Source organism: Taudactylus pleione, unplaced genomic scaffold (genome assembly GCF_031769625.1).
Source record: "Taudactylus pleione unplaced genomic scaffold, aTauple2 ptg000078l, whole genome shotgun sequence".
In the NCBI taxonomy this organism is placed as follows: domain Eukaryota; kingdom Metazoa; phylum Chordata; class Amphibia; order Anura; family Myobatrachidae; genus Taudactylus; species Taudactylus pleione.
In genome coordinates, this window is record NW_028284480.1 from 4,139,264 (window position 1) to 4,388,981 (window position 249,718).

The 249,718-nt window shown below is 46.3% G+C and overlaps 4 protein-coding genes across 11 annotated transcripts; 2 read left to right on the top strand and 2 right to left on the bottom strand.

Moving 5' to 3' along the window:
• Positions 1-14,017: 14,017 nt before the first annotated feature.
• ASPHD2 (aspartate beta-hydroxylase domain containing 2) lies at positions 14,018-120,347 on the top strand. Of its 2 annotated transcripts, XM_088467932.1 has the most exons (5): positions 14,018-14,187; positions 20,575-20,671; positions 98,041-99,176; positions 116,029-116,142; positions 118,973-120,347. In XM_088467932.1, exons 3-5 carry the CDS (start codon positions 98,225-98,227, stop codon positions 119,080-119,082), a joined length of 1,176 nt encoding a protein of 391 aa, XP_088324058.1. In that variant the 5' UTR covers positions 14,018-14,187; positions 20,575-20,671; positions 98,041-98,224; the 3' UTR covers positions 119,083-120,347. The 2 variants fall into 2 exon arrangements, with proteins under 2 accessions (XP_088324058.1, XP_088324057.1); XM_088467931.1 differs by lacking the exon at positions 20,575-20,671.
• A 5,940-nt stretch (positions 120,348-126,287) lies between these two features.
• Positions 126,288-135,054, bottom strand: LOC148532384 (uncharacterized). The gene is made up of 3 exons (XM_088467907.1): positions 130,531-135,054; positions 129,309-129,450; positions 126,288-128,189 (listed from the first exon to the last, which is right to left on the bottom strand). The coding sequence occupies exons 1-3, from the start codon at positions 130,988-130,990 to the stop codon at positions 127,973-127,975; spliced, it is 819 nt and encodes a 272-aa protein (XP_088324033.1). The 5' UTR covers positions 130,991-135,054; the 3' UTR covers positions 126,288-127,972.
• A 3,743-nt stretch (positions 135,055-138,797) lies between these two features.
• HPS4 (HPS4 biogenesis of lysosomal organelles complex 3 subunit 2) lies at positions 138,798-197,367 on the bottom strand. Of its 5 annotated transcripts, XM_088467900.1 has the most exons (15): positions 196,205-196,339; positions 193,691-193,774; positions 190,178-190,373; positions 187,644-187,734; positions 176,575-176,718; positions 172,674-172,781; positions 172,327-172,440; positions 171,663-171,757; positions 166,630-166,696; positions 158,885-158,915; positions 157,908-158,004; positions 149,734-150,613; positions 149,110-149,242; positions 147,882-147,993; positions 138,798-139,373 (listed from the first exon to the last, which is right to left on the bottom strand). In XM_088467900.1, exons 3-15 carry the CDS (start codon positions 190,213-190,215, stop codon positions 139,202-139,204), a joined length of 2,082 nt encoding a protein of 693 aa, XP_088324026.1. In that variant the 5' UTR covers positions 190,216-190,373; positions 193,691-193,774; positions 196,205-196,339; the 3' UTR covers positions 138,798-139,201. The 5 variants fall into 5 exon arrangements, with proteins under 5 accessions (XP_088324026.1, XP_088324029.1, XP_088324024.1 ...); XM_088467903.1 differs by lacking the exons at positions 193,691-193,774; positions 196,205-196,339 and adding an exon at positions 197,274-197,367; XM_088467898.1 differs by lacking the exon at positions 193,691-193,774.
• On the top strand, positions 196,270-231,976 carry SRRD (SRR1 domain containing). 3 transcript variants are annotated; one of them, XM_088467904.1, is made up of 9 exons: positions 196,270-196,411; positions 196,909-196,927; positions 203,268-203,484; positions 204,474-204,514; positions 205,686-205,897; positions 206,518-206,616; positions 217,702-217,853; positions 223,924-223,969; positions 231,494-231,976. In XM_088467904.1, exons 3-9 carry the CDS (start codon positions 203,318-203,320, stop codon positions 231,683-231,685), a joined length of 909 nt encoding a protein of 302 aa, XP_088324030.1. In that variant the 5' UTR covers positions 196,270-196,411; positions 196,909-196,927; positions 203,268-203,317; the 3' UTR covers positions 231,686-231,976. The 3 variants fall into 3 exon arrangements, with proteins under 3 accessions (XP_088324030.1, XP_088324031.1, XP_088324032.1); XM_088467905.1 differs by lacking the exon at positions 196,909-196,927; XM_088467906.1 differs by lacking the exons at positions 196,270-196,411; positions 196,909-196,927 and adding an exon at positions 196,437-196,515.
• Positions 231,977-249,718: the final 17,742 nt, after the last annotated feature.

Consider the following 249,718-nt stretch of genomic DNA (forward strand, 5'->3'; position numbering starts at 1 on the left):
TTGCCTTTAATTCTTAAGAAAACAGTAATTGTCCTGACATTTGTGGCATTTATAACTTTGTCTCCTATTTCAGGAATATTTACTGATTCACATGGCTTTAGTGACTTGAACCAACTTTCGTTGCAGCTAAAGTGTCTAGAATGTAAGCTCTTACGAGCAGGGCCCTCTACCCTCTTGTGCTTCTCACTACTTTAGTTTCATCTACTTCTTACTCACCACTAGGGCACCTAACACGGGTGTGGTATAAGAGATAGACAAAAATTAGTTAGACAATGTCTAGATCTACCCCAGTTGTTAGACAGTCAATAGATCGACAGGTACAAAAGGTCGACAGGTACAAAAGGTCGACACACTAAAGGTCGACATGTAAGAAGGTCGACAGGTACAAGTGGTCGACAGGGTCAAAAGGTCGACATGGGCAAGGTCGACACGAAAATGGTCGACACATTTTTATTTATTTATTAAATTGCGTAAACACCATTCGGCCCCTTGCGGGCTCGCTTCGCTCACCACGCTGCGGGCACGGTGGCTCGCTTCGCTCGCCACATGGATTTGTTCCCCCTCCATGCCCACTTGGATGGCGGGGAATGATGTTGGATGGTAGGGAATGACGTTGGACACTGGCTCATCTTAAGTGCCTAACCCTAAAAAAAAAAAAAAGTTGATCATTTTTGCGTCGACCATTTTCATGCCGACCTTTTCACCCTGTCGACCATTTGTACCTGTCGACCTTCTTACATGTCGACCTTTAGTGTGTCGACCTTTTGTACCTGTCGATCTATTGACTGTCTAACAACTGTGGTCAATCTAGACATGGTCTAACTAATTATGGTCTATCTACAGTCCGGCACCCCCTAACACTTGGTTGCTTATGCTCTGTTGCTTATCTGGGTGTAATGGTCGCTAATGTAGCAATATACTGTATATTATCCATGTCCTGGTCCTGTATTGTATTGTTCTGTAAGTCGCTTGTCTACAATTTATTTATGTACTTTGTAAGGCACTGCGGAACACTTGTGGCGCCATATAAATAAATGATAATAATAATAGTGGCTCTTGAGTCCATGCACCAGCAGTCCTTGTGGTGGCTGTCTGCTAAATTCAATGCTGACTCATTCCTGCCATTACGTTTATGTGATGAGGAACCGTTTAGTCCACTCACGCACTCTGAGGCTTTAGGTCCCAATTTATGAAATTTGAAACATCTGTACTTGGGCCCTGATTCAGACCCACTCGCAAGTGGGTGTACGTACGTTCGGTGTACGTAAAAAAATATTTAAATTCAAGCACTCGCTCGTATTTTCGTACGCAACTAAAAATCAGCCCCAAACTCAGGCGACCCCTCCTCTAACTAACGAGCGTGCCAAATAGCGAGCGTACATCCCCGAAATGGCTTGAAGGGAACGCACGCACAAGTACAAACCCGAAGTGGGCCTGTCAGATTCCGATTACCTGCTCGTTTATTCTGCCTACCTCCCTCAATCGTATCCTGGCAATCAATGTATCAATTAGCTTAATTGTTTTTTTTTTTTCAACACAATGCAATAAACTTTCATCTTGTCCGTGTTTGTGTTTACCCGCAGAATACGTACGGCTTAAACATTCGCTTTTATTGTTCAAAAGACATGTTAGCCCCAATTAAACAATTGTTCTATTTGTTTGGATCCCCGCAAATTTTCTGTGGTTCATTTCTTTATTTAAATTTGCTCACGCTTGTCACTGCATCAAGCCTATCATAACTCTCAAGAGATTTCTGGCCCTGTCGAACACATGACTCATACACTAACCAATAGAATTGCTCCTGTTAATTTCCAAAATACATTAGCCAATCAAATTTTTTTTTGGGGCTTTATTAAAATTTATTTTTTAAAAATACACCATTGCCATCATGAGAGCCGCCGCATTCACCAGGCGCGAGCTGCTGGTGCTCACGGAGGTGATGGACAGGCGGATCACCAGGCAGCCTCCACCCATCACAAATCAAAGAAAGCGTTCCGCATATGCGAAGGTACGTCGCCGCCTGCGCTCCTTCGGCTCACGCCGACATATCGGCCAGCTGGAGCGCAGGTGGTTGGTCCTGCACCGGCGTACGCCCCGCTTGCTGGCATGCTTTCGCATGCAGATCGCGGAAAGTAAGTTTTATGGACTGTGGTTTTCATGTTTATCTTGTGGGCCCTAACTGCGTGTGCATGTTTTCATGTCTGTCCTATATATTCATTGTAGTCATATCTGCATGTGCATGTTTTCATGTCTGTCCTATTTATTCATTGTACTCATATCTGCATGTGCATGTTTTCATGTCTGTCCTATTTATTCATTGTACTCATATCTGCTTGTGCATGTTTTCATGTCTGTCCTATTTATTCATTGTACTCATATCTGCATGTGCATGTTTTCATGTCTGTCCTATTTATTCATTGTACTCATATCTGCATGTGCATGTTTTCATGTCTGTCCTATTTATTCATTGTACTCATATCTGCTTGTGCATGTTTTCATGTCTGTCCTATTTATTCATTGTACTCATATCTGCATGTGCATGTTTTCATGTCTGTCCTATTTATTCATTGTACTCATATCTGCATGTGCATGTTTTCTTTTTTTTTTTTTTTTTGGATTCATGTTGAAACTAACCACAATATTTTTTACATCTTTTAGGGGCACAGCAAAGACTACGGCGTCATCGGCAGACAAGACGCCGGTCCCGGCCCCTCTCGCCAACCCCCAATTCCTCAATTACCCCCTCCTCCCCAGACCCTGTGGCCGAGATTTCAGGGCTACTTCCCCTCCAGCCCAATTCCCCCTCTCCTCCAACCGCCCCTCCTCCAAATACCCCCTCCCAGGATTCTGCCAACACCCTGCCCCTAGGTTTGGGGAATGTAGCCACCTCCGAGGAGGTCGAGGGAGTGGCTTCTCGTTCTGGCGTTTTGCAGAACGGTATGTTTTTTTGTTTTTGTTTTGGGCACCACAAACTGTTTGTATGTAATCATGTGTCGTCCCCATTTTTGTGGGCTTTCTGTCGTCTTTTGGAATTTTTGGGGGTTGTCTTTACCTGTTCCTGCTGATTTCACCATACACATATCACACCTGTGTGCATTTTTTTTGTGCCCTTGTATTTTTGGCCTACGACATTTTGGGGTGCTGGGTTTTATCCGTGTAATGTTGGTTTTTGGCACAAGCTTTTAAGTTTTGGTTTGCTTGTTTTGTGTTGTTTTTGAATGTTGCTTCATTATTGATGTATTAATCCCCAAACTTTTGTCACCCACAGAGGAACAGAGGCGTCGGGCAGAAATCTGTCAGTGTGTGGCCCGTATGCGGGAGCAAGTCACCGGGCTGCTGCAGGGCCTTGACCATCTGGCGGTCCTCCTTAGGAATTAGGTTTTTTTTTTTTTTTTTTACAAATTGTTTATAAATAAATCAGTTTTAATTAACGCTCTGTCTCATGCGTTTTTTGTAAATCCAAGATTCTTTACACTGACATAAGTAGACTCTTCAAGCAAGGATTGCCAATTAATCTCACTACAGATTGTGTGTTGTATTTTGAAGGCAAACAGGCACAAGAAACACCTACCAGTACCAATGTAATTTTCCTTTTTTGGGGTGGGCAACATTATAATTTACAACATTTTACAGGTTCCTATTTGGTGGGCAATCTGCTTAGGCCGATCTTACGAAGCCAACTGATTGTACAGGATTCCTTGGTGTGTTGGTTTGTACCCCGAAAACATATTACATTTTAGCTCAACTTGCTTCATTACTAGGTTACCCCTTAGGCAAATTTAACGTTTGTGAGTTTGGTTACACTTGCTTCTAACGTGCCCAAAAAGGAAACAAATTACACTCTCCAAATATTTATTCACAACAGAAATCAAAAAACAAAGTGGTCACTCACAAACAAAACACACAGTGATAATCAGAAATATACCACATACCAAAAACAGGAAACAAACACACAACAAATCAATAACTGGTTGACGAAGGTCCATGCCCACATGATTCAACAAATATGGCGTTGCAATATGGGTGACATAATATATTCCACAAGTTTCCACATAAAGGTTTTTGAAGGGTAGCAGGAAGTAGTCATCGTGGGAGTGCCAAAGATTATGCAAACAAACAGAAGATGGGGCAAAAATTAATTTAAAAAAAGATGAACACAAACAAACCGTAACACATTGGGTATAAACACTGTTGTTTGGTCAATAATTACCTAAAATATGGGGCCACCACATCATCGCATATGGCCCCCCCACATACTGACCTCCGACCAACCTCGGGGGGGCCATCCTCAGGTAAGGCATCCTCTGGCTGCATTGGGACACCACTCCTTATGGCGATGTTGTGAAATATCCCACACAGGACCACAATTTTCGAAACTATATCCGGCAAATACATGAGTTCACCACCAGAGCGGTGGAGGCATCTGAATCGGCCTTTTAAAAGGCTGATACAGCGCTCCACCACTTGCCTGGTGGCTGTAAGTGCGGTATTAAACTCACTTTGTGGGCCTGGTGTGGGAGCCAAATAAGGAGTGAGCAGCCAGGGCAGCCACTGTCTCCTGTGAAAAAGAAGTTACAAAATCAGGATCACTGTGTATCAAGCTTTGCATTGGTATCTAATAAAGGTCTCCACTTACCCAGAAGCCACGCATCACCAGCTTGTAGATTGGTTAATTTGTGCCATATCCCTGATTGCCGGATGACGAAGGAGTCATGTGCACTTCCTGGTAATTTTGTATTCAGGGACAGGATCTGGAGGGAGGCATCACATACCACCATTACATTCAGGGAGTGATAGTGTTTACGGGTGCGAAATATGGCCTCCAGCCATGCTGGAGGCTGAAGTGGTATGTGAGTACCATCCACAACCCCTATGATGTGTGGGAAGCCAGCTATTTGGTAAAAATTGGCCTTCGCCACACTAAGGGCACCCATATCCAAAGGCATTTTAATAAAATGATGGAGGTGCTTGAAAAGTACCTCCATCACTGCCCTCAGGATCCTGGAAAAGGAGGATTGTGAGATGCCCGCCACTATTCCCACCGTTGTTTGAAACGATCCTGAGGCACAGAAATGTAACACCGCCATAAATTGCGTAAGTGGTGGTATTGCTGTTGGACTGTCAATTTGCCGCTCAAGATCACTCTCTATTAATGAGAGAGTGTCTATGATGATTTTGGGAGGAAGACGGTAGCGTCTTAAAACCTCATCATCGGGCATTCCAAAAAGGGTGATACGTGTTCGAAATATCTGGGGCCTTGCACGCCTACGATGCCTATGCCTGGGACGAGATTGAGGTTGGTCGGCTTCCGGGAGCATGGCCAGAACAATCCGCCCCAGATCAACCTGAAATGGCAAGATTTGAATGCAAGGCTTTTGACCCACCCCAAAAGAAAATTAAAACAACTTAGCTTGATGATACCATCCATTGCTGCTTACATGCCGGGGTATTGTCATGATACGTCCAAACTGAAAATATTCCCAATATTAAAATAAAAATGTTTAGTCGGTGCATTTATGTTTATAAATTTGGTGCAAGATAAAACATAAAATAGGCGAAACACACATTTGGGCAACGAGCAAAACGACATTGCACACAGTACGTCAAATTGGGGTCAAATGTAATCCAAAAATGCGAAAGGGAAAACACAAACAATTTTACAGGATGAATAAGCATTTAAAAATGCGCTAATTAGTTCGCCAATACAAGTCACTATACAAACAGAGAAAAATGCGCTAATTAGTTCGCAAATACAAGTCACTATACAAACAGAGAAAAATGCGTTAATTAGTTCGCCAATACAAGTCACTATACAAACAGAGAAAAATGTGCTAATTAGTTCGCCAATACAAGTAAAAAAATGGACTTACCAAGAGCTAATATATAAGATTCCCAATCAAAAGGTCTTTGGGGCCGAAAGAAAAAAAAACCTAAAAGAGATGAAATTAGTGGAAAAAAAAATTAGAAAAATACCACACAGAAGGAGACACCAATTGAACCAAAGTTAGACTTCACAAAACTTACCAAATCAAGAAACGAGGCCAAAAAAAAATCCAAAAAATAAGCGACCGGAAAATAAAAACGCAACTCTAGCAAACAAAAAAAACTCCAAACAACGCCAACTCCTAAATCCGCAAACAAGAAACTCCAACCAAGGTAACCTCCAACAATCCAAAAACGTCACCTCGACTCGAGACACACCAAGCCATAAATAGTGTTTAGTTTCCCGCAAAAATTAAGGAGGGATCATAGGAACGCACAATCAATGATGCGGCCGCAAAATAAGGACGCATGTCTAAATACGTCACGAAACAACATTTAACTTCTGGTGTATTTCTTGATTGGAGCTCAGACATGGCTACAGACCAGGGAAACAATGGACAACAGTCAGGCGGTAAGTCTTTCATGCATTTTGTCTCAATGATTAATTTGAAACATAATATTGGGCAAGTTGTGAAGTTGAGAAATCTGCATATTTACACAAATAGGTGAGGAGGATGACATGGAAGAGGCTGCTGGGCCCAGTATTCCGGGCAAAGCTGCCAAAAAGAAAAGGCAGCCACATTTCACAAGAAAGGAGATAGAGGTTTTGATTCAGAAGTGTGTGGACATCCTGCAACAGGCAGACAGGAATGTGAGTACAAGCCAGAAGTGGAGAATGTGGGAAGAGGTAGCCGTTGCTGTCAATAGGGTGGGTGATTATGTTCGTCTAGCCCGGGATGTCAAACGGCGGTAAGTAAACACTTGCCCCCCCTATAAACAAACCCCATTTTAAACAAAAGGATAATGGTTCCAATTTTATCCCACAGATGGGGCGACTTCAAATATCGCCTAAAGCAAAAACTTGCGGACAGGGCTAGGCATGCAAGGGGGACAGGTGGGGGTCCTACCCCTGTGTCATTGGAGTTGACGGATTTAGAAAAGCTGGCACAGGGGTGTGTGCAGCCTGTGGAGGTGTTTGGCGTGTCCAACATGGATACGGACATGCCAGACTTTGCGGCTCCTCATGTTGTCCCAGGTAAATCTTGTGATGTCACCAACTCTGAAATGTTATTGTGCCAATATGTAGATTCTAATGTGAGTCTTTTCTCATTTTTCCAAACAGAGACACAGGCGGATGAGTCTGCTCCAGAGGGGAGCCTTGGCCGCAGAATTTCTGCTGGCTCTGCAGGGGAGGAACCAGTACATCCGGCTGAGGACCCTGCAGAAGCCAGTCCAGGGCAATCCCCCTCGCAGGCAGTGTCCCTCCTCACAGAACTCAATTTCAAATCGGATTTCCATACGGAGATTCTGCAGAGGATGGACGCCAGTCTGCTACGGGTGGCTGAGGCCTTGGAGCAAAATGCTGCGGCCAACGTGACCATTGGTCAGGCCCTGGCGGAAAATACCAGGGCCAACATCCGCATCGCCAATGCCCTGGAGCAGCTCGTTCGCCAGCACATGGTGGAGCCGACCTCCCTTCCTGCCGGAACATCAGGATCCTCCATCTCTGGCACAACATCAGCCAATCCTCCAAATGTGCCTAGCCCTGTGCCTAGTCCAGAGGCCACAACATCTGCCTCTGGACAGACCAGCCCGATGACATCCCGGACCCGGTCTGGCGCCCTCCCTCCCCCAGCCAAACGGGTGAAAAAACGGTGACAGCAATGGCGACTTTTCCCACACTCCTTCTGTGCTTGGCTCATATTCCTTTCTGGTCAAAACTTCCCTCTCCTTTCTTGTGAATTGTTTTTAATTTTGTGTTCTGCATTTCATAAATCTTTTATGTTGGCCCAATTATTGTAACTTTGGGAATGAACCCTGCCAAAAAAATTTGTCAAAAATCAGTTATTTATTTTAGTTTTTGTTTGAGCAATAAAAATAAAAAAAAAGTCTGACATTGTATTCTCACATTATTGTCAAAATGGGTTACATTTAATCCTGGGCCAAAAGGCAAAAACTGGCAAAAACCACATTTTACTTGAAAAAAAAAAAAGGGCTCTTTAAGGAACGTTTAAAATTTAACATAACGATGCAAATTCAACAGGCCAAAAGAAAAAGGTAAAAACAAAAAAAACATGATGACATTATTGTTACAATAGGCCCTAACCAACAAACTGAGCCCAAAAGAAACCCCCACAAATGTACGCTAATTGATTGTGTAATCCTGACATTAGCAGCTATGATTTCCACCTGCGTACGCTTTTGTGCTAACCCAAATAACTGCTTTCAAAACACATACCAAGCCGGTTTTCAATCCAACACTAATTGCTGTTCTGACCACCCGCGATTAATCGCAGCAACATCGTGGAGTGCCGGGATGGAGGAGAAGGCCATCGCCAATGTGGTCGAGTAATCCAGACCCTAAGCTGTGCGAGCATTTTGAAGGGAAAGAGGATCATCCAGTGACGTATGAGTCGGTCCGAACACATTTTACGCTCGCATCTGCTAATGTATGTACGCCCCAAAAACGCCTCAACACGCCTGCGTTTTTCCATCTCCACCCCGTCAACACCCAAAAACGCCCTGTTCTGTCAAGCACATTGGACATGTCACTTCCTGTACGCTTTTTTACGAACTAGACAAAATAAGCTCGCAATCTGCCGTACGCACATGCGCAGTGTTACACCGACGCATGCGCGATTAGTCAACATCGGAACGCAACGAGCGTACTGCTGTTTGCGTACGGCTCTGAATGAGGGCCTTGGACTTTTTAGGCTTTGTGCTCTTTGATAGGAGAACAGACGTTTTAGCATACAGGCCTGATTGGTGGATTGCTGCAGGGATGGTTGTCCTTCTAGAAGGTTCTCCTCTCTCCACAGAGGAATGCTGTAGCTCTGACAGAGTGACCATCGGGTTCTTGGTCACCTCCCTGACTAGGGGCCTTCTCCCCCGATCGCTCAGTTTAGACGGCCGTCCAACTCTAGTAAGAGTCCTGGTGGTTCCGAACTTTTTCCATTAACAGATGATGGAGGCCACTGTGCTCATTGGCAGTGGCGTCAGAAGGGGGGTGCGGCCCGCATCGGGTGTCACCCTTCAAGGGGGTGACACCAAAAACAGCAGCATACAGACCCGCGGGCCGCACCTGCTGCCAGCACACCCCCTTCCTCCGAGGTCCTGCACTCTGCCGCCGCCGCCGGGAGTGACTTAGTTCTCTCTCCGCGGCCGGCGTCCAGAGCCACAGACAGGCACAGAACATTTCTATGTGCCTGTGTGTGGCTCTGGACGCCGGCCGCGGTGACGTCATCACTCGCGCGGCATGAGGAAGAAGGAGGTGCGCGCCCGGAACCCTCCTGGTGGAAGCCAGCCTGGACTGGACATCCTGAAGATAGGTAAGTAAGTATTGCACAGGGGAGGGGGCACAGCATAAGGGGCATTACTTGGGGTGTTCTGGGGGCACTACTGGGGGTACTGTATAGGGGGCACAGTATAAGGGCATTATGGAAGGCACAGCATATGGGGCACTACTGTCTGGGGGCACTGCATAAGGGGAGCTCCTGCGGGGTACTGTATAAGGGCACTACTGGGGTACTGTATAAGGGCACTATAGGGGGTACTGTATAAGGGGTGCTACTGGGGTACTGTATAAGGGCACTATAGGGGGCACTGTATAAGGGGTGCTACTGGGGGTACTGTGTAAGGGCACTACTGGGGTACTGTATAAGGGCACTATAGGGGGCACTGTATAAGGAGTGCTACTGGGGGTACTGTGTAAGGGCACTACTGGGGTACTGTATAAGGGCACTATAGGGGGCATTGTATAAGAGGTGCTACTGGGGGTACTGTATAAGGGCACTATAGGGGGCACTGCATAAGGGGAGCTACTGGGGGCACAGCATCAGGGGCTCTAATACAGGAAGCATTGCATAATGGGCTTTAATATAGGAGGCATTGCATAATGGGTTCTAATACAGGAAGCACTGCATATTGGGCACAACTACAGGGGGCATTGCATAAAGGGGTATTACTAAAGGGGAAACTGCATAATGGACACTATTACTGGGGGCATTGAATAAGGGGCACTACTACTGTGGGCATTGTGTATAAGTGTCAATAACGTGGTCATTGTGTGAAATGGGCACTCCTGTGTGTCAGAACATAAATAAGGGACACTACTTTATGGTGTAATGTGAATCTCTAGCACTATGTGCGGTGTAATGTGGATAAGATTGTGCTACTGTGTGGCGTAATTTGAATTAGGGATAGTATTGTATGGCCATGTCCCTTTCTTTCAAGATCACGCCCCTTTTTGCGCTACATGCCTTAGGCGCACGCTGTCCTTTAATTGATAAATCGACGGGGGGAGGGGGGGGTCGTTCCACCACATCTCTAGGACCACTTTAAGCATTGCTACCCAGAATATCGGGCGTGGCATCGACACGCCTGCCGGGTGCGCCTGGCATTCCGTGAGGAGCACAGTGTGACTGCTGGACTGGTAAGGGGGAAGAGTTCGTGGAGCTGCGCTCCATGGTCCCGATTTTTTTTTTGGGGGGGGGGGTGTCACCATGCATTACAGTACCGGGTGACACCAACCCTAGTGACGCCTCTGCTCATTGGGACCTTCAAAGCAGCAGATATTTTACTGTACCCTTCCCCAGATTTGTGCCTCGAGACAGTCCTGTCTCGGAGGTCTACAGACAATTCCTTGGACTTCATACTTGGTTTGCGCTCTGACATGCACTGTCAAGTGTGGGACCTTATATAGACAGGTGTCTGCCTTTCAAAATCATGTCCAATCAACTGAATTTATCACAGGTGGACTCCAATTTAGCTGTAGGAACTTCTCAAGGATGATCAGTGGAAACAGGATGCACCTTAGCTCAATTATGAGCTTCATTGCAAAGGCCATGAATACTTATGTACATGTGATTTCTTAGTGTGTTTTTTTTATTAAATTTGCAAAAATCTCAAAAAAAACTTTTTACACGTTGTCATTATGGGGTATGGTGTGTAGAATTTTGAGCACAAAAATTAATTTATTCCATTTTAGAATAAGGCTGTAACATAACAAAATGTGGAAAAAGTGAAGCGTTGTGAATACGTTCCAGATGCACTGTATATGAATAGACCCCAATAAGCTGTGAATCCACTGAAATTAATTTGGGTGAAACACAAGCAGCAAAGAAAAAAGTTGGACACACAAGAAGTGATGAATTGGTCTCAGTTGCTGAGCATATGAAAGCGAGTATTAAAAATATACATTGTGTTCTATCTACTATATAAAAATGAAAATTTGTCCTTCTGTCCTTTTTTCTCTGTCATTCTGTCTTTCTATACAAATCCACAGTTTACAAGCCAAGATCATGAAATTTTACATACGAGCGTATTAAAAAACGGCGGAGGCAACTAAAATTTTTTTAAATCGAAATTAATTACTAATTTTTAAATAATTAAATACCACAATTTTTGCATAGCATTCGCCCTCTACAGGTCAGGTATGGAATTACAAAAGGATTTAGCCCACAGTTTACAAGCCAAGATCTCTCATAGGGCCTGATTCAGATCCCACTCGCGAGCGCACAACGCTCGCAAGCGGGTCAATGGTCCCCCACTGCTCATGCGCACGCCGGAGCTGGCTCCGGCGTGCGCATGCGCGAGACCCGGTCAGCGACGGGAGCTCCGTCACTACGGGTCTCGCACCAAAGCGGGGCAGCTGTCGATGGTGATTGACAGCTTGCCCCGTTTTGGAGGCGGGCAGGGGGGGTGACTGGGCAAACGGAGGCGTTCCTGCAGGAATACCTGCCATTTGTGGGCGGCTCTACTGACATCATGAGTGATGTCAGTAGGTGGACTTCCTGAACTATCAGACTCATCTACAAGGGTCTCGTCGCAAGCCCGATGGTCGCGATTGTCTTGACCTCCCACAGCTATGCTAGCGGCCTGGAGGCCGTCTTTTTTAAAAAAAAAGGGACGCCCTGATTAAGAATGAGTGCTCTCAAAGAGCGTCATGCTCTAAATCAGGCCTATTGTTCTACACCTAAAACACCAAAGAAGAATAAAATAATTGTCCTGTTTGGTTTATTGTTAGATGCAGATTTGGACACCATTCCTCTTGGGCCATCTGCAAGGTCAATAATAAAAATATTAAAATTTTATTTTTGTTTCATTTCATAATTTGATTTTATAACATGCATTTTGCTACATACTAAGGAATTATGGAATTTTATTCTGTAGCATATAATCTAAGTCTCTGAATATCATTTACTATGGCTCTCGCATGGAGTTTACAGTACATTATAAATGCTGTATGAATTTATTAGGGATGAGCGGGTTCCGTTCTCAGAGAAACAAACCCACCCGTATTTTGGGGATCCGGGGCGATCCGAGCCAAGCTCGGATCTCCCTGCCTGCCCCGGATCCCTCAACCGAGGCAAAACCTTGCAATGCCGCTGTCGGGTCGCGAGGTTTTGTATTGAGCGGGCTTAACGCTGGCACCCCCTCACTGCCACTATTGATAATACGCCATGCTTATTATGAGTCTGAATATGGTAAAAACTGATATATGTATCCATGAGGAGAGATCCATCTGATTTACAGTCAGGCCCATAAAGATGGCAACTATACTGGGATGCAAAAACGCAGCTCTGCAGCACAAATTTTTATTTATACAGTACTTGCTCATGCATGAGCTTACACAACTAGATGGTGTCAACAGTGGCGACCAAACTTTTTTTGTCTACCTCCTTGGTTGTTGGACCGCACTATGGAATGCACAGAGGCTACTTCCGGTTCATTCCTTTGTCAGCCCCTGAAGGATAAAACTGATTGGATGAATCTTATACACCGTGGAGACCCTGAATTCCGGGAACAGCTGCACAAGGAACTGGAAGTAGTTGCTGTGCATTTCATAGTGCGATCCAGAAACCAGGAAGTACACAGTCATCCTGGTATCAGAGCAACAGAAGCTCTTGGCCGTGTTTACACTGTACATCCGACAAATTTTGAATGCTTCTATCTCCGAAGTTTGCTTTACACCATTACAGGTCCTACTTCCTTCAAAGACTTTAGGACTGTGGATGGGGAAGTTTGTCACACTTGTCGTGAGGCCTGCCTAAGGAGAGTTTTTTTGGTGGATGATGTGTAAACAAACAATCTTAAAATCCCGGGCAACGCCGGGTACCCCAGCTAGTATGTGTATATATATATATATATATATATATATGTAAATATATATATATATATACTGTATAATATACTTTTTTCATTTAACTTTTTAATTGCAAATAATATTTTCATGCAGTCAGGGCTTACAAAGTAACGACAAGAGGGAAACACTGTTATGGCACCATCATGCAGGTTAAATATCATGATAATTACATTTAAAATCCCACCCCAAAAAATATTGTCTAGGACTAGTTATTTTTTTCCTGATTTTTATTTAGTGGCAGATACAATAAAACCTTTGCCAGATCATCAGATTAGATGAGTCTTTAGCCCTAGTCCCATGGACGAGCATGGCCATTTTAGTTATTATCTACAGTTTGTAACTTTTTTTTATGCAGATTTATTATAATGTGTAGGTTCATCCTTTATTCTACTGTAGATTTTGATGTAGACTTGGGGGCACAATAAATTCCATTGGACCAAGGCAATATAATATAATAAAATTAGGAAGCATAGCAAAGTTTGTGCATGTCATGAACTAAATTCCAAATTTAACAAAGTCTTATAATTCTGCAGATATTTAGTCATTGATTCAGGTTAAGGGTTATGTCATAAGAATTATTGCCACATGTATCAGCAGGTGGCGCTGTGTATGGAGGTCTGGAAGAACAGCTCGCTGCCAGCTCACAGCACATTCTTAATCCTTTCTTCCAGAGTCATGGGTATTGTAGTTCGAATCTAAACGTCTTTCGATAATGTTATTAGTCTGCTTAATTATTTTGATTCCTCTGTGTTTATTTAAATATTTCTGCGTATGCTAACTGTGAAAAGAAGATTAAGCAGGTTTCACTAAATCATTGTGTAGAATGCAGCTGCAAAATTACAAAGGACTTAAACTACAACTCCCACAGTTCTATGCGAGCTGAAGCAAAGGCTGGATTTAAAGGCTCTGTATGAGCCGGAGATAATGCAGCAGGTTGGTTAGGGGATTTTTACTGCAATATACGTACGTATTTAAATGAGTATGTTGAAAAAGGAATGACAGGGTGAGACATGACAAGAGTAAGAAGATCAACCCATCATCCCAAAGCAAACTGATAGAAGGTATAGTAATTGCAAGCCTTCTAGAAATAAAATGCATGATTTTCGAATGCTGTCACCATGAAATCCTAATTTACTGCTAATGTGGATCTTACATGCAGAATTACCCTCAACCTATTGGCTCTTTATGGATTGAATGGTTGGCCTTTTGCTGACATGTAAAGGATAAGGTGACTTCTAATTCCTATTTGAGGCATTTTATAATTTGCCATCGTTGCCTGTTTATGATGTTTTAGCATAGCTATCATCAGTGCTGCATACAGTAGATCTGTCTAAACTGCAATATATGTAGTTTCAGGGAAATAATCTCAAGAAATAATGTGATCAAAAGCAAATATGAGTATGTTATGTGTAAACACTGCAGATTATGTCACAGACATACCAACACAGTACACCATGAAACAGTGAATGCATTCTATTTATTCTGTTTACAGTATAAGTGTGCCCATGGCTTTTAAGTCTTGTAGGATTTATCAGACATGTAATTTACCATGGAATGGTATTTCAGTGGGTGGGTGATTAAGTGTAATATGTATGCTAAACAGGTAGAGATAACTGCAGCAGTCCTTTAGCCGTAAGATGTTTGCAGAGGTTTCGGCCAGGCTGTCCTGCTGAACAGTCCTTTTCTATTGGTGATCAGATGTATTTGGGGCCCCATGGATGCTAGAACATACGTCTCTTTTGCCAGTACTATGATATGTTCCATAAAGAATAACAGAAGGCTGCTTTCATAGATGGCTATACAAATTTATATATTAACCCTGTAGTAAACAGCCTTAATGTGCCTCTTCAGAGAAACTGATTTTTAATCAATAATTCACATTAGATATTTGAATGCCATTGCACCATAGGCCATTTTATTCAAGAAGTAAGGTTAGTAGAAGGCATTATTAAAGTTGAAGAATGGTTTTGCTGAAATTAAAAATGTTCTTATAGTATATATTATAATTCTATAGTATATATTATATTTATTTTTTTACCCTTTGAGAAAATAAATGTGCTTTTTTTTAATTTTATTTTTTATAGTGGTGTTTTCTTATTTATGCCAGTATTGTGCTTTTAAACCTTTACCAAAAACCTTCTGCCACAGGCAGAACTTGAAAACTCTGATTGGTTTGGCTGTTGTCATGGAAACAGTAAGCCATTCACTTTGTATCTGGTAATATTCCGTGTACCTGCAGGTAGCTGTAGAATTTGCTCCCTTCCATAATTATTTTGTTTTTTTTTGTAACATTTATTTATTTCATTGCAGTCTACAATCTGGGCGAAACTCATTTGGAATAGTGGCTCAAACTTTTCTTAGTACTAGACAATATATATATATGTGTGTGTGTGTGTGTGTGTGTGTGTGTGTGTTTTTATTTCTATAGTTGACCTTTCAAGTTGTCCTTGAACATTTCCAAACTCTTTCTTCATCAGTATCACTTACAGTCAGGTGCATAAATATTGGGACATTGACAGAATTTTCATTTTTTGGCCTCTATTCACCACCACAATGGCTTTGAAATGAAACAAACAAGATGTGCTTTAACTGCAGGCTTTCAGATTTAATTTGAGGGTAATTACATCCAAATCAGGTGAACGGTGTAGGAATTACAATGGTTTCTATATGTGCCTCCCACTTTTTAAGGGGCCAAAAGTAATGGGACAAACTAAACAATCCTAAATGTAACTTTCACTTTTTAATACTTTGTTGCAAATCCTTTGCAGGCAATTACAGCCTGAAGACTGGAACGCGTAGACATCACCAGACGCTGGGTTTCATCCCTGGTGATGCTCTGCCAGGCCTCTACTGCAAATGTCTTCAGTTCCTGCTTGTTCTTGGGGCATTTTCCCTTCAGTTTTGTCTTCATCAAGTGAAATGCCTGCTCAATCGGATTCAGGTCAGGGGATTGACTTGGCCATTGCATAACATTCCACTTTTTAGCCTTAAAAAACTCTTTGGTTGCTTTTGCAGTATGCTTCGGGTCATTGTCCATCTGCACTGTGAAGCGCCGTCCAATGAGTTCTGAAGCATTTGACTGAATATGAGCATATAATATTGCCCGAACACTTCAGAATTCATTCTGCTGCTTTTGTCAGCAGTCACATCATCAATAAATACAAGGGAACCAGTTCCATTGGCAGCCATACATGCCCACACCATGACACTACCACCACCATGCTTCACTGATGAGGTGGTATGTTTTGGATCATGAGCAGTTCCTTTCCTTCTCCATACTCTTCTCTTCCCATCACTCTGGTACAAGTTGATCTTTGTCTCATCTGTCCATAGGATGTTGTTCCAGAACTGTAATGGCTTTTTTAGATGTTGTTTGGCAAACTCTAATCTGGTCTTCCTGTTTTTGAGGCTCACCAATGGTTTACATCTTGTGGTGAACCCTCTATATTCACTCTTGTGAAGTCTTCTCTTGATTGTTGACTTTGACACATATACACCTACCTCCTGGAGAGTGTTCTTGATTTGGCCAACTGTTGTGAAGGGGTTTTTCTTCAGCAGGGAAATAATTCTTCTGTCATCCACCACAGTTGTTTTCCATGGTCTTCCGGGTCTTTTGGTGTTGCTGAGTTCTCTGATGCGTTCTTTCTTTTTAAGAATGTTCCAAACAGTTGATTTGGCCACACCTAATGTTTTTGCTATCTCTCTGATGGGTTTGTTTTGATTTTTCAGCCTAATGATGGCTTGCTTCACTGATAGTGACAGCTCTTTGGATCTCATATTGAGAGTCGACAGCAACTGATTCCAAATGCAAATGTCACACCTAGAATCAACTCCAGACCTTTTAGCTGCTTAATTGATAATGAAATAATGAGGGAATAGCCACACCTGTCCATGAAATAGCTTTTGAGTTGATAGTCCCATTACTTTTGGCCCCTTAAAAAGTGGGAGGCACATAGAGAAACCATTGTAATTCCTACACCGTTCACCTGATTTGGATGTAATTACTCTGAAATTAAATCTTAAAGTCTGCAGTTAAAGCACATCTTGTTTGTTTCATTTCAAAGCCATTGCGGTGGTGAATAGAGGCCAAAATATGAAAATTCTGTCAATGTCCCAATATTTATGCACCTGACTGTATGTCTAGGTAAAGCTTTGAGTTTGCTGATCTGAACCTTTCCCTCTGGAGATTTGACACATGGGCTGTTTTCAAGGAATATTGTACAGCTGGTAGAGGATACTCTAAGGGAATATATTTTTTCTCTGTCTTTCAGCTATGCAGTGCCAAAACTTTTCTAGGATGTACTTCAGTAATTATCATTGCAACGCACGTAGAATCAGTGAATTAATCTTGTATCCAATGTCATATTTTTTTATTTCCTAGTCATGAGTTATATAGATCTCTAATCCCAGGCTACATTCAGGCCTCTGTGCCAAAATTCCATTTACCAAAGTGTATTCAGTATTTTTTAGTAATGCATATTTTGGCCCGTTATTCTCTGCTCAGGATTCCTCGCTCGCCTCCATGTCTGCCACTACGGACTATGCTACAGCCTTGTGCTCGCTCTGTCTCCCTGAACTACTTGCCATTAGTTGGTATGCTCGTACCCATGTCGCCCAAGTGCATTTCTCAGCTGTCACAAGTTGTATATATTACATGTAAGCACACAGAGCAGGCAGCCGCGACATCCAAACTGTGGTCCGGCCAGTGGGCCAGATTGCTGCAGGTGACAGGCTGCGTTTGGCCCACGTTCTGTAGTTTGGAAGCACCTGCTTTACAGCATATGCATTTTGTACAATGATTTATGTACATTTTAGAGACCAGCTTCAATATTGAACAGAGACTTCTAGACCCCAATATTGTTCTAATAATATTTAACATTAGTGTGTGCTATGGTTCCAAAACCTAAATTGATGTCTTTTTAAATAGGATTTCTATAGGTAATTTAAAAAATTTACATCAAGGTAAAGAATAAGCTGTTTAGTTAGAATTTGCTGGGCGTCGGTGACAAAGTTTCAGTTGTTTTTTTTTTTTTCCCCCAGCTAGTAGATACGGTGTCCTCAAATCACATTGTCTGGCTACATCATTACAGGGCAGTATCATAAACCATCTACAAGACAACTAATTGTAGCTCCTCTGTATGTTATACCAGCAGCTTCATATTAACCACTGCTTGGTGACTAAAGGGGTCCATATATCAATTGCCCCATGCCCCCTATCTCCTTTTCTCTGATGATCGTCAAAATCCAACATGATAGACATCCCAGGCTCGCTGATACTGATCATTTGTGGGTCCAAAATTGCGAATAGAGGATTTTCAACAGTTTAAAAAAAAAATGTTTCCTTACACAATCTATTGTCAAAACACAGTATTGTGTCAGTAGATTGTTGATGTATGGGCCCCACTAGAGCACCGAAGTCATTGTGATCATTTTTACTGGGAGGAGCAAAGGTCAAACTCTGTGAATTAGATATGATAAAGACCTATATAGCCGTCATCAGTGACATTTTCTCGGCTAATTGAATACGGGCCTAAATCTAAGTAGTTAGTAAATGTAAGGAAGGGGAGTGCATTCTGTATACCGTAAACGTTCTGATGCCCTGGCTGAAAGTTTGTTATTGCTCTGTACACTTCACAAGTGGTTACAAACATAATTCTCCTAAAGCAAAGTTTCTAGTCTAGTGAAATTTGCTAAGCGACAGGTTTGGAAAACCGTTGGTATTTCCCAGCAGTTTTGCATCACGCAGACCTACTTAGGCCAAAGATATACTTTAGCAATGTTCTGGTTTTTCAGCATGAATGGTATATAAATCACAGCAAAATAAGCCAAAAAAGAGTAGCTTCTGAGAGGTGTGTTTGTGTGAAGAGATGTACAGATCCCTAGGAACCTTGTATTTATTTATATTTGAGAACCATTAAAACCCTAGACTACCAGGCACAGCGCTGTCTCTGGGTAATTGAGTACAGTTCGGAGCGTCCTAAGGATGCTCCAGGCAGCTTTACTGGCTTGCAGGGTGCCTACCCGGAGCGTCCCTTGCAGGTGCTGTGGGGCAGCGACTGTGGTGTCCCAGGGTCCTGCATGGCTGCACAGGTCACACATCCCTGACCAGGCAAGGAGATCTCTGGTGTTGCCAATCTATGTTCCTTGGAATCAAGACTTAATTAGTTGAAGCCTATACCAATGGGACAATGAAGTGAGACCTACTAGACCACTGCGAAAATATAATTAAGGTACAGCTGTATCCTCACTGACAAGGGCGTCTAAATGCCATGTGGCGCGACTGAGACGCACCGAGAGGAGTAGCGTACTCTGTTTTTTTTTTTTTTAGACACATCTAATAACGGCTCACAGTGTACCAGAGAGACTAGGCTGCGATTTTTAATGGCACAGGAATTGGTACAAAAAAAGCTGCGGCTGCTGTTATCAGAGCCCTTTTTACACAGATTCAGACTCTGGCCCTGATTCAGAGCCGGACACTCTGATAGAACGCTCGCTCTGAATCAGGGCCGGGCTATTTTTTTTTTTTTTTTTACAACGGCCTCCTGGCCGCTCGCATAGCTGTGGGTGACCACCGCGACCATCGGGCTAGCGATGCGCTCTGGGCCACCATCGACCCGGTTGCGAGCGTACATCGCTTGCGACTGGGTCAGAATCGGGCCCACTGTCTCACACACATGTACAAATGTCGCACACCCCATTGATTACGGTAGTGTATGCTAGCAATGTGTTTTTTATTTTGCTTCTATATGTTTTAATTATACAAAAAAGACGCACATTTTGAGTGGGAAAGCTGCTCGGTGCAGCCAAATCGCATGGGATATGAAAGGGGCTATTTATGCGGCTTCAGCAGTAGTAAGGAAGGACACGTCTGTATTTGTTTTACATATACAAGGTGCTATAGTGCGCCAATAATAATGTTTGGTAAGCGGACGGGGACAAAACACAGTGTTTTATTTTATTGGCAAACAAAGTATGACTGATGCAATAGCTTAGGAAGATGAGGACCAGAGCTCATATTTTTTTTATCTGTCACCATCTACTACATGAATAAAAGTCTCAGTTTGGAAGCGTGTGAAGGTAGAATAACCTGCAGCCATTCAGATCATTGGAATGTTCATAGATTATTTCAGTATTGAATGTACAGATCTTGTATGAGGCAGTGACCTTTACAACTAATGGAATCCTGCTAGACAGCACAGGGCAGCATGTAACGGGGACAGTTGTATGAAGTAAGGAGGGTATTGGGGAATAGTAGGAAATGCCGTGTACGGCAACAGAACTCGCCCCCTTGCAGGCTAGTCTCGCCCTTGACACATGGATTTTTGTATGAAGCCCTATGGGGCTGCGAACACAAATCCACGTGTCCGGCAGTACCGTAATTTCAGCATATAGCCGCACGTACTCACGGGCATTACCTAGTCACACCTAATTGAATTGTCCCCTCACAGTGGGATGTTGGAAGGAATAATGTCCCCCAGCAGCACTAGAGATGGGATTGGCATGAAATCCCGACGCCAGAAGACCGGCAATAGAAGATCCCGACAGGTAAGGGTTTTTTTTTTCTATTACTAACCCTCTCCCCCCCCCTCCCCCGTAACCCTAACCTCCCCTACAGGTGCCTAAACCTAACCCCCGCTTCCCCGCAGCCTAAACCTAACCCTTCCAGAAGGGGTGCCTAACCCTAACCCCCCCCCCCCCACCCCAAGCCTAACCTTAACCCTCCCAGGGGGGTGCCTAACCCGAAATCCCCCCCGGGGGAGGTTAACCTAATCCGCGGCCGCCGCCTGGCTTACCTTCGTTCGGTATGCCGGGCGTCGGGCTCCCGGCGTAGGGATACTGATAGGCGTCGGGATTTCGACGCCTATCATTAGACCCATGCCAGGATTAGACAGTCGGGGAGCCGGCGGTCGGCATTTCGACCGTTGGCTTCCTGACTGCATCCCCTAGAGGGATGTGCCGCTTTTGTCAAAGTTTATATATTCAGCTTGTTCATTTCACAGTTATGGGCCTTTTTATTAGGACTACCAAGCAAAGCAATTGCTATCTATATTTTACATTATATTTCCCTTAGGGTGGAGAACTACATTAACAGACCGCTTTCTTGTCACAATTCAGTACAGATTCACAACTGAAGATTCCATAAAACTAATATGATGAAGCTCTGCAGTGAGATAAATGTAGGCTGCCATACATGTCCTATAACTGTGAGAAAGCTTTTTGTTTAATCACAGTAAACTCACGCCACGATTTAACAGAGTTCTATTTATGCTGGCGTGATGATTATTAATTTTCAAATCTCTAGTCATTTAGGGTAAGTGAAGAGATACCAGATCTATACTGATGTAATGATGAAGTGATGCAATTTCCACTTTCCCCTCATTAGTGTGGAAGGCTTGATGAATAAGCGTTTCATGTAGGGAAAGGGACAGCAAGGAATGATAATTATTTTCTTAAGCATTTATGCTGCGGGATATAATTGTTTTATGTTTATTTAACTGTTTATGTTCTCACATATATGAGGGAGAACACAAGGTCACAATATTAGGGTAAAATTAATTATGGTTCAATACTTTATCAATAAACACTAAAGCAGTGCTTCAATACATTGCTGACTCTTTCAGATTGTGACCTGTAGAAAAACACGCATTGATATTAAGTCAAGTAGTTAATTGTATTCAGACATTTAATTATTAAATTTGTAATCTTGTATTATTTCTCAAATGTATTTAAGAGAACCTGTCTGCCAATTTAGGACCTGTATATTTATCCATACCTGATAACTGTATTAATTCAGGTGTGGTTTATTAGATAAGGGCTCTTTGGATTACAAAGCTTTACAAATCTTGTGCTGTATAATGACAGACTGATGCTTTCAAGGGAATCGGTATGAAATACCGCCAGCCGCATGGTTCAATTCCCGGCAGCGGCAGCCCAACACTGGAACAGATCCCGGTAGCGGCAGCCCGACTGCGCTGGAAATCCTGATCGTCCCTAGGTAAGTATTAACTAACCTAACCTACCCCCCTAACCCTCCCTTAGGTATGCCTAACCCTAACCCCCCCCCCCCCAAAGTGCCTAAACCCAAGTCCCCCGGGGGGGGGGTTAACCCTAACCCTCCCTCCCCCTAATCTAACCCTTACCCCTCCCGGGGGGGGTGCCTTACCCTAAGTCCCCCCGGGAGCCCTAAACCTAAATCTCCCCCCCCCGCACGGCACCTGGCATCCCTTCGATCGGGATGCCGGGTGCCAGTCTCCCGGCGTCGGGGAAATGAGCGGCGTCTACATCTAGACGCCAGGCATTTCACCCTTGCCGGGATATGACAGTCGGGAAGCCGGCTGTCGGTATAATGTCAGCCGCCTTCCCGATTACATCCCCTTTCAAGTATACAGTATGTTAGTTTCCTAGGAGAATATTTGAAGTGTTTTAGGGGGGTATTAATCAAAGACTGGAGAGAGAGAAAATTGAGATAAAGCACTAACCTATCAGCTACTAACTTACATTTTACAAGCTGTGTTTCTACTTCAGGGTTCATAGGGGGTCCACAGAGTTGACCTTGGGGTATAGCTGGATCTGGATCCATGGGCACCACGCAGTTAAAGCTTTAGCTGCTCCCAGGATGCACTTGGGTCCGTCCTCTATACCCCGCCCCCGGCCACAGCACCTCAGTTTGAGTTGGTGCCCGGCCGGAGTCGGGTCACCTGCGCAGGGGGGCTGCAGGAGCAGCCCCCAAAAGCTTTCTATTTTTATTTAAAAAAAAAAAAAAAAGAGCCTGTTAGATTTTTATTTTAAAACAGAGGCTCTAGTGTGGCAGCGACGGGCTGTCTATGCAGACGCCCACGCTGCCGCTCTCCTTCCCCGCTGGCGCCGCGACGCCAGTACTGCACTGGGGATCGCGGCGGGAGGCCAGAGTCCGTACTAGCCGGACTCTGGGTCCCTCCCTGGACTGCTGCCGGAGTCGCCGGGGACAAGGTAAGCCGCGAGTCGCCGATTAGCGGCGGCTCGCGGGTTTTGCCTGCAGATGCAGTCCTTTGCCCCCGGTCCTAGGGGACAGACCGGGGGCCGCTAGCGGTGGCGGCGGGCTCCCCCTCTGAGGAGGAATAACCCGTGGGACCACTAGACCACCAGGGATATATGGCAAGCGGGATGCCGGCAAGCCCTGGGGTTAATAGGCTAGCCAGGGGAGGAAGCCTTCCCTGTCAGCGGCTCCTCCCCTCAGCTCAGCGCGCCTTTCAGCACGGAGTCTGGCGTCGCTGAGCTGCTGCTACTCGGCCACTCCTCCTCTGAGGTCTCCAGCGGCCATTTTCTCACAGTGGCAGCGCAGATCTTCAGGGAGCACGCGGACCGGTCCCCCTGTGTACCTCTCCCCTGATTAAAGACAGCGTACACAGCACTATAGCCCTCCCAGACACTGAATCTGGGCAGGTTGATTGTAGTGGAAAGGTGCAGTGAGTATATCTTCCTGCATGGTATGTGACTTTTGCTAGTGCTGCCTGTCTGTGCTTATTTTCCGCTTACTGTCAGCTTATACCTATCCCTTTACTTCTCCTACAAGCCCTACAGGTGTGTGGGGGAGGGGCGTTTCTTCTGACCTCACTTATATAGATCACGTATTTGTGAGGTCCGTCACATACAGTTGTGTGCTACACAGTGCCGTATTGTGGGCTGTTGTTTAGCACACCGGTGAGTGGGTTTTCTTCTGCCCTGTTGCCAGATATATTTTTTGACTATATAATATATTTTGTCATGTCGGACGAGGAGATTGAGCACTCAGTGGCTCCGGTGTTGGCCTCCTGTGGACGCTGTTCTGCAGGAGTAGATAGGGAGGATTTGTCACAGGATGGCCTGTGTAGTCGATGCCAGGTGGCTCCTGGCCCATCCAGACCTTCTCTGGCGCAGGAACCACCGTGGGCGATGTTTTCTCAAGTGCTGGTGTCTATTGCGGACCGTCTGTCGGTCCCGACTGCTCTCCCTACTAGGTCGTTGCCCCAGCCGACCATCCCCCATTCCCCGGGTGTCCCGCAGTTATTGCGGAGTCCTCCTGGGTCTCAGTCGGTGGGTCCCTATGCGGGGTTGCCTATGTATATACAGGCTTCCCCTGTGCCGCAGCAGCCTGTGGTACCTTTTCAGGCCCCTATGGTGACTCCTCCACCCTGGGTGGATGTGCTCTCCAACTCCGTGCAAAATTTGGCGGCCGCTTCCTCGGCTTTTCAGTCAATGTTGCAGACTGACATGCCTTCTAGGATTTCAAAACGCCCACTCATGACACGGGCTGCTCAGGTATCGGACTCAGAGGGTTCCTCAGATGATGGGGAGGTTCCTGATGACACTGACTCGGACGCCTCGGTCCAGGAAATGGATACCAAGTCGTCCATTATTGTGCGAGCACTAGTTAGGGCGGTGCGAGCTATTCTTCTTATAGAGGATGAGGCACCGGTTCCTAAGTCGAAGTTTCCTAGTTTCAAAAAAACTAAGGTGGCTTCTGCGGTGTTTCCCCTGTCGGATCAGTTGACGGATCATATGGCGGTAGCTTGGCAGGCGCCCAGTAAGAGATTCCTTCCTCAGAAGCGGTTGGCTTCTAATTACCCCTTCCCTGAGGCACATTGTAAAAAATGGGAAACTCCACCGGCGGTGGATTCCCATGTCACCCGTTTAACTCGGGGCGCCACCTTACCATTACCGTCGATATCCTCGCTGAAGGATCCCACGGACAGGAAAGTTGAGACTTGCTTAAAGTCTATTTACTCCCTCTCCGGGGCGGTGGCCCGACCGTCCATGGCCATCTCCTGGGTGGCCAAGGCCATTGAGGGGTGGGCCAATGCATTGGAAGATACCTTCCCGGACGACGCTCCGGATGTCCAGCGGGCGTTGTTGGGACAAATGAGGGACGCTGCTTCTTACATTGAAGAAGCTTCTTTAGATGCTAGTCTGCTGACCTCGCGGGTATCGGCTGCAGCGGTGTCTGCCCGCCGATCCTTATGGTTGCGGTCCTGGAGAGCGGACTCTGATTCAAAGAAAGGTCTGGAGGCCTTACCTTTCAATGGGGAATTACTATTTGGTCCGGACTTGGACAAAATAGTGGACACCCTGGCTAAATCCAAGTCGGCCTTCCTCCCTTCGGCGGCACTGCCTGCTAAGGTTCGGAGTTCGGCTTTTCGTTCCTTTCGGGTTCAGGGTAAGGCGAAAGGTCAGTCCTTCCCGAGACAGTCTGCGAGTAAGACGGCCTCTAAACCCAAGAAGCAAGCCTGGAGTGCTCGGCGCCCTTCTTCCAAGCAGGAAGATAAACCTGCGGCCTGATGGGACGGGCCTCCCTCTGGGGGACCTCAGAGTGGGAGGCCGACTTCTTCTATTTGCCCAGTGCTGGCACAATACCACCACGGATGCCTGGGTTCGAGAAGTGGTCTCCCAGGGGTACGCCCTGTCTTTTCGGCACAGACCACCACACCAGTTTTTCTGCACAAGTCCTTCTCAGGACAAGACCAAGGCGTTACAGGTTCAGGAGGCTATAGAGTCCTTGCTGAAAGCAGGGGTCATTGTTCCCATTCCTCTATCACAACGAGGGACGGGGTATTATTCGTCTCTGTTTCTGGTGCAGAAACCCAATGGTTCTCATCGCCCTATCCTCAACTTGAAGTCTCTGAACAAATTCCTCAGAGTTCCCAAGTTCAGGATGGAAACGTTACGTTCCATCATTCTGGCGATGGAACCGGGGGATTACATGGTGTCCCTGGACATCCAGGACGCCTACCTCCATGTTCCGATAGCATCTTCACACCAGCGGTATCTGAGGTTCGCTATCCTTCAACACCACTATCAGTTCCGGGCGCTACCCTTTGGTCTCTCCACGGCACCGAGGGTGTTCACGAAGATTATGGCGGTCATGGCCGCACATCTTCGGAACCAGAATGTACGGCTGCTGCCGTACCTGGACGACCTCCTGTTGCTGGCGAGCTCCCCGGAGGTACTGCTTCAACATCTCCACCTGACGATCGCTTGCCTGCAAGCACACGGGTGGTTGATAAATTGGAAAAAGTCCTCCCTGATTCCATCACAGCGGATTTTTCATTTGGGAGCCCTGCTGGATTCGCGTCGGCAAAGGATCTTCCTGACTCCGGAGAAGGTCGCCTCCCTACAGCTGCGGATACGCAGTTACCTGAGCCGTTGCCGCCTGTCGGTCCATTCGGCTATGAGAGTTCTGGGGTCCATGGTGTCGACATTCGACATGGTGGAATTTGCCCAGTTCCATTCCCGGCCCCTGCAGGGGCTGATTCTATCAGAATGGAACGGGTTACCTCACCGGATCCGCTCTCAGGTGCTGGTGTTGTCTCCGGACGTTCGGCTATCTTTGGCTTGGTGGCTTCAGACAGCTCATCTGGTCGAGGGGCGCCCATTTTGGATCCCGGACTGGGTCCTGCTCACGACGGATGCCAGTCTCCGGGGTTGGGGGGCAGTGACCGGCTCTTTGTCGCTTCAGGGTCGTTGGTCAGCGGAAGAAGCACTTCTCCCCATCAACATCCTGGAACTGCGGGCAGTATACAGGGCCCTGCAGTCATCCGGCCCCGCTCTTCACGGAAGGGCGGTACAGGTGCAGTCCGACAACGCCACCACGGTGGCGTATATCAATCACCAAGGCGGAACTCGCAGTCAGGCAGCGATGTCGGAGGTGTCTCGTATCCTGACTTGGGCGGAGGGTCACATTCCAGCGATCTCGGCGGTCTTCATCCCCGGAGTCCTCAATTGGGAGGCGGACTTCCTCAGCCGTCACGACGTGCATCCCGGGGAATGGTCGCTTCACCCAGAGGTGTTTCAGCTACTCGTGGACAGGTGGGGACTGCCGGAGCTGGACTTGATGGCCTCCCGTCACAATCACAAGTTGCCCGTTTACGGGTCAAGGACAAGAGACGCAGGTGCAAGTCTGGTGGACGCGCTGTCGGTGAAATGGACGTTTCACCTGGCGTATCTGTTTCCTCCGATATCCCTGCTTCCTCGGGTTCTGCGGAAATTCAAGCAGGACGGCGGCATGCTCGTGTTGGTAGCTCCGGCGTGGCCCAGACGTCCTTGGTACTCCGATCTCAGGAGCCTCTCCATCGACGCTCCGTACCTTCTTCCTCAGCGTCGGGACCTGTTGTCTCAGGGGCCCTGCCTTTACCTGGATCTGGGTCGGCTGTCTTTGACGGCGTGGCTCTTGAGACAGCTGTCTTGAGGTCTCGGGGCTTCTCCAGTTCGGTTATTGGTACCATGCTCAGGGCACGCAAGCCTGCTTCAGCACGGATTTATCACAGAGTGTGGCACATTTACATTCAGTGGTGTGAGTCCAGACATTATGATCCTCAGGTGTTCCGAGTTTCTAGGATCTTGGAATTTCTTCAGTCAGGATTGGATCTCGGCTTACGCCTTGCATCTCTGAAGGTTCATGTGTCCGCCTTGTCCGTGTGGTTTCAACGGCGGATTGCAATACTACCAGACGTTCACACCTTTTTCCAAGGTGTTCTCAGGATCCAGCCTCCCTTTGTGCCTCCTGTGGCTCCTTGGGACTTGGCGGTGGTGCTACGGGTCCTGCAGGGTCCTCCGTTTGAGCCTCTTGAGGCGGTGGAGCTCAAGTGGCTGACATTTAAGACGGTTTTTCTCCTGGCAATTGCTTCGGCCAGGAGGGTGTCTGAATTGGGGGCGCTTTCCTGTCGCCCTCCTTTCCTGATTTTTCACCAGGACAGAGCGGTGCTCCGCACTCGTCCTGAGTTTTTGCCCAAAGTGGTCTCGAAGTTCCATATTAATCAGGAACTTGTTGTGCCAGCTTTTCAGTCCCCTGATCTTTCAGCTGGTGAGACTTCCTTAGATGTGGTCCGGGCGCTTAGAATTTATGTAGACCGGACGGCTTCGGTTAGGAAGTCTGATTCCTTGTTTATCCTCTTTGGTTTTCACAAGAGGGGTTGGCCTGCCAACAAACAAACGTTAGCCCGTTGGCTTCGTTCCGTTATTTGTGAGGCTTATGCACAGGAGGGCTTACCTGTGCCAGCCTCTGTTAAGGCTCATTCCACTCGTTCTGTGGGTCCCTCTTGGGCTGCTTGACGTGGCGCTTCTGCTGTTCAGCTGTGTAAGGCGGCCACTTGGTCTTCAATTCAAACGTTTTTGAGGTTCTATGCGTTTGACACCTTTGCCTCTCAGGATGCATCCTTTGGGCGCCGGGTACTCCTTTCAGCACAGGAGCGTCCCTGCCCTTAGTTGTACTGCTTTGGGACATCCCCAAGGTCAACCCTGTGGACCCCCTATGGACCCTGAAGTAGAAAACAAGAGATATGGTAAGAACTTACCTTTGTTATCTCTGTTTCTACGAAGTCCATAGGGTCCACAGGGCGCCCGCCCTGACGCACCTGGCTTCAAATGGGCTGTGTGGCTGGTCACCGGTTTTCCGTCTCCCATTTCTGTGAGTATGGTTTCTTGTGTGTTCCAGTCTTCCTTCTCTCTGTTTAGTCTCCTCCTCCGGCCTTGGCTGCTTACCAACTGAGGTGCTGTGGCCGGGGGCGGGGTATAGAGGAGGACGGACCCAAGTGCATCCTGGGAGCAGCTAAAGCTTTAACTGCGTGGTGCCCATGGATCCAGATCCAGCTATACCCCAAGGTCAACCCTGTGGACCCTATGGACTTCGTAGAAACAGAGATAACAAAGGTAAGTTCTTACCATATCTCTTGTTTTTGAAAAAATGACAGTTAGGAGCTGATTGGTTAATACTTTTTCTCTCACAATTTTTCTCTCAACAAGCTTTAGTACATAGACCCCTTAATGCTTTGCATACACTACCTCCTGAATTCACTCAAATGGAATTCTAAAATAACATTTAAAACAACTATAGCCGGTATCCAATTACTAGCGGTAAATTAGCCCTGAGTTCCAGCCCGAGACTTATCTGGGATTTTTTTTTTCGGGACCTGATGTGTCCCGAAATATAATCCCCGAAAAAGTGCAGTGTTTGCGTCGCTCCAATGGTGAAAACACATAGATCCTTGAACTTATCACAGATTCTATGTGTTTTTGCCCAAATAATCCTACTTGTTCGGGCGAACAAATTGGATACAGTGAGAAATTTATTACTATGTAAAAACCTTTTGGTGTCTCTCGATGTCCTGCGCAAATCTGGTCTCCTGGCGAACTACTAACAAGCCTTCGCCAATAGCCTAATGTAGCGCTTGTCTCCAGACTGGACATACGCGTCTCAATAAACTCTAAGGGGGAGATTTATCAAAGCTTGGAGAGAAAGTAGAGAGAGACAAAGTACTAACCAATCAACTTCTAATGTCATTGTTTAAAAAATTACAGAAGCTGATTGGTTGGTACTTTCTCTCTCCAAGCTTTGATAAATCTCCTCCTTTGACTTTTATCTGTACTGTGTAAGATTGAAATTGCTCATATACAGTACTACTTTTGCAGAGGATCAAGCGTGGTTATGGGGTTTTTTTTGCATTTGTTTTTTTTACGAAATTCGATAAGCTCAGCTTATTGCAGTGTCCTAAATTGACAATACATTGCAGTCTGCATACCAGGCTATGGAGATGCGATTCTATGCAAAACTACAGAAGAAATTATTTAGATTAAAGGTAGTAAACTTGTTCAATTGTCCAAAGCAATGATGACCCCTTTTTTCACAGAAAACTATGGAAAAACGGGGTTATCACTGCTTGACAAATATACCACATAGAGCTATGTAACCACAGACATCGGCCAGGGAATAAGGGCTCAATAACCAGAGACACTGCATAAACAGGGTGAGAGTCAGGAGAACATAAAACATCAATGTTGTTTTTTAAGGCATTTTATTGGCCTGGAGGCTGCTGGGAGGAACAGATAACACAACGAAATGGCCTCTGTCTGTAACATTATTTGGAACTTGTTCGGATCTGATTACACATTTCCGCATCAATACTATGCTTTAACATTCATGCCCTTTTAAAGTCTGTGTTCTGTAACGCTGCACAACTGTGAAACATGACAGGCCAGGACTAATACATACAAGACATGCTGATACAAACAGGTACATACTGTAGAAGAGCACTGCTAACATAGGAGCTTGCAATCTGAGATAATTGAGGTTCTGACGGAAGCAAAATCCTTTCTGGCTATGCTATTTGCTTTGTAACCTTAGTTACAATATCAGTGTTCTTAATAAAACTATTGACATTGTTTAAACTGATTTTTATATCTGTCCCTGAATAATGTGCATATTACTCTCCCTATTCTGCAAGGTATAAGCCCCACTGCATCTTGATATTTTGCTACGTGTCTTCCTTGTGCATTGTAGAAACTAGAAAGGAGAAACGCATGAGAATTGTGCCAGGAACAGAGGAGGTGTTCTGCATGTTCAGGCATTAAATATTTGTAGTCCCAGCAGCTGGTCATGAGTGGGTGTATCACAGAAACAGCCTGATCACTGACTGGCGTATTTTGTCAATACAACACTATTTAGATAAAGCAAACCTTCAAATGACAACAATATTATGTTATTTGAGTTTGGATTATATGTCCACTGTTTATTGTTAAATAATAATTGAATTACATTGTTCTATGCAGGTGATAACAATTGAATTCCCCTCTATATATGTTTTTTAAAAGTGTAATTGCCAATTAATAATACTCATAAATAGTGCACATTTTATGGTATTTGTGTATTTGAACGTGCAGTCATGTGCAGCGTATGTTACAGGAGGACGATGTTGAAAAGCTATGTAACAAGCTTTCATGGAAAGCTACAGTATGTACATCCCATGCAAGAATGATCTTTTGACTTCTTCATAAGTGTACATCAGGGATGGGGAACCTCAGGCCCTGGGACCGTATAAGGCCCTTGGAATCATTTGGTCTGGCCCCCAGAGCTTTTTTCTGCAAGCCTCATCTGGCTAGCAGGGTGCCCAGAATGGCACCCTGCAGCCAGAATCTATGCAGTAGTGCCACCAGGAGCATCCTTAGGACCCTTTTGACCGTACACCGCTGCCCTTACATCTCCCCGGAGCATCCTCAGGATGCTCTGGGTATTGCTGTAATCAACGGCGATTGTAGCCCCGCCCCGTGTGACGTCACATTGAGGGACCGCGGCCTGCATCGGGCCCGCGAATGATGTTATATATATGAAATTGGCCCTCGACAGAAAAAAGGTTCCCCACCCCCGGTGTACATGAACGCAGAGGTATCTAGTAATTGTGGCCCAAAAAAGGCACAGTGTCCAAGAATATGTCAGATCATTTGAGTTTGCCCAGAAATCCAGCTGGCAGGTGACCATTGTTACCTTCTATGTACAGTCGTCTTCCAACCACAGTTAAGGTGCATATCCATTAGGCGATGGGGTAACGACAGTACGATTACGACATCGTAGTTGTTCCTCATCCTGTAGGTGCCTACACTGAACGACGTCATTCAGTGCAGGCACCCTCCCTCATCCCCGAACATGCCCAATCTGTCGTTATCGGCAGATTGACCAACGTGTTCAGGCGATGATTGTTGTCGGAAATGACTAACGGGAGCGCGCATCGCTGGTCATTTTCGACAATTTCATGCCCGATTAATGAGCGATTGAAGGATTATGATGCCATAATCGTTCAATCGCTCTGTTTAATCATCAAGTGGATACGCGACTTTAAAGACGTGTTTGAACTGGTTGTGATCCAAGTAATTACGGCTAAGTTAAATTGGCAACCGATCCATTAGGTAGGTGCTAGAATTAAGCTTCACGTGTCCAATTTTTCAGGGCAAGCAGTAACATTTTATGTGGCCCAGTTGGTGCAGTTTTCCTTGACCTGACATATTAGGAGAATGAGGTAACAGAAGTTAATAGTTTCAAATTGGACATGTCATGATATAAGGATCTGCTATAAGACATGTTTGACTGGAAATCTTATCTCGCGTAACCTCTCCACAGATATTTTGCAGTCATAAAATGGATGAATTTGTATCTTTGTGTAAGGATGTCATTGGCATTAAGGGAAATCTGCCATGTGTGGCCTTTGATTTTTACATTTGTTTCTTTATCTATGTTAAAAAAAAAAGTTGCACCTATTAAATGCTGGAAATAATCTTTAGACATATCTCCCTCCAAAGGCACAGCGCTACATTAACATAATCCCCCCTGGCAGCGGATAGGTTATTTAAACATAACATCTATCCCTCTGTGGGTGAATTTGATCTACCCTATGAAATTTGTCCAGAGTTACATAATTTTTATTTATCTGCTGCATTGGTAAGTTACGCTGCACGCAGTCTGATTTATCTACTGACCCTGAATTTTTATTTCTTTTATCTCTAACCCTCTGTTTTCCTCTCTCTTCAGCAAAAAGTTATGTTAATTCAAAGTTTCAGATCTAAATAAATCCTTTTGTCAAGGTTAAACATTTACGGCCTGATGCAGTTCTCTGCAACTGCTACCCAATATGCGTCCACTACTAACAAAAAAGTTGCAATTGCAAACATATGCAAAGCAGCATTAAGATGCAGCGACAGTACCATATGCAATTGGTTTGCGCCAGGCACCCTTTATGTAGTGTTCCCGCTAGACTGTGGGAATGGCAGTGCGCAGCGCTGAGGGTGCCGGCAGGGAGCCTCTGTGGTGCCGTAGGCGCATGCGCTTCCGAAAAGGGGTGTGGCTACCCGGGGAGGGGGCATGTCCTTGTAACACCTCCAATTTCTCAGACTTGGGGGTTGCGCCCAGCACTTACGGAGGTGCTGGGCTTCCCCCACGCTACGCTATCCCTTCATGGTGAATTCACCCGGCGGTGATCGGTCACCACAACTTTTCCTACCCGCGGGACACTACGGCCCGCATGTGGGAAGGCTCAGGGCAGGCTGTTTTAGCGGGGCGCCCCTAAAATGGCAAGGCGCATTTTTGCCTTTTTAAAAGCGGGCAGGGCCCGGCACCCCGCTAGAACAGCCTAGAGGGAACACTACGTTATGTCCAATTTGCTCTCATATTTTAAACCAGTTGTGCCACAAATGCATTCCCTATTATGCATCAATTACACTTTAAAACAAACTTCTGTTTGAAGATGGAGCAATAAAGGGCTCCGAAACGTCCGTGATATAACTTGTATTTGGCTCTTTTATTTACCTGAGTGCAGCCAATCCGGATATATATTTGGACTATCTGATGGTAGTTCTAGCGGAGGGCACCAGGGACATTGCTTCATATGTATTTGGAGTGCTGCCCAACGTGGATTCTTTATAATTTTATAATACATACACAAGTTTTTATATATTGAGTTCTGAGTTCTCTTTAATAATAGTTTTATATACTTTGCAAAATGGTTTTCAATTATATTTATTTTGTCTTTTTACATATACTATATGTGATCTGTATGCCATTTCAGCGAGACAGTCCTGCTTACTGGGCACTTTTCCACTGTCCCATCCGGAGCGCAGGGAATGCCCCCAGTGTGACGAGATTGGGGTCATGATGCATAGTCACGCTCCAAAAATGTGTGCACCAGAGGGCGTTGACTCTTGTATCATGTGGCCATGGGCAGTTTTTAGGTGCACAATGTACATGTTGGTGCAAGTACGCTTGAGTGGTGGTGATGATGTTGCTATATTATTTTAATATGTTTGGCAAAGTAGGCATTGGGCCTGATTGTTAGTGGATGCAAGTGGAAATGCTGATGGATCTTGTGGATATCAACATACTACGCATGCGCCAAGAGAAGAAATCGGTGACTGTGCATGTGCCAGAACAGGCATATGCACGTGAACAGAGGAACTGGCGATTGTTTGCTACTGCCCATGAGAGAATGCAGCATGCGCAGCAATTGCATTGCGATTATTCTTGTGCATAGGAATCGCTCACAAAGGTTGTCAGCGTTTGGTGGTGGTAGCGGGGGCTGCTTAGAAAATGCAGGCGTGGCGGGTCGTTTAAATGCCATTTCATTGGCATGCATAAATTAGCCATCGCCATTGCAGTATGAGAGCTCTCTGCGTGTCAGGAGAGTTGCAGTGTTTGCGGCTGGTCAGACTTGACTTACAAGCTGTGTGACTGCCCGATGTGCGTCGATGTTACCGATGTTTACGCTGTTCCACATTGTCGGACGGATATGAGAAGGCAGCTGTGGGTGTCCCTATGCTCGACTAAGCTTTGGAAAGCATTAGCATATATTTGCAGCTGTGCTCCTTCCGAAATCGCAGATGTGATTGCATTAGCGTACATCTCTGAATCGGGCCCAGAGATCGCTCATGCGTATGGTTGACGGACCACATTTCCTGTTCCATTTTGTGCAAGTGTCATGGAAGTGTCGTGGGTGTGTCGGCCGACTTCATGATCGATCATAGCATGCTGCATACATGGATGAAACGCCTGTCTCGCGGATCTTTTACACCCAGCAGTGGACGGGATAGACTTCCACATGAAGTTGCATGGATTTTCCATATACACTGATGGAGTCTGACCTTATAGGCGGCCGCGGCCAAACGGATACGTCCATCTCAGAATGAGACCTCTTGATGGATGGCATTTGTGTTCCAGGTAGAATCTGTCACAAATGTATTATTGTTCCATTAAAAATGAGAGGCATAGGCAATTGTGAAGCACATATTGCCTCTATTTTACTACCATAAAGTTCAATTGAAGGTGGTAAGTATGGCTTGTTGGGTAGAGGCAGTATGGCAGAAGATCACATTGCAGCTAACCTGATCACCAAGTCATTATGGCCCCTTTTAAATTTCCCACTGCCCAGTTGCTGTTCGACACTGTTTTTAGATGGTTTTTAGATGTCACACTGAATAACTCCATCGAAATTGTAAACTCTCACAAGCAGGGCCCTAGGAACCATATATTTCTTATGTCACCCCACTATTGCCCATTTACACACTGTCCATCCTTTGTGCTATCTCTAACTGTATGATTGTTCCATGATGTCTATGATTTGCACATGCTCTGAACTGTTTGGCTACTTGATCTCAGAATTTACACCGATCAACCATGACATTAAAACCACCTGCCTAATATTTTGTGGGTCCCCCTTTTGCCGTCAAAACAACTCTGACCCATAGAGGCATGGACTCCACAAGACCTCTGAAGGTGTCCTTTGGTATCTGGCACCAAGGCATTAGCAGCAGATCCTTTAAGAGCTGTAAGTTGTGAGGTGGGACCTCTGTGGCTCGAACTTGTTTTTCCAGCACATCCCATAGATGCTCTATTTGGATTGAAATCTGTGGAATTTGGAGGCCAGGCAAACACATTGAACTCTTTGTCATGTTCCTCAAATCATTCCTGAACATTTTTTGCCATGTGTCAGGGTGCATTATTTTGCTGAAAGAGGCCACTGCCATCAGGGAATACAGTTGTCATGAAGAGGTGTACCTGGTCTGCAGCAATGTTTAGGTGGATGGTATATGTCATAGTAACATCCACATCAATGGCAGGACCCAAGGTTTCCCAGCAGAACATTGCCCAGAGCATCACACTGCCTCCACTGGCTTGTCTTATTCCCATAGTGCATCCTGGTGCCATCTCTTCCCCAGGTAAATGACGAATACGCACCAACCGTCCACATGATGTAAAAGAAAATGTGACTCATCAGACCAGGCTCATGTAGGCACTTTGAGCAGTGGACAAGGGTCATCATAGGCACTCTGGCCAGTCTGCTTTGTACCCCATAGGCAGCAAACTGCAATGCATTGTGTGCTCTGACCCCTTTCTATCATAGCCAGCATTAACTTTATCAGCAACTTGTGCTTCAGTAGCTCATCTGTGGGATAGGACCAGATATGCTAGCCTTCGCCCCCCATGGCCTGCAATGAGCCTTGGCCAGCCATGACCCTGTCGCCAGTTCACTGCTTGTCCGTGCATGACCAACGGGCATCTTCATAATGCAGTTATATTACACTCTATACAACCATAGGTCAATCAGCTACCCAACATAGCATGACCAAAGGGCATCTTCATAATGCATTTCTGTTACACTTAATACAGCCATAGGTCACTACAGTTTTCCAACATGATATGACCAATGGGCATTGTTATAATTACATATCCTATGGAGGCATCATCACAATGTAATTCTTTTACACTATACCAACGTAGAATATTACAGCTACTTAACATGACATGACAAAAAGGCATCTTCATCTATTGCACTCTATACAGACATAGGGCCTGATTCATTACGGATCGCAACTGCAACAGCGTTTTGCATATGCATCGCAGTGTGCGAAAGTCTCACTGATCGGGACTGCGATCGCAGTGGCTACACAGACCCATCACAGAGTGATTGATAGGAAGCATATTTAGGGGTAGTGACGGGGGATGGTCGGCGAAACGCAGACGTGCCAGCGCGTTTGAACGCTGTTGCAGGGCGTGCATAAATTGGCCACTACGATGGCATACGCAGCTTGTGTACTCACAGCATACAGGAAAGTTAGCAATTTAGAAGTGAGGTCTGACCGGCTGTAAATGTGTGAGAGGCTAAGATGTACTTCAGTGGTACCGATGTTGGCTGGATTGCAAGTTGTTACGGATGTGCGAGAAGGGAATTGGGCGTATACCTGTCTACTTGCACATATTAGCATACTTTCCCAGCAGGCCTTGCTTACGCAATTGCAGCCGCAATCGCATCAGCTATCCTTGCTGAATCAGGCCCGTAGGACACTACACCTACCCAACAGATGTACCTAAACAGTGTGCATCTTCATAATACTTATCTATTGTAGTCTAATAGTTAAGCAACCAAAACAACTGAAGTAGTCCTAAGAAGTAGGTAAATAATAATGTTACATACAGATGCGCCCAAGTTCATTGTGGCTGATCGCTATGGCGCGTCTCCGACCGCCAGAGTGCATCTCCCATTCATTCCTATGGACATGCAAATGCGCGTCTCTGATTGCGGGAGTCCGTCTCATGCCAAGCATGGCGTGATGCGCTGCGGGCAAGGATGTAGCTAGGCATATCTGTATATACATAACAAGGGACAATAATGACTGGCTTTCAAAACCTGGGTGTCTATGTAAATAGGTGCTATTCAGCAACTATGCCAAAAATATGGATTGTTTGGCACCATTTTGTTTCCCCATCTTTTTGTCAGAGTGGGAAAGAAACCTGACTTTGCCTCTCTCTTCTTGTGAAATAAAAGACCTAAAACATTGTTGATGGTTTTTGTTTGTTCTAATGGCCTACTAAATAATTTACAGACATATTATTGGCTGACTTAGAGAAATGTTGATTTCAGATTTTGTCTGAATATATCATACCTCCCAACTGTCCAGCATTCAGCAGGACAGTCCCATTGTCCTACCCGCGGGCCGCAGTGTCCTGCGGTGGGAGGGTAGTTTGGGGGGACCACAAACCGCTGCCCTGCATAGTGGGCAAGCAAAGGTAGAATACTGTAGATGCCATGTGCGTGTAGGGAGAGCCTGGGGGCTGCCCAGAATTGTGAAGAGTGCTGGGCATGCCCCCATAGTGATGTGTAGGTACCGATAGGCCCCGTCTCTTGTCATTAACGCTCCACCCCTTTACATTAAGCCACATCCCCTTTTTGGATGTGCATGCCAATGGCACGTAAAATGTCCTGAATGATGACACTTAAATGTTGGGAGGTATGATATATGGATGTCTTTGTATGGAAAGATTAAATATTAATTTGTGTTTATGTTTTTTGTTCTAAATATGTAAATATTAGAAAGCTGATTGAACCAATGAGTTTCTGTTAAAAGCTAAGGAGAACATCAGAGATAAATGCACAGGCCAATCCCTACAGAGCACATATCTGGTAACTGAGAAATGAATTGGGGCTGACGTTATCAGACTTTGAAGCTTATGCAGAGTTAGGAGCAATCAAATAAGGAGCAATTTGCACCTTGCAATGCATGCAGGGAAATACTGGCTGATTTGCATATCTCAAACACATACTAGCCAGATTTATTTTTACGCAGAAATGTAGAATTCAGCTAGTAGCACACACCCTTCCTAACTATAAATCTCTCTGCACTTTTTAGATCTGCCCAACTCCAAATTGCTCCTATTCAGCAGCGGCTCGTAACCTGTCTGTAATTGTGCGCATGAGCAGGATCGCAAAATCGAGACTTCTGTGCTTGTGTTAGGTGTTCAGATGCAGTTGGAACGCCTGTTACAGAAAGATCTTTCGCACCCAGCATGGGGCCAGTGCAAGCCCATGTACTAATGCTGACTATGCTGAGATATTTCTTAATTAGCATATCTTAGTCCAGTCCTTAAATCAAAAAGTCTGAAGTACTACTTGTCACTTGTGCTAAAGCAGGGATATGCTTAAAACCTGGACTGTCTGTGTGTTTTAAGGACAGAGTTTGAGAAGTACAGTTTTAGTCCATAGGCTGCCGGGGCAGGACACAAATTTGGATGTGGCTTCATCTGACACAGAATCTCCCCACTAATGTTTTGTGGGCTTGCCTTGCCAGTGATGGTTGGGATGGCTCAAACAAAAGTTAGATACCTGCTCTATTGTTATGTGCCCATGTACAAGAATAGGAAAATAGCACTGATGCTATAACAGGGGCGGTTGCAGTCCTTTTCTACTGATTTGTTCAGTTATACTGTTGCTTAAGTTGTGCCAAGAGGAGCTATCTTAGCACCAGGACATGGAAGACTCAGCCACGACAAGTCTATTTGCATGAATAAAAGAACTTAAAGCAACCAAACTGCATTTCTAGTACACGCACGCCACTGAGCATTGTGACATTTGTAAATCTCTGTAAAAAGAACTCTGATGCTAGAAGCTGCAGCTTTTCCTCACACTAAGTTCCGTTCTGCTTCATCTGCATGTGTAAAACCAATTCATATGCTACTAAAGTCGCAGCCCAATGTCTGATACACTGTGAGCAGATTTTCGCTGCACCTGTGATGCGACTAATATGCAAAATTTAAAACAAAATATGGTACGCTACTATCTGTATTTCCTATGCTTTGAAGTTGAGTATCCACATGTAGTCCACGTAAATGGTATGTTGACCATAAGGGAATTGCATTTTGTACGAAATACTGTAGGGTTAAGTAACAAGAAAGCATTAGGGATGACTAACCTACAACATTTAGAAACGTATGAAGCATGGAGGTAAAATGTACTGTTAGGTTTTATGCTGTGTTTCAACTTTGGACCTGTTTGAAGGTAAATGTAAAAGGGGAGTTTGACTGGGGCGGTACACCTGTCAAACCATAACGCAGGTGTCCTAAGGCGAGCTCAGGGAGGACAGAAACCTCCCGTGGAGCAGAAGGGTTTTTGAGTATTTCCTCCACAGTCCATCAAAAACTGCTAAAGTTGCATTAAAAATACATGCATTTGATACAAGTGCACTGATACATAAGACTTAAATGTAAACAAATATACAGCATATTTCATTAGAGTGTGTACACAGAGAAATTTGCCTCACCAGATGTATAACATCAGCTTGCAGTGTAGCACCATCCATTGGCGGGTCTAACACTATTATCAATCACCCCTATTATCATCATCATGTCTCATAATCTCTCCTCGTCATCTCCCATCTGTCCCTTAACTCTCTTAACCATCACCTGGCCAGTTGGCTCCTGCTCTCACTTCCGCAGTGCAACTTCCTCCTCAAAGAAAGACGGAACATCACATTCCCTTTCCCTCTGAGCTGATTTTAATTGGAACCTCATAGTATGCCACATAATAGTGCCCCCAAGTCCTGTTATGCCACACAGTTGTGCCCCAATTCCTATTCTGTCACATAGTTGTGCCCCAAACTCCTATTCTGCCACACAGTTGTACCCCAAATTTCTATTATGCAACATAGTAGTGGCCCTAGGACATTATATTCTACATGGTACAACTCACTTTACTGCTCCATCCTCCGCTCCTCCAAGGTGAAAGATAAAATTAGGGAGAGAAGGGAAGGTAGTCCCTGCGCGCTATGTCTTATGAATCACCCAGTGACTCGCTGACACTGTCAGTTTATCAGAATACTGGTGGCAATGCTGATAAACATGAATATGGAATGCACTTTGATATCTGGTGGCTATTTATAAAGATTCCCACGCATCCCCCTTCTGTAAAGGTAGTATTTAATGAAGCTTCCCATTTTAATTGTTGTAAGAATATGTTGGTCTTCTTAGCTGTCACTATAGCTGTACCATGATGCTATTCATCTTTTATGGCTCTGATAAGGAAGTTTTTACAGTTTGAACTATAGTAAACCTTGATTCTGTTGTTGAATAGCTTTTAATCCATTGTCTTGCTAGAAGAAATGTGTAAAAGTCTAGAGAAGAGATTTGAAATGTATCTTGATCTAGCTGAAGTACTCAGCGTTGCCTGGGTTTACATTTTCAAGTTATTAAGGTAAGCATCCCAGACCAATTGCCACTTCTCTGTGACGTTTTCATCCAAATCCATCCAGTGGAAGGCCCAGACCAGACTCCCGAGTAAAATTTCTGCCCAGCATACATCAACGGGAGATCCAACTGGGACCTCAACCCCCCAGTATATCTTCTGGGATCCAATATTACCACTCTGTGAAGTTTTTTTCCAAATCCATCCAGTGGAAAGCCCAGAACAGGCTTCCTGGGTCAGGGTTCTGCACAGCGTACACCAACGGGAAGTCCGACCTGGACCCTGACCCTCCTAAAACCTGGCCAGGATGGACCAACTCACGTTGGTTTCATCCCAATCGACAGACCAATTAATTTTATAAGATTTGTAAAAATTACATGGCAGTGATGCCATAATTATGCCAATAATTAAAATTTAGGCTTTGCATTAGCTTAACCAAACTAAGTATAGGGAAGTCGGGAGAAGGCAGCGTTATTTCTTTCATATTGGTGATGAATTTGACATATGATTGAAGTCTCCTGATTGAAATGAAGCTGTAGTAGCTTTAGAAGTAGTAAGTGGTCTATCTGTAGAGGGTAGCCATAATAAATATTGTATTGAGAAAGTTGGAGTACTATCTTATTTTAGGTTAACTCTTTTTGGTGTACAGAGTGTCAACAATTTAATGGGGGGAATTCCAGTATTTTGCTCGCCACCTGCAGGGCGTCTATAAGGAATAAGTGCCAAACTGAGCATTTCAATTGTTTCTCCGTTCAGGCGCCCATTAGTATTTAATGCAGCTAAAAGCACCAGGTTTAGCTGCACAAATCGGCTTCACCCGTTTACAGAAGTGGTTAGGGCGCCCATGACAGCGGACTTTGCACACATTTCTTCTCGCACCTCAGGAGGCATGCAAAAAGAAATGTCTCACCGCAGCTTTAGGCATTCAAACAGAGAAACAATTTAATTGCTCCATCAGGCGCCGACTCCTGTAGACGGCCAGATTGTCCAAAGCCTTTGAAACGCCCCCAATATATCTAATAAGCAATCTAATTGGTAATGTATTTTTTATTCCTCTAACCACCTGACATATATCGAACGTTTTGGCCATGCTGAAAATGATCCTATGGAAAAGTGGCATACAGATAGCCAAAGCAGAATTGGTATGAATTGCCGGCGGCTGAATTGCCGCTGGCTGAAATCCCGACAGGGCAAGGTCGCATGGTACAGAATGCCGACAGCGGTAGGTAAGTACTCTAACCTACCCCTCCCTTAGGGGTGCCTAACCCTAACCTCCCCGCTGCGGTGCCTAATCCTAACCCCCCCTCCCCGCACCCTAAACCTAACCCTCCTGGGGGGGTGCCTAACCCCCCCCCCCCTCCAGTGGTGCCTAAGTCTAACCCCCCCTTCCCCTACCCTTCCCGGGTGGTGCCTAATCCTAATCTCCCTGGGGTGGCTAAACCTAACCCCCCCCCCCCCTTCACCAGGGACATAGCCGTTATTGTCCGGACGATCGGGATTGCAGTGCTTCAAGATGCCGACGTCTGTATCATGTTCACCTTCAGGATATCGGTGTCGGCATATTGCCGGGCGGCGGTATATCTACGCCCGGCATTCTGTCTGCTGGCAATATTACTGCATCCCAGCCATAGCACATGTGGGCTTCTCGCCTAATGAGCTCTTAAGGTACCCATACACAGTGCGATATAGCAGCCGATTTGATGGATTGGTACTTTATGGCCTCTATATCGTACCGTGTATAGGCATGATATCGGACAGAGCGTGCACCTGTGGGGTTGTACATCGCACCTCCAGATCTAACTGCAGGTTCAGTTGATCTGGGAATGCGATGTACGATCCCCTGCAGCGCTATGCGGGTGGGGGACGGGGTGCTGGCATATCGGGTGGTCGGCCACCCGATCTCACTGTGTGTGGGGACCGCCCGATATGTCGGCCGTCGGATCCCCCATCGCAAGGTGCATTAAGTGCAGTGCAGCATCAGTGTGATCTGCTTTCTGCAGATTAAGCTGAGTTTATTATACTGCAGTGAAGGTCATGAATTCTTTGCATAGGTCTGTAGCTAGAGTAGCTTTCCCCTACATAGGACAAATGCTTTATCATCTAGGTTTGTGCCTGTTACACTATATTTTGCTCAACCTTGTTTTTCATTTAATTGCTGGTATATTTTGGAGTCACTTAATATGTGTTGTTTGAGATCTACAATAGATGTCTGTAATACTGTAAGGAATTGCTGTTTAATAATGCAGTGTGCACCAGTTATCATGCATACTAATGCCTGGGAGACGAGTAATGCAGGTTTTTGTGACTTTCTTTTTTTGTTTTGTTCTCAGAGATATAAATTTCTCATGCTCATTGTATCCAGCAGTTTCTAAACAAACTAGACCATTACCACTTCCGCATGTGATCTTTTGTCATATCTTTATTTCCTAGCAAGTGCATAACTAGAAATAAGTGTCTGAGAGCACCTTTTTCAAGGGGTCCATTTATTGCCTAGCCGGCGGAACGATACGTTGCGCTGGCCGTACACACTGATCTGGTGCTCACGATATATCGTTCCATGCTTAATGTAGCAGATTGGCATTGTTCACCATATCGTCTCGTCTGCTATGCAGCATAGTGCTGGGTCGTTGCGATGAACGACCGCCGCGCATGCACAATCGGTCATACACACTATACAATCCGCACAATATGTTGTTCCGATCTGCGTCGCAGCGATATATTGTAGAATATATCTACTACCATTACCGATGGAAGTTTTCTCCTGGGCACACAATTGATGTGAATGTGAAGCTACATTTGGAGCATTGGTCGTTACATGAAATTGTTTAGCAATCTTTGATTCTGATACACCGTATTGTTGGCCACATTTGGGATATTGTTTTCTGTATGAGCCTGCGGAGTAATTTGTTCAATTTACCGTTTAACAATTTTGATTGTACCCCTGAAGAAGGCCCATGCTGGGGACGAAACGCGTATGGTCTGTTTTGGTGTGAAGTTACATCTGCCCCACATGTGCGTTGGGTTTTGGTCACCATTTTATTGGATGTAAGCAAATTTCATTTATTGAGAAATTATTTTAAAAAAAAATAAACAAATTGGTATTTTACTAACAAAGGGCTTTTCGGGCCATGTTTCGGGTGATTTTTTTTGGTGAGAGAGTCTCATTCCAGAAACTTACAGAGCAAGTGGTAGCCTTGGAACTGATGCAAGAAGAATCCACCCTCATTTGTCCTAACTACCAGATTTAATCAAAGAAATACATGTTCACCACAACAAGGAACTAAGGGCCTGATTCAGAGCCGGACGCTCTGACCAGAGCGCTCGCTCTGAATCAGGGCCCTCCTACCTAAAAATGGAGCGGCCTCTTGGACGTTCGCATAGCGTCCATGATGATGGTCGCGATCCATCGGGCTTGCGACGAGACCCTGCGGTAGGGTCTCATGGCCGCAAGCCCTGGAGTGATTTTGGCTCTATCAGAGCCAAAATCACTCCCACTGACATCACTAGTGATGTCAGTGGGGCCGGACCCAGACGGTAGGCGTTCCCATGGGAACGCCTCCGTCTGGCAGCCACGCCCCCGGCACGCCCACCAAAGGGGGCGTGCTGTCAGTCACCATCGACAGCACACCCCCTTTGGTGCGAAACCCGGAGCGACAGCTTGGCTGTCGCTATGTGGGTCTCGCGCATGCGCACGATGGAGCTCCCTCCGTCGTGCGCATGCGCATTAGGGCACCATCGACCCGTTTGCGAGCGTCCTACACTCGCGAGCGGGTCTGAATTAGGCCCTAATTGTGCGGTTAAGAACCAGTGTCTACATTTGAATATTTGCACCTTTCTAGCGCCCTCAGATCTTTCTTATTGTATGTTGTTTTTTTGAAGCCCACTAACAGGGGTTCCGTTTTGAGGTGCTACTTATATTTTCAGTGCAAGATAAAGATATTGTGTTTTGAGATATATGCAGTGTGTGTATATACAGTCAGGTCCATAAATATTTGGACATTGACAGAATTGTCAGATTTTGGCCTCTATTCACCACCACAATGGTTTTGAAATGAAACAAACAAGATGTGCTTTAACTGCAGACTTTCAGATTTAATTTGAGGGTAATTACATCCAAATCGGGTGAACGGTGTAGGAATTACAACAGTTTCAATATGTGCCTCACACTTTTTAAGGGGCCAAAAGTAATGGGACTATCAACTCAAAAGCTATTTCATGGACAGGTGTGGGCTATTCCCTCGTTATTTCATTATCAATTAAGCAGGTAAAAGGTCTGGAGCTGATTCTAGGTGTGACATTTGCATTTGGAATCAGTTGCTGTCGACTCTCAATATGAGATCCAAAGAGCTGTCACTATCAGTGAAGCAAGCCATCATTAGGCTGAAAAATCAAAACAAACCCATCAGAGAGATAGCAAAAACATTAGGTGTGGCCAAATCAACTGTTTGGAACATTCTTAAAAAGAAAGAACGCATCGGAGAGCTCAGCAACACCAAAAGACCTGGAAAACCATGGAAAACAACTGTGGTGGATGACAAAATAATTATTTCTCTGGTGAAGAAAAACCCCTTCACGACAGTTGGCCAAATCAAGAACACTCTCCAGGAGGTAGATGTATATGTGTCAAAGTCAACAATGAAGAGAAGAGTTCACAAGAGTGAATATAGAGGGTTCATCACAAGAGGCAAACCATTGGTGAGCCACAAAAACAGGAAGACCAGATTAGAGTTTGCCAAACAACATCTAAAAAAGCCATTACAGTTCTGGAACAACATCCTATGGACAGATGAGACAAAGATCAACTTGTACCAGAGTGATGGGAAGAGAAGAGAAGTAAAGGAACTGCTCATGATCCAAAACATACCACCTCATCAGTGAAGCATGGTGGTGGTAGTGTCATGGCGTGGGCATGTATGGCTGCCAATGGAACTGGTTCCCTTGTATTTATTGATGATGTGACTGCTGACAAAAGCAGCAGAATGAATTCTGAAGTGTTTCGGGCAATATTATATGCTCATATTCAGTCAAATGCTTCAGAACTCATTGGACGGCGCTTCACAGTGCAGATGGACAATGACCCGAAGCATACTGCAAAAGCAACCAAAGAGTTTTTTAAGACTAAAAAGTGGAATGTTATGCAATGGCCAAGTCAATCCCCTGACCTGAATCCGATTGAGCATGCATTTCACTTGATGAAGACAAAACTGAAGGGAAAATGCTCCAAGAACAAGCAGGAACTGAAGACATTTGCAGTAGAGGCCTGGCAGAGCATCACCAGGGATGAAACCAAGCGTCTGGTGATGTCTATGCGTTCCAGACTTCAGGCTGTAATTGACTGCAAAGGATTTGCAATAAAGTATTAAAAAGTGAATGTTAGATTTAGGATTGTTTAGTTTGTCCCATTACCTTTGGCCCCTTAAAAAGTGGGAGGCACATATAGAAACCGTTGTAATTCCTACACCGTTCACCTGATTTATATGTAATTACCCTCAAACTAAATCTGAAAGTCTGCAGTTAAATCACATCTTGTTTGTTTCATTTCAAAGCCATTGTGGTGGTGAATAGAGGCCAAAATATGAAAATTCTGTCAATGTCCCAATATTCATGGACCTGACTGTATATGTATATATATATAATATAATCTGTCAGCACAAGTCTCATATTGGTTACACATGCAGTTTTGCCAACGGCCTCCAACACATTACTTTCAACAAATGTTACATTTGGATTGTTACAGAAACTCCTCACTCCACCTGCATGACTTGTTATGGTTACAAAAAACACGTTACTCCCATGCCTCCACCACAGCACACATATGACGACATGATAAAATCTGAATCACAAATCTGTTTATGCTGGATGCAGCAGTTACACAGCTTAACAGGTCACTGTTTATTCATACAACTGTACAGTGAAGGACTGATACATAGAAGACTTCATTACTGTGAGCATCATACCATCCAACAGGGACTCTCTTCTTCAAATGCCACATGACATAGGGGCATATCCAATTGGCCGCAAGGTTTTGCCAACAAAAAATTATGTGGACCTTGTGAACAATTTTGGATTACTGCGTGCCCCCGACACCCCTGTTATCAAATGTAAAAAAAAATTGGTTGTGTTTTTTTTTTACAGGCTTAATCCCAGTGAGGGAATTGTATTTATTTTTTCTACTTCAGGGTCCATGGGGTATCCACAGGATACCTTGGGGTATAGGTGTGACGTCAGTCGCAGGGCACCAAAGAGTTAAGCTTTCAGCCTCCCAGGATGCACTAGGTCCCCCTTCTATACCCCGCCCCTGGGCCAAGGCACCTCAGTTTAGTTTGGTGCCCGGCCGGCGTCGGGTGCACCTGTCGGAGTGGGGGCTAGAAGAGCCCCTGAAGCTTTCTTCAGTGCAGCTGTGGCTGCACATCTGGATGTACAGCATGGACAGTCAGTCCTGACGTCCATGCTGTCTTCCCTACACCCCCGCCGGTACCAGAACGCCGGTACCGATCCGGGGATGCTGGTGAGCATCTGGGGTCACAGCTAGCGGTGACCCCAGATGTTCCGGACCATGGCCGGATCCAAGGGGGACAAAGGTAAGCAGCAGGGTCCCGCGGTGGGTCCCCGCTGGTCACATGGTCCTAAGTCCCCAGGCAGGGGGCTCCCTGGGGACTGGCTGCAGCGTGGAGTCAGGTACTGAACCTGCGCTTTCCACTACCCCCTGGGACAGCGGACTGCAGCAGAGCGGTAGCGCTGCGGCGTCCCAGGGGTTAAATGCATGCCAGGGGAGCGCGCCTTCCCTGTCTCACAGCCGGCGCCTCCCCCGCTGCACACAGCCTTCTCTGCACTGTGCTGACTGGTCCTGTGTCAGCGCTCCTCCCCCAGGCCAGCTTCTCTCTGCTCCTCGGCGGCCATCTTCTCTGCAACGCATGGTGAACACTGCTGGAAGTCTGGAAGGAAGCATCGTGGTCTGGGTCCCCCCGCATACCTCTCCTCCGCTGTGGCTCAGGTCTGTGTATGCAGCGCTGTGTCCTACCAGGCCCTGTGTCTGTGTAGTTGAGTGATCAGCGCTGTTAGTGCAGGAATTGTTATTTCTCTGCATTGTATGTGACTTTGCTAGCGCTGCCTGTAACTTTTCTTCTCTAAACTGTCAGCTTTATTACTGTCCCTGTTCTTTCTGCTAAAGCCCTTGCGGTGCGGTGCTGCAGGGTGGTCTCTCGCCTATTTAATACTTACTTGGTGAGAGAGGTCACATACGTGGTGCCATCATGTCTGAAAGTGATTTTCCCCTCCGGCTACAGTGTACCACGTGCAAAGTACCGTTAGCGGAGGGGGAGGGTAGCGCGGAGGGCCTTTGCCGGCAGTGTTTGTCCATGGCGCGGCCTATTACGGTTACAGCACCGGTACAGGAGCCGCCCTGGGCTTGTTTTGCTCAGGCGTTAACATCTTTAGTGGGCCAGTTAGCTCCGCAGCCCGCGTTTACTCCGATGGGTTTGTCCCAGCAGTCTGTGGTGTCGTCAACCATGCAGGGGTTCCCACAACAATTGGTGGTACCCCACAGTCTCCCTATTTCCCCGCTCCCGGGTTCTCAGGAGCCAGCGTGGGTTAACTCCCTGACGAGTTCTGTACAGCACTTGTCGGATGTGTTGCAAGGGGAGTCTGTGATGCGGCCTCATAAAAGGCCGGTGGCGTCTCTGTCCGCTCCTTATGAGGATGACGAAGGGACGTCTGATGATGGGGAGATTCTGGATCCTTACGATCAGGAACCTCTCCATACTAAGGACGCTGATGCTAAGTCCAAAGTATATATTCCTGGACTTATTCGGGCGGTCCGCACAGCCTTGGTGATTGAGGACGAAGTTCCCCCAGCGGCTAAATCTAAGTATGCCTTTTTCAAAGATGTGAAGGGCGATGCCACAGTCTTTCCTCTTTCGGGTCAGTTGGTGGACCATTTAGAGGAGGCGTGGAAACAACCTGGCAAAAGATACCAACCGCAGAGATGCCTGGCGGTGGCTTATCCGTTCGCGGATAATTATTTTGCTAAGTGGGAATCCCCTCCACAGGTGGATTCTCACGTGACCCGTCTTGTCCGTAGTGCCACATTGCCGATGCCATCCATGTCCTCCCTTAAGGATGCTACGGACCGCAAGGTAGAAGTCTGCCTGAAGTCCGCTTATTCCCTTGCAGGGGGGGCAGCACGGCCGGCTATGGCCATTTGCTGGGTTGCCAGAGCGATGGAGCGCTGGGCGGATTCATTAGAGGCTTCTTTTGATTCAGACTGTCCGGCCGAACAGGCGGAGTTGATTGGCAATCTCCGTGATTCGGCCACCTACATCAACGAGGCGGCTCTAGACATTAGTACTCTGGTGTCTAGAATTTCTTCAGCAGCGGTAGCTGCTCGTCGCACCTTGTGGCTGCGATCCTGGAAGGCGGACGCAGATTCCAAGAAAGGTCTGGAAGTGTTGCCGTTTACCGGAGAAGTTCTCTTCGGTCCGGATCTGGATAAGATTGTGGCCACGCTGGCGGCAGCCAAATCTGCTTGTCTCCCGTCGGCCGCTGCTCCTTCTGGTTCTGGACCATCGTCCTTTCGGTCATCTAGGGCCCAGGGCAGGCCCAAACCACAGTCGTTTCCTCGACAGGCTGGCCCTAAGAAATCGGTCAAGCCCCGGAAACAGGCATGGAGTACCAGACGTCCGGCCCCCAAGCCAGGTGACAAGCCTGCGGCCTGACGGTCCGGGTCTCCCCTTGGGGGATCCCAGGGTGGGAGGCCGCCTGCTGCAGTTCTCCCGGTGTTGGTCGTTCACTACGACAGACACTTGGGTTCTGGAGGTGGTCTCCCACGGGTACGCCCTCTCCTTCCGGCACAGACCCCCGGCTCGATTCTTCACCACGGGTCTACCATCAGACCGGAACAAGGCTACGGAGCTGCGGAAGGTATTGCACACTATGCTCCAGGCTGGAGTTATAGTGCCTGTTCCATTCTCCCAGAGGGGCCAGGGTTTCTATTCAAATCTATTTTTGGTACTGAAACCCAATGGGTCATATCGTCCGATTCTCAACCTCAAAGCACTCAACAAGTCTTTGCGGGTCCCGAAGTTTCGGATGGAGACCCTACGGTCCATCATTCTGGCGCTGGAACCTGGGGACTACATGGTGTCATTGGACATACAGGACGCTTACCTGCATGTCCCTATTCTTTTGCGCCATCAAGAGTTCCTTCGGTTTGCAATCCGCAGCGACCACTTCCAGTTTCGGGCGTTACCTTTTGGCCTGGCGACAGCACCACGTGTTTTCACCAAGGTGATGGCGGTCATGGCGGTTTCTCTGCAGCTGCAAGGAGTCCGCATGTTGCCGTACTTGGACGACCTGTTATTGGTGGCAGGATCTCCAGAGCTCCTGTTACACCACTTGGACCTGACCATTGCACTGCTGCAACGGCACGGCTGGCTAATCAACTGGCAGAAGTCCACTCTAATCCCGTCTTGGAGGATTCTGCGTCTTGGAGCCTTATTGGACTCGGGACAGCAAAGGATCTTCGTGACGGAGGACAAGATCTCTGCTTTACAGTCAAGGGTGCGCAGTTGTCTGCACAGCCGCCGGGTGTCCTTACACTCGGCGATGAGGTTACTGGGCTCCATGGTGTCGGTGTTCGACATGGTGGAATACGCCCAGTTTCACTCCAGACCTCTGCAGCACCTGATCCTGTCCAAGTGGAACGGGCTGCCTCAGTCTCTGAAGTTCCAGACGATTGTGCTCACCCCGGAGGTTCGCCTGTCCCTTGCGTGGTGGTTAAAGACGACCCACCTCAACAAGGGACGTCCGTTCTGGGTTCCAAATTGGGTCCTGTTGACAACGGACGCCAGTCTTCGGGGCTGGGGAGCAGTTTCGGGTCCACACTTGTTCCAGGGCAGGTGGACGCCGACAGAAGCGGAGCTTCCAATAAATATCTTGGAACTCCGTGCGGTCTTCAATGCTCTCCTGCAGGCACAGCAGTTTCTCCAGGGTCACCCGGTGCAGGTCCAGTCGGACAATGCTACCACCGTGGCCTACATAAACAGGCAAGGAGGAACTCGCAGTCGGGCGGCTCTCGTAGAGGTCTCTCGGATCCTGGTTTGGGCGGAGCGCAATCTTCCGGCCATATCAGCGGTCTTCATCCCGGGAGTGCTAACTTGGGAGGCGGACTTTCTAAGTCGCCAGGACGTTCATCCAGGGGAATGGTCCCTGCACCCGGACGTTTTTCAACTACTGGTGGACAGGTGGGGTCTTCCAGAAATCGACCTCATGGCGTCCCGGCACAACAACAAGTTGCCGGTGTACGGGTCTCGCACAAGAGACGAAGGGGCGTCTCTGGTGGATGCTCTGTCCGTCCGGTGGACGTTCAGGTTCGCATACCTGTTCCCTCCGGTCTCCCTTCTTCCACGGGTAATCCGGAAATTCAAACAGGAAGGAGGGACGCTCCTGTTGATAGCTCCCGCGTGGCCCAGACGGCACTGGTTCTCAGACCTTCAGGGTCTGTCCATGGACAGTCCTCTGCGGTTGCCGCTACGACCGGACCTTCTGTCTCAGGGTCCTTGTCTTCACCCGGCTGTCTTTGACGGCGTGGCTGTTGAGACGGCCATGCTGAGGTCCCGGGGGTTTTCCAGCTCTGTGGTGCGTACCATGTTACGAGCTCGGAAACCGTCTTCCGCGAGGATATACCATCGCGTGTGGCATACGTTCTTCCAGTGGTGTCGACCGAGAGGTTATGCACCGCGGGAGTTTCGTCTGTCTCGGATTCTCGCCTTCCTGCAAGCGGGACTAGATCATGGGCTTCGCCTTGCTTCTTTGAAGGTACAGGTTTCGGCCCTATCTGTCTGGTTTCACCGTAGGATTGCTACAATCCCGGATGTGCGCACCTTTATGCAAGGTGTTCTCCGTATTCAGCCGCCCTTTGTTCCACCTGTGGCGCCTTGGGATTTGGCTGTGGTCCTGAGGGCTCTCCAAGGACCGCCGTTTGAACCACTGGGCTCAGTGGATATTAAATGGCTAACAGCTAAGACTGTTTTCCTTCTGGCCGTTGCTTCGGCCAGACGTGTTTCTGAGTTAGGGGCTCTTTCTTGTAGACCCCCTTTCTTGGTTTTTCATGGGAACAGGGCAGTGCTCCGCACTCGGCCCGAGTTTCTTCCCAAAGTTGTTTCCCAGTTTCATGTTAACGAGGAAATAGTTGTTCCGGCCTTTAACTCACCGGGTCTTTCCGTGGGTGAGGCCTCTTTGGATGTTGTGCGGGCCTTAAGGACTTATGTTGACCGCACTTCTTCGTTTAGGAAGTCGGACGCTTTGTTTGTCCTCTATGGCTTCTGTAAAAAGGGTTGGCCTGCTTCAAAGCAAACTTTGGCAGCCTGGATCCGTATGGCTATTTCTGAAGTTTATCTTCATGATGGCCTACCGGTCCCTCCTTCTCTGAAGGCTCATTCCACTAGGTCTGTGGGTCCTTCGTGGGCAGCTCGACGTGGTGCCTCGGCAGTTCAGATCTGCAAGGCTGCTACGTGGTCTTCTGTCCATACCTTCGTGAGGTATTACAGGTTTGACACCTTCGCCTCTCAGGATGCTTCCTTCGGGCGGCGGATTCTCCTTTCTGCACAGGAGCGTCCCCACCCTTAAAGGATACTGCTTTGGGACATCCCCAAGGTATCCTGTGGATACCCTATGGACCCTGAAGTAGAAAATATGAGATATGGTAAGAACTTACCCTTGTTATCTCTATTTCTACGAAGTCCATAGTGTTCCACAGGACTCCCGCCCTGTCGCACCTGTGCTGCAGATGGGCTTTGCTCTGGTCACCGGTTTTCCGTCTCCCTCTGGTGAGAATGTGATTCTTGTATGTGTCCAGATCTTTGTTCTCTCTCTTCCTTCTCCTCCTCCGGCCTATGGCTTGGTAACTAACTGAGGTGCCTTGGCCCGGGGGCGGGGTATAGGAGGGGGACCTAGTGCATCCTGGGAGGCTGAAAGCCTGACGTCACACCTATACCCCAAGGTATCCTGTGGAACCCTATGGACTTCGTAGAAATAGAGATAACAAAGGTAAGTTCTTACCATATCTCATATTTTTTGCAGATTTCTGCCAAAGCTGTGTACGCGGAGTGAGTGCAGCATAGTATAGTGTGTGCTTGGGGCAGGTGCAGTATAGCGTAGGTAGTGTGTGCTTGGAGCAGATGCAGTATAGCGTAGGTAGTGTGTGCTTGGAGCAGGTGCAGTATAGCGTAGGTAGTGTGTGCGGATCCAGGGTTAGCTGCAGTAGTGTGGTGTAGGTGGTGTGTGCGGGGAGCGGGTGCAGGGTTAGCGGTAGTAGTGTGGTGTAGGTAGTGCGTGCGGGGAGCGGATCAGGGTTAGCTGCGGTAGTGTGGTGCGGGGAGCGGGTGCAGGGTTAGCGGTAGTAGTGTGTGCGGGGAGCGGATCCAGGGTTATCTGCAGTAGTGTGGCGTAGGTAGTGTGTGCGGGGAGCGGGTGCAGGGTTAGCGGTAGTAGTGTAGTGTGTGTGCGGGGAGCGGATCCAGGGATTAGCGGCAGTAGTGTGGTGTAAGTAGTGTGTGCTGGGAGCGGGTGCAGTGTTAGCGGCAGTAGTGTAGTTTGCGCGGCGAGTGGGTGCGGGGTTAGCGACAGTAGTGTGGTGTAGGTAGTGTCTGCGGGGAGCGGGTGCAGTGTTAGGTGCAGTAATGTGTGTGTGCGGGGAGCGGGTGCAGGGTTAGCGGCAGTAGGGTAGATAGTGCAGGGAGCAGGTCCAGGGTTAGCGGCAGTAGTGTGGTGTAGGTAGTATGTGCGGGGAGCAGGGTTAGCGGTAGTAGTATGTGTGCGGGGAGCGGGTGCAGGGTTAGCGGTAGTAGTGTAGTTTGTGCGGGAAGCAGGTCCAGGGTTAGCGGTAGTAGTGTAGTGTAGTAGTATGTGTGCAGGGAGCGGGTGCAGGGTTAGCGGCAGTAGTGTGGTGTAGGTAGTGTGCGGGGGGCGAGTGCAAGGTTAGCGGCAGTAGTGTGTGTACGGGAGCAGGTCCAGGGTTAGCGGCAATAGTGTGGTGTAGGTAGTGTGTGCGATGAGCAGGTGCAGGGTTAGCGGCAGTGGTGTAGGTAGTGTGTGCGGGGAGCAGGTCCAGGGTTAGCGGCAGTAGTGTGGTGTAGGTAGTGTGCGGGGAGCGGGTGCAGGGTTAGCGGTAGTAGTGTAGTTTGTGCGGGAAGCAGGTCCAGGGTTAGCGGCAGTAGTGTGGTGTAGGTAGTGTGTGCGGGGAGCAGGTGCAGGGTTAGCGGCAGTAGTGTGCGGGGAGCGGGTGCAGGGTTAGCGGCAGTAGTGTAGTTTGTGCGGGGAGCAGGTCCAGGGTTAGTGGCAGTAGTGTGATGTAGGTAGTGTGCGGGGACAGGTGCAAGGTTAGCGGCAGTAGTGTGTGTACGTGAGCAGGTCCAGGGTTAGCGGCAGTAGTGTGGTGTAGGTAGTGTGTACGGGAAGCAGGTCCAGGGTTAGCAGCAGTGGTGTAGGTAGTGTGTGCGGGGAGCAGGTCCAGGGTTAGCGGCAGTAGTGTGGTGTAGGTAGTGTGTGCGGGGAGCAGGTGCAGGGTTAGCGGCAGTAGTGTAGTTTGTGCGGGGATTGGGTGCAGGGTTAGCGTCAGTAGTGTAGTAGTATGTGTGCGGGGAGCGGGTGCAGGGTTAGCGGTAGTAGTGTGGTGTAGGTAGTGTGCAGGGTTAGCGGCAGTAGTGTAGATTGTGCGGGGAACAGGTGCAGGGTTAGCAGCCGTAGTGTGGTGTAGATAGTTTGTGCGGGAAGCAGGTCCAGGGTTAGCGGCAGTAGTGTGGTGTAGGTAGTTTGTGCGGGGAGCAGGTGCAGGGTTAGCGGTAGTAGTGTAGTGTAGTAGTATGTGTGCGGGGAGCGGGTGCAGGGTTAGAGGTAGTAGTATGTGTGCGGGGAGTGGGTGCAGGGTTAGCGGCAGTAGTATAGTAGTATGTGTGCGGGGAGCGGGTGCAGGGTTAGCGGCAGTAGTGTAGTTTGTGCGGGGACCAGGTGCAGGGTTAGCGGTAGTAGAGTAGTGTAGTATGTGTGCGGGGAGCGGGTGCAGGGTTAGCGGCAGTAGTGTAGTGTAGTAGTATGTGTGCGGGGACCAGGTGCAGGGTTAGCGGCAGTAGTGTAGTGTAGTAGTATGTGTGCGGGGAGCGGGTGCAGAGTTAGCGGCAGTAGTGTAGTTTGTGCGGGGAGCGGGTGCAGGGTTAGCGGCAGTAGTGTAGTGTAGTAGTATGTGTGCGGGGACCAGGTGCAGGGTTAGCGGTAGTAGTGTAGTGTAGTAGTATGTGTGCGGGGAGCGGGTGCAGGGTTAGCGGCAGTAGTGTAGTGTAGTAGTATGTGTGCGGGGACCAGGTGCAGGGTTAGCGGTAGTAGTGTAGTGTAGTAGTATGTGTGCGGGGAGCGGGTGCAGGGTTAGCGGCAGTTGTGTAGTTTGTGCGGGGAGCAGGTGCAGGGTTAGCGGTAGTAGTGTAGTAGTATGTGTGCGGGGAGCGGGTGCAGGGTTAGCGGCAGTAGTGTAAGTAGTGTGTGCGGGGAGCAGGTGCAGGGTTAGTGGTAGTAGTGTAGTGTAGTAGTATGTGTGTGGGGAGCGGGTGCAGGGTTAGCGGCAGTAGTGTAGTTTGAGCGGGGAGCAGGTGCAGAGTTAGCGGTAGTAGTGTAGTAGTATGTGTGCGGGGAGCGGGTGCAGGGTTAGCGGCAGTAGTGTAGTTTGTGCGGGGAGCAGGTGCAGGGTTAGCGGTAGTAGTGTAGTGTAGTACAGGTTGAGTCTCCCATATCCAAAATGCTTGGGACCAGGGGTATTTTGGATAACGGAATATTCCGTATTTTGGAATAATTGCATATCATAATGAAATATCTTGGGAATGGGACCCCAATATACACACAGAATGCATATATGTGTTATATGCTCCTTATACACATAGCCTGCAGCTCATTTTATACAATATTTTCAATAATTTTGTGGCTCAAGCAAAGTTTGTGTACATACATGAAATAAATTTAAGTTGCATTTACACCCTATACACACAGCCTGAAGGTAATTTTATACCATATTTTTAATAATTTGTGCCTTAGACAAAGTTTGTGTACATTGAACCATCAAAAATCAAAGGTTTTATTATCTCAGTCATGCCAAAATTATTCCGTAATTCGGAATATTCCGTATTTCGGAATATTTGGATATGGGAGACGCAACCTGTAGTATGTGTGCGGGGAGCGTGTGCAGGGTTAGCGGTAGTAGTTTGTGTGCGGGGAGCAGGTGCAGGGTTAGCGTCAGTAGTGTAGTAGTATGTGTGCGGGGAGTGGGTGCAGGGTTAGCGGCAGTAGTGTAGTAGTATGTGTGCGGGGAGCGGGTGCAGGGTTAGCGGCAGTAGTGTAGTTTGTGCGGGGACCAGGTGCAGGGTTAGCGGTAGTAGTGTGTGTGCGGGGAGCGGGTGCAGGGTTAGCGGCAGTAGTGTAGTAGTATGTGTGCGGGGAGTGGGTGCAGGGTTAGCGGCAGTAGTGTAGTAGTATGTGTGCGGGGAGCGGGTGCAGGGTTAGCGGCAGTAGTGTAGTTTGTGCGGGGACCAGGTGCAGGGTTAGCGGTAGTAGTGTGTGTGCGGGGAGCGGGTGCAGGGTTAGCGGCAGTAGTGTAGTAGTATGTGTGCGGGGAGTGGGTGCAGGGTTAGCGGTAGTAGTGTGTGTGCGGGGAGCGGGTGCAGGATTAGCGGCAGTAGTGTGTGTACGTGAGCAGGTGCAGTGTTAGGTGTAGTAGTGTGTGTACGTGAGCAGGTGCAGGGTTAGCGGCAGTAGTGTGTGTACGTGAACAGGTGCAGGGTTAGCGGCAGTAGTGTGTGTACGTGAGCAGGTGCAGGGTTAGCGGCAGTAGTGTAGTTTGTGCGGGGAGCAGGTGCAGGGTTAGCGGTAGTAGTGTAGTGTAGTAGTATGTGTGCGGGGAGCGGGTGCAGGGTTAGCGGCAGTAGTGTGTGTACGTGATCAGGTGCAGAGTTAGCGGTAGTACTGTGTGTGCGGGGAGCAGGTGCAGGGTTAGCGGCAGTAGTGTGTGTACGTGAGCAGGTGCAGGGTTAGCGTCAGTAGTGTGTGTACGTGAGCAGGTGCAGGGTTAGCGGCAGTAGTGTGGTGTAGGTAGTGTCTGCGGGGAGCGGGTGCAGTGTTAGGTGCAGTAATGTGTGTGTGTGGGGAGCTTGTGCAGGGTTAGTGGTAGTAGTGTGTGTGCGGGGAGCGGGTGCAAGGTTAGCGGCAGTAGTGTAGATAGTGCAGGGAGCAGGTCCAGGGTTAGCGGCAGTAGTGTGGTGTAGGTAGTGTCAGCGGGGAGCGGGTGCAGTGTTAGGTGCAGTAATGTGTGTGCGGGGAGCGGGTGCAGGGTTAGCGGCAGTAGTGTTGATAGTGCAGGGAGCAGGTCCATGGTTAGCGGCAGTAGTGTGGTGTAGGTAGTGTGCGCGGGGAGCAGGTGCAGGGTTAGCGGCAGTGGTGTAGGTAGTGTGTGCGCGGAGCAGGTACAGGGTTAGCGGCAGTAGTGTGGTGTAGGTAGTGTGCGGGGAGCGGGTGCAGGGTTAGCGGTAGTAGTGTAGTTTGTGCGGGAAGCAGGTCCAGGGTTAGCGGCAGTAGTGTGGTGTAGGTAGTGTGTGCCGGGAGCAGGTGCAGGGTTAGCGGCAGTAGTGTGCGCGGAGCGGGTGCAGGGTTAGCGGCAGTAGTGTAGTTTGTGCGGGGAGCAGGTCCAGGGTTAGTGGCAGTAGTGTGGTGTAGGTAGTGTGCGGGGGCAGGTGCAAGGTTAGCGGCAGTAGTGTGTGTACGTGAGCAGGTCCAGGGTTAGCAGCAGTGGTGTAGGTAGTGTGTGCGGGGAGCAGGTCCTGGGTTAGCGGCAGTAGTGTGGTGTAGGTAGTGTGTGCGGGGAGCAGGTGCAGGGTTAGCGGCAGTAGTGTAGTTTGTGCGGGGAGTGGGTGCAGGGTTAGCGTCAGTAGTGTAGTAGTATGTGTGCGGGGAGCGGGTGCAGGGTTAGCGGTAGTAGTGTGGTGTAGGTAGTGTGCGGGGAGTGGGTGCAGGATTAGCGGCAGTAGTGTAGATTGTGCGGGGAACAGGTGCAGGGTTAGCAGCCGTAGTGTGGTGTAGGTAGTGTGTGCGGGGAGCAGGTGCAGGGTTAGCGGCAGTAGTGTGGTGTAGGTAGTGTGCGAGGAGCGGGTGCAGGGTTAGCGGTAGTAGTGTAGTTTGTGCGGGAAGCAGGTCCAGGGTTAGCGGCAGTAGTGTGGTGTAGGTAGTGTGTGCGGGAAGCAGATCCAGGGTTAGCGGTAGTAGTGTAGTAGTATGTGTGCGGGGAGCGGGTGCAGGGTTAGCGGCAGTAGTGTAGTTTGTGCGGGGAGCAGGTGCAGGGTTAGCGGTAGTAGTGTAGTAGTATGTGTGCGGGGAGCGGGTGCAGGGTTAGCGGTAGTAGTATGTGTGCGGGGAGTGGGTGCAGGGTTAGCGGCAGTAGTATAGTAGTATGTGTGCGGGGAGCGGGTGCATGGTTAGCGGCAGTAGTGTAGTTTGTGCGGGGACCAGGTGCAGGGTTAGCGGTAGTAGTGTAGTGTAGTATGTGTGCGGGGACCAGGTGCAGGGTTAGCGGTAGTAGTGTAGTGTAGTAGTATGTGTGCGGGGAGCGGGTGCAGAGTTAGCGGCAGTAGTGTAGTTTGTGCGGGGACCAGGTGCAGGGTTAGCGGTAGTAGTGTAGTGTAGTAGTATGTGTGCGGGGAGCGGGTGCAGGGTTAGCGGCAGTAGTGTAGTGTAGTAGTATGTGTGCGGGGACCAGGTGCAGGGTTAGCGGTAGTAGTGTAGTAGTATGTGTGCGGGGAGCGGGTGCAGAGTTAGCGGCAGTAGTGTAGTTTGTGCGGGGAGCAGGTGCAGAGTTAGCGGTAGTAGTGTAGTGTAGTTGTATGTGTGCGGGGAGCGGGTGCAGGGTTAGCGGCAGTAGTGTAGTTTATGCGGGGAGCAGGTGCAGGGTTAGCGGTAGTAGTGTAGTGTAGTACAGGTTGAGTCTCCCATATCCAAAATGCTTGGGACCAGGGGTATTTTGGTTAACGGAATATTCCGTATTTTGGAATAATTGCATATCATAATGAAATATCTTGGGAATGGGACCCCAATATACACACAGAATGCATATATGTGTTATATGCTCCTTATACACATGGCTTGCAGCTCATTTTATACAATATTTTCAATAATTTTGTGGCTCAAGCAAAGTTTGTGTACATACATGAAATAAATTTAAGTTGCATTTACACCCTATACACACACCCTGAAGGTAATTTTATACCATATTTTTAATAATTTGTGCCTTAGACAAAGTTTGTGTACATTGAACTATCAAAAATCAAAGTTTTTATTATCTCAGTCATGCCAAAATTATTCCGTAATTCGGAATATTCCTTATTTCGGAATATTTGGATATGGGAGACTCAACCTGTAGTATGTGTGCCGGGAGCGGGTGCAGGGTTAGCGGTAGTAGTGTGTGTGCGGGGAGCGGGTGCAGGGTTAGCGGCAGTAGTGTAGTAGTATGTGTGCGGGGAGTGGGTGCAGGGTTAGCGGCAGTAGTGTAGTAGTATGTGTGCGGGGAGCGGGTGCAGGGTTAGCGGCAGTAGTGTAGTATAGTAGTATGTGTGCGGGGAGCGGGTGCAGGGTTAGCGGTAGTAGTGTGTGTGCGGGGAGCGGGTGCAGGATTAGCGGCAGTAGTGTGTGTACGTGAGCAGGTGCAGGGTTAGCGGCAGTAGTGTAGTAGTATGTGTGCGGGGAGCGGGTGCAGGGTTAGCGGTAGTAGTGTGTGTGCGGGGAGCGGGTGCAGGATTAGCGGCAGTAGTGTGTGTACGTGAGCAGGTGCAGTGTTAGGTGCAGTAGTGTGTGTACGTGAGCAGGTGCAGGGTTAGCGGCAGTAGTGTGTGTACGTGAGCAGGTGCAGGGTTAGCGGCAGTAGTGTGTGTACGTGAGCAGGTGCAGGGTTAGCGGCAGTAGTGTAGTTTGTGCGGGGAGCAGGTGCAGGGTTAGCGGTAGTAGTGTAGTGTAGTAGTATGTGTGCGGGGAGCGGGTGCAGGGTTAGCGGCAGTAGTGTGTGTACGTGATCAGGTGCAGGGTTAGCGGTAGTAGTGTGTGTGCGGGGAGCAGGTGCAGGGTTAGCGGCAGTAGTGTGTGTACGTGAGCAGGTGCAGGGTTAGCGTCAGTAGTGTGTGTACGTGAGCAGGTGCAGGGTTAGCGGCAGTAGTGTGTGTATGTGAGCAGGTGCAGGGTTAGCGGCAGTAGTGTAGTTTGTGCAGTGAGAAGGTGCAGGGTTAGCGGTAGTAGTGTAGTAGTATGTGTGCGGGGAGTCGGTGCAGGGTTAGCGGCAGTAGTGTGTGTGCGGGGAGTTGGTGCAGGGTTAGCGGCAGTAGTGTGTGTACGTGCGCAGGTGGAGGGTTAGTGGCAGTAGTGTAGTTTGTGCGGTGAGCAGGTGCAGGGTTAGCGGTAGTAGTGTAGTAGTATGTGTGCGGGGAGCGGGTGCAGGGTTAGCGGCAGTAGTGTGTGTACGTGAGCAGGTGCAGGGTTAGCGGCAGTAGTGTAGTTTGTGCGGGGAGCAGGTGCAGGGTTAGCGGTAGTAGTGTAGTAGTATGTGTGCGGGGAGCGGGTGCAGGGTTAGCGGCAGTAGTGTGTACGTGAGCAGGTGCAGGGTTAGCAGCAGTAGTGTAGTTTGTGCGGGGAGCAGGTGCAGGGTTAGCGGTAGTAGTGTAGTGTAGTAGTATGTGTGCGGGGAGCGGGTGCAGGGTTAGCGACAGTAGTGTGTGTACGTGAGCAGGTGCAGGGTTAGCGGCAGTAGTGTAGTTTGTGCGGGGAGCGGGTGCAGGGTTAGCGGCAGTAGTGTAGTTTGTGCGGGGAGCAGGTGCAGGGTTAGCGGCAGTAGTGTATGTACGTGAGCAGGTGCAGGGTTAACGGCAGTAGTGTGGTGTAGGTAGTGTGCGGGGAGCTGGTGCAGGGTTAGTGGCAGTAGTGTACATTGTGCAGGGAACAGGTGCAGGGTTAGCGTCAGTGGTGTAGTAGTATGTGTGCGGGGAGCGGGTGCAGGGTTAGCGTCAGTAGTGTGGTGTAGGTAGTGTGTGCGGGGAGCGGGTTCAGGGTTAGCGTCAGTAGTGTGGTGTAGGTAGTGTGTGCGGGGAGCAGGTGCAGGGTTAGCGGTAGTAGTGTAGTGTAGTAGTATGTGTGCGGGGAGCGAGTGCAGTGTTAGCGGCAGTAGTGTAGTTTGTGCGGGGAGTGGGTGCAGGGTTAGCGTCAGTGGTGTAGTAGTATGTGTGCAGGGAGCGGGTGCAGGGTTAGCGTCAGTAGTGTGTGTACGTGAGCAGGTGCAGGGTTAGCGGCAGTAGTGTAGTGTGTGCGGGGAGCAGGTGTAGGGTTAGTGGTAGTAGTGTAGTGTAGTAGTATGTGTGCGGGGAGCGAGTGCAGTGTTAGCGGCAGTAGTGTAGTTTGTGCGGGGAGTTGGTGCAGGGTTAGCGTCAGTGGTGTAGTAGTATGTGTGCGGGGAGCGGGTGCAGGGTTAGCGTCAGTAGTGTGGTGTAGGTAGTTTGTGCGGGGAGCAGGTGCAGGGTTAGCGGTAGTAGTGTAGTTTGTGCGGGTACCAGGTGCAGGGTTAGCGGTAGTAGTGTAGTGTAGTAGTATGTGTGCGGGGAGCGGGTGCAGGGTTAGCGGCTGTAGTGTAGTAGTATGTGTGCGGGGACCAGGTGCAGGGTTAGCGGTAGTAGTGTAGTGTAGTATGTGTGCGGGGAGCGGGTGCAGGGTTAGCGGCAGTAGTGTAGTGTAGTAGTATGTGTGCGGGGACCAGGTGCAGGGTTAGCGGTAGTAGTGTAGTGTAGTAGTATGTGTGCGGGGAGCGAGTGCAGTGTTAGCGGCAGTAGTGTAGTTTGTGCCGGGAGTTGGTGCAGGGTTAGCGTCAGTGGTGTAGTAGTATGTGTGCGGGGAGCGGGTGCAGGGTTAGCGTCAGTAGTGTGGTGTAGGTAGTTTGTGCGGGGAGCAGGTGCAGGGTTAGCGGTAGTAGTGTAGTGTAGTAGTATGTGTGCGGGGAGCGGGTGCAGGGTTAGCGGCTGTAGTGTGTGTACGTGAGCAGGTGCAGGGTTAGCGGTAGTAGTGTGTGTGCGGGGTGCAGGGTTAGCGGCAGTAGTGTGTGTACGTGAGCAGGTGCAGGGTTAGCGGCAGTAGTGTGTGTACGTGAGCAGGTGCAGGGTTAGCGGCAGTAGTGTGTGTATGTGAGCAGGTGCAGGGTAAGCGGCAGTAGTGTAGTTTGTGCAGGGAGCAGGTGCAGGGTTAGCGGTAGTAGTGTAGTAGTATGTGTGCGGGGAGTGGGTGCAGGGTTAGCGGCAGTAGTGTGTGTACGTGAGTAGGTGCAGGGTTAGCGGCAGTAGTGTAGTTTGTGCGGGGAGCAGGTGCAGGGTTAGCGGTAGTAGTGTAGTGTAATAGTATGTGTGCGGGGAGTGGGTGCAGGGTTAGCGTCAGTAGTGTAGTAGTATGTGTGCGGGGAGCGGGTGCAGGGTTAGCGGTAGTAGTGTGGTGTAGGTAGTGTGCGGGGAGTGGGTGCAGGATTAGCGGCAGTAGTGTAGATTGTGCGGGGAACAGGTGCAGGGTTAGCAGCCGTAGTGTGGTGTAGGTAGTGTGTGCGGGGAGCAGGTGCAGGGTTAGCGGCAGTAGTGTGGTGTAGGTAGTGTGCGAGGAGCGGGTGCAGGGTTAGCGGTAGTAGTGTAGTTTGTGCGGGAAGCAGGTCCAGGGTTAGCGGCAGTAGTGTGGTGTAGGTAGTGTGTGCGGGAAGCAGATCCAGGGTTAGCGGTAGTAGTGTAGTAGTATGTGTGCGGGGAGCGGGTGCAGGGTTAGCGGCAGTAGTGTAGTTTGTGCGGGGAGCAGGTGCAGGGTTAGCGGTAGTAGTGTAGTAGTATGTGTGCGGGGAGCGGGTGCAGGGTTAGCGGTAGTAGTATGTGTGCGGGGAGTGGGTGCAGGGTTAGCGGCAGTAGTATAGTAGTATGTGTGCGGGGAGCGGGTGCATGGTTAGCGGCAGTAGTGTAGTTTGTGCGGGGACCAGGTGCAGGGTTAGCGGTAGTAGTGTAGTGTAGTATGTGTGCGGGGACCAGGTGCAGGGTTAGCGGTAGTAGTGTAGTGTAGTAGTATGTGTGCGGGGAGCGGGTGCAGGGTTAGCGGCAGTAGTGTAGTGTAGTAGTATGTGTGCGGGGACCAGGTGCAGGGCTAGCGGTAGTAGTGTAGTGTAGTAGTATGTGTGCGGGGAGCGGGTGCAGAGTTAGCGGCAGTAGTGTAGTTTGTGCGGGGAGCAGGTGCAGAGTTAGCGGTAGTAGTGTAGTGTAGTATTATGTGTGCGGGGAGCGGGTGCAGGGTTAGCGGCAGTAGTGTAGTTTATGCGGGGAGCAGGTGCAGGGTTAGCGGTAGTAGTGTAGTGTAGTACAGGTTGAGTCTCCCATATCCAAAATGCTTGGGACCAGGGGTATTTTGGTTAACGGAATATTCCGTATTTTGGAATAATTGCATATCATAATGAAATATCTTGGGAATGGGACCCCAATATACACACAGAATGCATATATGTGTTATATGCTCCTTATACACATGGCTTGCAGCTCATTTTATACAATATTTTCAATAATTTTGTGGCTCAAGCAAAGTTTGTGTACATACATGAAATAAATTTAAGTTGCATTTACACCCTATACACACACCCTGAAGGTAATTTTATACCATATTTTTAATAATTTGTGCCTTAGACAAAGTTTGTGTACATTGAACTATCAAAAATCAAAGTTTTTATTATCTCAGTCATGCCAAAATTATTCCGTAATTCGGAATATTCCTTATTTCGGAATATTTGGATATGGGAGACTCAACCTGTAGTATGTGTGCCGGGAGCGGGTGCAGGGTTAGCGGTAGTAGTGTGTGTGCGGGGAGCGGGTGCAGGGTTAGCGGCAGTAGTGTAGTAGTATGTGTGCGGGGAGTGGGTGCAGGGTTAGCGGCAGTAGTGTAGTAGTATGTGTGCGGGGAGCGGGTGCAGGGTTAGCGGCAGTAGTGTAGTGTAGTAGTATGTGTGCGGGGAGCGGGTGCAGGGTTAGCGGTAGTAGTATGTGTGCGGGGAGCGGGTGCAGGATTAGCGGCAGTAGTGTGTGTACGTGAGCAGGTGCAGGGTTAGCGGCAGTAGTGTAGTAGTATGTGTGCGGGGAGCGGGTGCAGGGTTAGCGGTAGTAGTGTGTGTGCGGGGAGCGGGTGCAGGATTAGCGGCAGTAGTGTGTGTACGTGAGCAGGTGCAGTGTTAGGTGCAGTAGTGTGTGTACGTGAGCAGGTGCAGGGTTAGCGGCAGTAGTGTGTGTACGTGAGCAGGTGCAGGGTTAGCGGCAGTAGTGTGTGTACGTGAGCAGGTGCAGGGTTAGCGGCTGTAGTGTAGTTTGTGCGGGGAGCAGGTGCAGGGTTAGCGGTAGTAGTGTAGTGTAGTAGTATGTGTGCGGGGAGCGGGTGCAGGGTTAGCGGCAGTAGTGTGTGTACGTGATCAGGTGCAGGGTTAGCGGTAGTAGTGTGTGTGCGGGGAGCAGGTGCAGGGTTAGCGGCAGTAGTGTGTGTACGTGAGCAGGTGCAGGGTTAGCGTCAGTAGTGTGTGTACGTGAGCAGGTGCAGGGTTAGCGGCAGTAGTGTGTGTATGTGAGCAGGTGCAGGGTTAGCGGCAGTAGTGTAGTTTGTGCAGGGAGCAGGTGCAGGGTTAGCGGTAGTAGTGTAGTAGTATGTGTGCGGGGAGTCGGTGCAGGGTTAGCGGCAGTAGTGTGTGTGCGGGGAGTTGGTGCAGGGTTAGCGGCAGTAGTGTGTGTACGTGCGCAGGTGGAGGGTTAGTGGCAGTAGTGTAGTTTGTGCGGGGAGCAGGTGCAGGGTTAGCGGTAGTAGTGTAGTAGTATGTGTGCGGGGAGCGGGTGCAGGGTTAGCGGCAGTAGTGTGTGTACGTGAGCAGGTGCAGGGTTAGCGGCAGTAGTGTAGTTTGTGCGGGGAGCAGGTGCAGGGTTAGCGGTAGTAGTGTAGTGTAGTAGTATGTGTGCGGGGAGCGGGTGCAGGGTTAGCGGCAGTAGTGTGTGTACGTGAGCAGGTGCAGGGTTAGCGGCAGTAGTGTAGTTTGTGCGGGGAGCAGGTGCAGGGTTAGCGGTAGTAGTGTAGTAGTATGTGTGCGGGGAGCGGGTGCAGGGTTAGCGGCAGTAGTGTGTGTACGTGAGCAGGTGCAGGGTTAGCGGCAGTAGTGTAGTTTGTGCGGGGAGCAGGTGCAGGGTTAGCGGTAGTAGTGTAGTGTAGTAGTATGTGTGCGGGGAGTGGGTGCAGGGTTAGCGACAGTAGTGTGTGTACGTGAGCAGGTGCAGGGTTAGCGGCAGTAGTGTAGTTTGTGCGGGGAGCGGGTGCAGGGTTAGCGGCAGTAGTGTAGTTTGTGCGGGGAGCAGGTGCAGGGTTAGCGGCAGTAGTGTATGTACGTGAGCAGATGCAGGGTTAACGGCAGTAGTGTGGTGTAGGTAGTGTGCGGGGAGCTGGTGCAGGGTTAGTGGCAGTAGTGTACATTGTGCAGGGAGCAGGTGCAGGGTTAGCGTCAGTGGTGTAGTAGTATGTGTGCGGGGAGCGGGTGCAGGGTTAGCGTCAGTAGTGTGGTGTAGGTAGTGTGTGCGGGGAGCGGGTTCAGGGTTAGCGTCAGTAGTGTGGTGTAGGTAGTGTGTGCGGGGAGCAGGTGCAGGGTTAGCGGTAGTAGTGTAGTGTAGTAGTATGTGTGCGGGGAGCGAGTGCAGTGTTAGCGGCAGTAGTGTAGTTTGTGCGGGGAGTGGGTGCAGGGTTAGCGTCAGTGGTGTAGTAGTATGTGTGCAGGGAGCGGGTGCAGGGTTAGCGTCAGTAGTGTGTGTACGTGAGCAGGTGCAGGGTTAGCGGCAGTAGTGTAGTGTGTTCGGGGAGCAGGTGTAGGGTTAGTGGTAGTAGTGTAGTGTAGTAGTATGTGTGCGGGGAGCGAGTGCAGTGTTAGCGGCAGTAGTGTAGTTTGTGCGGGGAGTTGGTGCAGGGTTAGCGTCAGTGGTGTAGTAGTATGTGTGCGGGGAGCGGGTGCAGGGTTAGCGTCAGTAGTGTGGTGTAGGTAGTTTGTGCGGGGAGCAGGTGCAGGGTTAGCGGTAGTAGTGTAGTGTAGTAGTATGTGTGCGGGGAGCGGGTGCAGGGTTAGCGGCAGTAGTGTAGTAGTATGTGTGCGGGGAGCGGGTGCAGAGTTAGCGGCAGTAGTGTAGTTTGTGCGGGTACCAGGTGCAGGGTTAGCGGTAGTAGTGTAGTGTAGTAGTATGTGTGCGGGGAGCGGGTGCAAGGTTAGCGGCTGTAGTGTAGTGTAGTAGTATGTGTGCGGGGACCAGGTGCAGGGTTAGCGGTAGTAGTGTAGTGTAGTATGTGTGCGGGGAGCGGGTGCAGGGTTAGCGGCAGTAGTGTAGTGTAGTAGTATGTGTGCGGGGAGCAGGTGTAGGGTTAGCGGCAGTAGTGTGTGTACGTGAGCAGGTGCAGGGTTAACGGCAGTAGTGTGGTGTAGGTAGTGTGCGGGGAGCGGGTGCAGGGTTAGCGGCAGTAGTGTAGTTTGTGCGGGTACCAGGTGCAGGGTTAGCGGTAGTAGTGTAGTGTAGTAGTATGTGTGCGGGGAGCGGGTGCAAGGTTAGCGGCTGTAGTGTAGTGTAGTAGTATGTGTGCGGGGACCAGGTGCAGGTTTAGCGGTAGTAGTGTAGTGTAGTATGTGTGCGGGGAGCGGGTGCAGGGTTAGCGGCAGTAGTGTAGTGTAGTAGTATGTGTGCGGGGAGCAGGTGTAGGGTTAGCGGCAGTAGTGTGTGTACGTGAGCAGGTGCAGGGTTAACGGCAGTAGTGTGGTGTAGGTAGTGTGCGGGGAGCGGGTGCAGAGTTAGCGGCAGTAGTGTAGTTTGTGCGGGTACCAGGTGCAGGGTTAGCGGTAGTAGTGTAGTGTAGTAGTATGTGTGCGGGGAGCGGGTGCAAGGTTAGCGGCTGTAGTGTAGTGTAGTAGTATGTGTGCGGGGACCAGGTGCAGGGTTAGCGGTAGTAGTGTAGTGTAGTATGTGTGCGGGGAGCGGGTGCAGGGTTAGCGGCAGTAGTGTAGTGTAGTAGTATGTGTGCGGGGAGCAGGTGTAGGGTTAGCGGCAGTAGTGTGTGTACGTGAGCAGGTGCAGGGTTAACGGCAGTAGTGTGGTGTAGGTAGTGTGCGGGGAGCGGGTGCAGGGTTAGCGGCTGTAGTGTGTGTACGTGAGCAGGTGCAGGGTTAGCGGTAGTAGTGTGTGTGTGCGGGGTGCAGGGTTAGCGGCAGTAGTGTGTGTACGTGAGCAGGTGCAGGGTTAGCGGCAGTAGTGTGTGTACGTGAGCAGGTGCAGGGTTAGCGGCAGTAGTGTGTGTATGTGAGCAGGTGCAGGGTAAGCGGCAGTAGTGTAGTTTGTGCAGGGAGCAGGTGCAGGGTTAGCGGTAGTAGTGTAGTAGTATGTGTGCGGGGAGTGGGTGCAGGGTTAGCGGCAGTAGTGTGTGTACGTGAGTAGGTGCAGGGTTAGCGGCAGTAGTGTAGTTTGTGCGGGGAGCAGGTGCAGGGTTAGCGGTAGTAGTGTAGTGTAGTAGTATGTGTGCGGGGAGCGGGTGCAGGGTTAGCGGCAGTAGTGTAGTTTGTGCGGGGAGCAGGTGCAGGGTTAGCGGTAGTAGTGTAGTGTAGTAGTATGTGTGCGGGGAGCGGGTGCAGGGTTAGCGGCAGTAGTGTAGTAGTATGTGTGCGGGGAGCGGGTGCAGGGTTAGCGGCAGTAGTGTGTGTACGTGAGCAGGTGCAGGGTTAGCAGCAGTAGTGTAGTTTGTGCGGGGAGCGGGTGCAGGGTTAGCGGCAGTAGTGTAGTTTGTGCGGGGAGCAGGTGTAGGGTTAGCGGCAGTAGTGTGTGTACGTGAGCAGGTGCAGGGTTAACGGCAGTAGTGTGGTGTAGGTAGTGTGCGGGGAGCTGGTGCAGGGTTAGCGGCAGTAGTGTGTGTACGTGAGCAGGTGCAGGGTTAACGGCAGTAGTGTGGTGTAGGTAGTGTGCGGGGAGCGGGTGCAGGGTTAGCGGCAGTAGTGTAGATTGTGCAGGGAGCAAGTGCAGGGTTAGCGGCAGTAGTGTGGTGTAGGTAGTGTGTGCGGGGAGCAGGTGCAGGGTTGGCGGTAGTAGTGTAGTGTAGTAGTATGTGTGCGGGGAGCGAGTGCAGTGTTAGCGGCAGTAGTGTAGTTTGTGCGGGGAGTGGGTGCAGGGTTAGCGTCAGTAGTGTAGTAGTATGTGTGCGGGGAGCGGGTGCAGGGTTAGCGTCAGTAGTGTGGTGTAGGTAGTGTGTGCGGGGAGCAGGTGCAGGGTTAGTGGTATTAGTGTAGTGTACTAGTATGTGTGCGGGGAGCAGGTGCAGTGTTAGCGGCTGTAGTGTAGTTTGTGCGGGGAGCGGGTACAGGGTTAGCGTCAGTAGTGTAGTTTGTGCGGGAAGCAGGTGCAGGGTTAGCGGCAGTAGTGTGGTGTAGTAGTATGTGTGCGGGGACCGGGTGCAGTGTTAGCGTCAGTAGTGTAGTCTGTGCGGGAAGCAGTTTCAGGGTTAGCGGCAGTAGTGTAGTGCGATACCCGACAGGAATTGTAAAACTGAGATGTACTGTCTACACTTACCAGGTTAGAACAGGTTCCTTTTTTCTTCTTAAGCGGCCCATACATGGTGCGATAAAATGATGTACAATATGTCTTATAAGATTTCTCTTTAAATTTTCCTTTGAAATTTTTACAAATCGTAAACGAGTGATCGGTTGTGCACATAACCATTACAATGAATCTGCTGGAATGTCAGTAGGGGAGGGCTTATCTAGGGGGAATAAAAGGCAGCCACCATATTAGGTATGTTATACTCTGCTCTGTGACTAGTGTAGCTTGGCTGTATACCTGCTGAATGCTGTGCAGTGCTAGTGTGCTTTGTTAAAGGCTTGCCTTGTACAAAGTGTTGTATTTCTTCTGATTTCTATCATCTTCTGATGGATTCCTATCACCATAAGCTTCTGCTAGCCTATGGCTACTTGATGTATACTCAATTAAATCTCAACACTACACACGCTGCGATGCGATGCTGCTGCTCGGAACGCCGTCTCTCATGACAAAATGGAGGAGAGGGCGTGCTGTCAGTCACCATCGACAGCACACCCCCTTTGGTGCGAATGTGGGCTACAGCACCGGTACAGGAGCCGCCCTGGGCTTGTTTTGCTCAGGCGTTAACAGCTTTAGTGAGCCAGTTAGCTCCGCAGCCCGCGTTTACTCCGATGGGTTTGTCCCAGCAGTCTATGGTGTCGTCAACCATGCAGGGGTTCCCACAACAATTGGTGGTACCCCACAGTCTCCCTATTTCCCCGCTCCCGGGTTCTCAGGAGCCAGCGTGGGTTAACTCCCTGACGAGTTCTGTACAGCACTTGTCGGATGTGTTGCAAGGGGAGTCTGTGATGCGGCCTCATAAAAGGCCGGTGGCGTCTCTGTCCGCTCCTTATGAGGATGACGAAGGGACGTCTGATGATGGGGAGATTCTGGATCCTTACGATCAGGAACCTCTCCATACTAAGGACGCTGATGCTAAGTCCAAAGTATATATTCCTGGACTTATTCGGGCGGTCCGCACAGCCTTGGTGATTGAGGACGAAGTTCCCCCAGCGGCTAAATCTAAGTATGCCTTTTTCAAAGATGTGAAGGGCGATGCCACAGTCTTTCCTCGTTAGGGTCAGTTGGTGGACCATTTAGAGGAGGCGTGGAAACAACCTGGCAAAAGATACCAACCGCAGAGATGCCTGGCGGTGGCTTATCCGTTCGCTAATTATTTTGCTAAGTGGGAATCCCCTCCACAGGTGGATTCTCACGTGACCCGTCTTGTCCGTAGTGCCACATTGCCGATGCCATCCATGTCCTCCCTTAAGGATGCTACGGACCGCAAGGTAGAAGTCTGCCTGAAGTCCGCTTATTCCCTTGCAGGGGGGGCAGCACGGCCGGCTATGGCCATTTGCTGGGTTGCCAGAGCGATGGAGCGCTGGGCGGATTCATTAGAGGCTTCTTTTGATTCAGACTGTCCGGCCGAACAGGCGGAGTTGATTGGCAATCTCCGTGATTCGGCCACCTACATCAACGAGGCGGCTCTAGACATTAGTACTCTGGTGTCTAGAATTTCTTCAGCAGCGGTAGCTGCTCGTGGCACCTTGTGGCTGCGATCCTGGAAGGCGGACGCAGATTCCAAGAAAGGTCTGGAAGTGTTGCCGTTTACCGGAGAAGTTCTCTTCGGTCCGGATCTGGATAAGATTGTGGCCACGCTGGCGGCAGCCAAATCTGCTTGTCTCCCGTCGGCCGCTGCTCCTTCTGGTTCTGGACCATAGTCCTTTCGGTCATCTAGGGCCCAGGGCAGGCCCAAACCACAGTCGTTTCCTCGACAGGCTGGCCCTAAGAAATCGGTCAAGCCCCGGAAACAGGCATGGAGTACCAGACGTCCGGCCCCCAAGCCAGGTGACAAGCCTGCGGCCTGACGGTCCGGGTCTCCCCTTGGGGGATCCCAGGGTGGGAGGCCGCCTGCTGCAGTTCTCCCGGTGTTGGTCGTTCACTACGACAGACACTTGGGTTCTGGAGGTGGTCTCCCACGGGTACGCCCTCTCCTTCCGGCACAGACCCCCGGCTCGATTCTTCACCACGGGTCTACCATCAGACCGGAACAAGGCTACGGAGCTGCGGAAGGTATTGCACACTATGCTCCAGGCTGGAGTTATAGTGCCTGTTCCATTCTCCCAGAGGGGCCAGGGTTTCTATTCAAATCTATTTTTGGTACTGAAACCCAATGGGTCATATCGTCCGATTCTCAACCTCAAAGCACTCAACAAGTCTTTGCGGGTCCCGAAGTTTCGGATGGAGACCCTACGGTCCATCATTCTGGCGCTGGAACCTGGGGACTACATGGTGTCATTGGACATACAGGACGCTTACCTGCATGTCCCTATTCTTTTGCGCCATCAAGAGTTCCTTCGGTTTGCAATCCGCAGCGACCACTTCCAGTTTCGGGCGTTACCTTTTGGCCTGGCGACAGCACCACGTGTTTTCACCAAGGTGATGGCGGTCATGGCGGTTTCTCTGCAGCTGCAAGGAGTCCGCATGTTGCCGTACTTGGACGACCTGTTATTGGTGGCAGGATCTCCAGAGCTCCTGTTACACCACTTGGACCTGACCATTGCACTGCTGCAACGGCACGGCTGGCTAATCAACTGGCAGAAGTCCACTCTAATCCCGTCTTGGAGGATTCTGCGTCTTGGAGCCTTATTGGACTCGGGACAGCAAAGGATCTTCGTGACGGAGGACAAGATCTCTGCTTTACAGTCAAGGGTGCGCAGTTGTCTGCACAGCCGCCGGGTGTCCTTACACTCGGCGATGAGGTTACTGGGCTCCATGGTGTCGGTGTTCGACATGGTGGAATACGCCCAGTTTCACTCCAGACCTCTGCAGCACCTGATCCTGTCCAAGTGGAACGGGCTGCCTCAGTCTCTGAAGTTCCAGACGATTGTGCTCACCCCGGAGGTTCGCCTGTCCCTTGCGTGGTGGTTAAAGACGACCCACCTCAACAAGGGACGTCCGTTCTGGGTTCCAAATTGGGTCCTGTTGACAACGGACGCCAGTCTTCGGGGCTGGGGAGCAGTTTCGGGTCCACACTTGTTCCAGGGCAGGTGGACGCCGACAGAAGCGGAGCTTCCAATAAATATCTTGGAACTCCGTGCGGTCTTCAATGCTCTCCTGCAGGCACAGCGGTTTCTCCAGGGTCACCCGGTGCAGGTCCAGTCGGACAATGCTACCACCGTGGCCTACATAAACAGGCAAGGAGGAACTCGCAGTCGGGCGGCTCTCGTAGAGGTCTCTCGGATCCTGGTTTGGGCGGAGCGCAATCTTCCGGCCATATCAGCGGTCTTCATCCCGGGAGTGCTAACTTGGGAGGCGGACTTTCTAAGTCGCCAGGACGTTCAATGGTCCCTGCACCCGGACGTTTTTCAACTACTGGTGGACAGGTGGGGTCTTCCAGAAATCGACCTCATGGCGTCCCGGCACAACAACAAGTTGCCGGTGTACGGGTCTCGCACAAGAGACGAAGGGGCGTCTCTGGTGGATGCTCTGTCCGTCCGGTGGACGTTCAGGTTCGCATACCTGTTCCCTCCGGTCTCCCTTCTTCCACGGGTAATCCGGAAATTCAAACAGGAAGGAGGGACGCTCCTGTTGATAGCTCCCGCGTGGCCCAGACGGCACTGGTTCTCAGACCTTCAGGGTCTGTCCATGGACAGTCCTCTGCGGTTGCCGCTACGACCGGACCTTCTGTCTCAGGGTCCTTGTCTTCACCCGGCTGTCTTTGACGGCGTGGCTGTTGAGACGGCCATGCTGAGGTCCCGGGGGTTTTCCAGCTCTGTGGTGCGTACCATGTTACGAGCTCGGAAACCGTCTTCCGCGAGGATATACCATCGCGTGTGGCATACGTTCTTCCAGTGGTGTCGACCGAGAGGTTATGCACCGCGGGAGTTTCGTCTGTCTCGGATTCTCGCCTTCCTGCAAGCGGGACTAGATCATGGGCTTCGCCTTGCTTCTTTGAAGGTACAGGTTTCGGCCCTATCTGTCTGGTTTCACCGTAGGATTGCTACAATCCCGGATGTGCGCACCTTTATGCAAGGTGTTCTCCGTATTCAGCCGCCCTTTGTTCCACCTGTGGCGCCTTGGGATTTGGCTGTGGTCCTGAGGGCTCTCCAAGGACCGCCGTTTGAACCACTGGGCTCAGTGGATATTAAATGGCTAACAGCTAAGACTGTTTTCCTTCTGGCCGTTGCTTCGGCCAGACGTGTTTCTGAGTTAGGGGCTCTTTCTTGTAGACCCCCTTTCTTGGTTTTTCATGGGAACAGGGCAGTGCTCCGCACTCGGCCCGAGTTTCTTCCCAAAGTTGTTTCCCAGTTTCATGTTAACGAGGAAATAGTTGTTCCGGCCTTTAACTCACCGGGTCTTTCCGTGGGTGAGGCCTCTTTGGATGTTGTGCGGGCCTTAAGGACTTATGTTGACCGCACTTCTTCGTTTAGGAAGTCGGACGCTTTGTTTGTCCTCTATGGCTTCTGTAAAAAGGGTTGGCCTGCTTCAAAGCAAACTTTGGCAGCCTGGATCCGTATGGCTATTTCTGAAGTTTATCTTCATGATGGCCTACCGGGTCCCTCCTTCTCTGAAGGCTCATTCCACTAGGTCTGTGGGTCCTTCGTGGGCAGCTCGACGTGGTGCCTCGGCAGTTCAGATCTGCAAGGCTGCTACGTGGTCTTCTGTCCATACCTTCGTGAGGTATTACAGGTTTGACACCTTCGCCTCTCAGGATGCTTCCTTCGGGCGGCGGATTCTCCTTTCTGCACAGGAGCGTCCCCACCCTTAAAGGATACTGCTTTGGGACATCCCCAAGGTATCCTGTGGATACCCTATGGACCCTGAAGTAGAAAATATGAGATATGGTAAGAACTTACCCTTGTTATCTCTATTTCTACGAAGTCCATAGTGTTCCACAGGACTCCCGCCCTGTCGCACCTGTGCTGCAGATGGGCTTTGCTCTGGTCACCGGTTTTCCGTCTCCCTCTGGTGAGAATGTGATTCTTGTATGTGTCCAGATCTTTGTTCTCTCTCTTCCTTCTCCTCCTCCGGCCTATGGCTTGGTAACTAACTGAGGTGCCTTGGCCCGGGGGCGGGGTATAGGAGGGGGACCTAGTGCATCCTGGGAGGCTGAAAGCCTGACGTCACACCTATACCCCAAGGTATCCTGTGGAACCCTATGGACTTCGTAGAAATAGAGATAACAAAGGTAAGTTCTTACCATATCTCATATTTTTTGCAGATTTCTGCCAAAGCTGTGTACGCGGAGTGAGTGCAGCATAGTATAGTGTGTGCTTGGGGCAGGTGCAGTATAGCGTAGGTAGTGTGTGCTTGGAGCAGATGCAGTATAGCGTAGGTAGTGTGTGCTTGGAGCAGGTGCAGTATAGCGTAGGTAGTGTGTGCGGATCCAGGGTTAGCTGCAGTAGTGTGGTGTAGGTGGTGTGTGCGGGGAGCGGGTGCAGGGTTAGCGGTAGTAGTGTGGTGTAGGTAGTGCGTGCGGGGAGCGGATCAGGGTTAGCTGCGGTAGTGTGGTGCGGGGAGCGGATCCAGGGTTATCTGCAGTAGTGTGGCGTAGGTAGTGTGTGCGGGGAGCGGGTGCAGGGTTAGCGGTAGTAGTGTAGTGTGTGTGCGGGGAGCGGATCCAGGGATTAGCGGCAGTAGTGTGGTGTAAGTAGTGTGTGCTGGGAGCGGGTGCAGTGTTAGCGGCAGTAGTGTAGTTTGCGCGGCGAGTGGGTGCGGGGTTAGCGACAGTAGTGTGGTGTAGGTAGTGTCTGCGGGGAGCGGGTGCAGTGTTAGGTGCAGTAATGTGTGTGTGCGGAGAGCGGGTGCAGGGTTAGCGGCAGTAGGGTAGATAGTACAGGGAGCAGGTCCAGGGTTAGCGGCAGTAGTGTGGTGTAGGTAGTATGTGCGGGGAGCAGGGTTAGCGGTAGTAGTATGTGTGCGGGGAGCGGGTGCAGGGTTAGCGGTAGTAGTGTAGTTTGTGCGGGAAGCAGGTCCAGGGTTAGCGGTAGTAGTGTAGTGTAGTAGTATGTGTGCAGGGAGCGGGTGCAGGGTTAGCGGCAGTAGTGTGGTGTAGGTAGTGTGCGGGGGGCGAGTGCAAGGTTAGCGGCAGTAGTGTGTGTACGGGAGCAGGTCCAGGGTTAGCGGCAATAGTGTGGTGTAGGTAGTGTGTGCGGGGAGCAGGTGCAGGGTTAGCGGCAGTGGTGTAGGTAGTGTGTGCGGGGAGCAGGTCCAGGGTTAGCGGCAGTAGTGTGGTGTAGGTAGTGTGCGGGGAGCGGGTGCAGGGTTAGCGGTAGTAGTGTAGTTTGTGCGGGAAGCAGGTCCAGGGTTAGCGGCAGTAGTGTGGTGTAGGTAGTGTGTGCGGGGAGCAGGTGCAGGGTTAGCGGCAGTAGTGTGCGGGGAGCGGGTGCAGGGTTAGCGGCAGTAGTGTAGTTTGTGCGGGGAGCAGGTCCAGGGTTAGTGGCAGTAGTGTGATGTAGGTAGTGTGCGGGGACAGGTGCAAGGTTAGCGGCAGTAGTGTGTGTACGTGAGCAGGTCCAGGGTTAGCGGCAGTAGTGTGGTGTAGGTAGTGTGTACGGGAAGCAGGTCCAGGGTTAGCAGCAGTGGTGTAGGTAGTGTGTGCGGGGAGCAGGTCCAGGGTTAGCAGCAGTAGTGTGGTGTAGGTAGTGTGTGCGGGGAGCAGGTGCAGGGTTAGCGGCAGTAGTGTAGTTTGTGCGGGGATTGGGTGCAGGGTTAGCGTCAGTAGTGTAGTAGTATGTGTGCGGGGAGCGGGTGCAGGGTTAGCGGTAGTAGTGTGGTGTAGGTAGTGTGCAGGGTTAGCGGCAGTAGTGTAGATTGTGCGGGGAACAGGTGCAGGGTTAGCAGCCGTAGTGTGGTGTAGGTAGTTTGTGCGGGAAGCAGGTCCAGGGTTAGCGGCAGTAGTGTGGTGTAGGTAGTTTGTGCGGGGAGCAGGTGCAGGGTTAGCGGTAGTAGTGTAGTGTAGTAGTATGTGTGCGGGGAGCGGGTGCAGGGTTAGAGGTAGTAGTATGTGTGCGGGGAGTGGGTGCAGGGTTAGCGGCAGTAGTATAGTAGTATGTGTGCGGGGAGCGGGTGCAGGGTTAGCGGCAGTAGTGTAGTTTGTGCGGGGACCAGGTGCAGGGTTAGCGGTAGTAGTGTAGTGTAGTATGTGTGCGGGGAGCGGGTGCAGGGTTAGCGGCAGTAGTGTAGTGTAGTAGTATGTGTGCGGGGACCAGGTGCAGGGTTAGCGGTAGTAGTGTAGTGTAGTAGTATGTGTGCGGGGAGCGGGTGCAGAGTTAGCGGCAGTAGTGTAGTTTGTGCGGGGACCAGGTGCAGGGTTAGCGGTAGTAGTGTAGTGTAGTAGTATGTGTGCGGGGAGCGGGTGCAGGGTTAGCGGCAGTAGTGTAGTGTAGTAGTATGTGTGCGGGGACCAGGTGCAGGGTTAGCGGTAGTAGTGTAGTAGTATGTGTGCGGGGAGCGGGTGCAGGGTTAGCGGCAGTAGTGTAGTGTAGTAGTATGTGTGCGGGGACCAGGTGCAGGGTTAGCGGTAGTAGTGTAGTGTAGTAGTATGTGTGCGGGGAGCGGGTGCAGGGTTAGCGGCAGTTGTGTAGTTTGTGCGGGGAGCAGGTGCAGGGTTAGCGGTAGTAGTGTAGTAGTATGTGTGCGGGGAGCGGGTGCAGGGTTAGCGGCAGTAGTGTAAGTAGTGTGTGCGGGGAGCAGGTGCAGGGTTAGTGGTAGTAGTGTAGTGTAGTAGTATGTGTGTGGGGAGCGGGTGCAGGGTTAGCGGCAGTAGTGTAGTTTGAGCGGGGAGCAGGTGCAGAGTTAGCGGTAGTAGTGTAGTAGTATGTGTGCGGGGAGCGGGTGCAGGGTTAGCGGCAGTAGTGTAGTTTGTGCGGGGAGCAGGTGCAGGGTTAGCGGTAGTAGTGTAGTGTAGTACAGGTTGAGTCTCCCATATCCAAAATGCTTGGGACCAGGGGTATTTTGGATAACGGAATATTCCGTATTTTGGAATAATTGCATATCATAATGAAATATCTTGGGAATGGGACCCCAATATACACACAGAATGCATATATGTGTTATATGCTCCTTATACACATAGCCTGCAGCTCATTTTATACAATATTTTCAATAATTTTGTGGCTCAAGCAAAGTTTGTGTACATACATGAAATAAATTTAAGTTGCATTTACACCCTATACACACAGCCTGAAGGTAATTTTATACCATATTTTTAATAATTTGTGCCTTAGACAAAGTTTGTGTACATTGAACCATCAAAAATCAAAGGTTTTATTATCTCAGTCATGCCAAAATTATTCCGTAATTCGGAATATTCCGTATTTCGGAATATTTGGATATGGGAGACGCAACCTGTAGTATGTGTGCGGGGAGCGTGTGCAGGGTTAGCGGTAGTAGTGTGTGTGCGGGGAGCGGGTGCAGGGTTAGCGGCAGTAGTGTAGTAGTATGTGTGCGGGGAGTGGGTGCAGGTTTAGCGGCAGTAGTGTAGTAGTATGTGTGCGGGGAGCGGGTGCAGGGTTAGCGGCAGTAGTGTAGTTTGTGCGGGGACCAGGTGCAGGGTTAGCGGTAGTAGTGTGTGTGCGGGGAGCGGGTGCAGGGTTAGCGGCAGTAGTGTAGTAGTATGTGTGCGGGGAGTGGGAGCAGGGTTAGCGGCAGTAGTGTAGTAGTATGTGTGCGGGGAGCGGGTGCAGGGTTAGCGGCAGTAGTGTAGTTTGTGCGGGGACCAGGTGCAGGGTTAGCGGTAGTAGTGTGTGTGCGGGGAGCGGGTGCAGGGTTAGCGGCAGTAGTGTAGTAGTATGTGTGCGGGGAGTGGGTGCAGGGTTAGCGGTAGTAGTGTGTGTGCGGGGAGCGGGTGCAGGATTAGCGGCAGTAGTGTGTGTACGTGAGCATGTGCAGTGTTAGGTGTAGTAGTGTGTGTACGTGAGCAGGTGCAGGGTTAGCGGCAGTAGTGTGTGTACGTGAGCAAGTGCAGGGTTAGCGGCAGTAGTGTGTGTACGTGAGCAGGTGCAGGGTTAGCGGCAGTAGTGTAGTTTGTGCGGGGAGCAGGTGCAGGGTTAGCGGTAGTAGTGTAGTGTAGTAGTATGTGTGCGGGGAGCGGGTGCAGGGTTAGCGGCAGTAGTGTGTGTACGTGATCAGGTGCAGAGTTAGCGGTAGTACTGTGTGTGCGGGGAGCAGGTGCAGGGTTAGCGGCAGTAGTGTGTGTACGTGAGCAGGTGCAGGGTTAGCGTCAGTAGTGTGTGTACGTGAGCAGGTGCAGGGTTAGCGGCAGTATTGTGGTGTAGGTAGTGTCTGCGGGGAGCGGGTGCAGTGTTAGGTGCAGTAATGTGTGTGTGTGGGGAGCTTGTGCAGGGTTAGTGGTAGTAGTGTGTGTGCGGGGAGCGGGTGCAAGGTTAGCGGCAGTAGTGTAGATAGTGCAGAGTGTAGATAGTGCAGGGAGCAGGTCCAGGGTTAGCGGCAGTAGTGTGGTGTAGGTAGTGTCAGCGGGGAGCGGGTGCAGTGTTAGGTGCAGTAATGTGTGTGCGGGGAGCGGGTGCAGGGTTAGCGGCAGTAGTGTTGATAGTGCAGGGAGCAGGTCCATGGTTAGCGGCAGTAGTGTGGTGTAGGTAGTGTGCGCGGGGAGCAGGTGCAGGGTTAGCGGCAGTGGTGTAGGTAGTGTGTGCGCGGAGCAGGTACAGGGTTAGCGGCAGTAGTGTGGTGTAGGTAGTGTGCGGGGAGCGGGTGCAGGGTTAGCGGTAGTAGTGTAGTTTGTGCGGGAAGCAGGTCCAGGGTTAGCGGCAGTAGTGTGGTGTAGGTAGTGTGCGCGGGGAGCAGGTGCAGGGTTAGCGGCAGTATGTAGGTAGTGTGTGCGCGGAGCAGGTACAGGGTTAGCGGCAGTAGTGTGGTGTAGGTAGTGTGCGGGGAGCGGGTGCAGGGTTAGCGGTAGTAGTGTAGTTTGTGCGGGAAGCAGGTCCAGGGTTAGCGGCAGTAGTGTGGTGTAGGTAGTGTGTGCGGGGAGCAGGTGCAGGGTTAGCGGCAGTAGTGTGCGCGGAGCGGGTGCAGGGTTAGCGGCAGTAGTGTAGTTTGTGCGGGGAGCAGGTCCAGGGTTAGTGGCAGTAGTGTGGTGTAGGTAGTGTGCGGGGGCAGGTGCAAGGTTAGCGGCAGTAGTGTGTGTACGTGAGCAGGTCCAGGGTTAGCGGCAGTAGTGTGGTGTAGGTAGTGTGTACGGGAAGCAGGTCCAGGGTTAGCAGCAGTGGTGTAGGTAGTGTGTGCGGGGAGCAGGTCCAGGGTTAGCGGCAGTAGTGTGGTGTAGGTAGTGTGTGCGGGGAGCAGGTGCAGGGTTAGCGGTAGTAGTGTGTGTGCGGGGAGCGGGTGCAGGATTAGCGTCAGTAGTGTGTGTACGTGAGCATGTGCAGTGTTAGGTGTAGTAGTGTGTGTACGTGAGCAGGTCCAGGGTTAGCAGCAGTGGTGTAGGTAGTGTGTGCGGGGAGCAGGTCCAGGGTTAGCGGCAGTAGTGTGGTGTAGGTAGTGTGTGCGGGGAGTGGGTGCAGGGTTAGCGGTAGTAGTGTGTGTGCGGGGAGCGGGTGCAGGATTAGCGGCAGTAGTGTGTGTACGTGAGCATGTGCAGTGTTAGGTGTAGTAGTGTGTGTACGTGAGCAGGTGCAGGGTTAGCGGCAGTAGTGTGGTGTAGGTAGTGTGTACGGGAAGCAGGTCCAGGGTTAGCAGCAGTGGTGTAGGTAGTGTGTGCGGGGAGCAGGTCCAGGGTTAGCGGCAGTAGTGTGGTGTAGGTAGTGTGTGCGGGGAGCAGGTGCAGGGTTAGCGGCAGTAGTGTAGTTTGTGCGGGGAGTGGGTGCAGGGTTAGCGTCAGTAGTGTAGTAGTATGTGTGCGGGGAGCGGGTGCAGGGTTAGCGGTAGTAGTGTGGTGTAGGTAGTGTGCGGGGAGTGGGTGCAGGATTAGCGGCAGTAGTGTAGATTGTGCGGGGAACAGGTGCAGGGTTAGCAGCCGTAGTGTGGTGTAGGTAGTGTGTGCGGGGAGCAGGTGCAGGGTTAGCGGCAGTAGTGTGGTGTAGGTAGTGTGCGAGGAGCGGGTGCAGGGTTAGCGGTAGTAGTGTAGTTTGTGCGGGAAGCAGGTCCAGGGTTAGCGGCAGTAGTGTGGTGTAGGTAGTGTGTGCGGGAAGCAGATCCAGGGTTAGCGGTAGTAGTGTAGTAGTATGTGTGCGGGGAGCGGGTGCAGGGTTAGCGGCAGTAGTGTAGTTTGTGCGGGGAGCAGGTGCAGGGTTAGCGGTAGTAGTGTAGTAGTATGTGTGCGGGGAGCGGGTGCAGGGTTAGCGGTAGTAGTATGTGTGCGGGGAGTGGGTGCAGGGTTAGCGGCAGTAGTATAGTAGTATGTGTGCGGGGAGCGGGTGCATGGTTAGCGGCAGTAGTGTAGTTTGTGCGGGGACCAGGTGCAGGGTTAGCGGTAGTAGTGTAGTGTAGTATGTGTGCGGGGACCAGGTGCAGGGTTAGCGGTAGTAGTGTAGTGTAGTAGTATGTGTGCGGGGAGCGGGTGCAGAGTTAGCGGCAGTAGTGTAGTTTGTGCGGGGACCAGGTGCAGGGTTAGCGGTAGTAGTGTAGTGTAGTAGTATGTGTGCGGGGAGCGGGTGCAGGGTTAGCGGCAGTAGTGTAGTGTAGTAGTATGTGTGCGGGGACCAGGTGCAGGGTTAGCGGTAGTAGTGTAATGTAGTAGTATGTGTGCGGGGAGCGGGTGCAGAGTTAGCGGCAGTAGTGTAGTTTGTGCGGGGAGCAGGTGCAGAGTTAGCGGTAGTAGTGTAGTGTAGTAGTATGTGTGCGGGGAGCGGGTGCAGGGTTAGCGGCAGTAGTGTAGTTTATGCGGGGAGCAGGTGCAGGGTTAGCGGTAGTAGTGTAGTGTAGTACAGGTTGAGTCTCCCATATCCAAAATGCTTGGGACCAGGGGTATTTTGGTTAACGGAATATTCCGTATTTTGGAATAATTGCATATCATAATGAAATATCTTGGGAATGGGACCCCAATATACACACAGAATGCATATATGTGTTATATGCTCCTTATACACATGGCTTGCAGCTCATTTTATAAAATATTTTCAATAATTTTGTGGCTCAAGCAAAGTTTGTGTACATACATGAAATAAATTTAAGTTGCATTTACACCCTATACACACAGCCTGAAGGTAATTTTATACCATATTTTTAATAATTTGTGCCTTAGACAAAGTTTGTGTACATTGAACTATCAAAAATCAAAGTTTTTATTATCTCAGTCATGCCAAAATTATTCCGTAATTCGGAATATTCCTTATTTCGGAATATTTGGATATGGGAGACTCAACCTGTAGTATGTGTGCCGGGAGCGGGTGCAGGGTTAGCGGTAGTAGTGTGTGTGCGGGGAGCGGGTGCAGGGTTAGCGGCAGTAGTGTAGTAGTATGTGTGCGGGGAGTGGGTGCAGGGTTAGCGGCAGTAGTGTAGTAGTATGTGTGCGGGGAGCGGGTGCAGGGTTAGCGGCAGTAGTGTAGTTTGTGCGGGGACCAGGTGCAGGGTTAGCGGTAGTAGTGTAGTGTAGTAGTATGTGTGCGGGGAGCGGGTGCAGGGTTAGCGGTAGTAGTGTGTGTGTGCGGGGAGCGGGTGCAGGATTAGCGGCAGTAGTGTGTGTACGTGAGCAGGTGCAGGGTTAGCGGCAGTAGTGTAGTAGTATGTGTGCGGGTAGCGGGTGCAGGGTTAGCGGTAGTAGTGTGTGTGCGGGGAGCGGGTGCAGGATTAGCGGCAGTAGTGTGTGTACGTGAGCAGGTGCAGTGTTAGGTGCAGTAGTGTGTGTACGTGAGCAGGTGCAGGGTTAGCGGCAGTAGTGTGTGTACGTGAGCAGGTGCAGGGTTAGCGGCAGTAGTGTGTGTACGTGAGCAGGTGCAGGGTTAGCGGCAGTAGTGTAGTTTGTGCGGGGAGCAGGTGCAGGGTTAGCGGTAGTAGTGTAGTGTAGTAGTATGTGTGCGGGGAGCGGGTGCAGGGTTAGCGGCAGTAGTGTGTGTACGTGATCAGGTGCAGGGTTAGCGGTAGTAGTGTGTGTGCGGGGAGCAGGTGCAGGGTTAGCGGCAGTAGTGTGTGTACGTGAGCAGGTGCAGGGTTAGCGTCAGTAGTGTGTGTACGTGAGCAGGTGCAGGGTTAGCGGCAGTAGTGTGTGTATGTGAGCAGGTGCAGGGTTAGCGGCAGTAGTGTAGTTTGTGCAGGGAGCAGGTGCAGGGTTAGCGGTAGTAGTGTAGTAGTATGTGTGCGGGGAGTCGGTGCAGGGTTAGCGGCAGTAGTGTGTGTGCGGGGAGTTGGTGCAGGGTTAGCGGCAGTAGTGTGTGTACGTGCGCAGGTGGAGGGTTAGTGGCAGTAGTGTAGTTTGTGCGGTGAGCAGGTGCAGGGTTAGCGGTAGTAGTGTAGTAGTATGTGTGCGGGGAGCGGGTGCAGGGTTAGCGGCAGTAGTGTGTGTACGTGAGCAGGTGCAGGGTTAGCGGCAGTAGTGTAGTTTGTGCGGGGAGCAGGTGCAGGGTTAGCGGTAGTAGTGTAGTAGTATGTGTGCGGGGAGCGGGTGCAGGGTTAGCGGCAGTAGTGTGTGTACGTGAGCAGGTGCAGGGTTAGCGGCAGTAGTGTAGTTTGTGCGGGGAGCAGGTGCAGGGTTAGCGGTAGTAGTGTAGTGTAGTAGTATGTGTGCGGGGAGCGGGGGCAGGGTTAGCGACAGTAGTGTGTGTACGTGAGCAGGTGCAGGGTTAGCGGCAGTAGTGTAGTTTGTGCGGGGAGCGGGTGCAGGGTTAGCGGCAGTAGTGTAGTTTGTGCGTGGAGCAGGTGCAGGGTTAGCGGCAGTAGTGTATGTACGTGAGCAGGTGCAGGGTTAACGGCAGTAGTGTGGTGTAGGTAGTGTGCGGGGAGCTGGTGCAGGGTTAGTGGCAGTAGTGTACATTGTGCAGGGAGCAGGTGCACGGTTAGCGGCAGTAGTGTGGTGTAGGTAGTGTGTGCGGGGAGCAGGTGTAGGGTTAGTGGTAGTAGTGTAGTGTAGTAGTATGTGTGCGGGGAGCGAGTGCAGTGTTAGCGGCAGTAGTGTAGTTTGTGCGGGGAGTGGGTGCAGGGTTAGCGTCAGTGGTGTAGTAGTATGTGTGCGGGGAGCGGGTGCAGGGTTAGCGTCAGTAGTGTGGTGTAGGTAGTGTGTGCGGAGAGCGGGTTCAGGGTTAGCGTCAGTAGTGTGGTGTAGGTAGTGTGTGCGGGGAGCAGGTGCAGGGTTAGCGGTAGTAGTGTAGTGTAGTAGTATGTGTGCGGGGAGCGAGTGCAGTGTTAGCGGCAGTAGTGTAGTTTGTGCGGGGAGTGGGTGCAGGGTTAGCGTCAGTGGTGTAGTAGTATGTGTGCAGGGAGCGGGTGCAGGGTTAGCGTCAGTAGTGTGTGTACGTGAGCAGGTGCAGGGTTAGCGGCAGTAGTGTAGTGTGTGCGGGGGAGCAGGTGTAGGGTTAGTGGTAGTAGTGTAGTGTAGTAGTATGTGTGCGGGGAGCGAGTGCAGTGTTAGCGGCAGTAGTGTAGTTTGTGCGGGGAGTTGGTGCAGGGTTAGCGTCAGTGGTGTAGTAGTATGTGTGCGGGGAGCGGGTGCAGGGTTAGCGTCAGTAGTGTGGTGTAGGTAGTTTGTGCGGGGAGCAGGTGCAGGGTTAGCGGTAGTAGTGTAGTAGTATGTGTGCGGGGAGCGGGTGCAGGGTTAGCGGTAGTAGTGTGGTGTAGGTAGTGTGCGGGGAGTGGGTGCAGGATTAGCGGCAGTAGTGTAGATTGTGCGGGGAACAGGTGCAGGGTTAGTAGCCGTAGTGTGGTGTAGGTAGTGTGTGCGGGGAGCGGGTGCAGGGTTAGCGGCAGTAGTGTAGTGTAGTAGTATGTGTGCGGGGACCAGGTGCAGGGTTAGCGGTAGTAGTGTAGTGTAGTAGTATGTGTGCGGGGAGCGAGTGCAGTGTTAGCGGCAGTAGTGTAGTTTGTGCGGGGAGTTGGTGCAGGGTTAGCGTCAGTGGTGTAGTAGTATGTGTGCGGGGAGCGGGTGCAGGGTTAGCGTCAGTAGTGTGGTGTAGGTAGTTTGTGCGGGGAGCAGGTGCAGGGTTAGCGGTAGTAGTGTAGTGTAGTAGTATGTGTGCGGGGAGCGGGTGCAGGGTTAGCGGCTGTAGTGTGTGTACGTGAGCAGGTGCAGGGTTAGCGGTAGTAGTGTGTGTGCGGGGTGCAGGGTTAGCGGCAGTAGTGTGTGTACGTGAGCAGGTGCAAGGTTAGCGGCAGTAGTGTGTGTACGTGAGCAGGTCCAGGGTTAGCGGCAGTAGTGTGGTGTAGGTAGTGTGTACGGGAAGCAGGTCCAGGGTTAGCAGCAGTGGTGTAGGTAGTGTGTGCGGGGAGCAGGTCCAGGGTTAGCGGCAGTAGTGTGGTGTAGGTAGTGTGTGCGGGGAGCAGGTGCAGGGTTAGCGGCAGTAGTGTAGTTTGTGCGGGGAGTGGGTGCAGGGTTAGCGTCAGTAGTGTAGTAGTATGTGTGCGGGGAGCGGGTGCAGGGTTAGCGGTAGTAGTGTGGTGTAGGTAGTGTGCGGGGAGTGGGTGCAGGATTAGCGGCAGTAGTGTAGATTGTGCGGGGAACAGGTGCAGGGTTAGCAGCCGTAGTGTGGTGTAGGTAGTGTGTGCGGGGAGCAGGTGCAGGGTTAGCGGCAGTAGTGTGGTGTAGGTAGTGTGCGAGGAGCGGGTGCAGGGTTAGCGGTAGTAGTGTAGTTTGTGCGGGAAGCAGGTCCAGGGTTAGCGGCAGTAGTGTGGTGTAGGTAGTGTGTGCGGGAAGCAGATCCAGGGTTAGCGGTAGTAGTGTAGTAGTATGTGTGCGGGGAGCGGGTGCAGGGTTAGCGGCAGTAGTGTAGTTTGTGCGGGGAGCAGGTGCAGGGTTAGCGGTAGTAGTGTAGTAGTATGTGTGCGGGGAGCGGGTGCAGGGTTAGCGGTAGTAGTATGTGTGCGGGGAGTGGGTGCAGGGTTAGCGGCAGTAGTATAGTAGTATGTGTGCGGGGAGCGGGTGCATGGTTAGCGGCAGTAGTGTAGTTTGTGCGGGGACCAGGTGCAGGGTTAGCGGTAGTAGTGTAGTGTAGTATGTGTGCGGGGACCAGGTGCAGGGTTAGCGGTAGTAGTGTAGTGTAGTAGTATGTGTGCGGGGAGCGGGTGCAGAGTTAGCGGCAGTAGTGTAGTTTGTGCGGGGACCAGGTGCAGGGTTAGCGGTAGTAGTGTAGTGTAGTAGTATGTGTGCGGGGAGCGGGTGCAGGGTTAGCGGCAGTGGTGTAGTGTAGTAGTATGTGTGCGGGGACCAGGTGCAGGGTTAGCGGTAGTAGTGTAGTGTAGTGTAGTAGTATGTGTGCGGGGAGCGGGTGCAGAGTTAGCGGCAGTAGTGTAGTTTGTGCGGGGAGCAGGTGCAGAGTTAGCGGTAGTAGTGTAGTGTAGTAGTATGTGTGCGGGGAGCGGGTGCAGGGTTAGCGGCAGTAGTGTAGTTTATGCGGGGAGCAGGTGCAGGGTTAGCGGTAGTAGTGTAGTGTAGTACAGGTTGAGTCTCCCATATCCAAAATGCTTGGGACCAGGGGTATTTTGGTTAACGGAATATTCCGTATTTTGGAATAATTGCATATCATAATGAAATATCTTGGGAATGGGACCCCAATATACACACAGAATGCATATATGTGTTATATGCTCCTTATACACATGGCTTGCAGCTCATTTTATACAATATTTTCAATAATTTTGTGGCTCAAGCAAAGTTTGTGTACATACATGAAATAAATTTAAGTTGCATTTACACCCTATACACACAGCCTGAAGGTAATTTTATACCATATTTTTAATAATTTGTGCCTTAGACAAAGTTTGTGTACATTGAACTATCAAAAATCAAAGTTTTTATTATCTCAGTCATGCCAAAATTATTCCGTAATTCGGAATATTCCTTATTTCGGAATATTTGGATATGGGAGACTCAACCTGTAGTATGTGTGCCGGGAGCGGGTGCAGGGTTAGCGGTAGTAGTGTGTGTGCGGGGAGCGGGTGCAGGGTTAGCGGCAGTAGTGTAGTAGTATGTGTGCGGGGAGTGGGTGCAGAGTTAGCGGCAGTAGTGTAGTAGTATGTGTGCGGGGAGCGGGTGCAGGGTTAGCGGCAGTAGTGTAGTTTGTGCGGGGACCAGGTGCAGGGTTAGCGGTAGTAGTGTAGTGTAGTAGTATGTGTGCGGGGAGCGGGTGCAGGGTTAGCGGTAGTAGTGTGTGTGCGGGGAGCGGGTGCAGGATTAGCGGCAGTAGTGTGTGTACGTGAGCAGGTGCAGGGTTAGCGGCAGTAGTGTAGTAGTATGTGTGCGGGTAGCGGGTGCAGGGTTAGCGGTAGTAGTGTGTGTGCGGGGAGCGGGTGCAGGATTAGCGGCAGTAGTGTGTGTACGTGAGCAGGTGCAGTGTTAGGTGCAGTAGTGTGTGTACGTGAGCAGGTGCAGGGTTAGCGGCAGTAGTGTGTGTACGTGAGCAGGTGCAGGGTTAGCGGCAGTAGTGTGTGTACGTGAGCAGGTGCAGGGTTAGCGGCAGTAGTGTAGTTTGTGCGGGGAGCAGGTGCAGGGTTAGCGGTAGTAGTGTAGTGTAGTAGTATGTGTGCGGGGAGCGGGTGCAGGGTTAGCGGTAGTAGTGTGTGTGCGGGGAGCGGGTGCAGGATTAGCGGCAGTAGTGTGTGTACGTGAGCAGGTGCAGGGTTAGCGGCAGTAGTGTAGTAGTATGTGTGCGGGTAGCGGGTGCAGGGTTAGCGGTAGTAGTGTGTGTGCGGGTAGCGGGTGCAGGATTAGCGGCAGTAGTGTGTGTACGTGAGCAGGTGCAGTGTTAGGTGCAGTAGTGTGTGTACGTGAGCAGGTGCAGGGTTAGCGGCAGTAGTGTGTGTACGTGAGCAGGTGCAGGGTTAGCGGCAGTAGTGTGTGTACGTGAGCAGGTGCAGGGTTAGCGGCAGTAGTGTAGTTTGTGCGGGGAGCAGGTGCAGGGTTAGCGGTAGTAGTGTAGTGTAGTAGTATGTGTGCGGGGAGCGGGTGCAGGGTTAGCGGCAGTAGTGTGTGTACGTGATCAGGTGCAGGGTTAGCGGTAGTAGTGTGTGTGCGGGGAGCAGGTGCAGGGTTAGCGGCAGTAGTGTGTGTACGTGAGCAGGTGCAGGGTTAGCGTCAGTAGTGTGTGTACGTGAGCAGGTGCAGGGTTAGCGGCAGTAGTGTGTGTATGTGAGCAGGTGCAGGGTTAGCGGCAGTAGTGTAGTTTGTGCAGGGTGCAGGGTTAGCGGTAGTAGTGTAGTAGTATGTGTGCGGGGAGTCGGTGCAGGGTTAGCGGCAGTAGTGTGTGTGCGGGGAGTTGGTGCAGGGTTAGCGGCAGTAGTGTGTGTACGTGCGCAGGTGGAGGGTTAGTGGCAGTAGTGTAGTTTGTGCGGTGAGCAGGTGCAGGGTTAGCGGTAGTAGTGTAGTGTAGTAGTATGTGTGCGGGGAGCGGGTGCAGGGTTAGCGGCAGTAGTGTGTGTACGTGAGCAGGTGCAGGGTTAGCGGCTGTAGTGTAGTTTGTGCGGGGAGCAGGTGCAGGGTTAGCGGTAGTAGTGTAGTAGTATGTGTGCGGGGAGCGGGTGCAGGGTTAGCGGCAGTAGTGTGTGTACGTGAGCAGGTGCAGGGTTAGCGGCAGTAGTGTAGTTTGTGCGGGGAGCAGGTGCAGGGTTAGCGGTAGTAGTGTAGTGTAGTAGTATGTGTGCGGGGAGCGGGGGCAGGGTTAGCGACAGTAGTGTGTGTACGTGAGCAGGTGCAGGGTTAGCGGCAGTAGTGTAGTTTGTGCGGGGAGCGGGTGCAGGGTTAGCGGCAGTAGTGTAGTTTGTGCGGGGAGCAGGTGCAGGGTTAGCGGCAGTAGTGTATGTACGTGAGCAGGTGCAGGGTTAACGGCAGTAGTGTGGTGTAGGTAGTGTGCGGGGAGCTGGTGCAGGGTTAGTGGCAGTAGTGTACATTGTGCAGGGAGCAGGTGCACGGTTAGCGGCAGTAGTGTGGTGTAGGTAGTGTGTGCGGGGAGCAGGTGTAGGGTTAGTGGTAGTAGTGTAGTGTAGTAGTATGTGTGCGGGGAGCGAGTGCAGTGTTAGCGGCAGTAGTGTAGTTTGTGCGGGGAGTGGGTGCAGGGTTAGCGTCAGTGGTGTAGTAGTATGTGTGCGGGGAGCGGGTGCAGGGTTAGCGTCAGTAGTGTGGTGTAGGTAGTGTGTGCGGGGAGCGGGTTCAGGGTTAGCGTCAGTAGTGTGGTGTAGGTAGTGTGTGCGGGGAGCAGGTGCAGGGTTAGCGGTAGTAGTGTAGTGTAGTAGTATGTGTGCGGGGAGCGAGTGCAGTGTTAGCGGCAGTAGTGTAGTTTGTGCGGGGAGTGGGTGCAGGGTTAGCGTCAGTGGTGTAGTAGTATGTGTGCAGAGAGCGGGTGCAGGGTTAGCGTCAGTAGTGTGTGTACGTGAGCAGGTGCAGGGTTAGCGGCAGTAGTGTAGTGTGTGCGGGGAGCAGGTGTAGGGTTAGTGGTAGTAGTGTAGTGTAGTAGTATGTGTGCGGGGAGCGAGTGCAGTGTTAGCGGCAGTAGTGTAGTTTGTGCGGGGAGTTGGTGCAGGGTTAGCGTCAGTGGTGTAGTAGTATGTGTGCGGGGAGCGGGTGCAGGGTTAGCGTCAGTAGTGTGGTGTAGGTAGTTTGTGCGGGGAGCAGGTGCAGGGTTAGCGGTAGTAGTGTAGTGTAGTAGTATGTGTGCGGGGAGCGGGTGCAGGGTTAGCGGCAGTAGTGTAGTAGTATGTGTGCGGGGAGCGGGTGCAGAGTTAGCGGCAGTAGTGTAGTTTGTGCGGGTACCAGGTGCAGGGTTAGCGGTAGTAGTGTAGTGTAGTAGTATGTGTGCGGGGAGCGGGTGCAGGGTTAGCGGCTGTAGTGTAGTGTAGTAGTATGTGTGCGGGGACCGGGTGCAGGGTTAGCGGTAGTAGTGTAGTGTAGTATGTGTGCGGGGAGCGGGTGCAGGGTTAGCGGCAGTAGTGTAGTGTAGTAGTATGTGTGCGGGGACCAGGTGCAGGGTTAGCGGTAGTAGTGTAGTGTAGTAGTATGTGTGCGGGGAGCGAGTGCAGTGTTAGCGGCAGTAGTGTAGTTTGTGCGGGGAGTTGGTGCAGGGTTAGCGTCAGTGGTGTAGTAGTATGTGTGCGGGGAACGGGTGCAGGGTTAGCGTCAGTAGTGTGGTGTAGGTAGTTTGTGCGGGGAGCAGGTGCAGGGTTAGCGGTAGTAGTGTAGTGTAGTAGTATGTGTGCGGGGAGCGGGTGCAGGGTTAGCGGCTGTAGTGTGTGTACTTGAGCAGGTGCAGGGTTAGCGGTAGTAGTGTGTGTGCGGGGTGCAGGGTTAGCGGCAGTAGTGTGTGTACGTGAGCAGGTGCAGGGTTAGCAACAGTAGTGTGTGTACGTGAGCAGGTGCAGGGTTAGCGGCAGTAGTGTGTGTATGTGAGCAGGTGCAGGGTAAGCGGCAGTAGTGTAGTTTGTGCAGGGAGCAGGTGCAGGGTTAGCGGTAGTAGTGTAGTAGTATGTGTGCGGGGAGTGGGTGCAGGGTTAGCGGCAGTAGTGTGTGTACGTGAGTAGGTGCAGGGTTAGCGGCAGTAGTGTAGTTTGTGCGGGGAGCAGGTGCAGAGTTAGCGGTAGTAGTGTAGTGTAGTAGTATGTGTGCGGGGAGCGGGTGCAGGGTTAGCGGCAGTAGTGTAGTTTGTGCGGGGAGCAGGTGCAGGGTTAGCGGTAGTAGTGTAGTGTAGTAGTATGTGTGCGGGGAGCGGGTGCAGGGTTAGCGGCAGTAGTGTAGTAGTATGTGTGCGGGGAGCGGGTGCAGGGTTAGCGGCAGTAGTGTGTGTACGTGAGCAGGTGCAGGGTTAGCAGCAGTAGTGTAGTTTGTGCGGGGAGCGGGTGCAGGGTTAGCGGCAGTAGTGTAGTTTGTGCGGGGAGCAGGTGTAGGGTTAGCGGCAGTAGTGTGTGTACGTGAGCAGGTGCAGGGTTAACGGCAGTAGTGTGGTGTAGGTAGTGTGCGGGGAGCTGGTGCAGGGTTAGCGGCAGTAGTGTGTGTACGTGAGCAGGTGCAGGGTTAACGGCAGTAGTGTGGTGTAGGTAGTGTGCGGGGAGCGGGTGCAGGGTTAGCGGCAGTAGTGTAGATTGTGCAGGGAGCAAGTGCAGGGTTAGCGGCAGTAGTGTGGTGTAGGTAGTGTGTGCGGGGAGCAGGTGCAGGGTTGGCGGTAGTAGTGTAGTGTAGTAGTATGTGTGCGGGGAGCGAGTGCAGTGTTAGCGGCAGTAGTGTAGTTTGTGCGGGGAGTAGGTGCAGGGTTAGCGTCAGTAGTGTAGTAGTATGTGTGCGGGGAGCGGGTGCAGGGTTAGCGTCAGTAGTGTGGTGTAGGTAGTGTGTGCGGGGAGCAGGTGCAGGGTTAGTGGTAGTAGTGTAGTGTAGTAGTATGTGTGCGGGGAGCAGGTGCAGTGTTAGCGGCTGTAGTGCAGTTTGTGCGGGGAGTGGGTACAGGGTTAGCGTCAGTAGTGTAGTTTGTGCGGGAAGCAGGTGCAGGGTTAGCGGCAGTAGTGTGGTGTAGTAGTATGTGTGCGGGGACTGGGTGCAGTGTTAGCGTCAGTAGTGCGGGGTGCAGTTTCAGGGTTAGCGGCAGTAGTGTAGTGCGATACCCGACAGGAATTGTAAAACTGAGATGTACTGTCTACACTTACCAGGTTAGAACAGGTTCCTTTTTTCTTCTTAAGCGGCCCATACATGGTGCGATAAAATGATGTACAATATGTCTTATAAGATTTCTCTTTAAATTTTCCTTTGAAATTTTTACAAATCGTAAACGAGTGATCGGTTGTGCACATAATCATTACAATGAATCTGCTGGAATGTCAGTAGGGGAGGGCTTATCTAGGGGGAATAAAAGGCAGCCACCATATTAGGTATGTTATACTCTGCTCTGTGACTAGTGTAGCTTGGCTGTATACCTGCTGAATGCTGTGCAGTGCTAGTGTGCTTTGTTAAAGGCTTGCCTTGTACAAAGTGTTGTATTTCTTTTGATTTCTATCATCTTCTGATGGATTCCTATCACCATAAGCTTCTGCTAGCCTATGGCTACTTGATGTATACTCAATTAAATCTCAACACTACACACGCTGCGATGCGATGCTGCTGCTCGGAACGCCGTCTCTCATGACAAAATGGAGGAGAGGAGTGGCTAGAGATTTTTATACACCTCGTAATCAGACATCGGATCGTATTACCTGTCTAAAGTGATACGATGTGTGTCACATCGTGGTAAGATAGGTCGCCCTTGTACGGTTTTCCAGCACGAGAGGCGATCCAATTATACGACTGCGGGGACGCGCATCGCCATTGTATGTACACCAATACAACATATAATGTGTACGATCACTCCTTACTATCGATCGAAATCGTACACATCGTATAAAAAATCTTACCGTGTATGGCCGCCATTAGTTGAGAGGAAAGGAGGTTGGAGCAACTTAGGAAGCTACAACTTTAAGTTAAAGTTACTCTTTATTACAGACTAATACAGATTGTTATAATATTGTCCAATCTGTAATGTTACCAGTTTTCATTACCAAGTGATCACATATGTAATAAAATGTATATTTTATTGCATTGAATATTCCTTGCAACTAGACAAACCGCAAACTCAGGAGTCTGTTGATATTGATTGGTTATTTGAATCAACATGCCAAACTGTTCACATTACATATAGTTTTACACATCAAATGATCAAAAACAAGAATAAAGTAACAATATATCAGAGAACCACAGTATAAATTACACTCTAAATATATTTCTAACTCAGGGCCTGATTCAGAGCCGGACGCTATTTGCGCTCGCTCGTTCAGAAAAAGGGGCCGGCTATTTAAATTGAGCGCTCGCTCTTTGCGGTCTGTTGACGCCTCTGTCTGAGCGAGCGAACGAAACATGGCCGCTCGCATCATACGTCATCTCCGCTATTTATTAGATTAATCGAGTACATCGAAAGGCGTCTGAACTGCTCGCAGTGCTTGTGGTAGGATTTTCCTACCGCAATCATGCGAACAGTTCAGGCTAAGAAACAACCAAGTGACATGGTCGATGACGCTGCTTTGTTAATTATGCACACCCTTAAAACGCCCGTTTTGACCGTTTGGCACGCCTGCGTTCGGATCTCCACTCCCCGTTTTCAAGCACCTTCCCCTGTTACCACCCACAAATGCCTCATCCTGTCACTCAAATTAGCAGGCACTCGCAATTTTGCGAACACACGATTTCCGACCGCACTGACTGGTTGGCGCATGCGCATTACGACCCATACGCATGCGCAGATGTGCGAACATCGCTCGGAGCGAACGAGCGGACGCTTACGAGCGGCTCTTGAATCAGGCCCTCTATTTGTTACACACTGTTGGTTTCTCCCTCTGTATTAACAGTAGTCCTGTGGGGTTTATAGAGGGATATACTGTCTGCATATGCTTTCTCACTTGCCTATTATCATGCTGGATTAGGAAGCCGTGTTCCTTAAGTGGCATACACACTACACAGTGTGTGCATACGGTGATACCGTACTCGGCGGGCCCGGCAGGGGTGCCGGCATCGACAAGTGTATACGGAGTTGCCGATGGCGACCAGCAATGGATGACGGCGGGGGTGGCGAGCCGGGCCATGCTGCATTCAACAGCATGGCATTGCTCATGATAACTTCAGATTGGGCTGCATGTACAGCCGACTGGGGCTATTGTAAACGACCAGCTGGTCGTTTTTCGTATACACACTAGCCGATATTCTCAATGATAATGATATTGTTCAATCGTTCAAAATATTGTCTAGTGTGTACGCGGCTTTAGATAGATCGGAGGGCCTGATTCAGAGTCGCTTGCTCTGAATCAGGGGCGGGTTTTTTTTTTTTTTTCTAGAATGGCCTCCTGGCCGCTCGCATAGCTGTGGGTGTCCACCCATAGCTACAGCGAGCGGCCATGATGATGGTCGCGATGGTCAAGAGCATCGCGACAATCGGGCTTGCGACGAGACCCTTGTGGTAGGGTCTCGTGGCCGCAAGCCCCAGAGAGATTTCGGCTCTAACAGAGCCGGAATCTCTCCACTGACATCAGTCGTGATGTCAGTGGGGCCGCCCCCCAAACGACATGCGTTCTCATGGGAACGCCTGCGTTTGGGCAGCCACCCCCCCGGTCCACCCACCAAAGGGGGCGAGCTGTCACTCAACATCGACAGCTCGCAGCCTTTGTTGCGAGACCCGGAGCAACTGAGTGCCCGTCGCTAGCCGGGTCTCGCGCATGCGCACAACGGAGCTGGCTCCGTCGTGCACATGCGCTGTGGGCCACCATCGACCCGGTTGCGAGCGCTCAGCGCTTGTGACCGGGTCTGAATCAGGCCCGGAGTGCGGTAATATAATGCTCAGAGGAATGCAGCATACATGTAGGCTGACCTACACTTTGAACATCCATTCACTAATTAAACAAGGATTTCTGCTCCCTCTCTCTCTACCTGTAGATATCCTATGGGGATGTGCAACGTAAACTGGTAAGGAGAATGAGTGAGAGTCTCTCTATAGTTACTGGCTATACTCTGTACACAGCCGAAGATTAATGATAGAATTAAGCTGTCACCTGAAGCGTAGGGCGAAGGTGCAGAGCAGAAATAGGCAATTTAGTACAGACCTCACTCTGCTGCTTCATCTGGGTGTCCTGAAGCAAAAAGTAACCACAGCGCGCTCTCCCTCTCCCTCTCCCTCTCCCTCTCCCTCTCCCTCTCCCTCTCTCTCTCTCTCTCTCTCTCTCCTTTCCTGAGAGAGCTGGCTTCTCAGTCTGCCGCCCACTGGCAGCTCCGCCCGAGTCCGCCTCCATTTATGAATGGGGGTCTGGGTAAGCTAAGCGCCCCTGTTATTAGCAGCACTGCTATCTACAAGACCGCAGCGCTGATAGCCTGGGCTATGTATGAACGGTCGCCTGACCGTTCCGCCCACTGTAGCAATCGCTATCGACAGCTACAGCTTGGCGCTGCCCTATCCTCACAGCAGGGACAGCGTGGAGCCGGCCGGGACTGAGACACAGCACATCAGCACTTGGCTTATGCACTGTGGGCTCTAGCGGGGATCGCCGGAGGGGGGAGTTATCAATCCCCCGCTCCGGCCGTTGAGCTGTTAATACATCTCATCGATAGTGCTTCCTGCTTCGCCTCAGTAAAGATGCGAAACAGGAAGCGTTATAGCGGTACATTAAGTGCTGCTATAATACATCTCCCCCACTGACAGTTACCTCACCGGACTTCCTCAACTGTCAGTCACTGCTCCTTATAACACTTCTGCCAGGCTACTGGAAGGCAGATTACTGGTCACTCAATGGCATGCAGGGCTCCCCTCTAAATCTCCTCAGGCACGGGACAAGGACTCTCCCACTGGAATTTAATCAGTCTGGGCTAGCTGGGTGAAACCATCATCCTCTTTAAGAGGGAAGTACAGTCAACGGCATTAAATATCCATTACAACCATAACAGTAGCTGGACCAATTTAAATACAGAGAAATGTACAATTTGGTACATATGTAGTTATACATAAGCATTTGAGACCTACACAGTCATTTTAGTATAAGTGATACTTCCAGGGTCTGGGGTACCACAGTAGTGTAGGTAGTGTGTGCAGTAGTGTAGATTGTGCGGGGAGCAGGTCCAGGGTTAGTGTCAGTAAGGTAGTGTGTGCGGGGAGCGGGTGCAGGGTTAGCGGCAGTAGTGTAGGTAGTGGGTGCAGGGCAGTGGCGTAACTTCATCCCAGGTGCCCGGAGGCAAGATAAATGTTGGTGCCCCCCCAAATTAAAATGTACCACCCCCCAGCACCTATGCCAGCCCAGCTGCCGTCCCCCTATGCAGTTGCCCCAGTAGTGGTCCACCTATGCAGTGCCCTCTGTAGAGGTCCCCCTATGCAGTGCCCCCCAGTAATGGTCCCCCTATGCAGTACCTCCAGTAGTGGTCCCCCTTTGCAGTGCAGTAGTAAGGGCCCCTGTAGTGCTCCCGGTAGTAAGCCCCCTGTAGTGCTCCCAGTAGTAAGCCCCCTGTAGTGCTCCCAGTAGTAAGCCCCCTGTAGTGCTCCCAGTAGTAAGCCCCCTGTAGTGCTCCCAGTAGTAAACTCCCTGTAGTGCCCCATGTAGAAAGCCCCCAGCGATGTCCCCTGTAGTAAGCCCTCCAGTAATGCCCCCTGTAGTAAGCCCTCCAGTAATGCCCCCTGTAGTGAGACCCCAGTAATGCCCCCTGTAGTGAGCCCCCAGTAATGCCCACTGTGGTGAGCCACCAATAATGCCCCCTGTAGTGAGCCACCCCCCCTGCGAGCGCACACACATACAAAAAACCCCCAAAAACAATACTTACCTGAAACCCCGCTCCTTGGACTCCTGCTCCTCGGAACTATGGTTGTGACGTCACTCCCATAGTGCATTGCGGGACCCGGAAGCGGAGTTCAGGAGTGAGCTCCGTTCCTCCGGCTACCGCCGGGGGGAAAGTAGGTCGGGCGCCCGCTGGTAATACACTCAGCGGGCGCCCGGCAAATAGGGGGTGCGACCGCACACACCGTAGTGGCGCCGCTGGAGGTGGAGCACCGATCAGCGGCGCTCCATCTCCATAGCAGTGCCCGGAACGGCCCAGGGGACAATGGAGCCAGGTGCCCCCTTAAGGGTTGGAGCCCGGCGGCAAATGACTCCATTGTCTCCGGGAGTTCCGCCACTGGTACAGGGTTAGGGATAGTGGGGTGCAGGGTTAGGGGTAGTATCTGTCCTGTGCCCTGCGATGCTAGAGAAGAGACGGAGGAGGAGGACAGCGCTGCAGAAGGTGAGAAGAACTGAATAAGCTAATTGGAAACTTCCAATTGCTTAATTAGTCATGGGGGAGGGGTATCCAAAAGGTTCCAGAGCAAGTGCCAACAATTTTTTTCTTAAAATATGGATTTTAGGAAAAATTGCACTGCACTGGAAGCGCTCAAAAAAAAATCAAAACCCTGAACACAATTGAATACCAAAAATCTTGCACCTTTGGAAAATCCACAGGTGCAAGATTTTTGGTAAATTCACAGCTAATTGGATATGCCTCATAGACTCTTTCAAGCAGCCTTATACAAGTATCCCAAACTTCAGGGACCTTTCCTTCTTACCTCACTGACAACTGTCAACTTATTACAGCCCTGAAGCCTCTTATTGCTGGGCCTGTTACCTAGGGGCTCCCACCCAGATACTCTCCCAGCTACACTACTTGCATGCATCGGTCGCCCTTGCCTATATGAGGTCACTTTACAAAGTGTTTCCAATGATTTCCCCCCTTGTTGGTTGGGGCTGTAAGGCTCTCGCCCTGTCTCACTCTGTGTGGGCTCTGCCATTCCCTCTTCAGAGAAGGTCCCTCACTGACCTTTTACTGTAGCAAGTGTTACCCCCCTATAGTACTCTGCCGGGATCTCCATATGTAGTAGTGTCTCTCTCCTCCTTGCAGGTATGGGGGTGCCTCTCTCTTCTTACAGCATATTGGCTTTGCCATACTGGGTAGCATTTCTCCCTCAACCCCCCAAACACACAAAATATTATGTGGGCAGCTCTTAGGGAGCTTTTGCTTCTAGGGAATAATTCCTCTCTCTTTCCATCACAATTGGGGCATGTGGTAGCTGCCATGCTTTCTCCCCAAACATCGGGGAGTCACAGGACCCCCTCCCTCTCATCCTGGTCTCCAAATAAATGGCTGCCTCCTTGAACCACAGAACACCTGAATCTTTATGAATTAGGATTCCCACATGATAAGCCTATGACTGGTCACCACTACCTCCCCTTTTTTCTCAAGGCCTTCATCTCACTCTGGGGTAGATGTACTAAGTCGTGGAGAGAAATAAAGTACCAACCATTCAGCCCATAACTGTCATTTTTCATACAAAGCCTGGGCATTAATAAAATAAGTATCCTGCGTACTCATATACATATGTTTTTCTAGTAGAAATGGCCATATTGATATTTTATAGCTAGATGGCATCGGGCGACATCTAGCCGTAGAAGTTTTAAGGCATTTGATACATGTAAATGAACTTTAGCCCTAATTTTACTTATTTTTTTTAAGTATATATGTTAGATATCTAGGTTAAATATACTGACACTGAGGCAAATAACTTACACATCGATACTTTTGCATTGAAGATAAATATGATTGTAACATTTTTGTACTGAGGTGTAAGTACTTGCAGATCAGATAAACGCTTCAACAGAGCAATTCTCCTGTCAGTGCGCAGCCTGTACACACTGATCGGACACCAGCCAAATGTAGCTCAGTGTGTGCTGCTCCAATGGGATTGGGCGGGCGGGGATCGGAATTTTTAAGCAGGAAATAAAATCCGACCTCCTGACAGGAGAGTTTGATTGGCTCATTTATCGAGTCAGTCATACAAATTTTCAGCTGATCTTCCCAATAATTGTATAGTGTGTACCCAGCTTTAAATGAGAGGTGGGGAGAGATGCTGATATGGCATATTACCCTACACTGGCCCAACCAATTGCATTTTTATTAAGATTGAGGAGAACTATTACTACTATCCATTATGGATGCATAATTATAGTAAATATGGTTTGTAAGAATAACACCATATATCTAATTTCAGTGATTACGTATATGTGATTCTATCAATTTTCTGTGTGTGTGTATATATATATATATATATATAATTTATTTTTTTGTAGATCTGGTGCTTTACATACAGTGTCATTTGCGTGTGTATTTCAGTCTATGGGATTATAACAGATCTATTCTAAATTGGAAGTACAGGTTGAGTCGCCCATATCCGAATATTCCGAAATACAGAATTTTTTTCACATGACTGATAGTGACACCTTCGCTTTTTGATGGTTCAGTGTACACAAACGTTGTTTAAGGCACAACATTTTTTAAAATATTGTATAAAATGACCTGCAGGCTGTGTGTATAAGGTGTATATAACACATAAATGCATTCTGTGTGTATATTGGAGTCCTATTCCCAAAATGTTTCATTATGATATGCAAATATTCCAAAATACAGAATATTCCGATATTCAAAACACCCCTGGTCCCAAGGATTTTGGATATGGAAGACTCAACCTGTATATGTGACCTCAGTGCATCATATATTATGATTTAATGTTGGTAATTGTTTTGTTTGTGGTAAAATTGCTTATGAATTTAATTGCTACATTTATTATATGCAGTTCAGTTTTGTAGTGTATTTACGGAGGAGATTTATCAAATATTGGAGAGAAATAAAGTGCCAACCATTCAGCTCCTAACTGTAATTTTTCTAGCACAGTCTGTAAAGCGACAGTTAGGAGCTGTTTGGTTGGTACTTTATCACTCTCCACTTTTTTTCTTTCTAAGGGGGCAATTCAATTCCCCACGCGGTGATGTAGCTCCCGGGATCAGTGTCCGGAGCTATTCCATTGCCCGCATCGTGTCCCTGCACTTAAGTTGGGAGATACAGTTTAACCTGAACTGCATTTTCCGACTTACACGCCGGGCGCGATCCGGTTACCGCATGCGATGCTGCCCTTAGGCCCTAGATAATTCAGATTTGTGCTCACTACTCAGGTGGGTGTGAGCACAAATCCTCTAGTCGCAGATTTACAGAGTGGCCAATTCAGTAGCTCCCAGCACTAATCCTGGGAGCTACATCTCCCCGCTGGGATTTGAATTGGCTCCTAAGATTTGATAAAACTCCCCGTTATATATTTACTTTTATTTCGGTAATATGGTATTTTAATAAATCTGGCATGTGAAGTTGTATTCTTTACAATAAAGAACCTATAGCAACTGATAATTATAACAAAACTGCTGAAGCATGTTTACATGTCTATGTTTAGGGGGTTTAGGGTTTGAGGGCAAACTGAAATAAAATGTCAGTTTTGTTTTTTGTTTGTTTTATTCCTAACAGATCTAGACAGCCTGCGTTCTTCATCAGAATGACTTCTCCTCTGTGTATAGCCGTAAAGCCAGTAATGACACATTGCTACGTCCTGTACAAAACCAGACCCCGGAAATCCGTATGGTCAAATGTGTTTCTATGCTCTTCTAGATGTCAGCGCCAAACCCTCCGTAGCTACTAATACATTGCTTAGATGTCTAAAGAGAACAGGCAGGATCATGTTGTCTTGTTCACCAATTCATCCATATTAACCCGCATGGTGTGGGCCCCTCCTAGAACTTCCAGTCCTTATTGCATTGCATCGTCTTATAATCCGGACATCCGCTGGATAAAAATGTCTGCAGAGTGGTTGACTGACTGGACCTGTTTTCTGAAAGGACTTCGTGACCTGATTGCTGGCTGCATCCAAGCTGTGCGTGACTGCAATACCCTTGCCCTAACTTCTGTTATCTGTCTTCTACTGTTGTTTGCATGGTATTGTTATAGAGTTGGTAAGGATCAACCCCGTTCTCCCTTTGCCACTGTTAATTTACTCATCCAGAGTTCAGATGCCAAAGGCCTGCAGAATGGGTTTGCTTACTGCCACTCGCGTGAGTGCGTACGCTGTACCCATAACGATGTACTGAACCAAAAACTCTATCACAATCTGCAGGAATACGCAAAAAGGTACTCCTGGTCTGGCATGGGCAGAATTCACAAAGGCATCCGTGAACAAGGTCGCTATTTAAATGACCGGCCATCCATACAAAAGCCAGAGGTTTTCTTTCTTCCAGATTTACCCACTATGCCATATTTTACACGGGATGCTCAAAAGCATGACGTGGAACTGCTAGAACAGAACTTTGCCACCATTTTTGGTGAATTTGAAGTCCTCTACAAGGCTTTTTCAAACTGCAACTTGCCCCAAGGGTGGAAAGTAAATAGTACTCCAACTGGGGAGTGGTTCACATTTTATTTGGTCAACCAAGGTGTGTGCATTCCTGCCAATTGCAAGAAATGCCCACGGACGTATCGTTTGCTTGGAAGCCTCCGTACCTTCATTGGCAACAATGTGTTTGGGAATGCTTGTATATCTGTGCTTACTCCGGGGACAGTCATCACTGAGCACTATGGGCCCACCAACATCAGGATAAGGTGCCATCTGGGTATGTACTTTCTGAAAGTGTTCATGTATTTAAGTGCAGTGTATACTGTATCTAAATCATTTAAATGTTTACTGGAACAATATAGAATAATAGTCCACTACCAATGTTAGCTTTATGTTCCTGCTTTATGTTCTTAAATCAGTTCTAATATGAAAACACTTGAGCTTCAATGTTCTGATGAGTATTCTGTAAATTGCAGATAGATTGTTAGGCCAGAGAAACATACATAAAATGAACGTTATAAAAATGATTAGTGAAAGGGTTATATGGATACTGATGAGGTATTTGTACATTAGCAATGAAGGAAGAAGTGTGAGTGGAATCTTGTTTTTGTATTATGTAATGTGGAGCATGGCATTTTAGTAACAATGTGTTGGTGATATATTTAAGAGAAGCAACTTTCCGGTTGTAGACAACTATGCGGTACATTTACTAAGCGTTGGTAGAACATGAGAGCACTATTGATGTTTTTACCATTACAAGTACAGAGGCCCTGATTCAGAGCCGGACGCTCTTACAGAGCGCTCGCTCTGAATCAGGGCCGTCCCTCCTCCTTTTTGGAGCGTCCTCCTGGCCACTTGCATAGCTGTGGGTGACCACCCACAGCTATAGCGAGCGGCCAAAATGATGGTCGCGATGGTTAAGACCATCGCGACCATCGGGCTTGTGACGAGACCCTTGCGGTAGGGTCTCGCTGCCGCAAGCCCTGGAGTGCTTTTGGCTCTATCAGAGGCAAAAGCACTCTCCCTGACATCACTAGTGATGTCAGTGGGGCCGGCCCCAGACGGTAGGCGTTCCCATGGGAACGCCTCTGTCTGGACAGCCACGCCCCTGGCACGCCCACCAAACGGGGCGTGCTGTCAATCACCATCGACAGCATGCCAACCATAATGACGGCTTGGCCGTCGTTATTCGGGTCTCACGCATGCGCACGACGGAGCCACCTCCGTCATGCGCACTTGGGCAACATCTACCCGCTTGCGAGCGCTCAGCACTCATGAGTGGGTCTGAATCAGGCCCAGAGTCCCCAACTTTACTAAGTCTCAGCTTTAGAAACTAAGAAAAACACAATCATACCCGCCACAAGTACAAAATAGGTGGATGTGACAGACGACAGAGATGAAAAAGCATGTGGTTCAGTTATCTGGCCAATAAGAAGCAGAGGAATCGCAATATACGTATAATGTGCAATCATTGTGTATTGAATAAGGAGGCAGATAACATTGATAATTATCCAATAGGGGACATACTATTTTAGTAATATATTAGGGGGAAAACGATTGTTTAATTTTATTAAGAGAGCATTATTATTTATTGATTATTAAAGGGGCAATATTAGTTAATTGGTTTTTAAAATGTGTTGTTTTTTTTTCCCCCATTATTTAAATACATTTTTCACACAGGAAATTGGGCAGATAAGCATTAGAGTGTGACCTCTGAATACTTTTAATCTGGTGCTAATTCAAAAATCACTAAATGAAATACACACCAGTGATGCTGCCCAATCTAGAGAAAAAGGTCCCGGTTGCGCCCAGCTGTTGTAATAAATGATGTGGCCACAACAATCAACAGTTTGCAACAAAATAACAAGCATCTCCTTTAAAAAGATTTTTACTACCTTGTTTCCCCGATAATAAGACCTACCCCGAAAATAAGCCCTACCCTTAGTTTTGGAAAACGGTCTAAAATAAGCCCTACCCTGAAAACAAGACCTAACAATCACAGCTGCAGGGTCTCACTCTCTCACAGTGAGCGCGCGGCAGCTGGCGTGCTGCGTGGCAGCGTCATTTACAGCAGTGCCGCGGAGGAGAGGAGACAAAAAGAGGAAAAAAAAAGGTAAGTAAAGAATTGTATTGAGTTATTGAAATTGCTGTCAATGTTAATCAAAATAAGCCCTACCCCGAAAATAAGCCCTATGGAGTTTTTTGGACAAAAAAAAAAAATAAGACAGTGTCTTATAGGGGAAACACGGTATATAATAAATATGCAACAAATATCAAACATATAACAACATATCTAAAAAGTAGGTCAATATATTGATCTTCAGCAATATAAGCATATAAAATAATGGTTAATCACACAGTCATAATGGGGCACATTCCACTATGCTCAGATTAGGGTCTCTAGGGTTAATGCCTCCAGGTGAATTACTCCCAGCATAGAGCCAGTGGTGACCTGAAGTAAATGAATAGTAAATCTCTGAAGTACACAGTTGGAGCACTCCACTGTATAATGGGGCTGCAGGTAGTTAAATCAAAGTCAGCACAATGATAGTGACGGCCACACTATGGGCGAGATGCATTAAAGTCACAAATGCGGTCAGACCCCCGAAAATGAGGTCTGACCGCATATCTCACAAGGGGCTTTAATGCCGTGGGCAACGCCATCTTCAGATGGCGTTGCCCAATAGAAGGCTATGGGCTTCTATTCGCGATGCCCCCCCCCCCAGAGAACTGTCCTTTGCGTTTTCCGTATTGCGCACCAGCGTAAGTAACGCCGGCATGCATGCAAAGGGTGGCAGGATGCATCACATCCCGCCCTAGGTGTGTCAGAATGATATTACAATAAAATGCGGCATGAGCCTCAGCAGCCCAAATAAATCCAAGGCACCGGAGCTCCCGATCACCAGACACCCTCTATCTTTACCCCCTGTTGGGGGGCCGAACTGGCGTCTTGTATTAGGTTCCATCCCAAAGCAGTCTCCGTTTGGCAGGGCCTGAAAGCTGAGCATGATTCTCAGTGCAGTTGTGGCTACGGCAGGGACCTCTCACTGCCGTCTCTCAGCAAATTGCAGCAGCAGCTCTGTAAATTAAAGGGGCTCCAAAAAGCAGTCCAATAAAATAGGGATCAGAGAGCAGCGTTCAACATGTTTCACTTTATCAAGACAAAGCTATATATTGGCACTTTAAATATAATTCATAAATAATGTTACTAGCTTGATGCAATAAAACAATAACACTGTACAACAAATTAATACTTTTAATTTGTTTCCTTTCTAAAAATAGTCATACATTACTAATTTGAGCTCAAGAAAAACTAAAATGATTTCAGAATGTTTTTACTAGCTCTATTTTTTGAGCTACACTACTTGCAGTATACTGTATGTACATTAGTAATATAGTCATAGTGAAAAGCTATTTTAAAATAATCTGATATTTTCTTGATAGAAATTAAATAACAGTTGCTTTAATTTCTATCAATCACAAATAAGAACACAAAACTAAACAAACATACAGCATACGAAACAAACATACAGCATACGAAACAAACATACAGCATACGAACAAATATACAGCATACGAAAGTACTATCTAATATAGTGGCCTATTCATGGGGGTGCTTTCTCTTTGCTTGTCGCTTGTACTCCTCTTCTGGGGCATCTCTTGTCACTGTCCAACAGTAATGATTCACCAACCCTGATATCTTTGTTCCATTGCTGAAATGTCTTGGTGGAATCGCTCACTATGCTTGTCACTCAGTGCACCACAGTTATCTTGTGTGGATAATCCCATGAATCGCATATATTTGAATAGGGGCGGGGACAAATAACTGATTCATTTAATTTGGTCATTAGGCCCCGCCCCCTCTGCGCGGAACGCAGATTGCTGGTAAGATTCTCTCCATTTGCCCACGTCACTAGGGATACCCTACCCTACATCGGCAAAAATGGGCTATATCTTGGAACTCAGAGCTAACTGAGAGTTTTAAATGTCATATTCATTCTTTGCATGCTGAAATCAAATAGAAGTACCGTATATACTCGAGTATAAGCCGAGTTTTTCAGCACAAAAAATGTGCTGAAAAAGTACCCCCTCGGCTTATACTCGAGTCAAGTGTAGCGCTGACCGGACGGAGTTCGGTCAGCGCTACACACTGCCAAACACACAGCCGCCGGAGCCGGCAGCTGCGTGTTTGGTGTAATCAGCAGCCGCTGAGAGTCTGTCAGACTCTCAGCGGCTGCTGCTGCTCCCACTGCGGGAGCCATCTTCCGGCTCCCGCAGTGGGTGATGGGAGACACGTCGTCATGACGACGTCTCTCCCATGCAAAGCGGCCGGAGGAGTGGACAGCGGCGGGACCAGGAGCGGGAGTTTAAGGTAAGTGTTTATTTTTTTTTTATTCTTTTCATGTCTCTCTCTACTAGGGGGGGGACTACAGGGGGCACTACCAGGGGGCGATGACTACAGGGGGCACTACCAGGGGGCATTATCAGGGGGCACTACTAGGGGGCGATTACTACAGGGGGCACTAAAAGGGGGGATTACCACTGGGGGAACTACCAGGGGAGGATTACTACAGGGGGCACTACCAGTGGGGGATTACTACAGGGGGCACTAAAAGGGGGGATTACTACTGGGGGTACTACCAGGGGGGGATTACTACTGGAGGCACTGAAAGTGGGGATTACCACTGGGGGCACTACCAGGAGGGATTACTACTGGGGGCACAACCAGGGGGAATTACTGCTGGGGGCACTACCAGCTGCTGCCATTTCCCACACTAGGCTTATACTCGAGTCAGTAAGTTTTCCCAGTTTTTTTGGGTAAAAGTAGGTACCTCGGCTTATATTCGGGTCGACTTATACTCGAGTATATACGGTAACAATTATCACATCGGAAACATTTTCATTGTTGTGCAGTGTTATTTTACCACCAATAGGTTAATAAAAATATTTTCTCATAACAAAATTATCAGTGTTACAGTATCTACCTCCTTATACATTACATAATAATTGCCTTCATTATAATGTATTATGATTCCTCTCCTTCTGATCAGAAAGATGCGGCGGTTTTACAGTGGTTTACAATGCACCTTCAAAACCACTGAATAGTAAATTGAGTGGTTTGATGCTTCAATTTGCAGGCAATATGCAGGGGTTTCAAAACCTCAGCAAAATCGATGCTTAGTAAATTTTCCATTTAAAGGAGACTCAAATGGGAAAAGCTTTATTGCTATATTTGAAATAAAAAAATGTACTTTACAGAATATTTTGGGTGAATGTAGATAATCACTGCCCTGCGCTTTGGCAGATGACCACAGTCTACTGTTCACTGTGAAGCCCACATTGTATTTATGATACAGACCTCAAAACCAAAGAGACTCAACAGGTTGCAGGTTGTGGTCCATCCAGCATTTGAAATGAGTATCCTTTTTAGGGCCACCGCTATCTTCCCTTCACAGTTAATGTTGCCTAGTACAACATACCATGAGTTGGTTTCTAAGTGCTAGTGAGTATGTACGCAAGTACTCATGTTTGGCTTAGCTTTCAGAAATGTATCCACTGTAACTTAGATCAGGTATGTCAAACTTGTGGCATGCGACGCCCTATAGTGTATCTCGACCACCTGACCGGGAATCAAATACCGTACATGCAGTACATTCCCTATCCGGCAATGCTAATACCGTACATGCAGTACATTCCCTGTCCTGCAATGCTAATACCGTACATGCAGTACATTCCCTATCCAGCAATGCTAATACCGTACATGCAGTACATTCCCTGTCCTGCAATGCTAATACCGTACATGCAGTACATTCCCTATCCAGCAATGCTAATACCGTACATGCAGTACATTCCCTGTCTGGCAATGCTAATACCGTACATGTAGTACATTCCCTGTCCTGCAATGCTAATACCGTACATGCACTACATTCCCTGTCCTACAATGCTAATACCGTACATGCAGTACATTCCCTATCCTGCAATGCTAATACCGTACATGCAGTACATTCCCTGTCCTGCAATGCTAATACCGTACTTGCAGTGCATTCCCTGTCCTGCAATGCTAATACCGTACATGCAGTACATTCCCTGCCCTGCAATGCTAATACCGTACATGCAGTGCATTCCCTGCCTAGCAATGCTAATACCGTACATGCAGTACATTCCCTGTCCTGCAATGCTAATACCGTACTTGCAGTGCATTCCCTGCCCAGCAATGCTAATACCGTACATGCAGTACATTCCCTGTCCTGCAATGCTAATACCGTACATGCAGTGCATTCCCTGCCGAGCAATGCTAATACGGTACATGCAGTACATTCCCTGTCCTGCAATGCTAATACCGTACATGCAGTACATTCCCTGCCCTGCAATGCTAATACCGTACATGCAGTACATTCCCTGCCCAGCAGTGCTAATACCGTACATGCAGTACATTCCCTGCCCTGCAGTGCTAATACCGTACATGCAGTACATTCCCTGTCCGGCAATGCTAATACCGTACATGTAGTACATTCCCTGCCCTGCAATGCTAATACCGTACATGCAGTGCATTCCCTGTCCTGCAATGCTAATACCGTACATGCAGTGCATTCCCTGCCCAGCAATGCTAATACCGTACATGTAGTACATTCCCTGTTCTGCAATGCTAATATCGTACATGTAGTACATTCCCTGTTCTGCAATGCTAATACCGTACATACAGTACATTCCCTGTCCGGCAATGCTAATACCGTACATGCAGTACATACCCTGCCCGGCAATGCTAATACCGTACATGCAATACATACCCTGTCCGGCAATGCTAATACCGTACATGTAGTACATTCCCTGTCCTGCAATGCTAATACCGTACATGCAGTACATACCCTGCCCGGCAATGCTAATACCGTACATGCAGTACATTCCCTGTCCTGCAATGCTAATACCGTACATGCAGTACATTCCCTGTCCTGCAATGCTAATACCGTACATGCAGTACATTCCCTGTCCTGCAATGCTAATACCGTACATGCAGTACATTCCCTGTCCTGCAATGCTAATACCGTACATGCAGTACATTCCCTATGCGGCAATGCTAATACCGTACATGCAGTGTCCAGGAAATCTCACAACACAGTACCGATGAAGTCACTGCTAGTGCGTCACCGGCCGGGCCAGCCCTCTCTGCCGCTCCTCCAGCCTGCCTCTACTGAATGTTCTTTCTAACTGAAGGCACCGTAGGTTGAGGCATGAGGGGGCTCTGGGCAGACATTAGGGCATGTGGAGGCTCTGGCATACGTTTGGGCATAGGGAGTTCTGAAGCCTATAAAGGGGCATGAGGGAGTTCTGACCTGGAATATAAGGGCTGCCATATATAGGGCATCAGGCAGGTCTAGGTTAGCATATAATGGGGCATGAGGGAGCACTTTATAAGAGTGGTAATAAAATGGCTTGAAATATGACAAAATGACTGTAACCCTATTGTGGTTTTGGCCACACCCTCTGGGAATCCCCTAAACTTTTCATGTTCCCTAACATGGCCCCAGGGAGGATGTGAGTTGGTCATGGCTAACTTAAGTTGGGTACATACCAGAGAGATATATCTGCACACTGAACAACCATCACTGCGGTCCCACTGTCGTACACACAGCACAATGAGCAGATATGTCTGCAGGTATAGCTGCCATGTGCTGCACAGCCGCTATGTCTGTGAACTACGTCGTTCAGACATACCGTATGTCCACACCTGCCCACGCACACACTACGTAATCCTGGTTTTATATTGTGGTCGAAAACACATTCAAGCTGATTTACTAATGTCTGATAAAACCGGATTTTAAAATCACTGCATCTATTTTTTCCACATGCTGTATGTACTAAGCAGGCAACAAAAATCTTTATTATTGTGGAAACTGTAAACATTCATTAATCATTCCAGCTGTGCAGGAGGACGCTCCAGCTGTGCAGGAGGACGCTCCAGAATTATAGAGGGCGGCCCTCATTCAGAACGTGCGCTCTGCTCAGAGCGTACGGCTCTGAATGAGGGCCTATATCTGCAGCAGTAGTCCTCTCATGGCACTAAATCTGCAGCAGTAGTCATCAAATGGCACTATATCTGCAGCAGTAGTCCTCACATGGCACTATATCTGCAGCAGTAGTCCTCACATGGCACTATATCTGCAGCAGTAGTCCTCACATGGCACTATATCTGCAGCAGTAGTCCTCACATGGCACTATATCTGCAGCAGTAGTCCTCACATGGCAGTATATCTGCAGCAGTAGTCCTCACATGGCACTATATCTGCAGCAGTAGTCCTCACATGGCACTATATCTGCAGCAGTAGTCCTCACATGGCACTATATCTCCAGCAGTAGTCCTCACATTGCACTATATCTGCAGCAGTAGTCCTCTCATGGTACTAAATCTGCAGCAGTAGTCCTCACATGGCACTAAATCTCCAGCAGTAGTCCTCACATGGCACTATATCTGCAGCAGTAGTCCTCTCATGGTACTAAATCTGCAGCAGTAGTCCTCACATGGCACTTGAGGAAGGTGCTTCTCTAGCACCAAAAACAGCTTTTTGCATATTTTAATCTGCTGTCTGGCAGTGACAAGTGGCATTGTCGTCCTGATATAAACATTTGTTGTTTCCATAGAAGTGCAAGGGCCTCCCTACGAAGTGTTCTTGTCGAAATGGCTCATTAGTAGCCGTTTGGAACTTGTGTACAATGGTATGCATTACGCTTGCGCGGAGGTGTCCAATCACTTTTGTCTACATAGTGTAGCAGTGGATATGAATCATTCCTGTGAGGCCGGGCAGAGTGAAGAGGAAAGTGGGGCAGAGCGGCAGGGGGGCCAGGGAGTGTGGCATGGGAGGCAGGACAGGTGGAATGGAGCAGAGACGGCTGGACTGTTGATGCCAGATACTGCCCATCTGGTATTGCTATTTCTCTGTACAGATGGCCTGATTTCCAGACTGTCCTGACCAATGCCGGACGGATGGAAACCCTAGTGGCAATGTAGAGATTTAGGCAAACCCCCGTGCATTTGCCACTGAGCAGAGTACACACACATATGGATGGTTCGTCCGATAGCATTTGTGAAATTAAAATTTCAGCACTAAACAAAAATTTACATTAGAAAGCGGGCTCACAGAAATTAGAAATTTCACTGCCAGAGATGAGAAAATGTTTTGCCAATTTTGCTAAATTATTGCCAATTTTTGGCTGAGTTGACAACTATTTTATATCCGGCCCTGGAGATACTCTTACCTCAGCTTGCTGCCCTTTTGATATCCTAGAAGGATACACTATTTTCAAAAAGAACAATAATGTATATGCTCAGTTAGCCTCCTGGATAACCAGTGAACTTTTACTAGTATGAGTAATGTGGAAAGAAGAGACAAAAGAGAACTTTATAGGTTAAATGAGAAATACTATATATGGATAATGACCTAAAGAACCTTATCCCAAGTATGGGGTATGAAATAAATTGTATCTGGTGTGTCAGTGACGCCATCCGTGAACTGTAGCTTTGCAGAATGTGTCTCGTGCTGCAAGACAGCAGTCCCAGACCCTTCTCGAGAAGCGCTAAAGCAGACTAAATACCTGACTGTCAAATGGCCAAATCAGCCATGGCGCACCTTAACCAAACTTGAAATATTGTGGCATAATCTTAGCCCATGGGTAGCATGAAAAGAACCTGTAGTTACTAGAGGTTCAAGTATTTCCCAACAAAGACAATATGGAGTAAATTTACTAAAGTGATTGGTTGCTATGGGCATATCTCCAATTTTAAAAACAATCAGATTCTAGCTATTATCTTCTAGAAGGTGCTAATTAAATGTTAAGTAGAATCTGATTGGTTGCTATGGGCAACATCTCCATTTCTAAAAACTCTCACTTTAGTAAATATAACCCTAAGTCTTATTTACCAAGTGCACCTGATGTACACAGTACAATGATTTGGTATTGCACATCTACAACACTTTTGCAAACTAGATATACACCTTGGTGTGTAAAGAGGGAGAACAGTCGCAGTGTGCAAACATCAAAGTACAAACTCCTATCCCTTTAGTTTAGTACCATCCTTTTTTTAAAAATATATATTTTTTAGCAGTTTATGTTCTATAATACTACTCAATTTAGCCTCATTTATAGCTTAATTTAATCAAGTTATTGAGAATGTCATTATTACTATCTTTATCACATGTAACAATTTGATCACATTGCTTTGAGAGAGTACCAATAGTGAGTGCCACTCCTTAGCCAAAGTGCAACATGGAAGTTCAGTATAGTTCTGTATAAATGACCCGAAGACAATAGGGGCGCTCCCACACACACCTTGCAACCTATCTGCGCTGACTAATCACTGGGTTTGGCAGACATCAACTGGCTCAGAATAGGTGAACGGTCTGGGGATGGAGCGTTGCTGTCCGGCACACAGCCCACCAAGACTTAGTGCAAGCCTGTGCCAACGACTGCCAGCTCTGAGGAGGTGCAAAAGCTTTGTGGCAATATCTATGCACAGAAAGGAATGTCTGTAAATCTTCTCTTTTTAACATCTTTAAATGCACTGAAAGAACCTTTTATGTGCATTGGTGCAATAGCAAGAATAATTACATATGTTACTATGCGTGTCCAATGTGCTTTGTAATTGAGATTCTGGACCTGATTCTATATCACACCCAAAAGTGCACAAAGCATCTACTGGTGGTCGCACAACTGCGACTTTATGCAATTGCCAATACAAACTCCTTCCCATGTTTACACCCAATTGGCCAAATGTGCAAGGACTGAGACACCCACTTTTAGCATCCGTACACGCTGTAATACTAATTAATGCGTCCTTAGGTGCCACCTTCAGTCGCACCATCGAAACTTGCACCAGCCCTATGGCAGAGCCATTTTCCCTGTCTGGCTGTGGCCTCCTATGCCTGTGGCGGTACGTCTGGGAACTTCAGCTGCTTGCATTGATGCGTCCCAAACACTCCTATGCTCGCTGAACGGACCATTCTTTTGCTGCACTACTAGCAACCTCCTAGTCACCTACCAGGAACGCCCATCACTTTTCCACAACATTTCTGATACCATCTGACTTGATCGCAACGCAAAAAGATCGCTCAGCTACGGAATTATCGGCATTGTGTGCGGATTGCGTGTGACTCAAAATTAGGCACTCTATGACAAGCCATTTATCACCATAATTATTAATATTATTAATAATAATTATTTTATAAATTACTGCCTAAATCAACCAGCATATGTGGGCCCCTGTCCCTTATTGCGCTGTATATTTTCTTGGAAATGGCACACCTGGCTTACAGTATGTTGCAAAGTCATGTAGGTGTTATGGACTGAATGTGAGTAGTTTGCATTTGGTAATCTCACACGTTACAGTGCACAATCTCATTGTTTTTAGTTATTGATTTATTATCAAAACCAGTCAGCAAAGCTTGCCATTGGCAAGATCAATACAATAGGGTAATTGTTCATCTATTTCATTCTGTCACGTCTGCCGGAGAACTAATAGACACAAAGATCATCAGCACATTTCCTGCTGTGGTTGTTTCCTAGAAAGCACTACAGCAGGTTTTCCATAAATTGTATTTATTAACAGTGAAGGTGTGACTGGCTACAGTGTTTATTGTTACCCATGGATGCTCTTATGTCATGCACATTCATATATTGTGTGTAACTGTTCTTTTACATCATTTTTCTTGATAGACTGGGATGTAGTTAAATTGTCATCATTTACAATGCCGACAATGACCATACAGATTATGTAGAACCAAACCTAGTCAGTCTACCACTTGTATGAAAATGGCCATGCTAAAGTGGCTCTGCAGGATGTGAATCTACACCAATAAGGTTGAAGTCTGGGGGCTGAAAAGGGTAATATTCTACCAGTAAATGGGTACATCTATAGTCCAAAAGGCACGGTGATGGGCAGGTTGGTGATTGTCTAAAATACCCTGATTTTGTAATCAGGAATATTGACAATGACGAGTAACATTAGTTTATCCCTGATGCAGCATTCTGGTAAGTTAAATCACAATGCACACTCTGCACCAGCACTAACTGAGGAAAGAAGCTGTTGCCTTGGCAGATAGGACTTGGTATGTAAATCTTACTTCTAACCCTTTTCCACTGCCGAAATAACCCGGGTTATTGCCAGGTCTACCCGGGTTGCAGCTTTGTGTAAAAGAGTCTTTAAAAATAACCTGGGTCGAGTGACCCGAGGACCAGTTGGTCGCTACAAGGGTTGAACCTGGGAAGGACCCGGATAACTGTGCTGTGTAAACGGCGCGACCCGGATAATCCTACGCAAAAAAGCCGCTGATTGGAGCTTCAGTGAGCAGTCACCACCCACTTTTTATAACCTTATCTTTGTGAGCCTGAATAAAGGCCATTTCTAATGACTGACATACACAGGATTTGCAGGACAGACCCTGGTTCAGTGTAAACGTGGCTGACCCGGGAATAACCTTATCTGCATCTTTATGCTAATGCTGCAGCTGGCGGGAATTGTACAGAGATACCCATCGGCTACAGCTCTAATCAGCCGCTTTGCGTAAACCGTTGCACCATCAAACGCCATTGGTCACATATTAGATCGGATATTAGAGCAGCATTATGTCCGTCTGAACATGGACGCTGATGCCAGTGCAACTGCAATAAAAGATGCAGTGCTGGCCCCTACACACCCGCATCTGATTAGCCACACCCTGTTACCTCCCAGGGAAATTGCTTCTCTCTGCAATAGAATTCTTTCTGCATCCCCTGGTGGTAACCATCGGGGCTCATGAGCAATGCAACTCAGACACATGCGCAGTGCAAATAACATTGGACAACTGCGACCACCCCTGTATCAGGCCCTGAGTTTCTGATTCACAGTTGCATGCAACTCTGCTCTGCAGATGGATCTTGTGATTCTTAGTAACTGAGCAGGTGACTGAGATGAGCAGCTATGGGTGACTCAGAGGGGTACGTATCTCTTCCACACCTACTGGAACTGGGTGGCAGCAGGGAGATCGCACATAACATAACTGTGACATAGGCGTGTAAAGATAATTGCAGGACATTCAGAGTTGTATACAGAGATCTGTTTGCTTTCCGATGGATCACTTGCACCGAGGATGGTGCTGGTGCAAATGTGCGCTGATCCTGACGATGGCTACTTTCACAAGCGGATGGATGGGGATGCGGTTACATAGATGCAGCCGACTCTCAATTCAGATGGATGGTCACATTTATTTGCATGTAACTCTGAATCAGGCCCCAAAACCTTAGAATGGGCCTACAGTGGCAGTGCTGATGGCTCTTCTTTCTGCTGTAAAACAGTGGGATCTGGTTTCTTGTTAAGGTCCGAACACCCACAACTGGAAACCCATTTCCGCTTTGTTAATGATTATTGGCTTTGCAGCTATGACAGACCTGTGCCATATGGCTTCCATTTGTCAACATTGATCTTACATAATCATGACAATTATTTGGCCACAATGATTCAGTCCAGTCATTTGATGTGACTGAATAGCCTACGGATTGGCACAGTGATCATGTGACTGTATTTTCTACTTGTCTGAAAACTTCTGAAAGCTCACATCTGCAGTCTATTGGGGACCCTGACACACTGCAATTTGCAGCAAAGGACTATCAAACTACAAACCAGTCAGAGACTAGGCAGAAAAATCACTGTGTGTCTGGGCATCTTATGGGGATGCAGTTAATAGACCAGCGGACCCAATGCCGCCGGTCTAAATAGCGACTGGACCTGCCCGACAAGGGACTTAAGATAGGTGTCGAAATGCCGACCCCTATCTTAATCCAGACGCCGGAGGACCGACCCCTGCCATCCCGATCGTCCGCTGACGGGTAAGTATAACACACAGCCCAGCGATGGGGGGGTTAGGGACCCCTGGGGTCACTTAGGGTTAGGTACCCCCCCTAGGGGTAGGTTAGGGTTAGGCACCCGCCCGGGTGGGTTAGAGTGCGAGTAGGACGGGTTAGGATTAGGCACCCCTGGGGGGAGGTTAGGGTTAGGCACTAAGAGGGGAGGTTAGGGTTAGGCACCCCTAAAGGAGGGTTAGGGTTGGGGGGGAGGGGAGGGTTAGGGTACTTACCAACGCCCATCGGGATCTCTCACTGTCGGACTCTCACTGTCGGGATTTGAACCGACGGCTGTTGAGCCGCTGGTATTTCAATCCCATTCCATTTTAAGAATTTAGTGCAAATAAATGCAAATGGTACTGTACCTTTGTTATAGTTAGACTGGTTTTATTCTGACTATTCCTTTTAGTCACATAATGACATGTCTCGGCATTGTTCTATGAAAGGAAAACATGCTGTGCAAGGTGACATGAATGTAAACAACTGAAGACATTTAGTAGTGGAATTTGCTACAATCAATATGACTGTATCAATATTGCACAGTGTCTTCATGAAATGCAAAAGTTCACCCGCCAACCAGTTAATCAATGAAAACCTTTCCCCTTTCTAGCACAACATAATGACTTCCATGATTAAATTCTAATATACTTTTCTTTATCTGCAGTGTAAGCAAATCCTTGTACGTTTATTCACTGTAGCTCCAAGGTTCTTCCCTTTTTTGTTATACATTCAGTCGTTGAGATTTGAAATATTGAACATATTTAATCTTTCTGAAAGCAGCACTATGAAATGGCTGTGGAAATTAGACTGACCGCCCACTTGTGTCACCTGACTTATTTAAGATGTGTTGTGTTATTGACGAGGTTTGGAATGTTATGTTGTAAAAAAACACGGCACATCCTGAGATTAGGAACATTGAATTTAAGGAACGAGCTGCTATATACATAGACGTTTCTATTTTCCTCTTTCTAAATGATATACAGTACATTCAGAAGTAAGATATCTGTGTAGTAAGTATAGGTCAATGTAATAGTGTTCAGTGAACTCATAAGCCACTGAGATATAATATGACTGGTCCCCGCATTTGTGTAATGAAGAGGATATTTTATTTATTTACCATAAACTGCAGAGTCCTGATGTTCTCACCCCTATCTCAGCCTGTTGATGGTTCATTCTCCAGGGAAGAACAAGTTATACATTTCTCTATATAGTGAGCAGTGAAGTGTATCCAGAACAGTGATTGGATGGCACAGCAGCCTGTTCAGTTGACGCTACCTTTGATTCGAAAGGTGTTGATCCCCATGATTTATGCTAGTCAGAGGAAGGGGGTTTGATTTATCAAAAGCAAAAAACAACAGCAAGCACCACTTTAAGTTCTGATACCAGAACACACAATTTATGATTTTATGTTGGGTAGCTCCACTACCAATTACCACATATCATTTTTCAACTTTGGTATTCTGGTACTCGAAGCTCAACATCACTAATTGTGATTTTTAGTGCGGATTTTTATGGGATGATAGGTAAAATAGCGATGTTGCTGGTCTCCGTGTGACATTCTGTTACAGCACATTATGGCTGAGCCGCTCATTGAATTGCCTTGTGTCCTATTAACCCAGCTTGTACTGCTCAATGAATGGTACATGTCTGCTATTGTCTAATCAAGTGGTCAATAACATCTGTGAAACTTTCTATTCTTGCACCTCTAATATGGATCAATTTAATTGTTACTGACCTGTGTTTACTTCAACTGTGGTTGCTCATTTTCCTACAATACAAACCCGCGATACACAACTGACATTGCCTTTTTTTTTTTTTTTAAATAGATTCTAATCTAATATCATAGTTGATTTTTTTTTGTAAATATTTATTTGATGAAATTCAGAAGTAAGATTGTTCTGTTTTTTTATTCGGGTTTTCTAGAAGTTCTAAATCAGGGGTGGGGAACCTTTTTTCTGCTGAGGGCCATTTTGATATAAATAACATTATTTGCGGACCCAGTGCAGGCCACACCCCCTCCGCGTGATGTCACATGGGGGGGCAACAATCACCGCTGGTTACAGCAATGCCTGGAGCATCCTGAAGATGGTCCGGGGAGCTGTAAGAGTAGCGATGTGACCGTCTGAATCATCCTAAAGATGCTCCAGACAGCACTGCTGCATAGATTTTACCTGCAGGGTGACATTCTAGGCACCCTGCTAGCCAGGTGAGGCTAGCAGAAAAAAGCTCAGAGGGCCAGACCAAATTATTCCGTGGGCCTTATACGGCCCCCGAGTCTGAGGTTCCCCATCCCTGTTCTAAATGATATAAGAGAATTGTATAAAAATAAAATTGCTAACTCATAACCTTTATTCTACCACACATTTAATCTCTATTTGCATTATGAATGTTTCCTCTTGCATATTCTATGTTCTGTGAAACACACAACTACAGACTTGCCAACAACAAGCAGAGAGAGGCTGAATGTAGTTTTCTCCTAGGCACAAAGGCCCTCATTCAGAGCCGGACGCTCTGAGCAGAGCGCACGCTCTGAATGAGGGGCATCCTCCATAATTATGGAGCGTCCTCCTGGACGCTCGTATAGCTGTGGGTCACCACCCACAGCCTATACGAGCGTGCAGGTTGATGGCCGCGATGGTCTTGACCATCGCGACCATCGCCACTGCGAGCCGGAGTCTGCGGTTGAGTTTCTCAACCGCAAGGCCCGGAGTGATTTTGGCTCTATCAGAGCCAAAATCACTCCCACTGACATCACTAGTGTCAGTGGGAGTGAACTAGTGATGTCAGTGAAGCCGGCCCACTAGTGATGTCAGTGGGCCGGCTTCTGACGGTAGGCGTTCCCTTGGGAACGCCCCCGTCTGGGAGGCATGCCCACCAAAGGGGGCGTGCTGTCAATCAACATCGACAGCACGCCCCCTTTGATCAGACACAACGAGCGAAGGAAAGTCCTTCGCTCGTCGCGTCTGGCGCATGCGCACGACTGAGCTCCCGCCGTCGTGCGCATGCGCAGTGCACACCATCGACCCACTTGCGAGCGGACAGCCGCTTGCGAGTGGGTCTGAATCAGGCCCAAAGTCTTTATGATCTATAAATAAGAACAGGGAGAGAACTTCTTTACTAGTTTTAAGTAAATAATGAGCTTGTAATGCTTGGTATTACATGGAGCAGCCTCACTGTTGAAGTTTTAGCAATATTAAAACACGTAATTTAGAGAATACCTAAGGTTGCAATTGATACATTACAATGTGTTTTATTTGAAGGTCTACGAATCCCAGCTAACTGTGAGCTTGTGGTAGGGGGAGAACCACAGTGTTGGGCAGAAGGACATTGCCTTCTGTTTGATGACTCCTTCCTGCACACTGCATTTCATGAAGGTAGGTGGACTTCAGCTTTATATACTTTACATTACATTCTGTATTTTGTAAATAGTAAAGTGGAAATAGACACGGGTTCATAAACCTCAGCCTTTCATAAATTGTCATTATGTTAATCCAGCACAAGGCCTAGCTTTTTTTTCTCACCTTAGTATAATTTAACTGCTCCATTCCTTTTATTAATGAGCATCTGAACCCCCTCTATATGTTCTACGTTATTTTTCCAGTAATATGTATGAAACTGAAGGGTCGATGTACTAAGCCTAGAACGGAAATAAAGTGCTAACGTCTTTTGCTTTTTTTTCCCAGATTAGAGACCGAGGGGTCTATGTACTAATCCTTGGAGAGAGAGAGAGAGAAATAAGATGGGTACACACTAGATGATATATTGGACGATATGTCTTTTTTGGACGAATCAGAACAGCAAATGAATCTGTGTGTACATACAATTACGCGCTTCCGCAAATCATTCGTCGCATCTTCAGATCTGTCTGCAGTGCAGGCCAATCTGAATATTCAAGGAAGGACACCATGCTTCTGGATGCGGCGGGGGATTGTGCAGTGTGTACGGACCGCACAATATATCGTGCCGTAGCTGGGTACACATATCTAGTGTGTACCCAGCAATAAAGTACCAATCAATCGGCTCCTGTCATTTATCAAACACGGCCTGTAAAGTGACAGGAGCTGATTGGTTGGTACTTTGTCTACTTTATTACTCTCCAAGGCTTAGTACATAGACCCCTAAGGGCCTGATTCAGAGGTGCACGCTATTGCAGTCGTGACTATGTCTTTTGCTACAGGACAACTGCGTCTTTATGCTAATGCTACAGCACTGCTGTGCACATTAAGATGCACCATCGAACATTGTACGAGGCCATTGGAGGCGCAGATTATCGGCAAAGATCCGCAAAAAAATGCATTCGCCGACCGCGATACGCGCATGTCTGGCTAAACAAACCCCTGTTACCATCCAGAAACACCCACTGAAATTGCCTCTCTGCATCCATATTCATTCTGTGGCCCCCGCCAGTAACTATGGGGATACATGTGCAGTGTGGCTCAGACGTATGCGCAAACTGAAAACACTGACCACTCGCTGGCTGCACCGCCACTACGTCTACTTCTATATCAGGCCCTGGGGACCTGATTCAGAGATGCACGCTAACTGCACGCAGTGCCAATATGCACGCAGCTGGCCAGTGATGGAAGTACTGTAAATGCGCCAGATTTGCTCTGCGAGTGCATCCAAACAGTTACTGCCAGGAGACGTAGAACAATTTTGGAAGGAAGAGCAGAAGATTTCAGTGAGGGTTTCTGAGAGGCAACATGGGTTAGCTAGCCAGGAGTGTCGCTGGCAGTGACTGCATCAGAGACACAGTAGCGCTGGCACAGAACGCCATGGTCAGACTGAGAAATTACACCTGCAATAGGACCTGTTATAGGCTTTGATATTGTGACTAATGGTGCATCCGGAGAAGCACCGAGATGTATTAGCGGAGCTTCCTGTAAGCATCTCAGTGGGATCAAAATCATTGCTGCAATACCATAAAGACGCAGCCGCCTCTGCGTTCACATCTGAATCAGAGCCTAAGTCACACACAGAAGTACATGAGATGTGAGCGCTAGTAGTCATTGTACCCTTCCTTTGTGCATTTGTCACATTAGGCATGCGAATTGGATGCAAATTTTTGGAAGAAGTCTCTGGCAGGATGATTGCTGATTAAGTCGCATAGTCTGTGGTGCACAAAGGGGGGCTACAGTGTATGTGGACACATCTCTATATATACATTACATATGGGAAATATTGGACCTTCTACTATTAGTGTTGTCCTGAAATTGATACCAGATGCGGATTGGGGTAACCCTCTGGACACTCTCCTTATGAAGCATCCTCAGCAGTTCAGCACTATTTCTTCACTATTTGTTGGGCCTCTTTGGACCACTCCTTTTTTAGGATGGGTATTGCCAAATGGTTGGAATGCTTCCCCTCTCTATCAATAGAAGGACTTCTCAAGATGTTATCCTATTCTCCGTCTACGTTCCCTTCTGCTATGTATTCTGAAATATTTCTCCTCATAGGGTTTTTAATAGGGCATACAGAGCTTTCCAGCGCACCTAAGTGTTAGCACTTCCCAGCTGACCTGAACCACTGTCTCTGGGTCTGCCTGATAATTAGGTGTTTTTGGATGTTTGTTTGGAGCTTTACTTTTTGAAGATCTGGTTAATTATACCTTCCTAACCACTGAGTGGGCAATTTTTCTTATCCTGCCCCCTAGTAGTAGAACCTGGAAGAGTTAAGAATTTATTATTAGCTGTTGTGGCACCTGCTCTTAAAAATATATTCCCCTATGGATCCAAAGTACCCCCCCCCCCTATCCCTTCTCCTATTTATAGAGAAACTTTTCTCTCTCTTTCGTGTGATTTGTTTGGTGGCATCTCTTCAAAGTGGGACAGTTTCATTGACACCCTTCCAAGCTCCACTAAGGAGCTTATTCAACAATGCCTGTGTAATACCCTGTGGTATGAGACCCTTGTACAGGACCAGCCCAACTTTTATTTGCTTTATTTGCTGACCTCCTCCTGCATGCTTTGGGGAGGGGGAAGTACGGTGGTTTCTGATGAACACTCATTAAGTTAATATTTTGTATTCTTGCTTAATTGTAATACAGTATCACTCTCATCTCAGTTTATTGTTGTTATTTTGTAATAAAGAAAAAATGTTTATATAAAAAAGTATATCTGTCATAGCTGTTTATTCTAATGTTTATATCACTCATGTATTATTATAGCATGAAGCCTTACATATATGTATATATTGGTGTCCTAGGTGGAGCCGAGGAAGGACCACGAGTGATTTTCATGGTTGATCTGTGGCACCCCAATGTGGCAGCAGCTGAACGCCAAGCCCTGGATTCTATATTTGCACCTGGACGCTGAGTCAGTAAAACCACTCTTGCAACCAAACATCTATGCTCATGGGATATTGCCTCAAAGAAAAGCTTGTCTCTAACAAAACCCATTCTGTGTATATGAACTACATCTTATGTTATCTATTTACCATTGGCTTCTCCATAGGTTTATATCGTAGAAATTATGTGATGAGGAATCATATGCATCAGCCAACGTGCAACTCTCTGGCATGAATGAGCACTGAACTCTACTTTAGCAGAGGATGAGCACTTGATATGGTGGCTAAAGACTCCTGGCGCCATATGTAATAAACAGCACAAAACAACCTTCAGCTTAAATGCTTATTATTTAATGAGGCAGGAGCTGGGAGAAAAGCAATAGGCGCACATAGTGTCATAGAAGCATTCAGGGAATGGCTGGAAGGCTCCACAACGCTCAGTTTTGTTCTCCCCTTAATAAGGTTAAGCAAGACTATATTATCTCACATTGCAGCTAATGCCATATTTTTCATTCACTACTAGAATGCAGCACTACTATAGTATGTTTGATGTTGCTACTGTATATTTATACACCTCTGAAATACACATTTGGGGAAGACCTAAAGCAATGTATTTTTGACATGAAGAAGACCATGTTCCTTCAGGTTCACGGCAGAACGGATCAGCCATGTAGGATTACCTTCTAGCTCACGCACATATGTTGGGCTGATTACACCCACATTAATCATATGGGAAAGATCTTCCTCAGCTCAGCCATGACTAGAACAAAAATAAGTAAGGTCTTTTTTAAACAAGCTTCAGTACTGCATTATATGACAATTGTATACCATATAAAGTTCTTACGAATGCAGTTGATGACATTTAGCTCACAAAATTCTAATAAATAAGTGGACTTTTCTTAACTGGTCCAAATTTCTAAAGACTGATTTTTCTTCTTTTAAATTAACAAGTAGGTATGATTATTACAAATAAAATGTCTATAGATTTATCGTAACATGTTTAAGAGCTCACTTGTGGGCATTGGAAGGGCTTGGTCAAGGTTATTTTTAAAGAATTTCAGAGATCTATGTTTATCCGACCAAAGGGTTTTTGTTTTTTTGTTTGATATAAGGAACATTTCCAGTTTGTCTGTTTAGTGTTCTGGTTCCGGATTAAAGGACCTCTGTTTATGGCGAATGTAAAGCAGCCATTTTGTCTTTAAAGTGGAAATTTTTTTATTTTCATTTTTTTGTCTTGTACTATCGCAGTGCAACAGACTCCATTCTGTTCCGTAATAAAAGCTAGAAGCGAAAAAAAAAAAGTTATTTGCCGTTTCTTTTTTTCAAGAAGTACACATACAGAGGGTATATTATGTAAAGCAGTGGTTCTCAAATTCTGTCCTCAGGACCCTACACAGGTCACTATTTCCTGGTCACCCAGCAGGTGCTCAGGTGTATTCCTTACTCACTGACACATTTTAAAAACTCCACAGGTGCAGCTAATTATTTCACTTGCGATTCTGTGAGGAGACCTAGACCACCTGAACTGTTTTGGGCCCTGAGGACCGAGTTTGAGAACCTGTAGTGTAATGCATAAGACTTGGAGGGAAGTCTGTTTTACATGTGTCATGATACTAGTAATAAAACAAACTGTATGTGTGGAATAATACCACTAGTTTTATGTTCCACCACCCTGGAGATTACAGCTTCCAGGTGCACTCAGGCCAGAGCACACCTTCACAGTAGAGCCTCATACGTGCTGATTACAATGGCACAGACTGCAGGTGCCTGGGGGTAAATCTACTTAAGTTTGATTACAGATTCATTTTTGTGAATCTCTGAGATCGAATTGAACTCGAACAGCAAAATCCCTTAGCAAATCTCAAATCTACTAATAATGGATTTTTCTTTCAATTTTCAACTCTTAATTCAATCTTGTTTCAGTTTAAGAAGAGATTTGCTGTTCGATTTTGCATGATCATGTCCAAATCAAACAGCAACTCCCACTCCAAAATGAACTTCAAAGCCCCAAATGAATAGAACTGCTTCATGCTTTCATTCTCAGCATGAGCAGTTCGATTTGACACAGATACATGCATACATCAGTGAAATGCATGCATGTATCTTATTGTAAAAAGCTTGTTTAGTGTTAATGTTAAAAAAAAAATGACATGGGGTTCCCCCCTAAATACACAACCAGCCCCGGACTTTTCATATCCAGTCCTGGTTGTGTGAGTACAGGGAAGAAATTGCGTATGGTTTCCCTGTACTTAGTGCAACCAGCACCAGGCTCTGATCCGGTCCTGGTTCTGGAATTACAGGGGAAAAAAAGCGTAGGGGTCCCCTGTAATTTCCACAACAAGCACCGGACACTTTCTAGCGGGGGAGTAATGTCACAGCCAGAGAAACCCTATCACTGGGTTTTCCAGCCGAAACATTACTCCTGACCGCTAGTCAGCCCAGGCCGGGGATCCCTGGGGAGTTGGGGACCCCCACAATAAAGGGGTCCTCCTCTCCAGGGCACCCCAGGCCTAGGCTTGATAGCCTAGGGCCATCCCCGGCACCCGAGGGCGGTGGGTGCCGGGTTGATAGTGTAAAAGTTTAGTGTAAAAAGAGATGTGTAAACATTGTCTTTACGAGTAGAACTGCAGGTCCCAGCAAGCCTCCCTTGCATGCTGGTACTTGGAGAACCACAAGTACCAGCATGCAGGACATTAAGTGCCTGCTGGTATCTGTAGTTCACCTGTAAATAAATGTTTAAATAAAGACAATACACCCACACCGTGACAGTATAGGTTTAATACATACATGCATACATACACATACTCCTCTACATTACCTGGACCGGTCCTCTTCTCCCTGTAGGCATCCTTGGTCTTCGTAAAATTACAAAACGAAAAAAAAACTACCTACGAACTAGGTATCATCCTTGAAGGATGATACCCCCCGAATGACAGGCTCAGATGCGGCTTTTCCCTTTGTAGTGCCGTGTCTGAGCCCCCGCCTCTCTCAGCCAATGAACGGCTCCAACCATTTAAGTAAATGGTGAGAACTGCAGGCTATCCTTTAGTAACCCTGCGGCTCTCACCATTGTCTTCAATGGTGGGAGCCATTCATTGAGATGCTGGATACCGCACCTTAAGCTGGGTGAATGGTTGCGGTAACTGGCATTCTGCTACTAAAGTGTCAGCTGCTAAGCATGAAAGCAACATCCCACCCGACACTTAAGTCTGATTTCTGCTCGCACCTCGGTAGTGCGCGCAGAAATCCTGTAGTCTGACTTAACAGTGCTCTGAATTAAATAGCTCCCTGGACTATTCAGCATTGTGTGAGATGAATTGCCTCCTTAGAAACCAAATTCATGACTCCCATATTAATCCAAAGGGAGGCAGTGCAGTGTTCTTCCATTAAAGCATACCATCTAACAAATACTGCAATAACTTTGTATCTACGTGACTTGGCCATAAAATATTTTACTTTATTTTGTGCTAAAAAAAAAAAACTAATTATGGCCCTGATTCAGACCCACTCGCAAGCGGCTGTCTGCTCGCAAGTGGGTTGATGTTGTGCTCTGCGCATGCGCACGACGGCGGGAGCTCCGTCGTGCGCATGCGCCAGACGCGACGAGCGAAGGACTTTCCTTCACTCGTTGTGTCTGATCAAAGGGGGCGTGCTGTCGATGTTGATTGACAGTACGCCCCCTTTGGTGGGCGTGCCGGGGGCGTGCCTCCCTGACGGGGGCGTTCCCAAGGGAACGCCTACCGTCAGAAGCCGGCCCACTGACATCACTAGTGATGTCAGTGGGAGTGATTTTGGCTCTGATAGAGCCAAAATCACTCCGGGCCTTGCGGTTGAAAACCTCAACCGCAGGCTCCGGCTCGCAGTTTCGATGGTCGCGATGGTCAAGACCATCACGGCCATCAAACTGCATGCTCGTATAGGCTGTGGGTGGTGACCCACAGCTATACGAGCGTCCAGAAGGACGCTCCATAATTATGGAGGGCGGCCCTCATTCAGAGCGTGCGCTCTGCTCAGAGCGTACGGCTCTGAATGAGGGCCTATGTCGGTACTACTTATAATCACTCACAATGCAAGACTGACTCAATACAATGCCTTGCTCCCGACACCAGGGTAATCTCCACAACTCCAAAGGGCATATTTACTAAACATCATATTTCCCAAGTCGATGATAATTTGACCGATGATTTTTAAACGTCAATAGTAATTAATTACTATTGCAGTTTGAAAAACATCGGTCAAATTCCATCATCTATGGCTTTTAAAATACGATGTTTCATAACTATGGCCCTGATTCAGAGCCGGACGCTCTGACCAGAGCGCTCGCTCTGAATCAGGGCCCTCCTCCATTAATATGGAGCGTCCTCCTGGACGCTCGTATAGCTGTGGGTCACCACCCACAGCATATACGAGCGTGCAAAAAGATGGTCGCGATGGTCTTGACCATCGCGACCATCGGAATTGCGAGGGAAACCCTGCGGTTGGGTTTCCCAGCCGCAAGGCCAGGAGTGATTTTGGCTCTATCAGAGCCAAAATCACTCCCACTGACATCACTAGTGATGTCAGTGGGGCCGGCTTCAGACGTTAGGCGTTCCCATGTGAACGCCTCCGTCTGGCAGGCACGCCTACCAAAGGGGGCGTGCAGTCAATCAACATCGACAGCACGCCCCCTTTGGTGCGAGACCCGGAGCGATGGAAAGTTCTTCGCTCGCTGGGTCTTGCGCATGCGCACGACGGAGCTCCCTCCGTCGTGCGCATGCACAGTGGGGACCATCGACCCACTTGCGAGCGTACTGCCGCTCGCGAGTGGGTCTGAATGACCCCCTATGTCCCCAAATGTATCAAGCACCTCTCTTCTGGAAGATCAATGCACACAGCTTTAAGTTTGGACTACATGTGGACTAAGGGCCTGATTCAGAGCCGCTCGCTCTGAATCAAGGCGTTTTTTTTTTAATTTTTGGTGCGGCCTCCTGGCCGCTCGCATAGCTGTGGGTGACCACCCACAGCTATAGCGAGCAGCCAGGTTGATGGTCGCGATGGTCAAGACCATCGGGCTTATGACGAGACCCTTGCGGTAGGGTCTCGTGGCTGCAAGCCCCAGAGAGCTTCTAGCTCTAATAGAGCCGGAAGCTCTCCCAATGACATCACTGGTGATGTCAGTGGGGCCGCCCACAAACGACAGGCGTTCGCTTGGGAACGCCTCCGTTTGTGAAGCCACCCCCGGCCACGCCTACCAAACGGGGCGAGCTGTGAATCACCATCGACAGCTCGCTCCCTTTGGTGCGAGACCCAGAGCGACGGAGCACCTGTCGCTAGCCGGGTCTCGCGTATGCGCACGACGGAGTCGGCTCCGTCGTGCGCATGCCCAAGTGGGCAAACATCGACCCGGTTGCGAGCGCTCAGCACTTGCGACCGGGTCTGAATCAGGCCCTAAGTCCATCTAAATCAGGGGGTGGCCAGCCAGTCAGAGGCAGAGGCAAAGAGCAAAAAAAATATCTGTAGCCATGTTAAAGAGCCGATATCATGCGTGGCCTAGCTGTCACAAGGCCATGCCCCATTTTTGTGCACACGCTTTTGGTATGACATTTGCAGGAGCATGACCTTGTGTCACACCCCTGTAGTTGTGCCCCATTATGCAATGTCCCCTGTAGTTGTGCCCCATTATGCAATGCCCCCTGTAGTTGTGCCCTTATGCAGTGCTTCCTGTGGTAGTGCCACTTATGCAGTGCCCCCTAAAGTAGTGCCCTTAGTACTTAACTGACTACACTGGTCATCACTTTCTCCACGCAGTCAGAGCTGCCGCTTACTGGATTTAACTTAATCCAGCAGGCGCGCAGGCTCCTCACGTCATGGGCCGTGTACTGCATCACTGGGAACGTTGGCCTCTGAAGCGATCAGAGGCTTCTTTAGCCAGCGTTCACAGTTGCAGTGGCGTAGCAACGGCCCCCGCACCCCCACTTAATCCAGCCCCCAAGCCACCGCGGGGCCATTGTTACGCCACTGCCAAGCCGCATCACAACATAGAGAGAGGCACGGGCCTGATCTAAATAAAGGACAAAAGAGCTACAAGCCGCCCTGACGACATAACATGCCTCAGTCACGTCCCTAGTAAATTGATAGGTTAGTAAATTAATCTAAACTTACACTTAGAGCCGGATTCAATTAGCCGCGAAAAGCGTGTTTTGAGGCAAAGTTTTCGCCTGCTTACTCAATGTGCGCACCCGCTTTTCGCCCTATTCAACTGTAAAACAGGCAAACACGTTATTGGCAAATGCAGCGAATAGCGGAACTGGCGAAAAGGTCCTTTTTTGGGGGGGAAATCAGTCTCTGTACCCCCAATAAAGCCTTACACCCCGAACCCCCCCCCCCGGGAAATCAATATAGAAGTGTATTAATAACCCTAATAAAAGTAATTACGGTACTTAAATTGAGTCAAAGGGCTGTTATATGCATATTTGCATAAGTGTGGAAAAAATGATGGAAAACATTATTTGGGGGGGGAATAATTGCTGTAGTTAAAATGGGGGTACATTAAAATGGATACTCGTATAGTGCAGATTTCAAAAATAAAAAGTACAAAATACACCTGCTGCAGCCACCTGCAATCCTAAAAACACCTGTCCCATCCATACAGCACCCCAAAATACCTGTCCCAGGACTTTAGACCCATTTTCCAACACTCTACTTTTTTTGTCCCAAAAAAGACATGTCATTTTTGGGGTAAAAAGATATATATATATATATATATATATATATATGGTTTTTTTTTTTTTGCCTAATTAGTCATTAGGGGGTGTCCAAAGGGGCCTGAACCAAGTCCCCACGTTTGTACCCCTCCCAAAATATGGATTTTGCACTTCTTTACCCCTGCCTTTTGATGGAAACTTTTTTGCCTATGGATATTTCACCTAGGCGAAAATGTCCTGGAATTGAATAGGGTGATACTAAAACTTTTCGCCGATCGTGGCTTTTCGCCTCTAATTGAATACGGGCCTTAGTGGGAAATGTAATGGGCTCCAATTTGAAAACAGTGCAGATTTTTGTTGATGCTTGCTGCAAGATTTAAAGGAGCAATTTTATCAAAGGCAATACCAGTCACGAGTTGTAATCCCGCAGAAAACCAGAGCTTCCCCTAAAAGTTAATTTGTATGAGATCATTCACAGTAACGTCTGTAACTGAAGGTATTTGTTCTATAAGGTAGTATAGATTTACAAGCACACCAGATTTTGTGCAATGAGTTTAGATTTTATTTGTTTTATAACCTGTGGTCTTTACAAATTTCAAACAAAACTATTTCTAAAATTTCTGTTCATTCTGGTGACATAACTACATTTAGTGAATTTTATATAGAGGAAGGCAAATTAACATAATTTGTGCCAACAATAATTTATGAAATAATCCCTAGTATTGTAGCAGATTCAATATTATTTAAAATGTTACTCTGTTACTGCATGGGAACATTTATACATATTTTTGTCTAGATTAAAATGAGCTCTGCTCTCTCACATTAATGTAAAAAAAGATATTTGGTGCAATTTTTATACAAAAATTTCCATATTCCCCCCACACTGTTTTTAACAGCTATTTTTTTGTATTGTATTAACTTGGGACAAATAATTATACATGTATATATTTTAAACCATGTTTATTAAGAGAACAAAAAAAAGTTGTCTAAATTCATACACAAATTAAACATTAAATAAACAAGGAATGGAAAAAAAAAATCCATAAATATTTTTTACAATTTTAAGAACAAAGTGCCCAATTTTACATACTTTTATCCTGCAATTGTTAACATCTTTACAAGAACTATGCCATATTTATAACTATAGTCACCTTTTGATGTCTATAAGCAGCATAATTACATAGCACATGGAGAACATCTGATGAGACATGATTGTCACATGTAAGTGTTCTGCTCAAATGCCAGATTTGTGGAAAGACCAGTAAAGTCAATGAAATGGGGTCTAGTGAGGTGTTGCCAGATACCAATATAATGCAAATGTCAGTGACAGATAATTATTAATAGTAGGATAACAGAATTGCACTGCTTAGTATGAAAGTGAATGGGGACTTTCATTAGTCATGCTTCAAGAATTAAATTGGAACATGTCAGAATGATAAATGGCATACAGCATCTGAGAGAATCCATTAAGGTATGTCACACATGGTAACATTTCTTGTAGTCTTGTCTTAGAACTGTCTGTGTGACATCCCATTTAGATTGTACTCAATGACTAGGTTTTACTACAAGATGATTGCATGCTTTCATTTCAGTACCCTCCACAGCCACAATGTGACCTCTTGTTTCCGAAAAAGGAAAGTGCCAGAACAAGAGGTTATGAAACACTGAGGAAGATGGGGTTGATAATAATGTGTACACTTTATAGTGAAAATATACTACAAGATTGCCCATAGATGGCTAAAAACATATCCCATGGCTGTCATGATGCACATGTTGGCAGTGGTCACCAGTTGTACCCCCACAAAGGCTGCCGGCACACATTTGCACCTAGTACAGGCAGCCATTTTGTGGACTGGATCCATCTAAATAAAAGGACAAAAGGGCTACAAGCACTACTGGCATCATAACATGCCTGATTTATGTATATTGATTTACACATGCCTTGGTTACATCAGGCTTCTCCATATATTATTGATTTAAACATGCCTTCATAAGATATTAACCCTTCTCAAAAGGCGAAAGTGTAAAGAAAAAGCCCATACATTTAAATCCCCTAATGAGAATGCAGATGTTTGCGATCTCCTAAATACTTCACAATGTTTATTTATAGCTTACTTTAGTTGAAACTATTATATAGCATGTGCAGTTTTCTGTCCATATAAAATACAGCAGTTTCTTTGGGTCCTGCAGTACTACAAGTGACCAACAGATGGTACTGCTGCTTTCAGTACATGTGCTAGTATTGAAATGCTAAGAAAGGAGCATGTAGCAAAGATACCCTATGCAGATTACAGGGTACATGAAGTTTATTTTGGAAGCAGTGTAGTGTCAGGCTGAGCTCTGTCACTTCTTCATTCATTCTTTCCTCCATTTCTTTCTCATTTATGGCTTGCAAGAGGAACATCACATCCAGTGCTAAGTCAATGATATGGCCACTCCGCAAATGTGTGAAACTATAAAATAAAACAAGAGTTTAATATACCTGATAAAGACAAAAACACAACAATATAAAGCGTGAAGAAATGTTGTTGCATAAATGAGGCCCATCCATAGCTGGGTGTAAAACAAATGAACATTGAGCTATTTCACACTTGGAGAAACCATTTTGCATTACAAGGGGTACAAATACATTTACTTATTTTGCATGCAGGGTAAATACTGTCTGCTTTTGCATGTAGCCCTTCATACAGCTTTGTTTTAATATTGCAATTTAGAGCTCAGCTAGGACACATTCCTTCCAACTCTGAGGCCGGGTACACATCAGAATGATGTGTTCCTGGCCGATCTGCCGAGGTGACATATGGCACCGTGCGTACACCCCATACAATGCAGTGGTATGACGGTGCAATGACATGATGAATTTAGAAGCATAGCATTGTACGCTATCTTTTGATTGACCATGCAGCACGGCCAACCAGAAGATATCGGAAACGACCCGCGGGAGCGCACAATTGCCGGGACACACTAAACGATCTTCACGATTTGTCATTCCAATTTGGAAATGACAAATCGTGAAGGTATTGATCTAGTGTGTGGCCTAAATGTCTCTACAAATTTTACATCTGCCCGACTTACAATGCAACATGGTTTTGCCAAGGTGCAAATTTGCTCCTTTTTTTTTTTGTTTTGCTCTCAACTTTGAATCAACCACAATGTGTTCAGTATTAGCTCAACCTCACTCCCTTTCTTATTAATAGCACATAATGAAACACTACCTTTTTAATTAGCTGAATAATTATTCAGCACTAACTTTATACAGAAAATTGTGATCACTACAATTGGTTAAACTAAATTTTGCTTCAGTCCTCAAAATGGCTGCCTCCATTATGTGAATATGACGGATCTGCTATAACTTATATCACTTTCATGACAGATTTTATTGGCCGGCAATATTAAATGTCGCAGCATGGGTGTTTACTACTGGCTACATTGTTATGTGTGTGTGTAGAGATAGTTCTGTGAAATGAAATATATTAACCAACGTTATATTTGAACAGTTCAATTACAATTTAATTGCCATGCACATAGAAATTATTTCACACAAATTATAGGTCATGGTGGAAATGAGATACCTTGAGTGTTTGATTCCCTTGATATTTAGTACTGGAATTACTGTCAGTTGTTCATCAGCTGAAACTTCCAAATGTAATTCAGCACGATGAATAGGAAGACTGAAAACATCAATGTCAATGTAGAAGTTGATATCTCTTCCCCCTATATCCAAACAAATATCCTATTAGTTAGCATGTGTACAAAGTCACACAGCTTACATATTGTTGTATTATATCCTGTAAAAAGAGTGATAAACTCACAAGTAGAAAGTAACCCATTTTTTTAAATATGACTATGATATGACTGTTTTTCAAACACATTATTGGTAAAATAGGGATCAAGGCACGTAAACATCACCAAAAATGATAAAAAACAAAATAAAAATATAGCAGTATAACCTTTTAAAAGCTATTTAATCACGGAGGCAGACATATTTATTAAGCCAAGTAAGTAGTATTGATCAAACACAAAATGCCATATGCTGGAAAGATTAAAAGCAAAATTGATTTACAAATTATTTAAATCCTCTCAGGAAATACATTACTAGGATCAATGACATTGTAGCTGAGGATGGGGCACTAACACTTGCATACGTATGGTACATTGTAAACGGCAATGCTTTGGTCAGGCCACACAGACTGCTACTGGTAATGGCATTTAAGTGAAGACCATATGACATTTAACAGGCTGTTTATTGAAGTGTGGGGAAATGCTAATTAGTAATACCACCAATTGTCAAAATAACATACTAATATAACAGATTACATGACAAATACTGTGCAATGAGTAAGGTAAAGGGAATTTAATACTCAAATATAGAAGAACGGGTTTAGGAAGCAATCATATAAATACAGACTACCACCATTAAATGACAACTATGGGAGAATAATACATAGGAACTACTTTTTATATAGTGTTACTATCTCAATATATATATATATATATATATATATATATATATATATATATAGAGAGAGAGATTAACCTTTGCAAAATACTTTTGTTATCTTATTGTTCATTTACTTGAAATGAACGCTTACTATCTATAGAAGCTTAGCATATAGATCCTAAAGAGTACTCAGGTAATGTTTAGCAATATACCCGGGGAAATACATATAGGACAGTAAATATCAGCAGTTTAATTTGAAGGCTCTCTGAAACCGCAGTCCTACTCTAGACAAAAGGACAGGATAAATGTTCAGCACCATAATTAGTAAATGTGAATGATATTAAGACAACTACCTTTGTTTAAGGTTCCTTGGAGTCCCTTTATCCTTCTGCAGCTGAATCCCAGTTTGCAGCACCTGTAGATCCTGCTCATGTACCGGAAAAGGTTCTGTTGGGGGAATGTTGGCTTAAGAGGCCCAGTGAGGACTCTGAACATGTACACAGAGCTGAGGTCTTGATGATCCATAGAATCTTGCCATTGCATCCATGATTGGTTCATGTAGTTGCATTGTGACCTGTGGTATTTTAGAATATCCTGTCCCTTGGACCATCTGTCAGTCCTGAGCATTTCAATGATTTTCTCCATTCTTTCGTTGCTCTGAGTTTCTGATCTGGGTTTCTTAATATTGTTATGCTCCACTGCTCTTCCCATCTTGCTATGATCTGACATGTGTCCATCAGTATTCCTTGAACTCATGGGGAATGTCCAGGAAACCTGAAGGAGGACACAGAACCAAAGCAAACCTGTACACATCTCTCTGGCTTTGAAAAAAACTTTAGCTAGCTTTGCTAGTTCAGTTTAAATACACCAGCCCACATGCTCCCCTCCAAAGCCTCTTTCTCATGATGTGTCATGAGGCATTGAATGGAAAAGGAGCTTTCATAGAGGATGATGGTGTCAGATCTCGGAACAATGTGTTTCTCATGCTGTGATAATGACTTGTTTGCACAGCTACCATTATGGTAATGACAGTCTTAAGATTTTTTTTTTTCCCTCAAGTTAAAATACACTGCATGGGAGAGACAGGGACATGCATTTTGTGATGCTCCGCCAGTCCTGGCAAGAGTCGGCTTAAGCCTTAAACAAATACAGTAAGATAAAGAGGAACAGCAAAGTCCATCTTATTTGTAGGTCCATTTCTGGGCAATAAATACATAGCCATTTCAAATACCAATATTAGGCAAAAGAGAATACCTTACTTATACTCTTTATTCATAGGAATGGGCGACAGTGTTAATAACTATGATCATCATTCACATGACCTTTCTGCATGGTGATGAAACAAATTAACTGGCACATATTAAATGATACAACTCCAAGATCAGTGTTTTGCTCACCATCAATCTTTCTAGGACAGTGACAGGATTGGGAAGAGGGATAACCCTACAAATGTCACTGACAGAGTACTTGGTTTATAATAATGACTAATTGTAATGTATTACAATACATTCATTGTTACTGGATGTAGTTCTCATTATTTATTGTTTAATGAGTCTTTGAAGATAATAAATGAAAATGCTAAATTATAACTGTGTACAGTGGCCATTTAAGGTAGGTGTACTATGTATATGAATATATTAAGATTGTGTACTTCATTATGTTAGATAGGTAGAATACCAAAATACACTAATTATATATTAGCAAGGGAGAGAGTATAATAGAGCTGTATTGTCATCATATTCATCAGTGATGCTATTATGTTGAGAAGACTTAAGGTGCGTATCCACTACCCAATTACACAGAGCGATTGAACGATAATGACATCACTATCATTCAATCGCTTGTTACTCGGGCAGCATAATGTCGGCAAGGACCAGCGATGCGCGTTCACGCTGGTCATTGCCGGCATCGCTCATCGCCCGAAAATTCTGGTCAATCTGACGATATCGTAAGGTTGATAATGTTCGGGAATGAGGGAGGGTGTCTACACTGAACGATATATCGTTCAGTGTGGGCACTGTGCAGTGTAGTGAACGATAACGCTATTGTTCAGTCTTTTCACTGTCGGGTAGTGGATACCCGCCTTTAGTGTAGTGTGTAACAGTATTATATTGTGTATCATATAATTGTGTTAGGCAAAAGTATGTACATTTGCTCCCTCAAAGACATTTTTTATAGGATTTTTTTAATATAATTCTGCTTTTACTGAATATCCACATAATATAGAGATTTGCGCTCCCCAACAACAAATTGTCCCTGTAAATTATTTAAAAAATTACATAGAATTTCAGTTTTTGCAGGGAAATATGTGGGCAGTATAGAAGATAAAGAATAGAAGAGTGTGTACACAGCATATTGAAAAGCACAACAGTTCTTCCATGTACCGCTGTCAGGGAGAAAATAAATACATCACTAATGTGGCACATTACGTCAGTACATTTCCAGTAGGTACTGTAGAAACTGAATGTGAAAGCAAAGATAACAATCACTGGACAATGCAGGCGTATTTTATACATCTCATGACACTTTGTTGCAATCCATATAATGTTCTGCTTAGAATCAACATTTATTGGCTATCTAAAGGAATTAACAATAAGTCTGGACAAACATATCTGCAAGTTACAGAGCTGCTGAGTAGCCATACACATTGCATGAGACACAATGTACTCTGATGAAGAAAGGTGTGAGGCATAATTGAAGAGAGGATGGTGAATGGAAGCTCTGAGTGCAGGCCTGAACTTGTCCACGGTGATAAATAATATATACAGAGACAAGTGACATTGGAAGAAATAGATACAGAATTATGTTTTCCCCATCTTTTGGATGTGCAATTTGCCTACTTTAATATGATGGATTTCTTACTAACAAGTGATCATAGCATGAAATAGTGTATTGTGTGTTGTTTCATATGAGACTGATGTGTCCTTACACATCTTTGCTGCAGTCGCTATATAAAGCCACTCTCAGCGCGCCAAGTCCAGTGGGCTCTGCCAACGCCAGGCGTCTTTTTTTCCTGAAAATGCATCTAAGCGGCAATGTGGTGCGACTAGGACGCGTCAGTAAACTCTGCTGATTAATTTGATATGCAACACTTGTATATCTGTGTGACAGTCTCTGAATCTGTATACGAAGTGCTACAATGCAGCGGCCGAAAGATCTGTTGTGCTTCATATACAGACTCAGGTGCACACAGATATACGTCGCATCATATTGCGACTTAAGACGCATTTTCAGCAAAGAAAGACGTCTGACGCTAATAGAGTAGCGTGGCACCTGGCGGCCCACTAACACCAGGCAAGTCGCGCTGCATGGTGTATTGAGGTTAGATGTATGAGGACAGATTTGTAGATAGTTGCCTACATTTTCCTGTAGCGTACTGCAAGCTCTGCAGTTATTATTATCGTTTATTTATATGGCGCCACAAGTGTTCCGCAGCACCTTACAAAGTACATAAACAAATAAATTGACAACGGACTTACAGTAAAAAATAGGACAAGGACATGGACAATATACATTGATACATAAGTGACCATAACACCTAGATATGCAACAGAGCGTAAGCAACCAAGTGTTAGGTGCCCTGGTGGGGGGTAAGAAGTAGGTGAAAGTAAAGTAAGGAGAAGCACAAGAGGGTAGAGGGCCCTGCTCGTAAGAGCTTACATTCTAAAGGGGAGGGGCAGACAAACAGGTGTGACACAGATGGGGTAAACGGAGGAAGGAGCATGTTGCAGCAAGTTAGGATGGGAACTGGAAGGCTTTGATGAAGTAGTACGTCTTGAGAGCCCATTTGAAGGATTGTAAAGAGGTGGAGAGTCTGATAGGGAGAGGGAGAGCGTTCCAAAGGTCAGGAGCAGCACGGGCAAAATCTTGGAGGCGGGAGTGGGAGGAAGTAATCAGTTGGCATGAGAGACGGCGTGCATTGGTTGAGCGAAGGGGGCGGCCAGGAGAGTGGAGGGAGATGAGGTCAGAGATGTAAATGGGAGAGGAATGGGTGAGGGCTTTGTAAGCAAGTGTGAGAACCTTGAATTGGGTTCTAAAAGGGAAGGGGAGCCAGTGGAGGGCTTGTAGGAGAGGGGAGGCAGATGTAGAGCGTTTGGAGAGGAAGATGAGCCGAGCAGCATTGAGGACAGACTGGAGAGGAGAGAGATGGGAGTTGGGGAGGCCAGATAGGAGAAGGTTACAGTAGTCCAATCTGGATATAACCAGTGAGTGTATGAGGGTTTTGATGGCATCCTGGGTGAGAAAGGGTCTAATCTTGGAAATATTTTTGAGATGGAAGCAACAGGACTGTGAGAGGCTCTGGATATGTGGTTTGTAGGAGAGGGATGAGTCCAGGATAACTCCAAGACCGCACCTTGGGGCTAGAAGAGATAGTTGTGCCATCAATTGTTAAAGAAATAGTGGGAAGTGAGGTTATGTTGGAGGGTGGAAAAATGATCAGCTCAGTCTTAGACATATTAAGTTTAAGAAATCGCTGGGACATCCAGGAAGAAATAGCAGAGAGACAGTTGGAGATACGAGTGAGGAGAGAGGGGGAGAGGAAAGGTAGATCTGAGTATCATCAGCAGAGGTGATAATGGAGGTCAAAAGAGCTGATGAGTTCACCTAGAGAGGACGTATAGAGAGAGAATAGTAGAGGTCCAAGAACGGAACCTTGGGGAACACCTACTGTAAGAGGCTGTGGTGGGGAAAAGGAGTCATGAGAAGAGACAGAGAAGGACCGGTCTGAGAGGTAGGACGACAGCCAGGAGAGAGCAGTGTCACGTAAACCAAGGGAGTGAAGGATTTGCAGCAAGAGAGGGTGGTCAACAGTGTCAAATGCAGCAGAGAGGTCAAGGAGAATAAGCAGAGAGTAGTGGCCCTTGGATTTGGCAGCAAGGAGGTCATTGCTGACTTTTGTGAGGGCAGTTTCAGTGGAGTGGAGAGAACGGAAGCCAGACTGAAAAGGATCAAGGAGGGAAGGAGTTCTATTAAGAAGTGATCTTGCCCATAGCAACCAATCAGATTCCAGGTATTATCTTCTAGAAGGTGCTAGATAAATGAGAAGTAGAATCTGATTGGTTGCTGTGGGCAACATCACTTCTTAAATAGAACTCCCATCTTAGTAAATTTACACCTAGTCATCAACACAGTGCTATGGAAAATAAGTCTTTCAGTTACATCCAGACTGACATTATTTTTCTGTTTGTTAAAAATGGCAGACGCATTTCCAGAAAAAAACTTCTAAGTGGCAATGTAGTGCAACTAGGACGTACCAGGAGACTGTGCTGCTTAATTTGATATGCAACACCTGTAGGTCTGTGACCCTGGTTCATCATGGATCACAATTGCAACCATGTACGCATATCGGTCGATGGTGCGTACTATCACAACTCATCCAGAAGTGTGGAAATACAGCGGTCCTCGTTCTCCATGTATTTACCGGTCATTTTCTAAATTAATATTAAAAAAAAAGCTTCCGCTTGTAAGAATCTCACCCAAATAAATGGAGAGGCATTTTCACTTTGAGGAGTAAAGATACTTTCATAATCAAATAAATAAATTTGTTTGGATGCAGCCTAAAACAATAGAATTGTAATGCATAATGCGAGTCTAGCATTACTTTCCCAGTACACGTCATTAATGAGGCTCAGTTCTTCAGAATACAACATTTGGGAAATTTGCATAATGCCATGAAATGAGATGATATAACGCAAAGGTTGAATGATTGTTTGAAAACAAATGGGGTTCTCTAACGGCATTTCTGTGCAAACTGCATCTCGTCACCAAACAAATCATAGGTTTGATTAGATTATCTTAACTGTTCTAGACAAAAACTAAACTAATATTATAGCTGTAATCTGATTGACGTTACAGTACTTTTATTTTCTTGTACTTAATCTCCAGGGTGTCATAATGTATATTTTCCAAGCAGAGTTCAGAAAGGTACTATTTCAATAAATGCTTAAGATCAAAAGTTCTTCCTGAGTAACAGAATTTTACATGATGATTTGCTTACAGGTCACTTTGGTCACCAAGGGCAAAGCGATAGACACAGGACCACTCAATAATAAAGGTAAAATGAAGGGGACTATGAATGGTTCATATTCATTTAACACACACTTTATTGTTTATAAAAAATATTTTGATATCATTGAATTAGTCTTTTCAAGAGACCAGCGCGGAAAATCTGTAACACCTGGTGCCTTTAAAGTAAAATGTCCTCGTCCGTATCAATAGGTCTAATAATTTGAGGTCTTAGGCATTGTTATTCAAATCTGAATTACATCACAATTACCAATGAGGAACATGTAGGTGTCAAGTGTTCCTAGACTGGTGTTAACTGAAACCAGTTTTAATAACACCACCCCCTAACAATCATTTCACAAAAGGATTCTGTACACATATACAGCCATGAAAAGGCAAGAGGAATAGTCATGAAAGAGGATATTAGGAAGTAGTTAACTTCCAACTCTTTATATAAAAAAAGACTGCTCACTATACAAAACAAAAACTAATCATAACTTATGACTGCACCTTGGGATTTGGAATATTAATGTGTTAGAACAAATACCTATTAAATACCTTAGACCTATACCAAGAAATATTGTTACAGGTTTAGTCTCCCATATCCAAATATTCCAAAATACGGTATTTTTTTGTCATGACTGAGATAATGAAACCATTGATTTTTGATGGTTCAATGTACACAAACTTTGTCTAAGGCACAGATTATTACAAATATTGTATAAAATTACCTTCAGGCTGTGTGTATAAGGTGTATATGAAACATAAATGAATTTCATTTATGTACACAAACTTAGCTTGAGCCACAAATTTATTGAAAATATTGTATAAAATGACCTGCAGGCTGTGTGTATAAGGTGTATATAACACATAAATGCATTCTGTGTGTATATTGGGGTCCCATTCCCAAGATATTTCATTATGATATGCAAATATTCCAAAATACGGAATATTCCGTTATCCAAAATACCCCTGGTCCCAAGCATTTTGGCATTTTGAATATGGGAGACTCAACCTGTATATGATATGATAGATATCGCTGGTAGAATTTTAGTTGCATTATTTTATGATGTGTGCAAATCTACATCACACCTATCCAAACTAGAACAAAACAAAAGTTATTATTTTACCATAATGCATTCAAGTTACTGGATACAATCAAGTCGCTGGAAACAGTGCATAGTGTTCTGTGTTTGGCTATACCTAGTTACAGTATGCAATGGGAAGCTATAGGGCTTGTATACTGTACATCTAGCTATTTGAATTCCGCATTCGCAAAGAGTGCATTTATATTATACAGATTATGGGCCTGCATCAGAGATATACACTAATCACAGCTGCTGTGTCTTTGTGATACTATGCTAATGCCACCAGAGGAGTCTTGTGAAAATAGAGGTCTCCTGTCGGCTTCACTTGTAAATCAGGCTGCAGCATGCGCAGATGTTACGCTGAGCAAATCTCGGTCTGCAAGATCGCTCGCATGTGTCTGGACGCCGAAGTCTGATTGACAGGTTGCGACCATTTGGGGACGGTAACAGGCAATGTTGCAGAAAATTGGGAATTCCTCGGCCATTCCGAGTAACCTGAGGGTCACGCAGATGATCCGATGCTGCGTCTTCGGATCCAGCAGCAGATCAGAGAAGCCAGCAGGAGACGTCTATTGACAAAAGACACCTCCTGCAGCATTAGCATATTATCACACAGCCACTGCATACAAAGACACAACGGCTGTGTAATAAGTGTTCATCTCCGAATCTTTTTTATGGGAGGGGGTGGGATTTATGCCCATGTCATCTCAATTCTGGTGGACCCGGTGGATTCTTCCTCAATGTTTAAATAAGAACACACAGGTTTTTAATCTTCATTTGTGGAAGATGGTCTAGAGCAGCCCTATTGAACTGGCTTCTTGCGATGCCATACATTAGGGAATGTGCATTCATCAATGATGGGGACATGGTGATCGCTGCTAGTAGCTGCTCTGCCCCACCAGGCACAGTGTCCCTGCCCAGTCCCCTGAGACTCAAACTGGGTCTGTCCTTCATGCTTCACCCCTTTATTGGTCTCGAGGGAGGTCGAGCAAGGGGATCGGATAATCTACAGCCAGTCAGAGAACAGCAGCAAGAGCTGGAGGAGAAGGTTGTGCTGGTAAGTATGACCCATGGACAGACCACCTGTTCCTGTACTTGGAAACCCTCACTCCAGACTGGCAGAGATCCCTTCTGCTGACCGTAATTCTTCATTAGGCATTGAGAGACTCTGGGCTACAAAGGGATAACAACACATTTCAGGTGATCCTCCTCCCCTCAGAATGCTAAGAGATAATAATACCAGTCCTAGATGACCCCAGAATGAAGAGAGTTAATATTTAGTTTCCCCCTCAGGATGCAAAGAGTTAATAGCACCTGTCTTCAAATGTCCAGTCCGATAAATCTCCCAAACATTTCAGAGTGGACCATTCAAAATATCAGTTGAATACCCTGCATTTGAGGAAAGGGTATACTTAAGCTATTCAAGCAAGTTATGGTATGCATCAACGTTAGCCTGTTCCACTAGACAGAATTGCCAATCACTTTCTGAAAACTACTAACCAACACATTTAATGGGTTTAATAATTACTTTAATTTGTGAAGCGTTATCTTGAACATTTCAGGCAGGAATAAGGGTACCAATATGAGACTTAAGTATAGAGAACCAATGTATGACACTATATGCGCTCCATAAACCACACTAGGGGGTAAATTTACTAAGATGGGAGTTCTATTAAAAAGTGATGTTGCCCACTGCAACCAATCAGATTCTACTTCTCATTTATCTAGCACCTTCTAGAAGATAATACCTGGGATCTGACTGGTTGCTATGGGTAACATCACTTCTTAATAGAACTCCCATCTTAGTAAATTTACCCCTAGAAGTCTTACAATTTCCATACAGTATATACTGGGTGTGGCTGGAAAAACACTGTTGCGCATAGTCATATATGTGGATCTCACTGTGTAAATCTGTTTCTAGGGGGGAGTATTACAGCAGGTTGAGACCATGTTTCAGTAGCTTCTGCTTGGCTTTGCTGTGTAGGATGAAGGCAGTGTCCTGTGGGTCTGGGGCGCCAGAGTTCTTGAATAGAGGAGCTAGTTGCTGGAAGTAGGTCTCATGGACAGTGCTCTGGCAGCCGTAGACAGAGGTAGAAGCATTTCTGTAAGGGTTATCAGAGAGAAGAGGAAACTATATATTACTTGTAAAACACACAATGTTCATACTGCAGGCAACTAGTGCTATCAATTCATACTGCAGGCAACAAATGCTATCAATTCATACTGCAGGCAACTAGTGCTATCAATTCATACTGCAGGCAACTAGTGCTATCAATTCATACTGCAGGCAACTAGTGCTATCAATTCATACTGCAGGTAACTAGTGCTATCAATTCATACTGTAGGCAACTAGTGCTATCAATTCAAACTGCAGGCAACTAGTGCTATCAATTCATACTGCCGGCAACTAGTGCTATCAATTCATACTGCAGGCAACTAGTGCTATCAATTCATACTGCAGGTAACTAGTGCTATCAATTCATACTGCAGGCAACTAGTGCTATCAATTCATCCTGCAGGCAACTAGTGCTATCAATTCATCCTGCAGGCAACTAGTGCTATCAATCACCAACTGTGACTTTATAGCAAAACTGCAATGCAACCTCCTCACTCTGGATCACACAACTATGAGAATCTATATGTCTTATCCTTGTCGTACTAAAACAAATTAATAATTGTCATATAAAAGGGGAGCTCTATGACTATATTAAAAATGTTCAAGGATCTTTATGAAAGCTGGTGAACAGAAAAAAGGGGATTTAGGCCCTCATTCAGAGCCGCACGCTATTTGCGGTCGTTCGTTTAAAATCAAGGGGTGGCTATTTAAATGATCCGTACGCACATTGCAGTGTGTTCACACCTCTAAGTCTGAACGAACGAGCAAAACATACGCTCGTTTATTTGTTAAAAACGCCCCCTGGCCGCACGCATCCTACGTCATGTCCGCTATTTATTAGATTAATCGAGTACATCGACCAGCGTATGAACTGCTCGCTATTCTTGTGGTTGGTGTTTGCTACCACAAATTTGCGTGCAGTTCTGGCTATAAAATAACCCAGTAACGTGGTCAATGACGCTGCTGTTTTAAATATACACACCCATAAAACGCCCGTTTTGACCTTTAAGCACGCCTGCGTTCGGATCTCCACTCCCCATTTTCAAGCACCTTCCCCTGTTACCACCCACATACGCCTCATTCTGTCACTCAAAATAGCAGGCACTCGCTATATAGCGTACAAAGGATTTTCGGCCGCACTGACTGGTTCGCGCATGCGTACTAAAAAGCGTACGCATGCGCAGATGTGCAAACATCGCTCGGAACGAGCGTACTGCCGCTAACGAGCGGCTCTGAATGAGGGCCTTAGTTCATAGCAACAGATCACATTTGCTTTTATTTTTCCACTAACCTTTTCCTGTGCACCAGTTAAATATTTATCAAGATGCTTTCTATGACTTAGCTTCTAAAATAAAACATACAGAGGTGTCCTCATACATCTAGCCTCCTTGCGCGTTAAACAGCCCTTCTAGTCATGTCATGCCGTGGCGTGACTCGGTAGCGCCGAGCATCTTTTCATGCAACTTTTTACCTTCAAATGTGTCTTATTCGCACAGCAGTGCATATAGAACGCACAAGCATCTTAAAATGATAAACAGCATGCTTACGTTCTGTGTGCGACTGCCGGTGTATCTGCATATGAAACATACGTTACAGTCGCTGACACTAACGTGGCGTTTCGCATGCACATACACACAGAACATAGGCATGCCGCATATCATTTAAATCAGCAGAAGCTGCTTGTACTTTTTATTTGCACCGCTGAGAAAGTAGTAAGTCGCACAAAAAGACGCTTGGCGCTACTGAGCCAAACGGCACTCATACGTTATGTGTGGCGCGGCTTGTAGTGCGCGGTGGATAGATGTATGTGGACACATCTGTAATATACCACCTTTTCTAAAGTATGCTTAAAAAAAGCAAAATAAAAAATGCCGCTATTGTATTCTTGGTAATGCCAAATAGCTGTTGTGCCACTATCACAATAGTCTGGAAACTAGGTGACAATGCATTCATGTGCTCTATGGCCGATTCATTTATTACACAGCATTTAATATGCTGGTCATCACCAAATTGGCTGATGTGCATTCTACATACAATTGCTGTTGGCCCTACAGGCCCCCAGTCAGTTGATCACATTGGCTAATGGTAGGTTCCCATTCCAAATGATTGATATGTGGAAATCTTAACGTTTTCCCCAGATACAATAAAAGGTCCATGTGCGATAATGTTAGTGATTTATTTCACTGCCTTGCCCTTCCCCTAGCACCATGCTGTCCATATTGTAATGCAACTAATGCTGCCCTGCAGTTCTCAAACTAAATTAAGCAAAATAAAAAAAACAAGGATTTCCTGCCATATCTGAAAGGATTACTAAAGCTACAAACCAGGGCCCCCATACAATGTCCTGGCCCCTTCCCTGCGTTCTGCAGCTGGCACAGGTATGGACCTAATTCATACATGCAGCATATTTTATCCAGAATATAGTTGGACATAAAGACAACTAATACCTAAAAAAGGAGAAGGAACAACGGCTACATTATATTGTGTTGTATGTTCCTCCCTGAATCATGTAACAATGGAGAACATTCATTATAGTTTGTCAGATCCCTCTGGCCACTACATGTATGTAACCCTATAGGGAAACAACAGCGATTTCTGAAAACTGAGCTGCATAAAATATGAGATATGGTAAGAACTTACCCTTGTTATCTCTATTTCTACGAAGTCCATAGGGTTCCACAGGATACCTTGGGGTATAGGTGTGACGTCAGTCATCGGGCACCAAAGAGTTAAGCTTTCAGCCTCCCAGGATGCACTAGGTCCCCCTCCTATACCCCGCCCCCGAGCCAAGGCATCTCAGTTAGTTACCAAGCCATAGGCCGGAGGAGGAGAAGGAAGAGAGAGAACAAAGATCTGGACACATACAAGAATCACATTCTCACCAGAGGGAGACGGAAAACCGGTGACCAGAGCAAAGCCCATCTGCAGCACAGGTGCGACAGGGCGGGAGTCCTGTGGAACCCTATGGACTTCGTAGAAATAGAGATAACAAGGGTAAGTTCTTACCATATCTCATATTTTCTACTTCAGGGTCCATAGGGTATCCACAGGATACCTTGGGGATGTCCCAAAGCAGTATCCTTTAAGGGTGGGGACGCTCCTGTGCAGAAAGGAGAATCCGCCGCCCGAAGGAAGTATCCTGAGAGGCGAAGGTGTCAAACCTGCAATACCTCACGAAGGTATGGACAGAGGACCACGTAGCAGCCTTGCAGATCTGGACTGCAGAGGCACCACGTCGAGCTGCCCACGAAGGACCCACAGACCTAGTGGAATGAGCCTTCACAGAAGGAGGAACCAGCAGGCCTTCATGAAGATAAGCTTCAGAAATAGCCATACGGATCCAGGCTGCCAAAGTTTGCTTTGAAGCAGGCCAACCCTTTTTATGGAAGCCATAGAGGACAAACAAAGCGTCCGACTTCCTAAACGAAGAAGTGCGGTCAACATAAGTCCTTAAGACCTGCACAACATCCAAAGAGGCCTCACCCACGGAAAGACCCGGTGAGTTAAAGGCCGGAACAACGATTTCCTCGTTAACATGAAACTGGGAAACAACTTTGGGAAGAAACTCGGGCCAAGTGCGGAGCACTGCCCTGTTCCCATGAAAAACCAAGAAAGGGGGTCTACAAGAAAGAGCCCCTAACTCAGAAACACGTCTGGCCGAAGCAATAGCCAGAAGGAAAACAGTCTTAGCTGTTAGCCATTTAAGATCCACTGAGCCCAGTGGTTCAAACGGCGGTCCTTGGAGAGCCCTCAGGACCACAGCCAAATCCCAAGGCGCCACAGGTGGAACAAAGGGCGGCTGAATGCGGACAACACCTTGCATAAAGGTGCGCACATCCGGGATTGTAGCAATCCTACGGTGAAACCAAACAGACAGGGCCGAAACCTGTACCTTCAAAGAAGCAAGGCGAAGCCCATGATCTAGTCCCGCTTGTAGGAAGGCGAGAATCCGAGACAGACGAAACTCCCTCGGTGCATAACCTCTCGGTCGACACCACTGGAAGAACGTATGCCACACGCGATGGTATATCCTCGCGGAAGACTGTTTCCGAGCTTGCAACATGGTACGCACCACAGAGCTGGAAAACCCCCGGGACCTCAGCATGGCCGTCTCAACAGCCACGCCGTCAAAGACAGCCGAGTCAGGTCCAGGTGAAGACAAGGACCCTGAGACAGAAGGTCCGGTCGTAGCGGCAACCGCAGAGGACTGTCCACGGACAGACCCTGAAGGTCTGAGAACCAGTGCCGTCTGGGCCACGCGGGAGCTATCAACAGGAGCGTCCCTCCTTCCTGTTTGAATTTCCGGATTACCCGTGGAAGAAGGGAGAACGGAGGGAACAGGTATGCGAACCGGAACGTCCACCGGACGGACAGAGCATCCACCAGAGACGCCCCTTCGTCTCTTGTGCGAGACCCGTACACCGGCAACTTGTTGTTGTGCCATGAGGTCGATCTCTGGAAGACCCCACCTGTCCACCAGCAGTTGAAAAACGTCCGGGTGCAGGGACCATTCCCCCGGATGAACGTCCTGGCGACTTAGAAAGTCCGCATCCCAATTTAGCACTCCCGGGATGAAGACCGCTGATATGGCCGGAAGATTGCGCTCCACCCAAACCAGGATCCGAGAGACCTCTACGAGAGCCGCCCGACTGCGGGTTCCTCCTTGCCAGTTTATGTAGGCCACGGTGGTAGCGTTGTCCGACTGGACCTGTACCGGGTGACCCTGGAGAAACCGATGTGCCTGCTGGAGAGCATTGAAGACCGCACGGATTTCCAAGATATTTATGGGAAGCTCCGCTTCTGTCGGCGTCCACCTGCCCTGGAACAAGTGTGGACCCGAAACCGCTCCCCAGCCCCGAAGACTGGCGTCCGTTGTCAACAGGACCCAATTTGGAACCCAGAACGGACGTCCCTTGTTGAGGTGGGTCGTCTGTAACCACCAAGCAAGGGACAGGCGAACCTCCGGGGTGAGCACAATATCGTCTGGGACTTCAGAGACTGAGGCAGCCCGTTCCACTTGGACAGGATCAGGTGCTGCAGAGGTCTGGAGTGAAACTGGGCGTATTCCACCATGTCGAACACCGACACCATGGAGCCCAGTAACCTCATCGCCGAGTGTAGGGACACCAGGCGGCTGTGCAGACAACTGCGCACCCTTGACTGTAAAGCAGAGATCTTGTCCTCCGTCACGAAGATCCTTTGCTGTCCCGAGTCTAATAAGGCTCCAAGATGCAGAATCCTCCGAGACGGGATTAGAGTGGACTACCTGTTGAGTGCTTTGAGGTTGAGAATCGGCCGATATGACCCATTGGGTTTCAGTACCAAAAAAAGATTTGAATAGAAACCCTGGCCCCTCTGGGAGAATGGAACAGGCACTATAACTCCAGCCTGGAGCATAGTGTGCAATACCTTCCGCTGCTCCGTAGCCTTGTTCCGGTCTGATGGTAGACCCGTGGTGAAGAATCGAGCCGGGGGTCTGTGCCGGAAGGAGAGGGCGTACCCGTGGGAGACCACCTCCAGAACCCAAGTGTCTGTCGTAGTGGTCGACCAACACTGGGCGAACTGCAGCAGGCGGCCTCCCACCCTGGGATCCCCAAAGGGAGGCCCGGACCGTCAGGCCGCAGGCTTGTCATCTGGCTTGGGGGCTGGACGTCTGGTACTCCATGCCTGCTTCCGGGGCTTGACCGATTTCTTAGGGCCAGCCTGTCGAGGAAACGACTGTGGTTTGGGCCTGCCCTGGGCCCTAGATGACCGAAAGGACGATGGTCCAGAACCAGAAGGAGCAGCAGCCGATTTGGCTGCCGCCAGCGTGGCCACAATCTTATCCAGATCTGGACCGAAGAGAACTTCTCCGGTAAACGGCAACGCCTCCAGACCCTTTTTGGAATCTGCGTCCGCCTTCCAGGATCGCAGCCACAAGGTGCGACGAGCAGCTACCGCTGCTGAAGAAATCCTAGACACCAGAGTACTAATGTCTAGGGCCGCCTCGTTGATGTAGGTGGCCGAATCACGGAGATTGCCAATCAACTCCGCCTGTTCGGCCGGACAGTCGGAATCAAAAGAAGCCTCTAATGAATCCGCCCAGCGCTCCATCGCCCTGGCCACCCAGCAAATGGCCATAGCCGGCCGTGCTGCCCCCCCCGCAAGGGAATAAGCGGACTTCAGGCAGATCTCCACCTTGCGGTCCGTAGCATCCCTAAGGGAGGACATGGATGGCATCGGCAATGTGGCACTACGGACAAGACGGGTCACGTGAGAATCCACCTGTGGAGGGGATTCCCACTTTGCAAAATAATTATCTGCGAACAGATAAGCCACCGCCAGGCGTCTCTGCGACTGGTATCTTTTGCCAGGCTGTTTCCACGCCTCCTCTAAATGGTCCACCAACTGACCCGAAAGAGGAAAGACTGTGGCATCGCCCTTCACATCTTTGAAAAAGGCATACTTAGATTTAGCCGCTGGGGGAACTTCGTCCTCAATCACCAAGGCTGTGCGGACCGCCCGAATAAGTCCAGGAATATATACTTTGGACTTAGCATCAGCGTCCTTAGCATGGAGAGGTTCCTGATCGTAAGGATCCAGAATCTCCCCATCATCAGACGTCCCCTCGTCATCCTCATAAGGAGCCGACAGAGACGCCACCGGCCGTTTATGCGGCCGCATCACAGACTCCCCTTGCAACACATCCGACAAGTGCTGTACAGAACTAGTCAGGGAGTTAACCCACGCTGGCTCCTGAGAAACCGGGAGCGGGGAAATAGGGAGACTGTGGGGTACCACCAATTGTCGTGGGAAACCCTGCATGGGTGACGACACCACTGACTGCTGGGACAAACCCATCGGTGTAAACGCGGGCTGCGGAGCTAACTGGCCCACTAAGGCTGTAAGCGCTTGAGCGAAACAAGCCCAGGGCGGCTCCTGTACCGGTGCAGTAACCGTAAGAGGCCGCGCCATAGACAAACACTGCCGGCAGAGGCCCTCCGCGCTACCCTCCCCCTCCGCTAACGGTACTTTACACGTAGTACACTGTAGCCGGAGGGGAAAATCACTTTCAGACATGATGGCACCACGTATGTGACCCCTCTCACCAATTATATATTTAAGAGGCGAGAGACCACCCTGCAGCACCGCACCGCAAGGGCTTAGCAGAAAAAACAGGGACAGTATAAAGCTGACAGTTTAGAAAAAAAGTTACAGGCAGCAGCGCTAGCACAGTCACATACAATGCAGAGAAATAACAATTCCTGCACTAACAGCGCTGATCACTCAACTACACAGACACAGGGCCTGGTAGGACACAGCGCTGCATACACAGACCTGACCACAGCCGAGGAGAGGTATGCGGGGGGACCCAGACCACGATGCTTCCAATGCAGGCTTCCAGCAGCGTTCACCATGCTTCAGAAAAGATGGCCACCGAGGAGCAGAGAGAAGGCTGGCCTGGGGGAGGAGTGCTGACACAGGGCCAGTCAGCACAGTGCAGAGAGGGCTGTGTGCAGCGAGGGAGGCGCCGGCTGTGAGACAGGGAAGGCGCGCTCCCCTGGCATGCATTTAACCCCTGGGACGCCGCAGCGCTACCGCTCTGCTGCGGTCCGCTGTCCCAGGGGTTAGTGGAAGCGCAGGTTGGTCGCCTGGCTCCACGCTGCAGCTAGTCCCCAGGGAGCCCTCTGCCTGGGGACTTAGGACCATGTGATCAGCGGGGACCCCCCGCGGGACCCCGCTGCTTACCTCTGTCCCCCTTGAATCCGGCCATGGTCCGGAACATCTGGGGTCACCGCTAGCTGTGACCCCAGATGTCCACCAGCATCCCCGGATCAGTACCAGCGTTCTGGTACCGGCGGGGTGTAGGGAAGACAGCATGGACGTCAGGACTGACAGTCCATGCTGTTCATCCAGATGTGCAGCCACCGTTGCATGAAGAAAAAGCTTCAGGGGCTCTTCTAAGCCCCCCTCTAGCAGGTGCCTCCGACTCCGGCCAGGCACCAAACGAAACTGAGATGCCTTGGCTCGGGGGCGGGGTATAGGAGGGGGACCTAGTGCATCCTGGGAGGCTGAAAGCTTAACTCTTTGGTGCCCGATGACTGACGTCACACCTATACCCCAAGGTATCCTGTGGATACCCTATGGACCCTGAAGTAGAAATAATGGTATGAAGTCTCACACCCCTTAGCAGTGGCAAGTATTTGACATAAATAATTGCAAAAACTATATAGCTATTTTATTTTTGTATTGGAGGACATTAATTGCCTAGACAGAAAGTCGACACTTGAGAAAACTGAAACTTCTCTCTATTATGTTTTAATTCATAATTCTTCATTCTTTCTCCCTTAACACTGATAGGATACAAAAAGTAGTATTATATTAAACCAATAACTATTCAGATACAAAACTGGTTTCTTATATCAGACACGTCTGACTAGGTCTCAACTAGAAGAACTAAAAGTGATAAACTGCTAGTTTTCACCTCACATCCAGGCAAACACTGTGCTCTTACCTTACAGTCACCTCCTGCAGAGACGGGTAAAGACTAAAGGTGGAATGGATGACATTGGCAGCTCGGAGGAAGTGACGGTCAAATGTATTTGAAGCAGCAGCAGGGAGATTGGCTGTAGAAAAGACACCATAAGACAACATCAAGCATACACCTATACAATGACCAGTAACTTCCTCAAAGTAATGCTAGGTATCACTTAGTGACTGTGCGGGTGTGGACACACAATATATCTGTGAACAACTTTGTTCATAGAAAAATTGTGTCAGCCCAGTGTGTACCCCGTGTAAAAGACCCAGGCCCTGATTCAGAGCGAGCGCTCTGGTCATAAATATGGAGCGTCCTCCTGGACGCTCGTATAGCTGTGAGTCACCACCCACAGCATGCAGAGTTTCTCAACCGCAAGGCCAGGAGTGATTTTGGCTCTATCAGAGCCAAAATCACTCCCACTGACATCACTAGTGATGCCAGTGGGGCCGGCTTCTGACGGTAGGCGTTCCCTTGGGAACGCCTCCGTCTGGGAGGCACGCCCCCGGCACGCCCACCAAAGGGGGCGTGCTGTCAATCAACATCGACAGCACGCCCCTTTGATGAGACACTCCGAGCGAAGGAAAGTCCTTCGCTCGGCGCGTCTCACGCATGCGCACGACGGAGCTCCCTCCGTCGTGCGCATGCGCAGTGCAGATCATCGACCCACTTGCGAGCGGACAGCCGCTCGCGAGTGGGTCTGAATCATGCCCCCTATTCCATGGACTTTTCAATTTACCTGTTAATTGATTTTCTGCCCTAAAAGAGTGTTCTACAATACTGTTGGGATACTCTAGTACCAGGAGAACTGCAGGCTGGAGGCATCACACCCATATTGCTCAGTGTACAGAGATTTGCAATAAAACAACTGTCCACAACTACACCAGTTTCAGATAAAATAAGATTATTATTGATAAATATAAAAATCAATGAATTGCCTCAGCTGTGCATTAAGCCTAATGCTGAACATAAACAGGAAAAGTTATGATTAAATAAGAGACTTGTAAAACAACATATGTGGTCATTCTCCACATACAATTACATTTCTGATTAAATACATGTAACCAAACCCAGCAACCATACTGTACCAGAAGAATGGTCATTAATGAATAGCCCCAGCCTACACAGAATGATAGACAACTATTTTGTGGATTGGACTGGTCTGAGTATATAGGCTGCCCTTTAATTAGGAACCATTGTGTACCGGTGAGAATGTTCTGAATAGAGTCGCAGTGGGTGAAGTTGTAGGTGCTCTTTGTTAAATTGCTGCTTTCTTGGGGCATTGTTTCCTTCAGATGAACTTCTAAGCCATTGAGAGAAGCCAAAGTGCTGTCATACTAGGGAATCAAGCACACACAAAATTAGGCAATTAACATAGACTTGTATGTTATGCTGCAACCTGTTAAAACATAACCCATCAGTCTAAAATTCCTTGGAAAGTTCAAATCTACACAATAATCAGAGTAGAATCGCTGCTTCGAGACATATGTATCATTTTTTTCCAGTTATTCTAAAGGCATTATTTTTGTGCTGCAAAAATGTTATTCCACTGCAAATGTGGACAGTTGTTGTAATTTTGCTTAAATCATATACCTTTTATTTACATATATTGAAGTGAGGTTCTTTGGCTCCAAATATTAACAGGAAGCCTCTGCCTAATGACAGTGCACCAGAACAGCCTCCCTTCTCCAAAAGGTCTCTATGGCTCACAATGAGTCTTATAGACGTGGTACTAGCAGTCTGATCTTACTTTAATAATGTAATCTAAATATATGTGGCATATCGTGTCCATAAATGCCAATTTAGATGTAGTGACCATAGTACTCACCACGTCTTGGATGGACTCCTTGATGTATTTGAAATCACTTTCGGCTATTAGGGTTAGCACTAATCCTTTCACGTTATGGACATATAAAACCATTTGCACCAGTTTTTTGCTGCTTATTGACGGATTAGAGTCCAGTGTTAATGTCCAGTCTGTGATACTAGAAGATTGAGTGTCTGTGCTTTCGCACGATTGTGTAATCACTTCTGAAGGTCTAGCATCTTTTATGTTGATTTGTATTTCACCTTCTGTAATGTCCAGCATCTCCATACTGCTCTCAGTAGTCTTAACTAAGACTGTCTGATGGTCTTCTGGAGAAAGGTCTTCCATGGTTACCGAATCATCTTGGTTTACTGTAGACAAAATGTTCAGTGAAACTTGACTATTCTCCAGATTGGACAAACCAGATTGCTCGCGATTGTTTGGCCCTAACTTATCTGTGGAACAACAGGTTACAACACTTCCAGTTGACATGCTATCACTTCTAATCACAAAATCCTTTTCTAATCCAAGTAGCCCTTTTTGGCCTTCAGAAGCCATTACAAATGAACTATCAAGACGGTTGTCAGCGGCTGTACTCTCAGAGCTGCCCTCTTTTACAGTACCTTGATTAGTTTCACAATCCGTATCAAAAGTATTAACACATTTTAATGGAGATGAGCTTTGCATGGGTGTGTGTGTCAATGTGCTGAGGTCATGTTCTGCTAATGCATTTGCCATAGAGGGCTCCTCTGAAACTACCACCTTTGTTAAGGGAATACAAAATATGCCATCTTCTCCTTTATCGAAGGACTCATTCTCTGATATAGGAGACTGATTGACCTGGGCTTCCTCGCTGAGGCTGTGGGAAATGCTTGAACTTCTCCGTGAGGAACTTGGTATTCTACAAATAAAAGAAATCTCCTACAGTAAGTTAGTCTGAATTATTATTACACCTACTTACAATATTTAACGCCAATTGTTACATAATTTTAAACATAATTTTGTACATAATGTGCAAGGGTGGGTCACTCACAGCAAGTCAGCAGGTACACTTAACTGCGTTAACACAGTTTATACCAGTGTTAATTGTGTTGCTGAAAATTTTGACTAAAAAAGTAGTCCTAGACAAAATATATTTTTTTCTTTAGGACTAAATTGTAACAATATTGAAAATAAACATTTTAATAACAAAAATTATGACAAAATCTTTCAATTTTAAATAAGCGACTGACAAAACTAAATTTAAAATCCTTGTCAAAATGAACGCCGATACACTACTTTCTATTTTTTACATAGGGTTATTTTACATTTCAAATATTTGCAGAACTTAAGGCATTAATTTGTATAAGATATATGGGAGAAGTACGAAGGTAAGTCAGTATGTAAAGGCCCATACACACTATACGATATTGCTAACGATATGACAGATTCCGACGCATCGGAACAACAAATCGTTCATATTGTGCAGTGTGTATGCACTGCATTGTGTAGTGCGCTCTCCCGTGGGGTTGTCAGCCGCTTCGCGTGATCTTTTTGTACATGCAGTAAAATCAGGCGATGCAGTTGGCGATCCAACCCCAGCCTGATTTAGAGAAAAGGATTCAACGGTAAGTAACCAAAATCCCCTTTTCTCCTTCATCAAGGCTGGGGGGACACTGGACCATGGGACATTCAAAAGCTGCCCCCAGGGAAGGGAATGCTTAGGCTGCCTGACCAGAGAACTGTACGCCCAAAGTGGGCGTCGCTGGAGGCAAAAACAAGAAACCTGTAAAAAAACGTGCGAATGTGTGTAAAAAGGACCAGCTAGCTGCGTGGCAGACTTGTTCAGCCGAGGCCCTCCGATGCATCACCTAAGAGGTTGCCACCGCCCGAGTAGAATGAGCAAAAGCCCTGGCAGGTTCCTGGTTGCCCCGCATCAGCATATGCTCGAGAGATGACTGAGCGGATCCAACGAGCAATGGTCTGTTTCGAAGCCGGCCAGCCACGTTTCTGAGCATCGTAGAGAACCAGTATGGAATCCGTCCAAGTAGATCCGCAGGGCATGGATGACATCCAATAGAGCTAAATCGCCCCGGTCCCGGGAAATCTCCGATGGGGAAAACACAGGAAAGACAATTTCCTGGTTTAAGTGGAAAGTCGAAACAACTTTCGTTGGAATGAAGGAACAGTTCTGAGAACAGCCCAATTGTAATGCAATATGAGGAACAGTGGTCTGCAAGACAAGAACCCTAACTCGGAGACCCGCCAAGCTGAGGCAATGGCCATAAGAAAAACACGTGACAAATCTAAGGTCCACGGAATCCAAAGGCTCAAAGGGAGCCCTGCTTAAGAGTGGAGAGGACCAAGCTCAGATCCCACTGAGCCACTGGCGGGTGAAACAGAAGTTGAACCTGCAAAAAGGTCCAAACCTCTGGCAGGAGGGCCAGACACCGCTGGAAATAAATTGACAGAGCCAAAATCTGTACTTTCAATGAATGAAGCCACAAGCCGGCTTCCAGACCTCTCTGAAGGAATGCTAACAGCCTCGGAAGGATAAATCAGGATTTGTGAACCTCGCACAGTTCACACCACAAGATGTAGATCTTCCAGACCCTGTGAGAGTTGCGCGACGAAACCGGTGTCCGAGCCCGCAACATAGTACTGACAACTGAAAAGGAAAACCCCTTAGCTTTTAAGAGCTCGGTCTCAAAAACCAGGCTGTTAAAGCCAAATCGAGAAAGGACCTCGTGCCAAACCAGATCCTGCAGGAGCAGATCTGGTCACTGCGGAAGGCGCCAACCGGGACCTACGGCCAGCTTGAGAAGGGCGGCAAACCACGACCTGCATGGCCAGTTTGGAGCCACGAGGATCACTGGAACCTGTTGCTCCCTGACCCGCCAGAGTACCCGAGGTAACATGGGAATCAGAGGAAAAATATATGCCAGACGAGAGCTCCACAGAACAGTCATGGCATCCACTGTGAAGGCCATTGGATCTCGCACAAAATCAGGGAACCTTGCAGTTGTGCCGAGACGCCATCAGGCCCACCTCCAGAAGGACCCACTGCCATACCAACTGCTGGAAGACCTCCGTATGGAGAGACCACTCCCCGGTAGGAAGGTGGTCCTGCTGAGGAAGTCCATCTCCCAATTTTCCACGCTCAGAATGAACACCACCGAGAGTGCCGGAACAAAGGCCTCTGCCCAAGCTAGAATGCGGCTTGCCTCTGCCATTGCTGCCGCGCTCTTGGTGCCGCCCTGATGGTTCACATACGCCATAGCGAGGCAGAGCGAGGCCAAAAATTAGTTGTCCGACATTTCCTGGATCACTGCAGAGAGATTCCATTCGAAAACGGTCCACCAACAGTCTGGTGTTCAAGGCCCGTAGAGTCAAGGTCGGGCGATAAGTGCCATTGGGCTTCCGGACAATGTAGAGGTTGGAGTAGAATCTCCGTTCTGATGCCGGAATAATAACTCCATCCAGAAGCAGAGAACTGATAGCCTGGTCCAAGGCTATTCTCCTCTGCGTGTCCCGGGGAGGGGCTGTTGCAAAAAAAAAAAAGTTGCGACGGCGGCAAACCCCCAAGGTTGATGACCTCCAGGCATCGGAGCCTTGGCTCCAGAGTGCCTGTATGCACTAGAAAATGTGCCCCTAGGAGCAAAACCCCTGCTGGGGAAAAACTGGCCCTGGGCAGTCTGCGCTCTAACCGATGCTCCCCCTTGAAAGGAGAAGCGAAAAGCACGGAACCATGGGTCCCACTGTTTTTGGGCCACTGAGGGCAGGAAGGGCTTTTCCCACTGGTGGCTTGGGCAATGATGGTATCCAACTCAGAGCCAAACAGAATCCCCAAGAAAAAAAGGAGAAATTCCAAAGAACGCTTTGATTCAGCGTCAGCATCCCAGGTACGGAGCCAGAATGCCCTCCAGCGGATCTTTGAAGAAGGACACCGAACCCTGAACCAGAAGCGCAGTGTGCTTGGCCAAACGTGCCACTGCTGCATCAACCTTGGGCCAATGCCCTTCTGCTCCGGGAGGTTTCTATTCTCCTTAAGCTCGCCGGGGAATACTGTTTGACAGGTGTACCGCCCCAGTCAAACTCCCAACCTTGCAGTCCCATCTACAACCCCACTTGGCGACATGGTCTGGCGAGAAGTTCCCCCTCCTCCTCCTTGGAATCCAAAACGTCTAATAGTCCCTTGAACAAAGGAAGAGGCTTATGTGCCGCGCGGAGCTTAGGATCCTCAAAGAATCGTTCTATATAAAAGGAAACCTTTTCGAATCCTGCCGCTGTGCGCTCCATGGTACGAAGCCAAGGGGGATCGGGTCCCGGGTGGGAGACCACACTGGCTGCGACTGCATGGTAGGGACAGACAAGGCAGTCACGAGCACCATGAGCTTCACCAAGTCAGAAAAAGCAACCGACCCAAAGCCTGAGCGCACACCAGCTCGTCCGAGGCGGAACGGCACCACGACTCCTGCATGCAACTAGGCCCCGTCTGGCAGCCCACGCACAGCGTCCAGGAGTCCAACTGTCCACAGGCAATTTCACATGACACTGGACACACATAAAAAATATCCCCATAGTAGGGGTTTGAACCTTGACAGGCTTCCATTTGTCCGTCATATTTGCCACGCGGTTTCGCTAAGCTGCTGACGTAGGTAGCCAGTACAACGCAAAAAAATAAATAATTAATGCAGGTCACTGAGCACTGCTAAACTCCCAAACAGGCAATAACAACAGACAAATACTTAGCCTTCCTTGGAGGCTAAACCCAGCAGAGGAGAGGAGCTTGTGGCTGCTGGTCCCTGTCCTCCCGCAGAGGCAGAAGCGAGGGCTGCTTCAGAGCAGAGCAGCTTCCTACACAGTGAGGAATTCTCCAACTGCTGCCTTGGAGCCAGCGTTGGTAGGCTCCACCCCCCCCCCCCCCACTATGCGCTGATAGCGACAGCCTCTGTCTGCCCAGTGTTAATCCTCCTTTCAGGCAAAACACTTGGTATGCCCTGGAAACGGGCGACCTGTGTCCTGCGCTCTCCCCGCAAGAGCCGCCTCACAGACAGCCCGACAAGATGGCGCCGCCATCCAGGACAGCGATGAACCCATGCACTCTCTACCAGGGTGCGGGGTACTGTCCCCAGCAGTCTCTGATGAGACCGCAGTGCTATAGGGGATAACGCCGGTTAGTGCACCCCCTCCCCCGCTACGGCTCCCAGCAAGATGCGGCTCCCGCAGCCACTGCACTCCACTGAAACAGAAAATAAAAAGATTACAAATATAAGAAAACAAGCCCTAGCTAGAAAAGGCCCTCCTAAAATGTGCCTAACTCCTGAGGCACTTAAACTACACTGCAGTCATGGGGTTGCAGAGGGGAGGAGCTTGGGTTAAAGTTACTGAGTTAGTTAAGTGCAAGCTCCTTGCAGTCCCATCTACAATCCCATGGTCCAGTGTCCCCCAGCCTTGATGAAGGAGAAAAATAAAAATACAATCCTGTTAATTACTCATGGCACAATTTGTGTAGCAGAACCTGTAATTCCTGCTACATAGAAGAAAAAAAAAAAAGGTCATAATACAGTACACAATTACACATTACAATAGTAAGATGTAATAAATAAAAATGATATGATACAAAATCCAAGACATTCGTGAAGATTAGAATAATGTGATCAATTTACATGAGCACTTGCTAATCAATCCATTAGTACCACTTTTTTTTCCAATCTGCAACTTGTTGCACCAACATTGTACTGATCCCTAACAGACATATCTTGGGGGGCACTTGACGAGGATCAGTATATCTTTCATATTACTCTACATGTCCTAAGCATTCTTGTTCCCTAGTTTAGGAGCGAAAATTGGGGAGACAAATCAGCAGCCAGACAGATGTTCCAAATGCTTGCAGACTATTTCAGGAAGGAATGATCTGTGTACTTATTTGATTGCGTTTGTGAGGACATGGCAGGGTGTTAAAGGGTATAGCCCCCCCATGAGCACAGATTGCCCGTAGTTGCCGAAATTTCGTAAACTCATCGATGGAGCATGCTATTGTTAAAAATGGTAAGATCCATCCAGGTAACAGAGCTGCGTGCAGTGCTGCATCAGCCACTATGCCTCCAGGCTGCAGTATAGCAAGCTGTAGCACACCGGTCCTGCATTACATTACCAAACAGGCGTACTAATATTACACACCATTTGTTGATGTGAACATACCCTTGAATAACTTAAAGTTTATAAAAAATCTAATAGCTTATACATTAACAGTGGCGTCCCTAGGGGGGTGCGCGCGCACTGGGTGATGCCAAAATGGCAGAGCTGCTCTGCTATTTTGGTGTCATCAAGCAGCGCTGATAGCAGTGATGGATGACATGCGCGTGTCACCCACACTGTGTCTGGAAAGGCTGTGGGTTGCCCAGCAGCTCCCGGAGCGCTGGGCTAGCCCCCAGTGTGACAAGAATGGGTGCGTGACATGCTGTTAGACCCCCAAAAGAGGGCATGGCTTTGTGGACACAAGGCCAAGACCCTTTCGCAAGAAATACATGCAAGTGGGTGACACCAAACCCAGTGATGCCACTGTACATTAAGGCACTTTGTTAGAGAGCCACTGCTAAAAGAAAACAGCTGCAATGTTTTTGGCAGGGTCTGTATTCAGTCTAGAAAACTATATAGATTTCAGCAGCATAAATTAAATATATAAGTGGAATAATTACTTCTTCCACTTAATGGGTGCACATTAATGCTAGTGATCCAGAACACAGGTGCCTACCTTCTGAGGAAACAGTCACCGCAATTGACAGAGAAACGCGTCAAGGATTAAGGATTGTTATTACCTGGACTCTCCATGACCCCGAGAGCAAAGTGTGCCTTTCATTGTAAGTGATTTTGTAATAATAAGGCGGATCTTTCTGAGGATTGCGCGGCACCTAAAGCTATATTGGTCGGCTGGGGATTATATCAAGCGTTACGGCTGTGAATCCTGACTGCTGTGAGGAGTGCAGGGAATACAGTGTGACTGGGGCTGCTTGCTCAGCGCTGCTCTCATTGAACACAGCGGCAGAGGACACTGCCAGTGACCGCCAGACCCTTAAGGCTGCCTGATTTATTTTAAGAGACCGCTTCTATCTATTTCTGCTAGATCTACTTACTATAAAAGTGGAGAGTCATAATATCAAGTGTGATAACCTGGACCAGAGTTACATCCCTTCTCAAAAGGGCAGCACAGACGGTGTAATGGTTAGCATTACTGCCTCACAGCACTGAGGTCGAGGGTTCAATTCCCACTACGGCCCTAACTGTGTGGCGTTTGTATATACTCCCTGTGCTTGCGTGGGTTTCCTCCGGGTACTCCGGTTTCCTCCACACTCCAAAAATATACTGGTAGGTTAATTGGCTCCTAACAAAAAAAAAAAAATAACCCTAGTGTGTATGTGTGTGTGCATGTGGTAGGGAACATAGATTGTAAGCTCCACTGGGACAGGGACTGATGTGAATGGCCAAATATGCTCTGTAGTAATGCACTGTGGAATATGTGTGCGCTATATACGTAACTGGTAATAAATAATAAAATAATAAATAAAAAGGGCAAGATCACTGGGTATTCCATCTGTGCTTCCCTGGGATTCAGCAGTTCAGCCGTTATCTATAGACTCTCCTAAAAAGGCACAACTATAGCTATTAATATAACCAGATCCTTCAATACACCATCGAAGGATCTGTATCTATTTACATTTTTCTATGGGGGTTTCAGATTTGGAGACCATATATTGCTATTAATTATATTGTTACGCTGTATATGTGTATGTTTGGATTATTGAAGATGTATATTGCCGTCTTCTTTTTTAAATGGTATTAAAATATTTTTGTGATTTATGCACCTGTGTTCTGGATCACTAGCATATTAATGCGCATCCATTAAGCGGAACAAGTAAATACTCCACTTATATATTTCATTTATTCGGTTTTGGATTGAGAGTACTTCAGAGGTAATCACTGGGGAGCAGCGTTATTGATTAGTTACATTTTTATGTGAAAATATATATATTTTTTACACTTCGTAGCGCCCGGAATAAGAGTACAACCGTAGCCCTTTTTGATTTTAGAGATTTCCACAGCAACCAGACTTTGGAAAACTTGTCCCTTTGGACGGTCTAGCATGTTACTTAAATATAAAGTGTAGAAGATTGGAATTGGTTTGTTGTTAATCAGCCATACTATACATTCATTACCTGGTCATCCACTGGACGGGGTATTGGCGCAGCGCATTTGCCTCCTTCTCCATTACAAATACTGGAATCATGTAGACATCCCGGGGTAACAAAGCATCTGTAAAAGTAATAAGGAAATAGGAAGAAACAGTTAGCTGCAAGACTTACCAAGGGCTTTTAGCTTCTGTGTGAAGAGCCCGGAGCTATTGAGTTACAGTCTTTGGTAAGCCCCAAGGGTGTACTTCACACGGATTTCTGTTTGCACCTATGCCTTACCACTTGTTAGGCACAGGCCTTACTGCAAGATATACTGTAATTGAATAACTCTGGACACTTAACCTGGGAGCCAAAAGCCTGCGGTAAGTCCCGTGGCTAACTGAATTCCCCATTATAATATTAGCTGAAAACGTTGAATATTTAATGTATATTATTTGATTCTCTCCACAGCATTTTCATTTTTTTGTTATTTTAGTATGTGATTGAGAGTTCTAAATTGTTAATGTTCTTCAAAGATTTTAGCTAGAGCATTTATCTTACCATGCCAATGCTAATAAATGATGCCCAGGTGGTATCCCTTCCTCCATCTAACTTACAAAGGCTGTACTGCCAATCAAGCAAGCAGATTGTGTTAATTGGTCTATTAATTCCCCAAATTTCCAAACTACAAACAAATAACCAGCCATATACATAAATATATATATACACAGACTGTATATAAAAGGTGCACAAGCCTCTGCCTAAATGCAGATAACCTACACCTGTATGTGCTTCAATCGGACCTAGAGAATTTGTATTATTTGTCCCCAAAGTAGTGCACTACAGTAACAACCTACTAAGAGAAATACGTGAGAAGGGATTTTCAATCAAATATACAAAAATACATTATGCTTTCACAATTTTATGTCCACCTAAAGTATGCCTACGCCAGCAGTTCTCATATTAGAGGAGGAGTCAGCTGTAAAGAACTTTTATTATGTCCATAATCACAGCATTCTTACCATGGCCTTGATCGATGCCCACTGACGGTGACTGAAAAGAGAATACAAAGCCCTGAAGTCACTGCATTCTGTAAGGTTTATCATAATGCTATTTAACAAAGAATGTAGCTAGAAGACAGGGAGATGGGGTTCAACTGCATCAGCCAAACAAGAATGTGTTTTATATTGCAGAGACCCAATCATAAACAAATCTCCATAGACCTATAAAGGAAGAAGTTTATGGTATAGTATTAGTACATAGGTGAGGTGGGATTGCTTCAGTTATACATACTGAAAAGAAAAGTAAACATTGCAGGTACAAGAGCAGAATGGGCAAAGGCAAGGTAAAAAGAAACAACTATATGCATTAAGAAGTCATTTTTAAAAGTATATTGTTGCAATGCTTTAAATTAGTAAAAAAAATGCCAGCATCAAATGTACTATTTGCAGACTATCATCGTACAACTATAGGAACAACATATAATTATGATCACTTTCTTTTACCTAAGAATTAATGTGCTCCATGTAAATAAGATGTAGATCTAATCTAGCAGTATTAATTCCATCTCCCCTGTGTTCTGCATTGGCAGTTGAGTGGCAACAGAAGTGTACATAGAGATCACTGAAGGCTATGGATGTGTGCCAGTGCAGTGCAAACAAAGCTCTTTCCAAAGGGAACGACACAATATACTGTATACAAAGTAACCCAGAGAGTAGCATGTGCACTACTTTCCATTGTTCTTGCTCTGCCATCTGCACTATAGCAGCATCTCTCTACAAAGATCAATACACTCTATTTATGCTGCGTCTCTTCTACAGTCGGAGGTCAGCAATAGGGTAGAATAGACAGCGGTGTGCAAGAGGCCTTCTGCAATTGGTCAAATGCTGCTGACTAGAGGACAATCTGTCTGAGGCTTCTTTGCCTTTTATTCAGTATCTAACTTTTCTGAAAAAATTTCTAGTCCGGTAGTATATGATCACATCAGGACAGCGCTGAGAATGATTATCTGCATATTTTGTGATATATATATATATATATAGTCAGGTTTTTTCCAGATCGTTCCTGTTTTCGAATACGGATTTCTTGGTTACTTTTGAGCACTACATGTTTATTTTCTGCTGTTTTTTTTTATCCATTGTTTATGCAAATCACACAGATGTTTACATTAATATCACATATATCCTTATTATAAAAGGTAGCGTAACAAATAAAGCTTTTGTTTATGTCACTAATTAATCAATTACAGGTAGGATAAATAAAGGAGAGCTGTTGGCAGCCAGGTTCTGAAATCTACATAGGTGAGCTTACTGAGGAATAATGGTGCTATATGCAAGAAAATAATGGGAAAGTGCCCTTTACCTAGACCTAGAAAATGGCATCATTTCATAATTAGAGTATATTATACATTACATGGGACTCATTTATCTTCCTGTGAGCTGTCCTAGGCTACTACACCTATGGTCCAGTCTATTCTAGAAAATTAAGCCCGATATCTAAACCTTCACTTGTTGAAGCGAGTTATCTGCTGAACATAAATAGCGGTCATGCCATTAGAAAGTGACTTGATGGCATGGGAAACATTTGCTGGGAAACTAAAACAAACATAACATATGAACCTTCTACAATTCAGCAGTGACCCGTTTCTCATTTGAATGTAAAACTCATGTATAATAGCTTAACCCCATTGCTGCTGATGCTCTTCTAATTCCTGTGCTGAGCCTATTTTGGCACTTTTTCCACTGGACCCACTCCAACATCAATATGTGTCATTTATATGTACAGTACCCAGAAAAATTACTCTTTTGTTTTCAGTAATTTGAATTTTCAGAAAAATAGTGTGTTTAGATCACCTCACACAACAAAGACAGTCTATTCAAAATGGACAAAAAAAAAAGTTGTTTTTTTTTATTGATATTGCAATAAAGTGAAGTAAAGAATATTTTTGCATCTGGGCACACCACTAGTTCCATCACTGATCTGGGCATTAGAACCCTCCAATCACTGGAATTATTATTGCTTTTTGTTGTGTAGGCTGTTACTACTGAAGGGGCAAATTGTTTGAAAGAGAGGATGCCCCTCATGCAAACATGCTTTCCCCCAAGTGTGTGTAAGTGCCAGGATGGGTGAGTGGACATTTTTAGTGCCTCTCCCCATTTCCTGGTTCTACTCGGGTGTCTGTAGTGCAGGGTGATATTGTCTGGTGATGACCAGGGTGATATTGTCTGGTGATGACCAGGGTGATATTGTCTGGGACTCCCCTCTTTCAAATGAGGGTACCCACCATGAGTTTATTGAAGTACCTCCCCATCCCTGTGTTTCTTCAGTGTAGGAGTTCTATGATCACTAGATAATGAGTTATCAGGGACCATATAGTCTGAAAGAGGAACAGTCTCTCTTTCAAAAACAGGGTGCCATGATGGGGGAGAGCATTCTTAGTGTGCTCCACCAGTCTCTGTCACTTAACATTTGATTTCCGTCTTTTAGCACTGTATGGACACCTCCAACGCTGGGAAGGAGCCAAGGAGGCACTTCTAGGTAAGTATTTGCTCCATTTGAACTCCTACAGAGCCTAGGCTGAGTGAGCCTTGTCCTCAGCAGTTTTAATGTACAGAGGTATGTCCAAATACATCTTACCTCCATGTGCTACAATTCGCGTTAAACATAACGTGAGCGCCTTTCAACTCTGTAGCGCGATTGTCTTTTCTTGCAACTTTTTTAAATTTTTATATTTGCCGTATTCGCAAAGCAATGTGAATAGGATGCACAAGCAGCTTCTGTTGGTTAAAATTATATGCGGCATACCTATATTCTGTGTGTGACTGTGGGTGTATCTGCATTCAAAATGCTACATTACAGTATCAGCAGCTATGACACTATAACGTAGCATTTTGCATGCAGACACATCCGCAGTTGCACACAGAATATAGGTATGCCGCTTATTTTAATCAACGGAAGCAACTTGTGCATTGTATTTGCTTCGCTTTGCGAATAAAAATGCATTTGAAGGTAAAAAGGTCGGATGAAAGGACGCTTTACGCTACAGAGTCACACCATGACACGGTGCGACTAGAAGGGCAGTTTAAGGCGCAAGGAAGTAATATGTATGTGGACACATCTGTACATCTGGAGAACAAGTCTCACTAATCCCTATAGATCAGAACCTTGTCTTAAAGGAAATTTGTCAATCTGTTTCCCAAATAATCTTCAAAAAAATGTTTTTGTTTTTTTTTTCATTTGAATCTCTAGGTTAGCATACCCTCAGTCTAGCACAATATATTCTCACTGTATCTCAGTATCAGAGTGTGATGTATAGGGAGATTAAATACATCCCAATATGGCATTCTAATTGCTGAAGTATGAGAGCTTCAAAAACTTGTCTTGGAGGTCAGTTTATACTTATGGGTAATAATCCAATCACTAAGGGGCACACTTGTGGATACTGGTGCAAAGAAGGGCATGCGTTCAGCATCCCGGCGGTCTGAATGCCGACGCTCTTATTACCGGCGCCGAAATCCTGATGCAGGTCAGAAGCCCGGCGCCATCATCCCGGCCGCCGGGATACCGAAGGTAGGTATTGGGATGTTAGGTAATAGGGGGAGGGTTAGTGTTAGGCACTAAGGGGGGAGGGTTAGGATTAGGCACTGGGGAGGGGGAGGTTAGGTTCAGGCATTAGGGGGGCAGAGGTTAAGGGTATGCACCAAAGAGGGAGGGTTAGGGTAGGGAGAGGGGAAGTGTTACCATACTGACCAACAAGTGTCGGTATGTTAACCCTTTCGAGATGCCGGCATCAGGATTCGAGCACTGGCATCTCATAACAATTCCCAAAGAAGAAAGGTGATGCTGTAATTATTTATCATAAACATCAAGGTGCGAGACATTTCTTTCCATTTTTCCACTGCAGTTTTCACAAACATCCCCCATATAATCTAACATATGCCCCAGTTGTGAGAGACATGCAGAAATTGTTTTGCTGCAATCTCCTTGTGTCTTCAATCACCTCCACAAAGACCTGGTGTAAAAATAGCAGTGATGGGATTCATTTAAACTGAAAGGATGAAGTTAGATGAAAACAAATTCACAATAATCATCTGTTTGCAGACAATGGCTCTCAGAGGGTGGCTGACAAATCTCTCTCATCCCTATTGCATCAATCTGCTGACCACATGTATGGAAATGATGGGCAGCCATGCAAACAGAGGCACAGTAATCCCATTAAATGCTAGGCCAGCTTCAAAGATTCAGAAAATCTACAAGGATAAACTTTCAGGTTAAGCCATTAACAAAGCACTACACACTTTAAGGTCAGATTTTACATGGATAAAGCCGTCAATAGAAGAACCAAGATAGTTTTTGTAATTAATTAAGAATCAATTAGTTACTCAAAAATGTGTATATAAGCTGTGGTCAGAGGTTTACAAGGTTAGTTTAAGTGGACAATTTGGAAATAACCTGATACTTTCGGACAGATAAGACTCCATTATTTGTGTACAATACACATTTCTGTACTGCACATCCCTGGCTTCTGTGTCCTTACGCCTCCTGCATAGCTGCACCTGTGCAAGTGTAGGGAGAGTACAAGGCGGCTATATAACTCATTAGATGATGCAACTACTACCAAGCCTGGCAGCAACCATATCTGTTGTGGGTGGTCAACCACTGGAGCACAGATCCTTACGGATGATGATCATACTATTATCAGTACAGATTTTGTCTGCCACTTCCCAAAGGCCTGCATTACATGTCGCTAATGAAGGGGATCACACAAGCAGCATCAAGTTAGCACAGACTGAGTGGTCACACTATAACTCCCAGCATGGACAAGTAGCACTTTTTTTTCCCTTTCCTTAGGATTTTCAGAGAAAAAAAAAAAAAAAAGATGCCACCTTGCACTTGCAGTTTTACAAATACTGGTATGCTTTGACAGCCAAGGTTATGCTGGCATTTGTAGTTCTACATGTATCAGAATTCCCAAGCAGTTTATGGCTACATGGGCTTGCTGGTACCAGTACTGTCACATGAAATGCTATTTTTGGACTTTAACAAACTATTACCTCAACACCCACATGTTGGCAGCAGCCTCAGTACATAGGCCTCCACCACTGTTTAAAAGAAAAAAAAAAAAAAGGCCTGTTGGTTGTTCTCTTATGACTGCCCTATACTGCCCCAAGCTCGGGGAATTCAGCCCTGGGCTCAACCTGCTATAGACTGGTGCTAGTTGCAGTAAATGCGGTTGGCAAACAGCATGGAGTACCCCCACATAAGTTCTAACCACCTCAGGTTATGAAGACTATGCTTTTTAAAAACATATATATATTTATGTTTCGACCAATTTTTCCTCAAATATACATTAAAATGTTATTCAGAATCATGAAATTGGTGATGACTGGTGTCTTGAATAGGACACCGTATTAGGATATGCTGTTTAAAGCATATCTTCATGTGCTTTAAACATATATACAGTACAAGCAAGTGTATTTAACATACTTAATAAATATAGATGCCACAGAAAATAATCCCATAATTATACTTTATGTGGCACACATCCTACATGTACATTTTGGACACAAATGCACCCCACTCTAAATAACCTCCTTAATATGTAAATTGATATATAACAACAATATATTAAGTTCAACTACAAATACTAATAATGCTATGTAATAACAGTAGTATTAGAGATATATTATGTCAACCATACATAAAATATTTTATAACTCATCAAATATCTAAATATACAACAGGAAGTGGGATCTGTTAGTTACAGCATTTACTCCTATTTTCTATGTCTGCGTTACCATGTGTTAGATTGTAATTGGTGACTCTTAACCACTTAGCTTTTTTTACTTAATATATATTTGAATGCAATTTTAAAAATATATTTAAATATTTTATTTAAAATAAAACAAACAATAAAAGAAATACCCAAGGGGTGTTTTTCACCCCACCATGTCCATAGGTCCCCATTGTAAAATCACCTCCCATCCACCACCAGAAATAGCCCTCCCAGTGGCAAAATATTCCCAGCATTATCACCCCTCACCCCCCTAGTGGTAATAAATCACAATGGGAGAGCCCCACCCTCACCCTCAATGGGCCTCTCACAACAAATGAGAGAGAAAGAAATGTCCTTTTGGTTGGCAATTATAAAATATAACTATTATTGGTTCAATCTAAAAATATAGAAACTTTCTTGAAGTGAAATATAATGAAAACAATTGAATTGTAGATGAACATATTTTTAATCTACAATTCAATTGTTTTCATTATATTTCACTTCAAGAAAGTTTCTATATTTTTAGATTGAACCAATAATAGTTATATTTTATAATTACCAAACAGTGCCCCAACCTAGAGGACATTTCTTTCTCTTTCTTTTGTCGTCAGTGTACTAACATTGTCCTCAGCAGCACCCCCAGTTAGTCTATAAGGAATATCATTTGTGATTCTACAATTTGGGGCTTACTTGCTAGTTAAAGAAACATATACCTACTGGTGCAGAAGTATTCCTAGAATCCCTTTCCCTTTGACCAATGGGCCTCTCCCCTCCCCAAGTGTCACTGTACATATTCTTTATTTTTTAGATTTTACCCCCCCCCCCTAGCCAAAAAATAATTTTTGTTAGGCAGCATAGCCCACTCCCCTATCCACCCACAGTGCTAAGAGATGACACCCCCACCCGAACCCTATTACTTCCCCTCCCCTATTGCATAGATAGCCCCTCCCCTAAATTTATTGCAGAGCTAAGTGGAGCGTGCAACATGTAACATGCAACTCAGTCCCCTCTGAGCAGGGAGGTCGGAGGGACTGATGATTATACATTACCCCTCTGTCCGTGAAGATCAGTGACCAGAGGGAAAATTCAGATCCCTTCCAGTGTCCCTCCAGCCGGCCTCCTGAATGACTGCCCCAGAATGCAGATCACATTCGCAAGGCATTCTGGAGTGTACAAAAAGCATGAGAGGTCGGTGGTCATTGACCGCTGACATCACAGCCGGGCCCCTTCAGGAAGGGAATATTTCCCCATCAGTTTCTGTTCCTGGAAATGACGTGGAGTGAGGGCGGAAGTGCGGTTCCCTGCGCATACAGTCCACCAAAAAAAGAAAAACTTGTCCCCTTGCTGGCTTGCTTAGCTCAACACGATTTGGGCTCTGTGGCGAGCGGAGCGAGCCACAAGATTATATCCCCCTCTATGTCCACGTGGATGGTAGGGTATGACGATGGACAGTAACTGATGACGTCAGGGTACAAAAATTGAAGGGGATCTATCCACTTCCCTTCAGGAAGAGGAAAGTATTTCCTCTTACAGAGTGCCGGAGAACAGCAGAGCCTGATGTCGCATGGGATGAAACAGCTGCAGGAAAAGCCCTCCTTCCTGTCGTCGCATTCCATGCGATGTTGCCAAGCAAGTGGTTACTAGAAAAATCTTTTATTTTGGACGTTTACATTTCAGGAATGCATGCGCTAAATTTAAACCTAGTTTTGCCTTAAAACAAGTTGCTGAAATGTTGCTGCTGCCGCCCGCATCTCGCAGGCTATTACATGGGTTCGATAACTTTATTCTCCGCTGTTCCCCTAACAATCTCAGATGCTACAAACAGGACAAATAATTAAACTTTGCAAACAACAAGAAGTGCAGGATAGTTGGTGCCCTTGATGTGGATATGCATTGCTGCATTTCATATAATATTCCCACAGCTGTAACAACATATTGATGTATAGGATGCTTTTCTAACCAACACACACTAACATTTACTGGGATACTCACAGTTTGTACAAACCTCTGAATGAGAACCCTGGAAGTCAGAGGAGGTGGGAGTTGTGTACTCACTATCCTAACGGCAAGAGAGAGAGAGAACCTCTCAAACACGATAAATACAAAAATTGTTTGTTTCTCTATAGTAAGCAATACAGCACAAACTTGGAATGGAAATAATCATCACTGTTCTATTACAATGCTGACACTTTCCACCTAGGGAAAAAGGCGGACTGTGGTGGGAATACAGTAGTTGAAACAGTCTTGGAATATTGTTGCAAGAGTGATTTGTGACTTCTCTGTACCATCCTATCAGCTATGTGCAGGATAACAGAGTATATACACCGGGTGTGGTAAGTATTACCGGCGGACACATGGCCGGCGCTTCAAATCCCGACAGCGGCTGCCCGGTAAGGGTGAAAATCCCGATCGTCCGAAGGTAAGTATCGCTAACCTAATTCACTACCCTAACCCTCCCTTAGTGGTGCCTAACCCTAACCTCCCCCACAAGTGCCTAACCCTAATCCCCCCTGTAAGTGCCTAAACCTAACCCCCCCCTTCCCCGCTGTCTAAACCTAAGTCTCCCGGGGGGGTGCCTAACTCTAACCCCCCCTTCCCCTAACCTTCCCGGGGGGGTACTTAATGCTAAGTCCCCCCGAGAGCCCCAAACCTAACCATCCCCTCTCCGCGGCTGCCTGCGTCCAGCTTACCTTCGTTCGGTATGCCGGGCGTCGGTCTTCCGGCGTCTGGTTAAGTTTTCAACGCCTGACATTAGTACCACGCCGGGATTACAGTGTCTGGAAGTCGGCGGTCGAAATTTAGACCTTCAGCTTCCGGACTACATCCCTATACACCAAGTTCCTAATATTGGTGCATAAAGTGCCAGCATGAAAAGGAGATTTGTTCTTAACTGTTAAATCCTTTTCTTGGAATCCATAGGTGACACAGGTTTCAACACTGAGTATAGGTGGCTGAACTGGAGTCTAGGCACCTAATAATTAAGTTTCTCTTCCCAGCATCCCAGGCTCCATCTCTCCTATACCCCGGCCCCGGCCCCAGACCAGTGGACCAGTTAAGTTAACAAGCCCAAGGTAAGGAGCAAAAGAGGAAGGAGACGGAAGACATAAATCCGGAGGGTTTGCACGACATCCAAGGAGGCCTGCTCAGAGGAAGAACCCGTTAGCTGGAAGGAAGAGACCACAATCTCCTGGTTGATGTGAAACTGGGATACCACTTTAGTAAGGTAGCCCAATCGCATCCAAAGAACTGCCTGCTTCGAGTGAAGAATAAGAGAAGGTGAGCAACTGTACAATGCGCTGAAGTCAGACACTCTATGGGCCGATGCGATGGCGAGGAGGAAGACAGTCTTCCATATAAGCCAACGAAGGTCCACCAAACTTCCAAGGCACCCACCAAGAGATCTCCCAGATCCCTGGTGCGCGAGGAGCATATCACCAGTTTGTGGTTGTGTCGAGATGCTGTTATGTCAATGACCGGCAGGCTCCAGCCTCACCTTCTTCATGGCTCCCCGATTGCAAGTGCTGCCCTGACTGTTTATGTAGGCTGTCGCTGTCACGTAGCCCGACTGCACTTTGACCGGTCGATGCTGGAGGAAGGGCTGTGCCACGCAAAGAGCTCTGTACACTGCTCGGAGTTCCAAAATGTTGACCTCGAATAGTTTATCTGAGCTGTCCACTGACCTTGAAAAGTTTCATGACCAGTTACCGCCCCCCAATCCTGAAAATTTGCGTCGGTGGTGAGTAGATACAAGTCCTGGATTGAAAAGGGGCTGCCCTAGTCTAGATGGGACTGGTGGAGCCACCACAAGAGGAAATTAAACTGGGCATACTCCACCATGTTGAAGGTGGAGACTAGAGAGCCCAGAACTTGCATATAAGAGTGAACAGACTCAACGTTGCCCCCCCAATTTTTTTTTTTTTCGGTCTGTAAGGACCAAAGCTTGTCCAAGAGAAGGAATGCCTGCCGGACCCTAGAATCCAGTAAGGCTCCCAAATGTAGCATGATGATTCACTCATGAGCATGTAGTAAGGTCTATTGTGAGACGACTGTACTCCAGTAGCACATACAGCGACTGGGCCAGTAGAAGGAGATCATCCTGATAGGGTAGAATTCTGACCTCCTTGCTCTGGAGATGTGCGGTCATGACTTTTGTGAAAACACAAGGAGCTATAGAAATTCCAAATGGCAAAGCGTGAAACTGGAAGTGTTCCTCCCGAACAGCAAAGCACTGGTGACGGTCTCTGATGAGAACATGGATATCTAGGGAAGCTATGAAGTTCCCTGGTTCCAGAGCCAGAATGACGGAGCACAAAGACTCCATGCGTAACTTGGTAACCCAACGGTACCTGTGGAGCGACTTCAGCTTGATGATCAGTCAAAAGGAGCTCTCTGGCTTCTGAACTAGGAAGATGTTGTCATAGAAGCCCATGCCCCTCTGACGGGGAACTGGGATGATGACCCTGGAATGCCTGTAAAAATGTTTACCTCTTACCCAGGTGTCCGTTGTGGTCGCCATCCATGTTTTGGGAAAACACAGAAGTTTGCCTCCCACGCTGGGGTTCCCCAGGTGGATGACCTCCCCTTCAAGCGGCAGGCTTGTCAGTTAGCTTGGGAGCAGAACCTCTGGTGGACCAGGACTGTTTCCCTCCAAGACTGACCCTTGGCCTTACCCTGTATACAAAAGGAGTGAAAAGTAGAAGTTTGCGACCTGGAGGCTGACGCAGAAGGAAGAAAAGCAGTCTTTTATGTGGCAACCGTAGCCTCAATCTTGTCCAATTCTGGGACAAAAAGTACATAATGCTGGTGTCAATGGCCGCCTCGCCTAGATAGGAACCTGCACCCCGGATATGTTCCACCATAGACAACAACTCCGTTCTGTGAACCCTAGAACAGAGGCAGTCTTCTGGGGAAACTGCCCAGCATCCGATTGCCTTAGCCACCTAAGCGGACGTAAGGGCTGGGCATGCAATTGCTCCCGCATTACAGAAAATTGCTATAAGGAAGATCACTAACTTCCTATCCTTTGGATCCTTAGTGAGCATCTACCGGAGGGAGTGACTCCCATTTGGCCCTATCCGCAGCAGGTAGCAGATAAAAGGCAGATATGCACTTAAGAGACTTGGAAGGGCTTGTTAGAATGAGCCCAAGCTCCGCTAGGAGGTTCTCAAGTTGAGAAGAAGGAGTTAACTCAGCCGCAATGTTTAAATACCAGGACTCCTGACGCAGATGTGTGCACAGAGTCTTTGATCGCAAGTGCATATAACTGCCTCAACATTCACCTTTGTTAGGGAATCCCCCGGAATAGAGGAGGCCTAGACATCTGAGGTAACAGAGACATTATTTTCATGATCCGAGGAAACCTCAGAGGCAAAGTCATAACTCGAGAGAGATGTAGAGCTGTCCCATCTGGTAGGCTTGCGTTTGGATGGGCGGTCCTTGTCTAGCATCTTTTTGAGAGATGCTGACATTTGAGCCAGACCCTGCATTGAATGAGTGAAGTACTGCATCCATGGCGGTTCCACGGCCACAGACTGCGAATCACCCAGAGTAGGAAGAACACTGGTGACCTGTCCCACGCCTGCAGGTAGACTAGCAGGCCTGGGGATGGCAAGCTGATTAACTAACGGCAACATTGTCTGTGAAAACGTGGAGGCCATGTCAGTTCCTGATTGGAAGTTGTGGCCGAAAGGATCTCCTGCCATGTAGCTGTATAACTCCGGACAGTGGTCTTGAACCTGAGGAGAAAGCACTGCAGCACAAGTCCTACACAACACAGGAGCACCCCCTCCCAGGGTGCTTTCCCATTGCAAGACAGGTTAACAAAGAACCAAGAATGTCCCAACACATAAAAGTTGCTAAACAGTGGTGTGTTAGTAAAGGGTGGTACAAAGAATGTTAAAGCTCCACAATATATCAAATAAGTGGGTCTATGTACTGAAGAAGGGGATATAAAATGTGTGAATGCCAATAGAGAAAATTGTGTTTACTTTAGTGTAATCAGTATCAGTAGTATAATAAAAACAACCAACTGAAACGTACACACAGATGAGAAATAGGAGACACTATAGGCACACAGAACATTCAATGCAATGAAATAAATTGCCTAATAGTGCTCACAGAGGAGGAAGGAGCTGAATGTATAATCTGATCAGGAAAGTGAGGTATACAGGAAAACAAGGAGCCTGTGCTGCTCTCCGAAGAGGTGCTGTGGCGGTGGATAAAATGGCCGCTCAGCGTCTCTAGGAGAGAGAGGAGGAGTGAGCACTTTGGCAAGATGCCTGCTGTGAGGGAACACGGTTGGGGGAGGGGCTAAGAGGGAAATCCTGCTTCCCCTTCTGGCATGGACCCCAGGGCAAAGGCTTCCACAATTTGTAGTGCGCTGTTACCTAGAAGCTGCCCTGGTGGTCTAGTGGGGGTGTGGAGACAACCTGGGCTACCACTGCCAGCACAAGCAGTTGTCTCCCTCCACGACGGAAAAAGCAGCGATATGTGCGGCTCCCTGCAAGCAGGGAGCCACCTTACCTACTCCCCGCTGCGGCTCCCATGGTCTGCGCTGTGGAGCCCAGGAGGGGTCACTGACCCAGTCGCCAATGCTGCAGCCGCCGGCTCTCGGGCTTTGTGAGCGGCAGTGACGGGCGTCCTGTAGTACATTGATTCACTGCCTACTCAATAAAAGAAAAAAGAAAAGAAACAAAACAAAACTTAAGTGAGGCTGCTTAAAAGCAGCCCTTGTAAAAAAAGTGCCTGCTCCTTGCAGGCACCAAATGAAAACAGGTTCTCTGGTCTTTGGCAGGGTATAGGGGAGGAGGAGCCTGGGCTGCTGGGAAGAGAAACTTAACTATTTGGTGCCCGGAACCCAGCTCAGGCAACTTATACCCAGTGTTGAAGCCTGTGTCCCCTATGGATGACCAGAGAAGAAAATTAAAACTAATATAGAAATACAAGCTTGTTGGCAAGTGTCCTTCATTAAACCAAAGATTTATTCATTTCAATTACATATTTTGGAGACAGAGTATTGTGCATACCGGTTTTTGTACATAATGCAGCCAGCAAGTACATGAGGGAAGCGCTGACAGGTTTGCAAGATGAGAGCTGCCTTCAGTAAGAGAAGTGGATCTACCTGCAAATAAGGAAAAGAATATGAGAATAACCTAAGGGTAAGAATTAGACCTTCCAGGCTATAAAATAGTGTTATTTTTAACAACTTGAAGCAAACATAAGGCACTAAATACACTTAAGCCAACAGATACTAATTTCATCCATAAGCAACAGATACATATAAGGTTACAGCACCAGACATGGAGAGGTAAAGGATCGCTTCCCCCACACCCACTGTAACAACTGTAGACAGCACCCACTGGATTACAGTAAATATCATTATCCTGTGATGTTACTGATTTATAGAACGCCAGCTCTCATGTGCTACAGATGCAGGTTAGGAATTCTGCTCAGTGAATACTGATTAATAGCTCTGAGCATAGAGCCAAATGGCAGAAAACTGAGAGCCACAGCTGAAATACACATACTTGTAATTATAGACAGTAACAAATCCATAGCACTGCGTCCGTAGATGTTATAACATATATCTGCAAATGAAGACCACCACTGTACTGTATATAAGAATACTGCCAAGGGTGGCACAAGGAAAACAAACCTAGAAAATACTACATGGGTGTGAGGAGATCATACTTTGGTTTTGTCCACATGGCTGAAAGTGTTGAAGATTCTGTGCAGGTCAGAGGTGTTCTGTATGTGCTCTATGTAAGTATTCCATTCCTCGCTCAGCTCCAACTGGGTACGAACCTAGAAGCATTAATGTGCGACATATCACGTATGTACCAACATTGAGAATGGTAACATAATACACAGCTGACATGTTACTAATGCTCAATGGATCAGCTTATTGTAGCAATATATTTTATCAACTAAAATACGTGTAATGAATATGTTCGGAACAGTTTATTAACAGGAAAGATATAGGACATTTGCACCAAACAGAATGGGAATATTAACATTACTAGCAGGCCAATAATTACCCGGTAAGCATGCCATAAGGGTCCATTATAAAACCGGAAGACTCCAATCAGATCCTCCAAAAAACATTTGCAACTGACATCCGCAACGTCTACCGAGCATCCGAGTGCCTTAAAGAAAGTATAGGGCAAAGATAAATGTAAGAAGAGTGGAACACACAACTTTATCTATGCATCCTCAGATCAGGTGTTTTACTATAAAACAATAGTACATTGAAGGGCCTATTTATCATTAAATATTTGCAGCATATTCAACAAACACACACGTCTTTGGGGTATAGCCGCAAATATTTAGTATCCCCCATTTCAGACAGCAGCCACCATGCTCATCTGAAGATGGCGTTGTGCTGCTGTAGCCTATGGGCTACATGTTTCTCCCAGTACTCTCCCCGCCCAATGGCTTCCGCGAATGTGTGGTCTGCAGATCACGCATGCGCTGGAGTCCAGCACAGCAGTGGAGAGACGGTCTCTTCACTTAGAGCACATCGCAGGAGGCTCCTTTCGGAGCCCCTGTCCTTGCATGTACAATTTGATAAATGCCGGCGCTATCATCGCATCCTGCAATGCAATCATAGGTGCGGTTATTGTGCCAAGATTGCACTGCAAACGAGATTATTGTTAAATGGGCCCCTTCAGTGAGGGAGATTGGTTTGAAAGAGGCCCAGAGAAAAATATGAAGTGAGGAGAGACCTAAACCTGCGTACACACTGGTGGATATTACTGAGCGATTGCACAATTCCAACATCGTAATCATGCAATCGCTCAGTAATCGTGCAGAAATCATGCACTTTTATGTCGGAAACGACCAGCGATGCGTGCTCCCGCTGGTCGTTTCCGACATTGTCCATCGCCTGAACATGCAGGCCAATCTGCCGATAACGTCAGATTGTCATGTTCAGGAATGATGGACTGTATATGACCAAGTTGTGAGTACGCACTAGTAATACAATTGAAATGAGTGGAAAATTGCTATTACATAATTGATACCAACATCATGGTTCATCACAATAAATAAAACATTTTTTTGGATGACTCTAAGTTGGTGGTGCTCCCTAAAGGTTTGTGCTAAACACATATAAAAGTACTTTCTGCAAGAAGCAGAGGAAAAGGACAAATATGCCTTTGTAGGGGCACTCTTATGACAGATAATTGTTTATATATGGATGATGATGGAATGATTAGTGTGAATAAAACTTAACGTTTAATATACACCTTTAAAAGGAAGTTCTCCCCAGAGAGTGATGTGTAGATATAACATTGAAATCTACTAAGGACAGAAAAGAACAATATAAACGTCCTTTGAAGTGTAAATGAGTATTATTATTTATTTTTGATAAAAATTCAATGAGTAATCAGCTCCTGTTAAGGCCGGGTAATGAATATTCTAATAAACCTAATTCAATCTAGAGGGAGGCACATATGATTACTTCATACAGTACATATCTGGCGAACTATAGTAGTTTTTATTTAGATCTCTGTTGTGATCGACATATACATAAATGATAGTCGGTCAGAAACAATTGTATATTGTAATAAACCACACTATGATAACTAAGAAAGATGATTTATTAGGATAATCCAGCAGCTTTGAAACATGTGTCCCCTGTAGATGATTGAGGGATATATATTGTAATTAAATATCAGTACACATATATAGACATTGCTGATAGTGATAAAGTCTGTGTCCCCATATAACTAAGAGGATTGTGTTTAGGAGGACTTTTATCCCAAGTATGTTAACTCATATTGGTTTTAGTAGATATGCTAGGTAAAGAATAGTACACCTTGGAGGTAGTGATATATGCATATATTAAATTGTCATATAATATCAGCAGTTTGCACTGTGAGAAACAAAGTGATATCCCAAAACAGAAAATATGTATAAAAAAGAAAAAAATCCAAACAATAATGGTAAGTACACAATGACAGTGTTACATGTACTGAATAATGACACAGTCTTCAGTGCAATAAAGAAAAATAATAACAGAAAAATTATACTTGTACTGAATACGTATCAACTTAAACCATGGACAAATGCAACATGTTTGTGTACATATGTAATGAGGATGTGCCCTGAAAAAACAGGGTTATGTACCACAGCACAAGGGTAAGTCCTGCACTATGAGAAGCAACAGTGTTACATGTACTGAATAATGACACTGTCTTCAGTGCAATAAAGATCAATAATAACAGAAAAATTATACTTGTACTGAATATCAACCTAAACCATGGACAAATGCAACATATTTGTGTACATATGTAATAAGGCTGTACCCTGAAAAAAACAGGGTTATGTGTCACAACACAAGGGTAAGTCAATGCATAAGGTGAATTACAATATATAAAGAAAAAATCATTGATAATAATTAAAAAAATGTTCATGAACAAAGAGAAGCAATAGTATATATACTGAGTAGTGACACTCGTCAAAAGAAAAAATTTTTTTTGTACATGTACTAAATGAAAACATAGAATTTGACATTTATAAAGCATAAATAGATATATATGAAAGGGTTTAAGCTGAAGGAAGTAAGACCTGGAATAAAGTAACGTGGAGTCACTTCTACTTTCCCCTGTCTACACTTCTACTTTCCCCTGTCTACATCAAACAGGGGATGAGAGAGTGACTACAGCGTTTATTCCAGGGGAAACAACAGACAGCGCTTCTGCTGTCTGAGAATAGAACTAAGTCTCACCCCTGTTACTCTCAGGCATTGCAGGGGGAGTCTTCCAAGGGATGTCATCCAATACGAAATGCGTTGGTTGCTCCTGCTTTTTACCTTCTTTCATGAACTTACCAGTTTTTATGATCAGATAAGCTAATTTCAATCTTATTTACTTGCATTTATTAAATATTTTTTACCCTTGTACTTGCTCACTCTTATGTTGTTTATATAATATCCCTTTTTATATAGGGATAGTTTATTGTTTTTAAAAATAAATTTGTGTATATATTTTATACACTTTTTGCATATATTATATACAGATATATATCTATTTACGTATTAATATTTCACATATTTATGCATTGTGTTAAAACTTATTGAAATATGGCGATCAGATAGATATTTTTGACAGCTCATCATTATATTTATTCACTTGGCACTTTATATTTTAGCACCTTATTTATACAAGGTTATACAAGCACAATTGGCGCTCAGTATCCTGTTCCATTAATTTTATTTGTTTTTGTGTATCAGATCAGCACTGATACATTTCCTACTGGTTGAGCTGACACCCATTTCATTGTGGAGTGCTTGATATATTTTGGTTTCATATAAATAGTAAAATAAGATACACAGAGTGGACCTATAACAAGAAGTCTCTTTATTTGATTGGCGCTGTAATCTTCATTTGCACATTATATATATATATATATATATATATATATATAAAAACACACACAAATTAATTTCTTTACAAAACAAATCATACATAGTAAAAATTGCAGGTGGGCAAGACCAATATATATATATATATATATATATATATATATATATATATAAATAAATGTGCAAAACACCTCAATGCGATGCTAAGGTACATGGTGTATTAGTTGGTGGTTTGGTTTTTAGCTAAGGGGCTGTTAATACTAGAATATCAATTATCCAAATATGCTCAAGACAGTAAGTAGCACTATTATACAAATGTTCATTCTGCAGGCTTACTATTGCTATTACCCACACAAACAAAAGCAAAATAAATTAATGCTATAGGTCAGTCCTATCAAACATATGTACAACATGTAGTGAAATAAAGGCCATAGTTATGGGAGGGAGTTCTATTGTCTTATAATCTACACACAAATCTAAGTTTAATGCATGAAAATAAAATATATTATTGGTCTATTAAAATCATATTTTTTCCCTTAGGAAGAGCAAAGGAAAAACTGTGAGCTACTCACCCACAAATACTCTCCATGCACCTGGATTGCAAATTTCAGTTTGCGTAATCGGATAAGATTGGGAGGAGAGTTAGAAATTTCAGTCAAACAGCGGACAACACCCGCAATTTGTCCACACAGTAACTCCTGTAGGTCTGTAGGTGTCTGAAAAGCAGAAGAAGATAGTAGACACCAAAAATTAGAACAAAAACACAAGATGTAATTGAAACTAAGACATACATACATACATATATATATAAAACTTTTGTGCTCGGCACTCCACGTTATATGCTTTTATGGATGTGCAAGCAGAGAGTTTTCATTGTTGCTCTCGTTAATGTGTGTGCATTGCTAAAATTGGCAATGGATTTTTACAATTATATGCCCTTGCATTATCCTACAGACTATTTACTGTCTCAGTGGTAGTATGAGGAATCTCAGATAGGCTGTTTAAAATCGTTCCCGCTGTAAAAAACAAATACTGTACACAATGAAAGTGCAGCACCATCTAGTGACAGGATTATCAGGATGATCTGTAAAGGGTCATCCTCTTCTGAACATCTGCAGCTCACTATACACAACCCCCCTCCAATCCCTATGGAAATGGGTAGGTCCTGGAACACACTGTATCAAAAATGGGATGTCGCTTGTGCCGTGTGTCACACTGCTGGAAGACTCCATCTGGGCAGCACAGATGGTGTAATGGTTAGCATTACTGCCTCGCAGCACTGAGGTCTTGGGTTCGATACCCACTCTGGCCCTAAATGTGTGGAGTTTGTATATTCTCCCTGTGCTTGCGTGGTTTCCTCCCACACTCCAAAAATATACTGGTAGGTTAATTGGCTCCTAACAAAAATTACCCCTAGTGTGTGTATGCATGTGGTAGGGAATATAGATTGTAAGCTCCACTGGGGCAGGGACTGATGTGAATGGCCAAATATTCTCTGTAAAGCACTGAGGAATATGTGTGCCCTATATAAATAACTGGTAGTAATAATAATAATAATCTGTCCAAATAATATGAGATATGGTAAGACCTTACCTTTGTTATCTCTATTTCTACGAAGTCCATAGGGTTCCACAGGATACCTTGGGGGTATAGGTGATGACGTCAGGCATCGGGCACCATAGAGTTAAAGCTTTCAGCCTCCCAGGATGCAATGGTCCCCCTCCTATACCCCGCCCCCGAGCCAAGGCACCTCAGTTACGTACCAAGCCATAGGCCGGAGGAGGACAAGGAAGAGAGATAAAAAAGATCTGGACACACACAAGAATCACATTCTCACCAGAGGGAGACTGAAAAACCGGTGACCAGAGCAAAGCCCATCTGCAGTACAGGTGTGACAGGGCGGGAGTCCTGTGGAACCCTATGGACTTCGTAGAAATAGAGATAACAAAGGTAAGGTCTTACCATATCTCATATTTTCTACTTCAGGGTCCATAGGGTATCCACAGGATACCTTGGGGATGTCCCAAAGCAGTATCCTTATCCGCCCGAAGGAAGCATCCTGAGAGGCAAAGGTGTCAAACGCGTAATACCTCACAAAGGTATGGACAGAGGACCATGTGGCAGCCTTGCAGATCTGGACCGCAGAGGCACCACGTCGAGCTGCCCACGAAGGACCCACAGACCTAGTGGAATGAGCCCTCACAGTGGAAGGAACCGGAAAGGCCTTCATGAAGATAAGCTTCTGAAATGGCCTTACGAATCCAGCCTGCCAAAGTCTGCTTTGAAGCAGGCCAACCATTTTTACGGAAGCCATAGAGGACAAACAGACTTCCTAAAAGAAGAAGTGCGGTCAACATAAATCCTTAAGGCCCGCACAACGTCCAAAGTGGCCTCACCCACTGAAAGATCAGGTGAGTTAAAAGCCGGAACAACGATTTCCTCGTTGATGTGAAAACTGTAAACAACTTTAGGAAGAAAACCAGGACGAGTGCGCAGCACCGCCCTGTTCCTATGAAAATTCAGAAAAAGGGGTCTACAGGAGAGAGCCCCTAAGTCAGAAACACGTCTGGCCGAAGCAATGGCCAGAAGGAAAACTGTTTTAGCTGTCAGCCATTTGAGGTCCACTGAGCCCAGTGGTTCAAACGGCGGTCCCTTGAGAGCCATCAGGACCACAGCTAAATCCCAAGGTGCCACCGGTGGAACAAAAGGTGGCTGAATTCTGAGAACACCTTGCATAAAGGTGCGCACATCAGGGATTGCCGCAATCCTACGATGAAACCAGATGGACAGGGCAGACACCTGCACCTTCAGAGATGCAAGGCGAAGCCCATGGTCCAATCCCGCCTGTAGGAAAGCCAACACCCTAGACAGATGGAACTCCCGTGGGGCATAACCTCTCGGTCGACACCACTGGAAGAACGTATGCCACACTCGATGGTATATCCTTGCAGAGCATGGTTTCCGAGCCCTTAGCATTGTTTGCACTACAGAGCTGGAAAACCCCCTGGACTTTAATATGGCCGTCTCAACAGCCACGCTGTCAAAGACAGCCAAGTCTGGTCCGGGTGAAGACAAGGACCCTATGACAGGAGGTCCGGTCGTAACGGCAACCGCAGAGGAATGTCCACGGACAGTCCCTGGAGGTCTGAGAACCAGTGCCTCTGGGGCCACGCGGGAGCTATCAACAGGAGCGTCCCTCCTTCCTGTTTGAATTTCCGGATTACCCGTGGAAGAAGGGAAAACGGAGGAAACAGATAAGCAAACCGGAACGTCCTCCGACCGGACAGAGCATCCACCAGAGATGCCTTTTCGTCTCTTGTGAGAGACCCGTACACCGGCAACTTGTTGTTGTGCCGTGATGCCATGAGGTCGATCTCTGGAAGACCCCACCTGTCCACCAGAAGTTGAAAGACATCCTGGTGCAGAGACCATTCCCCCGGATGAACGTCCTGGCGACTGAGAAAGTCCACCTCCCAGTTTAGGACTCCCGGGATGAATACTGCTGATAAGGCCGGAAGATTTTGCTCCGCCCAAACCAGGATTCGGGACACCTCCACGAGAGCCGCCCGACTTCGGGTTCCTCCTTGCCGATTTATGTAGGCCACGGTGGTGGCGTTGTCCGACTGGACCTGCATGGAGTGACCTTGGAGAACCCGATGTGCCTGCTGGAGAGCATTGAACACCGCTCGGAGTTCCAAGATGTTTATTGGAAGCTCTGTTTCCGCCCGAGTCCACCTGCTCCCCAGCCCCGAAGACTGACGTCCGTTGTCAACAGGACCCAATCCGCCACACAGAACGGACGACCCTTGTTGAGATGGGTCGTCTGCAACCACCAGGTTAGAGACAGGCGAACCTCCGGAGTGAGCACCAGTGTCTGTGATTTTAGACACTGAGGCAGTCCATTCCATTTGGACAGGATCAACTGCTGCAGAGGTCTGGAGTGAAACTGGGCATATTCCACCATGTCGAATACTGACACCATGGAGCCCAGTAACCTCATCGCCAAGTGTAGAGACACACGGCGACTCTGCAGACAACTGCGCACCCACGAGTGCAAGACCGAGATCTTTTCCCTCGTCACAAAGACCCTTTGCTGTCCGGAGTCCAATAAGGCTCCGAGGTGCAGAATCCTCTGGGACGGGATCAGGGAGGACTTCTGCCAGTTTATCAACCAGCCGTGCCGTTGCAGTACCGCAATGGTCAGGTCCAAATGACGTAGAAGGAGCTCTGGAGATCCTGCCACCAACAGAAGGTCGTCCAAGTACGGTAACATGCGGACTCCCTGCAGCCGCAGAGAAGCCGCCATAACCGCCATCACCTTGGTGAATACACGTGGTGCTGTCGCCAGCCCAAATGGTAACACCTGGAACTGAAAGTGGTCGTTGCGGATTGCAAACCTGCGAAACTGTTGATGGCGTAAAAGAATATGGACATGCAGGTAAGCGTCCTGCATGTCCAACGACACCATGTAATCCCCAGGTTCCAGCGCCAGAATGATGGACCGTTGGGTCTCCATCCAAAACCTTGGCACCCGCAAGGACTTGTTGAGGGCTTTGAGGTTGAGAATCGGACGATACGACCCATTGAGTTTCTGCACCAAAAACAGATTGGAATACAAACCCTGGCCCCTCTGGGAGAATGGAACAGGCACTATAACTCCAACCTGGAGCATAGTGTGCAAAACTTTCCGCAGTTCCACTGCTTTGTTCCGGTCTGATGGAAAACCTGTGGTGAAGAAACGGGACAGGGACCTGTGCCGAAAGGAGAGGGCATACCTGTGAGAAACCACCTCGTGAACCCAAGTGTCTGTCGTGGTAACCGACCAACACTGGGCGAACTGCAGCAGGCGGCCTCCCACTTTGGAATCCCCCAGAGGAAGGCCCGGACCGTCAGGCCGCAGGCTTGTCATCTGGCTTAGGGGCCGGATGTCTGGTACTCCAGGCCTGTTTCCGGGGCTTGGCCGATTTTTTGGGACCAGCCTGTCTGGGAAAGGACTGAGTCTTAGGCCTACCCTGAGCCCTGTAAGGCCGAAAGGACGACCTACCAGAACTGGAAGGAATGGCAGCAGACGGAAGACATGCCGACTTGGCTGTCGCCAGTGTGGCTACGATTTTGTCCAGATCCGGACCAAATAGGACTTCTCCATTAAAAGGCAAAGCTTCCAAGCCCTTCTTGGAATCAGTGTCCGCCTTCCAAGATCGCAACCATAAGGTGCGCCGAGCAGCTACCGCAGCCGAAGAAATCCGAGACGCCAGGGTACTGACATCCAAGGCCGCTTCATTGATATAAGTGGCCGAATCCCGGATATTGCCTATTAACTCGGTCTGTACAGCCGAACAGTCGGAATCGAGAGACGCCTCCAAAGTATCAGCCCAGCGCTCCATAGCTCTGGCTACCCAACAAAAGGCCATAGCCGGCCTAGTTCCCACCCCCCCCCACAAGGGAATAAACGGACTTTAGGCAGATCTCTACCTTACGGTCCGTAGCATCCTTCAAGGAAGACATGGAGGGCATGGGCAATGTAGCACTACGGACCAGGCGTGTCACATGAGAATCCACCTGTGGAGGTGACTCCCACTTAGAAAAATAATTATCCGCAAATGGATAAGCCACCGCCAAGCGCCTCTGAGGCTGATACCGTTTGCCAGGCTGTTTCCACGCCTCCTCTAAATGGTCCACTAACTGACCCGAAAGAGGAAACACTGTGGCGTCACCCTTAATATCCTTAAAAAAGGCATATTTAGACTTGGACACCGGAGGATCTTTATCCTCAATCACTAAAACTGTGCGGACTGCCCGAATAAGTCCAGGAATATATACCATGGACCTAGCGTCCGCCTCTTTAGTATGGAGAGGTTCCTGGTCAGAAAGATCCAGAATCTCCCCATCATCAGACGTCACGTCGTCATCCTCATAAGGAGCAGACAGAGACGCCACCGGCCGCTTATGTGGCCACAACACAGACTCCCCTTGTAACACGTCCGACAAGTGCTGTACAGAACTTGTCAGCGAATTAACCCACGCAGGCTCCTGAGAGACTTGGGGAGGGGAAATAGGGAGACTGTGGGGTACCATCAATTGTCTCGGGAAACCCTGCATGGGTGACGATACCACTGACTGCTGGGACAATCCCATCTGTGAGAGCGCAGGCTGCGGAGCTAACTGGCCCACCAGGGTTGTAAGTGCTTTGGCGAAACAAGCACAGGGCGGCTCCTGTACCAGGGCCGTGACAGTAATTGGCCGCGCCAATAAATAACACTGCCGACATAGCCCCTCCGCGCTACCCTCCCCCTCCGCTATTGGTACCTTATATGTAGTACACCGAAGCTGGAGAGGAAAGTCACTCTCAGACATGATGGTAAGTATGTGACTCTTCTCACTGATACTTTTAGTATAGTGAGAGACCACCCTGCAATCATCGCACCGCAAGGGCTTTAGCAGAAAGAGATCAGGGACAGTGAAATGGCCGACAGCAGAAACTGAAAGTACAGGCAGCAGCGCTAGCAGAAGTCACATACAATTCAAATAAAATGAATTCCTACACTATCGGCGCTGTTACTCAACTACGCAGACAAGGAGCCTGGTAGGACACAGCGCTGCATACACTGACCTGAACCTTAACGGAGGAGAGGTATGCCGGGGGACCCAGACCGCGATGCCACCTTTCCAGGCTTCCAGCACTGTTCACCATGCTTAGATAAGATGGCCGCCGAGGAGCATAGAGGAGGCCGGCCTGGGGGAGGAGCGCTGCCACAGGGCCAGTCGGCGTGTGCAGAGAGGGCTGTGTGCAGCGGGGGAGGCGCCGGCTGTGAGACAGGGAAGGTGCGCTCCCCTGGCATGCATTTAACCCCTGGGACGCCTCAGCGCTGCCGCTCAGCCGTGGTCCAGCTGTCCCAGGGGGGTAGTGGAAGCGCAGGTTAGTACCTGCTCCACGCTGCAGCCAGTCCCCAGGGAGCCCCCTGCCTGAGGACTGTGGACCATGTTCAGCAGGGTCCCACTGCGGGGCCCCGCTGCTTACCTTGCTGTCCCCCTTAGATCCGGCCATGGTCCCAAACCATCTGGGGTCACCGCTAGCTGTGACCCCAGATGCTTACCAGCATTCCCGGATCGGTACCGGCGTTCTGGTACCGGCGGGGGTGTAGGGAAGACAGCATGGACGTCAGCACTGACTGTCCATGCTGTACTTCCAGATGTGCAGCCACAGCTGCATTGTAGAAAGCTTCAGGGGCTCTTCTTAGCCCCCCTCTAACAGGTGCATCCGACTCCGGCCGGGCACCAAAATAAATTGAGGTGCCTTGGCTCGGGGGCGGGGTATAGGAGGGGGACCCTAGTGCATCCTGGGAGGCTGAAAGCTTTAACTCTATGGTGCCCGATGCCTGACGTCATCACCTATACCCCCAAGGTATCCTGTGGATACCATATGGACCCTGAAGTAGAAATATTCTATAGAGCCAGAGGAGTAGCGTGGAACCATGGCACCCGGAGAAAGTACATGTCATAGCGCCCCCCAGGACTGAACTGTGCCAGTGGGGTATGGCCAGCCTGTGGGTTGGAATACTGAAGTGAAGAGAAAACAGCACACAGTGGCAATATCACGCTGGGCATTGAGGTCCCATTGGGGGAATAGAATCTGACATTAAGGGGTAGCTGCTTTGGCACTGCTTTCTTTATGTCTAGCCTAGGATCTGACTTTTATCTCCTTAGAATCATTGTTATTAGTCAATAGAGGAGACTGTATTATATATTCTGATCATTTAACTTAAATTGACAGAATACGTGTGCTACAAGCGACTTTCACTGGAGTGGGGACACCTATGGGAAGCTCCCTTCTCAGCTATGCTTCTACATCGCAAATATACATAGCATATTAATGTGAGTACTACTAACCATGTTCTGTCTACCACCATTATTATTATCTCAGGTCTCCTAATATTTTTTAAAAGACCTTTCAAATAACACTGGGCCTGATTCAGACCCAAGCGTGTCGATGTTGGGCCAGTGCGCACGACGGACCCGGCTCCGTCGTGCGCATGCGCGAGACCCAGATAGCGATGGGCAAGCTGTCACTATGGGTCTCGCTACAAAGGGGGCATGCTGTCGATGGTGAGTGACAGCACACCCCCTTTGGTGGGCGTGCCGGGGGCGTGGTTGGCCAGACGGAGGCGTTCCCATGGGAACGCCTTCCGTCTGGGGCCGGCCCCACTGACATCACAAGTGATGTCAGTGGGAGTGCTTTTGGCTCTGATAGAGCCAAAAGCACTCCAGGGCTTGCGGCAGACGAGACCCTACCACAGGGGTCTCGTCGCAAGCCCTTGACCATCGCGACCATCTTTTTGGCCGCTCGCTATAGCTATGTGAGCGGCCAGGAGGCCGCTGTAAAATTCAGAGGGACGGCCCTGATTCAGAGTGAGCGCTCTGTCAGAGCGTCCGGCTCTTAATCAGGGCAACTATGTGGTCATGCCTGGGAATATCTCATTAGTTTATATAGAAAAGCAGTGACCTTTTTTAAGATCATACCTTATAATTGAAGTTTAGGATTTTACCTCAAAGGTGTAACTATTAAGTCCATTGAAGCACAAGTCAATAAGAAAAGGAGAGGAGAGGGGCAAAGAGAGCGCCAAAAGCACTCCAGGGCTTGCGGCAGACGAGACCCTACCACAAGGGTCTCGTCGCAAGCCCTTGACCATCACGACCATCTATTTGGCCACTCGCTATAGCTGTGGGTGGTCACCCACAGCTATGCGATCGGCCAGGAGGCCGCTCTAAAATTCAGAGGGACGGCCCTGATTCAGAACGAGCACTCTGTCAGAGCGTCCGGCTCTGAATCAGGGCCACTATGTGGTCATGCCTGGGAATATCTCATTAGTTTATATAGAAAAGCAGTGACCTTTTTTAAGCTCATACCTTATAATTGAAGTTTAGGATTTTACCTCAAATGTGTAAATATTAAGTCCATTGAAGCACAAGTCAATAAGAAAAGGAGAGAAGAGGGGCAAAGAGGGTAGAGAGGAGAAGGAATTAAAGTGGTGAGAAGTGAATGTAATCAATCTGACAGGAAAGGGGAGGTGACAGAAGATGATCACCGAGGATGGAGGGCCGGAGGGGAGGCAATCTTGGCAGCTTGAGGAGCATGAAATGTAGAAACGGATCTCAGATCCGTAACTTATTTAGGATATAGAGCAAACAAATCGAGATAGAAATAACAGGCGGCCATCACACTGTGCAATGCCCCATGAATTCTGCAACCCTGGATGGCGCCCTCTGTCCATTTTGGCGCCCGGAGCTCATGCTCCACCCTTGCTACTCCCCTGTATAGAGCCCTATTGAAGAGGTCTGGACAAACTACCAGTGAGCAGCAGTAAATGACAGGGGTTAGCATGATGCTGCATAAATCAGAGGTGGAGCAAAAGATAATAAAACGGGTTTATGCAAAAGTGGACACTATAATATACTGTCAACTCTTACTAAATAATCTATTTTCCTTCTGTACATTTCATGTATATACTCATCTGGCCATACAGAGACATGAATTCCATTACTAGGTAAAACACAGCTTAAGGTGTGTACACAGTTGCCGATATTTTGAACGATAACTATATAGTTGTCGTTCACTATATCGGCCAGTGTGTACGCTAAAGCTATAACGACGAACGGCCAACGATGCGCGCTCCCACAGGTCGTTGGTCATGGTCATTCATTGCCCGAACATGCAGGTCAACCTGACGATATGGTCAGGTTGTTACATGTTCGGGGATGAGGAAGGGTGCCCGGCACTGAACGATACCGTTCATGATATCGTTCAGTGTGTGTGTTCAATGTCGTTAACAACATTGAGCACACCCCTGCTGGGGACACACTAGACGATATCGCTCAAGCAGCGAATCGTCTAGTGTGTACGCACATTTACTATGCTCGCTGCAGTTTATACAAATAAAGCATTTTTGTGTCATATTCCTAAACATAAAGAAAATAGACAATTCTACCTAATAAAACGAATGCGTTGTTAAAATACAAAAAGATAATCCAATGTCCTTAATCAGTAATCACAAATTACGTGCTATAGCGTATTTTTACGCTCTACAAGCAGTTATGGACTTTAAAATCGTGCGGGTCTCGCAGGACGTGCTGTGACCTGTGTAAGCTGCAGCAGCCAATAAAAGTCCTCATCGTCTCCCCAACAAATCACTGCAGTCCTCAATGTCTCTTTGTCCAATCGCCGCCCGAAACCTGTCAACCACCCCCACTGCCTCCTAACCCCGGCAGTCGCTAGGTTAATATCGCGGGCTGCCACTGATTGCAGGGCTCGCTGTCTCTCTCCAGGGGACCCTCAGCCTGGGTGACCCGCCGCTGCATGTAATCGGCCCCGCAGGGTCCGGTCACGCAGGGCCCTACCATTTCGGCCGCCACTGGACACTTGACTTACGCTGCCCCCCAGATGCCGGCAGCAGCGCTTTTGTCTAGCGCAGGTGATGTTGCTGTCAGTGCGCCACTGGGCAGCTCACTCTACCTCAAGTCTGCCCCACAGCTTCCAGCTTCTGGGTGCCAGCATTTGTGCCCCTCCTCCCATCGTGTGCTGAATCCTGCGCCACAGAATGACAGCATGACGTCCTCTCCCCACAGTCCATGGGATAGCCCTCAGAAGTAACTAAGCTAACCAGGATATACAAGTGAGGGGATACCATCTGAAGTCCACCAATGGCTGTCTACAAAGGAGGCCAGGGAGATTGACACTGCCCAGAATAGGAGGAAGCTGGAGGTTCTTCCCTACCCAAAGCACTGCCTGCCGCTAACCCCCTCCTTGCCCCCAGTTTTGCCCCAGCTGCTATCTACCCGTATCCCCTCCCTACCCCCAGTACTACCTTCCTCTAACCCTCTCCTTGCTCGCCCAGCACTGTCCCAACTGCTGTCTGCACTAACTCCTAGCTCTACCCCAACTTCTCCCTGCCTCTAACCCCAGCTCTACTCCAACTGCTACCTAACCAACTGCTGCCTGCCCTCATCCCCTCTAATATGTGATGGGACCCAGAAACCGTGGCATAAGACCCCAATTTTTTAAAGTGAGGGGTCCCTGGGACCCACAATTTGTTCTGCTCAGCGCGATCACTGCTTAACAAATGAAGAGTCAGGTTGGTGAAAAAGCATGTTCAGCACATTGCCTTGTACACTGCGCCCGGTTATATACATATAAGACAAGGTACAGTACTTTGTAAATAGATGATAAGACAAGGTACTTTGTGAAACATACAGTGCTTCTTCATAAACCTGGCAGATAATCTTTATCACCACTGAAAGGTGGTCAATTCCTTTAATGAGCGAACACAATATAATTATTTAGTCTGAAATAGCAAATATGTAAACATATACTGCATTTAAAAAATAGTTTCTTATATTATTTCTGTTAAAATTGTGTCATGTCATAGGAACTGTCACATCTTGCAAAGTGCCCAACCTCATTTTCCTATAAAAACTTAAACATCAAGAAGACAGAGATCTTAGCCACCTAACTGGCGCGGTTGCATGGGATGCCAGCGCAGCCAGGTTACATCCCCCAGCTATTAAGTAGGAAATCTGCTGGCATGTCCTCCCTGCTGATATTTTGGGTTAGCGTGTTAATTAACAAAAAGGTAGAGATAAAATTTACCTGAGGAGGATAAAAATAATTAATTCCTATCCTCGTGGGGTCACCTTCTCCTTTCACCTTTGAACCATCGTAAAGAAAAAAATAACTTAACCTGTAGATATGGAAAAATAAATAATTTGTTTATTCTAACAAGAATAATAATAATAATGTAGATTGATCGTTAGTTTGGTATATTGTCATTTTTGCTAATAAATGGAATATATATATATATTTATGGTACGGTTTTGCTCTCTGTAAGTCATGGTTTTTTATTTTTATATTATAATATATAAATATGACATATAGTCTCATATATATATATGAGACTATATGTTTCATATTTGAATTCTATTTCATACTGATTTCCTTTTGTCTTCGAACTCATTACTGTTTGGATTAGTACATGTGCTTGTTCCAGAAGGCTCTTACAAAGTATCCACATTTAGTTATTCAATAACCGCGGATAGTATTAGCAACATTGCTTTTTTTTTTTTTTTTTTTTTAAACTAATATGATGTATGTTCTAACATATTGAATGTGATTAAATTACTAAATTTTTCATAAGGAGCCCTGACTGTTATATTTCTGCCATTTCACAGTCTAGTAGTATGTTGTTTTTTTTTTAATTAGCGCAGTCTAGTTTGGTTATCTATATTTCTTGTTCTATACTGGGCAATTACAATTCCTGGAGTTTAGACTTGCAGCTGATAGATATATTATTTACATAAAAGTGGGAATTAATGTTTAGGGATTTATCTCTAAATTGGTGTATACGTTTAACTAGCGCCGAGGTCATTGGTTTGTTTTTTATTGCACGTATGACAGACAAATCTGAGTTTGGTGGATGCCAGGAGAACGTCTCCTGTGGATGCCAGGAGGATGCCAGGAGAACTGTAAAAGTTAGGTAAACACTATAAGATATATACCGTACGATATATCGTTCCGACGTGGATCAGAACGATATATTGTACACATCATATACTGTGTAGATCCAATCTGTCGGTCACGACGGTCATTCTCAGCATTGTCCCATCTGTTCTTCTGCACAGATGGGACGATACAAAGAACTACCCAATGCGGTTACATGGAGTATGTAACGATACACTGTGCAGTTCATACACCGGATCATGCAATATGCACAGCATGCACAATGTATCGTTACATCACATCATCACTAGGTACACACATCGTATAGTGTGTACCCAGCTTTAGGCTGGTGGAAATGGAATAATGATCTGGGTCTGACTTCATGATTTAGCTTGGGCTCCTTAGTTCCAGTGAAGGGAAATCTTAATGCTACAGGGGGGATCAGCTCACTATGAATGGCCATGGTTTGGAATCAGATGTTCAACTAGCTCGTATGAGTTGAGTTTGAGGTTAGGGTGTCCACATACTTTTGTCCAAGTAGTGTACTGAGGTGTCCTCATCCACATATTCTACTTTCATTTATCTAGCACCTTCTAGAAGACAATTTCTATAATCTGATTGACTGCTATAGGCAACAAGTCCACTTCTAAATATCCACACTTTAGTACATAATCTCCCAACCTTAATATGCCGTGCGGGTGAGATGGCGGTTTTTCATCTGAAAATGCGCCTTAGTCACGTTGCGATGCGACTAGGACGCACCAGCAGACTGCACTGATTAATTTGATATGGAACACATATATTTGTGTGCGACTGAGTCTGTAAACGAAGCACAACGGAACTTGAATTCGTATACAGATTCTGACTCTGGGCCTGATTCAGACCCACTCGCGAGCGGCTGTCCGCTCGCAAGTGGGTCGATGGTGTGCACTGCGCATGCGCATGACGGAGGGAGCTCCGTCGTGCGCATGCGCGAGACGCGACGAGCGTAGGACTTGCCTTCGCTCGTTGTGTCTGATCAAAGGGGGCGTGCTGTCGATGTTGATTGACAGCACGCCCCTTTGGTGGGCGTGCCTCCCAGACGGGGGCGTTCCCAAGGGAACGCCTACCGTCAGAAGCCGGCCCCACTGACATCACTAGTGATGTCAGTGGGAGTGATTTGGGCTCTGATAGAGCCAAAATCACTCCGGGCCTTTTTTCTCAACCGCAGGCTTCGGCTCGCAGTGGCGATGGTCGCGATGGTCAAGACCATCGCGACCATCATCCTGCACGCTCGTGTATGCTGTGGGTGGTGACCCACAGCTATACGAGCGTCCAGGAGGACGCTCCATAATTATGGAGGTGGGCCCTGATTCAGAGCGAGCGCTCTGGTCAGAGCGTCCGGCTCTGAATCAGGGCCTCTGTCCCATATCAAATAAATCAATGTTGTCTCCAGTACATCTTAGTCACAAAGACGCATTTTTGAAAAAGACGCTGAGCGCAATCAGAGTTGCACGGGACTTGACGCACCAAGAGGGAGCTGCTTGGCGTGGCTGCAGAAACAGTGTATGGAGAAAACAACTGCATCTTACAATAAGTCTTTATATGGCAGTTTGGCTAGTGCAAACAACAATTACTACTTATAGAAGAGTTTACAGCCAAAGATTAAGAACAGGATCCCGAAATAATGTATTATATTGCAGACTCACCATGATGCCAGCCTGGGTTCTACACAAGGCGATGCCATGAAGTTCCTGTATTGTGGTTTTGGACTAGTTACATTACACCCACAAACTTTCTAATGTGAGTAGATTGCAACATTTATTGTACATCCTCATATCCACTTCCTTAACTGCAGAGAGGAAAGCCAACTTTATCTGTACCCGATACATCAAAAACTGATATCTAAGTAGAACAAAATATAAAAATTGTCATTAGGGAATGGAACTTTTTGAATAATTCTGAAGAATATCACATCACCTTAAAGCAGTGGTCAGGGAACAGGGGTAAAAATGAAATTCCTGGGGGTAATGGACGGACAGCCAGGCATGCATATGAGTCATTCTATAATATAGAATGATTCATATGCATGCCCGGCTGTGCCGCAGGGAGGCTCTAAGCCAGACGCCCGCTGAGATGTTATTACCAGCGGGCGCCCGGCTCCTTCCCTGCAGCGCCGCATTAGCCGGAGGCTGGAGTTCTCTTTTGAACTCCAGCTTCCGCCTCTCTCCATGCGCACTATGGGAGAGACGTCATGACGTCTCTCTCATAAGTCCGAGGAGCAGCCGGGCGGACAGGACGGCGGCGGATGCAGGAGCGGGGATTAAGGTAAGTGTTTTTTTTTTTGTACAAGCGGCACTACAGGGGCATTATATGGGGGCACTACTACAGGGGCATTTAAAGATGCGGTCATTTTAGGACATATCTGAAGCACCAAGAACTTTAAAAACACTTCAAAGAAAAGTGTCAGTCTGAATGTAGCTTTAAGGCTTAAAGCTACAGTCAGACTGACACTTTTCTTTGAAGTGTTTTTAAAGTTCTTGGTGCTTCAGATATGTCCTAAAGTGACCGCATCTTTAAAGAAACTGCTTATAACCACTTACATGCATGGAGTATGAGCAATAACTTATTTCTCACATGCCTGGTCACAGGGTGAGGAGAGGAAAAATGCCTATGCCATTAAAATAAAACCAAATGAAAAAAACAATATCAGTTTGAATGGACCCTAAAACACCGGAATAATTAAATATGCCGAAATCAGTATAAACTTATATACATTATGCATAATTTATATTTATATGATTTCTTCTGCATACAGAATTGTGGAAAGATAAATTACTTATATATAGATGAATAGTTTGTCATGTCTGCGTTGCAAGATGTAGTATATAAAGTACATAAAAAGACAATGTTTTGTTAAAAAAAAAAAGCATAAACAGATTCAGACATTACAGACTACAGTATATTTTCAAAAGCCAAACTGATATTGCAATAGATCATCCTATAGCCTGATCAGCTCTAACATCTGTACTTCCTTTGGAGAAGCAGTCTCTCTTTTAAACTTTATGGGCTATATTTACTAAAGTGCGGATTTTTAGGAGTGGAGATGTTGACCATAGCAACCAATTAGATTCTAGCTATTATGGTCTAGAAGGTTCTAGATAACTGTTAAGTAGAATCTGATTGGTTGCTATGAGCAATATGTCCACTTCTAAAAACCCACACTTTAGTAAATATACCCCTATGTGTAAACGTGTTCTGTCTGTCCTCCATTTACTCCTAAGAGTTACTGACTGGCTTCTGAATGTACACAGGTACTCACTATATGGAGTAGCAGGTGTTTTAGGGCTTGCAAACCAGGTGCAGACCTAATTCTAAGCATATTCATTAATTCTTATCAAAGTCTCCCTGTAGCATAATGTATGTAAAGATGTGTTTACATAGAAGCCCTCCTGTATTTTCCCGAGCGTTAATGCTCCTGGCAATGTTTCACTGACACGAAGCAAATGCTTGTTAGAAAATGTGTAGAGGTCTATTAACTTACAAATGATTGGCCTAACAGTATCAAAGTGAGTTTAAAAGTTTAAGAATGTGTGTTAAACACTTAAAGTAATGTTTCTTTAATGTTAGTATAGTAGTAGTGCACAGTAACTTGTGTGCTATGAGAAAATCTGTATTTCACTGTCTAATGAAGTGTGTACATAAAATAAAATAAAAAATGTATCTCTGTATGATTTCATCTTTTGAAGTGTTGTAATTTACTTTATGGATTAGCATTTATCAATTTGCAATAGTACGCACCTCTCAGAACAAGTCAATGTGTCTGCCTTTAGTAATGCCAGGATTTCTCAACTTTGCAGTGATCTATCCAGATCATCCAGTTAAGTAAAAACAGGAGACACAGGGACAACATAATTGATCACAAGACATTTCTCGTGATTTCTCCACCCCCAACCTTTTTTCTCAATTAGCCTGTAATACTTAAAACACACCACTAGGTGGAGTGTGTGCATTTAATCAGCACTTATTGACATAATTCATGTGTTTGAAAGTTACTTGACCCAAATAAATTGTTCAGACATTATCCAATAACATAAAATGGAATCTAATAACTCTTTTACATCTGTGTGCCGGGTCGCATCCAAGATTTAGTTCATGTGCACATCCCGGGTGCGACTAGCTGAGGCCCCTTACAAACAGGCAGCTCACGTCATCAGCATCACATGATGATAAAGCGTTTGGAAATGATCGGGCCTGGTGTAGACCATGCCCTCTCTGTGTAATGTCACACAGGGATGGGGCCGCAATCACCGATGATTATAGCAATGCCCGGAGAATCCTGAGGATGCTCCGGGGTGTTATTAGGGTAGTGGTGTGACCGTCTGAAGTGTCCTAAGGACGCTCCAGGCTGCACTGCTGCATAGATTCTGGCTGCAGGGTGCCATTCTAGGTACCCTGCTAGCCAGAGGAGGCTAGCAGAAAAAAGCTCCGAGGGTCAGACCAAATGATTCCGGGGGCGTTAGATGGCCCCCGGGCCTGAGGTTCCCCATCCCTGATTTACTCTATAATATTAGTTATCTCATATTAAAACTATAACAGCAAATATATAAATTAATTAAACCCAGGTTATCGTAAATGGAGAATGAAAACAGAACTTTAACCAAAATATATAATATATCTCACCGTAAGTCGGTCATGTTGTCTTAACTAATAACATGGTGATATTTAACCATGAAGCTAAATACAGAAATCTTCTAGATAGAAGTTATAATAATGACAGCAGTTAATACAATTGTTTATTTCCGAATTAATCTACCCATAGGTGGCAGCAATCCAATCATTATATTATATTCCAATCTATTTCCATGACATCACTGAGCTTTTAATACACTGTCATTATAACTGACATATTACTGATATGCAACAGAAGGTTTGGATTCTGCCCAAGAAAATATATATATATTTTTTTTAAATAAAGTGTAACCAACAATGTCTGGATGTTGCTCAGTGGGAATATATATATAGAATTAAAGGAGAGTGCTGGTGGTGCACAACGGAACTGAATACAACTGTACTCTAGGGCAGTGGTTCCCAAACTTTTTGAATTGCGGCGCCCTAGTGCATCTTCATTGTTTTCACGGCACCCCTAAGCCAAAAGTTTGCTATTGAGAAATTCAGAAAAAAATATAGTGAAGTAGTAAAGTGAAGTAAATTGTTCTTACCTGTCATCAGATACAGTCAGGTGCATAAATATTGGGACATTGACAGAATTTTCATATTTTGGCCTCTATTCACCACCACAGCGGCTTTGAAATGAAACAAACAAGATGTGCTTTAACTGCAGAATTTCGCATTTAATTTGAGGGTAATTACATCCAAATCAGGTGAACGGTGTAGGAATTACAACGGTTTCTATATGTGCCTCCCACTTTTTAAGGGGCCAAAAGTAATGGGACTATCAACTCAAAAGCTATTTCATGGACAGGTGTGGGCTATTCCCTCGTTATTTCATTATCAATTAAGGCGGTAAAAGGTCTGGAGTTGATTCTAGGTGTGACATTTGCATTTGGAATCAGTTGCTGTCGACTCTCAATATTAGATCCAAAGAGCTGTCACTATCAGTGAAGCAAGCCATCATTAGGCTGAAAAATCAAAACAAACCCATCAGAGAGATAGCAAAAACATTAGGTGTGGCCAAATCAACTGTTTGGAACATTCTTAAAAAGAAAGAATGCACCGGAGAGCTCAGCAACACCAAAAGACCCGGAAGACCACGGAAAACAACTGTGATGGATGACAGAAGAATTATTTCCCTGGTGAAGAAAAACCCCTTCACAACAGTTGGCCAAATCAAGAACACTCTCCAGGAGGTAGGTGTATATGTGTCAAAGTCAACAATCAAGAGAAGACTTCACAAGAGTGAATATAGAGGGTACACCACAAGATGTAAACCATTGGTGAGCCACAAAAACAGGAAGACCAGATTAGAGTTTGCCAAACAACATCTAAAAAAAAGCCATTACAGTTCTGGAACAACATCCTATGGACAGATGAGACAAAGATCAACTTGTACCAGAGTGATGGGAAGAGAAGAGTATGGAGAAGGAAAGGAACTGCTCATGATACAAAAAAATACCACCTCATCAGTGAAGCATGGTGGTGGTAGTGTCATGGAGTGGGCATATATGGCTGCCAATGGAACTGGTTCCCTTATATTTATTGATGATGTGACTGCTGACAAAAGCCGCAGAATGAATTCTGAAGTGTTTCGGACAATATTATATGCTCATATTCAGTCAAATGCTTCAGAACTCATTGGACGGCGCTTCACAGTGCAGATGGACAATGACCCGAAGCATACTGCAAAAGCAACCAAAGAGTTTTTTAAGGCTAAAAAGTGGAATGTTATGCAATGGCCAAGTCAATCCCCTGACCTGAATCCGATTGAGCATGCATTTCACTTGATGAAGACAAAACTGAAGGGAAAATGCCCCAAGAACAAGCAGGAACTGAAGACATTTGCAGTAGAGGCCTGGCAGAGCAGCACCAGGGATGAAACCCAGCATCTGGTGATGTCTATGTGTTCCAGACTTCAGGCTGTAATTGCCTGCAAAGGATTTGCAACAAAGTATTAAAAAGTGAAAGTTAGATTTCGGATTGTTTAGTTTGTCCCATTACTTTTGGCCCCTTAAAAAGTGGGAGGCACATATAAAAACCATTGTAATTCCTACTCCGTTCACCTGATTTGGATGTAATTACCCTCAAATTAAATCTGAAAGTCTGCAGTTAATGCACATCTTGTTTGTTTCATTTCAAAGCCATTGTGGTGGTGAATAGAGGTCAAAATATGAAAATTCTGTCAATGTCCCAATATTTATGCACCTGACTGTATGTAGTGGTGGACAGGTTTATGCATCTGTTTGTCCACATATTTATATTACATTGGCCATAAATAATTTGATTTGGTGCTGGACCACCAAACTGAGGCATCCCAGGGTGCCACGAAGCACAGTTTGGGAACCACTGCTTTAGGGGATCCAAAGAATGCTACATGGGGGCAATGTATACAGGTTTATCCTCGTATGGATAACCACAAAAATCATAAGAAGTCAGTGTCATTGAGGTAACAAGAAAACAAAATAAAGCTCCTATTAAGCTTGTACTAACACAAAAATATAAAACTTATATTATATGTATATCCTAATATGCAATAATAATTAGTTAATTGCACCTAACATTATATGTACAATTAACTAATTATTATTGTATATTAGGATATACTCATATAAGCTTTATATTTTTGCCTTAGAAGAACAAGCTGAATGGGAGCTTTATTATCGGTTATAGACAAGTTATTTTTATTTTTTATAGAATATTACATGTATGTCTTTACCTCTGTGTCTATTTATGTGGCTGGAAATTTTTTTATTTGAATTCTTAAAAGTTATATTTTATAGAACATGTATCTAGATATAAAAGAGTGCACCTATTTCTCCTGTGATCAATTCTTTGGATCAACTCCATAGAGATCGCAGATATATAGATAGGTAACAGATTGTGTCATGTGGTTACTAATAACGATTATTACTGGGAGAAGACATCACAAGCCATCCCTACACTTCCACATACATAGACCAAAGCTCATGATGCCAGGAATACTGTAAGCAGCACCATCCCGGGGCGTCATAGGAATCCCACACACACACAGTGACAGTCTGCCAGTGCTACCGACCTACCTGCCTGCCCTTCTTCCGGCTCCCCACACACACTTTCATAACAAACGTCGCCTAATACAGACGTCACCCTCCCTCTGCACTTGTCAGCGCCGCCACATCACATGCAGGAGACAGACTGGGCGGTAATCAGCCAGAAGGAGGTTTGGAACGCACACCTGCTTCCTGCTCTCGTCTGTAACGCAGCAGCAAGCATGGCTCATCTGAGAGGTCAGGCGCCTATGTGTTCGGTGTTTACATTCCTTCTACCGTATGATTGCTTTATGTTCTCCCGTCGTGTGTGTAGATATACAGTGAGCCACTTTATGCAGAGGGTAATAAATGATCCAAACGCTCCATAATTTTGTCATATAAACCTAGGAAGTACAATGCCAGTAATCACCTTCTGCTACTTATATGCAGCTTTTATGAAAGCTGCATATAAGTCCAGCCTGTGTTTTATATATTTATTTTATGTACTGAAGTACATTCAACTCAGACCCTCTAACATGACCCCATCCACCAGGTACAAAATGTTCTGCTCCTGGCATTCTCTAAAAATGTATGATTGCAGTCACCTGTGTTAAAATACACTTCTCATCAAGTAATTAGTATAACACAAGTGATTATATTAGTCTTAATTAGTATAACCCAGATGACCAATAAGTAAAGTGCAGTTTTTTATCCGTCATGTACTAATGTTAGCATCACACATCCTCTCTGTACAGGTTTCCGGCTGCGCTGCAGGTGAGTAGTTTCTAGTTTTATGTTAAACATAAAAAACTGATATAGGGCTTGTTCAGACAAGTTATAACTGAGTAATTTATCACACTGCATTCCAGGGGGAGCAGGATGCACATATAACGTGGCTGTGGTTGGACATATTTTGTGTATATCGCAGTGTAAAATGTTCCAGATTAAAATATGCATTTTGCATAGCTGGATGCATCTTGCTCTGCAGATGTAGCGTATATATGCCAAAAGAAAATTTTAGTATACAGTACCAGTCAAAAGTTTGTACACACCTTCTCATTCAATGGTGTTTGTTTTTTTAAATTATTTTAAACCTAGGAAGTACAATGCCAGTAATCACCTTCTGCTCGGCTCCCCATGAAAGCTGCATATAAGTCCAGCCTGTGTTTTGTATAAGAAGGAAAGTGATGAATGCTGCGTCAGAATACCTGGCCTCCACAATCACCCGACCTAAACCCAATTGAGCTGGTTTGGGATGAGTTGGACCGCAGAGTGAAGGAAAAGCAGCCAACAAGTGCTCAGCACCTCTGGGAACTCCTTCAAGACTGTTGGAAAACCATTCCAGGAAACTACCTCATGAAGCTGATTGAGAGAATGCCAAGAGTGTGCAAAGCGTCACCCAAGCAAAAGGCTACTTTGGGGAATCTAAAATATAAAACATTTTGATTTGTTTAACACTTTTTTTTTTTTGTTTACAACATAATTCCATATGTGTGCTTTCATAGTTTTGAGGTCTTCAGTATTAGTCTACTATGTTGAAAATAATAAAAAAAAAAAAAAAACCATTGAATGAGAAGGTGTGTCCAAACTTTTGACTGGTACTGTATGTGCCAGGTTGAAGCTAGAATAAAACCTTAGCATATGTTTCTGGAAATGTGGCTTATTGTATATTAACATTTATTTTTATATGCTCCTTCCTCCCTGTCTACCCTATCTGTGTCCTGCCTGTTTGTATGACCCTCCCCATTAGAATGTAAGCTCTCATGAGCAGAGCCCTCTACCCTCTTGTGCTTCTCCCTACTTATACCTTCATCTACTCCTTACTCCCCACTTGGGCATCTGTCACTTGGTTGCTTATTCCCTGTTGTTTACTTGTGTTATGTTCGATAATGCAGCACTATATGTAAACTTTGTACTGTAAGTCACTGGTTTCTTGTTCACTTATTTATGTACTTTGTAATGCGCTGCAAAATACTTGTGGCGCCATATAGATAAAGGATAATAATAGCACCAGCATACCAGCATTGCACTATACAATTGGGAACAAAACTGTAACAAAAGACAGGCAAAGAGGTAAGAGGACATTCTATAGGGAAATAGGCATTGATACGTGAGGATAAATGTTACATTTTGCATATCGGTCCAGCAGAGGTTCTAGGGTGGGCAGTATGATCCAGTCCCACAGCAATGTTGGCTTGGAATCAGTGGGATGTGTGAGTGTAGAACGATAATACATGTAATGGTATATATGGACTATGTAGAGGGCAAACCATTTGTGCTGCTGATACTATTTACACAAAAAGTGTGCCTAACTGCTGTTTTTATAAGGGAAGTGCTGAAAGCCACAGTATACGCAATACCAGGAGCGCCATCAGTCAAACCAACATTCCACCTGCACATCAACATCCGGCTGATGAAATCCTCAAACACAAGCTACAAAGGCAATGACATTTAACTCCTTACAGAGAAATTCCCCACACAACATTGTGACGATATTGGATCAGAACCTCTATACACACCTTCCTATACCTTCTAATATCCTGCCTATGCCTTCTAAGGATGACGCTAATTTGCGTACGCAGTCATACAGTAAATAAAGACTTAGACCTGGAATCTGTGGTTCCAAAGCACAAAGTATTATTCAAGTAAAAGTACAGTCAGTTACACGCTATGATCTGTGTACAATTTAGCGCAAAGGAATTATACAGACCCAAGTACAGTATACATACGCAGCGCCTCTGGTCCAGATGTTAGGTATCAGCAAGAAACCCCTTGTCCGTCAGCATTCAGCATGAAGACCAAGACCCAGTGTTTGAGCACACATGTTTATACCCCCCCAGAATAGACATGACAATAGAGAAGTTTGTTGCTGATATCATTGGTTCCCAGGGGAGAAGCATCTGTTACAGAGCATTAAACAGGCTGGTTCAAATAGACTCACTGAGCCTCTAACAGCTGGTGATCTCTGCCCACCCGCCCCCTGCAACATCATATCAGTTAATACATTTTGTTGCTTGAAGTCTCTGCGGTCCATAACTCGAGAATGCATGATGCGATCTCCCCACCGATATCACCGGAATACTGTGGAAAGAGTACGCATCAGTACAAAACCAAACACGGCTTTCTTAGCAAGTATAAAACCTTAGTTATCAAATATCTTTATTTTACAGCATTTATACTAACTGAACCAACTTAAATCTTATACCTTAATGCTAATGGAACCTTGTAAGTGAATATGTAATGTGTGAGTGTACGGGATTTGATATGAAGACGCTAGTTAACTGGGGACAGATGCGTACGCATTTAGCTACTAAACAGTGTTTTTCTTATGCATTCGCTAATGGGCGTCATGTTAGCAGCTCAATTGTGCATAATGTGCGGTGTTTATGCATGAGATTCCATCTATGATGGACTTATCATATACACACACACACATATCATTCCTCACTCACAGTTTCAGACTGCAATGCAAATGTGTTACCTCCAGCTGTGAAGCTGGGGCCATCCTGTCTGGGTGTAGGGCTAAAACCTGTTTAGGATTCAGACAAATCCAATTGTGTAGATCAATGCCTGGATTATATTACAATTGCCACAACTATACTTGTCTGCATACAGGGATTCCCAATTTGTATGTAAAACACAGTTTCTGGTGCATTGTCTATTCTATTTACTTTTTCTCAAGAGGCTGTTCTTCTAGTTGCCCTTGGTAGATTATCAAAAACATTGCCATCTGTTCTTAGCTCGTGAGTTGTAACTTAAAGTGACGCTGGTCGCAAAATGGCGTCTTGCAGATTCTTGTTTCTAAAATGGAGTATAGCTGCCATTCGCAAGATGGCGCCGTGCACGCTTCAATTTTAAACTGATCTTGTCTCAGCCAATTATCCAGCTTTGACAATTGTCATCAACAGCCCATCTAAAAACGTCAGAATAGCATCTAGTAAAACAACCTAACTAACCAGAAAATCCTGTTCATCACTCAGCAATGATCCTGGGGGCCCCTGAACAAAGGACACCATTCATCCAACCTGCCAATTGATATCAACACAAGTGACATGAGGAACTCTTTGCAAGTCAACAAAAGCCGATGGCACATAGTTCAGAAACAAGGGGTCAATTCCTATACTGAAGATTCAACTATCTAGTGTTCATTCTAGGTCTGGCGTGGGGCAGTGCTGGAGCGTAGAAAGGGCATTCTAGCACATGCCCGAGAAAAGGGCATGTCTTTAAGACGTGCCCCCTTTTAATCACCCTTGGGGGGGGTGTCCAGCACTTACTGACATGCTGGGCTGTCCCCAAGCTCTCTCCTCTCTGTGAATAGATGCAGTGCGCATGCTATTCAACTACGGTGAGTGCTGCATCGTAATTTTTCGGAGCGGCACCCGGCTTGTTCTAGCGTGGCAGCAGCGCCAAAAGGGCAGGGCTCATTCTGCCCTTTGAAAATCAGGCAGGGCGTGGCGCCCCGCTAACCAGCATGGCGGGAACGCTAACAATCTCTTGCCTGAACTGCCAAATCAAATTGCTGTGATTTAATGTGATCATCTTCCTGTTGTAAATCATATGTAATGGATAAATTATAACTGTAAATATTTTTCCTAGAGGAGTGCTAATTTCAGCTATAAAGTCTAAACAAATGAGAAAGTTGCTAAATTAGGAGACTGGGAATCTCTATAGTGTGGGTAATCACAATCTATTTAGGCACTGTTACGATCTGCTAACAGGATTTCTGACAGCCTTAGCAGTTTCTAGTCCTGGCTGTTAGGCAGCAGAGAAGTGGTCAGTATTGTGGAAACATTCAGCTGCAGCCAGTCTGCAATCTAGCTCTCGGTGTGTATGCAGTTCAGCTGTATTCTAATTAGGATGATGGTGGCATTGGTTCCTCACGAATGCCACCATCCTCCTAATACTGGTGAGATTATTCCACTTTATGGGAACAACGGGTGGTTGTTATAGGCAGAAGATCTCAGTAAGGGGCTCTAGGGGGTCTTATACATATACAGTGGTGTTTCATAACAGGTGCTAGTTCCATGCCATGGTGTTTCATAACAGGTTCCATGCCAGTGTTGCTCAAACTCATTCCTCAGGGAGCACTAACAGCATGGTTTCAATTATTCCTAGTTGGTGCACAAGTGTATTCATTACTGGCTGACACATTTTAAAAGATCCACAGTTGGAGCTAATTATTTCATTTGTGATTCTGTGAGGAGACCCGGAAAACATGCACTGTTTGGGGTCCTGAGGACCGAGTTTGAGAACTTGTGCCAAAAAAGTTTGGGAGCCACTGGCTTAAATTAGTTTTACTGCTTGGAGCTTTTACTAACTGCAGAAAAAGCTCTCATATGACACCACCCTAAAAGTTTAGGTGCGTACACACCAGACGATAGAGGAACGACAATATGATTACGACACTGTAATCGTACAATCGTTCATCTTTCAGTTCAGTGCAGGCAAAATCTCTCATCCCTGAACATGCCCAACCTGTTATTATCGGCATGTTGGCCTGCTTGTTCAGGCGTTGATTGTTAAGACGACCAGCGGGAGCGCGCATTGCTGGTCGTTTTCGCCATTATACTGCACGATTACTGAACGATTACGATGTCGTAATCGTTCAATCACTCATTTTAATCGCCCAGTGTGTATGCACCTTTAGGGTTCCAGTCAGAGAACAGATTCCCTGTTAAAATGCATAGGAGTGAAGTGATTCAAAAGTACCTATTAATTTTGTATGTTATATACACAGTTATATAGCTGTAATAATGATACTCAAATGTTGGAAAGATTTTAAAAAAGTTATTACTTAATCCAAACAAGAATTTAAACTTTTCATTCCAAGTTGGCCATTTTAGATTTAGTTTAGCAGTGCAATATATGTGGAGTTTCCTATTTATATTAAATACATATACATAGTTTTGTGTTAAGCCTTTACTTTTGGCTACATTTTTTATAGCATGACTTAGCCGCTTTGCTTACCGTGGCCTTGTAGCACCAGGCTTTAATGCCCAAAGCTATTCAGGTATAAGCCCACTTGCTTGCGCAATAAGCCTGCTGCTAATGCGCGTTAACCTATAGATTTCGGTTGCCCGGAGCTATGAGTTAACAAGCTTGCTGCGGGCGGTGCAGAAAGCCCTATCTTTTATGGATTTTTGTGGAGTTTTTGCACCTCAGGAGAGTGCAAACAGAAATCTGCGGTAAGTGCAGCCTGTGTGCTAAATATCGGAATATGGACCTGATTCAGAGCCGCTCGCAAGCGGCCCGATGGTATGCGAATGCGCACACTTCATTCTGCGCGTGCGCAAACTACTCTGTGCCATCGCAAACCGCTCGCCAAGCAAAGACAGCCCAGTGAAATGAGTGACAGGAGAGGCCGTTTGTGGGTGGTAACATGGGCAGCCCATTAGAAACGGGGGAGTGGAGGTGCGAACGCAGGCGTGCCCGAGTGTTCCAACGCTGTTTCAAAGGCGTGCATAATTAACAGGCAGCGTCATAGTACACGTCACATGCCTGTTTTTTTCCACTGACTTCCTCGCAGTGCTTGCGGTAGGGTAAGGCAACCACAAGCGCTGCGTTAGCTTCCGATGGTGCTCGATGTACCAATGTTTTAAAACACTTCCTGGAGATGACGTACGCTAGTGGGCGTCTCAACATACGCTTATGGGTGTCTGCATACACAGAGCGATCGCTTTCACAGCCAAAGTGAATGTGCTAATGCCTTTCCGAGCGAGCGCCTGCCATGGCGTCACTTTGCCGAATTTGCATACGCTGGATGCGAACGGCTCCTATGTGTGTTATTTATTAATGCAGAACCACAAGTACAGTACTATTAGGTCATGCAACAGTCTATTATGGTTGCCTTATAAAGCCCATATCTTTTTCAGGGTCTGAGAGTTGGATAGCCCCGAATTAAAGCTGTTTTAAGTAGAATAATGGCCATATTAAAGGCGTTTACTCACTCCACCTCCTGCAGTGAAAGTATGCTGGTTGACTCAACAGTGTTTTGCTGTTTCACACCCACAAACATTATCTATACAGAGAGTCACGGTCAGGCTATATTAAAATCAGATAGTTGTCATTGTCTGTGCTAGGAATAATAAAACCTTGTATTTGTTGCTTTTCCCAGATAAACATGTTTGTGTATGCTGTATATAGCCATCTTTACTAACCTTAAGGATGGACTCGGACACATGGCAGGTGGTCGGTAAGAAGAAGGCAATCAAGAAGAAATCTTTGAGGCTAAAAGAAAACCTAGTTTCTGATGCTGAAGGAACTACGCAGCCTCATCATTTGTATCCAGTTAAAGACTGTAAAGCTGTAATCAAGCAAATTAATGAAACAGTGTGAGTTCCTAGAGGCGATGTTGCATGTCTGCTGCTTATTTAACATAATGTAATTATTTTAGCAGTAAACAAGGACATTGCATATAGTAATACTTAAATGAGGAGGTAGTCCATATACAAAGAATAACTTTAAAATCCATAAACATATACACAATGAAAAACCTAAATCAGTCCCACCATACAGATATTATAACAGGTCCCAGCAGACAAGACACACTACATCAGATGTCCTCATCAGGGAGGTCAGTGGTTGGCATCTCAGATCTTTTCACTTGAGGCTTTCAGAATATTCAATATTTGTACTACTGAGCTCATTTCAGTGCAGACATGCAGGGTGTTTATTTTGTTATTGAATTAGATATTTTCTAATTTCCTGTATGGGGATGCAGTCATAAGGTTGACAGTCACAGTGTTGACAGTTGATATTAATGAATTGTAGGCAGGCAACACATTGACATCCTCACAATGAATCTGAAATGGCGACATGTGAAATCCCAACATTCTCAGCATGTCGACATTAAGGTCAGGCCAAGCAATGGGAGGAGTAGGCGCTAGGGGAGGATAGAGTTAGGCTGCGTTGGGTGGGAGGTTAGGCACTAGTTAGTGGTAAGAGTTAGGGATAGTGGAAGAATACTCCCCAGAACCACCACTCTGTCAGATGTCTACCTGTGACTGCCGGGACCCAGAAGATGCTGCTGCCGCTGTGAGCAGGTAAGTCACTGCTATACCACCATGGACGGTCTGTCGACATTCTATCATGTCAACATTTCAGCAGCGTCCACATGGTGAATGTCGACCTAATATACCACACACCCTGTATGTTCTGTAGCATTATCAGTAATGAAACAATTTTTTTGTTACTTTATTTGTAATATATCATTTAATTTAGGCATATGTTTGAGCTGCATCCTTCAGCAAGTTCATATTCTTTAAGTAAAAACAACACTATATAATATTCGTATTATTAAATTGTATTATCTCATTAAAAGGGAGAATCTGAGACAATCTGACTTTTGGCACTCATGTTATGGTGAGTACTTTGAAGTGAAATCTTGAACGTTAATATAAAAACTTAATTTTAGGAAAGTCATACTGGACAAATTCCATTTCACTAATAAGAAGTATTTGTAGCCTATTGACCCAAATGATGTGGCTGACGTAACTATTAAAAGTTTACTGCTGATTTATAAATCACGTTATTTGCTAAACCTTGTAACCCAAAAAGTGGCCACATGCATTTGTCTGTAATCATTAGGCAACTAATCTGAACACATTGTTTCCCCAAACTGCTGGATCTATTGGGGTCTCCATTACTTATGCTGAGTACACATTTAGATGGCAGATTGGTCAGCAGACCAATCCGCAGTGAGAGTGGCTGATTGGTAAGCTATACACACTTACCAATCGACCGTTCAGTATGTTTGGGCTGACCTCACAACTATGCAGGCATTTAAATTTGCCTGCCCAGTGGCGTTGTCAGTGTCGGCGGTCCCTGCAGCAAGTGCTAAGGGTGGTCGCAGGGTCGCCTGTACACCCATGCAGATGGGCACTGGCTTTGCTGCAGGACCGACCTGATATGTCTGTGAACCACGTCTTTCACCAACATATCGGGTGTACACACCAGACGATGCACTTGCGATATATTGCTCGTCGATAGAATGAGCGAGATATATCGACAAGTGTGTACCCAGCATAACGATAATGGTCGCCAGCCAGCTGCATTTGTGTCAATAACAATGGAAAACAGAGGATTTCAAACAATCTCAGCCGACTTGAATTTCTTAGCCTAGCGCTGCCAATTATGTCTTTGTCGTTTGAATTAGTCCCCTCCAAGCAACGTATCTGAATCATCAAAACTTAATCCAGTTTGATTGGGTTGAATGCCAAAGTAAGTTGGTGGACTACGTTATGGCGCAGATTCAATTAGGCGCAGAAGCTGGGGAAACGGACTGTACAGCCTCCGCATGTTCACTTCAGAAGGCAGATTCCGCTCGCAACCTATGGAGCTGCAAACAGAATCTTCCTACTGTAATTGAGTCTCCCCCTACGAGACCATCTTCAAACATGAAATTGATTCCTTATTTCAGAATAATACTACAGTGTGTCATGTGACCAAAGTGCTTTTTGTAGCACAGTATCACAATGCTCCATTTGTTATGAGGTTCTACTAGACATCAATTTTATACCTCTATTTCTCTTAGGTTGTCTTAAAACATGTCAGCATATAGCTCAATTGTCTTCAGAGCACAACTGCGATAATGATGACCTAATGAAAACTCTGCAACTCGAGGAATCTCCCTGCAGTTCTCTCCAAAACATTGACTGTGTGTGCTATGGTCTGGGAAACTTTACATCATGTGTTACATCACGGCAGCAAATGGCGTTCTTGCTTTTGATTCTGGAACTTTTCAAGGTGATAGTTTGAAGTAATGAGAATAAATCGCAGCACTGCAGAATGTACCATCATTGAGGAATGACTGTTTCTCTTTTAGTTAAAGTAGATTTATTTTATCAAATCTTCTATATTAAACTATTCCTTTTATTTTAGTTTGTTTAGATTTGTTTATTGACCATACACAGAATCAATAAACCATAAAGCAATTTGAAATAACCTAATCCCCTTTCATTTGAATCTCTCATTATCTATTTTTAAACTGTAGTGGAGTCACATTTGCACCATAAAAACCATTCGTATTTGTTGTTGGCTGTTCCTGCATTGGGGCATGTCATTTGTCTGTGATGTTAGATTTTGCTGTTTACATTACATTCTAGCACAGGCCTGGCCAACCTATGGCTCTACAGCTGTTGTGAAACTACAAGTCCCAGTATACCCTCCCACCGAGCAGCTGGTAAAGCATACTGGGATTTATAGTTTCACAATAGCTGGAGAGCACACAGGTTGGTTAGCCCTGATCTAGCAAGTCACTATCCCTGCTTTGGTTTTCCTGAGATACTAAGAAATCATTAGATATACATTACAAAGAGCTGGTCTGGTCCTTGAAATCCTCTTTTGTATTTTATTTGACTTTGCAGATCCCAAGACACCAGTGCTGTATTTTTGACCCAGTTTTTTCCCCGTTGGAAAATACTGTGCTTGGAGAACTAGGCCTGACTCTTGTCTTAAAAAATGAGGTAAGTAATTTGGTGTTAATCATTTCAAGCTGGCTACGAACTGTAAAAGCCAGTGCGACTGTGATCTCAAGCATGTATCAGATTTTCCCACGTAGTAAACACTATAGCAATCTCAACTTTGAAAGAGTACTAATTATCGATCTAATATCTGTATAAGATTGAAGAAGTTGTATTCCATTTTTCTTCTTCAGGGTCCATAGGAATCCACAGGGATACCATGGGGATAATGTGGTTGGAGAGATCCAGGCACCAAACAGTTAAAGCTTTCAGCTCCCAGGATGCCTCTGGTCCTCCTCTATATATACCCTAGTCACAGGCCTTCAGTTGTTCATGTGGTACAGCAGGATTCAGACTCCCGTTTGTAACGGGACTGCTCAGAGCTTTTGTTATGTTTTTGTTTTATTTTATTTTATATGTTTTTGGGTTGGCAGTACTGAGTGCCTGGATTAAGACTCATATACTGCGACTACTACCTCCACTGGGCCGCAACACCAGTAATAGAGCTGATGATTCAGGCGGGTCTCTGCTGAGCGTGCTAGCAGCGATGCTGGGGCCCAGACTGCAACCGGACACACAGAGATGTCAGATTAGACAATTCCTCGCTTAAGGGGAATCGCGCGCGGCAGTCCTTTCTTCCGACATAGGAGACGCACCGGAAGCTGATACAGGACCATAGAAGGTTCTGGAAACTTTACCTTTTTATGGAAACATACTTTTTGGAGCAGAGTTAGATAAGATAATAGCTACTCTGGCAGCTTCAAAATATGCAGGTCTGCCATCTACGGCTACAATGAAGTCTAGGCAGTTTCCTTTTCGGTCTTTTCGTCCTCAGGGGCGAGAAAAGGAACAGTCTCCCTCTAGTTTTCGCAGGACAACAAACTAAGAGGTCTGGGCCGGCCAGACCTCCAGCTTATAAGGCGGACTACAAACCTTCGGCCTGATGGGGCGGGCCTCCTCCTGGGGGATTCCAGGGTGGGGGGCCGACTTCTTTAGTTTGCGGATTGCTGGCATCAAACAACAACCGCTGCCTGGGTCTGAGAAGTGGTCTCTCAGGGGTTTGCCTTCTTTTTCCGGAGGCATCCCCCCCAGAAGTTTTTTGCACAATTCCTCCAAGTGCGGTAAAGGTGGCCCTTCAGGCGGCCATTCATTCCCTGCTGCAGGCAGGGGTAATAATACCAGTTCCTGTGTTACAACAAGGAAGGGGTTATTATTCCAATCTATTTTTTTGTTCAGAAACTGAATGGGTCTCATCGCCCTATTCTAAATCTAAAAACCCTCAACATATTTATCCAGGTACCCAAGTTGCGTATGGAAACTCTCCAGTCAATTATTTTGGCAATGGAACCTTGGGATTTTATGTTTTCCCTGGACATTCAGGATGCGTATCTGCATGTTGCCATTGCGCCATCCCACCAACAATTTCTACGGTTTGCTGTCCTACTGCAACATTACCAATTCCAGGCACTGCCTTTTGGCCTATCAACACGTATTTACCAAGATATTGGCAGTCATGACGGCCTATCTAAGGCATCAGGGAGTCAGAATACTACCATATCTGAATGACCTTCTGACAGTGGCACAAACTCCAGTTGTTTTACAACACCATCTTCAGCTGAGCATAGCCTACCTACAGAAGCACGGCTGGATCATCAATTGGAAGAAATCCTCTCTTTCTCCAACACAGCAGATGGTACATCTGGGAGCACTTCTGGACTCTCTGGCACAAAGAATCTTTATGAGGACAAGATTGCGGCACTATCATTGAGAGTATGCAAACTACTATGCAAGCGAAGGGTATCGGTTCTATCAGCAATGCAAGTCCTGGGATCAATGGTATCCACCTTCAACATGGTGAGGTATGCTCCGTTCCATTCCAGGCCTCTGCAAAAATTGATTCTCTCGAAGTGGAATGGACCGTATCATCTAATAAGGTCCCAGAGGATTCTTCTCACTCCAGAGGTTCGTCACTCCAAATTGGGTGCTTCTCACCATGGACGCCAGTCTTCGCAGATGGGGGGGCAGTGACAGGTCATCACATCTTTCAGGGAAGATGGACAAATCAAGAAACTCATCTGCCAATAAACATTCTGGAACTGCGAGCAGTATACAAAGCACTTATCCTGGCACAGGACCTGCTCCAGGGCAGGCCAGTCCAGATCCAGTCCGACAGCACTACTACAGTGGCCTATCTCAACCATCAGGGAGGCACAAGAAGATATGCAGCCATGAAAGAGGTAGTAAAGGTACTGATTTGAGCAGAACATCATCTTCTGGCCATCTCGGCAATATTCATCCCGGGAGTACTCAATTGGGAAGCAGACTACCTAACTCACCAGGACATACGCGCCGGAGAGTGGTCTCTCCATCCGGGAGTGTTTCAGCTCCTGGTAAACAAATGGGGTCTACCAGAAATGGATATCATGGCATTACATCACAACCACAAGGTCCCCAAGCATGGGTCCAGGTCCAGAGACCCATCAGCAGTCTGTGTGGATGCACTAGCAGTAAGATGGGACTTCAAGCTGGCGTATCTCTTTCCTCCGATTTCCCTCCTCCCAAGAGTGCTCAGGAAATTCAAGCAGGAAGGCGGAACAGTAATACTGGTGGCCTCGGCTTGGCCCAGACATTGGTTCTCCGACACACAGAATCTATCCATAGACAGTTCATATACTCTTCCTCTATGGCAGGATCTGCTAACGCAGAGTCCCTGCCAGCATCCGGACTTGCCTCGTTTGGCTTTGATGGCGTGGATCTTGAATCTTCCATCTTAAGAGCAAAAGGTTTTTCCTGTTCTGTAATTCAAACGATGCTTAGGACAGGGAAGCCTGCCTCTGCCCGCATCTATTACAGGGTTTGGCATTCTTTTGGTCAGTGATGTTCCCACAGAAAGTATGATCCTAAGGTGTTTAGGATTTCCAGGCTACTGGCTTTTCTCCAGTCAGGTTTAGACCGTGGTCTTCACCTGGCCACTTGAGAGTGCAGGTTTCTGCATTAGCAGTCTGGTTCCAGAGGAAGAGTGCTTCATTACCAGATGTTACAATTTTTTTTTTTCAAGGAGTTTAGCCTCCTTTTTGTCCCACCCGTAGCACCATGGGATCTCTTTGATTCTTAAAGGGCTACAAGCGCCTCCATTTGAAATGGTTGACAGCGAAAACACTTTTTGTCCTCGCTATCTCTTCTGCACGCAGAGTCTCTGATTTGGCAGCGCTTTCTTGTCGCTCCCCATTTTTGATTTTTCACCAGGATATAGCTGTTCTTCGTACAAGGGAGGGTTACCTTCCTAAGGTAGTACCCCGTTTTCATGTAAATTAAGAAATTGTAGTTCCAGCTTTTCAGGCTGCAGACCTCGCTGTAAGTGAAGCCTCCCTGGATGTAGTTCGTGCTCTCCATATCTATGTGGAGCGCACAAACTCTGTTAGAAAATCAGATGCTCTTTTTGTATTATATGGTTTTCACAAATGAGGATAGCCAGCTAACACGCAGACCTTGGCTAGATGGTTACATATGACTATCTCTCAGGTGTACAGTACACACAGGCTGATCTCCCTGTCCCAAGCACGGTGACAGCACATTCTGTAGGGCCATCGTGGGCATTTAGTCTGGTGCCTTTGCTGAACAGTTGTGTAAGGCAGCCACGTGGTCTTCTGTCCACACTTTTCTTAGGTTCTGCGCCTTTGATACTTTTGCCTCTCAGGATGCTTCCTTTGGGCGACGAGTTCTCCTTTCCGCTCAGGAGCGTCCCCCACCCTAGGGGAACTGCTTTAAGACATCCCCATTGTATCCCTGTGGATCCCTATGGACCCTGAAGAAGAAAATTATGTTATGGTAGACTTACCTTGATAACTCCTTTTCATTGAGGTCCATAGGGCACATGGCTACATTGGGTAATTTTTCTTTCGGTCACAGATTCCCTTATTTGTGTATTTATTTTTTGTACGAGTGTTTCTGGTGTACGATTGCTCTTTCTTCTCCTCCTTTCCTTCTCCTGCCTTGGGCTTGTTAACAAAACTAAAGGCCTGTGGCTAGGGGGGGTATATATGGAGGAGAACCTGAGGCATCCTCGGAGCTGAAAGCTTTAACTGTTTGGTGCCTGGACCAACCACATTATCCCTATGTTATCCCTGTGGACCCTATGGACCTCGAAGAAAAGGAGTTATCAAGGTAAGTCTACCATAACGCTCTTTCCTCTTTCATCCATCTGGGTATCACTGACGCTGGGATATGAGGGAGGGGCCGAGGAGTAGACACTAAAAATAATTGACTGAAACTCCCCCTCTCTTATATACCCTCCCCTTTCTCTTTCCAGCAGGAGTAGGCACAAAGAAGTATAAGGCTTTGTTTGTTTCTAGCCTAAATTTTTTTTTAACCTAAAGGAATCTTAGAGCCTGAATCCCCTTATGGGATCAAGGCTGGAGCAGTGGGAATTAGGAGCAGTACTGGTAGCCAGTATCTGCTTACCCCCTGCTGCATCCCGCTCCATGCCCCAGAAGAGGGTCACCAGGCACCCACGGGTGTGCTGGGATCCTAGGATATTAATAAAAGTTGTGACCGGCTGCCGCAAGTTTACTTACAGAGTAATGCTGGGCAGCTAGATGGCAAACTAAGTGCACGGGCAGGGTCTGGTTCGCTCTTTGTGAGCTCCAGTTTTTGCACAGGAAGCACTGTAAAGGCCTGGAGAAATACTAGATGCTGTAGCTTACTAGGATAACAGAAGCACCATCTGGTAATGGTGGATATCTTCTTGCCCACACTCCCAGAAGCCTGTGGGAGGTCCTTCCAGGTCAGGTGATTCCTGGAGGACTGATTGAAAAAGTGAAGACACCTGCTGCTGCTCTGGAGGCTGGGGGGTGTGGTATAGTACAAACTGAAAAGTGAAATTGTTTTTCTTTTTGCCTTTTTAAAATTGCTAGAGTAGTTAGGGTAGTTTTTCTATGTTTGTTTCATTAGGTTAGTTAATTATATTAATTTCTTTTGTTTTATTTAAAGTCTCTCTCTCTCCCAAGCATAAGCAGGGTGCTGTATTCCATTATACATATTTTAAATGTGCTGCCAAGCTCCCTCAGAGGTGTAGGATGAAGGGAGCCCTGTGTACAGACTGTGAGGTTGAGGCTCCCGTGCTATGCTCATCTATGGACGCTCAGAGGAGGTGTTACCAGTATGGGCAAAGGTTATGGCTCAGTCCATTGCAGATCTGAGGAGCTAGGAGAGGTCCGTGGCCAGACTAATGTTAGTGCATCAGCCTCTATACCTATGCGGCAGGTTCCACCATCTCCGTTTCCTGCCCCTGAATTAGCAATTACCCCATTTAATAGAAATAAGGATAGACTTTCCAGGGTCTGTTCTTCTTTAGAGGCAGTCTTGGGCTCGGCTGGGGCGAGTGCTTATAAGCAACAGCCTACCAGCCACTGCAATTCTTGGGGGAAGGGGAGGATTCAGAAAAAGGATCTTGAGGATGGGGAGGTATTAGATCAGGAATGGATAGACCATTCTAGTTTGGAAGAAAGTTCTCCCGATAGTTTGGGTGTTACTGAGCTTATCCAGACTTTTTGCCAGACTTTGAAAATTGAAGACGAGGAGCGTTATGATGAAGCGGCTTCTGCAGTGTTATTTAAGAGCAGAAAAAAACATGTTTTGAATTTATCTTCTTTTATGCATTTTTCTGATATGCTGGGGGAATCCTAGGCTAAGCCAGATAAACGTGTTAAGCTTCTAGCAGGATTTAAGTTTACTTATCCTTTTGCTGAGACAGATACGGCTCCATGGGAGGTACCTCCAGCAGTGGATGTACCGATTGCTCATTTAGCAAAGAATATGGTTCTTCCAATGGCTAATGCAGCCACACTGAAGGATGCTATGGACGGTAAGTGTGAGCATCTGCTCAGATCCTTCTTTTCTTTAACAGGTTCTACCCTGCGTCCGGTGTTGGCAGGGGCCTGGGCTACCAAGGACATAGAAGCCTGGTCAGACTAATTAGCAGAAGCTATTCAGTCAGGTGCAGATTCTTCGGATATCCTTACCCTGGTGGACAACCTGAAACAGACTTCAATTTATGTGAGTAATGCGTCTTTAGACACTATTTCAGGTATATCAACCTTATCTGTTTCAGCCAGAAGAACGTTGTTGTTATGTTCTTGGCAAGCGCATAGCGATTCCAAGAACATTTTGGAGGGAGTTCCCTTTACAGGTCAATCTCTGTTTGGTCCAGAGCTGGAACGAGTTTCGCTCAGGCGACTGGCGGAAAAAGCCAGTTTCATTCAGTTCTCACTTCCCGCTCTAGGTTTTCTAGGTTTCGGCCCTTTCAGTACTCTGGTTGGTTCCGGCCTCTGCCCACCAGAGGTACGACAGGAGGTCAGAGTGGGTCAGTTCAGAGGGCATATGGCCATGTGGTCCCATCGCCAGGTCACCCGTAGATCCTTCCAATGACTTAGGTCAGGAGGATTTCCAGCCCATTGGTGTAGATGGCAATCTTCTCTCTTTCAGGGAGGCCTGGTTTCGGTCAACCACAGACCTTTGGGTCAGAGGAGTCCTCTCCAGAGGTTACATATTGAATCTGGAGGGACCATGTCCACATCGTTTTTTGTAACCCCTCTTCCTCGGACTCAGCTCAGTAGAGGGGCATTAAAGAGGGCAGTTCTCTCCCTTTTTAAGATTCAGGGATAGTGGTCCCTGTTCCGATACATCATCAGGGGCTAGGTTTTTATTCAAGTCTGTTTCTGGTAAAAAAAAACAAAGCCAGATGGTTCCTTTCGCCCCATTTTGATTTTAAAATGTCTCACCCTGCACTTAAGGGTGAGAAGGTTCAGGATGGAGTCATTACGTTCAGTAATTGACTCTATGGTAGTAGGAGAATTTCTCGCGTCCTTAGATATAAAGGACACGTATCTCCATGCAGGGCCGTCAAGAGCCAAAGCGGGCCCCGGTAATAGGGGGCGTGGCCTAATCTCGGGAGGCGTGGCCACGCCCCCTTGCCGGAAAAAAATAAAATAAAAAAATCTGCAGCGCCGGGGAGGGGGGCGCTCTGAGCCCCCTCAGCCCGGCGCAAAGCCAGGGGGGGACGCGATCAGTGTGATCGCTCCCCCGCACAGGCATAGGAGACTGCTGTGGCTGCTACTCAGCAGCCATGAGCAGTCTCCAACTGCAGCTCAGCACACGCTGTGTGCTGGGCTGCTGTGAGGGAGGGGGAGGGGCGGCGTCGGACCCGGGCCCCTCAGGAAGCCCGGGCCTGGGTAATCTGGACCCGCTCCCCCCCCCCCCCTCTCAGCGCCCCTGCCTCCATGTACCTATTTGGAAATGTGACCACGAACTGCTGCGGTTTGTAGTAGGTCCCTGGCACTTTCAGTTTCGGGCTTTGCCTTTCAGGTTTTCCCCCGTACCAAGGGTGTTAACAAAAATGATGGCACATATGGTAGCTTTTCTGCATCGCCAGGGAATTATCGTAATTCCCTATTTAGACGACTTGCACCTTCAAACACCTTCAGAGGAACTCTTGAAGGATCACTTGCAGGTTGGCATGACAACTCTGGAACTTCATGGTTGGTTATTAATCTACCCAAATTCAAATTGGTTCCAACACAGAAGTTGGTATTTTTGGGCCTTCTGTTCGACTGTCTCAGCAGGTTTCTTTGCCCGAGCACAAGATCAGGGAGTTGCGGTCCCTGGTGCACATTCTTTTGTCTCTACACAGGGTGTCCGTGCTACACTGCATTCAGCTATTAGGGAAGATGGTGACCGCGTTCAAAGCAATTCCGTTTGCATGCTTCCATTCCAGGCCCCTTCAGCATTTCATTCTTCAGCGCTGGAGGAGGTGGGATCCCTGTCTAGATCGACAGATTTTTCCCCTGTCTGTTCAGGTGCGCCAATCCCTGGTTTGGTGGTTCTGCACTCGCAACCTGTCCAGAGGTTGCCAATTCACTCCATGGGAATGGACGATCGTAACTACAGACTCCAGTCTCCAGGGATGGGGTGCAGTAGTTCTAGGGTCCCAGTTCCATGGGTTACAGTCTCTGGAAGAGAAGATGTTGTAATTCAATGTGCTAGAGCTGCAAGCAGTCTTTCGTGTTCTGGTTCAGGCACAGGATCTTCTCAGAGACAGACCGTTACAGATACAGTCGGACAATGTCATGGCGGTGGCATATATCAACAGACAGGGGGGAACCAGGAGTCCTTTGGCTATGGCAGAGACCACCCAGATTATCCCAGGGGTGAACAACTGGGAAGCCGACTTTCTCAGTCGACACAGGGTTCACCCAGGGGAATGGTCCCTGCATCAGGACATATTCAACATGATTGTGGAGGAATGGGGTCTGCCAGAGATAGATCTCATGGCTTCCAGGTTGAACAGGAAGCTTCCGAATTATGGGGCACAAGCTACTCTGGTGGATGCCCTAACATCCAAGTGGTCCTTCCACTTCAGATATTTTTTTTCCGCCAATTCCCATGCTCCCAAATGTATTCAAGAGGATCAATCGAGAAAAAGCTCATGTCCTTCTAATAGCGCCAGACTGGCCACGGAGGTCGTGGTACTCTGATCTTCTGTCTATGATGGCCAACCAACCGTGGAGACTTCCACTAACAGAAGATCTACTGTCACAAGGCCCATTCCTCCATCCCAATTTACCTCAATTGGCTTTAACAGCGTGGCACTTGAGACCAGTCTTTTGAGTTCCAAGGGGTTTTCTTCAGCCGTTATCCAGACTATGTTACAGGCTCGTAAGTCATCCACTTCTATGATTTATTATAGGGTGTGGAAAGCTTATATCCGATGGTGTGAAACTGGGAAGGTTTTTGCTTCCCAATTTCGCTTGCCGCGTTTGCTTTCTTTTTTTACAAGATGGATTGTCTAAAGGCCTTTGCCTATCTTCCCTGAGGGGTCAGGTGTTGGCCTTGTCTATATTTTTTTAGTATTGCAAGTCCAGCCACCACATGCTTCACCAGTCCTGCCTTGGGACCTTAATTTTAGTTTTGGCTGCTCTTCAGTGGGCTCTTTTTGAGCCACTTGAGAATGTGGAATTAAGGTGGTTAACTTGGAAAGTAGCTTATTCTTTTGGCAATAGCCTTAGCTCGCAGAGTTTCGGAGTTGGCGGCTTTGTCAGCTAGCTTTCCCCTTTTTTATTTTTCATAAGGACCGAGCGGTTCTCCGCACTCTGCCATCTTTTATTCCTAAGGTGATTTCACCTAAATCAGGAGATTGTGGTTCCAGTAGCCTTGGGCGAGTCAGTACCTGATCCCATTCGTGCAACATTCGACTCGGGCTGTGAGTGCTTCTTGGGCAGCTCGGCAGGGTACCTCGATTGAGCAGTTTTGTAGGGTGGCCACCTGGTCCTCAGTGCACACATTTAATAAATGTTATCTGTTCCATACATTTGTGGCTAAAGATGTGAGTTGTGCGTACAGCATTGCATGTGCGTAATCCCCCTCCCTCTTAGGGCTTGATTGGGGAAGTCCCAGTGTCAGTGCTTCCCAGATTGGATGAAAGAGGAAACAAGATTCTGGGTTACTCACCGTAGAATCAATTCCTCTGAGTCCACCTGGAAATCACTGAGTTCCCTCCATGATGTGTGTGATGGATTCTTATGTTCATCTCTTATTCTTCTCCTTTTGGCTTTGCTAGTCAGATAACTGGAGAGCTAGAGAAAGGGGAGGGTATATAAGGGAGGGGGGGTTTCAGTCAATTATTTTTAGTGCCTACTCCTCGTCCCCCTCCCTTATATCCCAGCATCAGTTATTCCCAGGTGGACTCAGAGGAATTGTTTCTACGGTGAGAATCTTGTTTTTTTTTCAATACTGCAGTGGTCACCTTAGGTTATTTACTTTGGTACTTCTGGCGGATGTTTTATCATAGTATATTTGCATTTTCAAAGAACATGACTCTGAATGAGTGGGAGACATGTGATATCTTATTGCAAGGACATGTTGTTTATCCTTGCAATCTCTGGACTTTGCCTGATCGTGTATTCCAAAGCACCGAAGTGTATTATCCTCTGGATTTATTAATTACTATACATCTTACACTGGAGGTATAACTGTGAAGAAAATATATATATTAATTATATTATATTTATATTATATTTAAATTATAATATATACATTTTTTTTCTATTATATATTCAGATAATGTAACAATTGTTTCCAATTTATATGTACTCAGTGAGTGAGTGAGTGCAATGTCTGTCATGAATATTCGATGTGATGTCCTCCAACCGAATAGGGGACATTATAACATGGATGCTGTGATTGCATGAACTACAATAGATCGATGTACAATTGGACATAGACTCAGAGAATAGATTTAAAGTACAATCTTGATGCCATTGTCTCTGATCTATGCATATTATACTTGTTACCATGTTTATCAGGTCTCCGTTTTCATTTTAGAATTCTGTTTAATTTTTTGCATGTGATGTTTATATTGGGATAATTATACTATAACTACCATTCAGCAGCCAGGGATACCCCCCTTCTCTCTTTTTTTTTTTATCAGTGCAACCAAGTGCATGTGTTAATATTTCGCCGGCCCCCTTTCATTAACTGTCGCTCACCTTTCTTATGTGATCATATTATAAGTTTGTTTAAATTTGCTACATTAACCAACTGGACACCTACTAGTGTGCCCCCTACAAGAGTCTTTTTCTCTTTTTATGTTACCTGAAGCCAGAAGTTGCCTTAAATCTGTAAACGCACAATGCTTGGAAAATGAGCCCTCACATCTGCTATAGAGAACCATGGCCCTTACGTTTCCATGTGCTATGAAAGCTCAGTACACTGGGTTCATGGTGGCTTCTGGCTTTAGGTTATGGGGACTCCTGTGGCTTTTGGGTGACTCCCGAGGAGGGACATCACTTAGTGTATTTGCTACATGGGGGCAGATTAGAAAGAGGGAAGTTTCAACAAAAGTTCCCTTTCAAGCCCTGTATAGGACATTAATGAAATCATAATTTATACATTTATTTCTATATATACCTACTTAATATTGGGCTCTGGTTTATTATTGTCCTAGCTTTATCCATATATGTTTTGTACTGCTTTTTTGTGGCATATTACCAAATTTCTAATAACGACTTGCCATATGCTATACTTTCTTTATAGGAGGGGAAGCATGTTGTATGTAAACCCACCATGTTCTACATGGTGCATTGTGGAAAGGCGCTCTACAATAATTTGCTGTGGCGGAACTGGTCATTGGATGCTTTGTCACAGATGATCATCATTGGCAATAGTTTTAAAGGGATAGAAGAACGGTAAGCAATTAAGAAACATCATTATTCTATGATCTGACATAACGTGGTCTCTGACTTCTCAGTATGTGATGGTTAACAGTCAAGTATCAGAGCATCCCAATACTGAATTGAAATCTCAAGTCGCTCCCTAGTATGCAAGATTTTGCATATAGGCGCTATAGCAGGTATTTTTCGCAAGAGTTGGCAGCGGGGACTCTGCCCACTCAGCAGCGCTGTCGATCACCCTTATGCTTTGCGCCAGAAGAAGAGGAGGAGGAGACCATGTACAGAGTGCTCTCCCCCTCCTCGCCCTCTGCTCCACTACCAGATCCATTTGAGCAACCTGACTGATCCTACAGACAAGCTTGTCACGTACTATAGGAGACTCCACATGGTGAAGAGGAAGGAGAAACAGGTGATTATAGCGGGGGAGAGAGGCTGGATGAGACTGAGTGCTGAGCTGACAGTAGTGTACTTACAATTCTTATAATAAAGTACTTGCGGTTCTCTGCGCTCCATGAGGGATTAATATAAATCACGTGTTCCAGTTAAAGTTCCTTTTCATTAATTTTTGTCCCTCTGATCCATTCGATACATATTCAGGAATAACGATCCCAACAGGTAAGTTCTCATTGTTCCTCCATACACAATGGCATATAAAAAAAGGGTACATAGTGAAGTATTGTTTATTCAAGATTAAAACTATATAACAAAGATATACAAATGATATACAGAGCCTTGTACCAGATGGTGTGGGGTGCCAGTTCACACACCCAATTACACACATAAATATCAGCAATAACTTCCCGGGTTAGAATGCTGGTACATCAAATGGGAACAGGAGTGGGATGTGTTCCTTCACAAATATCACCTGGATAGCTTAGGTCTGCATACAACACCAACGCGTTTCTGCTCTCCAGGAGCCTTTCTCACACAGACGGTGTAATGGTTAGCGTTACTGCCTCACAGCACTGAGGTCGTGAGTTCGATTCCCACCATGACAATAACTGTGCAGAGTTTGTATATTCTCCCTGTGCTTGCGTGGGTTTCCTCCGGTTTCCTCCCACACTCCAAAAATATATTAGTAGGTTAATTGGCTCCCACCAAAAATTAACCCTATGTGTATGTGTGTGCATGTACATGTGGTAGGGAATATAGATTGTAAGCTTCACTGGGGCAGGTACTGATGTGAATGGCCAAATATTCTTCTCTTTAAAGCGCTGCGGAATAGGTGTGCGCTATATAAATAACTGGTAATAAATAAATAAAAGGTGTATCTCAAAACTTCCCTGATTCACTTTTATACCCTAAAGCTACTTATGAGTGGACAATTCCTAAATACTCCTTCTAAAACCTTTTCATCCCCTATTTCAATGGGGAACATATAGTAGGATATCTCATCTTTAAACCTTTATCCTAAAGTGACCCAAAATCCATAAAGACCAACAAAATCCCCCGGGATGCCCCATAGTGGCAAGAACAGGATGCTCAACTGCCAATTTATCACATTTTATTGACCATCTTCAACCTGCATAATGTATGGAGCTTGCAAAGTTTTTCACTGTATTTTTAGTTCTTGACTATGATAAGTTTGTCATCTTTATAAGTCGTCTTTGTTTTTTGGGGAGTTTTTTTTTTTTGGGGGGGGGGGGGGGCGCCAGAATTTTTTATTTTTTTTGGCAGGGGGGAGCAAAATTTATAGTTACGCCACTGCCTCAGAACATCTAGTAATACAATCAACTAAAATAGAAGCATGTTCCAGAAACAGACACTCTGGGAGGATCACTAAAAAGTTCACATCTCTTCTGCTTTAGTTTCCATAAAGTATAACTATTATTCAATATGCATTCAAATACTTTTAGAGTTGACCTTCAAATACAGTGTCACCGCAGCAAAATACTAAAACCTTCACAGGTACTTTACTTTTATTCTGCATTTTAGTTTTAATATTTCACTCTGTTGAAATATTTTAATGCATATTGTAGTTATATTGTATGGAAACTGTAGCAGAAAAGATGTCCTATATGCCTTAAATATTAAACATTTTGGGGAGTGGCTTGAACAGGCATATGGAGTAGGACGCAAGTCATAAAGCTCTGTAGCCCAAATATCCTGCTGATTTAATCCTTTGGCTACCCCAAGGCTCCTTACCTTTTTCCATAGTCTGATATCCTCCTGCTGCCCTGGGGGTGTTTCTGCCTGGCTCAGGATCTCCATTGTACCCTCCTGTCCTTCTGTGTTCTATTGGGTCCCGCATTGCATCCAGACGCTGAGCCGCCATTACTGCACTTCTGGCTTTACTGTAAAATCTAAGGATCACTGTAATTAAGGTACATTTCTCTGTATTTGAAGCTCCAGTATCTTCACCCTCCTGTTCAGGGCTACCCTGTGGAGATTTACTCATGCTTTTCACATGCAGTTGTTCTGCTGACTTGCTTCCACACAAGATTATGTTCCAGCTGTTGTCTTGGCTCCTTATTGCTCAGATCTCCTGACCAGTGCTACCTTCAGGACTTTTATTGGGTTGCTGATAATTAGTTGTGTTTCTCTTCTGCTGTGACTGTACCTTCTGTGCACATCATGAAGATTCCTTCAAGTCAATACTGACTCTGGAAGGAGGTTGGCATCTCAGGTGGTGGAATTGCATACTGAGTTTTCCTTACGTCAAGTCCTGCCACAACTGTAGGTTGGGATTTCTGAGGCTGAGAGTTCTGTTTCCATTCTTGCGGACTGTAGTGCTCTTGTTATTGATAAGCTGATCACCTTGGAATCTCACAGGCCTCTCGGTAGGACAACTCTCCTAAAACATATTTTTCCTCCACAAATACTACTTTACCTCTAGGGTTGGATCGGTCATGTTATTCTTCTTGTTTTCCTGCTTGATCTTTCATTGTTTAGGTTTTATATTTTGTTAGACAATCTTATTTTTTATTTTTGGGAGTCTCCTTTTTTGCCCAATTGTTTTCTGTGTCGGGTTAGGTGTACTAGAGTATTTTTTTTTTTGGGGGGGGGAGGTGTTTGGGGATCAGATAGGCAGTAAATTTGGGGTAAGAGCATATAGGGTGTTGGGAGATAGGAGGCAGTTGCTAATTGCTGTACAGCCATGTCCAAAAGTTTTGAGAATGACACAAGTATTGGTTTTCACAAAGTCTGCTGCTTCAGTGTTTTTATGATGGCAATTTGCATATACTCCAGAAAGTTATGAAGAGTGATCAGATGAATTGCAATTATTTGCAAAGTCCCTCTTTTGCCATGACAATGAACTTAATCCCGAAAACATTATTTCCACTGCATTACAGCCCTGCCACAAAAAGACCAGCTGACGACATGTCAGTTATTCTCTCGTTAACGCAGGTGAGCGTGTTGACGAGGACAAGGCTGGAGATTACTCTGTCATGCTGATTGAGTTAGAATAACAGACTGGAAGCTTTAAAAGGAGGGTGGAGCTTGAAATCATTGTTTTTCCTCTCTTGACCATGGCTACCTGCAAGGAAACGTGTGCAGTCATCATTGCTCTGCACAAAAAGGGCTTCACAGGCAAGGATATTGCTGCTATTAAGATTGCACCTAAATCAACCATTTATTGGATCATCAAAAACTTGAAGGAGAGATGTTCAATAGTTGTGAAGAAGGCTTCAGGGCACACAAGAACACCAGCAAGCGCCAGGACCATCTCCTAAAGTTGATTCAGCTGCAGGATTGGGGCGCCACCAGTGCAGAACTTGCTCAGGAATGGCAGCAGGCAGGTGTGAGTGCATCTTCACGCACAGTGAGGCGAAGATTTTTGGACGATGGCCTGGTGTCAAGAAGGGCAGCAAAGAAGCCACTTCTCACCAACAAAAACATCAGGGACAGACTGATATTCTGCATAAGGTACAGGGATTGGACTGCTGAGGACTGTAGTAAAGTTATTTTCTCTAAAGTTATTTCAATCCCCTTTCAGATTGTTTGGGGCATCTGGAAAAACTCTTGTTTAGAGAAGGAAAGGTGAGCGTTACCATCATTCCTGTGTCATGCCAACAGTAAAGCATCCTAAGACCATTCATGTGTGGGGTTGCTTCTCAGCCAAGGGAGTGGGCTCACTCACAATTTTGCCTAAGAACACAGCCATGAATAAAGAATGGTACCTAAACATCCCCAAGAGCAACTTCTCCCAACCATCCAAGAACAGTTTGGTGATGAACAATGCCTTTTCCAGCATGATGGAGCACCTTGTCATAAGGCAAAAGTGATAACTAAGTGGCTCGGGGAACAAAACATCGAAATTTTGAGTCCATGGCCAGGAAACTCCCCAGACCTTAATCCCATTGAGAACTTGTGGTCAATCCTCAAGAGGCAGGTGGACAAACAAAAACCCACACATTTTGATAAACTCCAAGCATTGATTAGGCAAGAATGAGCGGCCATCAGTCAGCATGTGGCCCAGAAGTTGGGCAGGTGCTACTTTGAGAAAATTGGTGTCAATTTAGTAAATGAGCGGGTCCCACAGGACTCTCATTTACAGTGTTATTCATAATCAGTCAGCACCTTACCCCCCTTCCTACCCAGAGCACTGTCTGCCCCTAACCCCATCCTTACCCCCAGTACTGTCCCAACTGCTATCTTCACTTATCCCCCCTTCCTAACCCAAATGCAACATGCACTTACCCCCCCTCTACCCCCTCCCTGCCCCAACTGCTCCCTGCCTCAACCCCCAGCTCTACACTGACTGCCCTTAACTGCCTCTACCTCAACTGTTCCCTGCCCTCAGCATTGCTCAAGATGCCACCTGACCCCATCACTGTTCCATCTGCTGCCCTCACCCTCCTCTCTTTCCTATGGCTATGTGAGATTAAGGCAACGTAATTCTAAGCATTATCCATACTGTAAAATATGAGTGCGACTTCCTGTTGTGTATGTGTAGGGCATGTGGGGTGGTTTGATTTGTATATGGGGAGCTCAAAAGCATAATACGTGATGGGACCCAGAAACAGTGGAGTTAGGACCCCAGTTATTCAAAGTGTGGGGTCCTTGGGACCCACAATTTTTTTTAGCTGAACGTAATCACTGCTCCTATTGCTGTACATTGCCCATGTCTCCTGGATATATTACTTATTGTATTCTTTGTGGGTGTAAACTTCAAAAACCTATAAATAAACACAATTTAAAAAAAGTATCACAAATATTCTATTTTGCTATCTTCCCAGAATGTCCTCTTCCGATAGCATCATGTTTTTGTTATATTTGTTCACTACACTGTACACGAGAGGCAGCCACAGCGAGCTGCACATTCTCCAACCAGCACCCCAACTAGGGCTATTGCCATTTCTGAAACGGACCCTGCTGTTCAGACTTAGCTGCTTGTTTGTAAAACATCTGAGCATCCACATAAATGATAATATTTAATACTGTGCTTGATGATGGTTAAATTTACTATAGTGTTCACATTTTTTCTGCTATTCAGTTAACTATCAAAAATTTTTTGGATTCCTACATAAAAAAACATATTGAGTGGACTGAAGTTATGTGGGGGATCTGAGGTGCATTTAATGGGCTTGTTGTAAGTGTTATGGGCATTTAAGGGACATGTGGAGTGATCTGTTGCAATGTTGGAAGGTCTAAGTGATCTTTAAATGGCACATGGTGGGCATGTGTGGAGGTCTGATGGATATATATATAACGACAGCTTGGCACTCCTCCTCTCATCTATTAATGGGTGCCCTACGCAAATAATAACGAAATAGGTGGCAGCGGCACTCCTCAGTAGAAAATATCAGACTGGTTACAAAGAACCTAGTTTACTTCTTCAACGTTTCAATCATTACAATGATTTTCATCAGGATGTGTGTATATATGTGTATATATGTGTGTGTGTATGTATATATATATATATACATATATATATGTGTGTGTGTGTGTATATATATATATATATATGTCTGTGTGTATATGTGTATATATATATATATATATATATATATAATGTATTATATTTATCTCTGCGCTTGTATTGGGCTCGGTGTTCCAGGACTTTTATTTTGTGAAAAAATAACAAAACTCTAAAATGTTAGAACAGTTACTCAAATGTACTCAAAATGATCTTGTCTTATAGATTGTTATCAAGAATTCTACAGCGAGATTATGCTTATATCCATAAGGTAAGTTGGGGGATGGGGAAGGGGGGTTGTGTTTAAACTAAAATAGTGGTGACCAAGGCTGGAAAAATGCCATTTGAGTTCCTAGCTTTTTGTTATACAGGTTGAGTCTCCCATGCCTGAAATGCTTGGGAGCAGAAGCAGTTTGGATGTGGGATTTTTACGTATTTTGGAGTACTTAAGAGGCAATATGCAGTGCAAGGGGGGCAGTTTCCCCAAATCAGAAGCTGCACCGATCCAGACGGGCTGCCTGATGCAGAACCAAGGCACTTCAGGGGAGCCTGGAGCAGCTGAAAGCAGACAGCTAAAGAGTCCTGGTGGCTGTGGGGTCAGCCCTGGGTCCCGGATTTGGAGACCAGCGGGAGCTGCGGATATCTGCAGGGTCTGTGCTAGGTCCCGGATCCAGAGGCTGCCGGGAGCCGCTGATGGCTCTAGGGTCTGCGTTGGGACGCGGGTAGATACAGGTGGCAGAGTCTGAGCTACTGGTATCATATGACGTCAGGTCATGTGTCATTGCTCCCGAAAACCTATGGTTTTTGGAATAGCTCGGTTTTCAGAATAACTGATATGGGAGACTCAACCCGCATGGTCCACCAATAGTCATTTGTCTAGGCCTGCAGTACATTATGCACCAAAATACCTTATTTGAAAGAGATGCATTACCCTTTTCAAATCAGTTTTAGTTCATTATTTATAGTGCTCCTTCCTCAGTTCCCTACACCCCACTAATCCTTTTAATACTTCTGACGCCTTAATTATCTCATTTGGGTCACCTGCTATCTTAAGATATAAAACAAAATTGAAATGCACCTAGGTTTTGTGAATGAAGAACTGACTGCCAATAGAGACAGTGCAGTGTTAGTTGTCTGCATTCACAGTACAACTCTTTTGCTTATCTATTGCAAAGATGTCAGTAGCGGACCAGTGATAAAATCTGGGTATACACCGATCAGCCTTAACATTAAAACTCCTGACAGGTGAAGTGAATAACATTGATTATCTCTTTACAATGGCACCCGTCAATGGGTGGGCTATGTTAGGCAGCAAGTGAACCGTCAGTTCTTGAAGTTAATGTATTGAAAGCAGGACAAATGGGCAAGTGTAAAGATCTGAATGACTTTGACAAGGGTCAAATTGTGATGACTAGACGACTGGGTCAAAGCCTCTCCAAAATGTCAGGTCTTGTGGGGTGTTCATGGTATGCAATGGTTAGTACTGACCTAAAGTGGTCCAAGGAAGGACAACCAGTGAACTGGTGACAGGACCATAGGAACCCACGGCTCATTGATGCGTATAGAGAGCGAAGGGTATACCGTCTGGTCCTATCCCACAGAGGAGCTAGTATTGCACAAATGGCTGAAAAAGTTAATGCTGGCTGTGATAGAAAGGTGTCAAGACACGCAGACACAGCTTGGCTCCACCTCGCAACTTACAGGACAAGTATCTACTGCTAACGTCTGGGTATGCCTCGACGGGTCAGAGCTGTTTTGACAGCACGAGGAGATCCTAGACAATATTAGGCAGGTGGTTTTAATGTTATAGTTGATCTATCTATGTCAGGCTGCCAGATATAATAGTGTTCTCAAGATGTCCAGAGGAAGACTGAGGGGAGATGTATCAAGACTCGGAGAGAGATAAAGTAGAGAATTTGGCCAAAGCAACCAATCTGCTTCTGTCATTTATCTAGCACAGTCTATGAAATGACAGAAGCTGATTTTCCACTTCTCTACTTCTCTCTCCATGGCTCAATACATCTCCCCTTACGCATAAACTAAATTTTGAAAACTATCCTGCACATTTTTTATTTAATCTGCATTTGGTTATAGAATTTTGCATATTTTGCCTTTCCCAGCCTATTTATAGACTATTACGTTTGGCAAAATTATAAATACACCAATACAGCACGGAATGACAAAGCAAAATTGGAACTCGGAGATTTCCTCAGCGAAAACCCACTTCTCTACCATCACATAATGATTGTTTATAGTGATACTTAATGACACAATTGTATATGAAAAATATATCTGCAGGTATGAGATGATTCCAACATAAACATTTTTTTCTTCTTCCTCCACTAGAGGGCACCGGGATCACTCTGGGTATAGCCTGGAGATGAGAGTCTGGGCACCAAATAGTTACTCCCTCTCCACTGTACCCACCCCCAGCCACAGGCCAGCCAGTTTTAGTTTGGTGCCAGAGCAGGAGCAGGCACCATTTTGTAGGGGCTGCTTTTCAGTGGCCCCCTGTTACTTTTTTATTTGATGAGTGGGCAGTACATCACTGCAGCTCCAATGACCCCAGCGTTGGTGGCGGCAGCACCGGCGACTGGGTCGGTAACTTCCACCATGGGTCTTTGGGAAGGCAAGCACACCACCGCTCTCAGAACCACAGCCGGACGCTGAAGGGGGCAGGTAAGCGCAGCTCCCTGCTTGCAGGTAGCCGCATGATCGCTGTTTAATACCGCCGGTGTGGAGACCACCAGCGCTGCTGGTAGTTTTGGTCCTGGGGGTCCCCATTCCACACACTAGACAGCCAGGGCCCCGGGTAACAGGACAGCGGTGAGGGCAATGTCACTACAGTCGATACCAGCGGGGGGGAGTCGGGCTCTTCCTGTTAGCCCTTCACCTGGGTGTGCTCGCTTATAGCAGACCACCAGTCCCAGTGTATTTGTGCTCTCATCTCCCGCTCCCCTCCTATAGAGAAATGTGTATCAGTATATATGGATATGTTCATATCTGTCTAAAGCGAGGATGCCACTGTTCTATAGGAAACAGTGATGGGGCTGTTGATGTCTCAGTCATAGAGAAATTACTTGGCATCAGTATGACCTGAGTTTTTCTCTTTATAGCCCCACTTATTTCTCTGTTTGTGGCACTTTATCATTCACTGCACAACTCTGTAATCCACACATCACTGTTTTTATAACTTTTGTGTGGGAGATACACTTGGACTGCTCTTAAATGGCTTCCAAGGTTGAAGCACCCAGGGAGTTGGGTGCTCCTGTATAACGTAGCTGTTGAACCTTTTTCTAGAGGTTACTTGCGTGTGCCGCAAGGTCCGAACCACGACGGCAGAGGAATCCAAGGCTACGCTACGTGGGGGGGTTATTTATGCACCTGACTGTACATCTATCCTCCGTGCGCTAAACATAACGTGGCAGCTCTGTTTGACTCTGTAGCGCTGAATGTTTTTCCCTGCAGTTTTTTACCTTCAAATGCGTCTGATTCACACAGTGATTCGATTATTTTGCACATACAGCTTCTGCTGATTAAAATGATATGCAGCAAGCCACTGTGTGCAACTGCGGGTGTATCTGTAACACTGTAACGTAGCGTTTCGTATGCAGCCGCTGACACTGTAACATGGCATTTCACATGCATATACACCCACTGTCGCTCACAGAATATAGGCATGCTGCATATCATTTTAATCTGCAGAAGCTGCTCGTGCTAACTCTTCACATTGCTGTGTGAATAAAACAGATTTGAAGGCAAAAAGTTGCCCGAAAAGACGCTCAGTGTTACACCACAGCATGGCGCGACTAGAAGGGTTGTTTAGCGCGCAAGGAGGCTAGATGTATGAGGGCACATCTGTACTATTCCAGGCTCTTACAGGTCAGATGCCGGACTGCTCGTTTTAGCCCATCCTCATTCTCTGAGCTCTAGCAGAGACTTCAGGATTCTCAGGTTCCACATTGGGGTCGCTCTGCTCCATTGTTCGCTCATACTAGGTGATTTTAGAGCATCCTTTCACATCCAGGATGCCTATTTACATATCGCCATCCAAGTCAGTCATTATCACTTCCTCGGGTATGCTGTACAGGAGAATCCCTTCCAGTTTCCAGTATCACTGTTAGGGAAGGTCCACAGCCCCTCGTGTTTATCATGAGGATGAGGACAGTCATGTCAGCTCCTCTCAACCTGCTTTTCGTGGCTCTGTCACCAGATATCCATCTGTCTCAGGATAGATCTTCACTGATCTCACGGATGGATAATTGCTTGGAAACTTTTCTCCTTGAGGGAGAGCTTTGCTGGATTCCAAGGTTCGGCGGGTATTTCTCCCTGCCATCAGACTTTGGGTCTTCTGCTTACCATTCCCTCTATTCTGGCGTCTAACACTCTTGCAGACAGATCTTAGGCTCTCTAATCTATCCCTTCGATGGGGCGGAGTTTGCTGCAGTTTGCTTAGTTCATTACCTGCCTCTTAACAGGGAAATTTGGGCCCTATGACACAGATCCCATCTGCTTTTTATGACGCAAGGTATCGCTATTTTGTGGTAGCTAAAGGGGACTTACTTGAATATCGGTTGCTCCATTTGGGATCCAGGAGAGAGGTAATTCTCAAAAAAGATGCACGTCTTCGTGGGCAGTAACCGGTTATTAGACCTTTTAGGCTCAGTGGATGTATCAGGATAGCCTGTTACCAATCATCCTGCAGCTCTGGATGGTATTCAGAGCTCTGTCTGGTTCTACCTTGCTTCCAGCATTGTCCGGTCCTGGTTTGGTCCAACAGCACGACACGTCCACATAAGCAATCAGGGTGGCGCTCTCAGTTGCTCTTCCATTAAGACTGTCAGCTGCTTGCTCATCCAGTTGGGCAGCGTGTCATTTTCTGGCTCTGTAGGTGGCCATCCTTCCCGCAGTTTTCCTGGAACAGCAGACTCCTAGGCTGCCAGGTCGTTCACTCAGGGGAGTCGTCTCTACATCCTGACGCTTCAGTGCCTAGTAATAGCTGGGGCCTGATGGACATCAGGATTATGGTGTCTCGCACAACTACAAGTTACAGAGAAACTGTTCCTGCTACAGAGATCCCGGAGCTCTCCTATTGGTCGATCTAGCGGTACAGTGCAAGTTTCCGCTCTTATTTGTCTTTCCTCCACTTCCATGCTTCCGTGGGTAGTTAAAAGGGAGCACGGTGATCACTTCTGGCTTAACTTGGCCATGGCAGCCGTAGTACGCAGCTCTTCCACCTCTCATATGGGTCCTCTCTTTACTGCACATTGTTTGGGGTTTGGGCCTGTGGCCCTCTTCCTGGAGATACAGTTCTCAGACCTGTCTGTTCTCTTCCATCAACTGCTGCTCCTGCCAGAGGTTTTGGTGTTTATTTTCAGGTAGTCCTTTATGTGCAGCCACCATTTGTTCTTACCAGGTGGCTCCATCGAATCTCTTCTGGGTTCTTTGGACTGTTCCATAAGCTCCCTTAGGAGTCCTTGATTGCGGTGCAGTTTACTTGGACGGCTGTTTTCCTACTTGCAATTGCTTGGAGCGGTGGGTGTCTGAGCGCCTTGTCTTGTCGCCCCCCCCCCCCCCCTCCATTCTCTCTCTCTGATCTTATAGTTGGATCGGACCATTCTGCGGTCTTGCTTTTGTTCCTACCCAGGGTTGTATCTCTGTTCCTCTCCTTCTTGGGGTTGTGGTTCTGGCTTTCTGCTTTCTGATTGTTTCACCGGAGGACGCATCTAGGGATTTGGGCCCTCCGGTATTCTTTCCATGGATAGAGCCGGAGATCGCTTTCTCTATGGGTCCTGTAGGATTTTCACAAGCGGGCTGGCCGGTTTCTGGACAGATTATCCTCGTGACCCCACTTGACTATCCGCCATGCTCTGTGGCGTATTTCCTGCCCCTGTCGTGGTGACTGGTCATTACACAATGTCAGTGGACTTTCTTGGGCGGCTCAACGTGGCATTTCTGCGGTACAGCTTGTACAGCTTCCACATGGTTCTCTGCCCACACTTTATTTTTCTATGCAGTTGTCACCTTTGCATCTTCGGATGTAGCCTTCGGGCAAAGGGGTTCTCAATGCAGCCCAGGAGCGTCCCCTCCCATCTGGGGACAGCTTTAGGACGTCCCAGAGTGATCCCAGTGCCCCCTAGTGGAGGAAGAAGAATGGAGGATTTAAGGTCTTACCTTGTTAAATCTTTTTCTTCGGCTCCATAGGGGGCACACACTGCATCTGGCTTGCAGGGTTTATTTCCTTTGATGCTGGTTCTTGGCGCACCTTTCTCTAACTTGTGTTCTGAGTGTGTAACTGTCTTCCTTCTCCCTCTTCTTCTCGCTCCTGCCATTGGCTTGCTAACTTCAACTGGCTGGAGGTGGGGTATAGTGGAGAGGGAGCCTGGGGGCTGCTGGGAAGAAAATAAGTAACTATGTGGTGCCCGGACTCTCTCACCTCCAGGCTATACCCAGAATTATCCCTGTGCCATCTATGGGGTAGAAGAAAAGGATTTAAGAAGGTAAGACCATAAGTCGTCCTATCCCATGCCTAGCGAACTTCCTAGAGGGGAAAGCGCTACAGTAGGTAAATGCTGGGGTGAATATGATCTGGAATAAGTGAGGTAATATGTGTTGTAGATGATGGGTTTATAGATTGTACATTAGCTTCTAAACACTAGCTGGGAAATCTGATTTGAAACCTGTAATGTAAAAAGGTGCTATGGCATGGGTGATTAAATAATGAAATGTATATGATGCATAATATACATATGATTATAATATGCTATAAAACAGTCCATTTGACTTCCCGCACTTGATAAAATGTTTATAGTAGAATATAAAAGGAGTCCGTACATAAAATATAAACAAAAGTTACTTTGGAAGACAGAGATAAATTCCCTAGATTAGCAAAGCAAATAATGGATACATAGTCACAATAAACAAATGTGTGACTATTGGAAGGAAAAGTGAAATCAAGTAAAAGTTTGAATGTTTCACATGTTGAACTAACCCAATCCTGGTTATTAGTCCAATGATAATAAATTTCAGTGATCTTAAAGCAGGTTCGTAAACTTTATCGGTTTCTAACCCCCATCTGTGGGTGCGGTAATAACTGTGGTTTAACAAAAAGTTCTGGGAATGAATACTGTTAGCAGAGACCAAAGAATCCAATGCAATCTGTCACTCCGGATAACAAGTTCAGATACTTGCATTGAGTCCCAGATGTATGAAGTATGAGTGCTCACAGTCTGTGGGTTGATGTATCAAGTAGTGGACAGTTTGATAATAACTCAAAGCTGATTGGTTGCTATGTGCAACTTCTCCACAGTTCCGCTCTCTTCACTGCTTAATACGTCACCCTAATAAGGGAGACTGTGTTTTGCCACTCTGAGGGACAAGTGTAATGGCCCTGCGATTTGCGGGAGCCAGCTCAATTCTGGTGAGATAGTCATTAGATTTAAAATGGCAATTAGCCTAAAGGCAGGACTAGGTTGGTTTTGTCTTTAAACAAATTGCTGCTTTAAATCTAGTGTCTGTCTCTCCAGAATCGTGCGGTCTCCCACGAATCATGGACTATTACATTTGTACCTGATCCTATAATGACTAAACATAGAGATCAATAGGTTGTTCTCTGGTAGGTAAGACTCTTTGTCAGATGTGTATTTTTCCATTGGATCAATTTGTATTCTAGGTATACAAGCTCTTTTTAGGATACGAAGATTCCAAACATTGTAAATAAATTGTTATGGGCTGTGTGCAAGTGAAATGACATTCAATTACCCTAATATAAGTGATTACATTTATTTCAATACAGTGTTTACAAGTTGTAGAAGAAACACCGTTTCCAGAGAGTACTGAATACAGTGATATTTTCAATGACACATCCATCCATAGCTTTACTGTTCCAAAACTGAAAAATGTACCTAAAGAAATATGGCAGCCTCAGGATGAGCCCCAGTACCAAAACTGTGATGACCTGGAGATTATCCGCAACCTTAGAAGATAGTATTGGCTGCACTCTCCTTATGTCCTAGACTTCAACCAAAGGTGTACGTTCAAAGGTCTGATGGCACCACTGGTCCTCTCCTTGTAGCCAGGGCTACTAATCACATCTGGAACTACACAAGACGGTAGTGCTGGTTCTCTCTGTAAGTTCTCCATTCATGCTTATTGGACTAAATTCCTATGAGGAAAAAGTCTCTGGGCTTATTTTCTTATTTAAGTGAGTTGTTTTCGCCATCTTGTGTATATATATTTTTATTTAAATCACCAATAAATTGTTATTGTTGGTTTGGAATGTTTTGCACACCATTAACTGACACAGAGCTTTGTGACCTAAACCTCTGCATTTCTCAGGGACCTCAATGTCATGCCGTGTTGCCATTTTGAAGACCTTCATTTTTTCCTTTATGATAAATTGCTAATGGATAGATAGAGGATCCACCTTTTTATAATTTATTTGTGTGACTGACTAGGAGGACTAGGCAGCTAGAGGGAATGTGCATTAAAGTTGCCATATTTAATTGCAGTAAGTATTTGTACTGTGAGTATAGTACTAAAGACTTTACCTTTGAATGTGTCTAATGGAAGTATTTCTAGATTAATGTAGAAGGTTAGTGGCACATTGGTGCTGTAAGCACCTGCACATTCTGTTTATGAAATCTAGCACTTACGTTTTGTACATGTCTGCATGTCATTTCAGAGTTTCTTGCACACTATTACTGACCTATTCTTAGGAACTTTTGTGATCATAAACCTTTTTGTGCTAAAGCACTGCTTAGCTAATACAATCATGCTAGTAAGTCAGCTTGCAGTGCTCACTACTTTATACAGTTGCTAATTAGTTGTACCATAGTCTCTATCTTTTGCAAGAACTCTTATGCCATTATCACAATACAATGGTTATTTGGTTATGATCCATTATAATTGGGCAGCTTGTAACATTTAAAGGGATGCGTAAAAGTTCTCATGAATTGACAGAACTTTAAAAGGGGATGTAATAGGGATCCCAGCACCGGTATCCAGACCTTTGGCATCCTGAAGGTAAGTATTGTGGTGTTAGGGAGAGGTTAGCGTTATGTAGCAGGGTTAGGCACTGGGTAGGGAGTGTTAGGCTTAGGGGGTGGGGAGGGGGAGGTTAGATTTAGGCACTGGGGAAGGGGTGTTAGGTTTAGGCATCGGGTGAAGGAAGGTTAGGGTTGGGAAAATATCAGCCGTTCTTCTGGGTGTCAGAATTCTGGCTGTCGGAATGTCGCTGACTGTATTCTGAACAGCAGCATCCCGACAGCCAGGATTTCATACCCAACCCCTGTGAACGTAAACCCTTTTTAAATGCAGGGTTCATGCTTTTTTTATTTTATTTTATTTTTTTAAATATAAGCATACATTTCTCTCTGTACACAATTCAACTATACTTTCCTACACACTTGCATTATTATTACTGTTATTGTTTCTAAGTCCTGAAGCACGGACAGTAGAAATTGGTTATGCAAGATAGACAAAATAAAGCAGACATGACATCACAGGGTAATGAGGTATCTACATGTGAGAGAGCCTATAATCTAATTGAAAGAGGGCACTGCTGAAACAAGAGGGCGAGTGTCACTCAGAGCGCTAAAAGACTTGAAGCTTCTGGGGAGAGTCTTTTCAGGAATGATGGGGAATTTCATAATTGGGTAGCAGTAGGTTGGAGTGAGAGGTGCTTTCTGGAGGCGAGGTGCAGATCTGTGGTGTTGAGGGATTCTTAAGTGCGGGTGAGTCAGGATGCTGGAGGCGATGAGCTTAATCAGTGGTCGGGAAACGAGTAAATCTGAAATTCCTGGGGGTAATGGATGGACAGCCGGGCATGCATATGAATCATTGCATGCCCGGCTGTCCGTCCATTACCCCCAGGAATGGAGGTCACTGGCGCCGGGTGCAGAGTCGCACCTGCTGCACCCGGCGTCAGTGACCTCCAGCCAGGCGCCACAGGGACGCTCTAAGCCGGACGCCTGCTGAGATGTTATTACCATCGGGCGCCTGGCTCCTTCCCTGTAGCGCCGCATTAGCCGGAGGCTGGAGTTCTCTTCTGAACTCCAGCTCCCGCCTCTCTCCATGCACACTATGGGAGAGACGTCATGACTTCTGTCCCATAGTTCCGAGGAGCAGGCGGACAGGACGGCGGCGGATGCAGGAGCGGGGATTAAGGTAAGTGTATTTTTTTTTTTTGTACAAGCGGCACTACTATAGGATTTCCTTCCTTCCTTTCAAATCAAGGGGGTAACGTCGGTGTATCTAAATATATTTTGGGGTAAAAGGTAAAAAGCTCCCTGAGCTAGATATAGAGAATTTCGGAGTGGTGCTGCAGGTGTGTAGCAGTGAGAGAGAAAGATCAGTCTTGTGGCATTTAGGAATAATAGAAGCTGACCTAGATGGATGAGGGGAATGGCAGTTGGTTGTAGTGAAGGCCGGATACAATGAGAGTGGATAAGCATTTTCTTGCCATCTTGGGTAGGAAAAGCATGTATTCTGGCTAAAATTGGAAGGTGGAGAAGAATAAAGCTGAGGGCAGACTCCTTTATGAAACTAAGGTAACAGCTTTTGAGATTGAGAATATTGTGATGTTACTAACTTTGAGGGGAGGAGGACAGATAAGCTCTTTCGTGTACATGTTGAGCTTTTGGTAGCATATTGACATCAATGAGGATTCCAAGGTCACTGCAAGAATGTACTGCAACACAATTTACCATTAAAAATGAATTAACAGACAATAGGTTTTAAATAATAAATCCCTCACACATGAATAACTAGCAAAGTAAGGGACTTACTACAGGTGTCAGGCAGACTTCAGGGGGAAAGGGGGAGATGTCAGACGGAGGGGAAAAGCTTGAATGGGCCTAATAAAATCCAATTATGTTAGTGCTGGTCTGGAGCTTATGAAAGTGCTGGTTCCTGTGGGTATGGCGATCAATGCTGGCCAAGCTAACCAATCCAGCGGTGGTGAACTCTACTAGCTAGCAATAGGGATTGCCAAGGAGAACTTTCTGTAACTTTTTTTTTAAATCTGACAAATAAAGCATATTCTAAGATTAGTACTTTGTGAGTGTCCTCTGGCAGGTGCCATTGTGGGATTCTTCCAAACCAGCCTAACAGATAACATGGAGGAAATGCTAAAAGGAATTTTGAAAGTCACTGCTGCACCACAAGCACATACAGTCAGGTACATTGACAGAATTTTCATATTTTGGCCTCTATTCACCACCACAACGGCTTTGAAATGAAACAAACAAGTGCTTTAACTGCAGACTTTCAGATTTCATTTGAGGGTAATTACATCCAAATCAGGTATACGGTGTAGGAATTACAACGGTTTCTATATGTGCCTCCCACTTTTTAAGGGACCAAAAGTAATGGGACAAACTAAACAATCCTAAATCTAACTTTCACTTTTTATTGCTTTGTTGCAAATCCTTTGCAGGCAATTACAGCCTGAAGTCTGGAACGCATAGACATCATCGGACGCTGGGTTTCATCCCTGGTGATGCTCTGCCAGGCCTCTACTGCAAATGTCTTCAGTTCCTGCTTGTTCTTGGGTCATTTTCCCTTCAGTTTTGTCTTCATCAAGTGAAATGCATGCTCAATCGGATTCAGGTCAGGGGATTGACTTGGTCATTGCATAACATTCCACTTTTTAGCCTTAAAAAGCTCTTTGGTTGCTTTTGCAGTATGCTTCGGGTCATTGTCCATCTGCACTGTGAAGCGCCGTCCAATGAGTTCTGAAGCATTTGACTGAATATGAGCATATAATATTGTCCGAAACACTTCAGAATTCATTCTGCTGCTTTTGTCAGCAGTCACATCATCAATAAATACAAGGGAACCAGTTCCATTGGCAGCCATACATGCCCATGCCATGACACTACCACCACCATGCTTCACTGATGAGGTGCTATGTTTTGGATCATGAGCAGATCCTTTCCTTCTCCGTATTCTTCTCTTCCCATCACTCTGGTACAAGTTGATCTATGTCTCATCTGTCCATAGGATGTTGTTCCAGAACTGTAATGGCTTTTTTAGATGTTGTTTGGCAAACTCTAATCTGGTCTTTCTGTTTTTGAGGCTCACCAATGGTTTACATCTTGTGGTGAACCCTCTATATTCACTCTTGTGAAGTCTTCTCTTGATTGTTGACTTTGACACATATACACCTACCTCCTGGAGAGTGTTCTTGATTTGGCCAACCGTTGTGAAGGGGTTTTACTTCACCAGGGAAATAATTCTTCTGTCATCCACCACAGTTGTTTTCCGTGGTCTTCCGGGTCTTTTGGTGTTGCTGAGCTCTCCGGTGCGTTCTTTCTTTTTAAGAATGTTCCAAACAGTTGATTTGGCCACACCTAATGTTTTTGCTATCTCTCTGATGGGTTTCTTTTGATTTTTCAGCTTAATGATGGCTTGCTTCATTGATAGTGACAGCTCTTTGGATCTCATATTGACAGTCGAAAGCAACTGATTCCAAATGCAAATGTCACACCTAGAATCAACTCCAGACCTTTTACCTGCTTAATTGATTATGAAATAACGAGGGAATAGCCCACACCTGTCCATGAAATAGCTTTTGAGTTGATAGTCCCATTACTTTTGGCCCCTTAAACAGTGGGAGGCACATATAGAAACCGTTGTAATTCCTACACCGTTCACCTGATTTGGATGTAATTACCCTCAAATTAAATCTGAAAGTCTGCAGTTAAAGCACATCTTGTTTGTTTCATTTCAAAGCCATTGTGGTGGTGAATAGAGGCCAAAATATGAAAATTATGTCAATGTCCCAATATTTATGCATCTGACTGTATGTTGCAAATGGCACAGAATGACCAAGTAAACATGTAGTTACAGAAGTAAAAAAATGATGCCGGCAGACTACATACAGTATCTGATAGTATCCAGCAACATGTGTCTTTAGCACCTTGTGTAGTGAAAATTAAAAAAAAATGGAGTTAGAAGAAATACAGGTGTTAGATTGCCATTATTTAAAGCAAGAGGTTTGGCTCATATTGAAGCCATGGCCACCAGCAGACCCCAACAATGTATTTTATTGGTGCTTTGAAAGTTGGAAACCAAGTAGATGCCAGTTTACTTATCTGGCTAAAGTTCTCAGTAAATGGCTTCAATCAAAAGCTAAATGGGCTGCTGGATCCAAGAGAGAATGTCAACATGGTCGAAACGTCAACACTCATCATGTTTACATGGATGGCATGACAGAATGTTGACTTATCACTGATGGCCCTAACAATCACGTACCTGGTTCCAGTGTCGTCTTGCAGGTCCAGGCTGTGATATGTACAGCACTTCCAGAGGAGATGTCTGAGGAGCAGCGATTCTGTTAAGTATTATTCCCCTAATCCCTAACGCTTCCCCCCCCCCTTCCTTGCCCCTCCAGCCTAACCTAATGATTCATATGCATGCCCGGCTGTCCATCCATTACCCCCAGGCATTTCGAACACTAACCATCTGTATTCTGATAATGTCGACATTATGAGGATGTCGATGTTGTGATATTTATTTTATTTATTAAGTTTCTTATATAGCGCAGCATATTCCGTTGCGCTTTACAATTGTAAACATTAATAGAACAAAACTGGGTAATAACAGACAGATATATAGGTAGGAAGGCCCTGCTCTCAAGCTTACAATCTATAGGGAAATAGGCATTGATACACAAGGATAGGTGCTATGTATTGCATTTTGGTCCAGCCAGAATGCACAGTTTCTTGGTTGGCTGCATGATCCAGTCACACAGGAATATCGACCAAATGTCATGAGGATGTGAGAGAAAGACAATGTGTGAGATTGTGTGTGGACTGTAAAAAGGGGATGTAATTAGATATGGAAGCTATGAAGGTTATGTGGGAGGTTCTGGAATTTGATAAGCTTGCCTGAAGAGGTGAGTTTTCAGGGATCGCTTGAAGGATTGGAGACTAGAGGAAAGTCTTATTGTGCGAGGTAGTTCATTCCATAGAGTGGGTGCAGCGTGAAGAAAGTCCTGTAACCATGAATGGGAGCAAGTAATGCATGGGGATGAGAGATGCAGATCTTGTGCTGAGCGGAGAGGTCGGGTAGGGAGATATTTTGAAATGAGTGAAGAGATGTATGTTGGTGTGGTTTGGTTAATAGTCTTATGTGTAAGTGACAGTATTTTGTATTGAATACGGTAGAAAACCGGCAACCAATGGAGGGACTGACAGAGCGGGGCAGCAGAAGAAGAACGTTTCGCAAGGAAGATAAGCCTTGCAGCTGCATTCATAATGGATTGTAATGGTGATAGCCTGTTTTTGGGAAGACCAGTAAGGAGGCTATTGCAATAGTCAATGCGGGAAATAATAAGTGCATGGATTAGAGTTTTTGCAGTGTCTTGTGTGAGATATGGTCGAATTTTGAATATGTTTTTTAAATGTATGTAACATGATTTTGAGACAGATTGAATGTGGGGAACAAAGGACAGTTCAGAGTCAAGGATGACACCAAGGCAGCGAGCTTGAGGGGCAGGGTGGATGGTCGAGGTATCAACAGTGATAGAGAGATCAGGTTGGTAACTGTTATTGGCCGGTGGAAATATAATTCTGTTTTAGAAATATTAAGTTTCAGGTGGCGAGATGACATCCAAGATGAAATGGCAGAAAGACATTGTGACACGGACCAATACAGATGGAGATAAATCTGGATAGGTACATTTGAGTATCATCCGCATACAGATGGTACTGAAATCCAAAAGAGCGGATTAGTTTGCCAAGAGAGGTGGTATAGATTGAGAATAGCAGATGACCGAAGACAGAGCCTTGCGGTACTACAACTGATAGAGGTAGCGAAGAGGAGGCAGAATCAGAAAAACGAACAGTAAAAGAGCGATCAGATAGGTAGGAAGAAAACCAAGAAAGAGCTGTGTCTTTAAGACCTAGGGATTGCAGTGTTTGTATGAGAAGAGAGTGGTCAACAGTGTCAAAAGCAGCAGAGAGATCTAGAAGAATTAGGAGTGAGTAGTGGCCTTTAGCCTTGGCAGTGACAAGATCATTTACTACCTTAGTCAGTGCTGTCTCTGTGGAGTGTTGGGAATGAAAGCCGGACTGAAGTGGGTCCAATAAGTTGTGCGAGTTAAGAAAGTGTGTGAGGCGGGTGTAGACAAGTCTCTCAAGTAGCTTGGAGGGGCATGGGAGCTGGGAGATAGGACGGTAATTTGAGAGTACTAGGGTTAGAATTTTGTTTTTTCAGAATGGGAGTAATCACTGCGTGCTTGAACAGTGATGGAAAGTTGCCAGTAGAGAGAGAGAGATTACAGATTTTAGTTAGGGTTGGGATAAGCACAGGAGACAAAGCTTTACTGATTTGTGAGGGTATAGGATCTAGAGGAGAGGTAATAGAGTAGGAGGATGAGAAGAGTGTAGATACTTCATCTTCGTGTTTGAGATCAAATGAGGAGAATGTGCCAGAGGGTTCAGGTAGGGAATTGAGCAGGTCACTAGCTGAGGAAGAGCTTACTATTTCATTTCGGATCTTATCAATCTTGTCCTTAAAATAGGAAGCAAGATCTTGTGCACAGATAGTAGCAGGTGGTTTGGGTGATGGAGGGGTAAGAAGCAGTTTAAATGTATTAAAAAGTCGCTTGGGGTTAGAAGCTTGAGCAGAGATTAGAGATTGGAAATATGTTTGTTTGGCAGTGTCCAGAGCAGTACGATAAGAGTTGTAGATAGTCTTATATGTGAGGAAGTCACTTGGAGTATGAGACTTTCGCCACTGACGTTCAACTTTACGCAAGAGTTTTTGTAGATGCCTTGTTAAGCTAGAATGCCACGGTTGACATCTAACTCTACGTGGTGTGTGATGGGTAGCTGGAGCTACTTCATCGAGGGCTTTTTCTAGAATCTGGTTTAGGTGTGATGCAGCAGTCTCAGGAGAAGTGAATGTAGAAATTATATCAAAATTATGAATGACATTGTCACTGTCAACAATGTGACCGGATCCTGACATTTCTACCTAACTCCATGCCACATCAATAACTGGGTAAATGACCCTAATGGTGCCAAAAAAGGTAAGAAACATGGTCACAATAGTTTGAATGTGGAAGTATTGGTCATTTTTGGATCCAATGTCCAATATTTCAGAAGCCCATCACCTGCAACCTGTCTTGTGTGGTGTGGTCTACCCAGGGTACTGTGCCATGATTCTTGGGACAGGAAAGTCCTGGTTCTTTCGGGTGACTATTATTGGACACACCAGTGATGTTGGCATTATTACACTGGTCTCCACTGCTGTGCTACCTGCGTCTGCAACTGCCTAAGGGTCAAGTTATCTGTATACATGGAACCATTGTTTCTGGTTATGATCATGGAAAAACAGGGTAGCAGCCACCATAGAGCTGAATCTACAATATCACATCTTGTAATTGGACTTTCCTCTCTTTGATGAAGTACTCCACAAGTAAATAATGAAAAGGAGAAAAGACAATACTGGAAGAGAAGGATGTAGATATACAGGTGCTGAGAGACACCCTTTCCAGAATGAGAAATGAGGACTCTGGTATATATGAACTATTCCGAGGTGCTAACTTGGGAAAGTGACAAATTTTGGAAAACCCTGTGTGGAAGAGCATTTTGAGAAGTTGTGTTCAGAGAGACTACAGATTACATGTTTCCGCCTGGTGCAGGAGATGAGGACTGTAATCTGATCAAGGACAGTTTCCCCTAAAACTTTTTCACAACATCAGTTTAACAATGCTACCAAAGTAAATGCATTTACAGCCTACAATATAGATAATTGCGAAGACAAGATGTCCCTACCTGTTGGGGATACAGTTTATTTTATAGTTAAAAAATTACTTGTACAAAGTTTGACACTTTCAAGTGGAGAGGATAGAAGAGTTAGTAGTTCCACAAATATTAAAAATTGCACATTCTGATATATGTAGGGGAAGGAAGCATGTGGGCCAGCCTTGCATTAGGTTCTGCTGACCTGAACTTCATATGGCAGTTAAGCGATATTGGCAATCTGTGAGAAAACCTGACCTAGACCTACTTATAGGGCCCCCTTTGTACCCATACCTACTGTGCAGAACCCTTTTGAGCGTATCTGTATGAACCTAGAGTAGTCTGCTAATTAATATATTCTGGTAGTGGTTTTGCCACATGCTAGCAAGAGATGGACAGATGTGTCCTTTTATATTGTGGCTTCAGCAGTGCCAAATGGCCTCTCTTAGTGCACATGGTCCTGATTGGATCAACCGGACCGAGCATCTTTTTCCCTCAAATTGTGCATCTTATTTGCATAACTAAAACAACAAAACTGCATTGCTAGCATATACTGATCACTGGAGATTGCAAAATTTGTAAATCTCTGTGCGATTGTTTCCTTGTATAAAAAAAAAAAAGCTGCAATGCGAGGAGCCATGGCTTTTCCTCATTCCAAGTTTGGTTGTGTTTCATTTGCGACTTTGTACATGTGTAACACCAATTCCTGTGCAGTTAAAGTCATAGCCTAGCATATTTGGTACACTGTGAGGGGCTTTTTGCTGCATCTGCAATGCGAATAAAATGCAAAATGTAAATAAATATATGGTGTGCTACTCATCCTGGTGAGTCTTTGATGCTGTATGGCGTATACACACTAAGGGGCATATTCAATAGGCTGCAAGAATAGCAAAAAAACCTGCACCTGCGAGGCTTTTCCTGCTATTCTATTAGGTGTGTGGTTTTTTATTAAACACACGTCAGGAGGTTTTTTTCCATGCACCTCTCGAGCAAGCGTGATTTTTCCTAAAATCGTTGACTTTAGGTTAAATCACCGACACTAGATCTGACAGCCCCGCAGCGCCCCCCCCCTAGTATCCAATTAGCTTAATTAGGCCTTAATTACTTACCTCCAGCAGCGATGTCTTCTTCATCCTGCATCGGGAACCGGCTCTTCTGCAGCAGTGGCGAGTATGTCAGTGTTTGTGTGGTGGATGTAAGTATGTGTGTGTGTTTTTTTACCTCGCTAAACCTCACGCCCAATTGGATATGCCCCTAAGTGTATGAGGACATATCTGTAACAACATACATCCTACTGCCATAGCGAATTGATACTGATATTTACTCACATGGGAATAACCTATGAGATACAGAACATGTGATCACTGTTCTGTCTACATTGATGAAGGACGTGCCAGCTTTTAGGGGTAAAGGCAGGTCAATCATCTTCAAACTGATGGGCTGGTAGACCTATTTAATAAAACCTACAAACATATTATGAGGAAGGCAGTCCTTCAGGAGAAAAGGGATTGGGATTCTCTCCTGCCCTTAACATTTGCAGTCAAGGAGCTACCACAAACCTCTACTAAGGGGTTCGCCACCACGGTCCTCAAGGTACACTAACAGTCCAGGTTTTAAGGATAGCCATACTTGAGCACAGGTGACTTAATTAGTACCGCAGTTATTTTGATTTAACCATCTGTGCTCAAGCATGGATATCACTAAAACCAGGACTGTTATACCCCTTTTACACTGGAGCTAAAACCCGGGTTATTGCAGGGTTTACCCGGGCAGCTCCTTGGTGTAAAAGGGGTGAGGGTCGGATCGCCGGGTCGAGTGATCCTGCAATCCAACCCAGGTAAATAGGGTTTAACACAGGAGTAACCCGTGAAACCCTGCTGTGTGTACGGCGCACTCCGGGTCTTGATAACCTGCAGTGCGCCGCAAGCTGGCCGATTGGTCCGGCTTCAGTGGCGCTTGGAGATGACGTCATCTCCAAGCGTCCACTTTCACGCCAGAAGAGCCAGGTCTACGCAGACCCGACTGCGGTGTGAGCGGCGCTGACTCGGGAATATCCCGAGTCGGCACCAGCTAAATTCCAGGTCTGATCCGGATAGGAACCCTGTTCCAACTCTGGGTCAGACCCGGAAATTTGGTGGAAAAGGGGCATTAGTGTGCCTTGAGGACCGAGGTTGAGAATCACTGCTCTACTAGGTTTATCCCTTTTAATTTACTCTATTGGAGATAGCCAAGAGGTATGCTAGACACGTTAAAAGAGGGTTGGAGGCAGAGGACTTCAAGGAAACCAAATGTGAGCAGTTTGTACTACAAACTTTGTAGCCTCAAATGCAAGACAGGTTCTGAAAGATAGCCCCCTGGTGTAAGAACACCTAGGTGGTACAAGTAAAGGGATTGATAAACTTATGATAGGACAGCGGTAGTCCGGTCATTTCAACCAGGGGATAAAGTGTTGTGTTAGATCCCACACAATAAAGCAAGCTATTTACTCAGTGGCAAGGGCCCTATTAGGTAATAGAGTCTGTAGTATCAGTAAATTGCAATCCCTGTCGACCTGGGAGAGCGAAAGAGGGCCAAGTGCAACACTTCAATCTACTTAAGCCCTGGCAAGAGGAAAATCCAGTAACCTGGAACTGGGCTTGGAGAACCAGAGTTTCCATAGGGTCTGGCTTGTCCCCAAGCCAAACAGACCAAGTGGGAAAATGGTACACCTAAATGGAGAGGTCACGCCAACTTAATAGAACAAGACATTGTTACTCCTCCTGAGGTGGTTATAAATCAGGACTAGTTGAAATGCTGTAAAAGAGAGATTAAGAAAATATTGATCTACCTACATGTAATTAAGGAGACCTAAAGCAAATGGTTTAGCCCAATAGTATTGGTCCGAAAACAAAAGGGACAATACATTTTTGCAACGACTTCTGACATGTCATGCTTTGATGTATATCCTATGGCCATAGTTGAGAATACTAGTACTTGGTCGCTTTCAGATCTGACAAAAGGATATTGGCAAATGCCCCTCACGCAGACAGCAAACTCCTGGTGGACTGTAGTCTAATGGGCATATTCAATTGTGTGCGAGAATAGCAAAAAACCCGCACCTGCAAGGTTTTTCCTGCAGGTGCGGGTTTTTTGCTGTTCTAATAGGTGCGTGGTTTTTTAAAAAACACGCACGGGGAGGTTTTTTTTCACGCACCTCCTGAGCAAGCCTGGTTTTTCCTAAAATCAATGATTTAAGGAAAAATCACCGGGACTTGCTCTGACACCCCTGCGGCACCCCCCATGAGGACTAATTAAGCAATTGGAAGTATCCAATTAGCTTAATTAGTCCTTAGTTACTCACCTTCCTCAGCGCTGTCTTCGTCATCGTCTTCTGCATCCAGCGTTGGGAGCCGGCTCCTCTGCAGCAGGGTGAGTATGTCAGTGTGTGTGCTGTATGTAATATCCCTTTTCCACCTAAATTCCGAGTCTGACCCGGAGTTGGAACAAAGTACCTATCCGGATCAGACCCGGAATTTTGCCGGCGCTGACTCGGGATATTCCGGAGCGCGCATACCTGCGGGATTCCAAAACTGGCCGCGAGGTTTTAACGTCGCTAAACCTCGCACCCAATTGAATATACCCCTAAGAAGCAAGGATTTGGTCGCACAAGAGAAGCATTGGAAAAGTGGCAATCCCTAATATATGTAATTAATGGTTCTATTAAATATTATCTTTTTATATACCAGCCGTCAGCTCCAGTGATTGGTTGTATTTTTCTCCTTCTTTTCTTCAGGTGTAGAATTGTGGGCTGTGTTATTGTTTTTATTAATGTTTATAAGGTCCCATAATGGTTCTATAGTGCTAAACGGGATAAATCTCACAATACGTTACATGAGTACATACTAATTCAAACAAGTTAATAATACATAATTAGAGTGAGAATTAGCATAATTATGTAGAGTGGGCCCTGCTTGCACATCCTTACAATATAAGGAATTTGGATAGTAAGGAAGAGTATGAAGACTGCAGAATTAGGAGGAGGGATAGTAACAATTTGTCACAAATTAAGAGATTGAGCAGAAAATCTACTGTTGTACATAAACCATGGACTACTTCCTAGAGACCAAAACACTATTACTACAGTTTATGTCTTACGACAGAGGTTTCCAAACTGGGTTCTCAAGGCACCCTACAGTCCAGGTTTTAAGGATATCCATGCTTGACCACAGGTGACTTAATTAGTACCTCAGAATTAACCACCTGTGCTCAATCTATAAAACCTGAACTGTTGGGGTGCCTTGAGGAGCGCGTTGGGAAACCTCTGCCTTACAATAAAATGTGCTAGAGTCCCTTTGGGTACAACCTGCTAGGTAGAGAATTTACTGTACAAAAAGGAGAAATGAGTTTCCGCACTAAAACTAACCATTTAATTTATACCCCCTTTTACACCAGAGCTAAAACCTGGGTTATGGCTGGGTCTACCCGGGTCGCTGCTCAGTGTAAAAGGGTACCTGAAAAATGACCCGGCAATCTAACCCAAGTAGCTACTAGGGTAGGACCCAGGATGAGTCATCCCTAAAATGAGCTGATTGGTGGTTGTGCAGCAGTCACCTCCCACTTTTTATGACCTCACAAGTTTAGCAGGCCAGACCTGGGTTGAGTGTGAACGGGGCTGACCTGAGAAGAACCCAGATTGATGGTGCTGTTTAAACAGTGTCTGACCCAGGTCGGTTTTGGGTGGAAAAGAGGTATTATATAGTTCTGGGAGTGGTAATAAGGGTATTAGAATATATTCATATAACCAAATATCTTTTAGGTAAATCTAGTTTGAATCCAATTGATTAGATGGAGTGCTATTCATGACCCTTGTGTGTGGTCATATATTAGGAGAAAAGAAAGGGGTTTCTTTCTCAGTGCACATACACTTAAGGGTTTGTGCACGGAGAGCCTGATTCAGAGCCGCTCGTAAGCGTCCGCTCGTTCGCTCTGAGCGATGTTCGCACAACTGCGCATGCGTATGGGTCGTAATGCGCATGCGCAAACCAGTCATTGCGGTCGGAAATCGCGCGCTTGTAAAACAGCGAGGCCCTGCTAATTTGATTGACAGAATGTACCGTTTGTGGGTTGTAACAGGGGAAGGTGCTTGAAAACGGGAGAGTGGAGATCCGAATGCAGGCGTGCCTAACGGTCAAAAGGGCGTTTAATGAGAGTGCATAATTAGTAAAGGAGCGTCATCGACCACGTCACTTGGTTGTCTTTTAGCCTGAACTGCTCGCAGTGATAGCGGTAAGAAAATCCTACCACAAGCACTGCGAGCAGTTCAGATGCCTTTCGATGTTCCTGATTAATCTAATAAATACCGGAGATGACGTGTGATGCGAATGGCAAAGGGGCATCTTTACAAAATAGCGAGCGCATTTTTCGAACACTCGCTCAGACATAGAGGCGTCAACACACCGCAAAGAGCGAGTGCTCAATTTAAATATCCGGCCCCTTTTTTAGAATGACCGTCCGCAAATAGCGTCCGGCTCTGAATCAGGCCCTGAGTTTAAAAAAAAAAAAAACCCAACATATCTTCTAATTTAGGAAGAGAATTTATGCAAACCACTGACCATAAGCCAATCATGCCAAACCAATCATGAAAGTGGATAAACAAAGAATGGAGCGCGGTCTCAAAAGTGGGAAACAAAATAATTTTAAGTGATATTTATTCATTCATCCCACAAAGATCATATAAAATCATACATTGACATATAAATGAAATAAAAATATAGAATTAAAACAAATCCCAAAACATTAGACATCTACTAGATATTGTGCAGCATGTATCAAATAGATCTGCTAGAGAATACCGATGTTGTTAAATTGTCTTGGTAACAATCTGATTGACAGGCATAAACAGCAGTGAAAATTGCAACAAAACAGCACATGACCTATTGCTGAGAAACACATCAAGCTTCGCCCACTACATCAGACGTCTCGTCTGAATTGCTCTCTCTGGCTCTGACCGCTGTTCTGGGAACCTTGCTACACATGCTGTTTTGCCCTCCGTCAGAGCAGCGTGGACACAATATCCGGCTGGCCTCCGGAGTTTCTTTGCACCACGTACAGCTTTGATTTAGCAGGACTATCAGAGGTGAAACACCAGCTGATACAGGGAAGCTGGTAGCTACACTGTACATTGCATGTGTGGACAGCACAAGAAAGGGATTACTACACCGGTCTCTCACATTAGGAAGTGAGAGGGAAGCTTTACCACCAGCAATCTGATTTCAACTTTAGCAGCATGGAGCCGTATTCAATTAGAGCGGATCCGCAATACTTTTCCGCCTCTCAGACATTTTTGCCTACATTGCGTCTTTTGTAGGCGGAAAAGTATCGCAGCCGTGCCCACTTTACCCCATATTCAATATGGACCCAGCGAAACTTGAACAGGCGGAAAGTACTGCCAGATTTGGGGAGATCAGCCTGACACCCCCCAAAAGATGCTCTGACATGGGGGTTACCTATGGTACCCCCTGATTTTGGCTTGCTGAAGGTATTTGGTGTTTTTAAACGGGCTTAATAGCTGCTAAATAGCGTTTTTCTATACGTGGTGCAGAATAGTATTCAGGAGTATTTTTTGCAAAAAATAAGTTATCCCAGCAAATTTGGGGTACTTGAAAATGGGGACCAGCATATTTAAAAGTTGCTAAAGTTAAGTTGAAAAAATTGTGAAAAATCCAGCCGCCGCAAGCACCTGCAATCAAAAATACACATGGGGCATACTTGGGGACCCCCCCAGAGTCAAGTTCACTAGTTTTTAACTTTGTCCGCCAACATTTTTTTTTCACACCCCCAAATTCCAAGTCATTTTTTAGGGTGTTCTTAAGTGTGTTTTTTTTTGTTTTGTTTTTTGACACAGTTTACCTTTGTCGGACTGTCTGAAGGTGCATGGGGGTTCCCGCAACATTGCACCCCAAAACCCCAATTCTGCACTTTTTTCCGCCTGGTATTCATAGGCAAAACTTTTCCGCCTATTACATTGCTTTGACTTTCCGTCTAGGTGGAAAGTCTGCCAAATTGAATATGGAGTAAAATCAAAACAGGCGAAAATTACGTCATCGGCGAAAAGTTTTCGTCAAAAACGGCTTTTAGCTTCAAATTGAATACGAGCCATTAATGGAACATTCAGTGGAACAAACAATCAGCGAGTCTTCATGTATATTTTTATTACCACAATTTTTTCTTGCCGTGCACGGTCTCTGACTAATACTCACTGACATACTGCCATCCCCCTGTTCTCTATCCTCTATTTATCAATTGCTGCCATTGGATGGAATTTCAGGGATTAATCAGGTCACCAAGCTAGAGGACAGCAATCATATTTCTAATGGACATTCCATTTACCTTGCTGAGAGACTGATTTTGTTTCCTATCAACTGTCTAGACCACAGGTTCTCAAACTCGGTCCTCAGGATCCCAAACAGTGCATGTTTTGCAGGTCTCTTCACATAATTACTAGTGAACCTCTTAGCTGCACCTGTGGATATTTTAAAACGTGTCAGTGACTAATGAACACATGTGCACCTGCTGGGTGATCTGCAAAAAGTGAACTGTGTGGGGTCCTGAGGACCGAGTTTGAGAACCACTGGTCTAGACTACTGAAACAATTGTTACTAATCAGTGCTACACAACAGGAGGTGATTATCATGTTGAACTTTTTTGTTGCAATTTTCACTGCTCTTTATGGCTGTCAATCAGATTGTTACAGAGACAATTTAACAACATGTGTTCTCTAGCAGATCTATTTGATACATGCTGCACAGTATCTACAGTAGTAGACGTCTAATGTTTTGGGATTTTTATAATTCTATATTTTTATTTAATTTATATGTCAATGTATGATTTTATATGATCTTTGTAGGATGAATGATTAAATACCACTTACAATTATTTTGTTTACCACTTTTGAGACAGCGCTCCATTCTTGTTTATGTTTGAATGAGCCATCAGCTCCTCATTTTTTGGTTGCCACAGTCCTCCAATGGACAGTCGATTATGTCTGAGGTTATTGGTATCGCTAGCGCCTGTTTGGATGTGTATGGTTGTGTGTATGTAATATATGGGAGGCAGTCGGGAAGCCGACGGCCTAAATACCGGCAGCCGGCTTCCTGACTGTCATTTGCCGGCAAGGGTGAAATGCCGGGCGTCTAGATGTAGATACCCGCATTTCCCCAGTGCCGGGAGACCGGCGCCTGGCATCCCGATCGTAGGGATGCCGGGCGCCGCGAGCGGACAGCCGCGGGGGGGGGGGGAGGGTTAGGTTTAGGGCTCCCAGGGGGGACTTAGTGTTAGGCTAGGGGGAGGGAGGGTTAGGCACCCCCGGGGGGGACTTAGGGTTAGGCACCCCGCCGGGGGACTTAGGTTTAGGCAGCGGGGAAGGGGGTGGTTAGGCACCCCTAAGGAGGGTTAGGTTAGTAAATACTTAGCTATCCACGATCGGGATTTCCAGCGCTGTCGGGCTTCCGCTGCTTCGAACTCTGCTCCTGTCGGCCGGCGGTATTTCATATCAATTCCATTTATATATATATATATATATATATATATACAGTCAGGTGCATAAATATTGGGACATTGACATAATTTTCATATTTTGGCCTCTATTCACCACCACAATGGCTTTGAAATGAAACAAACAAGATGTGCTTTAACTGCAGACTTTCAGATTTAATTTGAGGGTAATTACATCCAAATCAGGTGAACAGTATAGGAATTACAACGGTTTCTATATGTGCCTCCCAGTTTTTAAGGGGCCAAAAGTAATGGGACTATCAATGATTTGGATGTAATTACCCTCAAATTAATTCTGAAAGTCTGCAGTTACAGCACATCTTGTTTGTTTCAATTCAAAGCCATTGTGGTGGTGAATAGAGGCCAAAATATGAAAATTCTGTCAATGTCCCAATATTTATGCACGTGTGTGTGTGTGTGTGTGTGTGTGTGTATATATATATATATATATATATTTTCACACACACACATACCCTATACATCTGTTTTTATCTTTTTCAATCATGAAAGCGACTCACTGGATCTTGGCAGGTGGTGGCCACAAAATACCATAAGGGGTTTAACCCAGTAGGCACAAATGCCAAGGTTCAGCTGAGTACACAGTGTAGGATTTTGTAGCGTGCCACAAGGTACACGTATTCGGTGGCACTTTTTTGTACAGTGTGTAGCGTGCAATAAGGTACACGGACGTGTTGGCACTGTTTGAACAGTGCATAGTGTCTAACGAGATATAC

What these genes read in the sequence shown, in the direction of transcription:
- LOC148532384 (XM_088467907.1), bottom strand. Translation starts at nt 130,990, where the DNA reads ATGTGTACAGGTTTGCTTTGGTTCTGTGTCCTCCTTCAGGTTTCCTGG. An exon ending in CCAAGGAACCTTAAACAAAG is followed by an intron (nt 129,451 to 130,530) that starts GTAGTTGTCTTA and finishes GTTTGGATATAG; the next exon opens with GGGGAAGAGATATCAACTTC. An exon ending in AAGGGAATCAAACACTCAAG is followed by an intron (nt 128,190 to 129,308) that starts GTATCTCATTTC and finishes TTTATTTTATAG; the next exon opens with TTTCACACATTTGCGGAGTG.
- ASPHD2 (XM_088467932.1), top strand. Translation starts at nt 98,225, where the DNA reads ATGTCTAAAGAGAACAGGCAGGATCATGTTGTCTTGTTCACCAATTCA. An exon ending in CAGGATAAGGTGCCATCTGG is followed by an intron (nt 99,177 to 116,028) that starts GTATGTACTTTC and finishes TTTTATTTGAAG; the next exon opens with GTCTACGAATCCCAGCTAAC. An exon ending in GCACACTGCATTTCATGAAG is followed by an intron (nt 116,143 to 118,972) that starts GTAGGTGGACTT and finishes TTGGTGTCCTAG; the next exon opens with GTGGAGCCGAGGAAGGACCA.
- SRRD (XM_088467904.1), top strand. Translation starts at nt 203,318, where the DNA reads ATGGACTCGGACACATGGCAGGTGGTCGGTAAGAAGAAGGCAATCAAG. An exon ending in CTCTTGTCTTAAAAAATGAG is followed by an intron (nt 206,617 to 217,701) that starts GTAAGTAATTTG and finishes CTTTCTTTATAG; the next exon opens with GAGGGGAAGCATGTTGTATG. An exon ending in ATTATGCTTATATCCATAAG is followed by an intron (nt 223,970 to 231,493) that starts GTAAGTTGGGGG and finishes ATTTCAATACAG; the next exon opens with TGTTTACAAGTTGTAGAAGA.
- HPS4 (XM_088467903.1), bottom strand. Translation starts at nt 190,215, where the DNA reads ATGGCATCGCCTTGTGTAGAACCCAGGCTGGCATCATG. An exon ending in TTCAGAGGTTTGTACAAACT is followed by an intron (nt 158,916 to 166,629) that starts GTGAGTATCCCA and finishes TTCTCTTTTCAG; the next exon opens with TCACCGTCAGTGGGCATCGA. An exon ending in AGGAGTCCATCCAAGACGTG is followed by an intron (nt 149,243 to 149,733) that starts GTGAGTACTATG and finishes TTGATTCCCTAG; the next exon opens with TATGACAGCACTTTGGCTTC.